The sequence below is a fragment of the Schistocerca nitens genome, chromosome 1 (genome assembly GCF_023898315.1).
Source record: "Schistocerca nitens isolate TAMUIC-IGC-003100 chromosome 1, iqSchNite1.1, whole genome shotgun sequence".
Taxonomy (NCBI): domain Eukaryota; kingdom Metazoa; phylum Arthropoda; class Insecta; order Orthoptera; family Acrididae; genus Schistocerca; species Schistocerca nitens.
This window is the reverse complement of record NC_064614.1, coordinates 773,057,481-773,301,273: the sequence shown is the minus strand read 5'-3', so window position 1 is coordinate 773,301,273 and position 243,793 is coordinate 773,057,481. Positions and strand designations below refer to the sequence as shown.

General features: G+C 42.9%; 1 protein-coding gene and 1 pseudogene across 2 annotated transcripts; one reads left to right on the top strand and one right to left on the bottom strand.

Annotated features, from left to right (window-relative positions):
• Positions 1–1,800: 1,800 nt before the first annotated feature.
• On the bottom strand, positions 1,801–229,700 carry LOC126237070 (myrosinase 1-like). Of its 2 annotated transcripts, XM_049946869.1 has the most exons (12): positions 229,636–229,700; positions 166,014–166,211; positions 155,365–155,498; positions 130,667–130,801; positions 130,439–130,561; positions 110,143–110,329; positions 90,161–90,255; positions 89,935–90,082; positions 72,404–72,546; positions 24,765–24,905; positions 5,558–5,661; positions 1,801–2,940 (listed from the first exon to the last, which is right to left on the bottom strand). In XM_049946869.1, exons 2-12 carry the CDS (start codon positions 166,138–166,140, stop codon positions 2,811–2,813), a joined length of 1,467 nt encoding a protein of 488 aa, XP_049802826.1. In that variant the 5' UTR covers positions 166,141–166,211; positions 229,636–229,700; the 3' UTR covers positions 1,801–2,810. The 2 variants fall into 2 exon arrangements, with proteins under 2 accessions (XP_049802826.1, XP_049802833.1); XM_049946876.1 differs by lacking the exons at positions 166,014–166,211; positions 229,636–229,700 and adding an exon at positions 162,417–162,545.
• Positions 204,315–204,431, top strand: LOC126210551 (5S ribosomal RNA; annotated as a pseudogene).
• Positions 229,701–243,793: the final 14,093 nt, after the last annotated feature.

The window sequence follows — 243,793 nt, the reverse complement described above, 5'->3', positions numbered from 1 at the left end:
GAGAGGAAAAGAAATCATGGTATCAAGTCTTTAGGACAACAGTCTCTTTGCAGAACTTGCTAATCATATTAACTGCAAATATATTCTTAGATAACTTAAATGACAGAGTGTCAACACTTGTGTCCCCTTGTAGGTTGCTTTGAATTGTTAAGCCAATGAATTTTACACTCAACTCTTGCCTGTGTGTAGTTTAATTTCATCATTGGACCTATTGTTATTGAACTCCATGAAACATGTTTTCCTGGTTCTTACATTTGTGTGGCTTTATTAAAGTATTGAACAGTTTCATTTGTCACATTATTACAATGGGTGTGTAGTTTGTTTAATGATTTCTTTTTACACACAATAGGTATATTATCTGCATACGAAACTACTTTGGAACTTTGAGTGAAATGTTTTGTTATTTACATAAATCAAAAACAGAACAGGACCCTATACAAAGCCCTGGGGCACTCCATATTTTATATTAGCGATTTTGGATTTGTGGACACGACTTTCAATTTTAAGCCGTACAAACTGTTTTTGTTGCTCACGTAAGACTTTGTTAGGTCATGAGCAGTGCCTCTGATGTCAATGTCCCATAGCTTAGCTAATAGGATAGTAGCATTCACACAGTCAAAAGGTGTCTCAAGGTTGAGTATGTACCTGCAACATCTTACTTGTTCTTGATGCCAAATATTACTGCTTCAGTTAATGGAGCAGCTGATGTGATAGTTGATTTACATTTTAAGAATCCATTTTGATTTTCAAACATTAGGTTGCACTTATTGAGAATGTTTATAATTATTTTAAATATGACTCCCTTCAACTTGTCATTATTTTTGTGATCCTATTTGCCATAAGAAAAGCCATTATATTGTTAAAGAGTGCCAATTCATCTGGTTGTTGCAGTATTTCTAGTAGAGTAATAACCCTTCACATGACAAAAGACTTTTTACTGCATAACAATGAAATATGTAAATATACAGGCTACCATCTGGGAATATCAATGAATAAACCTGCTCAGTTTACTATATATTTTGAAGTCTGCAGTGAGGTATGGGCTGGTAAATATTTATAACAGTGAATCAGGAGAAAAACAATTATATGTGGTCATCCCAGTTGTTTATAGTGGTATATATATATATATATCCAAAAAGAAAGAAAGATGATGAGACTTACCAAACAAAAGCGCTGGCAGGTCGATAGACACACAAACAAACAAACACAAATATACACACAAAATTCAAGCTTTCGCAACAAACTGTTGCCTCATCAGGAAAGAGGGAAGGAGAGGGAAAGACGAAAGGATGTGGGTTTTAAGGGAGAGGGTAAGGAGTCATTCCAATCCCGGGAGCGGAAAGACTTACCTTAGGGGGAAAAAAGGACAGGTATACACTCGCACACACACACATATCCATCCACACATACAGACACTGTCTGCTTGTGTCTGTATGTGTGGATGGATATGTGTGTGTGTGCGAGTGTATACCTGTCCTTTTTTCCCCCTAAGGTAAGTCTTTCCGCTCCCGGGATTGGAATGACTCCTTACCCTCTCCCTTAAAACCCACATCCTTTCGTCTTTCCCTCTCCTTCCCTCTTTCCTGATGAGGCAACAGTTTGTTGCGAAAGCTTGAATTTTGTGTGTATATTTGTGTTTGTTTGTTTGTGTGTCTATCGACCTGCCAGCGCTTTTGTTTGGTAAGTCTCATCATCTTTCTTTCTTTTTGGATATATTTTTTCCACGTGGAATGTTTCCCTCTGTTATATATATATATATATATATATATATATATATATATATATATATATATATATATATATTCCCAGTGCCTCTTACAGGATTAAACTCTTGTGCTGAATTGATAGGACAAACTTTGAACTATTTTCATAATGTTTTAGTGACTCAAGGAATACTTCCTGGCAGATTTGAAAATGCAGTAGTGATGCAGTGACAATCTTGCACCAGCTGACATATAGCTATGTACAACATTTTCTTTGTGTCCAGTCTGTGAGGACATACTACTTACACCACATGTCAGCCAGTTTCGTATGCTGGTAAGTATAGCGTGTGGGACTCACATGTCAGCCAGTTTCATATGCTGGTAAATATAGCGTGTGGGACTCATGCTGGAAAATCTACCTTATGCAAGAGTTTACAGTAGGGGTAAAGGGAGGTTAAGTGATTGGGAAGGGTAGTACAGACTGGGAAGGCCGTGACCATAGATGGGACTAGCAGGCAGAAGTTTAAGCTAGAAAATTTGTGAATCTGAAGGTTATACTGGAGGGACTGTTTCTGAACTCCTTAGTTAAAAAACAGTAGTTGCTGGGGTAGGGGTCAGAAGAGGGTTAGGGTGTGGACATACAGGTACTGAAACAGTTGTTGAAGACAGTGATGCTGCTACTGGGGTGACTGGTGAGATAAACCTACCACAATGTGAACATGCTCATTAACACAGTTTTTTGACTTGTTATGTGCTTTTATGTGCCCATTCATCTGTTGGAGAGTAGTTGTCTTTAAAAAATAAACATACAAGTGAATTTGCTTTAAGCCTTCCAAAAACTGGATAAGGTGAGAAAATACTGTTGGGTTTACCATGTAAAAAAAAAGCAATTCTGAATCTTTATAAGAAAAAGCACAAAGTAGTTGCTCTTTTTTAATAAGAAGACATTTCCAATAATACCTACTATATACTAAGTTCTTCCACTATGTACTAAAGAAAAAAAATGTGAAATTACCTACACATCCTTACAGACATCATTATATAGTGGAAATAACAGCACAGCGTGCACGTCCCTCTGGACAATACACACACTGAAGAAGAACTGAGTCATTGCTTGGATGAAATTGCAACTATTTTTCTTGAATGACATATATCCTTAATCAGTTTTGCTGAGTCTCTTGGTGTCCGCGTTCTGTGTGGATGACTGAAGTCAACTTGATACAGACCAAATTTCTCACTGTTGATAGACACATATATGGTTAATAGTAAATGCTCTATTTGTCTGATGAACATATAGTGAAAAGTAACTCAGAAATAATAAGACTGTACATATATTCTTTCCCTGCTGTCAAAGTAAGTAGATGTACCTATAGAAATTATGCCAAGAATGGAAATAAATTATTATTAAATATAATTAACTGTTTGCTTATAAAGCATGTGTGAAAAATTAGTAATAACTGTTCTCTTATTGTACAGAACATAACAACTCTTTAGAACCAATGAATTAAAGTAATTAGTGGAAAAGGTGGCATTCTAATGTCTGCTGTAATGTTATCTATAGCCAGTAAAAATATTCAAGAATCAATTAAGTATTAAAAGATGTATCGGACAATAGGACAATATATTGGTCCTAGAATATTTATGGCTACCACTGATTCGCAGATGGATGAAAGTACACATTTATATAAGGTATGTAAGGTGATATTGCAGCAGTGCATTAGAAAAGGCACCATGAACACTGGCAGTTCCAGTCACATGGTCTTAAATAACATCTTTTTGAATGTGTGTTGGCAGTACTGCAAAAGTAAAGATAATTGAGATTTTGAAGCATTGCTAAATCTTATTATTTTTTTTATAAGAAGCTACTACCTATAGTAGTAGTCGCAAACTAGAAAATTAATTTTACGGTATCTGCATTTGTAAAAGCATTAGGATATGTAAGTTCAGAATAGTTAAGCACCAGAAAGTGATAGTAGATGGCATTCCAGGAACAACAAGAGTAATTTTTGTAGTAAACAACAATCGATATTTAGATCAGTTACTAGTCACTACTAGTTTATCTCTGAGGATATCTGGTGGACTGGGATGAAACTTCAGTGAATTTGGTTTGTACATTGACCATGGTCCCTCAGCCTAGAAGTTTTAATTGAAATAACTGTTTTGCCACTACTACCTTTAGTCCAAAGCTTATGATACTGATGTGACAAACACACCTTAACCTCATCTCAATCACTGTTGTAGTAACCAGTTAATTTATCATTATTTGTTGAAAAATATGTATTAATCAAATGCGTAGTGGACTCTGTAATTTTTATACACCTTATGCACTTGTTTCTTCCATAAAACAAGTATCTGAAGTCAGTGAATCATGATTCGAAGTAGATGACTGAATAACATGGATGGCTGAAGATAAATGAATGAGTGCTAACAATAGTTGAAGCAAAAAATGATAATCTACCTACCAGATAAATAAGAATAACTAAAGTAAGGTCTGCAGACATAGAGATGAAAAATGTAGTCAACTTGCTAGAATTAAAAATTATTTTATTTGTTTACTCATGCAACTTCAAGCCTGGTGAAAGCCTTCCTAGATGACTGATACTGAGTGGCTTCCAGGTAGGTATCATAAGTGTTACTGTTTAGTGCAGGTAATATTGTGATGAATGTGAGTATAGTGTAATATCACATTCTATCTGTTGATGGCAGAACAGTATGAATGAAACTTAGTGTCAACATTTATGCTATAACCCTTCTTGAATTTTTTCTCTCATTTCAAAGAAAGATATGAGGTATAATGGAAGGAAGTTAGTTATTCGAAGACTCAGGATGGATGATAAAAAAGAATTGCTGAATGGTAACAATGAGCAGTCAAAAAATTGATCTTGAGAAATGATTGAAAAGAAATTACATGTTAATTGGTGGAAATCGAATGAAAAATGTAGAAGGCCTACGAGCATAAAAAAATAAAGTGAGACAAAGGGGAGAAGAGTGGGAGTGAGGAATAAAGAAAAAAGATAGACCCAACCAACAGAGAAAGGGAGTATGCAGAATCCATATAGAGAATGAGACAAAAGAACAATGCAAATTATGATGGAGCAGCAGAAGGGAAAGAAACTACACAAATTAAAGGTTGTGAATGACATGTTGCAGAATAAGTTTTTCTTCCAGAATTCTGAAGCAGTTGTGTCAAGGAAGGGATCCAGATGAGTTGTAAGACTGCCTTTGTTGTTACACTTCCTATCAGTTTTCAAAATAGTAATTTTTGATGTGAATATAGAATGACTCATACCGATTTATCATGTGAATGATCCATGGAGCATGAAACTAACTAACCAACTGCTATATTTATAAGTTTTTAGAAGGCGCAAGTGATGTGGTACTTACCATGAATAATATTTTTATAGTTCCATGTCTACAATGTCAGTATAACATGAATGTTTGTGCTTAGAATCTAATCATCGGAATTATGATTACTCAAATGGTGTTGCTGACCATTTCTGCTACTAACAATGTCAGATGTCAATATTCAAGTGTTAAAAAATTCAACAAGGAGCAACGTCATGTGAACTGGAATATGTTAGTCAGATGCAATGGTTATGCATGCTAGTACTTTGACTATCACAGTTTTGCAGAAAAAACTACTGTCTTCTTTAGTACAATTTGTTTACAGTCTGAAAGTAAATAGTGTCCAACTGTTGTAAGAATGAAGCCAATTGACCCTTGTATTGCAATTTGGGAGTGATATACGTGATCAGTGAATACTCAAATTTACTTGTTAATCTTCTAAGCCTTCCAGTCTGTGCATAAATGCTTTATAATAAGGATACATGTTGTATAAAAGTTCGCATAATTACCTGTAGCCCCTGGCCCATTCAAAGTTGTCAAGAACACTCCACACTGTGTAGCCAAGGATGTTGCATCCATCATCAACTGAGTCAAGTACTGCATTCAGATATTTCTGTAAGGAATAATATATATAAGAAAACAGTTTCAGGTGGTTCCATCTCACTTATTGCAAAGTCACAGAATAATTGTATCATGGTTGCTTGACAAAATTTAAAAAAGTTCTGGTTCATCATCATATTCCTGTTTTCTACTAATTTTATGAACAACTAGTCTGAGTTTTTAAAACCAGTAAGGACATACCATTTCTGTAACAACACTGCCTCTTATAGGTAATTGTATATGAAACTAGGCATAATATACATCTGAGAGTCCTGCCTCTCTTTTCCAACCTTTCCTAGCCTATACCTCTTTTACACCTGCAAAAACTACAAATAATTATTTGTACTTTGATATGTGTGTCAGCAATGATGGAATTTCACCTACTGAAGGTGAGTCTCCTTGTCTACTTGCAACAATACAGTTTTCTCAAGTTAATTCTCTTTTTAATTTGGGTAAAAGAATTTCATACTTCTTGGTCTGTCTTTCATTGGAAATATTATAAGAAATAATTTTTAAGTTATAGAGGCTATACTCAGTCCTTTATTCCAAGTTTTCTTGGTTTGCACTGATTGCCTTACAGAACTGAAATATTTTGCTCATTCTATTTGTCTGGTTCTATAAGTGCAAACAATTATGCAATTTCAACACTACATCTGCATGGTTACTCTGCAAATCACACCCTATCCACATTCTTCCAGAATCTCTACACTTTCTTCCCCATTTGGTTCAAACCAACAAGCCACCATCCTTGATGTTGATCTCCACCTCAAAGGTGGCTACATCAGTACCTCTGTCCATATCAAATCTATCAACCACCAGCAATACCTTCACTTCAACAGCTGCCAACCATTCCATGCTAAGAAGTCCCTTCCATACAGCCTAGAACCCCCCCCCCCCCCCCCCCCCCCATGTCTGTCACATCTGCAGTGATGAGTGATCCCTATCAAAATATACCGAGGGTCCACTGAGGTCTTCACAGACCATAATTGCCCTACCTTGTACAGAAACAAATCTCCCATGCCTTATATCTCCTGTCACCCACTTTGCAAAGTCCCACCATCCAGCCTCAGAGGAGTATTGCCCTCATGACTCAGTACCATCCAGGACTGGACCATTTGAATCACATTGGATGCCAGGGTTTGGACTACCAGTCATCATGCCCTGAAGTGAGAATGTCCTATCCACTGTCCTTCCTACCCTTCCCATAGAGGTATTGTGCCACCCAGCAAACCTACAAAATTCGTCAATCCCTACACAACCCCTGCTCCCAACACGTTGCCTCTTGGCTCATATCCGTATAATTGAGCTAGATGTAACACTTGTCCCATACATCCTCCCACTACCACCTACTCCAGTCCGGTCACAAGCATCACCTATCCCATCAAACGCAGGGCTAACTGTGAAACCAGTCATGTTATCTCCAAGCTAAGTTGCAACCACTGTGCTTTATTCTATATGGTTATGATAACCTACACCCCTGCTCCCAACACGTTGCCTCTTGGCTCATATCCGTATAATAGAGCTAGATGCAACACTTGTCCCATACATCCTCCCACTACCACCTACTCCAGTCCGGTCACAAGCATCACCGATCCCATCAAACGCAGGGCTAACTGTGAAACCAGTCATGTTATTTCCAAGCTAAGTTGCAACCACTGTGCTTTATTCTACATGGGTATGATAACAAACAAGCTGTCAGTCCACATGCATGGTCATCGACAAACTGTGGCCAAGAAACAGCTGCACAAACCTGTTGCCGAGTACCCCGCCCAAGATGACATTCTTCATTTCAGTGACTGCTTTACAGCTTGTGCCATCTGGATCCTTCCAACCAACACCATCTTTCTTGACCTGCACAAGTGGGAACTCTCCCTGCAATATATCCTACATTCCCATAACCCTCCTGACCTCAGCCTTTGTTAGTCATTGTCCTCACCCCACCCATCTAACCCCTTCCCTGTTCCAGTCCTAGCACTACACAGCCCTCTGTTTCACGAAGACACCCACCATCTTTTTACTTCTCTCCTTTTCTGCTTTAAATGCCCTGATAATGTAGCTAAAACTGACCGTAAGGGGGGGGGGGGGGGGGGGGGAAACACCAGCCAGCACATTTTCACAGCTCATGTCAGTACAGCATTATTTTTCTTGCAGTATGTTTTAACAGGTAAACCTATACACTGTTGTTCGGAAAAAAAGGCTATGTATGTCCAAATGGTTATCAGAATGTTGTGTAAAAATCTGAAATAAATTGGTCAAGAACTTTTTGACAGTTTTGCTAAAGTTTCCCTTTTATATATTACATCTTCATGTATCTTTATGTATAAAAATGGATGTTGGTATATTCGTTTCAGATTAATAACTTCGACACTATTTTCTGATTACCATGAAAGTTGACACATAATTGTATTTTTTCTTGGCGAATGTTTTTATGCTCTCCCCGTTGCTAACACAATTCAACAGATCATCATGAAAATTGATATATATAGGCATTTGAGCATAGAGAATATTTTGTACTGTCCAGTTTGTTGTAATACACATCTCAATGGTGGTGCAGTATACCAGTTTCTGTATCGTTAAGTCAGTCACAGAAATCATATTGACTCTTCAGCCCTCAGTAATATCAAATTATGTTTGTGACTTGATTAGTAATTGGTGACTGAGTTTTAAATGGAATACCATTTTCATTTTGTTGCATGCTGGACACTGACATGAATAACTTTTCTTCTTTTGTGTATAGGGGAAAGAAATTTGTGCCACACACAGATAAACTAACTTTGGCCACATCATTTGTCACCAAACTTTAAATACAAGAATTATTTGAAATGCCACCCAAAAAATGAAATATTGTCAGACAAACCAGACATGCACGGCAACAGTCAGCCAATAGAGCTGCTAAAACATCTAAACATTTGAAGAGCAAGATGAATGAGTTGAAAGCCTGTGAATGTGAGCTTCTACATCCAGAACTGCTGCAACACCTCAGTAGTGAGATGCAGGATGTGAAGCTGAATGCGCATGGCAGAGTCAATCCAGAGCAAAAATCACACTCAGGAAAGCAATGTTCAGTTATGATAAAGATTACAGTTACAGAATGCATTACAGTGCTGACATTGATTCAATGACTATTTTGTGTTTTGACTGTTGCACTTTGAAGTCTCAAAAAGAAATGGCTGGCATGTGTTGCTCCAATAGCTACTCATTTTTTACCACCACTGGTTTAGCCCCAAGAACCACTTTAATTTGTGTGACTGGAGCTACTTGGGAGGCCAAACACTTTCTATAGCATATTGAGAAATACAACTCATGCTTTTGAATGACATTGTTTGGAATGCCAAATATTGTGAAGTATGGTAATTTCTTGTCCATGTTCAAAGTTCAAGGATAACTGTACCATCAGATTGGTACACTTCTTCCAGTATCTGGATAAGATCCACAGTTTTTGCAAATTCATTTCATGGAAAATGTGGAGGAAGAGATTGGTGAATGATGCACATCTAGTGCAGCAACACATAAGAAAATTATTGCTGAATTACAAGAGCACAACTGTTTGGCCTATGATTTCAAATCTGCAATCAACAGTGTAAAAGTGGATGACTTAAAGGTCATTTTTAATCTATTCAAGGTAAATAAATAGACATAAGCAGGCCAACATCTGCCAGTTTCACTAGTTTATTATATATATTAAAAAAGACATACAGCCTTTGTCCATTTGAATGTTAAATGGAGCATCGAGTAAATATTTGAAGTAAATCAGTGAAGAACTTTTAGATATTTTTTGTAACAGTTTTAAAACATCTTGTCTCTATGTAGTAGTATAGATACATAAAGATTTTTGATTAAAAAGAAAAGGAGAATTTCACTATTATAAATTAAACATATCTTGTAATATTATGTACAAAGGAATTTGTATCCAAGGCTTATTTATTTAAGGATCAGTAAAGTATTTAATAGTTATATTCCTAAGTGGATGATAAATGTTCAACGACCAATGAATCTCTGTTGTTTTAATATACGTATGTCTCCATAGTACTCCACAGCAAAGCAAATTAAAATATTGGTTTCATTTTTTCCTCGGTCAGTGCTTTGTGGACAAAACAACCATAAGTACAATCTACTAATAACTACATACATGTGAGCAGTAATCGAATATCCATGAGTAACTACTAGTGTGACCATGATTGCATGATTGCCCCTACAATCAGGGGCAGTGTTGACTGGAAATTATGCGAATCTGTAAGTGGAAGGTTTCAGAAATACATTGCAGATTTTCTCCAGGTGATTTAAAACTTTTTCTGCTAGTGATGATGGGTAGGTTCACTATGTAACAACAGCAAGTCACATTAACAGGAAGAGATGTGGTATGGTCACAGGTTTGTTTGAACTATGGGAGAGGGTCATGGAGGTGCTGAAATAACTGAACTAGTGATGCTTGAAGATAGATGCTAACTATCATGCAAAAACGTACTTACAAAATTTCAGGATCCAGAATTAATGAAGAATCAAGAAATATATTTCAACTCCATATTTTACTGCCATGGGGACCATGACAATAAGGTTAGACTTGTTACAGCTGTAATGTAACAGCCTTGAATTGTGTATAGGAGTACGCAATACACAGTTTTTAGTCTATTACTTGATACACGGTATCAAATGTTGTGTTATTGTATGATTTAATTTGACATCAATTACTCATTATTTAAAATTATTTGGAACAATGGAGGATTATATGTGGACTGGTGCTAAACACATCATATCATTAACAAAATGATGATTAACAATGATGGAAGTAAATTATTTATCAGTTTATATTCATTTAGCACAAAATTTTCAAATTTAAAGGTATAGTAACTCAATTATTTAACAGTTATTTTTGTATTAAATTAACTTTTTGAAAATTCAGAAAGTCAGCATAAAAATCCAAACTATTTAGTATTGTATAACATAATGTAAATAGTCATTTGGAGCATAAAAATGTGACTTTATTGCTGGCATGCATATAAATGTAAGTAGTTGAAATAATCAAGTAATTTAGTTGAAATTTACATATTTTATAACTCATTGTTTACAATTAATATTTTTGGAAATTTTATTAAAAAAGCAAGTTATTAGATGACATAAACCACATAAACAACTTTCCACCTTATTGGAAACCGAACTGTTAATTTTCTGTGAAAATGTATTTTTTCTTTACAGTTTTATAAAATATATGAGTACCAATAAGATAATATTATGAATTGTTATTTTACTGTATGAGGAGCAGTGTATGGCCAAAGCAGTTGTTAGTTATGGATCGTGTCATAGGAGTTTTTAATGACAGTGCAAGTTTTGGTTAGTTGGAAAGAATAAATGAAGAAAATGTGTCAGTGTATTAGTGTTGGATCATTTTATTTTTAAAAGTTAACCTACAGGCATTGTTAAAAAATTCAGCATTGTCCAAAAATGCAATGTCCTTGGACATCTGCCAACCAAAAGTGAACAACTCAATCACCTCTGAACTCTTTAACATAAGTAATGTTTACCGCTCGAAAACATCAATGATTAGTAAACTCCTCAATTAATTGTTGAGGAAAACAGTCTGTAAATAGAAATTGGCACCAAATCCTTATGTTCTATTGGAGAGCAGGGACGTTTCATGGTGCACTCACAGACATTTAAGCAACCATTCTTCCCACACTCCACACACAAATGGAGTGGGAAGAAACATTAATATGGGTTCCAATGGCAAGTACCCTCCAATGGGACGTACCCTCTACCATAATTCCACGGTGATTTACAGATGTTGATCCATTTTGTAGAAGTAGAAGTACAAATATGTTTTGCTATTAAATCAATGGAAGAATGAACTGTTTGAAGACAAAGCATAGCAATATTGTGATTACATGAAGAGAAAAATTCACAATGGGAAAAGTAATAAATCATGAGACAGAACTGCTAGCCAGTAACTATCTTCAGGAGGAAAGGATTGTGGGAGAAAAAAGTGGTGACTCTGTCTTAGTTTCCTCTCCTTCCTGAGGAAGGAGCTAATAGTTTTGAATGATAAGATAGATAAGATAGTGTTGTTATTTTTTTTATACATGTCTTTTGGCAGTACTAAATATCTTGCGAATACACTCCTTGGGTTTTCCACCAGATACTGTTGTGCAATATTTCACCGAGGCAACTATTCAACAGCTTCAGACAGTGATAGTTGCTGTTGTCACTGCTGCAACATGCGACTGACGATAATTATCTGGTGGCATCAAAATTTATCAGGTTAGGAGCAGGAAGTATGCATGTATGAAAAGGTGCTCACAGCTGGATGAAAACAGCACTCATAGTGCCCCTGCCCAGAAGCCACAGAAAGGCTTTCTGTGCGTGTGCTGTGGGCAACGACTGTGATGCTGGATGTTCCTGGGGTTAAAAGCTGAATTAAATCTCTGCAATGTGGTGCATTAGGTCATAAATCAGAAGATATTGTTTCTCTTGTTTTAGTTTAATGACAGCCAGTGCTGGATTCTAGATGGCACTTAACTGAAACTTGCATCCCTGTTGGTAAGATTGTCTGCTGTATGATATGTATGGCTGCCTTAAAAACACAGTCCCATAATTACAACAATGGGGATGAAACTTAAGTCTTAAAACATTTGATGCTCCATGTTCAGGCAATGCTCCACTAGACTGATTTATTAGGGTGGCCTAGGCATGTATGATGACGGTGTTCAACACAACATTCCTACACTGTTCAACATGTGTGCCCTATATAATATATCCCACATTTGCGTGGAATCTTTTATAGAGCACATTTCCTAAGGTCAAGATTCCTCAATTTTTTTGGTGAGCAAAAAGACACTCTTGAAACTTCCTGGCAGACTAAAACTGTGTGCCGGACCGAGACTCGAACTTCGGACCTTTGCCTTTCACGGGCAAGTGCTCTCCGCTGCAGAGTGAAAATCTCATTCTGGAAACATCCCCCAGGCTGTGGCTAAGCCATGTCTCTGCAGTATCCTTTCTTTCAGGAGTACTAGTTCTGCAAGGTTAGCAGGAGAGCTTCTGTAAAGTTTAGAAGGTAGGAGGCAAGGTACTGGCGGAAGTAAAGCTGTGAGGACGGGGCGTGAGTCGTGCTTGGGTAGCTCAGTTGGTAGAGCACTTGCCCGCGAAAGGCAAAGGTCCGAAGTTTGAGTCTCGGTCCGGCACACAGTTTTAATCTGTCAGGAAGTTTCATATCAGTGCACACTCCGCTGCAGAGTGAAAATCTCTTTCTGAAAAAACACTCTTGATGTCATGCTGTCAAAATACGGCAGAAATGTCAGTACAATGGGTGCTTCCACATCTTCATTTACATTCCTGTATTGAACTTTCTCAGAAAGGAATGCATTGTGTATATATCTAGCTGAATAGCTGTTCTGTTGAAGCACTGTTCTTAGGTGTTGTAGCTCACCAGGCAGACTGTCTGTATCTGAGACCACATTTTGACACTGCTGCACAATTATCATCAGTCGCATCTTGCAGCAGGGACAACAACTGCCACCATCTGGAGATGTTGAACAGTTGCATCACTATTATCTTGTGGAAAATCAGAGAAGTGTATTTGCAACAGATCTGTAGGGAAAACATGAAAAGTAACAGTAATTATCTTGTCTCAAGGAGGTAAATTCTGAAATTAAAAATCATAATTAATTTACTATTACATCCTATGTGCACCTTAGTAAATTAAATAGTGGTTACCAGTAGGTTGATCCTTGAATGCATAAAAACACACCTGTCATCTCCTGTATAGAAAGGTGTCAAATCTGAAGCTACAGTTATTGTCCATTTTCTCTAGTTCCTATATTGTACAAAATAATTAAATATTACATATAAAAACAAGTAGACATGTGCTTGTCAAATAATACCACCCTTGTTAAGTGTCAATATGGTTTCAGTTGCAAACTGTCAAGGGTCAAGGTTATAGAAAATACTATTTCTTTTTTGGGAGCATATTTTGACTCAAAATGGCATGTTGAAGCCATGATAGTTGATTCCGTAAACCATAAAATATTACTGGCGAAACTATGATGTGATGATATTAAGAACTTGAAACTCTCCTTTACGAACTCCTTCCTCAGAAGTCAAAAACAAATCATATACTGCAACAGTCAACAGTGACAGTTTCTGAGTGCTACTCTTCAGATATTCCTCAAGGGTTAGTGCTTGCACAGTTGGTATTTCCTTATATTTGTAAAAGACCTGCCTTGTAACATGCCATGTAAATCTGTCCATTATGCATATGACAGAGGTTGCATAAATTACAAGAACGATATGAACAAACTGAAGCTAAGTACCAAAGAATACCTTTAGTAATTGAATACTTAGTTTGCAACTAATGTACTATCTATTAATCATTACTTATTAAAGATGCTAAACACAATTTTCATTTTATCAAGTGTTCACACTGAGTGCATCTGTAAGACATGTGTACTGGTATCTGAAGAACATTTCTTTAGTTCTTATTATACTTGCTGTCATTACCATCTAAGATGTGACATTATTTTGTGACAGAATCATCCTAGAAATAATTTATTTTGCATGTCTGCAATTTCAGGAACTAAAATATATGTGGTTCCTGTTTTGGAGAGTTATATATACCAACAGCCCCCTCTCTCTGTGCATACAGTTGTCTTTTATGTATAAAGTAAACTTTCATATGTATAGTCTAAGGCAGTCAGCACATCAATAAAATACTCATCAAGCATTGAAGATACAACTGTTGAATTATGATGTTCAATTAAATGAAACATGGCCAGTGCGTCTACCTTTGCCTTACACGTAAAATGGCACCACGTAACTACATGTATGGTGGCGCCATCAATTGGTAGAGAGACTGACGCGTGTGCACCATTTCATGTTGCATAGCACTAGTGTGGTTTCACGTCAAAGAGAAGGTGGTCACACAAGTTGTTGTCCACTGTCGAACATGCAGGCAAGTAAGTGGGAACAACGAGGAGTGATTCAATTTTTGGAGGTGGAGGGAGTTGGTGGCCGTGAAATGTATGAACAGATGAAGGCTGTGTATGGTGAGTACAATCTGAGTCGTTCAAGTGTTGTGGAATAGCGCAAACGATTCCTTGAGGTGCGCGAGTCACTGGCAGACAATGGTTCTGCTGGCCAAACTCATTGTGTCATCACGCTGGAAATGGTTGCAGAAGTGAATGCTTTAGTCTTGGACAACTGCAGAATCGCTGTGGACGAGATCCATTGGTTACTGGATGTTAGCATTGGCACTGCTCACACCATAATGCGTCAACACTTGAATGTTCGATAAATCTGTGTGACAGTGCGTTTCGCACCAACTGACCACTGAAGAGTGCAATACTCGAATGGTGCTGTCTTTGAGTCATCTGAAACGTTATCATGAGGAGGAATACAGCTTACTGTTGCGTATTGTCACAGGTGACAAAACATGGTGTCACCATTTTGAACCGGAAAGCAACCGCCAGAGCAAGGAGTGGAAGCATGTGACTTCACCATCTCCAAAGAAATCAAAGGCCGTGCACTCCAGTTCTGGTAAGGTCATGGTGTCCTCCCTTTTTTACCACAAGGGCCCACTGCTTGTCAAGTTCCTGGAATGGGGAACCACCATCAATGCCCAGTTTTATCAAGCCACTTTACAGAACCTTAGATGATCCATCAAGTTGAAACGCCGAGGCATGTTGTCCTATGGCATTATCCTCCTGCATGATAATGCCCACTCACACACGGTCAATGCAGTGAAGATGACATTGCAGCAGTTTTGGGGGGCAATGCTGGAACATCTAATGTACAGTTCTGACTTTTCACCAAGTGTCTTTCATGTGTTTGGACCTCTAAAAAAATTATCATGGACATTGATTTGCAATGGACAACGAAGTGTGTTACTGGGTCCAGGCCTGGGTCCGACAGCAGCCTACTAGCTTCTTCAAGGATGGAATCGACCAGCTAATGTTACAATGGAATAAATGTGCCAACAGTTTTGGCGACTATTTTTGAGTATGTGTACCGTGTATAACCACATTTTTGAGTTGGTAAAATTGTTACCGTTACTTGACACTAGTGACTGGTTTTAATTTGAATGCCCGTTACAAGCAAAATGTTTTTTAAAATGGAGTTTTACTTGCCCATATGATAGACCAGTTTAGAGTGTGATATTTGTTCTATAGATATTTATTACAATAAAACGTGAAGAATAACCAGTACCCTAGCAGTGATTGGAGTGCCAAGGCTCACAGTGACTACTCCTACTGTGCAGCAGTGCTGCTCAGTCATTGCCGGAGCAGTGGATATTCTTCTTGTTTTACTGTCCTTTTTAACGCATATTAATGAAACAAATATCTAACTAACTGGGGCTGCTGCATCAAATGAACATGTAAAATTTCACTTTAAAAATAGTTTAGTCTGTAATAACAATCAAATCAATGCTTTCCATTGACAATTAGCATTGTATGAAAGATGTGATTATCACTTTTTTTTTTTTTTGGGTGATTCCAGCTACACAATGCAAAAATGAGATTGCAGATCTCTGCTGAAACATCAGATAAAACACACCTGATGACACTTAGCAGGGATACCTGGTATGTATAAACTTGTTTAATACATTACCTTCATGTGTACCTCACAAAAAGTTCTCAGTGACAAGTTTTTTACATATCTGAGGTATCTGAAAAGTGTTAAAAAGTAGTCTGATTTACTGAATATGAATGATGTATTGTTCCACATGTTTGTGATTATGAATGCATTACCAATACACCTTTGTATATAATTTCATCACTTGATCATGCATATTTTAATCGATAATTTGTTGTGCCTGTACCATACAATATTAACAAGTTCATCAAGTTGTCAAGTCTAGTGTGTAAAAGCCATTTTAAATTACTAATAACACCATACATTATATGCAAATGCTTAAAGATGGATGAATAAATAAATAGTATGTTTCACAGAAAACAGTTCTTGAAGATTCATAATATCCAGTTTCATATAAGCAAAAAATACAAGTTAGCACTAGAAATGGACATTAATGGTTAGATACTAAATGAAACACTGTGTTAAAACTTCTTGGGATCCATCTGGAAAAAAAGTTAATATGGAGTTGACACACAGATAAACCAATTAGGAGACTCTGTTCAGTGTATTTTTCTTTTGGAAGTTTCTTTTCTTGTGGTGACCTAAAGAGAAGAGAGTTAACATATTAAGTTGATCTTCCTGCTGTCTTATGAAATTCTCTTCTGAGGCAGTGCACCTAAAGTAAATAAACTATTTATTCATCAGAAGGGAGCAGTAAAAATACTGTGTAAAGTACATAGTTGCATACCTTGCATAGATCTCTTTATGAATCTTGGAATTCTAATGCTGACTTTGCACAGGCACAATATAAGACATAAAAATAATTTTCATGTAGACTTTGCTCCCTTGTGTAACATTCCAAGTGGAATTATATACTCTGATACAAAGATTATCATCAAACTTTCATTTAACATGCAGAAATGTCGAATCCACAATTCAAATATAGCGATTTCCCATTACCTGCTTGGCAAGCAGCAGTGCCTTTAAACACACCACTATTGTCATGGCTGAACGTATATCATTTCCAGGAGCGAAGATTCCAATAGAAGATAGAAGTGGCTATTAATATAAATGGGGAGGAGCAGCTTTTCTTCTGCACAGCAGTGGGTTCACAAGATATTTAATACTGCCAGAAGACATGTATAAAAACAAAAATAATGACACTACCCTATCTTTCAGAACTATTTGCTCCTTCCTCAGGAAGGAGATAGGCCAAGTTGGGGAAGAGTAAAGAGGAAACTAGGACAGAGTCAACACTTTTTTTTCTCACAATACTTTCCTCCTGAAGATAGTTACTGGCTAGCAGTTATGACTCATAATTTATTAGTTTTCCTATAATGAATTTTTCTCTTGATGTAATAAAAAAATTGCTATGCTTTGTCTTCAAAAAGCTTATTTTTTCATTGATTTAATAGCAAAACATATTTCTACGTCTACTTCTAAAAAATAGATAAACATCTGTAAAACACTGTGGAATTATGGTAGAGGGTACTTCCCATTGGAACACATACTAATGACTCTTCCTACTCCGTTTGTGTATGGAGTGTGGGAAAAATGGTTGCTTAAATGTCTGTGAGTGCACCATGAAATGTCCCTACTCTCCAATAGAACATAAGGATTTGGTGCCAATTTCTATTTACAGACTGCATTTTCCTCAACAATTAATTGAGGAGTTTACTAATCATTGATGTTTTCGAGCAGTAAACATTATTTATCTTAAAGAGTTCAGAGATGTTTGTGTTGTTCACCTGTGGTTGACAGATGTACTAGGTCATTGCATTTTTGGATAATGCTGAATTTTTTAACAATGCCTGTAGGTTAACTTTTAAAAATAAAGTAATACACTGACACATTTTCTTCATTTATTCTTTCCAACTAACCAAAACTTGCACTGTCATTAAAAATTCCTGTGACACAATCCATAACTAACAACTGCTTTGGCCCTACACTGCTCCTTATACAGTAAAATAGCAATTCATAATATAATCTTATAGGTACTCATACATTTTATAAAACTGTATAGAAAAAATACATTTTCACAGAAAATTAACAGTTCGTTTTCCAATAAGGTGGAAAGCTGTTTATGCGGTTTGCGTCATTAAATAACTTGCTTTTTTAATAAAATTTTAATTGTAGACAGTCAGTTGTAAAATATGCAAATTTCAACTAAATTACTTATTATTTCAACTACTTACATTTATATGCATGCCAGCAATAAAGTCACATTTTTATGCTCCAAGTGACTATTTACATTATGTTATACAATACTAAACAGTTTGGATTTTTATGCTGACTTTCTGAATTTTCAAAAAGTTAATGTAATACAAAAATAACTGTTAAATAATTGAGTTACTACACTTTTAAATTTGAAAATTTTGTGCTAAATGAATATAAACTGATAAATACTTTACTTCCATCACTGTTAATCATCGTTTTGTTAATGATATGATGTGTTTAGCACCAGTCCACAAATAATCCTCCATTGTTCCAAATAATTTTAAATAATGAGTAATTGATGTCAAATTAAATCATTCAATAACACAACATTTTATACAGTGTATCAAGCAATACACTAAAAAATGTGTATTACATACTCCTATACACAATCCAAGACTGCTACATTACAGCTGCAACATATAAATTTCAATGAATTTTGCAGTACAACAATTTAAATTACGTTTTAGTTAATTATAAACAAATTACTTTGAATGAGATGTTATTAACACTTTTTTAATTTGCTCTCAAGTAGAGCTCGTATTTTAAATAATGGAAATGGAAATGATTTGTGGCTGGGGCCTCCATTCGGCTAGACCGTTTCCCTGATGCAAGTATTTCCAGTTGATGCTACTTTGGAGACTTGAATGTTGATGGGGATGAAATGAAGATGATATGGACAACACAACAGCCAGTCCCTCAGTGGAGAAAATCTCTGACCCAGCCAGGAATCGAACCCAGGCCAACAGGTACGACAATCTGTCGCGCCGACCAGTCAGCTGCCAGGGGTGGACATTTAAAATAGTCATAATGAATAAACATCGTAGCTTTTCAGAAATAGGGGAGTGGTAAATTTTCAAGAATATGTGGTGCAACATATTACAAAATTTCAAAGTTGCATTATTAACAAATGGCCTATTCCCATTAATTGCTAATATAAGTCAGGTAATATACTAATGTGAAATTTAATGTGAGACAGTAAACTCATTAGTAGTAATTATTTTAAAGAGCAGTTTACTACTGAAACTGGGTATAAATTTTTTTTTTTGGTCATCAGTCTACTGACTGGTTTGATGCGGCCTGCCACGAATTCCTTTCCTGTGCTAACCTCTTCATCTCAGGGTAGCACTTGCAACCTACGTCCTCAATTATTTGCTTGATGTATTCCAATCTCTGTCTTCCTCTACAGTTTTTGCCCTCTACAGCTCCCTCTAGTACCATGGAAGTCATTCCCTCATGTCTTAGCAGATGTCCTATCATCCTGTCCCTTCTCCTTATCAGTGTTTTCCACATATTCCTTTCCTCTCCGATTCTGAGTAGAACCTCCTCATTCCTTACCTTATCAGTCCACCTAATTTTCAACATTCGTCTATAGCACCACATCTCAAATGCTTCGATTCTCTTCTGTTCCGGTTTTCCCACAGTCCATATTTCACTACCATACAATGCTGTACTCCAGACGTACATCCTCAGAAATTTCTTCCTCAAATTATGGCCAGTATTTGATATTAGTAGAGTTCTCTTGGACAGAAATGCCTTTTTTGCCATAGTGAGTCTGCTTTTGATGTCCTCCTTGCTCCGTCCGTTATTGGTTATTTTACTGCCTAGGTAGCAGAATTCCTTAACTTCATTGACTTCGTGACTATCAATCCTGATGTTAAGTTTCTCGCTGTTCTCATTTCTACTACTTCTCATTACCTTCGTCTTTCTCCGATTTACTTTCAAACCATACTGTGTACTCATTAGACTGTTCATTCTGTTCTGCAGATCATTTAATTCTTCACTTTCGTAGCAATGTCATCAGCGAATCGTATCATTGATATCCTTTCACCTTGTATTTTAATTCCACTCCTGAACCTTTCTTTTATTTCCACCATTGCTTCCTCAATGTACAGATTGAAGAGTATGGGCGAAAGGCTACAGCCTTGTCTTACACCCTTCTTAATACGAGCACTTCGTTCTTGATCGTCCACTCTTATTATTCCCTCTTGGTTGTTGTACATATTGTATATGACCCATCTCTCCCTATAGCTTACCCCTACTTTTTTCAGAATCTCGAACAGCTTGCACCATTTTATACTGTCGAACACTTTTTCCAGGTCGACAAATCCTATGCAAGTGTCTTGATTTTCCTTTAGCCTTGCTTCCATTATTAGCTGTAATGTCAGAATTGGCTCTCTCGTCCCTTTACGTTTCCTAAAGCCAAACTGATTGTCACCTAGCGCATTCTCAATTTTCTTTTCCATTCTTCTGTATATTATTCTTGTAAGCAGCTTCGATGCATGAGCTGTTAAGCTGATTGTGCGATAATTCTCGCACTTGTCAGCTCTTGCCGTCTTCGGAATTGTGTGGATGATGCTTTTCCGAAAGTCAGATGGTATATCGCCAGACTCATATATTCTACACACCAACGAGAATAGTCGTTTTGTTGCCACTTCCCCCAATGATTTTAGAAATTCTGATGGAATGTCATCTATCCCTTCTGCCTTATTTGACCGTAAGTCCTCTAAAGCTCTTTTAAATTCCGATTCTAATACTGGATCCCCTATCTCTTCTAAATCGACTCCTGTTTCTTCTTCTATCACATCAGACAAATCTTCACCCTCATACAGGCTTTCAATGTATTCTTTCCACCTATCTGCTCTCTCCTCTGCATTTAACAGTGGAATTTCCGTAGCACTCTTAATGTTACCACCGTTGCTTTTAATGTCACTAAAGGTTGTTTTGACTTTCCTGTATGCTGAGTCTGTCCTTCCGACAATCATATCATTTTCGATGTCTTCACATTTTTCCTGCAGCCATTTCGTCTTAGCTTCCCTGCACTTCCTATTTATTTCATTCCTCAGCGACTTGTATTTCTGTATTTCTGATTTTCCCGGAACATGTTTGTACTTCCTCCTTTCATCAATCAACTGAAGTATTTCTTCTGTTACCCATGGTTTCTTCACAGCTACCTTCTTTGTACCTATGTTTTCCTTTCCAACTTCTGTGATGGCCCTTTTTAGAGATGTCCATTCCTCTTAAACTGCACTGCCTACTGCGCTATTCATTATTGCTGTATCTATAGCGTTAGAGAACTTCAAATGTATCTCGTCATTCCTTAGTACTTCCGTATCCCACTTCTTTGCGTATTGATTCTTCCTGACTAATGTCTTGAACTTCAGTCTACTCTTCATCAATACTATATTGTGATCTGAGTCTATATCTGCTCCTGGGTACGCCTTACAATCCAGTATCTGATTTCGGAATCTCTGTCTGACCATGATGTAATCTAATTGAAATCTTCCCGTATCTCCCGGCCTTTTCCAAGTATACCTCCTCCTCTTGTGATTCTTGAACAGGGTATTCGCTATTACTAGCTGAAACTTGTTACAGAACTCAATTAGTCTTTTTCCTCTTTCATTCCTCGTCCCAAGCCCATATTCTCCTGTAACCTTTTCTTCTACTCCTTCCCCTACAACTGCATCCCAGTCGCCCATGACTATTAGATTTTCGTCCCCCTTTACATACTGCATTACCCTTTCAGTATCCTCATACACTTTCTCTACCTGTTCATCTTCAGCTTGCGACGTCGGCATGTATACCTGAACTATCGTTGTCGGTGTTGGTCTGCTGTCGATTCTGATTAGAACCACCCGGTCACTGAACTGTTCACAGTAACACACCCTCTGCCCTACCTTCCTATTCATAACGAATCCTACACCTGTTATACCATTTTCTGCTGCTGTTGATATTACCCGATACTCATCTGACCAGAAATCCTTGTCTTCCTTCCACTTCACTTCACTGACCCCTACTATATCTAGATTGAGAGTTTGCATTTCCATTTTCAGATTTTCTAGTTTCCCTACCACGTTCAAGCTTCTGACATTCCACGCCCCGACTCGTAGAACGTTATCCTTTCATTGATTATTCAATCTTTTTCTCATGGTAACGTCCCCCTTGGCAGTCCCCTCCCAGAGATCCGAATGGGGGACTATTCCGGAATCTTTTGCCATTGGAGAGATCATCATGACACTTCTTCAGATACAGGCCACATGTCCTGTGGATACACATTATGTGTCTTTAATGTAGTGGTTTCCATTGCCTTCTGCATCCTCATGTCGTTGATCATTGCTGATTCTTCCGCCTTTAGGGGCAATTTCCCACCCCTAGGACAAGAGTGTGCCCTGAACCTCTATCTGCTCCTCCGCCCTCTTTGACAAGGCCGTTGGCAGAATGAGGCTGACTTCTTATGCCGGAAGTCTTCGGCCGCCAATGCTGATTATTTATCAAAATTTAGGCAGTGGCGGGGATCGAACCCGGGACCGAAGACGTTTTGATTATGAATCAAAGATGCTACTCCTAGACCACGGGTACATACGTATAGATATAAGAGTATAAAGTTCACAAAGTTAAAAATTCGAGCTAAAATGACCTCTTCAGAGAATGTTGAATGAGGAAGGATTTTCATATAGGAATGGGGAGGTCGTCCCATTTCAAACAGGCTCATCACTCTTTCCTTTACTGCATCGACAGACTCGAACCTGGTTCATTTGTGTGCAGACTTCAGTTTTGGGTGAGGAAGAAATCGCATGCTGCTAGGCCAGGCAAGTCACTGATACATTGTTGCTTGCCAAAAACCTCTTCACAGAACTTGTATTATGGGCCAGTGTGGTGTCCTGGTGAAGATTCCATGAGCAATTCTTCCACAGATATGGTCTCCTTCATCACACACATTCATGGACGGTCTTCAGAATAGTTACATAACAAGCTTGATTGACAGTCTGACCTTCAGGCACCCAATCAATATGGATAACATCTCGAATATTGAAGAAAACAATCATCAATGCTTTGAATTTTGATTTGGTCATGATGCTTTCATCTTCCTATGTGACTGAGGGCTCTTGCAATGCATGAATTGTCATGTAGTCTCTGAATCATTTTGGAATATCCATGTTGCATGACATGTAATTACTTCACTGAGATAATCAGGATCATTTTCAGTATTTTCAAGAATGTCAGCACAACAATCCACTCAATGTTGCTTTTTCTCATTTTTGAGGATACTTGGCACCACTTTATCACAAACCTTTGTCATGCCCAGTTCATTGAGCAAAATTTGTTAACAATTTTTTTATTGATGTGGGCAAGTTCTAAAATTTCTCGAATGGTCGGGCAGCCCGAACAATTCTAGTGACCTCCGCATTCTCTTTAGATTTCGAAATGGAAGGATGGCCCAATTTCGGATCACGTTCAACATCTCTTCTACCATCCTTGAACCTCTTAACCCACTTGAAAACTTGTGTATGAGATAGACATTGATCACCATAAAATTGTTTCAAGAACTCATAAGCTTCTGTGGAGGATTTTCAAAGATTTGTGAGGAATTTGTTAATACATTGTTCCACTTTAGAGTAGAATAATTCCAACAGAGCTAGGCACATGACCTGATTCTAAGAAGACAAGTTTAAAATTTGATGCAAAAGTGTTATACTCCGTGTTTTATCTAAAGATTCTTACAATAGCAACATTTTTGAGGACTTTCTGAAGCAACAGCTTCCAAGGATATCATATGGAGCAAGTAAGTTACTACGTGACCTTTCATTAAGTGTGATGGAAATTTTCTAGTTTTCATTCGTTTTTGTACTTGTGAATGGTCAATGCCCAAACTATTAAGTTGATCCTCCAATGGTAGATTGAGAATTCATAGTAGATTGAGAATTCACTATTACCACTGTCCAACTATAGTCAGGACTTGAGAAGCTGTATATTTTTTCCCACTCAGCATCAGTGGTAATTAAAATGCTTCCCTCCTCTCACATTTAAGGTTGGTATTTTATCCTCAACAGGAAAAGACTTTCAGTACAGCTTCCAAAAGTGGAAAATTCACATGGCGCACTGCAGGGATCAGTGAGGGGACTACATTGAAGGGGACAATATTTCACTTGTGTAAGTTTTTTCAATAAAGAGTTAGAGCAAGAGTCCGGCATCTTAATTGCCACACTTCATAATATTACATTCCTGTCAGAGTCTGAAGTGCCTGCTACACTAAAATTGTAGTTATAGAAGCTAGATTTTTACTTTTTTCCTGTTTCTGTGTCATGACTTAAATCTGGTGTTTCCAATACAATTATATGTTGCTTCAGGCGATAAGTACAGTACATGCAACCCAGCACAGTTGTTTGTCATTAGTACATGTAAAAAAAAATAACAGAAGCTTGCAGTGATGGCTTTTGTGAACAAAAATACTGTTACACATATTATTATTATTTGAGACAAAGTGAAATTTTGTGTTGGTCTGTAATAAATAAAAGCAACTACAGAGAATAATAAATTCCTGAGAGAGTGAAATTTTATACATACAATGAAATAGTTGATCCTTTGTGTGTCATGCAGCCCTTCTTCTCCGGTTGTAGAAAAGCCATTCTCAGTTATCATTACAGGTGGATAGTCATATTCATTCTTGATCCAGTTCAGCAATTTGTTGAGACCCCAGGGCGCTATCTTCATATATAAATAAGAATATGTTACTCTTTTCACTCGTAGAAATACTGCAAATGTTAAGGGAAGCTGACAGACATTTTTAATGTTTAATAGAAAACATTGTTTCCTTTAAAGAAATGCACACCAAATCAGAAAGAATTACTAGGGAATGAGAGTTGAAACTACAGGTCATACTGACAAATAGGATTCAATATGGAAAATGAAAGAAATTAAGTGAAGTAAAATTATCTTTAATAATAGTTATAATGGCATAAAATAAACATGCATAATACTTGTAGTTACGGATTGTGTTACTATTGCGATTCTGCCATCTGGATTAACATTAGACAACTTTTCCATCATCTTCGATGTATTATTTTCTGATTAGTTGACAGGGTGGTGGCAAATTGTATTATAATATTTTGCATAACTCACAAAATCATATGTAATGATGATGTTATATTTTAGAAACTGTTTATGTCTGCAATATTTTTTTCAAAAAATTGATGTTACACACAATACACAAATCTGTCTACTTCAGGAGCAGAAAGTCAGTTTCCTTTAGAGACTTTTTGGGTTGGTTTATTTTACACATTCTCACAGTAATACATCATCTTAGCTTCAGCTCAAGATGTCAAATAGTCACTTATTTTATTCTCTAGCTGTTATGGGACTGCCATTCCTGCCATGAGATGTTCATTGACAAGCAATGAAGAAGCACTTGCTTGTTCAGTTCAACAGGAAATGCTTGTCAGCTTTATGGGAAAGAATTTTGTTTAAAAGAGTACAACATTTTTAAAATAAGTCTAGCTAGAATAGGGCCACTGGCCGTCATGGCAGTGCTTATCTACTGCTCATAGGTCAGCAACATGTCAGTTTGCATAGCCAATGGGATGATCTTTGAAATGTGAAATGTGTTTTATTCATCTCATAACATACACAATTTCAGATCATTCGTCAGATGTATAGGAGACATGTTAAGGTTACAATTTTCTTATTTAAAATTTTGTCACATTTACAATAATACTTTGTGGAGCGTTTACTTAGTTGCAATTTGTCAAACTTATAGTATTTATATTTACTATAACTATCATAAATTTTTATTCCATTTTAGGGGTCCAACTCAAAGTATCACTTCACCTTCATGTAATCTTCCACAGAGTAGTAGCATTTTTCAATTAGAAAATCATGCAACTTGCTTTTTAAAATATTTACCTTCATATTCATTATGTCACACACTTCTATTGTGTTGTGAATTCTCATGGCTATATACTAAGGAGTCTGAGCATGCAGTTTTAAGTGATGAGAGGTGAACATGAAGTTCTCTTTATGTCTTGTGTCATATGAGTGTTCAAAATGATTTTTTTTGAATAGATCAGCTCTGCGGCATAGGAAAAAACCACCTCAAAGATGTATAAAGAGGGGCAGTTAATATTTTTAGGTCTTTAAATAATGGTCGACATGATGCCCTCGGCTGTGCAGAGCACATGTTGTGAATGATTCTATTTTGCAACTTTAAAATTCGTGTAACATTTACCAAATTTCCCAAATGAATTATTCCATATTGAATAACTGATTCAAAGTAGCTATAATATGCTATTTTCCTGGTGGCCATATAAGCGGCTCAGGCTAAAATTTCCATTTCAAATGCAAGACTGCTTAATTTATTTGCTAGATATTCTATATGAGAATTCCAACTCAAAGTTCTGTCTAAGTTTATTCCCAGGAACCAGACTGAGTCAAGTTCTTCCATTTTTTGATTGTTGTGAATGACACAGATTTCTTCAGTTTTTGAATGTTTGGTTTTAAAACCCATCATGTGGGTTTGTGAAATGTTTAGCCTTAAGCTATTTTGACTGAATCATGTTTCCAGCTTACTTAATGTATTCATGACACTCTGTGGTATATTGCCAGAATTTTCATTTTCAACTAGGGCAGAAGTATCAATGCAAACAAAGTTAAATGAGTATTTATATTGAGAGGCAAGTCATTTACATAGGATAGGAGTAAAATAGGTCCAAGCATTGAGCCTTGAGGAACACCTTGTGACACAGTTTTCCACTTGGAGAAGTGATCTGCTACATTTGATGTGATTACTACCCTTTGTTTCCTCACCAAGAGATATGATTCAAACCATTTCAAAGCAACATCCCTTATTCCATACCTGCTGAGTTTGAAAAGCATCAGGGCATGTTTTACAGAGTCAAATGCTTTTGTAAGATCACCGAATATACAGGTGACGTTAGCTTTCCTATCTAGTGATTAAGTAATTTTTTCGATAAATTCGTTTATCGCATCTACTGTGTGTTTGCCTTGTTGGAAGCCAAATTGGTTATGTGAAATGGTATCATTCTGTGTGATGAAGTTTTGTATCTGTAAAGCAGCAGTTTTTTCAAATATTTTTGATATGTCAGGGAGTATAGAGATGGGGCTATAATTTTCCATGTCATCTTTTGAACCTTTTTTAAACAATGGTTTTACTTCTGCTTATTTCGAGAGATCAGGGAAGTAACCTTCTTCAGAGGAATTGTTTATTATGAGAGAGAGAGGATGAGATATTATTCTGTAAACTTTTTTTTATTATTTTGGTGTGTATCCCATCCCAGCCAGCAGAGTTTTTGTCTTTTAAAGAGAGTATGACATTTTCAACAAATTTTGCTGGGACTGTGTTGAATTTTTGAGACATTAACTGGTATTGCCTTTTAACCCAAAACCATTTACTTTCTGCTCCTAATTTGCTATGTCTGAATCAGATTTTGCTACATTTATGAAGTACTCATTGAAGCACTCAGATATTTGAGATGGATTTACAACCGATTTTTCTTTAAGTTTGATTTCTAAAATGTCTTGTTTATGATTTTGGACACCTAATTCAGACTTAATTACAGACCATACTGCTCTTGTTTTATTTTTCTGCCCTAGAATGAATTTGTTATTTGCCATTTGTTTTGAAGCTTTCACAACTTTTAAAAAATAGTTTTATAGTTTCTAACACTTTACAAAACCAGGATCTTTGTTGTACTTCAGTTGATTGTGTAGCTTCCTTTTCCTCTCACTTGATATTTTTATTCCTGGTGTGATCCATCTTATCTTACTTCACCCAGACTACAGTCCACATATCCCAGTGGTACAGAACATTGTGACCTCCCAGGATACAGTCATATCTGCAGGGTTGCCTGCTTGGCAGACATGAACAGCATAACCACCACCTAGTTCAGGTAAAGCTCACAGATGGTGCCAACATAGCCAGAGGGCACCAGCATTACCACACTACCTTCCAAAAGGCATCACATGCACTGAACTGGAGTGTGACAGTGGGCTATCACTTGTGTATTAGAAAGGGGGGAGAGAGTGTATGAACCAAGTGACAATGAGTTGTCTTTGAGTTACCAATGAGTTGTCAACATTTAGTATACGAGTGTCGCTGAGAGCTCTACTGTGGTCTGAGAGCACCTATTTGCTGGATGACACCCTGCCTGCCCGTGCCACTTGAATGGACTTAAAATCTGTGTCTTTTTGACCAAGTAATCACTATTGGTCTTATATATTTATGTTGATACTTCACATAAGCTTTAGAGCTGTATTTACTGTTCTTGTAATAAATATGATGAAACTGCCAGTTCGTAGTTGTGTAGCCACGTTGATAATGTGGTGTCACCGCCAGACACCACACTTGCTAGGTGGTAGCTTAAATCGGCCGCGGTCCATTAGTACATGTCGGACCCGCGTGTCGCCACTGTCAGGATCGCAGACCGAGCGCCACCACACGGCAGGTCTCGAGAGACTGACTAGCACTCGCCCCAGTTGTACGACGACTTTGCTAGCGACTACACTGATAAGCCTTTCTCTCATTTGCCGAGAGACAGTTAGAATAGCCTTCAGCTAAGTCCATGGCTACGACCTAGCAAGGCGCCATTAGCCTTACATAGCTTGTATCTAGAGAGTCTCACTTGTATAGTCAAGAGCGATGTACCACAAGGATGGATTCAAGTTAAGTATTCAAGGAGCTACGTACTTTTCTTTATAGCATTCATTACGTATCTTGTTTCAGACCTCACGCCATCCTTCGTGCACAAATAGCGTGCATCTCGGCCCCCTCAAACACTGTGTCGGCTCTCGTGTCGACACAACAGATAAACTGAGACAACAGCTTTTGCATGCAAAGGTGAAGAAAAAGTAAAGTTATGCGTTGTGGCCCTACGTGAGCCAATCAAGTCAACTGACTGCCCTATTATTCTCTGCCAATGGTGGCATCAGAGGAGGGATATGTGATGAACATACTACTCTTGAAGGTTTTTTTTCAACTTTGGATCTGTTAGTAATCAGTTGAGCAGTTCCTCAGTTTTCCTCACAAGATTCAGTGCACCCCATATAAGTCCTCCAACTAGGAATAAAATCTAGGTCATCCACACGATCATCGGACACACTGACCATTCAGCTAAAGAGACAGACTGCAGGGTGGAAAATGGTACTTGTACAGTCATGGTCAAAAGTATCCAAACGACCTGAATTGCATTTCGCCTGATTCTCATGCAACCCACATAATGCAGCTGTCTAGCAGGTCCTCTAATCGCTCCTTGGTACAGTCGTTTGACTATTGAAAATGGTTCCAACAAGTCACCACTAGAAAACACTGCTCTGTATCGCAATAACTCAAGATGTAAAGTAATACTACGATACTACAAATATCAGGGAACATCTTATCACAGGTAAGACTGTCCTTAAGGCTTGTAAGCTCACATTTATTACAATAAATGACATACCTGAAATGTTACCACTCTCATTATTACGTCAGATAGGTAATGCACGTAGTAAGTTCGTCGTATTCATGATTTCCTCTTCAAAGTAACATACCGTACTTATTATTTAACACAAAATTACATTAAAAATTTAAGTTATTCACGAGCAGCTCGTTGAGAATATGTATGAACATCAAATGACACGACGAACCGTCTCGTTTTGCATATTGATTCAAACCCAGGTCATGCAAACTAAGCAAAGATTTCGTGGCTGACGGAAACTAACAGTCATTCCTGATTAGGCATACAGAGAGAGATATACCTCGATTTTAGACGGTATCAATTAGCAAATACCAACTTTAAATTACATAACGCAAACATTTTTAAAGGACGCGAATTCCTACCCAGCACCTATTGTCCCTGTTGACGAACTACGAGAGATGTTAACTATTGCTTCTTAACAAGTAACTTATTTGAAATGCCGTGAGGTTAAGCTTTGTGTTGAACAGGGATTCGAACCCAGAACCTAATCGGATAGATATCAAAGCACAATCAACTGTGACATATCGGATTTTCTCGGCAGTAGCTAGATGTTTTAACTGAAATGACAAGACGAAACATTAATTTATTCCTTCCCAGGACTCCAACCCGGCACCTATCGCTGTTATATTGTAGGGAAAACAAACGTTAAATATGGGTTTGTTTGTTGCACCAGCAGTGACATGTGAGCATGTTTGAACTAGAAATAATATGATGAAGAGTTCCGTGCTGGCTGGGAATAGAGCCCCACACATATCTTTGTTGACTACACACAAAGAGGCGTCAGCTACCGAATTTTTCACCACCAGCAGCTCGGAATAACATCTTGAACTTAGAGTGATCTCGCAAATAGTTCTGTGTCTCACTGGGAGTCAAAGACGCCAAATATCGTTAGTGTTGACAACGAATGAAACTACATTAAAAATCGAAATTATGATCCACTAGCAGATAGGTGTTCTCATGCTAGAGCATGATAATACATAATGAAATCATTAGTGCCGAGCCAGGATTCGAACCCATTCACGCGCAATATGTGGAGATGTTGCGGAATCTGCAGTTTTGAACAAACAACAAATTGTAGCCGAGCTGTATTGTCACGAATGGATCAAATTCCGCGTTAAGTGCGGTCTGAGTTGCATTCCCAGTTCAGAACCAATTTTATCGGCATACAGAAGCTCAGATAAAAGATGGAATAAGTGTACTGTGAGCCTACATAGAGTTTGTTTCGTCACTAGAAATAAATAACTAGTATAAGAAAGGTTACTGGTCATAGAGTTTCTACATGTCGCCACTCCAGACTTTATTGTGGCTCAACCTAACGTCTGCTTGGTAGAGAAGGAATATCATTTTTAATGTGAATTTCAGACCACAATACCACTATATCTTCTTCATTTTGTGTTGCCAGAAGAGAATGGAATCTGTCTCTCCCTATTTAATATCGTTGACCAAGGTTGGAATCGAACCCAGACCATAGATATATAAACCTATCATCAGCTCAACAGACCACCAAATCCTCTTCTCAGTGGCTCATTTTGCTATCATAACGCCATTGTACCACACTGGCTGAGAATTCTGACACACAGGCTCCCTGTATCAATTTGCAGCATGTTCAGTAAATTCATTTACTTGGTTGACCGAATCACCATGAACTAGCTGCCTCGGCCACCCAGTGCATGCATTCAACTTTATTTTGTAATCACCAAAATAAAATCACGTAACTGGCACCAACACAGAACTGCCAACAGTGTAGGATGCATAAATTAAAATAGGAAGTGTTCCTTTCCACTTGAGCTACTCTATTGCGCTATCTGTTTGTTGAAAACGTCGTGCAGTGCAAAAGAAAAGGTATAACTGTTTATCTCTCATAAGTATTGACCTGTCGATATGCATTATCCCACAGCGCTGTGGAATGCAGAAGTTCTGAATGAAATGTTGTTCACTTCTGGAGCTGTTATCGCTGCGTGTCAGCTAGTGTCAGTCTGGCTTTCGCCGCCGTGCAGTGCGGACGTGTTGTTTCCGCCAGCGCGCACGCTCGCTGTTGTTTACATTTCCGTGGCCGTCACTTACGTGTCGCTTACGTGCATTAGAACCATGGCCAACCGTTTTAGAAAATCAACATTACGATTCAGCTTCTCCAACGACTACGCACGACCAAGGGCCTTGGAAGTGGAACGCTTCCTACGCGACGTTGCTAAGATCCCAGCTTCCGACATCTTGGGCATCCATTTATCAATATTAGGCAATACGGTGTACGTCAAAGTCGTCAGTGACGCGGTATGTGAAAGAATACTTCGTGACACCAACCATGGATTACGCTTTTGCCACGCCGACGGCAATGTCGGAGCGGTCACTGTCGACCACGCCGGCTTAGGGATGCGCACCATACGAGTTTTCGAACTCCCGTTCGAGCTCCCGGCGGAAGACGTTATCGCGGCTTTCCGCCCATATGGCACTGTACATGGCCACACTGCCGAACGCTGGGCGCAATTCCAAACGTACCCCGTTCTTAACGGTGTACGGCAGATCACCATCGATCTCCATCGTCACGTGCCATCTTACCTGCAAATTAGCGGGTGCCGCGCGGTTGTCATATACGACGGCCAACCCAAGACCTGTTCCGGGTGCGGCAAAGAAGGCCACCTCAGATCTGAGTGTCTTCAGCGACGAATCACCCAATTGCCAGCCGTTACCGTGGCACCTCCGGCTCCGACGACGGTTTTACCGATCACCTACGCATCGGCGCTCTCTTCTCCTCCCACCGGCCGCCGCATGTCGGACCATATACCGGTGACTCTTCCAGCTGCTACGGATACCGCCGGGGCCGACACGTCGCGCTCACAGCCTGCCGCTACTCCGGCGCCACTACCAACAGCGACGACTTCCGACCCCCACCCGCCCGACCATATGGACGCCCCTTCATTTGATGTTCCCGCGACGACCTTCCTCTCAGAGCGACGCGACTCCCTTCCGTCTTCCGACACGGAGGGACGAACCCGCAAACAACGTTCACCTAAGAGGCGCAAGAGGAGGCGCCATACGGCCTCGGAACGAGACGGATCACCTCCCCCTGATGCTCCAGAGGCCGTCCGACCCGACGAGACCTCGGAGAACCTGCACGACGATACGAATGAGGACAACATGACGCCGACTGTGGCTGTGTCGATGCCTACTCTACTGGCTCGCCCAGGTGCTCCTGAACCAATGGACTCCACCGCTGCGACTGCCGCCGAGACGTCCTCCGCCCCTACGACCGACGTGGAACGTTCGACCATCACAACGACAGCGCCTTCAATAGTGTGGAGTGAGGACGTCGATGAGGACCCGGACCACACGCTGGGGACAGAGTTACCCCAGACGGAAGTATCGTTACGCCGCTGATAACGCCGTCAGGTGGCGTACGGCACGACTCACCGTTGCCTCGCTCCTCTTCATCCTCCGCCGGTGGAGTTCCCCTCCACGGCGGGGTACGGCTCCAAACCTACCGAATAGCGACGATCAACACTAACACCATTAGCTCACCCGTGAAACTTCAACTGCTGCGAGAGATGATCTGGGCGTCGGACGTCGATATCGCACTACTACAGGAAGTACACTTGGCCACACTTCCAGACGTCGCGGGATATAACACTTATCCTTCTCCTGGTGACCACCTGGGACGCGGCGTAGCCATCTACGCCAGAGAAGGCATTCCAGTGACCGATATCACATACCTTCCATCTGCCAGAGGCATGGCCGTCACCGTCATGGGGACGCGTATCGTCAACATTTACGCTCCGTCGGGCTCCACCCGCAGACGCGACAGGGCACTCTTTTATTCAGAAGAAATCGCTCCTTTGTTTCTTGGACGCTGCGACCATTACTTGCTTGGGGGTGATTTTAATTGTGTCTTGCACCCCAAAGATCAAGTGCCCCACTACAACACCTGTCAAGAACTGCGTCTTGTCGTCCGCGATCTGTTGCTCCGCGACACTTGGGAAGTTCGGCACGGCGACGTGCCTGGATATACTTACCAGACGAGTCACTCCGCGAGCCGCCTTGATACGATTTACGTCTCTCGGGAATTCACACCTGCAGTCCAAGGTGCAGAACTTTGGCCCCTGGCCTTTTCGGACCAATGTGCCTACATCTGCAACATTCTCTTCCCCAAGCAAGTGGTCTGGCGTAGTCGTGCACCGTGGAAGCTAAACACCACCCACCTTCATGATCCCGAATGTCTTCAACGTGTTACCGAGACATGGGCCACCTGTGAACGTCGCTTACCTACATACTGCACGACCTTGACCTGGTGGCTGGAATGTGCCAAACCTGCCATTCGACGTGCTTTGATTCAGTATGGAAAGGAAGTAGCTGTGTGGCGCCGGCACACTACCGACTATTTCTACGCCGTTCTCCGCGACCTGGACGCCCAACCGCCCACCCCCGACACCCAGAGGGAACGCAGCGGGATTAAGGCGCAAATTATAACGTTGACACGCCGTAGACTGCAGGGGGCTATAGTGCGAACCCGATGTCAAGATTCGGCGGAACAAGAACATCCCACCATGCATCACATCGCCTCCGATAGGAAACATCGACGACAACATCACCGAGATCAACACCTGTCACGGCCAGCACGCCACTTGCCAAGCTGAAATCGTCAGTGCCTTTGTCGACCGCTACCGCACAATGTACCAGGAAGAGACTACCGACAACCACGCTGAGGAGTCTGTGTTACCACACGTAACTCGCACCCTCACCAACGACGAAGCGGACGAAATGATGGAGCCAATTACGCGTGACGAAGTCCATGATGCAATCAAAAAAGGCGCTCTGAATAAGTCACCTGGTGTCGACGGATTGCCGATAGAATTTTATCGCGCTTTCCTCACACTAATGGCGTCACGGTGGAGAACGATGTTTCATGAACTGCTGACGATGGGGAACGCCGTACCGCCGTCCTTCGTCACGGGAATTATTATACCCATCCACAAACCGACACCAGGTGTGACGACAGCACATTACCGTCCCCTGACTCTGCTTAACGCAGATTATAAAATTTTTACACGTCTACTGGCAACGCGATGCCGCAAGGTCCTGCCTAGCATTCTGTCCCCGGAACAGACAACTCCGGGCGGCTCAGTTAATATACAAACTGCCACAGGAGAATGTCGCGATTTAATTGCACTGGCAGCGGCGTGCAGACTCCGCGCCGCAGTGGTTGCCTTTGATTTTGACAGCGCATTCGACAAAGTGCGGCATCCTTTTCTGTTCTCGGTGATGAACCGCATGGGTTTTCCACCAGCCTTTATCGACGTTATCCGGCGCCTGTACGGCACCGCCGAATCGCTGATTCAGGTTAATGGCCGTGTGGTGGGACCAGTGGCAATCCGGCGTTCCGTACGGCAAGGCTGCCCACTTTCGACCCTACTCTGTGCCATAAGCCTGGAGCCACTCATCGGGAGTCTGACGAGCCACCTTTCTGGTCTCACTTTGCGACAGCACAGTTTTCGATGTCGTGCGTATGCGGACGACCTCCTCCTCTTGATCCGCTCACGGAGTGAAACACACACGGTACTTGATTTGATATCAACGTACGGCACTGCAGCGGGCAGTAACATGAATGTGGCTAAATCCGCGGCGATGCCCATTGGACGCGGCCTCTCACACGACGACTTAGCACCTCTCCCGTGTGTACAAAAACTACGATACCTTGGTATCATTTTCACCATCACCGTGCGCCGCTCCGCTGCCATCAATATTCGGCGTGCACTCCAAACTATCCGCACGACGGTGCGACAAAATCTTCTCCGACGACTCGATTCTTTACAACGTGTCCAATACCTCAATCAACATGTGGGGTCCAGAATGGTCCACATCGCACAGGTCCTCCCGCTGCCATTAACTATTGGACGCAGCCTCCAGGCTGCCTTCGGATACTTCCTTACGGCCGGTACGCTCTTTAAGGTCCGCTACGACACGCTCACCCTTCCCATGCGAGCGGGAGGCCTCGGCCTTGTCAATGTGCGACTCCGAGCGGCGTCCTTGTACATGTCCACCATGCACAAGCAGTGGCACGGGGGCACCTCTCTTACGCGCAGTTTGCTGGAAATTCTTGTGCTCGCGACCATAACAACACCAGTACCAGTCGGACACATCAAGCACCATCTGACGCACATTTCTGATTTCATCGTCGACTTCAGTTATGCTCACACACACTTACCGACCACGCGTTCTCCTCGAACTAAAGATTTTTACACCCCACTGCTTCGATCCATATCCAGAAACAATATAGAACTCAGACATCCGGCCAAGCGGTGGCCCACGGTTTGGCGTCATATCCACCAGCCTTTTCTTCCCTCCAACGTCCGGGCAACATGGTACCAAGTCGCAAATGAAAAATTCGCCACAAATCATCGCCTTCACGCCATCGGACTAATGGACTCTCCACTTTGTTCCATTTGCCACCTCGTGGATGACGATGTCCATCAACTGACTTGTGCTGCCACCAGTGACGTCTGGAAACTAGCCCGACAGTTCGTTGCCTGTTACCTCCGCGTTCCGCCGGACTCGATTGACCCATGGACTTTTATCCATCCTGAGAATACTTATTTCCCCGCCGCCAAAAATGCGATTGTATGGGTCAAGGGATGGACGATCGCCTACATGTATAACGATGGCGACAAATCACGCCTTGATTTCTGGCAGTACTTACAAACCGCCCACAGTCAAGTCGAACACCGACCACGCTACCGCACCTTCTTCGCCAATTACCTACATGCGATCTTTACGTCACCCCCGCTCAGTTGGATGGTGCCACACGCCGACAACACTCCCCCCCCCCCCCCCCCCCCCCTGCTGACATCTGAGACTCCCCGCGCTACTTTCTATATTGTAACCCACAGTGGAGTAGACGCATGGACACGCGCCTCCTTTCTTTTATGCAATATGCCAGAACACACTGGTTTTTCCCTCACTCCACTGTATATTGCTTCACACCTCTTAGCTTACATCAGTATTATTATTCTTTTTTTCCTACACCTTGTTCATAAAAACAAAACAAAAATTGCTCGCCTTGTACGAGTATAATGTTTTGTGTTATTTTCGCCGGAAGGATGGCATTACTGTTGTATTTCAGTTTGTGCCAATAAAGATCTTTTGTTAATTTCCCTGTTCCTAGTAAAAAAAAAAGTGGCGTAATGGTAAGTATCGCGCACGGTAGATAAGATGTCGCGAGTTCGAGTACATTCACTGCTATATTTTTTAAAACGCAATTCTGCGAAAATTATCAATCTAATGGAACTTGTAACATAATAGCCTCCACTTCTCAACCCAAAATAGTCGTATGTGGAAAAAGGGCTAACTTCCGCAACATTTTGTTCATTTCAGGTTTAATAGACAGCCAGACAGTAGATGCATCTCGAAACTTTTGTATTATGTATGGGGAGAGCGCATCGTGACAAAATACGTCGGAAAAGTATTTTCTATATTAGCTGTCGTCTGGTAGTGGCATTTTATTCTTCTTCAAACCTTGTTTGACAGCTTTAACTCAGAACAAGTGTTCTACATGCATGTAGTCAAAAAACTGCATGTGCATTTTCAAACTGTTATAGATAACATCAGAGAATTCGCATATATCGTTGATGATTAATTTCTCTCTCATGTTTACTATTGTTTTAACAACATTAAAGGAAACCTTACGAAAATTGTGAACTGTTTTATAAAGAATGAAATAAAACTATCCACGATAACCTTACGATGAAAATCTGTTTTAATAAAACTGAGTAGCTGTACACAAGCGTGCCTCTTTCGTCACGAATTGGTAAAATACTACTCACTTAGATTTTGATTGGGTCTGTGTTTAATTGGTATGCTGTGTCATACTCAAGAGGTATGCAAATGTGGCATTTCATAAATAAAGTTATGTATTCCTAGAAACCCAAAATTTGCTTGTCAGCAGCGGAAAGAGGCGTTACCTGTTGTGCGGCATTGTAAGTTTTTCACCATTGCACTATGAGCCGAAAGTTTTTTCTTGCGTTTTCTTTATGGATGTTTGATCTGACTGCTTGTAGCTCTTTCACCGAAGGAATAAAAACGCTACACTCAGTGAGACCGGAACTGCGAACCATATCAGACGCTATTTCACAGGTCAGCACGTTACCACAGAGCTGGCGAAGAAGTAGGTGCATTAGTTTCCTATTACGAGACCAATAGTGGCTAGAATTCGTAAACCGCTATTTGAAAGACGAGATCATTTGTCATTTCCACGTGCAACGATTTTCCTGGGCTGAAAACTGTAAATTTACGATCTTTTGTTACACCTCAACCGATAATAACTCAAATTATTCAATGGAAATGACAGGTAAAATCAAGTGAACTTTGCGGTTTAATTCCGTTCACCAGGAAGTAACTCGTCGATCTCAGAGTTGCCAAATATACCTTGCGTTGTTGCCAAATCTCAGTTACAATACCAGCAGGAAGAAGACGAACCGATGTGATCTTACAGCCGGCTGGGAAGTGACCATAGCTGGTGTCTCCAAGTCGCGGCTGCTACGCCCTAGAGTACGTAATGCGTCTGATTCGCATTTCTGTAACTAGGTTTAGGGACTGGAGCGTAGTTACTAACAATACTCAGAACTGACTGCAAACTAAGCATCATAATTCAGCAACTCTCATAGTTGTTTTTATATTTCTTTCGTAAGTGTACTCAAAACTAAGAAATTCATTCACAGACGTTATCGTACCTCGCCGATAGTCGAGTACAACAAACAAATAAAAATAAAGAAAGAATGTGTGTGTGTGTGTGTGTGTGTGTGTGTTGCCAGAAGGCAAGAGATCTTACTGCCTTCCGATATATGTCGCTGACAGTTCTTCCATATGATTTGGTCGACATGACCTGTTTCAAGTTGTGTATGATAGACAATGTTTTAGAAAATCGATTATTTTCCTTTGCAATAAACAAAGAGATTTTTATTGTAAGCTATCCAAGTACAAAATTTTCGCAATATTAGTTCAAATTTAATATTCGCTTCTATAATTTAGGAAAGTATTTCATAGTTGCAAAACTCGCATCCGACTCATTGACCTTACCCTTAGTCGCCGGCCATAAATTCTAGCCCAGAGTGTCACTAGTTTAAGTAACCTAATTATAGCGAAGACTGTTTGCCAGTGCTCTTTCTCACTGGAAAATACGCAATTCAGTCATTGGGCTCCACAAGTACACTGTAATAATAATTTCTGTGTGTATGCAATGCATACAGATTAGAATTTAGTGGTGCTCTCTCTTCCACTTCTATATACAATATGCCTGACCTAAATGGGCCCTTCATCATTACAGGCCCTGGGCAGTGCAACATCATACTGACAACAGTAATGTGCTTATACTGACAACCCGACTGTGCGTTTTACCTGATTTTGTAATCATTTAAATAAAACAACATGACCTTCCAGTGGGAGACATTTCGTCCCTCTTTTCCTTCTGTGGAATTTGTAAGTAAGTATTTTTCCTTCCAGCCAGTGAAATGCTGCAGAGTACGGCCGGTAAACGATTCACAAACCACGATTTAGTGCCGTTAAGACGATTTACTTAAACATTGTCGTAGCTGTAGGAATTTAGTTTCGTCTTAAATCGTCTCTACAGCAGCAACGTTCACAGAGATCTCAAATAGGAAAAAGCTCATTATCCAGGTACGAAGGTTGTCAAACAAACTTCCCACAGTTTGTGTCAGGTTGATCTTTTCGTCTGATAGCACTGCGTAAGTATTTTGTATATGAGGTATCACAAGTAGTGTTCCTGTAGCTATGGGAATCATTGGTTGAAAACGAGTTTAACACCAATGGGTACAGTACTGCTAAATATTCAAAATGATTGTCAACCTAAGTCTGAGTTCATCCTCAAACTGAGGCGAATCTATAATATTGGAGCTAGACTGTGTATCCTTGTCTTCCTTGAGTGGGAATTGGAAGGCATTTACACACACGTATACAATACCATGAATACTTTGAACGCTATAGTTAACGTTGCTCTCATAAACTACTTTTGTTTTTTAATTCTTCTGGGTCTTCAGCGTGCAATATGTGTTAGAGATGCAGTCTTAGAGCAATAAATTGACCGCCGAGTCGTTCACGTAATGTAGGCAACACAGTTGTGCTCCTCTAAGAATCCTATGTCCGGCAATATGTTCGATCTGGCAACACTGTAGACTGCGGCACATCCCAGAGGAAGTCTTCACTTCAGTCTTAGTACTTTATTCTTGACTACGACTGTAGTCTAGAGGTAAAACGCGAGACTAGCTAATACGACTCTGGTAACTAAAAGCCGCCGGCCGCGATGGCCGTGCGGTTCTAAGCGCTCCAGTCCGGAGCCGCGCTGCTGCTACGGTCGCAGGTTCGAATCCTGCCTCGGGCATGGGTGTGTGTGATGTCCTTAGGTTAGTTAGGTTTAAGTAGTTCTAAGTTCTAGGGGACTAATGACCACAGCAGTTGAGTCCCATAGTGCTCAGAGCCATTTGAACCATTTGAACTAAAAGCCCACATCGACAAAGTTTTTATCGCCCCTTTCCTCTCGGTGCTGAAGCTATGAGTGTAATTCAAGCGAATCTACAATAGATTTCGCTTTCTGTCACACTGGTAATAATAGTGTGGTCCAACAATGTTTTAGCGAAAGATTTCTTTGCAGACCATCTGCCTGTGAACACCGCATGCATCTGAGTTCTCTGGGACCCGTTTACTGCCTACCGGCGGTGACTGAGGCACTGCATTGTCTCGCCTTCTGCCGACAACGTCTGCTCCACTCCGCACTCTCGACCATGTAAAATACTTTAATGTTGTTGAGTGGTAACCCATAAAATCTGTCTACGATTTGCGATTCACTCTTCATAGCAAAGGAGTCACAAAAGCGTTTTTATTTGATGATTATTTTATTACACTAGAATGCAACACATCAATGTGGCACAGAATTAATTTCATTGTTTCTGATCCAGTGCACTACAATTAAAGCGTCACATTCTGTTCTTTTTCCTTTCACGGGAGGTTCCTCAATTTAATATTGTCATGGATTCATATCTGTTAGTCAAGGCACAGAGAGTAAATGCAATGTAATGTGTTTGGTTTCTTTCTTTGATTCTCTATGGTAAATGGATGCAAAAGATTGTGTCAATACCTATCAGAACCTGCTCTATAGCTACTCAGGAAAATTGCTTGTTTTGAGGTCTATACCTTAATTAATGGAGAAGTGAACGCCGTTCACAAGTGATATCTGAAATATTCAAGTGGATTTAAGGCGACAAAATTGTCCATATTTGAAGCTACCCAGAGAAAAAGTAAGTTGCTAGAGCCGCTGTTAGCAAATGTCTGCAGGGAGTTCCTAATTGCTACTGTGGAAATTTAGCATAGAGGCCCTATAGTAATCAAGAGGTTCATTTCCTTCATACTTATCACGCTGGCATGTGAGTATTAAGTGAAGAACGATACTGAAATTCGTATCGCTGATGGTCGATTCGAATATCTGCAGAGACGCTGGTATTGCGAAGCAGCTTGGCAGTCAGAAAGCCAAGATCTATGACCATTAACACAACTCGAGCTACCAAGAGGATTTGATGTGTAAAGGTTTCCTTCCGATTTCGATGCAGAATTTTTTCTGGAAATTCGCAGCTCCATAAAATAAATCAGAAAAAAAAGCTCGCAGACGCTGGCCTCTACCACGGTTACAACTGACGACTGATTGAGCCGGTCTGACCCAAGACACGGGCGGTACCACTGTGCTACGGACACACAGCTGCCTATACGCCGCTCTCAACATGGTATTTGTCGCCAGCCTTATAACACATTGTGAAAAATGATAAAAGTTGTCACTTATGTGAAGAATAGCATTTCTTTAGGCAAAAACTGAATTATCTGTCTCAGTGTCTTAGTTTACATGAGGATTATATACCATGAGTCATTCAAATGGAAAGGGAATATCAAGTGAATTTAGCGAGTCAATTCAGTACCATATGCGGAAGTGATTGCCCTGTCACAGTATTGCCTAATGTTTGTGACGATGTTGCCAATTCTCAGCTGTGCTAGGAACAGCTCTGTAGCGATATGCGAGGAGAATCCCCTGCTCGTGTCATAGGAGGATATGGAGAGGAGGCGTGGGGTTTGGTTAATATGCAGCGTTTTCTCCTACCAGTTGTGTCAAACATTCAGGTGTATAATCTTCCATCACGATTACAGTTTCCTACAAAATACACTCCTGGAAATGGAAAAAAGAACACATTGACACCGGTGTGTCAGACCCACCATACTTGCTCCGGACACTGCGAGAGGGCTGTACAAGCAATGATCACACGCACGGCACAGCGGACACACCAGGAACCGCGGTGTTGGCCGTCGAATGGCGCTAGCTGCGCAGCATTTGTGCACCGCCGCCGTCAGTGTCAGCCAGTTTGCCGTGGCATACGGAGCTCCATCGCAGTCTTTAACACTGGTAGCATGCCGCGACAGCGTGGACGTGAACCGTATGTGCAGTTGACGGACTTTGAGCGAGGGCGTATAGTGGGCATGCGGGAGGCCGGGTGGACGTACCGCCGAATTGCTCAACACGTGGGGCGTGAGGTCTCCACAGTACATCGATGTTGTCGCCAGTGGTCGGCGGAAGGTGCACGTGCCCGTCGACCTGGGACCGGACCGCAGCGACGCACGGATGCACGCCAAGACCGTAGGATCCTACGCAGTGCCGTAGGGGACCGCACCGCCACTTCCCAGCAAATCAGGGACACTGTTGCTCCTGGGGTATCGGCGAGGACCATTCGCAACCGTCTCCATGAAGCTGGGCTACGGTCCCGCACACCGTTAGGCCGTCTTCCGCTCACGCCCCAACATCGTGCAGCCCGCCTCCAGTGGTGTCGCGACAGGCGTGAATGGAGGGACGAATGGAGACGTGTCGTCTTCAGCGATGAGAGTCGCTTCTGCCTTGGTGCCAATGATGGTCGTATGCGTGTTTGGCGCCGTGCAGGTGAGCGCCACAATCAGGACTGCATACGACCGAGGCACACAGGGCCAACACCCGGCATCATGGTGTGGGGAGCGATCTCCTACACTGGCCGTACACCACTGGTGATCGTCGAGGGGACACTGAATAGTGCACGGTACATCCAAACCGTCATCGAACCCATCGTTCTACCATTCCTAGACCGGCAAGGGAACTTGCTGTTCCAACAGGACAATGCACGTCCGCATGTATCCCGTGCCACCCAACGTGCTCTAGAAGGTGTAAGTCAACTACCCTGGCCAGCAAGATCTCCGGATCTGTCCCCCATTGAGCATGTTTGGGACTGGATGAAGCGTCGTCTCACGCGGTCTGCACGTCGAGCACGAACGCTGGTCCAACTGAGGCGCCAGGTGGAAATGGCATGGCAAGCCGTTCCACAGGACTACATCCAGCATCTCTACGATCGTCTCCATGGGAGAATAGCAGCCTGCATTGCTGCGAAAGGTGGATATACACTGTACTAGTGCCGACATTGTGCATGCTCTATTGCCTGTGTCTATGTGCCTGTGGTTCTGTCAGTGTGATCATGTGATGTATCTGACCCCAGGAATGTGTCAATAAAGTTTCCCCTTCCTGGGACAATGAATTCACGGTGTTCTTATTTCAATTTCCAGGAGTGTATATACGAATAAAACACTTACCTCGTTACTTTGTGACAAAAGATTATTTCAGTACAATAAAAAGTCTTTGGAAATCACTTATGCCCACCTGTCACAAAAATAAGATAACAAACAATTTGCACCTCGAGTATTGTGACGTTTAAATAAATCGTCTTAACAGCACTAAATCGTGGTTTGTGAATCATTTACTGGCCGTACTCTACCGCATTTCACTGGTTGGAAGGCAAAAAGCTTACTGACAAATTTCACAGAAGTAAAAGGGTGACGAAATGTCTCCCACTGGAAGGTCATGTTGTTTTATTTAAATGATTACAAAATCAGGTAAAACGCACAGTCAGGTTGTCAGTATAAGCACATTACTGTTATCAGTATGATGTTGCACTGCCCAGGGCCTGTAATGATAAAAGGCCCGTTTAGGTCAGACATATTGTATACAGAAGTGGAAGAGAGAGCACCACTAAATTCTAATCCGTATGCATTGCATACACACAGAAGTTACTGTTACAATGTACTTATGGAGCCCAATGAGTGAATTGCGTATTTTACGGTGAGAAATAGCATTGGCAAACAGTCTTCGCTATATTAGGTTACTTAGTCTGGTGTCACTCTGAGCTAGAATTTATGGTCAGCGACTAAGTGTAAGGTCAATGAGTCGGATGCGAGTTTTGCTACTGTGAAATACTTTCCTACATTATAGAAGCGAATATTAAATTTGAACTAATATTGCGAAAATTTTGTACTTGGATAGCTTAGAATGAAAATCTCTTTGTTTATTGCAAAGGAGAACAATTGATTTTCTAAAACATTGTCTGTCATACACAACTTGAAACAGGTCATGTCGGCCAAATCATATGGAAGAACTGACAGCAACGTATATTGGAAGGCAGTAAGATCTTTAGCTTTTTGGTTTGGCAGTACTCGACAGCCATTTCTAGGCCCAAGTAAATGAAGAAAGGCAGCGCGTTTTTGTTATCAAGTAACGTCTTCATCAATTACTTTAGTTTTAATGTAATCTACGAGTTATTACTGATGTTTGATATTAACATGAAAAGGATTCCGTAGACAGGGAAAGAACCTGTTCTTGGGAAACTACTTCTATAGTGACCAAAAGGCATCGATTGATCTTCAAATACAGCGTTCCAGCGGCTGTATGAAGAAAATGATAGTAATAATGACGGTAATAATCGAATTATCCGGTAACTTCACACTTCCCAGTGGATTTTCTCGAACTAAGAAATTTGCTGAATTTGTGAAAATTTCAAAATGGCTTCACATCGAGCTGATGCCTAGAAGAGTCTTTACATCCTGCTGACATTAGAATACCATAATCTCCGTTTATGAAGCTTGCTTCTACTTAACCATTTAATAATCTCGCGTTTTTTCCACCGTGACTAATTTTGTAAGCTACGCACATCACCTGTTACAGCACACTCCTGTGGCTGGGAAATGTGGCCACAATGGTCTGGCGGAACTAACTATTACAGGTGCAATGCGTGGGTTCAGATATTTACTTTTAAGAGGCACAAACAGATTTACTTTGCCCCTGGTAACATCAAGAGAAAGACGTTATAATCCAGACTCCGCATTAAACATCACGTTCCTTCATTACCAACTGGGCAGAACCGGTTTACATTGGGAAATGACACAGCGGAAGTCATGGTAACCAGAAATACAGTCGCCAGTAAACTTACTTACATTAGAAAATTTTATTTTATTTGATGAACCGATAGCCATTTAAAGGAACAGGCTCTTACTTTACTTGTACTTGATTGAACTAGAGACGTTGAAAAATTTAGTGCTGGACTGTGATTCGAATTCATATCTCCTCTCTCAAGGATCTGAATCTCTCGGAACAGTATGTTCAATCATTTAGTTCCTTTTCTCAAGACTGCAGTCTTCTCTAGGTCTCCTCCAAAGTAAGTATATGGGTCCGAATCATAATCCAGTACAAAAATATTCATAATTTAATTTCAAGCCCTATCACGTGCACACCAGCCTGTTAGTGAAAATTAACGTGCATTTTTAATGTCTGTTCATGTGTTGCCAACAATCGCAATAGGTGTCGTTATTTCTGGTCAAACACACAACTGATACTTAAGCTTATTCGTGGATGCACGGCAGGTGTGCAGTTCGATTGTCGCTTAGGCACAAAAGTTTGTATCCTTATTTTAGAGTCAAACACCTAGCAGCTGGTATGAAAAACCGAAACGTAACATTTGATTTTACTTAGTTAACAATCCGATTACGTGTTGGGTTCGTATCTCCGCCACAGAACTCCACATCATGCACTTCATCTTTAAATGCATGCACACTTTGTTACTTCAGAATAGAGGTATATCAGACATCTTTCGTGGTTAGTTAACAGGGACGAAAGGGTCTTGATAGAAGTCCCGGTTTATTACAAAAACTGTCGTCTTTTATTTTAAAGTTTAGATTTGGTTACTGGTATTGGCAAAAACATCGGTAATTCATGACTCTTCACGGCTAGTCATCAATATGATATGATTAGATGAGATTACATTAATTTAATTCTTGTTTCATAGATCATGAACACGATATTTTGTAATGATGTGGAACGTGTCATTTTAATGAAAGATTTCTTTGCATACCATTATCCAATTCTTTACAATTTTTTACTCTCTCTCTCTCTCAATCTTTTTGATTTTTATCTCTCTCTCTCTCTCTCTCTCGTCCTTTTCGATTTTTATCTGTCTCTCTCTCTGTCACACACACACACACACACACACACACATTCTTTTTTATTTTTATTTGTTTGTTGTGCTCGACTATCGGCGAGGCACGAAAACTTCTGTGAATGAGTTTCTTAGTTATGAGTACACTTACGAAAGAAATATAAAAACAACTATGAGAGTTACCGATTTATGATGCTTAGTTTGCAATCAGTTCTCAGTATTATTAGTAACTACGCTCCAGTCCCTAAACCTAGTTACAGAAATGCGAATCAGACGCATTACGTACTCCAGGGCGTAGCAGCCGCGACTTGGAGACACCAGCTATGGTCACTTCCCAGCCCGCTGTAAGATCACATCGGTTCGTCTTCTTCCTGCTGGTATTGTAACTGAGATTTGGCAACAAGGCAAGGTATATTTGACAACTCGGTGATCGACGAGTTACTTCCTGGTGTGCACGGAATTAAGCCTCAAAGTCACTTGATTTTACGTGTCATTTCCATTGAATAATCTGAGTTATTATCGCTTGAGGTGTAACAAAAGATGGTTAATTTATGGTTTTCAGCCCAGGAAAGTCGTTGCACGTGGAAATGGCAAATAATCTCGTCCTTCAAATAGCGGTTTACGAATTCTAGCCACTATTGGTCTTGTAATAGGAACGTAAGGCACCTACTTCTTCGCCAGCTCTGTGGTAACGTGCTGACCTGTGAAATAGCGTCTGATATGGTTCGCAGTTCCGGTCTAACTGAGTGTAGTGTTTTTATTCGTTCTGTGAAAGAGCTACAAGCAGTCAGATCAAACATCGATAAGGAAATCGCATGAAAATACTTTCGGCTCATAGTGCAATGGTGAAAAACTTACAATGCTGCACAACAGGTAACGCCTCTTTCCGCTGCTGACAAGCAAATTTTGGGTTTCTAGGAATACATAACTTTATTTATGAAATGCCACATTTGCATACCTCTTGAGTATGACACAGCATACCAATTAAACACAGACCCAATCAAAATCTAAGTGAGTAGTATTTTACCAATTCGTGACGAAAGAGGCACGCTTGTGTACAGCTACTCAGTTTTATTAAAACAGATTTTCATCGTAAGGTTATCGTGGATAGTTTTATTTCATTCTTTATAAAACAGTTCACAATTTTCGTAAGGTTTCCTTTAATGTTGTTAAAACAATAGTAAACATGAGAGAGATGGTTCAAATGGCTCTGAGCACTATGGGACTCAACTGCTGTGGTCATCAGTCCCCTAGAACTTAGAACTACTTAAACCTAACTAACCTAAGGACATCACACACATCCATGCCCGAGGCAGGATTCGAACCTGCGACCGTAGCAGTCGCACGGTTCCGGACTGCGCGCCTAGAACCGCGAGACCACCGCGGCCGGCTCATGAGAGAGAAATTAATCATCAACGATATATGCGAATTCTCTGATGTTATCTATAACAGTTTGAAAATGCACATGCAGTTTATTGACTACATGCATGTAGAACACTTGTTCTGAGTTAAAGCTGTCAAATTAGGTTTGAAGAAGAATAAAATGCCACTACCAGACGACAGCTAATATAGAAAATACTTTTCCGACGTATTTTGTCACGATGCGCTCTCCCCATACATAATACAAAAGTTTCGAGATGCATCTACTGTCTGGCTGTCTATTAAACCTGAAATGAACAAAATGTTGCGGAAGTTAGCCCTTTTTCCACATACGACTATTTTGTGTTGAGAAGTGGAGGCTATTATGTTACAAGTTCCATTAGATTGATAATTTTAGCAGACAGCGGAATTGCGTTTTAAAAAATATAGCAGTGAATGTACTCGAACTCGCGACATCTTATCTACCGTGCGCGATACTTACCATTGCGCCACTAGCTGACACGCAGCAATAACAGCTCCAGATGTGAATAACATTTCATCCAGAACTTCTGCATTCCACAGCGCTGTTGTATAATGCATATCGACAGGTCAATACTTATGAGAGAGAAACAGTTATACCTTTTCTTTTGCACTGCACGACGTTTTCAACAAACAGATAGCGCAATAGAGTAGCTCAAGTGGAAAGGAACACTTCCTATTTTAATTTATGCATCCTACACTGTTGGCAGTTCAGTGTTGGTGCCAGTTACGTGATTTTATTTTGGTGATTACAAAATAAAGTTGAATGCATGCACTGGGTGGCCGAGGCAGCTAGTTCATGGTGATTCGGTCAACCAAGTAAATGAATTTACTGAACATGTTGCAAATTGATACAGGGAGCCTGTGTGTCAGAATTCTCAGCCAGTGTGGTACAATGGCGTTATGATAGAAAAATGAGCCACTGAGAAGAGGATTTGGTGGTCTGTTGAGCTGATGATAGGTTTATATATCTATGGTCTGGGTTCGATTCCAACTTTAGTCAACGATATTAGATAGGGAGAGACAGATTCCATTCTCTTCTGGCAACACAAAGTGAAGTAGATATAGTGGTATTGTGGTCTGAAATTCACATTAAAAATGATATTCCTTCTCTACCAAGTAGACGTTAGGTTGAGCCACAATAAAGTCTGGAGTGGCGACATGTAGAAACTCTATGACCAGTAACCTTTCTTATACTAGTTATTTATTTCTAGTGACGAAACAAACGCTATGTAGGCTCACAGTACACTTATTCCATCTTTTATCTGAGCTTCTGTATGCCGATAAAATTGGTTCTGAACTGGGAATGCAACTCAGACCGCACTTAACGCGGAATTTGATCCATTCGTGACAATACAGCTCGGCTACAATTTGTTGTTTGTTCAAAACTGCAGATTCCGCAACATCTCCACATATTGCGCGTGAATGGGTTCGAATCCTGGCCCGGCACTAATGATTTCATTATGTATTATCAAGCTCTAGCATGAGAACACCTATCTGCTAGTGGATCATAATTTCGATTTTTAATGTATTTTCATTCGTTGTCAACACTAACGATATTTGACGTCTTTGACTCCCAGTGAGACACAGAACTATTTGCGAGATCACTCTAAGTTCAAGATGTTATTCCGAGCTGCTGGTGGTGAAAAATTCGGTAGCTGACGCCTCTTTGTGTGTAGTCAACAAAGATATGTGTGGGGCTCTATTCCCAGCCAGCACGGAACTCTTCATCATATTATTTCTAGTTCAAACATGCTCACATGTCGCTGCTGGTGCAACAAACAAACCCATATTTAACGTTTGTTTTCCCTAGAATATAACAGCGATAGGTGCCGGGTTGGAGTCCTGAGAAGGAATAAATTAATGTTTCGTCTCGTCATTTCAGTTTAAACATCTAGCTACTGTCGAGAAAATCCGATATGTCACAGTTGATTGTGCTTCGATATCTATCCGATTAGGTTCTGGGTTCGAATCCCTGTTCAACACAAAGCTTAACCTCACGGCATTTCAAACAAGTTACTTGTTAAGAAGCAATAGTTAACATCTCTCGTAGTTCGTTAACAGGGACAATAGGTGCTGGGTAGGAATTCGCGTCCTTTAAAAATGTTTGCGTTATGTAATTTTAAGTTGGTATTTGCTAATTGATACCGTCTAAAATCGAGGTATATCTCTCTCTGTATGCCTAATCAGGAACGACTGTTAGTTTCCGTCAGCCACGAAGTCTTTGCTTAGTTTGCATGACCTGGGTTTGAATCAATATGCAAAACGAGACGGTTCGTCGTGTCATTTGATGTTCATACATATTGTCAACGAGCTGCTCGTGAATAACTTAAATTTTTAATGTAATTTTGTGTTAAATAATAAGTACGGTATGTTACTTTGAAGAGGAAATCATGAATACGACGAACTTACTACGTGCATTACCTATCTGACGTAATAATGAGAGTGGTAACATTTCAGGTATGTCATTTATTGTAATAAATGTGAGCTTACAAGCCTTAAGGACAGTCTTACCTGTGATAAGATGTTCCCTGATATTTGTAGTATCGTAGTATTACTTTACATCTTGAGTTATTGCGATACAGAGCAGTGTTTTCTAGTGGTGACTTGTTGGAACCATTTTCAATAGTCAAACGACTGTACCAAGGAGCGATTAGAGGACCTGCTAGACAGCTGCGTTATGTGGGTTGCGTGGAAATCAGGTGAAATGCAATTCGGGTCGTTCGGATACTTTTGAGCATGACTGTACATTTCAGTATGGAAACTTCATTGATAGATGTTTCAATGCAAGGGAAAAGGTTGTTACAAAATATGCAGAAGATGCATGGGCTTTTTATTTGTTTAAAGCCATCGTACAACTGTCTCATGCCGCGGTATTGAGAATGCTATGTACCAGTTGGCAAATGTGTGATATATTTACCACAACATGTTTTAGGACTGTATTATCCCATTATCAAATGCTATAGAATAAGGATACAAATCAATGCATTGCAGTACTATGTGTCCTGACAACTATGTATATATTTATATCATCCTGTAGTATGTTGTTGTTGTTGTGGTCTTCAGTCCTGAGACTGGTTTGATGCAGCTCTCCATGCTACTCTATCCTGTGCAAGCTTCTTCATCTCCCGGTACCTACTGCAACCTACATCCTTCTGAATCTGCTTAGTGTATTGATCTCTTGGTCTCCCTCTACGATTTTTACCCTCCACGCTGCCCTCCAATGCTAAATTTGTGATCCCTTGATGCCTCAAAACATGTCCTACCAACCGATCCCTTCTTCTAGTCAAGTTGTGCCACAAACTTCTCTTCTCCCCAATCCTATTCAATACCTCCTCATTAGTTACGTGATCTACCCACCTTATCTTCAGCATTCTTCTGTAGCACCACATTTCGAAAGCTTCTATTCTCTTCTTGTCCAAACTAGTTATCGTCCATGTCTCACTTCCATACATGGCTACACTCCATACAAACACTTTCAGAAACGACTTCCTGACACCTAAATCTATACTCGATGTTAATAAATTTCTCTTCTTCAGAAACGATTTCCTTGCCATTGCCAGTCTACATTTTATATCCTCTCTACTTCGACCATCATCGGTTATTTTACTCCCTAAATAGCAAAACTCCTTTACTACTTTAAGTGTCTCATTTCCTAATCTAATTCCCTCAGCATCACCCGACTTAATTCGACCACATTCCATTATCCTTGTTTTGCTTTTGTTGATGTTCATCTTATATCCTCCTTTCAAGACACTGTCCATTCCGTTCAACTGCTCTTCCAAGTCCTTTGCTGTCTCTGACAGAATTACAATGTCATCGGCGAACCTCAAAGTTTTTATTTCTTCTCCATGAATTTTAATACCTACTCCGAATTTTTCTTTTGTTTCCTTTACTGCTTGCTCAATATACAGATTGAATAACATCGGGGAGAGGCTACAACCCTGTCTCACTCCTTTCCCAACCACTGCTTCCCTTTCATGCCCCTCGACTCTTATAACTGCTATCTGGTTTCTGTACAAATTGTAAATAGCCTTTCGCTCCCTGTATTTTACCCCTGCCACCTTCAGAATTTGAAAGAGAGTATTCCAGTCAACATTGTCAAAAGCTTTCTCTAAGTCTACAAATGCTAGAAACATAGGTTTGCCTTTTCTTAATCTTTCTTCCAAGATAAGTCGTAAGGTCAGTATTGCCTCACGTGTTCCAACATTTCTACGGAATCCAAACTGATCTTCCCCTAGGTCGGCTTCTACCAGTTTTTCCATTCGTCTGTAAAGAATTCGCGTTAGTATTTTGCAGCTGTGACTTATTAAACTGATAGTTCGGTAATTTTCACATCTGTCAACACCTGCTTTCTTTGGGATTGGAATTATTATATTCTTCTTGAAGTCTGAGGGTATTTCGCCTGTCTCATACATCGTGCTCACCAGATGGTAGAGTTTTGTCATGACTGGCTCTCCCGAGGCTGTCAGTAGTTCTAATGGAATGTTGTCTACTCCCGGGGCCTTGTTTCGACTCAGGTCTTTCAGTGCTCTGTCAAACTCTTCACGCAGTATCTTATCTCCCATTTCGTCCATCCTGTAGTATAACATACCTTAAAGCTACTGTGGCATTGGGTGTTATTGAACGTGAAAAGCCAGCAGTAAACATGCATTGTCAACATGAAGACTATTCCTTGAATATCTCATATTGCCACATCATACTCTCACAAGGGTCAGTTATAAACTAAAGGCAACTGCTTTTTCATACCTTAGATAGTAGCCTACTGTCCTATGACACATGTATCAAAGCCCCCAACAATTCTAGTGTCTATTGTAAAATCTTTGAACATTATACGGGTATTTCAAGTTCAGCAAATTCTAAAAACCATTACTACACTTATGTTACAATGTGTGCAACCATACAGAATGAAGAACAGAATGTAGTAAACATAATGCCGCTAATTAGAATATGTTCCTGGTTGCTTGGAAATTGGAAATTTGTGGTAAGGTCTTATGGGACCAAACTACTGAGGTCATTGGTCCCTAAGCTTACGCACTACTTAATCTAACTTAAAATAACTTACTCTATGTACAACACACACACACACACACACACACACACACACACACACACACACACACACACACACCCATGCCTGAGAGAGGACTCGAACCTCCGACGGGGGGAGCCACCCGGACTGTGACAAGATGCCTCAGACTGTGTGGCTCTGGTTGCTTCTCAAATGGGATATCACTAAGGTGAGCCCAAAAATGCCCTTTGGACACTTACGTTTTCTTATTAATATGCTAATGCATTTCTCTTTTAAAGAGCAAAAAATGTTAACTTTCTCTAAATTTGACAGCAATCACCCTTTATCTATGAGATGAAATAACCTGGAGCTGGAGGAGGTGGAGGAGATTAGTGTTTAACGTCCCGTCGACAACGAGGTCATTAGAGACGGAGCGCAAGCTCGGGTGAGGGAAGGATGGGGAAGGAAATCGGCCGTGCCCTTTCAAAGGAACCATCCCGGCATTTGCCTGAAGCGATTTAGGGTAATCACGGAAAACCTAAATCAGGATGGCCGGAGACGGGATTGAACCGTCGTCCTCCCGAATGCGAGTCCAGTGTGCTAACCACTGCGCCACCTCGCTCGGTTAACCTGGAGCTCTCTGTGATGTTATCCAGTGGATGCTTGTCATCACCAATGAGCCATTCTCTTTATTATTAAACTGTTAAAACCTTACTTTAAAATTTCTTCCAGTTTTCCCTGTGTACTTATTTCACTATCACCATACTTTATTTCATAAACTCCCTCTTTCCGCATCCACTTTCTCCCTATGCCAGTCTTATGCTTCAGCCTCTGCTCCAGTCCTGAATGCAGTTTTAATGCCTTTGTTGTTGAGAAGCAACTACCAAATTATTCTAATTAGTGGTGTTAGGTTTGATATGTTTTGTTGGACATTTTATATGGCTGCACATGTATCAGCGTAGATGCAGTGTTGGTTTTCATAATTTGCTGGATCTGACATATAATCTCCAAAGATTTTACAGTATACAGTAGCATCACTGGGGGCTGTGATATATGTCTTATAGGATAGTGCCCTCTTTGGTAAGTATAGGCAGCTGCCTTTAGTTTACTAATGACCATTGTGAGAGCATGATGTGATAACATCAGATGTTTAAAGAAGAGTGTTTATGTTCAATTGTACAAGTTTGGTACTGACTATTTACTTCAGATGGTGCTAAATGGCATATTAGCTTTAGGCTGTGATATACGTAGTATATACGTAGTTGTCAGTTTCTGTAGTATTGTGATGTACTGATTTGTTTCTTTGCTTTATAGCACTTGATAATAGTGTAACATAGCCACAGAACATATTGTGGTTAATATATCAGATGTTTGGCAACTGATGCATAACATTCAAATTAATAATGCAGGAGCTTTTGTTGATGAAATTGTCAAACTTGTACTCAGAACTGGCATATTACACATATTATACACATATATATTGTTATAATAAGTGTTATAACACCAAAGGGTTTAATTTTACACGTAGACTTAGAATGGAACATGTCTTAACACAAGTTTGGGTAGTGCTCAAGACTTATAGTGCTCATTTTTACGAACATTTTCAAGTCAGTGCGATCTTGCATGTAGCACTAAATCTTTAGATTTACAAGTGAAATCAATGGAACTCCTGTTTCATTTCAAATTGAATCAGGCACATCTTACACACATTCCCATTTGCAAATGTATAGGCAGTAGGCTCATCTCAGTTACGGCCATTTAACAGCACATAAACTAGTTTTAGTAATGGCAGCATTACAATATGCGACCAGTTCTCTGCTAATATGCAGTGTAAAGATACTGTGGTCTCAGTATGGTACGTTGTTGTCAAGGTGCAGGAAGCTAATTCTGCGGGGTTCGCAGGAGAGCTTCTGTAAAGTTTGGAAGGTAGGAGACGAGGTACTGGCAAAAGTAAAGCTGTTAGGATGGGGTGTGAGTCGTGCTTGGGTAGCTCAGATGGTAGAGCACTTGCCCGCTAAAGGCAAAGGTCCCGAGGTCGAGTCTGCCGGGAAGTTTCAGCTAATGATATTACTAGGTCTGGATCTGTTCTCTTAAGCTGGGCGTTGAGGCACACTACCATGTTAGTCAATTGGGGCTATGGTGGCACACATTGGTGTTATGGAATTATTAAGCAAGTACAAGGTGATTTTTGATGGCTAAACTGCAGTTATCAGGAATTGTTAAACACATATCAAGCTGTGTTTAACAATTCAAGCTGCCCCCCCAAGAACCATGGACCTTGCCGTTGGTGGGGAGGCTTGCGTGCCTCAGCGATACAGATAGCCGTACCGTAGGTGCAACCGCAACGGAGGGGTATTTGTTGAGAGGCCAGACAAACGTGTGGTTCATGAAGAGGGGCAGCAGCCTTTTCAGTTGTTGCAGGGGCAACAGTCTGGATGATTGACTGATCTGGCCTTGTAACACTAACCAAAACGGCCTTGCTGAGCTGGTACTGCAAACGGCTGAAAGCAAGGGGAAACTACAGCCATAATTTTTCCCGAGGGCATGCAGCTTTACTGTATGGTAAAATGATGATGGCATACTCTTGGGTAAAATATTCCGGAGGTAAAATAGTGCCCCATTCGGATCTCCGGGCGGGGACTACTCAGGAGGACGTCGTTATCAGGAGAAAGAAAACTGGCGTTCTACAGATCGGAGCGTGGAATGTCAGATCCCTTAATCGGGCAGATAGGTTAGAAAATTTAAAAAGGGAAATGGATAGGTTAAAGTTAGATATAGTGAGAATTAGTGAAGTTAGCTGGCAGGAGGAACAAGACTTTTGTTCAGGCGAATACAGGGTTATAAATACAATATCAAATAGGGGTAATACAGGAGTTGGTTTAATAATGAATAAAAAAATAGGAGTGCGGGTAAGCTACTACAAACAGCATAGTGAACGCATCATTGTGGCCAAGATAGAAACGAAGCCCACGCCTACTACAGTAGTACAATTTTATATGCGTACTAGCTCTGCAGATGACGAAGAAATTGAAGAAATGTATGATGAGATAAAAGAAATTATTCAGATAGTGAAGGGAGACGAAAATTTAATAGTCATGGGTGACTGGAATTCGGTAGTAGGAAAAGGGAGAGAAGGAAGCGTAGTAGATGCATATGGATTGGGGCTAAGAAATGAAAGAGAAAGCCGCCTGATAGAATTTTGCACAGAGCACAACTTAATCATAGCTAACACTTGGTTCAAGAATCGTAAAAGAAGGTTGTACACATGGAAGAAGCATGGAGGTACTGACAGGTTTCAGATAGATTATATAATGGTAAGACAGAGATTTAGGAACCAGGTTTTAAATTGTAAGACATTTCCAGGGGCAGATGTGAACTCTGACCACAATCTATTGGTTATGAACTGTAGATTAAAACTGAAGAAACTGCAAAAAGGTGGGAATTTAAGGAGATGGGACCTGGATAAACTGACTCAACCAGAGGTTGTACAGAGTTTCAGGGAGAGCATAAGGGAGCAATTGACAGGAATGGGGGAAAGAAATACAGTGGAAGAAGAATGGGTAGCTTTGAGAGATGAAGTAGTGAAGGCAGCAAAGGGTCTAGTAGGTAAAAAGACGAGGGCTAGTAGAAATCCTTGGGTAACAGAAGAAATATTGAATTTAATTGATGAAAGGAGAAAATATAAAAATGCAGTAAACGAAGCAGGCAAAAAGGAATACAAACGTCTCAAAAATGAGATCGACAGGAAGTGCAAAATGGCTAAGCAGGCATGGCTAGAGGACAAATGTAAGGATGTAGAGGCTTATCTCAGTAGGGGTAAGATAGATACTGCCTACAGGAAAATTAAAGAGACCTTTGGAGAGAAGAGAACCACTTGTATGAATATCAAGAGCTCAGATGGCAACCCATGGAAACCTAGTTCTAAGCAAAGAAAGAAAAGCAGAAAGGTGGAAGGAGTATATAGAGGGTCTATACAAGGGCGATGTACTTGGGGACAATATTATGGAAATGGAAGACGAGGTAGATGAAGATTAAATGTGAGATATGATACTGCGTGAAGAGTTTGACAGAGCACTGAAAGACCTGAGTCGAAACAAGGCCCCAGGAGTAGACAACATTCCATTAGAACTACTGACGGCCTTGAGAGAGCCAGTCCTGACAAAACTCTACCATCTGGTGAGCAAGATGTATGAGACAGGCGAAATACCCTCAGACTTCAAGAAGAAGATAACTCCAATCGCAAAGAAAGCAGGTGCTGACAGATGTGAAAATTGCTGCAAAATACTAACGCGAATTCTTTACAGACGAATGGAAAAAGTGGTAGAAGCCGACCTCGGGGAAGATCAGTTTGGATTCCGTAGAAATATTGGAACACGCGAGGCAATACTGACCCTACGACTTATCTTAGAAGCTAAATTAAGGAAAGGCAAACCTACGTTTCTAGCACTTGTAGACTTAGAGAAAGCTTTTGATAATGTTAACTGGAATACTCTCTTTCAAATTCTGAAGGTGGCAGGGGTAAAATACAGGGAACGAAAGGCTATTTACAGTTTGTACAGAAACCAGATGGCAGTGATAAGAGTCGAGGGGCATGAAAGGGAATCAGTGGTTGGGAAGGGAGTGAGATAGGGTTGTAGCCTCTCCCTGATGTTATTCAATCTGTATATTGAGTAAGCAGTGAAGGAAACAAAAGAAAAATTCAGAGTAGGTATTAAAATGCATGAAGAAGAAATAACGAAAGGCTATTTACAATTTGTAGAGAAACCAGATGGCAGTTATTAGAGTCGAGGGGCATGAAAGGGAAGCAGTGGTTGGGAAGGGAGTGAGACGGGGTTGTAGCCTCTCCCCGATGTTATTCAATCTGTATATAGAGCAAGCAGTGAAGGAAACTAAAGAGAAATTCGGAGTAGGTATTAAAATCCATGGAGAAGAAATAAAAACTTTGAGGTTCGCCGAGACATTGTAATTGTGTCAGAGACAGCTAAGGACTTATAAGAGCAGTTGAACGGAATGGACATTGTCTTGAAAGGAGGATATAAGATGAACATCAACAAAAGCAAAATGAGAGTAATGGAATGTAGTCGAATTAAGTCGAGTGATGCTGAGGGAATTAGATTAGGAAATGAGACACTTAATGTAGTAAAGGAGTTTTGCTATTTGGGGAGCAAAATAACTGATGATGGTCGAAGTAGAGAGGATATAAAATGTAGACTGGCAATGGCAAGGAAAGCGTTTCTGAAGAAAAATTTGTTAACACCGAGTATAGATTTAAGTGTCAGGAAGTCGATTCTGAAAGTATTTGTATGGAGCGTAGCCATGTATGGAAGTGAAACATGGACAATAACTAGTTTGGACAAGAAGAGAATAGAAGCTTTCGAAATGTGGTGCTACAGAAGAATGCTGAAGATTAGATGGGCAGATCACATAACTAATGAGGAGGTATTGAATAGAATTGGGGAGAAGAGGAGTTTGTGGCACAACTTGACTAGAAGAAGGGATCGGTTGGTAGGACATGTTCTGAGGCATAAGGGATAACCAATTTAGTATTGGAGGGCAGCGTGGAGGGTAAAAACCGTAGAGGGGGACCAAGAGATGAGTACACTAAACCTATTCAGAAGGCTGTAGGTTGCAGTAGGTACGGGGAGATGAAGAAGCTTGCACAGGATAGAGTAGCATCCATCAAACCAGTCTCAGGACTGAAGACCACAAGAAGAACAACATATGAAGCTGAAGTCTACAGCGATACTTAAGTTTTGCAATGGCCATAACTTACTTTTTACTTTGAGAGATAAATTTAATTTGAAATTGGAACAATTACAAGAAGAAGGAGCCATCGAACCAATCACGAATAGCCAGTAGGTTACACTGGTAGTGCTTGTTAAGATAACAGATGGATCTCTTTGAATCTGTGGCGACTTAAAAGCCACAATTAACATACAAACGAATGTGTAGATGTATCCGTTTTCCAAAGTGGAGGATATTATGGCTAAGTTAGCTGGAAGTAAAATTTTTGCTAAAATCTACCTAAAGAAGGCATTACTTCAATTTCCCTAGGGTGGATAGTCACAAAATGTTTTGGTGATTAATGCTCCTTTTGCATTAATTGTTCCATCGGTGCTTGGCAGAACATTTTATACATTATGAATGAAAACACGCACAACACTGCTGTAATATTCTACAATATTTATTATTTATTTCACAATCTGGTTTTCGGCTGTTACCCCATTTTTGTACCTGATGGTGGTGTAACAACCGAAAATCGGTTTGAGAAATAAATAATAAATATTGTGGAACATTACACCAGTATTATGTGAGTTTTCATTCATAACACTCCTTTTGCCGTATTTCGACGTAAAAGGTTGCTATTTGGTGTCTCTAGCACTCCAGCTATTTTCCAATAATATGTCTCTTAAACAGTGAACTATCGCCGCTTTAGGCACCACAGATTATCTTGATGATATCGTAGTCACAGGGAGAGACTCGAGTGAACCTTAATGAAATTTTGAATCATTGTTTCAAGATTTAGAACGACCTAATTTAAGGTGCAGCAAAGAAAAGTGTATTTTCTTTTTTAGGCAAACAGAGCACTTGGGACAAATATTCAACATTGGTGGCATAACGCTCACACCTAAACGAACAGAATCTGTTCCGAAGCTACTGCCTCCCACTAATGTGATGCAGGTAACTCCATTCGGTGTCAGTTCAACTCTTACCGTATTTTTCAAATTATAAGACGCTATGGACTGTAAGACGCACGTTAACTTTTACGCAATTTTTTATAAAAATAATATTTTTCCAGTGTTTATTATTGGATTGCCAAGCTGGGCAAAAAAATTCTTAGTTTACAAAACCGAACTGACTTCTAAAATCTCTGAAAATTGTCATCTGAACTTTCTCCTTTCCCTTATTCGTTGTCTCCTTGCCCTGTCCATATACAGGGTGCGGCAGAACCGACTAAGGAGTTTTAAGCAGCAATAAAAAGTAAATCTGGATGTATAGAGAAAAAAATGTTTTTATTTTCTAAGTTAGTACAATATACCATTTTACAATCATTTAGTTTTGAAAATAATGTCCTCAAGATGGCGGCCGTTAGCATCAATACATTGTCGTAGACGATCCCTGAAGCTTCGAGCAGCTCTTGCACACATATCGCGGGTTATGGCATTCACTTCGTCAATAATCCGCTCTTTTAACTCTGGTAGGGTGTGAGGACTGCTTTTGAAAATCTTTTCCTTCAGATGTCCCCAAAGAAAGTAGTCACAAATGCTGAAATCTGGTGACCGCGCAGGTCACCCGACATCACCTCTCAAAGAAACGAGCTGTCCCTGGAACATTTCTCTCAAAACATCAAGTGAAATTCGAGCTGTGTGAGCAGTAGCTCCATCCTGTTGGAACCACAAGTCCCCCAGTCCGAATTCTTCAACAGTCTCGTCCATTCTGGGTTACAGAAAATTTGTCAACATTGAAACATAACGTGTGGAATTCACTGTCACTCCTTCCTCCTCAAAAAAGTGAGGGCCTACCACGTCAAATTGTAATATGGCACACAACACTATCACTTTAGGAGAATGTCGCGGTCTTTCATGAATAATTCGGGGATTATTTTCAGCTCAGTAGCGAAAGTTTTGCTTATACATGCGCCCACTAAGATGAAAATGTAGAATGAGATTTTCACTCTGCAGCGGACTGTGCGCTGATATGAAACTTCCTGGCAGATTAAAACTGTGTGCCCGACCGAGACTCGAACTCGGGACCTTTGCCTTTCGCGGGCAAGTGCTCTACCATCTGAGCTACCGAAGCACGACTCAGGCCCGGTACTCACAGCTTTACTTCTGCCAGTATCTCGTCTCCTACCTTCCAAACTTTACAGAAGCCCTCCTGCGAACCTTGCAGAACTAGCACTCCTGAAAGAAAGGATATAGCGGAGACATGGCTTAGCCACAGCCTGGGGGATGTTTCCAAAATGAGATTTTCACTCTGCAGCGGAGTGTGCGCTGATATGAAACTTCCTGGCAGATTAAAACTGTGTGCCCGACCGAGACTCGAACTCGGGACCTTTGCCTTTCGCGGGCAAGTGCTCTACCATCTGAGCTACCGAAGCACGACTCACGCCCGGTACTCACAGCTTTACTTCTGCCAGTATCTCGTCTCCTACCTTCCAAACTTTACAGAAGCCCTCCTGCGAACCTTGCAGAACTAGCACTCCTGAAAGAAAGGATATAGCGGAGACATGGCTTAGCCACAGCCTGGGGGATGTTTCCAGAATGAGATTTTCACTCTGCAGCGGAGTGTGCGCTGATATGAAACTTCCTGGCAGATTAAAACTGTGTGCCCGACCGAGACTCGAACTCGGGACCTTTGCCTTTCGCGGGCAAGTGCTCTACCATCTGAGCTACCGAAGCACGACTCACGCCCGGTACTCACAGCTTTACTTCTGCCAGTATCTCGTCTCCTACCTTCCAAACTTTACAGAAGCCCTCCTGCGAACCTTGCAGAACTAGCACTCCTGAAAGAAAGGATATAGCGGAGACATGGCTTAGCCACAGCCTGGGGGATGTTTCCAGAATGAGATTTTCACTCTGCAGCGGAGTGTGCGCTGATATGAAACTTCCTGGCAGATTAAAACTGTGTGCCCGACCGAGACTCGAACTCGGGACCTTTGCCTTTCGCGGGCAAGTGCTCTACCATCTGAGCTACCGAAGCACGACTCACGCCCGGTACTCACAGCTTTACTTCTGCCAGTATCTCGTCTCCCACCTTCCAAACTTTACAGAAGCTCTCCTGCGAACCTTGCAGAACTAGCACTCCTGAAAGAAAGGATATAGCGGAGACATGGCTTAGCCACAGCCTGGGGGATGTTTCCAGAATGAGATTTTCACTCTGCAGCGGAGTGTGCGCTGATATGAAACTTCCTGGCAGATTAAAACTGTTTGCCCGACCGAGACTCGAACTCGGGACCTTTGCCTTTCGCGGGCAAGTGCTCTACCATCTGAGCTACCGAAGCACGACTCACGCCCGGTACTCACAGCTTTACTTCTGCCAGTATCTCGTCTCCTACCTTCCAAACTTTACAGAAGCCCTCCTGCGAACCTTGCAGAACTAGCACTCCTGAAAGAAAGGATATAGCGGAGACATGGCTTAGCCACAGCCTGGGGGATGTTTCCAGAATGAGATTTTCACTCTGCAGCGGAGTGTGCGCTGATATGAAACTTCCTGGCAGATTAAAACTGTGTTCCCGACCGAGACTCGAACTCGGGACCTTTGCCTTTCGCGGGCAAGTGGCTCAAATGGCTCTGAGCACTATGGGACTTAACATCTGAGGTCACCAGTCCCCTAGAAAGAACTACTTAAACCTAACTAACCTAAGGGCGTTACACACATCCATGCCCGAGACAGGATTCGAACCTGCGACCGTAGCAGTCGCGCAGTTCCGGACTGAAGCGCCTAGAACCGCTCGGCCACCACGGCCGGCGCGGGCAAGTGCTCTACCATCTGAGCCACCGAAGCACGACTCACGCCCGGTACTCACAGCTTTACTTCTGCCAGTATCTCGTCTCCTACCTTCCAAACTTTACAGAAGCTCTCCTGCGAACCTTGCAGGAGAGCTTCTGTAAAGTTTGGAAGGTAGGAGACGAGATACTGGCAAAAGTATAACTGTGAGTACCGGGCGTGAGTCGTGCTTCGGTAGCTCAGATGGTAGAGTACTTGCCCGCGAAAGGCAAAGGTCCCGAGTTCGAGTCTCGGTCGGGCACACAGTTTTAATCTGCCAGGAAGTTTCAAGATGAAAATGTGCTTCATCACTGCTGAAGAAAGCTGCATTCGGAGGGATCTGAGCAAGCATTTGCTCACATAGATTTTGACGGTTGGCGTAACCTGCTGGGCGTAATTCTTGAGCAATCATTATTTTGAAAGGATGGAACTCCAAATCGCATTGCAGAATCCTTCTCAAACTGCGGTCTGAAATCCCCAATGAACACCATGTCGTCGAGCAGAACGTTGTGGCGATTGTTGAACTGCTGTTCTCACCCGCTGCACATTTTCTGGCGTTCTGATGGATTTGCGTGTGCCATGTGTAACTACTCTTAGTGTGCTACCAGTTTCCTCCAACTGCCGAACCGATTATGGAATCGTGTTTGCATTAGGAACAGCACTGTTGCGTAGAATGATGAACTGTCGCCGAAAAGCTCGTTGTGTAGCAATCACAGATCTGTTGTTTTCATAATAAGCGCGAAAGGAAAAACTACGATGTGCACCGGTCCAGTCCATGTTGGCTACTGAAATGGGGTTAACGACTGAACAAGGGCAGACCACGTGCAACTTCCTATCCCCACCACAGCCCCAGCGGTGATCGAAAGAAACTGCTTAGTCGGTTCTGCCGCATCCTGTAATAAGGGGGTCTTCACTGCCATCGAGAGCGTTGCTTAAGCCGCACTTCATGAAAGGCTTAACGATAATGTCTTCTCTCAATCTAGACCACAACTGTTTTATCCACTGACACACTTGTTTGACTGTAGGTCGTTTTAAAGCTCCCTTCGGCGCGATTTCATGTTGGGTTTCATACGTCATCAATTTGTTCCATTCCTCTCTCATTTACACTTTAAATGGTTTATTTATCAAGACATCAAGATGTTGCAATTGTGAAGTAAGTCCTCCCGGAGTAATAGCAAGCTCTGTTAACTCCCTGTCTCAATTTCTCTTTCACAGAGTTTTTCAAATGACTACTGAACTGATCTAGCACAAGAAGAGAATTCCTCTTCAACAAAGCACCTTTCCTTCTCTCTCCCACTGTGCTAATCCAACGAGCCTCGTCCATCCAACCCTTGCCATGTACGCGAAAAACACCTGGCGGTATTTCGGAAGGTTTTGGCACTGTTTTACGCTTTAAAACGATAGTTGTGTTAAGTTACATGAAAGGACAACAGTGTAGTGCATTTTTCAAGTCCTTTTGTTTTTATAATTACAGACTTAACATATTTCACGGTAAAAGTTCTTTTAATCAGCACTACAAACATCAGAAGTGTTTCGTCCGTATTCGCTATTTGGCTTAGTTCCAAACTGGTTTTCTGTCGATGATGTATAATAAAGCGATGGAAAGATAATACTTTCTGTTCATACTCTTGCAGAATTTTCCGAGATATTTTGGTTCTTGTTCGCATGCTATGTCCATGACGCTTCATAAACCTGTAGCACTAACCAAATCCACCCTCAACGTCGGTTAAGTTCCACTGTAGCGCTAGCTTAAGAACGTGTATTTCGATGCATTTTTGTAGTAATTCCAATGCCATTTTGACGGTGTCCTTTAGTCCATTTCAATATGCCATCTTCTAGTTTCGGCCATTTTGCATTCAGTCTTTTATTTGCACATTTAGTCTCCCTCATTTTTTTCAGTTCTTCTTTAGTAGCCCGCTAATCGCAAATAATTTTTTTCTTTTGGGTGAGGGCCGAAATGCCGCTCAGCTGCTCTGTTTCCATGTTTTTCTGCATACGCAATTGCTTTCAATCTATAGCCAGCATCATAAGAATAGCTTTTATTTCTTCCATTACGAAACTACAACCAACAAAAATATTTCCCTGTTACCGATCACACAACTGAACGAATTTTGTACTGTTACCGATAATACAAATCACAACTGAATGAATTCAAGTTCACTAGCACCGCAGACTGCAATGACTCCTCATAAGCTAGAGAGTTCAAATGGTTCAAATGGCTCTGAGCACTATGGGACTCAACTGCTGAGGTCATAAGTCCCCTAGAACTTAGAACTACTTAAACCTAACTAACCTAAGGACATCACACACATCCATGCCAAAGGCAGGTTCGAACCTGCGACCGTAGCGGTCGCGCGTTTCCAGACTGTAGCGCCTAGAACCGATCGGCCACGCTGGCCGGCAGCTAGAGAGTGTTTTGTGTGTGAGATGGGCCGGCCGCTGTGGCGGAGCGGTTCTAGGCGCTTCAGTCCGGAACCGCGCTGCTGCTACGGTCGCAGGTTCGAATCCTGCCTCGGGCATGGATGTGTCTGATGTCCTTAGGTTAGTTAGGTTTAGGTAGTTCTAAGTATAGGAGACTGACGCCCTCGTATGTTTTAAGTCCCATAGTGCTTAGAGCCATTTGAACCTTTTTTTTTTGTGTGTGATGGCGGGGCGGGAGGGAGCTTGTGAATCCCCGAAACTTATGTTTGTTGCATCGGTGCACTGCTGCTGCCAGTTGAATCCAATATTGCCAGGAAGAGATAGGTTTCCCGCGGCATCGAATATATGGCCATTTTTAAGACTGGCTGGAATTTTAGATCAAACACTGGACATTTTTGTATTAATTTCGAGTACAAGAGTGACCTGAATTTTGGACGCAATTTTTCGAAGAAAGAAGTGAATCTTATAGTCTGTAAAATGCGGTGCAGGAAATTTATTCTGCATGCTGCGGCCATTTCAGAACCTTCCCTTCCATGTTATGAAAATGTGGTCTTCCAGATGTCAACAAACATTTCACTAAATACACTTGCTTAATAAACTACGATCCAAAGAAGACGTTTATCGTGACAGCTGATGCTTCAGATTATGGACTGAGAGCCATCATTTCACAGAAAATGCAATGGACGGGTTTTGCTTCCAACAACTTTACTTCTGCGCAGAGAGACTATCGCCAAATCGATAAGGAAGCGTCAGCCATAGTTTTCGTCTCAAAAAGTTTCGCAACTGTGTTTATGGGCATAGATTCTTTTCTGTAATGGACCAAAAGCCTTTGCTCTCCACTTCAGTGCTTGAAATAGCATTACACAGAGAATGGCGCCGCGTCTTCAACGATGTGCTGTATTTCTCTCACGTGTTATTGACGACAATGATAAGGGGGAGTCCATGGCCTAGCGACCGTTTGTATAGCTATAGGGAGGACGGGCATACTGTAGCTACCCATTTCACACTTCCTCGAGCCCAGATAAATTGAGCAAGTCGGTTGGTTCATTTGCATCAGGTGTGGTTTAGTGTGGGCCTTAGGCGGCTTACAAAACACCAATTGTCATGGACAGTTCCTGAGAACTGCCCGAAAAACCGAGATTTTTTGAGTACCGTACCAAAAATTACAAAAGTAGGGGATGGACACTCCTACAATGTCTATTGATGGGAAATCATAGAATTTTTTACCATTCGTTCTTACAGTGATGTTATCGGGGAACTTCGAAGTTTTTTTTCGTTATAATTATCCGTTACCGAGACTCAGAGGTTCAAAGTTACCGCTCTTATGCAGAAAACCGCACAAATAGGTTTTAAGCCTTTTCTGCTCCGTGCGGCGCAATTATGTAAATAACTAACCAAAGAAAACGTCTCGAATTTCAATTATACATTATTTAGACATTTACCTAGAAGCACAATTTTCCCGTTTTCGAAAATCTTTATCTGTTATTAAGATACATCCGAAAAAAAATGATTTTTGGGTTCCAAGGTTACCAGCTGTGTGACTGTAATTACTGTTCAGGGTAAATCACAGAAACTTTTTAAATCTGCTCTTAAGATGATACTTTTGGGAAGCCTGAAACATTTTTCGGTATCATTATTCGTTGCCGAGATCCAAAGGTTCAAAGTTACCGTATGTAATGCACGTAGAATGTGCAAGAAATATCCGGTCTGAGGCGTAAAGGTAGTTTAAACTGACATAGTGAACATGTGCCAAGGGTTCTGAAATCATCGTAAGGTTTTTGAGGTCACCAAACTATGTTGTCAATACCATTTTTTCACCAATAAAACTATATGACGTGCTTTCTCTGTTTAATGGGCACTACCTGGCGGCGTAAGCACCTTACAAAAATTTATTTTGTCATACGGAATTCTTTCCACTTGCAAATCTATCAACGCGTTTTTGGTATACTGTAGGTTAACCGTAAAAAAATGTTGTGTATTTTTATGTAAAGTAGTACAAAAGGAAACTGCGATGGATGGGAGACGATTCAGTGTTAACCTTATATTGTGCATACTTGTTTGTTATTTATGTATGTCAAAATATATGAATGTTTAGAAGTATGTAAATAAACTGCCAAAATATTACTGACTCACAGGATCTGTTATATATGAGGGTTGGAACTTTAATAGTGGAAACTGTTTATTTACAGCTCTTACAAAATAGATACGTGTTTCAAAGTTTTACTGATCTTCAAAGAAGTCACCAGCATTGTGTATAAGACGTTGCCACCGATGTGGAGGCCGTAGGATACTCTTATCAGTGCCAGTTGTGTTGACAATTCGAAAAAAATGGTTCATCAGTCCTCTAGACTTAGAACTACTTGAACCTAACTAACCTAAGGACATCACACATATCCATGCCCGAGGCAGGATTCGAACCTGCGACCGTAGCGGTCGCGCGGTTCCAGACTGAAGCGCCTAGAACCGCCCGGCCATACCGGCCGTCTGACAATTTGAGCAACGCGGTCTATTGCCCGACGAATTTGTAGCAGTTCTGAAGCGAATGCCGTGAAGTGTTTCCTTCAGTTTAGAAATCGAGCTGAACTTACGAGGGCTCATGTCAGGGGAGTGCAGCAGGTGTATAGCTCTTGACAGCCCCATCAGTCAAACAAATCAGTAACAGCTTGCACTGTACGTACTTGAGCATTGTCCTGCAAAATGATGGTCAGGTCCTGGAGAGAGTATCATTACTTCTGTCTCTATGCTGTTCATTTTTGGAACAAACCTACGACCATCTTAGAGACGGAAGTGATGACACTTTCTGCATGACGTCACCATCATTTTGCAGGGCAATGCTCAAGCACGTAGAGTGCAAGCTGTCACTGATTTGTTTGGCTGGTGGGCCTTCTAAGTGCTATACCACCTGCTGCACTCCCCTGATTTAATCCCACGTGAGTTCAACTCCATTTCTAAACTGAAGGGAACATGTCACAGCATTCGCTTCAGAACTGCTACAAATTTGTCAGGCAATAGACCGCGCCGCTCGAACTGTCAATACAACTGGCACTGCTAAGAGTATCCTACAACTTCCTCATCGCTGGCAACGGGCTGTACACAATGCTAGTGGCTACTTTGAAGGTCAGTAAAACTTTGAAACACGTATCTATTTTGTACGAGCTGTAAATAAATAGCTGCCACTATTAAAGTTCCAACCCTCGTACAAGCAACACAAGCTGCTGTAACAGGGAAAAGAAAGGAATCAGCTGAAAAATGCCACTGTTGGAGCACAAAAAGGACGAATATGCTCCAGTTTCAAAGATTCTGATAGAAAAGTGGGAACAGCAGTCCCATTCCTCACCCCACCGTCTTTACCAAAAATTTTGGCTTTCGAATGTATTCGCCCTTTTTTGTGCTGAAAGAGAGCAGCAGAGACGGGAGGTAGTGATGGTCAATGAGAGACAGTGACAGTAACAGCGAAAGATAGATGTATGAAGGTAGTAGCAAAGGGAGTAAAAGAGAGAGGAGTCATGGAAGTGAAAAAGAGAGATGAGCGAAGATCATACATAGCCTTTAAGGGTCTGGACCTCCCCAGACTGGCGAGTAATACGAAAAACTGGTCCAGTTTCCTCCATCCCTTATACCCACGTGTTGGAGTTTCCCGGTCTAGGGGTCAAACGCTAAGCAAGTGGAGAGGAGACAATGGCGGTTGATGAGAAAGACAGCAGACTGTAAGCGAGAAAGAAAGATCCAGTGGCAATGGAAGAGAAAGAGAGTGAGACAAAGGCAATCACTTTGGGACAGAGAGACAGTGAAAGTGTCAGAGAAGGAGACAGTGCTAACGAAGACCTAGAGGAGGGGATGAAATTAGTGACTGTGGGAGAGACGGACAGGGGAAGTGCCAATGAGAAAAAGGGAGACAGTGGCAGAGACACGTATATAGACGGTGGTAGTGAGAGGGAGATGCTGAGTGTGAAGGCTTCACTACAAAGATAGATTGGGCAAAAGGATTTAGAATGTTCTGTGTTGAAAGAGCGCAATATATTCACATGTGAAAATTGTAGATGAGGAAGGCGGAATGAGAATTGAGACATATGGTTCTCCACTTTCCTGTCAGAGTCTTATAAAGAGGAGCATGATCGCCTTGTTTTGTGCTCCGACACAAACATTTTTCAGCTGGTATGTAACTACCATTCAGAAAGCGAAAGCCAACTTACTTATTTGCCTACCAGCTGGGAGAGACTCATAATTGACTGCAATGCCAGAAATCTGTTTCCATTTGCATACTGATACAGAAGAAGCGACGAAAAATTTTCCTGTTCCTGTTGCATCCACCAGCAATCTGATCCCCAGGACGGAAAACATTACGTGGAAACTTAGTGGTTGGTAGATAAAAACATAATTCATAACCTGGAGACCACTGTGTATTAGCACCAAAGGCATGAAATCACTGTTTTTAAGGGGTTCTTCTCTTACACCACGAAAATAAAATAAAAACTAGAGACTTTTTCCTATGGCCCTGCAACAGAAAGTCCTGAGTTTACTACATCAGGGTCACTGGGATCATAGTCCTTGGCAAACGAATGGCGTATGAGCGAGTCTTTTGGAAGAGGATCGACAAAGATCTTGAGCTCATTCTCACCAACTGTACACACTGTCAACACCACCAAGCGGGGCCGCCTAAAAGGTATTGTATGTGACCGCAACCACTCAGCCTTGGATCTGATTTTGCGGGAGTGTTTTTGGCGGATCGGTGGCTCGTTGTTGTGGATGCTTTTAGTAACTGTATATCTCCAGGTGCAAATGTTTATGTCCTGAAAGATGATTTAGGCGTTATCAAGAAGTTTTGCTCGTTACTGGTAACAGTACATATTTCACCTCTCAGGAGTGGGAGGCACATTGTGAGGCAAACGGCACCACACATATTCAGTTGGCACTATTTCACTCAGACTCGAACGATGTCGCAGAGAAATTCATGAGGAATTTTAAGACGCAACTTGACAATTCTCTTGGCCATTACAATCAAGATGATGCCTAAAGTGTGTTTTTATCTGCATATCGCAGCACGTCTCATGACGGTCACTGTCTAGAAGAGAAGTTACATGGTCGACTCCAAAGAATCGTTCTGCCTATTATCAAATGGCTGATCATAGTGACCTACCTAATGTTGTGTTGACACACAAATTCAGGTTACATGACCACACGTTCGCCTCCATATTCCCACAGGGCAAGAGACTGTGGATTATGGCACGTAAAACCAAGCTCTTGGGTCGTTGCATGTTTGAGATTCAAACAGTAGATCAGGCCTATGCCAGGAAACACGTCAGTCAGTTACACCTTTGATACTGATGTGCCTCAAATGACGTATATGATGCAAGGTTCTCTTTTTCGGTAAATGGGAATGATCTGCACGACATCGTGATGGCTCCACCATCCATTCCCTAGAGATGGAAGGGATGCTGTATCCTAGCGGCACTGCGATCTCCAGCGGTACAGCCACGTGTGCGGGCTGCCTCTACGGCAGACGTAAACAGTGTAACCATCACATAGTTTCAATCAGCCTCACGGATGGCGCCAACTCTGCCAGAGAACCAGAGGACTGCAACGTTGCCGCACTACTTTTAAAACGCCAGTCACGTGAACTGAACTACTGCGTGAAGGTATCCTTCCGCTCGTCGAGCACTTTGGCAGTCGCGTGACCCAACGACATCGAGTTGTCAGCGTGTTAATAACGTTATCATCACTGGACATGTATAATATATATATTTTACGATGATTCCTGGTCGTCTCTACAAATGGCTTATTAGACGTGTAATATGACCGACCCATGTACGGGTTGTACACCTCACATTCTTGAAAAGTGCGGTAAGCAATAATGTCTCAGCTATTGAAAGCCTCCAGTCCTGCTACAGCCTTCACTGTATCTCCTGGATACCGTAGAATATCAGCAGTCACCCAACCATTACCATGTTGATTTGCATCAGTGTTCTCCATTGTACAGTTAAGAACACATCCGACAAATACTGAAAGCCCTTGCAGAACAACTTGCGCTCCAACGTTATAACTCAAGGTCACTACTATATTGTCAAAGGCCTTATAGGCCGTGTGACGTGCACGCCTAAATCTCCTCCTGTAGCGTGGCTCTCTGTTCGTCGTCCAATGCTGTTCCACGTGCAGCTGCACGACTAACGTCGTCTTTCCACATGCATTACTTATGTAGATGCAACAGCATTGGACGGCGAACAGAGATGCCACGCTACAGGAGGAGATTTAGGCGTTCACCTCACACGGCCTATAAGGCCATTGACAATATAGTAGTGACCTTGAGTTGAAATGTTGGAGCGCAAGTCGTTCTGCAAGGGCCTTCCGTGTTTGTCGGATGTGTTCTTAACTTTACGATCGTGAACGGTGATGCAAATCAACTTGGTAATGGTTTGGCGACTGCTGCTATTGTGCGGTATCCAGGAGATACAGTGAAGGCTGTTGCAGGACTGGTGGCTTTCAATTACTGAGATATTGCTTATCGCGCTTTTCAAGTATGCGAGGTGTACGAGTGCGATTTGGGTCGGTCCTACTACACTTCTAATATGATATTTGTAGTGAGGATCAGGAATCATCATAAAATAAATGAGTGTGATTCCGTCGCAGTATAGTTTAAAGGGAAAAGAAATTGTGTAAAAATTGAAGTGACTGATGATCTAACATTTTATTACAGAAATCGAAATAAAGTACCTATCCTCTCCTTATCTCCCGCGATTTTTTCTAAAAACAAATACATTGATCTTGCCGAAAGCCAAGAAGCGATTCTTCTCAGGGGAACCATGGGATGTTCTCTGTGTGAGGCATCTCTGGGCGTCTCTGTGAGTCTTCCTGCCGCTTGTGACTTGAGTGTTGGCTGCGCTGCGGCCGTGCCCTAGTTTAGTACATATAATAAAGTATAAGAAGTGAAATTATCAGCGTGTTGTTAACGAGTCATATGCAAGTGTCTCCAAGAGCTCTACAGTGGTCTATGAGTGTCTACTTGCTCGATGATGCCCAGCAAGTCAGCGCCCCTCGAATAGATTTAGAATATGGGGCGAGTAAAGAACTTTGGTCAGGACTTTGTGACCAACCTACCATTAGTGGGTTTGTGTTTTTTACGTTGATACTCTTCGTAAGAGTTAGAAATATATTCACTGTACTTGTAATAAGTGTGGTGACTTTGATTCGCTTCTATCACTCTGTAATGGTATAACCACCGTGATAAAACGAGGCAATAACTAAATAGCACATTCTAACTGCAGCCACAGCACAGAACGTATTTGTATTTTCTGCTAGGTTTCGAGAAATGATTTTGTTCTGGAAATTGTTGAAAGGATATCGCATTGAAGTCTCCACTAAATTTCATGATTATGCAAATCTTTGCAAATCTTGGAGATTTTGTGCTCTTTTAAGGCTGGGATACTTTTTCTTCAGATACAGTAAAAGTGTTGTAAAATATTTTATTTTGGGAGTGCTATTTTACCTCTTATTAATTTAATTGGTATAAAACGCTTAATTTCCATCATCACTATTTCTTTGTATTTGAGTTACGCAGTTTTTACAAAAGGAAAAGGAATCGTTTCTTAGGAAGGCGCCATGCAAATTTTTATCTGTTTAAATACGTTTGCAGATACTAATTCCTGTATCCATTATGATGGTCTCTTTTTTCTTCTTATTGTTTGTAGCTAATAATAAGAGGTATGATACGTCATAGAATCTTTTAAGTACGTGCGTGCACCGGAACTAACTGCTTATACATAATTTTCAGAGAATTTTGCGCAATTCCGGACAAGGTTTTATGCCCACCACTCAGAGTAGGCCTAAACATGAACTTATGCCAACATACCGAGCGTAACTGAAATCGCAACCAAGTACAATTGTGCGAAAAGAGTATGTATTCAAAATCAGATTCAAAAATTACTTACATGTTTCATTAACTGCATCATCTGAATCAGGATGTCGGTAGAAGCAGCGATTTATTAATTTATTTTCGATATAGAATATGACTCCTACATATATTCGGCAATATAGTGTATAACAGTAATTACATTTTCAGTCAACTTTTCAATGATCATCACCTACAGAACTAACGAAAGTACGTACCCTCAGCCATGAAGAAGTAGCAGCAGGCCATTTCGGATCCTGTGACAAATGAACACCGGAATCATGAAGCCACCAGTGAGAATTTTCTGACAGCTCAGCATAATACGTAGTGTAGTGGTTCAAGCCAAAGAAGTCTGCCGTATCTGTGCCAAAAAAAGCAAATAGAGAAATCAGAGAATTCTACGGAAACGTTTTTGTAAATAATTTAAGCCGAATATCGGCTTGGTTCTTTAAAAATGGCACACTGTTCATTTTTGTGCAATCTGATCATGTGTTCCGTATCTAATGACCTTGTCAGTGATGCCATTTCTTATCTACTTTCCTTCATTCTGCAAGAAAGGATATCTAGTGACAAAGTATCTAAGATTTAATGTGATGAAATACAATGTTCACAGGCTAAACAATTAAGGAAAGTAGTCCACACTTCAATACATTGTATTGGAAGCGTAAAGTGCTCTGGCTGAAGGGGATTAGAAACTACAAATAAAAATCTGATATTACTGTAATAATACTAGAAGAGAATGATTATCTTCATTAAAGTTGATTATAACTAAAAAAGGAGAGCATTATCAGATAGCAAAATGTTTCATCACTTGTTTATTAGTGCGTACTGGCCGAGAGAAAAATTCGAAAGTTTACTCTTTGGAAACTTCTATTATGTGACTGAATCTCTTATTTAAATACTAGCAGTGTATACACTACTGGCCATTAAAATTGGTACACCAAGAAGAAATGCAGATGATAAACGGGTATTCATTGGACAAATATATTATACTAGAACTGACATGTGACTACATTTTCACGCAATTTGGGTGCATAGATCCTGAGAAATCAGTACCCAGAACAACCACCTCTGGCCGTAATAACGGCCTTGATACACCTGGGCATTGAGTCAAACAGAGCTTGGATGGCGTGTACAGGTACAGCTGCCCATGCAGTTCATCAAGAATAGTGACTGGCATATTGTGATGAGCCAGTTGCTCGGCCACCATTGACCAGACGTTTTGAATTGGTGAGAGATCTGGAAAATGTGCTGGGCAGGGCAGCAGTCGAACATTTTCTGTATCCAGAAAGGCCCGTACAGGACCTGCAACATGCTGTAATGTAAGCTTTCGCAGGAATCGAATGACAGGTAGAGCCACGGGTCGTAACACATCTGAAATGTAACGTCCACTGTTAAAAGTGCAGTCAATGCGAACAAGAGGTGACCGAGACGTGTAAGCAATGGCACCCCATACCATCACGCCGGGTGATTCGCCAGTATGGCGATGACGAATACACGCTTCCAATGTGCGTTCACCGCGATGTCGCCAAACACGGATGCGACTATCATGATGCTGTAAACAGAACCTGGATTCATCCGACAAAATGACGTTTCGGCATTCGTGCACCCAGGTTCGTCGTTGAGTACACCATCGCAGGCGCTCCTGTCTGTGATGCAGCGTCAAGGGTGACCGCAACCATGGTCTCCGAGCTGATAGTCCACGCTGCTGCAAACGTCGTCGAACTGTTCGTGCAGATGGTTGTTGTCTTGCAAATGTCCCCATCTGTTGACTCAGGGATCGAGACGTGGCTGCACGATCCGTTACAGCCATGCGGATAAGATGCCTGTCATCTCGACTGTTAGATATACTAGGCCGTTGGGATCCAGCACGGCGTTCCGTATTACCCTCCTGAACCCACCGATTCCATATTCTGCTAACAGTCATTGGATCTCGACCAACGCGAGCAGCAATGTCGCGATACGATAAACCGCAATCGCGATAGGCTACAATCCGACCTTTATCAAAGTCGGAAACGTGATGGTACGCATTTCTTCTCCTTATACGAGGCATCACAACGTTTCACCAGGCAACGCCGGTCAACTGCTGTTTGTGTATGAGAAACCGGTTGGAAACTTTCCTCATGTCAGCACGTTGTAGGTGTCGCCACCGGCGCCAACCTTATGTGAATGCTCTGAAAAGCTAATCTTTTGCATATCACAGCATCTTCTTCCTGTCGGTTAAATTTCGCTTCTGTAGAACGTCATCTTCGTGGTGTAGCAATTTTAATGGCCAGTAGTGTATATTATCTTCTCAAAAGTTTCCAACACCTATCGGCGGACATTAATATGGGGTCCACTCACCCTTCCCCTTCATGATAGGTTGAACTCTGTTGGAGATTCTTTGAATGAGATATCTGAATTTCTGTGGAGGAACGGCATTCCACTCCTCATTCCTCACCAGAGGTAACAGGCAGACAACACTGTGTGAGAAAACAGCAGAATCAATGTGGAACGTACAACGAACGTATCCGTTTGGATAGTGCGTCGAAATTTGGCGTTAATGGTCTATGGCAGCAGACGACCGACGCGAGTGCCTTTCCTAACAACACGACATTGCTGCAGCGCCTCTCCTGGGCTCGTGACCATCAGTCGGATCCTAGACGACTGTAAAACAGTGGCCTGTTCAGGTGAGTCCCGATTTCAGTCGGTAAGAGCGAATGGTAGGGTTCGAGTGTGGCGCAGACCACACGAAGCCATGGACCCAAGTTGTCAACAGCGCACTGTGCAAGCTGGTGGTGGCCTCATAATGGTGTCGGCTGTGTCTGCAGGGAATAGACTGTATCCTCTAAAGCCAACTGAATCGATCATTGATTGTAAGTGGTTATGTTCGGTTACTTGGAGACCATCTGCAGCCTTTCATGGTCACCACTTTCCCAAACTATATGGTCCAAATGGCTCTGAGCACTATAGGACTTAACATCTGTGGTCATCAGTCCCCTAGAACTTAGAACTACTTAAACCTAACTAACCTAAGGACATCACACAACACCTAGTCATCACGAGGCAGAGAAAATCCCTGACCCCGCCGGGAATGGAACCCGGGAACCCGGGCGCGGGAAGCGAGAACGCTACCGCACGACCACGAGCTGCGGACCCCAAACTATAAAAAAATTGTAATGGATAACAATGCATCATGTCACCGGTCCACAACTGATCGTGACTGGTTTGAAGAAAATTCGGGACAATTCGAGCGAATGGTTTGACCTCCCAGATCGCCCGACACGAGAGGTCAGCTCGTGCACAAAATCCTGCAGCGGCAACACTTTCGCAAGTATGGACGGCATATGGAGGCACCATACCTCACTATTTCTGCAGGGGACTTCCAGCGACGTGTTGAGTCCATGTCATGTCGAATTGTTGCACTACACCTGGCAAACGGAGGTTTAACACGGCACTGGAAGGTATTACATTATTTGTGTATCCTCAGTGTAAATCTTGTGCTTTTATTGTTTTGATCATGAAAAATAAGTTTTAAAAACCTGAAATTCAGAACAGTATTTTGTAAAAAAATGATTTCTGATTGTAAGTTCTATCATAATTTTTCAAAACGTTTTTGTGATTTTCATGGCTGGAGGAGTGGGTGGGGGGGTGGGGGGTGGGGGTGGGAGGAGAGGAGGAGATTGTATGATTGAAGAAGGGCCTTCTGGCACCTAAAATTGTAGAAACCAAGCACAGATTTTTTCATATACGTACTTCTGATTACAACATTAATTAAAATAACCATACATTAACACCTTTCACTCTGAAAAAACTGCTAGACAAAGGTTTAAAAGAACAACCCAGCCATTTCCCTTAAACAGTGGAGAAACCACGGAAAACCTAAATATGGATAGATCGATAGGGACCTGTACCGCTGTTCTTACGAATATGAGTGTAGTGTGTCAAACGAAGCTAACGAAGACGCAGAGAGCGAAGTCCAGATCAAATTCGAGGGAAGACGTGCATGCTGAGGTAATTTACTCGAGAATGTGTAGTAAATATTATCAACTTTGCGAAATTTTACGCTTCATCAACTGGAAATTCGACGCCTAGCAAAGTAAAAATTATGGGATGTTAGACGCGTATTTTTATCAATATTTAAAGCCGTTTTTGCTTAAACTCATATTTACTAATTCACATTTGTTTTTGTAAATTATAAAAGACGTGAATTCTTCTTCTTTAAGTTTTCTTGGAGGGTAGAATTCCACAGTTTTTCATGGATCTGGGGCATCATTAGTTATTCATCTGATAATTAGGCTGAGAACCTCAGAGCTACTATTAACGAAAGTACGGAAGTGGAAACGCTAATACTGGCCATTTCTTTGCGTTCAAAACAAGATGTTCATTCAGAAATGGGCCATACTTTGCTCCAAACAAAATAGTGGAACATTCGGAAAATTGTCAGCTCCATAGCCCAAATATTTATTCTGTCTTACGGAAAGCAGTCACAAAATGTAATTGTTGGGGATATCAGTTCAAATTTAGTATTTGTTCTGCAACTAAATTCTGTTTTTACCTATCCAGTACTTGGATTTCCTGTTCCTGATCTTCTCTCTTTGCTTTATCATTTCTCCTCAGTTTTTAGGCCTCTTTTGCAGCAGCTTTGGTTTGGCAAGTTTTCTCACCAACAATGCCATGTTACAGCCAAGAGGTATTCCTAATAACGATAAGATTAGGCCGCTGCTTTCTGCTCCACCATTAAAACAAATTACAACCTCTAACATACCTATAACAAAACCTATGAAAGAAATCCTTGATAGCCTGCTGCACTGTTGCCAGATTTCAGCTGCAAAGCAAGAAAGACTGCAGGCGAAAACAGAAGTCTCTTATAGAGCTGAGACAACACTATAGCATTATCGTAGAGACATATACAAAAGCAGTTACATGGCTGGTTGGAGTAGACACGTAGAGCTATGTCCAGTCCACTGCATCTGTCAGGGCTTTTCTCTCACCGGCTCAGATTGTAGTGTGATGGTGTTGAAACCAACGAACCATGTTTTGGACAGGCTTTTATAGGGTGGGGCAAATAAAAATGGTATAAAAAACAGAGTTCCACGGTACAAAGCAACACAGCACAGGAAAGGAAATACAGTATTAATCTGACTGTAGTAGACGTTCAAAGTGACAACCATTCATCTCTTGGCACTTTTGGGTCCTGGCTAGCAAGATGTTGAAAGCGGATCGAAGCTGGATTGCTGGAATTGCTTGAGTCTCATCCGAAATGTTCTGCTGCAGTTCTTGAAGTCTACGGGGGTTGTTGCGATATGCCTTAGACTTGAGGGCTCCCCTCACAAAGCAATCGCGCACTGACAGCTCAAGTGACCTGGGTGGCCAGCTAGAGCCGCGACCAGACTGACCTCTGCTAACAACTCTGTCAGGCATGAAGACGGTGGAAATGTGCTCCAAGGTTCGGCCAGTTGAACGGGCACTTGCTCAATTCTGTTGGAACTAACTACGGGTGTTTTCCTCTTCCGTTAATGCTGTCACAGATGGTTTCAAAATGTTGACAATGTAATTCGCTGATGTCAACAACTGATGAAAGAATATGGGACCAATAATGCGGCATGCAGACACTGCACACCAAACCCCAACCTTCCAGTCACGTACTGGCGTTTCGAGGAAGTTAAGCGGATTGTCCACTGCCCAGAACCTGTGGTTCTGTGCATTGAGATAACCATTCAGGTGAAACCCTGCTTCATCAGACACAAAGAACAGATCCATGCCGAAGCCATCTATTGTTGTCTTAGTGAACAGCCACTCACAAAACTGGAGGCGGTGAGGAACTTATGCTGGTTTTAATGCATGAACAACAGACGCTCGGTAGGGATGCATTTACAGATCCAGTTGGAGTATTCGTTCACATGATCGACATGATATGCCGGTTTCTTGCGGTAGGCATCAGGTTGATTAGGTAGGACTCTGGGGTATTTTCTGGTGAACAGCAGCCACATTTTCTGTTATGTGGGCACGTTTCGGTATGTTTTTTGACATGTTCTAAACAGGTCCTGTGTGACGCTATTTTCGGACTAAGCGTTTGCTGGCACTTTGACACCGTTAAACTTCTCAGCAAACAACTGACCACACCGTTTCCACGACTTTGTTCTGTCATAAAGTTCCACAATGAACACCCGTTGCTCCTCTGTGAGCACCATCGTCCCATTTGCACTGCTCCAATCACAATGACACAGCCCGCACTACGCTCCGAACCGTTGTGTAACTCGTGGCGGGCGTACACGTGATGTGCGCGTCAGGGGCTGTGGTTATATGCATACATTTACGTCCAGTTGTACCCACTCGTCCGGGCGTTCACAGTTCGTGCTTGCCCATGTAGCCATTGTGCCGAAGGTTTGTTGTCAATTATGTCCTTGTGCATGTGTTTCATAGTTTCTGATCCTGTATGCCGGCCGGAGTGGCCGAGCGGTTAAAGGCGCTACAGTCTGGAACCGCATGGATGTGTGTGATGTCCTTAGGTTAGTTAGGTTTAAGTAGTTCTAAGTTCTAGGGGACTTATGACCACAGCAGTTGAGTCCCATAGTGCTCAGAGCCATTTGATCCTGTATGTGATAGGAAATGGAGGCGTAAGTATCCTCGAGCAGCTACAAACACTTGTTTGTATCCACATCATGAGTCTACCACGCTGCCTCCAAACTCGTTTCGTGAATCATCATCCACAATAGAGATAAAGATTAGCTACCTTTGACAATGCAGAATTATCCAGATTTCGTACCAAGAAAACATTCACAAAAAAGAACGCAAATAGAAACGGAATACGCACGAAAAATATAACGTTATAACAAACCATATCCTCCAACTGATTTCAAACAATTTCTTTGTTTCAAGACATAATTTTCTGCATAGCCATGAGCAACAACAACAAAAAAATGGTTCAAATGGCTCTGAGCACTATGGGACTCAACTGCTGAGGTCATAAGTCCCCTAGAACTTAGAACTACTTAAACCTAACTAACCTAAGGACAACACACACATCCATGCCCGAGGCAGGATTCGAACCTGCGACCGTAGCGGTCGCGCGGTTCCAGACTGTAGCGCCAGAACCGCTCAGCCACCAGCGGCCGGCGCAACAACAACAGTATATGTTGATCTACACTTTCACTCTGCAGACTACTGTGAAATGCATGGCAGAGGATGCCTCCCATTGTACCATTTATTAGATTTTTTCCCGTGGCGTTCGAGTACGGAGTGCAAGAGTAATAAATTGCGTGAATGTCTCTGTGCACGTTTTAAATAATCTAATCTTGTCTTAAAAGTCAGCGCGGTGGTAATATGGAAGGGGTATTAATACTGATATATTCCTATATTTATCAAAGCTGATTCCTAAAACTTTGGAAGTGTGGTAAAGTTCGGGTCTGTCATCAAAATTCTGTCGGTTCAGGTTCTTCAGCATCTGTGTGATTGTCTCCCACGAGTGAAAGAAACCTGCGGTTATTTGTGTTGCTCTTCTTTGTATGCATTCAATATTTGTAAATTTTTTTTTCAGATGGTATTACACTGTAGACAGCTGAGCCATCTATGAAAAGTCTGAGATTACTCTCAATATTGTTTGCTTGATCATTAATGTGCCGTCACAAGACGTCACGCAGCATGGATGGTCGAGCAATTCAGTGGCGGCGCTCTACCACATCCGTCGCGCGACAGGCGCCACAGCGAGGACCTTCTGGAGAGGAAGAGGCGGGAGTGGAGTCTTGTTTTGGAGAGCGAGCGAGTAACAAACAGCGGGCACGTAACAATAGAGGAAACGGCCGTTGCGTTTGACTGCACGCTGTGGCTGTCGTGGCGGGACAGCACCAACAATGAAGATTACGCTAACCGGTCATTTGCGATACGGCGAGGCTGAGCGCAGTATGCTTCAGAGCCAGCTGGGTGGTTGTTTCTGAAGCAGAATCCGGAAACAGCGAGTTTTCCTGTTTGAGTGTGTTGTAAGACAGGGCTGTTCTCTCATGGTTGGATGTCTGCAGATGCTGTAAGTTAGTGTGACTGCTGTATGTACTGTGTGTAATTATGCCTGATCAGCACACATTATATTATCAATACTCGCTGTGTGACTTGGATTCACGTCTCTAAATTCCTTACAAATATTGTTTTTCAGATGGCTGTTTGGTTGGTCACTTTCACTTTGACTTCATTTGAGCTTCATTTGTGGTTTAATAACCACCCGCTTCTTATTTAACGTGTATATCCTTTTAAGATTTGCTACTTTACAAAATGAGATCGACAGGAAGTGCAAAATGGCTAAGCAGGGATGGCTAGAGGACAAATGTAAGGATGTAGAGGCTTGTCTCACTAGGGGTAAGATAGATACTGCCTACAGGAAAATTAAAGAGAGCTTTGGAGAAAAGAGAACCACTTGCATCAATATCAAGAGCTCAGATGGCAACCCAGTTGTAAGCAAAGAAGGGAAGGCAGAAAGGTGGAAGGAGTATATAGAGGGTTTATACAAGGGCGATGTACTTGAGGACAATATTATGGAAATGGAAGAGGATGTAGATGAAGATGAAATGGGAGATAAGATACTGCGTGAAGAGTTTGACAGAGCACTGAAAGACCTGAGTCAAAACAAGGCCCCGGGAGTAGACAACATTCCATTAGAACTACTGATGGCCTTGGGAGAACCAGTCATGACAAAACTCTACCATCTGGTGAACAAGATGAGACAGGCGAAATACCCACAGACTTCAAGAAGAATATAATAATTCCAATCCCAAAGAAAGCAGGTGTTGACAGATGTGAAAATTACCAAACTGTCAGTTCAGTAAGTCACAGCTGCAAAATACTAACGCGAATTCTTTACAAACGAATGGAAAAACTGGTAGAAGCGGACCTCGGGGAATATCAGTTTGGATTCCGTAGTAATGTTGGAACACGTGAGGCAATACTAACCTTACGACTTATCTTAGAAGAAAGATTAAGGAAAGGCAAAACTACGTTTCTAGCATTTGTAGACTTAGAGAAAGCTTTTGACAACGTTAACTGGAATACTCTCCTTCAAATTCTGAAGGTGGCAGGGGTAAAATACAGGGAGCGAAAGGCTATTTACAATTTGTACAGAAACCAGATGGCAGTTATAAGAGTCGAGGGGCATGAAAGGGAAGCAGTGGTTGGGAAAGGAGTGAGACAGGGTTGTAGCCTCTCCCCGATGGTATTCAATCTGTATATTGAGCAAGCAGTAAAGGAAACAAAAGAAAAATTCGGAGTAGGTATTAAAATTCATGGAGAAGAAGTAAAAACTTTGAGGTTCGCCGATGACATTGTAATTCTGTCAGAGACAGCAAAGGACTTGGAAGAGCAGTTGAACGGAATGGACAGTGTCTTGAAAGGAGGATATAAGATGAACATCAACAAAAGCAAAACGAGGATAATGGAATGTAGTCAAATTAAATCGGGTGATGCTGAGGGAATTTGATTAGGAAATGAGACACTTAAAGTAGTAAAGGAGTTTTGCTATTTAGGGAGCAAAATAACTGATGATGGTCGAAGTAGAGAGGATATAAAATGTAGACTGGCAATGGCAAGGAAATCGTTTCTGAAGAAGAGAAATTTGTTAACATCGAGTATAGATTTAAGTGTCAGGAAGTCGTTTCTGAAAGTATTTGTATGGAGTGTAGCCATGTATGGAAGTGAAACATGGACGATAACCAGTTTGGACAAGAAGAGAATAGAAGCTTTCGAAATGTGGTGCTACAGAAGAATGCTGAAGATAAGGTGGGTAGATCACGTAACTAATGAGGAGGTATTGAATAGGATTGAGGAGAAGAGAAGTCTGTGGCACAACTTGACTAGAAGAAGGGATCGGTTGGTAGGACATGTTTTGAGGCATCAAGGGATCACAAATTTAGCATTGGAGGGCAGCGTGGAGGGTAAAAATCGTAGAGGGAGACCAAGAGACGAATACACTAAGCAGATTCAGAAGGATGTAGGTTGCAGTAGGTACTGGGAGATGAAGAAGCTTGCACAGGATAGATTAGCATGGAGAGCTGCATCAAACCAGTCTCAGGACTGAAGACCACAACAACAACAACAACATAATAGTTTTAGTGTCTGATAATGATTACTGACACTTTGTGCGCAAGTTAATGAGCTATTTGGTGAAATGAATTAATTTATTACAGTGCTCTTAGTTTTAACTGATTTTAATTGCGAAGCTGTGCTGGTGTTTCATGTACGGTATTTTCCAATGTAAGTGGTTTTTACAATATTTCTTTGGCATCTCGGTTTTGTAAAATTTCTCCATTCACGTGCTACAGAGCTGACTCGTTATGTCATGTTTTACTAGTTCTTCTGAGAGATGAAACTACCTTAAAGTGTGCTTAAAACTGTACTGTATATACGAGCAAATAAATGACGAGAGCTCATTTAAAGGGAACAAAAATAAGTTAGCGAGGGGCTACAACTTCTCACAGCTCAGCACTGTCCTACCACTCGTTCTAGCGGTATAATTAATATACAATGCCAACAATATGGATCCCTACACGCTTTCTTGGGACACAATTGATGATACCTGGAACATAAAAACGAGCGCAAGAGATCTTGACGTCTTACACAATCCATGTTTGTTAGAAAAAAATTCCAGAAATCAATTAGAGATTATTTTATCTGCATGCGCTATCCCTTGGAATCTCGGCTGTACCGCAATACAGTCAGACTGCCGGCTACCATCTTACCACAACTCGTCTACCAGTGGAAAACTCTCCGTCCAGTTCCGGTAAATATAAGCAAATTTACCTGCAAGAATACACGAAGCTCCGCACAACACCGAGGCGCCATCGTTGTCCCAGGCGGCGCCACCATCGCAGAACTGTTTTCTTTCACTAGTCACACGCTGCCTAATAACCGATCAAGTAGGCTTCTGCTGGGTGAGTATGAGAGCAGCAGCCTGACGCATGGCTGGTGTGTTCCAGCCAAGCTCCAGTCCTGGACATTAGCTGTCTCCCTGAGCAATCAAGCCATCACTGGATGCAGCTGCAGCACCGCCGACAGCAGTCTCTTAGAACTGCAGCCTCCTACGGTCGCCGTTTGCCACCGACTGTAGCCTAGTTGGTTTCAGCTTCTCTCTACGCTGCACAAGCTGCTACGCTCTCGATGTATGCAGATACCGTTCCACACCCACCATGGCCTCGCTGGATGTTGCCTGCCATACGTTCTTCGAGCTGCCCAGCCATCACCAGATGCCCCCTCTGGTCATCACTGCTCATTGGGACTCGGCGTTTGTAGACACTGTGAGAAGTTGAGTCTCTGTGAGAACTTTCTATTGGTGGGTTGCAGTGTTAACCTTACTGCTAGGCAGTAACCATTTTTCTCTTGTGTCAATCAGTGACTCTTATCTTCTTGTGTGGACAGGTCTCCACTTCACCTGTTGTACAGGTTCAATAATCAGTGAGCAGTGAGGTAGTAGTTCATCCATATCCACATACTCTACACCTCCCGCTGCCTTGGTCCCCCTCATCCCCTGGTTGCTCCTCTCCTCTCCAACCCCCGCCCTCTGCCGCGCCTTCACCGTTGTGTCCCCCCTACCCTCCATCTCTACATCCTTCATCTCCTTTCCCAAGGTGGCTTCCGTCGACTCCCCCTCCCAGATGATGTCCTTTCTCCCTCCATGTATCCCTCCTATCAACTCTGATCCTCACCTCCTCCTCCCTTCCTCTGTCCTTTTCCTGGGCTCTCTCTCCCCCCCCTTCCATCCTGTTTTTTCCCCACCTGCCCGCTCTCTGCATCCCTTCTCTCCCCCAAGTCCTTTTGCATTCCCCTCCTCTGCCTCTCCCCATTCCCTCTCACGTCTGCCCTGCCCCCCCTTATGAGTCCTCTGCCTCCGTCGGTCCCCCCTCCCCCCACTTCGTTTTTCCTCTCCTCACCCCTTTTTTCCCCCCTTATCTGTTCAGGACCCCCCCCCCCCCCCCCCCCACGCCCCATCTGCCCTTATCTGTGGTGTGTCATCTTCGTGCTGACTTTTTAGTGCAGTGTTTCCAGTGAGTGTTAAGTGTTGTGCGTCTTTTCTGAAGTGTTGAGACCCGAAATCATACTGTCGCTGGGTGTGATTTTTATACCTCTTGTGAACAGAAACCAGACTGTCGCCGTGTTTTTTTAATTGTCTGTCTACTATTTTACCTGTCTGCTTCCTGTGTATTTTATTGGCATCGCCAACCCTTTGTTTTCTGTTTTAACTTCCCACAATTTTCCACCGTTTTACAATTTAAGTCACCGTTTCATCGCCTTACTTTTTTTGTTTATTACCTTCTACTAATGTTTGAAAAATTCTGTAGGCTGAAGAGCGGCGTACTAGGCTGCTGCCCGCCCGCCCCCTTCGAGGGGAATCGAAAATCAATAAAGAAAAAAAAGCGTAGTTCATCAGTACTGGTGGAATGTCAATTAAAAAGTGTTGTGTTCCCTTCTGGTCACGGGACACAGAAAAGTAAATTAGATCGTAAAATTTTAAACGTGGCTGTAACTACAGCAACTGTATGACTGTAATTTTGGTGAGGTCGAAAAAAATCAGCCAATCAGTTGCAATAAAAAAGGTTTTTTGGAACTCGTGAACCTAGGTTCCGACAACTTTAAGATTGGTGCAATGGATATTGCTACACCACGTGCTGGTTAAATACAGGGTGTAAATTTTAAGTTGACAAACCAGAATAACTCGAAAAATGAGCTTCACACGAAAAAATGTGTAGAATCCAAAGTTGATTATTTTCGAGGGGGATATCTGGTGGTGCTAAAATTTGCCCTGGGGGTGGGGCGGTAGGCAACTTTAAAATTTCAAATGGGGACCCCCATTTTTTATTGCAGAATCAGATTTTACCTAAAAAACTCCGTACATTTTGTCTTAAACATTTGTTTTTATTCTTGGTAGTTCGCGCTGTAATTCAAGAAAATCCATCTTCTCATTTTTGCGTTCATAAATTTTGATTCCCTAAAACTAAAACTCTCCCTCTCTCCCCATAGGGCGGGGTTTGAGAGAGAGGAATTAGAGTTTTATAAATGTTGACGCAAATATTAATTTTTTCCGCAGATTCTGGTAAGTTTTGTTTGTTTCGTGGTCATGAGGTCACAAAAGTTATTATCAAACAAATCATCTGACTAGCTAACTAACTAACAAAACATCCTACGTACTAACGAGTGAACTCATTAACTAACAGAGTAAACAAAGTAAAAGATTGAGGAAAAGACTAACCCAATCGCTAACTAAAAATGAACGTGTTCCAGTTTAAGTTTTGGTGGTCCTGAAAAGGAACGACTGGTTTTGTTTTATTGTTGATTATTTGCAAATACTTGCAAGTAAATGAATTTCGGGGTGCTTGTTTCCAGTGATCCCCCTCGCCTCTCACTTTAGGCCTGCTTGTTGTCCGTAAATCCCTTGCCTCTCACCGTTTTAAAAGTTTTAAAGAAATCAAATGTTCAAAGTGATGAGCTCCAACTTCGATGCATTTATTGAGTCATGCTGTAAATCCCTGAACACATCTTGATAACAAGTCTAGTGTAATTACAGCGCAAACATATCTTATTCTTTGCATCATGTTTTCGCGAGTGGTAAGGCGTTTCCTGATAAACGATGTCTTTTAGATAACCCCACAAGAAAAAATCTGGCGAGGTAAGGTCAGGCGATCTGGCTGGCCAATTCGCAGGACCTGCCCTGCCGATCCAGCGACCATGGTGAAGTCGATCTAGTACATTGCGCGCTACTAATGAATAATGCACTGGACAACCATCATGTTGAAACCCCATGCTTTGTCGAAATTCGATGCTCAGGTCTTCAAGTAAATCTCAGTTCATTTGCATGTAGGTTTCTATATTTGTTGCCATTCAAATTACTGTCGATAAAATTTGGACCGATCAGTTTATCACCAATTATACCACACCAAATATTAACTGACCAAGGTCGCTGATGGTTGACTTCTAGAATCCAGTGTGGGTTCTGTTCACTCCAGTAATGCATGTTATGGCAATTAACTTCGACGTGGTTTGTGAATATTGCCTCATCGGAGAAAAGTACTCTGGCAAAATAGTTTTGGCCTGTTTGCATCCGCTGAACTGCCCAGTGACAAAACGTTAGACGGTTTTGGAAGTCATCGCCACGTAGTTCCTGTTGCATGGATACATGGTATGGATGAAAGTTGTGGAGCTTCAGGATTTTCCAAACACTCATGTGTGAAATTCCTGATTGCGATGATATTTCTCTTGTGCTCGCATGTGGATTATGAGCCTCAGCAGCTAGGACTGCCACTTGATTTTTTTCTACACAAACAGTAGCTGCACGGGTTATTTTTTCTGGTTCACACTACCTTCCACAGTAAACTGTTTAATAACTCGAACAAAAGAGGACAGTGACCGTACATGGCCAGGAAAACGCTGCGCATAAAGCGCGACTGCATCGTCAAAATTTCCCCCACTTTCTCCATAAATGTACACCATCTTAATTTTTTCTTCCACAGAAAGATAATTCATAATGACATATGCCACCTGTTAATCTCAAGAGAGCAAAGATAAGGGGCGTCGAGAAGGGCAGGGTTAGAATTTCTATGAGCGAGAAGCGACCCGATCGGCGTAATTCCGCCTAGCAATACTAACTCCGCGTCAAACGCGACTGATAGCGAGAAAAAGCCACGAACGCAGTCACACAAGGTAGTCAAACATAAGTCGCCCAAAAGACAATCGTTATAAACGATGTATTGCGGTTGTAGGGAAGCAGCCTACTCACGCTGTAGTAAATTCACAGCAGTCTTTCCATTGTATGCCAGCCCGTCTGCTGTAACTAGCCCTGACGTCATAAATGTTGCGCAATACTTTAAAAATCAAGCAAATAACCTAAAACTTTTCTAGCATGTCAGGAGTAATACTAAATTAATGTGTGTTGAATATCAGTTCGATAACTTTAGCCATTTTCGAAATTTGGACGTTTTTCTGTAAAAATCATGGGCGCAACAGAAAAGAGCTAGAGACTTCAAAATTTATATTTAAATTCATCTTTCATAATAATTTAATAAAAACAGTACTTTGGATTTCACAAATTAAGATTTTAGTGGAAATTCATGATTTTCTGGTTTTCGTCTCAAAACTTAAGGAAGCAAGATAGATTAAGTAGGCTAATAAATAAGGCTAGGATGTTTAGATTTAAATAGGTTGGAGATCCGCTATAACTATGAAGATGTGAAAAGTTTCATTTGAATATCTATAAAATTATAGCGATAGCGTATCTCCAAAGGGCCAGTTCAGAGCTCGTCTACTGCGTGCAGTGTAATTAAATTAATTCTCTCGCCCAAAATATTTAACTTAGCCACGTCAACATTTTATTATCAATACTTACCTGCGTGCTGAATGCACATTTAAATTAAGAGCTTAATCGGCCATCAGCAAGAGATGCTATGATTTATTAGATAACTTAAAGTGGTGCATTACTAGCCCAGCAGCTAGTCGGGAGAGCCGATTTGATCAGGCGTTCCCTTAGCCGTCCGCACCGCGGCTTTATATATAAGAACGCTGCGCGAGGAAGGAAGGCCCCAGTTCTCTCCAGACGCTGAATAACACGCCATCTGTGTCGGGAGTCGCGTCGTGTCGGTATCATTGCTACAAACAGCCTCGGATGCCGTATTAAGTTACTCGAGGTACGCGTAACCATGAAATCATTTTCAAGTGAAGTGTTAATTCTGGGATGATTTTCATTATCTAGCTTCAGTTTGCGTATTGTCGTATTTTCACGTGCCGTCGCGGGACAAACATTCTACCATTATTTAGCGTGGCGTTTGATGAAATATTATCATCAAATTATGGCGAGCATTCATTTTAACAATTAATTCGGACATTTATAGTTGCACCAGCGCATTAGACTCTGAACTGCTCTGTTAGTTAGGTTGTATGGATACTTGTGTTTTTCATCTGTGACTTTCAGAATATACTCAACTATTTTAGAAAATCGTTTTTGATTATAAATCCCGGACAATCTCCTAATTCCTCAGAGCTATAAGCTGCAGCTATAATTGTATTCTCAGATGAAGTGGGCACTAGGAATTTTAATTATAGGCTTCACGTTTTGTTAAATCACTTTCTGGTTGCTAAAGTGTAATTAGAGAGCCAGTGTTGAGAACGGCAAAAGACAGCATTAATAACATTCTAAATAATAGGAACTGATTTTACATTCAAACTTTTATTAAACAAATAATTCTATCCGCCGCCCCACACAGTCTTCATGCTCAGACGGGTAAAAGATACAGCGCGTTTATTATATTAATACTTATAATATCTAAAGCCCAGTCTTATTACGAGAAAGGGCGAATTTCTCGTTCCTGCGCTACCTATCGTCGGCACTCCGAAACATTACGCTGCACATCAGCAAGGGATGGATAAGAGCATCGATTATCGATCAGAGCTGAGTGGGATATCAGTTATCGTACATAATACTAAAAATGTAAACAGCGTAACAGCCGCGATATTCCGAAATAAAATAAAGGTGTGTACAATGTGATTTAAGTCAATAAATGTATGAATGTCGTTTTTTACGTTTTTCCACCCGAAACTAAAAGACTCAAATTAAGCAAGCACTCCAGTCGTGAGACTTCTCGACAAACAAGAGTGATTACTCCGAATCTAATAAAAAATTAGGCTCGTGAGTCAGTTAGTTTTTTAGTTAATGAGTTCACTCGTTAGTAAGTAGGATATTTGGTTAGTTAGCTAGTCAGATGATTTGTTTGATAATTAAAAGTTGTATGGCCTCATGACCACGTAACAAACAAAACCTATCCTAATCTGCGGAAAAAAATTAATATTTGGGTCAAAATTTCTAGAACTCCAATTCCTCTCCCTCAAACCCCACCCTGTAGGGAGAGAAGGAGAGTTTTAGTTTTAGCGAACCAAAATTTACGAAGTAAATAAGCATTTTTTATTTATCCGCAGCCATTTTTCACGCAAAAATGAGAACATGGATTTTCTTGAATTACAGCGCCAACTACCAAGAATCAAAACAAATGTTTAAAACAAAATGTACGTAGATTTTTATGTAGAATCTGATTCTGCAATAAAAAATGAGGGTCCTCATTGAAATTTTAAAGTTGCCTCCCGCCCCACCCCCAGGGGGCTGGGGTGGTGGGCTAATTTTACCACTAGCAGATGTCCCCCTCGAAAACAATCAACTTTTGGATCCGACACATTATTTCGTGAGAAGTTTATTTTTCGAGTTATTCTGGTTTGTCAATTTAAAATTTACACCCTGTATATTAAGATGGATGTCGCATATAACGTATCCTTTCGGCCTTATTCAATGTATTTAATCACCATGTGATGTGACAATGCCCAGCATATCTTTCTGAAGAAGATAGGTTTTAAAGTGTCGCAACCTAGGTCAAAGGTTCCAATAAACCTTTAATTGCAGCTGATTGGCTGAATTTTTTCAACTTCTCCAAATTAGATTGTTACATACCGTATGCAAAGATATCTAAGGCGGAAAACACGAATTAGTGAAGTATTAGCGCAGTTTAGTGACACTTTCCGCTTAGAATAAGTCGCAATAGGTCATATGCAATCAGGTGATTTTAGCTTTTTGTTTATGCACGTTCTTTGTATTATCTTTTTAGACGCAACTACCTTCCAGCTGTCCGACGAAACCTGGCAAAAAACAAACGCAGTAGAAATGACGGCTGTCTATTGGAGCAGAAAAGCGGCGAACGCCTTGTAGAAGCAGTCACAGACAGTTTAATCCGATAGCTTCTACGAAATATCTGCTACTCACTCTTAATCTTCCGAATCCACTCCTGCGAGAGCTCGGGAAGTCTTGACTTGCGCCATCCCTCTGCCAGACTTGCTGCAGCCACCTTTCGCTTCACTACTTCAGGGTAGTCTCCAGTTTTGCTGAATATTGGATGGGTAAAGATACCAAGCTGAAATAAATGTAATATCTATTTAGTGCCTGTTTTAAGTGAATCTCGGTCTACAGCAACTGGGTGCTGAATACATACGTCAAACTGAATCGCTACTGAACAGGCTTCACGGGCCTCCTCTGTATCATTTGGTGGCTCGTACCAATAGGTGTGCATTGTTATTCCCACTTTACCTGAAAAAAGAATGAGGAGCCTTAATTAACATAAAAGCACGAAAATACAATAATAGGATGCGAATGGAATAGCTTCACAGATCTTTAGTGCAATGAAAATCAAAAGTGAAATACCATAAAAAAATATTTTATTTGCAACTATATAAAGAAGTGCAATTTTTAAAATATATTTTAAGTATAACATTACCCAAGTGGCTGCTTTCATAGGGGACATACTGTTTCTAGTGTCGTACATTTGGCGGAATGGAGAAAAGTTTCTATCATATCGACTTCTCACACTGGTGCAACAGGTCTGATAACAGGCGAACTTTTACCTCAAAATATATGAATACGAGGTACGGACTGTGACCCTGTTTTCTTCCAGCTGATCCAATTTAGGAACCAGAAAATTCTGTAGCATTTCACAATATCGAACAGAGGTCGCCGTCCTTTCGGGAAATTTCAGATTTTGTTCCCCAGATTCCGCTGTGAAGCACCATACAAACGGATATCCAACTACTTAAGCATCCTCAAGATCCACGAAACCATATTCGCTGTGTCAACTCTTCGTGATGAACAAAACGAATTTATACCTACATCCATACTTTGAAAATCACTGTGAGATGTATGGCAGAGGGAACTTCTCAACAAAACACATTTTAGCAATCCTTCACGTTCCATTCGCAAACGGGAAGCGAGCAGAATGGCTGTTTAAATGTGTGTATGTGTGCTGTAACTGGTCTAACCTTGAGATGGCAGTCCCTACGGAGGCGATGTGTATTCCGGCATTTCTCAGTTAATAAAGGTTCCTAAAATTTTGTAAACAGGCATCCGCAGGATAGTGCTGTCTGTTTTTAAGCGGGTGCCATTAAAAAAAAGGGGCACGAGGAAGATCAGTGTTTAACGACCCGTCGACAACTAGGTCCTGAGCCGGCCGGGGTGGCCGAGCGGTTCTAGGCGCTACAGTCTGGAACCGCGTGACCACTACGATCGCAAGTTCGAATCCTGCCTCGGGCATGGATGTGCGTGATATCCTTAGGTTAGTTAGGTTTAAGTAGCTCTAAGTTATGAGGCACTGATGGCCTCAGAAGTTAAGTCCCATAGTGCTCAGAGCCATTTGAACCAACTACGTAATGAGTGACGGAGCCCAAGCTCGCATTGTTTGAAGGGTGGGGGAGGAATTACCGGCATTAGTCTGGAGCGATTAGAGGAATCGCGGAAAATGTAAAGCTGGGTGGTCGTTCGTGACTTCTGCCATTCTAGGTTTCAGCATCTGCGTGACGCTCCTCCTGGGTCAGAGAAGCTTGCGACCAGTGCTAAATTAGCCACGTAATAAGAGTTACACTGGCGCCTCGCGTATGGGGATCACACGCCTGGTGTAAAAAAAATCTATTAAGTTAGATATGAAAGGTATTCTACTAACCGGCAAATGGAAAAACGGTGGTTTTCAACTCTACCAATAAGAAAGTAGTTAATGCATATAGTGTTTATTTTTAGACGTCTACTATTACAGTCGTTTATTCCTTCTGCAGTGTATTTACTTTCGATACAGTAGGTCCTACTTTTGAATGAACCTAGAGGTCTAGAGCGAAGGTTTTTCTAGTAGGTGGACTACTGCACCCTTTATACAAGTATTTCCGTTTCACGGCTTCTTCGTTTCTTTTATGTCGTTGTTCCTATGCTGGTCGCTGTGGAGCGATGGGATGCAATACTACTGTTTGACAGGAGGAGAATATATTAAGAGAGTGAATTGTAATTTTATTTAACGACTTCCAAATTTGCCGACAGGAAAAGGAGAAGCATTGTTGAATAGGGTAAGCTTATTTGTTTCGTTTATATACGCCACCAAGTTAAAAAAATCAAGTAGGTCCTATGTGCTACGTATACAAGGAGAAGAAAAATTGGCTTACTTGGAGGTTGGCATGTGATTCCTCATCCAGAATCAAGACAAATGATTATCTAGCAAAGTAGGATCGGGTGCATTTTGAAATGATCTGACGACACTGTTACGTTGTGCTACTCATTGGAATGTACAGAGGAACGTGTTTCACCCCGCACTACCGTAACAGTCGTTGTTGTTCACTGAGTAGACTGCTGGGACATCAAACCCACATTTGCCAAGGAGCTATGGTTCGAATCCTCATCAGGGTTCTTTTTTATTTTTTAGACGTCCGTACCCTTATTCTTGTTTATAAGCAGGTCATCATTCTATCACATGACAATAGCCTATCACATGACAGTGTGATCCATTAAACTGGATGCATGTGTCTGCTAACTGTACAGTGCACAACCATAACTGGTCATGTCGAGCTGATGTAGGGCGGCTTCCAGGTGGACTACACTAACGATGAATACGTCGACACACTTGACACCGGGTGCAGCCGATAACCAAGCTGCTGCTGCTGCTGCTCGTTCATAAGCTGCACGGTACCTTCAAAGATGTTATTCTGATAAGAAAGTGTTTCATCGCTTGGAGCAACGCCTTCGGGAAACCTGTAGTCTTCGTCCACAAGTAACGGACAGAGGCCATCCGAGGACTAGACGTACTCCACAAACCGTTATAGTTGGTCTTGAAACTGTTCAGCACTGGTTGTTGAAGTGTTGCACGATGAAGAATTGCAACCATATCGTTGCACCTTGACTCAACACCAGCGTCCAGAAGACCGAAGTCGACGAGTACAGTTTTGTGAATGGCTTCTGCGACGAGTGGGGTGGAAGACTGAAAATTTTATGAAGAATGTGATATGGACTGACGAATCTAGCGTCACTCATAAAGATATTTTCAACCTCCACAATAAGCATTATTGTTCGGAACACAACCCACAAGTCACCCGTGAACGTGACTTTCAGGCACGCTTTGGCATAAATATCTGGATAGAATCGAGGGAGCAGTCCTTTCGGGACCGCAGCTGTTGCTGGACAAGTTGAATGCGCCCCTGTATCGTTTAAGTTTCTTTGGAATATTTTGCCAGCCGCATTAGAAAACGTTCCACTTGGTGTCCAGCGACAACTATGGTTTCAGCATAATGGTGCTTCGCCACAATTTGGAATGAATGTCGTAACTATTTAAAAAAGCGTTGGTATGATGCTAGCAGGTCTCAAGATTGCGGGGAGTAAAAGGACCAAGTTCATAGAGGATTCCCGACACTGGTAATAGTACAGAAAAACAATGATATTACAACTTACTACTTGTTCAAATAATACGTAAAGTCAAAAATTCAGAAAACTCTTGCAAAGCAACGAGCGTAAGTTTAAGAATATATATTTCAATTTAAGACAAATGGCAGTGACTTCCTTAAAAAAAAATTTTTTTTTAAACTTCGAACTTACGCTTTTGCTTGCGACAAAACTCAGTTGCAAAATATAGCTTTCCTTTTTTTTAAAAAAAAAGAAAACAAGAAATTTTAAGAAAAGACTTTACAGATATTCTACTTGTTCAGTGCAAATACCTTAGACAAAATTATTTGACAGAGGACTATCAAGTCAGGCGGCTCCGAAAGGGTTTGAAATCTTTTGAATAGTTAGAACACCAAAAACATTGTTTATAGGCTACAACTGCATCCCAGACAGCTTAGAAAACAGCAAGTTCCATCTATAACACAATAAACAAACTATTTCAACATGGCCCGTTTTATGCCAACTTTGAAGCCAGCCAATCTTTTGCATGCATAATGTTAATTCAATTACTAACGAACAGCCTTGGAAACAGTCAATAAGCTCGAAGTTCTTAAAGCAAATTGCAGTGCTTTAAAGCACGTAAGACACTTTCATTACAACATTAAACATCAAATGATTTAAGCGGGAAGCTTACTGAAATACTGAGTAAAGCAATAAAAGCACAGATCCTTTGTGGGATAAGATAAAATTACACCTTTAAAATCACAGCTAAAACGGCGTTGCATAATTTGAGCTGCCAGTGTACACAGTTAAGCAGAGGTGACCAGTACGTAATGAAGCATTGCAACCACAACCGTACAGGTAATTTGACTGACTCACACTACTACACACGCTGATAGTCAATAAAATATACTTCAAACAACATAACAGACTTTATCACAGTTGCTCTTAAACAAATATAACTTGCCAGGCATTTGGCTTTAAATAAACAGATATTATTCCAGCAAGATTTTCTGGACGCAAGTTCTGTACAGTTCTAATAATTTGCACAGATTTCGTAAGTTAAGACCCAGTAAATTACGCAATAGACGCAGGTAGCACCTGTAAGCAAAACGACCCCTACAGGGCGAGGAAATCCCACGCACAAAAGGCGACAGCACATTTGAGGTACCACTGCTCAACACGAAAGTCGTAAAGGGCCACCCAACAGTTAATGGGTCTAGTGAAGCAGGGGATACAACCAGTCGGCTTTGATCAATGACGTCAGAATTGGCCAGAGAGTATTTATTACACAGATGAAAGAGCTGACAAGACTGTTCAGAAACAAAGAAATACGAGAGACGAAAAATATAGCTGACATATATGAAGGCAAGTAGTATTTTCACGTTAAGGATATCGAATTTTTCATCGTATTATTTGTGTGGAAAATGGAGGGGGCAAAAAGGCTGGAAATATTGCTAGCATAGAATACCTCACGTCACATATATAGGAGTTGTATCTCCAACCTCATTCCAAAAATGGTTCAAATGGCTCTGAGCACTATGCGACTTAACTTCTGAGGTCATCAGTCGCCTAGAACTTAGAACTAATTAAACCTAACTAACCTAAGGAGATCACACACATCCATGCCCGAGGCAGGATTCGAACCTGCGACCGTAGCGGTAGCCCGGCTCCAGACTGTAGCGCCTAGAACCGCACGGCCACTCCGGCCGGCGAACCTCATTCCAACTGCATTGGTTAACTGCAGTACGGGATACAAGTTTAGCGTACGTAGATTTCATCGTTTTCGTTAGGAGTAATATCCTGTTGTTCAGTTGAACTATATAGATCAACTGAAGAACGGGATACAAATTTTACATGTGTTTTTTCTTTCACCTCCACTACCACTAATAGTCTGTTCTTACGTAGATAGTAGTACACTACATCGTCTCACTCTTGACCTGAAACTACAGCCCCCCCCCCCCCAAACCCATAACCCCACCGGAGGTTCCCCCCTGTTGTACTTCCTTTTGCCAAAATGCGACTCGTCAATTTCGACCATAATACTCGGCCCCTCCAATGGCCCCCTATATTTCATGTATTCCCCACAAACTTGGCTGCAAAAAGAGTACCAATCCACAACTGTACGATTACTCACACGGCATTTATAGACACACAGCCACACAGGATATCTCAAACACCAACAGTACGTGATTTTCATAATGTCTCTCAAGGCGAGCTTAGATTTTTCGAACCACGTCCTTCGTCTAATGGACCGCCACAACCGATCTTTGCTGCAGCGCCATACGAATAAGTCGTGTGTACGGCGACGAGATACACTTGTGAGGCGCATATGTTCACCGCACTCACATCGAACATATTCGCCAACGAGACCACACATTTGTAAAACACAAATCGTGGCCAACATGTCTACACCCATAGCCTCTTCAAATCACCCAGGTTCATCAGAATACCTACAAACGAAAATGAGATACTAAAAATTGTCCTAAAATAAGAAGCTAATAGTCCAAATTACCTCAATATCACTAAGAATGAAATTAAGTACCGAATGAATTGCAAACAACCAATTATTTAAATAAATGCACACGAAGAATATTTTGAGCTATATGTAGCGATCTCATTTAAAATCACATTCAATTATTTTAATGTACAATGACAGCACTTATCCGGAACACAGAACTGTTTTATTATCTATGGCTGAAAGTGAAGACATTATTATCTATGAGTAATGTATGACGTCATTGGTCAAAGCCGACGGGTTGTATCCCCTGCTTCACTACACCCCAGTTAATCGTCAAAAACGCTCCTGGATGAGAAAACTTCTCACCCACCAGAATTAACACAACTGAGGGTGGCAGTGGCGCACAGAAGTCTTGGCACGGTGACAGGACTCAGACGGTTGTGTTCAGACCTCTGCACGGCTACGCTGTCCTCCAGATGTAGCGAGGCCCCAGGTGCGCTACTGGAGTGAAGTCTCACGCCACGCCGCCCACTCACAAGCGTTGCTTCCGTGCTCGGTCTAAACAAACTCCGGGCCCGCAAGGTCCACCTCCGACCACAGGCTCAATGGCCTCTACTGGTAACCAGCGTAACTTCCACCGCGTTTCGCTGCTGCACCGACTCCCTTCTAATTGTTCCGCGCTCCCTAAACAGGCGATGGCGACCAATCGCACCGCGGCAAAGCCCGGCCACAAGAAAGAGCCGACACACTAACCGCTCCAGAAATAAATTACGGCTCAGGGAAATGGACTGGTCGTGGATGTCCAATGTACTGGCCAACGCATTCCCCATATCTTAATCCACTAGATCTTTATTTGTGGGGACACGAGAAGCAACAAGTTTATAGTACTACATCCATGGATGTACACGACCTAATAGCTCAATGGCAGTGGCTAGTGTAGGTGTGTTGCATAGGATCCAGCAAAGTATGATCCACCAAGTGGCGAAGTGTTGGCAAATGCAAGGCAGTGGCTTTGAACATGTTCTCTAAAGTGAACGTTGCCCGTACTTACTCGTACCAGCTCTGTGAAGATAAGCCTCGACGTCAAACGTACAGAATGGAATTACTATGCGTAGCCGGCCGGTGTGGCCGACCAGTTCTAGGCGCTTCAGTCTGGAACCGCGCGACCGCTACGGTCGCAGGTTCGAATCCTACCTCGGGCATGGATGTGTGTGATGTCCTTAGGTTAGTTAGGTTTAAGTAGTTCTAAGTTCTAGGGGACTGATGACCTCAGATGTTAAGTCCCATAGTGTTCAGAGCCATTTGAACCATACTGTGCGCAACGTAATGTGCAATTTAGTGTAGCCTGCGTATTGTCTTTTTTGTACTCATTGGATACAGACGATAAAACTATATCCACCATTATCCTCTGCTGGCGTTATCTGTGTCATGGATGAAACAAAAACGTCGTTTACGTCTGTAAGAAGTTCATGTTATGTCTTAATGTATAAATAGAGACCACAACGCGCGGTTTGAGGTGTCATATCACGGATTGCGCGGCCCGTCCCGCCGGAGGGGTCATGGGTGTGTGTGTGTTGTTCTTAGCATTAGTTTAAGTAGTGTGTAAGTCTACGGACCGATGACCTCAGCAGTTTGGTCCCTTAGGAATTCACACACATTTTATAAATAGAGGTACAAGTAACGGAAATACACGAGATACCGCGGTGTGGAGATGTAAATTGGATACAAATTGATGCTTTAACTAAAAAGTAAATGTTAAGCGCGAATGCGACTTGAACATCGGTTAGACTGCATAACCTACGCCACAGCACTGCCTCATCTCACTTTTTTTTTGTTCGTTATTGTTCTCCGCAGTTGATTTTGGCGGAAGTCATATGACACCTATTCTAGTTTATCGCTAGTTATTTAACTCAAGTTTTAATTTATTTTTTCACTTACAGAGGGCAGCCAGCCCTCTGACCGAAGAAGCTGAGCTACCGTGCCGGCATCACCGAGTTAATGAGACGGCACCGGCGTAGCGCAGAGTTCTTTCTGTGTGTTGTTGGCCACGCTGCACGCAGTTACAGCGTTGCCAGAGCCTCGTTTTTTAATCGCATTTCTGTTAAACCTGTTGGCGGAACAAGGTTTTACTAGATACACTTTTGTCTTTAACTGGGATGAAGAACTTCATGCCGACCGCCAAGTGTGGTATTTTTTCCTCACCCTATATAACAATGTAGATATCAGTTATCTGATAATAAAATGCTACCGTCCCCAAATACAGTAAAGGTTTATTTGCCACTGAGATACTAGGGGCGGGACTAACTTTTTGAAATCACCCATACTGTACAGTGGTGTACGATTGTGTGCTAGGTTTCACACCATGCAGCCAACCACGTTGGTGGACCCTCGTTTGTGAAAATGTGACGAAAATGATTTCTCGTGAGATACTAAATCATTGAAAATAACACGAATTTCTCCAGTAGCCCTGTAACATAATGGCTAAGGCTCTAGGCTCGTAAGCAAACGGTTACGTGTTCAATAGGTACAGACCGGTAATTTCTTAAAGATCTTCATCAAAATGATTGTGATCTTTAATTTTATCTGTTTAATTTGATTCTAAATATAATTCTTTTCTTAGATTTAATTTCTGGCCCTTCAGTGCCTTATTTCAATTATTGTATTAACTTTATTATTTTGCACAAGTTTAATAAAGTTAATTTGTACAACAAATGCGATAGCAGTGAGATAGCGTTTATATTATCAGATGGCGCAAAAATAATTTATGTTTGAAGTGTTGACGTGATGATAACCTTCCAAGAAAATGTACATATCATTTTTGGACCAATACGTGGAAAATATAGAGTCTGTAAAACTCTTAGTGAGCCAAGCCGCCAGAGTTCCGTTCGTAGATGTCGGTAGCATTCGTTATACGTCTCTCTACTTCTCAGTGCCGCTAGTCTTTGCGTAGCTGAAGTCTACACATGTTCAGCTTGAATTCATTTTCATTACTACACGTAGGTATCACATTCAATCGTGAGCTTTCGCAAAACATTATAACTTCGGCGTGACATTTCTGCTGTAGCAGATGATCGTCACGAATAGCAGAGGGCTTATAAATCAGTTATACAAAAGTAACCTTTAATTGTGGAAAGGGTAAGCAACTTACAGTACTAATAACAATAATAATGGCGTGTGACGAGGGCCTCCCGTCGGGTAGATCGCTCGCCTGGTGCAAGTCTTTCGATTTGACGCCACTTCGATGGGGATGAAATGATGATGATTAGGACAACACAACACCCAGTCCCTGAGCGGAGAAAATCTCGGAACCAGCTGGGAATCGAACCCGGGCTCTTAGGATTGACAGTCTGTCGCGCTGACCACTTTTTTTTTTGCATTTTGTTCGTTGTTGATCGTTGTGTTTGGTCAGTGCGGACGTTCCATGACATCCGTTAAAGTTCGGTTGTTGATCGTTACACTCAGTTTTTTTACTACAGAGGCCAACCAGCTCCCTGACCGAAACCACTCAGCTACCGGGGGCGGACTCACAGTACTAAATGCAGAATACCGGCAAGTTTTATTCCCGCGTAACAGAGTTCACGATGTTTCCGGTAGGTGGCATGTACGATTCAGTTATACCAACAATGATCATGGAGTCATATCACGGTGTAGAGTGCGCGCAGTGTTGTTCATGGTTTCATGAATCAAAATCTGCTACTGCAGTTCAGAGACAATTCAGAACTAAATAATGCAAGCCACCACCTCAAAGACAAACTGTTATAGATGAGTACAAATGTTTCACTGAAACTGGCTATCACATAGAACGCCCGGTCAGGTCTCGGTCAGCAGTCTCTGACACAGCAATTAAACACGTTCGGCAACAAAATAAAGACTGAAGATGATTTTCTTAATAAACTTATGTTAAGTGACGAAGCCACCTTCCATACGTGGGGTAAGGTTTGTCGGCCTATGTTCGGAATGGGTTAAGCAGGAACCACGTCACGTAATTGACCATGTATGGGGCTCGCCTAAGGTAAATTTTTTTTATGCTGTAAGTTGTTAACAAGATTTACGGTACTTTATTTTTTGTCGAGTCAACTGTAACTGCCATATCGTACCTAGATATGCTTGTACATTACCTGATGCCTCAATTACAACAGTATATGGGAATAGAGGACATCACACACATGCATGCTCGAGGCAGGATTCGAACCTGCGACCGTAGCAGTCGCGGGTTTCCGGACCGAAGCGCTTAGAACCGCTCGGTCACAGCGGCCGGCTCTCTCCGTAGGAATGTGTCGACGTGGGATGGACGTGGTGGATCGGTATCCTGGTCAACACGATCGTCTAATTTAACCCCAATGGACTCCTTCATATGGTGTTGCATTAAAGTCTGTGTGTTTGTTCCTCCGTTTCCGGGAAACTTCGACGAGCTGCGACAACGAATAATACAAGCATTTGCCACCACACATCAAAACTTACTTCATAAGATTTAGCAGGAAACTGATTACTTGCTGTACCCATGATCTGGCGAGAATTATCAAACCATGTGAATGATTGTTACTTTTGTATGAAAACTCCATTAACACATGGTATTTACAAGAAGAAAAAGTCTTCCTTGACATATCCGAACACACAGTCGGTCAAGCGACCAGTTCTTCGTGCAGGTGGACTGCCCGTTCGTGTCCCACGGGACTGTGATAGTGCTGAGGGTGATGGTGAAACTAGTGCTGCACCATCACCATTAAGACCAATTTCTTCGAAAGATTCTGGTTTTGTGTGTAACGATGACTGTATAGAGATCCATAAAAAAACAGTGTGAAATTAAAGACGTAGAGAAAGATGTGGAATTGCCGAAAGGTGAAGGTGAACCGTTGCCCTCACGACTACAACAGTGGAATTATCTTGATAGACAGTAAATGCAGCTGTGTTCCGTAATCACCATCTGCCATTCCTTCCATTTTTCGAAAATGAAAAGAACTTGGTATTTTGAAGTGATGTACAGGGACAGATGGCAGCTAAGGGCACTGGCAACGAAAGTAATCAGCGGAGGTTGGTTCAAAAATGGTTCAAATGGCTCTGAGCACTATGGGAGTCAACATCTATGGTCATCAGTCCCATAGAACTTAGAACTACTTAAACCTAACTAACCTAAGAAAATCACACAACACCCAGTCATCACGAGGCAGAGAAAATCCCTGACCCCACCGGGAATCGAACCCGGGAACCCGGGCGCGGGAAGCGAGAACGCTACCGCACGTCAGCGGAGGTTGCTCATAGACTCTTCCAAAGTAAGTCTCAAGTGTGTGTACTGTATAATGACAACGTGTCACCATCGATTTCAGTTGGAAAGAAAGATATGATAACATGAAACAGTGGTTATTGTAATTGAAATATGACAAAAGTAAATGGCATTTCCGCGGATCTGAAGGTCATAGGCGTATTACTTGGGACACCAAATTCTGTTGCTTCCTGTGCCTCTGAGATAGCAGCTCCAAAGCACTTCAGTATAATAAGGAAGATTGGTCTAACGTCTATCACTTGAACCAGAATCTCACAATGTTATGCATGAAGAACTTGTCAAATCCGAGAACATAATTTTCGCTGCTCCCTGCGCCTAACGAGAAACTTCGTTAAGGCCATGGACAAAACTAAGAAACCATTTCTCTACTTGCGCGAGAAATTTCTACGTCTTAGTGCAGCGAAAATAAAAGAGGGTTTTTATGGGTCCCTAGATACGCAAACTGTGCAAAGATGAGCATTTCAACACCACCCTGACAGGTGACGAAAAGTTAACTTTGGATGCCTTTGTTGAAGTGCAAACAAATTTTCGAGGAAATAGGAAGGCAGAAAACTATAACGATCTTGTGGCAAATCTTCTGCACTGCCACAGTAGACTGGGGTGCAACATGTCCTTAAATTAAAGTTACGTTTCATATTCCCATTTGGACTTCTTTCCTGACAACTGTGGTGTTATAACCGACGAGCACAAAGGCGCTTCCACCAGCAAATTTCGGACATGGAAATGAGATTCCAGAGAAAGTGGAGTGCATCAACGTTAGCCGATTACTGCTGGACGCTAACTAGGGTCTCACCAGCAGAAAACTACAAATGACAGGCAAAGCGGTTGCGCCTGCAATGACCTTCCTCCGAGGGGTAACATTAAGGTAAATACATGCATAAGTTTATATAGGCAATAACGTCAAGTTAACATAACTTCAAAACGACAGCTAATCTTGCATTTTTAATTATCATCTTTGTTACCAGCACACCCGAAAACATCAGGATTAGCTGTTTTCATGTCAGTTACAGAAAAAAGTTAAAATTTTGTTGATTAGTGTTAGTGACTGGGCATAGTCGGTTCGGAATAAATGAGCGCAGGTGTCCGGACCCGTGTCGCTGCGTTCAGCTTTGACTGGGTCTGGCCTTTTTCCTCTCCTGCTGGCGATGCATTCAAATTGGTCCGTAACGTTACTGCCTGCGTATAGCGAGGCGTCAGCAGTACCTGCACAATTACTTATATTTTCAACTGTCTGCTGTGCCACAAGAACTTATTTTTCGTAATTTTTTCGCAAACTAGGACCCTCCAGGGTGATCCGCTGAAGGCTGTAAAACCTGGGACCCAAACTTACACCACTGCACAGGTATTTTCGGAAAGCGGATTTCCTCCTCCCCACTCAAACACACACCCCCTTCGGCCCTCCCCTGCCAGAACCTATTCGCTCTCGCACCTGAACGGAGGCTTGACACTGACTTCATTACAACATGATTGTAAATTATAATACCGATTTGGTTAACGACATCCGATTAAACAGTAGAATTCCATTTTAGTTTGTAATTTATTTTCTTTCTATACAGATCAAGGTAGCTGACATGAGTAGCAGGTCTTGAAATACGGGCCGACGCTACGTATTTGGAAGTGCAAAACGTGAAGCGAAATACGAAAGGGGAAAAAATACTGTTACATCAAAAACACGTAAGCTGACTGAGTTTTTTTGTTCAGAAAAATGTTGCTAACTCTAAAGAAATTAAAGCAGAAAATATAGAAGTTGCATATCATTGTACAGATGGTATCAGCAGGCCCGTCATAAAATATTTATTAGGGTCTGCAATTCTTTCCAAAGTGTGCACGTTTTCTACAAGTGATACTGTCGTCAAACGAACAGCAAATGCTCCCAATTTAGCCACATCGGCTTCCAACCAAAGAGAAGATAAAAGCACGACACGACAAGCCCTCTCGCCCTTGCGATGTTATTTTACATGCTTCTGATGGTGTCAGGCATTTTACAAGCCAAAAGTGAAAAGAAAGTAAATTGTACTCCAGCGATATTGGTGAATAGCCGAGCAACTTCGATCGACTTGAGTGCAACATGTGAACTGTAATTTTTTTGTCTTGCAAATTTACGGATTCAGACGGTTCTTCACGGTCAACGGAGGATGGATCAGAAGACTAGGAGAATACGAGTAACGATTCTTTCGCTGTTATTTCACAAAAACAAGACTGCACTTATCGATTCTCAATTTATGTGTCACGTCCGGCCATCCTGATTTAGGTTTTCCGTGATTTCGCTAAATCGCTTCAGGCAAATGCCGGGATGGTTCCTTCGAAAGGGCACGGCCGACATCCTTCTCCATCCTTCCCTAATCCAATGGGACTTATGGCCTCAGTATTTGGTCCCCTCCCTCAAAACAACTAACCAACTGGGATCGAAGAAATGTATTGGTGCACACTCATAGAACGAATTATTACATTTATAACTTTTTAGTACAGCGAGGTCTCGCGTTTCGTAGTTGCAATGAAATTGTTGGATAACCTTACAGTGGAAATTATTTAGGGTTATTAGAACTAACAGCCAAATATGACATTTTTTCTTGCCCAACGTACACACATTCATGCAAATAAAGGAAAGGGATATACATAGCATTTGTCCAAAACAATATGCGATGAATTCATCCATCTAATTCCATCAAGCATAGGGGATCATATTATTTGCGAAATTAAGAGGTACGAATATAATTCTGTTTCATTGTATTCTACTCCAGATATATACCATGTAATTTACCCGACTCTGATAGTACGCTGTGTCCTGCCATGTGGACGACTGACAAGATTTGTAGGGTTTCTGGACATAGAAGGCCATACTGCTGGCCGGCTGGGGTGGCCGAGCGGTTCTAGGCGCTACAGTCTGGAACCGCGCGACCGCTACGGTCGCAGGTTCGAACCCTGCCTTGGGCATGGATGTGTGTGATGTCCTTAGGTTAGTTAGGTTTAAGTAGTTCTAAGTTCTAGGGGACTGATGACCTCAGAAGTTAAGTCTCATAGTGCTCAGAGCCATTTTTTGAACCATACTGCTGAATAACTCGCCCGAAGCTCACAAGGTTTTTGTAAAAGAGAATGCTATTGACCTCAAAGATGGTCGTTGGCAAAGCTGTAGCAATTCCAGCAACATGAGTGGAAAGTACAGCGGCTTAGAGGCACGAATTAGATAGATAAATACACAGAATACATTCCGTGCTTTGCATATTCCTTAGATTTCGTTGCCAATTGCACATCAGAATGCTGTGCAGATATCCTTCTTCGATTTTGTTGAAAGCCTCGACACATTTCTTTCGAAAGCACTGAAAAAAAACTAGTTCAAAAATTCAAATTTTGAGAAGGCTATCGGACACTACTAGCTGGTCGGTCCGAGCGGATGGTGAGAGTGCAATTCCATGTTGTTTTACCTCTGCTAGGCAAGTTTAGGATGACATATCCAATAACTTGGGTGAAATTGTAGAGTGTCGTAAACAGTCTCACCTATAAGTTTCGGAGATTGATAAGTTGGAAACGGAAATAATGACTGTCACTTGGAACTAAATCCCAGAGCGCTAGAAAGCGATTAGCGATTCGCTGGAAGTCCTCTGATCAAGACTGTAACACTGTACACGCCCTTCATAAAACGTTACACGGGTACGTCAAGCAATGCGATCCACGTTTTCAGATATTGAAGCAAAAGCCAGAATATCGGCGCTTCTGGCAAGCGAGACAGCGGACCTCAACAGAATTTTTAAAAGGCAGATCAGTTAGACAGGATCACGTCAACTTCGGTACGGGGTGAAAGAAACGCTACTGGTAATGCAAGAACGCGTACCAAGAGCTTTTATGAACCAGTCCTATACCGTAACAAACTCGTTAAGCATGCGAGGCAGGGTGAGAATCACTGATACGTTCATAATAGCAAGACCTACAAGGTCATGACAGGTGACATCGGGTAAACATAAGCCACTATTTCGCTCCAAAACTACCTCAGCATTTTAGCTCGTAAGGCAGAAGGCAGTCGGTCGGACGGATCGATGGCGTTCATAAGTTCGCATTCGATTCCCTGATTGCAGCGAAGTGACTCTGGCACGAGACTTATAGATTTCCAGCACGCTACTGACAAGGGAAACTCCTCATCGCACAGCTCAGATTTAGTGGTAAGATGACGCAGTGCAGAGTCCGTCAAAAATTGAACACAGATCAAGCGTGAAAACAGGAAGAAGGTGTACTGAAGCCACCGAGTTGTGGTTATTTGGTCACAGTGTAGGACTGCTGCGATGGGAGAGATCCGTGATCAAATCTCCCTCGTGCTCCTCATTTTCTTTTCTCACCACAATATGAACTGTCTGCCTGATCATTGACGTGACTGTTCCTTGTATTCAAATTTGTGACTGTGTCGTGGTGTAACGTCCGTTTACAGTAGCGAGGTGTAAGGAAGGGACCTCCAGATGTACACACATCCTATTTGTTCTACACAAGTACCACATGTTATGACCTTTGTGTTTCGTTTTGGAAGTTTGGACACTCTAATTTCTTTACTGTTACATAGTGCACAGTCTATCCACCATGTCATCTGCTTTCACTATTCATCACATTTACTTGCGACACAAAGATATTATTATCACATGACTTATATTCTACAACCAGTTAGTAGTATGACAATTGCCAAGACTATTGAAGGACCAGACAACAAGCTCATAATTTTATGAAAAAGAAAACAATAAGTGGGGCACAAGAGAGGTCTCAACACGAATCTCCTGCTTTGTAGTCCAACGCCGTCACCACATAACCATGATGCTGCGGTTCTTATAAGTCACTAGATGTCGCACATGTTGAGCTTGGACCATTCACTGTTATTATTTTGCTTTTCTTTTACAATTCAGTACACCTTGTGCCTGTTTTCATGCTTGATTTGTCTTCAGCTTTTGACGGGCTACCCACTGGGCTATTTCCCCACTGAGAGGGGTGTAATGGGGAGTTTCCCTTCTGAGCAACGACAGCCGCTATGGGGAGAGATGTCCACCTCGCCATAATCACTGGTCACAGAGTTCAACACCACAGTCTCCTCGTGTCGCAGATGGGTGGATCCGGAGCTCTTCCCAATCATCTCGAATCAGGACACCAGCGTTCCTGACAACTTCAGCGGCCAAGCCAGGGCCTACCTGAACAGCAAGCCAACATCGTCGTACTACAATGCTACATGACAATTGTCACCACAGTTCAGAAGATGAAGAACAACAGAGCGAGAGGGAACAGAGCAGCTCGCAAACCGGCCAATACACGCGCCTTCTCCCTTCACTGCCGCGGCATGACGGTACGGCCAACGCCAGAGCCACTGCAGGCAGCGGACCCCCATAGCAGCAGGCGGCCGGTGCTCTATTCCGTATCTTTCGGCCGCTCTGCCGATTTGGTCGGTAGGCGAGCGGACCGAGCAGCCTCGTTGTTGGAGAGCCCCCACGTTATTCTGTAAGCAGGCTGTAGTTTGTGATTTAGCAGTCCTCGTTGAGACCATAGGTCATTTAAATGAGTTAAATTACGAACTCCAGAATCAAGGTCAGTTAGTTCACTAATTGTATAACCTCTGAAAGTATTTCACATGAAGATGCGCTTGTGGGAAATGCACATGAGAGATGAAAACTGTTAACATTTACCTACAGTGTCAGTTCCAGAAAATGTTCACCATATTATTTAGTTTTATGGACTGAAATCATTGTTAGTGGAATTTGCTGCAAGATTTCGTCATTTCAGGAATGCACACAGCACTTCTGCTATATTTGCTAACTCCAAAAACTGTGACATAGAAAAGGCCACAGAAAATCTTCAAATGGAAATTACTGAGCTTTGGGATAAGATTTCTTGAAAATCAAAATGTAAAGAAGTAGATCTGGTCAAGTTTAATAAAACATATTTGACTGAAGAAAAATAACTTCAACTGAGATAATTTGCAAGAATACACGTTAGTCTTATCAGAAGCACATATAAGAATGAACAATTTCCTTTTCTGACCTAAATAAATAAATGCATTTTACATTCAAGGTTAATAGATGACAATCTGCAAAATATGCTAAGCCTCTATGTCAGTCCTGTAAATCCATATATAGATAATTTGGTGCTAAAATTCAATATAAGAGCTGATTTTTTAAAAATGAATAAACCACTTTAAAGGCGTTTATCTGCTTTTTATTGTGACTTTCCTGCTTCCATAATGACTGATGGCAAAATGTGTTTGTATAATGTAGTGGATTAAGACAAAAATGGCTCTGAGCACTATGGGCCTTAACTTCTGAGGTCATCAGTCCCCTAGAACTTAGAACTACTTAAACCTAACTAACCTAAGGACATCACACACACCCATGCCCAAGGCAGGATTCGAACCTGCGACCGTAGCAGTCCCACGGTTCCGGACTGCGCGCCTAGAACCGCGAGACCACCGCGGCCGGCCGCCTTGTTTCACACATGAGTTTCTATGCGAGATACTATTCACTTGTTCTTGAAAAGATGTATTTTGTGGTATGAATTATTTTGATGACCTGTCAGGAAACAAGACGCTGAGTTAAAATATACACTCCTGGAAATTGAAATAAGAACACCGTGAATTCATTGTGCCAGGAAGGGGAAACTTTATTGACACATTCCTGGGGTCAGATACATCACATGATCACACTGACAGAACCACAGGCACATAGACACAGGCAACAGAGCATGCACAATGTCGGCACTAGTACAGTGTATATCCACCTTTCGCAGCAATGCAGGCTGCTATTCTCCCATGGAGACGATCGTAGAGATGCTGGATGTAGTCCTGTGGAACGGCTTGCCATGCCATTTCCACCTGGCGCCTCAGTTGGACCAGCGTTCGTGCTGGACGTGCAGACCGCGTGAGACGACGCTTCATCCAGTCCCAAACATGCTCAATGGGGGACAGATCCGGAGATCTTGCTGGCCAGGGTAGTTGACTTACACCTTCTAGAGCACGTTGGGTGGCACGGGATACATGCGGACGTGCATTGTCCTGTTGGAACAGCAAGTTCCCTTGCCGGTCTAGGAATGGTAGAACGATGGGTTCGATGACGGCTTGGATGTACCGTGCACTATTCAGTGTCCCCTCGACGATCACCAGTGGTGTACGGCCAGTGTAGGAGATCGCTCCCCACACCATGATGCCGGGTGTTGGCCCTGTGTGCCTCGGTCGTATGCAGTCCTGATTGTGGCGCTCACCTGCACGGCGCCAAACACGCATACGACCATCATTGGCACCAAGGCAGAAGCGACTCTCATCGCTGAAGACGACACGTCTCCATTCGTCCCTCCATTCACGCCTGTCGCGACACCACTGGAGGCGGGCTGCACGATGTTGGGGCGTGAGCGGAAGACGGCCTAACGGTGTGCGGGACCGTAGCCCAGCGTCATGGAGACGGTTGCGAATGGTCCTCGCCGATACCCCAGGAGCAACAGTGTCCCTAATTTGCTGGGAAGTGGCGGTGCGGTCCCCTACGGCACTGCGTAGGATCCTACGGTCTTGGCGTGCATCCGTGCGTCGCTGCGGTCCGGTCCCAGGTCGACGGGCACGTGCACCTTCCGCCGACCACTGGCGACAACATCGATGTACTGTGGAGACCTCACGCCCCACGTGTTGAGCAATTCGACGGTACGTCCACCCGGCCTCCCGCATGCCCACTATACGCCCTCGCTCAAAGTCCGTCAACTGCACATACGGTTCACGTCCACGCTGTCGCGGCATGCTACCAGTGTTAAAGACTGCGATGGAGCTCCGTATGCCACGGCAAACTGGCTGACACTGACGGCGGCGGTGCACAAATGCTGCGCAGCTAGCGCCATTCGACGGCCAACACCGCGGTTCCTGGTGTGTCCGCTGTGCCGTGCGTGTGATCATTTCTTGTACAGCCCTCTCGCAGTGTCCGGAGCAAGTATGGTGGGTCTGACACACCGGTGTCAATGTGTTCTTTTTTCCATGTCCAGGAGTGTATTATCCAACCACAAATCGCTCGGTAGGGGTACTATTAGCAAGTCACTCATATTGTCTCTTAGCCAAGGTCATAGCGTCGCCCATGATACAATGTCGTCGTAATTCAAAGATTTTCACGTTCTGCTCAGTAGTATCAGTTTTACTGTTTTATGGTAGAACATAAAAGGAATGTACTCACAAAAACGCTTATTTTGGGGCATAATTTATTGGCGTGGAGTGACGTGTTGGGAAAGGGGTGCCATTACCTTTTAAACATTAATGTCAAAGACGCTGTAGGAACGCTGCTATCGCGTCACGTGATGAGGCGGCTCGCAGGTCCCAAAGTTGTCCACGACTGCCATGATGTGTGGGCATGAATGTAGATCTGCAGCAGCTTCGCAATGAATTTCATATTCGTAAGGCTTGCCCACTGCCCAGAACTGCAAGTTTTGTTTGTCTGCGTTGGCACACAGATGAAAGAAATGGAATTCTGTTACTGCACAAGAGGTACGAGGGAGTATTGTTGAATTATGAAAGAAATATCCGCAGGTGATTTAATCATTGTCTTTTTGTTACTGGTCTATTTTTATTCACTATTGAGTACGTCAGATACCATGGTGCACTGCGTATTTCCTTGCTCGTCGTCTCAAGTACCTCACGATCGATATCCTCACCATGTGGAGATCAATCAGAGGAAATTTACGAATTTTCACCACAATTGAGTGGGCTCCGTCTTGTGTTTTATTCCAATGACAGTTCTACAGAATGCCACAACAATAACTTTTTCGCGTCAACATTTACTTACATATCATATTTCAAGTCTTTTGCGTACTGGAAGTAACAGAAATATATAATACGATGTCCATACACCCAAACTTGATGTGAATATGCAATAAAATTGTTTCCAAAAGTAAAGCAGTAAGGAGTAATAAGGTTCTACAGGAGCATAGGATGAAACCGTGACCACATACGACAATTTTGGAAAGCATTCATGACGACACGAAAAAATTAGCGGACAATGTACAGCTGTGAGCTGAAGGATCAAACGTAACATGTGTTAAAGGCCACAAATTTTGCTTGACTTACCTCCCTGGCAGGGGCGGAATTCCTTGTCATACATGTGATAAACTCTGGCGTGTGCCTTTAGAATTGTGTCTATAGCCAAGTAATTGGCTCCTTGCTTGCGTAATTCATAGAATGGCAGAATAATGAAGTTAGTGGTATATGATCTGGCTGTGTGGCCCGGCTCGTTGAAGGTAATCCACCATTTCACCTGCGAAAATAGTACTAAGCGTATTAATATACAGTCAAGAGCAATAATAAAATTAAATGAATTTCTTTTAAAAAAGCTTTAATCCAGCAGATGAAGATGTACTATCTCTGTGGTAGCCAAGCCTGTATTAAGAATGTGTGCAACACGTCTACTTCTGTTCATATCATATCATATTTTGAATCAGTATAACAGTAGTTTTGTAGCCTCTAATAGACCCCAAAAAGGCACGTGAGTTCTACATATCTTGGAATGTTTCTGAACATTAAATACATACCATACTGATGAAGGAAGAACAGTGAACTGGTTTCAAATAAGTTATCTAAATGCGTATATATGTTACATATTATAGCAATAATAATAATGTTAATAATTAATAATACTAACAATAAATACAACAACTACTACTACTAATAATAATAAAAAGAAAGTTAAGTGTTGTGTATCGTTTATGCGCCCAGGAAAATCGATATGGTTCAAATGGCTCTGAGCACTTTGGGACTTAACAGCGGAGGTCATCAGTCCCCTAGAACTTAGAACTACTTAAACCTAACTAACCTAAGGACGTCACACACATCCATGCCCGAGGCAGGATTCGAACCTGCGACCGTAGCGGTCGCGCGGTTCGAGACTGAAGCGCCTAGAACAGCTCGGCCACTCTGACCGGCAAAAGCGATATGTTACAGGAATGGGTTCTGCCTCCTTTTGCAAAACCCAAATTGTTGTTACATTTGTTCTGTACCAAAATTTATTCCAGCACATCTTTAGTGGTTGCTTATTTTATTTGAATCTGAAAATATAACATGCTCCGTGATATCAGTTGTGAGTGAAAATTAGACCATGTTTCGAATAAAGCTCAATACAGCCCTGGGACGCATAATATTGAAACTAAAAATAACTCTTAAAATAGACGTTTGGTTCATCTTTGCAATTGCTTAAAACGTCGGTTTTACGAGCTCTTTTTCGTTTCAAAATAATTCGGCTTAACGCCCAAAAGGGTTTATTGAAACTGAGTTGCGCACTTACACTTATTTTTTTGCCAAGTCGGGTAAACAGTTATAATCTGCTATGTGGTTACAGCTCAGTGTGCAATTCCCTGTAGTGAGATTCATTCTGAAAACATGTGCATTGTTTGAAGTAAGCAATAACTAACATTAAAGGATTTTATCAAATTATTCAACTAACTATTCGCACCTGCCGTATGAATTACTTATAAGATAATTTCCCAAGCATATAGATCGCCTTATAAATTTTTAGTCTGGTTGTATATATAGCTTATTATCGTAGGTGGTGCCTGCTTATTCCAAGTTGTTCAGGAAAATCCTTATGTGTGTATACCGTATCATTCAAGACTGTGTATAAAATATGTAGAAAAAATTCTTGTCTAACCTACTGCATATATCCCACATGCTATTCGATGATGTTTTGCCTAGAAATGAGGACATTAAGAAAATAAAATAAAATATTATAGGCACTAGAAATTTATCACCCTTGCTAACACCTTATTATTCATCTGCCACATGTTTCGATATGCCACTGGGCTACGCTGAGTGGTGAGCGCTTTTTTGACTGCCATGCGGGAGTCCCATTTCGATTCCCAGTACTGCCAGAGATTTTTCCTTGGCGGGAGGACGGGAATGGGATGTACGAGGTGTGGCTAGAAAAAAAACCGGACTAGTACTGGTGAAACAATAAAACGAATGCAATAAGGCTGAAAGTCGCGTGGCCTGTCACGTGAATCTCGCTCCGCCTACTGCTCGAGTTTCATCTGCCTCCTGCACTCAGTCTGCCCGTGGCGTCTGTTTTAAGTAGTTGACGTTTTGTCTGTGCGTTGGAAAATGTTGAGTGTACAGAAAGAACAGCGTGTTAACATCAAATTTTGTTTCAAACTAGGAAAATCTGCAAGTGAAACGTTTGTAATGTTACAACAAGTGTACGGCGATGATTGTTTATCGCGAACACAAGTGTTTGAGTGGTTTAAACGATTTAAAGATGGCCGCGAAGACACCAGTGATGACACTCGCACTGGCAGACCATTGTCAGCAAAAACTGATGCAAACATTGAAAAAATCGGTAAACTTGTTCGACAAGATCGCCGTTTAACAATCAGAGCAGTGTCTGAGTTAACAGGAGTTGACAAGGAAAGTGTTAGGCAGATTCTTCATGAAAGTTTCAACATGAACAAAGTGTGTTCAAAAATGGTTCCAAAGTGTCTCACAATTGAACAGAAGGAACGCCGAAGAATGATTTGTTCTGACATCCTGGAAAACATTGAAAGTGATCCCACCTTCTTACAAAATGTTATTACTTGCGATGAATCGTGGTTTTTTACTTACGATCCCGAAACTAAACGCCAATCGATGCATTGGAAAACTCCTGGTTCTCCGCGACAAAAAAAAGCACGAATGTCAAAATCGAAATTCAAGGCAATGATGATTGTTTTTTTTGACATCAAAGGGATTGTGCACATTGATTGGGTACCAGAGGGACAAACAGTGAATCAGCATTACTACATTAGCGTCCTGGCTACCCTGCGTGAGCGAGTACGGAGAAAACGGAACGATTTGTGGAGAAAAAAGTCATGGATCCTTCACCAAGACAATGCCCCAGCTCACAGTGCGTTGTCAGTGAAGACGTTTTTGGCAAAACACAACATTCCCATCTTAGATCATCCACCCTACTCACCTGATTTGGCCCCCTGTGACTTTTTTCTTTTCCCTAAAGTCAAGTCAGCTTTGAAAGGAACTAGATTTGAGACTGTTGAAGCAGTAAAAGAAAAAGCGACGGAAGTAATGTATGGACTTACCGAAAATGATCTGCAGCATTGCTATGAACAGTGGAAAATTCGTATGGAGTGGTGTAGAGACCGAGGAGGAGAGTACATTGAAGGAGATAACATGAAATTGTAAATAATTGTAAATAAATGTTTTTTCCAGCATCAGTCCGGTTTTTTTCTAGCCGCACCTCGTACTCAGCCTCGTGATGCCAGCTGGAGAGTGTTACCAGGGCTGCTAAACGAACAACGGTTAGGAGAGCGGTAAGCTGATTTCCCCCCCCCCCCCTCCACCTCACTCCACTTCCCCAGTGTTGCCATTGGCACAGGACAAAATGGCGGTCGGTCTGTCTCGATTGTCTAAGACAAAGAAACGACGCACCACGAAGAAATTTTCCGGATGGGACAGAAATCGATAGATGTGATGTACATGGACAAATAAATGATTACAATTTCAGTAAAAAACCGGATGATTTATTCAAGTGAAAGAGCATCACAAATTGAGAAAGTCAGTAACGTGTTGGTCCATCTCTGTGTTCTGCATCCGGCGATCTTGCTGGTAAAGGTAGAGTCTGGAAAACACAAAGACAAGCAATAGTAACACTTGACATGTGCTGGTGGGCATTATCTTGTTGAAATATAAGGCCAGGATGGTTCACCATGCAGTTCAACAATATATCGTTGACGTACCGCTGTGATGTAAGGACGCTGCGAATGATACCCAAGGGGTCCTTCAAGGAAAGAAATGGCACCCCAGACTCCTGGTTGTTGGGCCTTATGGCAGGCGACAATCATAATGGTATCCCTTCGCTGTCCTGGGCGTCTCCAGGCAAGTCTTGAGCCTGGGATCTCAACAACATCTAAATTTTGACGATCTAACGTACCAACTGGACAGAATTTGGCATGGTATCCAACAACTGCATTATTCAAAACCAAACTGAACAACTGCTTAAAAAACGACCAGAGGTGACCAAATTGTTATTGATTCCTTTCATTTGTGTAGCTATTTCTCTTGAATAAATCATCTAATTCTTTTCTGAAATTGTAATCATTTGTTTGTCTGTACATGTGCGTCGCATCTACAGATTTCCATGCCATTTGGGTAATTCCTTCATGGAATGTCCTTTCTTTTGTCTTATAGTGTATATGTGTCTATATATCCGGCATCCTCTCGTAACCCCTGGGTCGATTTCATGCAAATCTGACATACATACAGCCATGAGTATTAGCACTCTGTTCTGAGCTACAATAGGAGGGAAAATACAGACAAAAAGATATTTTTTCAGCGAAAGCCATGGTGGATAGAGGGGGGATGAACAGAGAGAGGGGCAAGAGGGGATGGATAGGGAGAGAGGGGCAGAAGGGTATGGGGGAGAGAGAGAGCAGCAATGGGGGGCCAGGCTGAGAGAGATGAAGAGGTTGATAGGGAGACGAGGAGGACGATATAGGTAGGGAGAGACGAGCAGGAGGAGATGGATAGGGAAAAGGGACAGGAGGAGATGAGCAGTAAGAGGTGGAGACATGGAAATGGATAGGGGAGCGGGCAGAAGGAAATGCATAGGTAGATGAGGCAGGAAGAGGTTGAGAGAGAGGGGAGAGGAGGGGATGAACAGAGTGTGGCAAGAGGAGAGGATGGACAGAGAGGGAGATGAGGAGGTGGACAAAGGGGGTAGGAGGAGATGGTCAGAGAGAGGTGGAGGAGGAAATGGGCAGAGAGAGGATGAGGACAGGGAGTTGCAGGAGGGATGTGGAAGGTGTAGTTGTGGGAAGGTGGAAAAGGAAGAGTGGGAGGAGGAGATGGATAGATAGAGCAAGAGGACGATATGGAGAGAGGGAGAGAGAGTAAGATATTGTCAGAGACAGTGGCAGAGGAGAAGCGCAAGGAGAGGGTGTCTGATGGAGACACAGACAGAGTTGGGAAAATGAAATAGACTGAGAGACAGGAGAGGATGAGGTGTACTGAGAGAGAGATTGTGGAAGCGGTGTGAACTGAGGGGGGGGGGGGGAGAAGGAGATGTGTAATATACATGGTATTTGCATATGTGAGAGGAACTGTGGCGTGTGTGTGTGTGTGGGGCTGCACATCACAACAGTCCTGTGTAGTAGTAGTATCGGACTTACTTATCAACAAGTTAATGCAGAGGGAGGGAGGGGCGAGGAGATCTACTGAGAGATGGGGAGGAAGGTGTGGTCTTAGAGTGGGAGAATGTGATGGACAGAGAGAGAGAGAGAGAGAGAGAGGACAGGAAAGAGAAGTGCAAGAGGCAGATTCAAGATATGAGGGTTCGTGGGCAGGCGGAAACGGACGAGGGGATGGAGGAGATGGAAAGAGAGAAAGGGAGGAGATTATGGCCAGAGGGAGAGGGAGTGTGGAGGAAGATACGGATGGAGAGTTGGGGTGGAAGAGATGGAGAAAGAGAGGGGGTTGGAGGAAGCAGAGAGAAAGAGAGAGTGGGGATGTGAAGATGGACATATAGAGGTGGGAGGATGAGATAGACAGAGAGATGGAGGGGGTGGGGAGGGGAGGAAGAGATGGCCAAAGAGAAAAAGGAGGAGAAGATATGTGCAATTGATGTGTTGAACACAAATATGAGCAAAGCCACAGAAAATATGCCAGTGTGTGTGTGTGTGTGTGTGTGTGTGTGTGTGTGTGTGTGGATGCAGGGTGATTCACTAGAAATGTCATATAATTTGTGAGGCGTTTTTATATGTGAAAACAAACCAAAAAAGTCTTATGAACATGTGTCCGATTTTCGATCATTGCAGAACTGGAGCGGGTTGACAACTACATGTTTCCATGTATGAATATGAAGACAAGCGTGAATATTACTTACCGAAATGCTGCGTGGACGATGTGGCAGAAAGAGTACTGAGACAGATGACTGATCCATCTACAAGAGATGTTGGTGTTCTCCAACAGATGGCAACACTGTGATGTCACACTGAGGCAACAGCTGCAAGCATACGCAGTGTGTAGTCGTGGGTTGGATCAGTGAGCAGTTGTGAGGCTGTATGCATGTTGTGCCTGAGTGTTGTTCAGCTGAGCAAGTCCATTGTGTCCGTGAATACGAACATGCTGTGTATGTTCACCCATGCAAAATATGCAGACGTTTCGTTTGTGTACAGGTAATGTCATGGCAATGACTGTGTGGCTGTGACAGAACACCAGAGACGTTTCCTCGATCAGTAGACCCCTGTGCCAGGGTTTCCCAGGGTTTTTAAAACATGATGTGAATCTGGAAGATCAGAACATGAGGCTGTCCAGTCAGTTGATGAAAGGGAAGACATTATTGCAAAGGTAAAATGGAGTGCAATCACCATTACATGGCATATTAGCCATCAGCTCTATATTCCACAAATGCGAGTGTGGTGTGTGTTACATTTGGGGTCTTGTACCCATTCCAAGTGCAGTCTGTGCAATATCAGCATTCAGGTGACTCAGTAAGCAGATATCAATTTTGTGAATGATTGGATGTACTCAGAGACATCATGCAATACACTTTATTTACAGATGAAGCTACATTTACACACCTCGTACACAAGTGATGGAGAACATGCATGACACTAGGGAAACAAGATTCCAAATTTGGTTCTCAGTGAATATCTTGTGATATGATTGATGACATGACAATAGTACCTGCATTCCTACCAAATCAAATGACAGCTGCAGCATGTGCATATTTCCTGCACATTTATAAGACGTGATATTAGAGCAATGACAGGAAATGTACCTGCAACATGGATCATCAAATCACTGTACCAGACAACAATCCCAGTGTCGGTGTAACACATTTCCTCAGTGGTGGACTGGCCATGGTGTACTGGTCTGTCAGGTTACCAAATCTAACCCCATTAGACTTCTGCTTATGGGACCGGTTAAAGGGGGATGTGTACACTATGGAGGTGGATACACGTGAATAACTTCTCATTTGCATCACCAATATTGTTGCCTACACTTAAGCCCGCTGAGATGATGTTCAATGTGCAATGCAACACACCCTCCAATGTGTTGACAAGTGCATTGTGATGGATGGGGGACTTTTTGAATGTCACTTATAAGATGGATCAGTCATCTGTCCCACCATTCTTTTGTTCACGATAGCAACTACACAATATTTCGATAAGTAATATTGACCATTGCCTTCATATTCGTTCATGAACGTGTAGTATTCAACTCACTCCGGTTCTGTAACGATCGAATATCGAACACATGTTCATAGGACTTATTATCTTATGTGGAAGCACTTCAAAAATTATGTGACATTCCTCCTGAATCACCCAATCACCCTATATATATACAAAACAACTCCCCTCCCCTGCTTCTCCTCTTATCACACAATCAACTCCTGCATGGCATGTAATGTTTCAAGTATGTATACTGTGAGCAACATTACACACAAAGCAGGAGTTGACTGTGTGATGAGAGGAGAAGCAACGGAGGGGAGTTGTTATATATATATGTATATACAAAACAAATGTGCCTCAATTTATTGACACTGTTGGTGGAACTTTGAGGTTGAGGTACATTCGTTGCCCAAAACACGACTGTAGACCCTCAAGTTAAGTGGTGCAAATTATTTCCGCATCTCTCTCACATACACTGTTACTCATGATCTCCAAGAATGGAAAGCTCTCTAATGTGGTGTATTAGATAAACTATTTTTGTAATAGCTATGAAAACGTCACCTAGCACCATTTTCTGGGGAGAAGATAATACATAGTGTTCTACACTAGAAAAATATAAGTGACGATACTGACCAGCTAATGCAGATTTCCATGAGTCTGTCTTAGGCCTGCTTGAGGTTATGTTACTGGTGGTATAGAACTCAGCGTGCCATGGTTCCCTAAAACATTTACAGATCATATCTCCTTCCGTTACCATAGTCAGTTACTAAATAATACCAAGAGCTAATCACAAGATAAGATCTATGACATATTTATCACCGACGTAACGCTTTGTGACACTTTACCACAACAAAGTATTACAAAAATGACGTGTTTTGGAAAGATCTTTAACGCACATTAGGCTATTATCTGAAATGCACATTTTCGTGATACCGAAGTGCAACTACGAAAGTACCAAATACGAGATGTTACTTCCGTAAACGCCTTGATAAACACAACGACTGTTCGGTTTGCATCTATCAACCAATCACAGAACAGGATCTGTGACATCATGAAAACAACACTGTTTCATCATGTGAACTAATTAACACTGTGGGCTATTCCCCATATTGTAATATAATTTACATGCAGGAGTGTCCGCTTATAACTGTAGCAAGTGAGTGGTCATTAAACTTAGTTATTACGTCAGTTTTAAACTTTGAAAATGGCTTTTTTGTTCCCAGTTGTACAATGTCGAGACCACTTAGATACAATGTAACCTAGGTAGGTTTTTCGAGCAGATCCTAATAGGAACGGAAGTTTATATAGAGATTTTTCGAGCGTCCTTCGATCCACCACTTTCTGCAAGTACTGCAAATGTGGCCACTTTCCATGCTGACACCTTGTATTTCCCAATCGTATCAGATTTTTCTACATCTTACGTTTGAAGTAATTTGTAAGCCTTTTTTACACATCTGCAATGGCTTCTTCTTTCTCCACTGGAAGTTTAAATTCTTTCTTTATAGGAAATATTTTCGCTAAATAGTCCAATTTGCTTTTTGTGGATTTTTTACTTCTTCCGTTTCCAGTTTTCTTTTGTTTATACTTAACACAATAACAGCAGTCAAAGGAGTAATTTTCTTAAGAGGCCGGCCGAAGTGGCCGTGCGGTTAAAGGCGCTGCAGTCTGGAACCGCAAGACCACTACGGTCGCAGGTTCGAATCCTGCCTCGGGCATGGATGTTTGTGATGTCCTTAGGTTAGTTAGGTTTAACTAGTTCTAAGTTCTAGGGGACTAATGACCTCAGCAGTTGAGTCCCATAGTGCTCAGAGCCATTTGAACCATTTCTTAAGAGGTGCAGAATAACCTTATTCGTGAGGGCCAATTCTAATTCAGCAATATCTATATTTAATGGTACTGTGGGGAAGAATGTCGTGCTCTGAGAAAAATATGTTTTAATATAACAATATGGTATCCTTGTTGGTGACTGTGTTAACAATTTATACATATTTTACAGGTAAATAAGTAAAACTATAGGCAGACAGAATATAATTTATAACTGGCCTTGTTTGTGTGGAAGATATACTTGTTCACTAGTCAACCAGTTTTGTGCTTTTATAGAACGATAATACAGACAATTTAGAGGTGAAAATTACAGTGTGACACTTAATTTGAGGGGCCATTGTTCCTTGCACCAAGCACGTTACAAAGATCGAACCACAGTTATTTCCAAGTGTACCTCAACCTGCACATTACACCAGTATTAAAATAACGTGAACCATATCTATTTTGTACGGGTATGGAACAAACCTTTACATATTTTTCTAAACAATGTAGACAAATTTCGGTCTGTTTAAAGTGCTACTTACTTTTGATGCAGAGATTAAATATTAATCTGTGGTCACAGATCGAACTTTCCTGTTTAGAGAACGTTGTCCAGAGTCATTACTACTCATGAGACCTGTAGCGGTACAGCAAGCCTTTTACCTGCTGACTGTAATTATTTTCCTCAGATCTGTCTCAGAAAATATGAGTAACAATATGAGATATGGACAGAACATTGTGGCAGTAATTTGAGGGTCGATAGTGCCTTGCACCAGAGTGGGTGCAATGACAGAACTACAGTCTTGTTTGGGTGCCACATGGGGGTTCAGAAAATAAGGTATCCATCTCTCATGGATACATATTGTTTGCCTGTTCCGTTTTTAATGGCCGGTAAAATACTGGGCTACTGTGATTTGAAAAGCAAAATGCGTTTATTTGAGTGTGTGTGTTTGTGTGTTTGGGGGGGGGGGGGGGTAATGTATCAACTCTATTGTGAGTTCCTTTGGCATAAAACCAAAGCACTTGAAATGATTATGTCAGAGAGTTGCCTAATTTTGTAAATACACATATGTGTTTGTACTGGATTGAATAAACTGTTACAGAATAATGCATGAGGTGTTACATGATTCCTGATGCACACTTGTAGAGTTTTTTTTTTTTTTAGGTCATGAGTCTTCTGACTGATTTGATGTGGCCCGCCACGAATTCCTCTCCTGTGCCAACCTCTTCATCTCAGAGTAACACTTGCAACCTACGTCCTCAATTATTTGCAGGATATTATCCAATCTCTGTTTTCCTCTACAGTTTTTGCCCTCTACAGCTCCCTCTAGTACCATGGAAGTCATTCCCCGATGTCTTAACAGATGTCCTATCATTGTGTCCCTTCTACTTATCAATGTTTTCCACATATTCTTTTCCTCTCAGATTCTGCGCAGGACCTCATCATCCCTTACCTTATCAGTCCACCTAATTTTCAACATTCGTATGTAACACCACATCACAAATGCTTAGATTCTATGATGTTCCGGTTTTCCCCACAGTCCATGTTTCACTACCATACAATGCTGTACTTCAGACATGCATTCTCAGAAATTTCTTCCGCAAATTAAGGCCTATGTTTGATACTAGCAGACTTATCTTGGCCAGGAATGCCTCTTTGCCAGTGCTAGTCTGCTTTTTATGTGCTCCTTGCTCCGTCCATCATTGGTAATTTTGCTGCCTAGGTAGCAGAATTCCTTAACTTCATCTACTTCGTGACCATCAATCCTGATATTAAGTTTCTCGCTGTTCTCATTTCTGTTACTTCTCAATACTTTCGTCTTTCTTCGATTTACTCTCAATCCGTATTCTGTACTCGTTAGATTGTTCATTCCCTTCAGCAGATCACGTAATTCTTCTTCACTTTCACTCAGGATAGCAGTGTAATCAGAGAATCGTATCGTTGATATCATTTCACCTTGAATTGTAATTCCTCTCCTGAACGTTTCTTTTATTTCCATCATTGCTTCTTCTTGAACAGTAGGGGCGAAAGACTACATCCCTGTCTTACACCTTTTTTTAATCGGAGCACTTCGTTCTTGGTCGTCCACTCTTCTTATTCTCTCTTGGCTCTTGTACATATTGTATATTACCTGTATATCCCTACGGCTTACTCCTATTTTTCTCAGAATTTCAAAAATCTTGCACCATTTTATATTGTTGAATGTTTTTCCAGATCGACAGATCCTATGACCGTGTCTTGCTTTTTCTTTATTATTGCTTGCATTATCAACCGCAACGTCAGAATTGCGTCTCCCGGTGTATTTATATTTTCTAAAGCCAAACTGATCGTCATTTAGCATACCCTCAATTTTTTTCCATTCTTCTATACGTTATTCTTGTCAGAAGCTAGGATGCAAGAGCTGTGAAGCTGATTGTGCGATAATTCGCGTACTCCTCAGCTCCTGCAGTCTTCGTAATTGTGTGGATGATATTTTTCCGAAAGTCAGATGGTATGTAGCCAGACTCATACATTCTACACACCAACGTTCCATTTCCCCTACGATTTTAAAAATTCTTCTGCCTTATTTGATCATAAGTCCCCCAAAGCTCTTTTAAATTCTGATTCTAAAACTGGATGGCATATCTCTTCTAAATCGACTCCTGTTTCTTCTTCTATGACCTCAGACAAAGCTTCCCCCTCATAGTGCCTTTCAATGTATTCTTTCCACCTATCTGCTCTCTCCTGTGCATTTAACAGTGGAATTCCCGTTGCATTCTCTTAATGTTACCACCCTTGCTTTTAATGTCACCGAAGGTTCTTTTGACTTTCCTATATTCTGAGTCTGTCCTTCTGACAATCATTACTTTTTCGATTTCTTCGCATTTTTCATGCAGCCATTTTGTCTTAGCTTCCCTGCACTTCCTATTTATTTCATTCCTCAGCGACTTGTTCTTCTATATTTCTGAATTTCCCTGAACATTTTTGTATTTCCTCCTTTCATCGATCAACTGAAGTATATCTTCTGTTACCCGTGGTTTCTTCGTAGATATCTTCTTTGTTTTGTAACTATGTTTTTCTTTCCAATTTTTGTGATTGCCGTTTTTGAGATGTCCATTACTCTTCAACTGTACTGCATACTGAGCTATTCATTATTGCTGTATCTATAGCCTCAGAGAACTTCAACCGTATCTCGTCATTCCTTAGTACTTCCGTACCTCACTTATTCGTGTATTGATTCCTTCTGACTAACATTTTAAAATTCAGCCTACTCTTCATCACTACTACAATGTGATCTGCTTCTATATCTGCTCCTTGTCACGCCTTACCTCTAGGGTAATCTGATTTCGGAATCTCTGTCTGACCATAAAGTTAACTAATTGAAATCTTCTCGTTTATCCCGGTCTTTTCCAAGTACATCTCCTCCTCTTATGATTATTAGAAAGATTATTTGCTATTACTAGCTGATATTTATTATAAAACTCAATTAGTCTTTCTCCTCTATCGTTCCTTGTCCTAAGCTCATATTCTCATGTGACCTTTTCTTCTGCCCCTTCCCCTACAACTGCATTCCAGTCTTCCATGACTATTAGATTTTCATATCCCTTTACGTACCGAATTACACTTTCAATGTCCTCATATACTTTCTCTATGTCTTCAGCTTGCAACGTCGGCTTGTATACCTGAACTGTCGTTGGCGGTGTTGGTTTGCCGTCGGTTCTGATAAGAACAACCCTGTCACTGAACTGTGCTCCTTCCTACCTTCCTATTCATAATGAATCCTACACCGTTATACCATTTTCTGCTTCTGTTACTATTGCCCTATCCTCATCCGCCCAGAAATCTTTGTCTTATTTCCACTTTCCTTCACTGACCCCTAATATATCTAGATTGAGCTTTTGCAGTTCACTTTTCAGATTTTCTAGCGTCCCTAACACGTTCAGACATCTGACATTCCACGGCCCGACTCGTAGAACGTTATTTTTTCGTTGAATATTCAATCTTATTCTCATGGTCACCTCCTCGTCGGCAATCCCCTCCCTGAGATCCGAATGGGGGACTATTCCTGAATCTTTTTCCAATGGAGATCACCATGACCCTTTTTCAATTAAAGGCCACATGTCCTGTGGATGCATGTTAAGTGTCTTTAATGCAGTCGTTTCGATTGCCTTCGTCATTCTCACGCAGTTGATCATTGCTGATTTCTCCGCCTTTAGAGGCAGTTTCCCACCCCTAGGACAAGAGAGTTACCCGAACCTCTGTCCGCTCCTCCGCTCCTCCGCTCTCTTTAACAAGGCCGTTGGCAGAAGGAGGGCGACTTCTTATACCGGAAGTCTTCCGCCGCCAGTGCTGATTATTAATCAAAATTTAAGTGTTGGTGGGTTTAGAACGCGGGGTCGAGGACGTTCTGATTACTATTCAACGACGCTACGCCTAGACCATGGGGCAGAGATGTAGTGGATGTAGTGGGCTGTTACTAGATGATATTTTACACAGTAATGTAAGTCCAGTAATATTTGATTTCTACATAGCGATCAAAAGAAAATTCTATTTGCAATCTTTACTTTCGACCTAATACTTACGTCTATTAAGGGGTGATGTAATGACTAATAGGCCTATGTTGGTTGGTGGTGGTGGTTAGTGTTTAACGTCCCGTCGACAACGAGGTCATTAGAGACGGAGCGCAAGCTCGGGTTAGGGAAGGATTTGGAAGGAAATCGGCCGTGCCCTTTCAAAGGAACCATCCCGGCATTTGCCTGAACCAATTAGGGAAATCACGGAAAACCTAAATCAGGATGGCTGGAGACGGGATTGAACCGTCGTCCTCCCGAATGCGAGTCCAGTGTGCTACCACTGCGCCACCTCGCTCGGTGTTGGTTGGACCGATTGTATTTGTGTAGTGCATACACTCAACACTCAATCTAGGCAGTGTGATAGAATCTCTGCTCTTAGCAATATGTAAATGACTTGGCATATAAAACCAATAATTCTATGCGGCTGTTCGCAGATGACGTACATGTTTGGAGGGAGGCATCACCATTAATAGATTCACATTAATGAAAATACACCAGGCTGCTACACCGTGCTCGTTATGAACTTCTTGGAGAAACCCTACATCTTGTCCCAGTCTGTGAAGGACATCTTCAAGGAAGGTTGTTGTTTCTATGCAGGTCAAATTTAAACCCATGCTCGCTACTCAGCTGTAGCGAACCTGAGTGTGAATCAACCCTCCATAGAAAGTACTACACCCCTGAAGATGTCCTTTGCAAATGGGAACGAAATGGGTTTCTCCAGTACAGTCATTCGATGACGGAATTAGAGAACAAGCTCAAACTGTGGTTTCTTTTCAAAGAAAAATTCTCGGGATTTGCGTTAAACGATTTAGGAAAACCCCTGAATACCTAAATCTTAATGGCTGGATTGGGCCTGAGCTGCTGAGCCATTTATTGCCTCAGCATCGACGACCTTGCCGTGTGCAGAGGGGCATTATCTTGCTACGATGTAAACCCAGGATAGACTGCCATAAAAGGTCATAAAGCGCGGCGTGGAATATCCTCGACGTTCCACTACGCTATAAGGATGTCGTGGATGACAACCAAAGGGGTTATGTTGTGAAATGGAGTGACAACCCAGACGAACACTCCTGGTTGTTGAGGAGGAGGAGGAGATTTAGTGTTTATCGTCCCGTCGACAACGAGGTCATTAGAGACGGAGCGCAAGCTCGGGTTAGGGAAGGATGGGGAAGGAAATCGGCCGTGCCCTTTCAAAGGATCCATCCCGGCATTTGCCTGAAGCGATTTAGGGAAATCACGGAAAACCTAAATCAGGATGGCCGGAGACGGGATTGAACCGTCGTCCTCCCGAATGCGAGTCCAGTGTGCTAACCACTGCGCCACCTCGCTCGGTGGTCTGGTTGTTGAGTCGTAGGGTGGACGAAATTCAGGTTCATATCCCCCGCTGTCTGGGGTGCCTCCAGACACGTCTCACTGGTCATCGGGATTCAGTTGGAAGCGGGGCACATCACTGAACACAATTTTACTGCCGTCAATGAGATTCCAGGCCGAAGATGCGTCTGGAGTCGCCCCAACAATGGTGGGATATCAACCTGTCTGTTGCCCTCTATACGACCTGAGAACTGTAATGGTCGTGGGTGCCATATCTTTTCATAGCAGGACCCCTTTGATTGTCATTCGCAGGACCCTTACAGCACAGCGGTACGTCGACGATATTCTGCGCCCAGTTTGCTGCTTTTCACGGCAAGCCATCCTGGACCTGCATTTCACTAAGATAATGCACACGGTGAAAGTTTTTACTGGGTGTTTTGGTGCTTGCCAAACCCTGCCTTGGCCAGCAAGGCTGCCGGATCTCTCTCCAATTGAGAACAGTTGGAGCATTGAGGACAGGACCCTGCAACCAACTAGGATTTTGACGATCAAACGCGCCAATTGGAGAGAATTTAGCAGGGTACCCCTCGGGTGGATATTTAACAGCTCTGTCAGTCAATGCCAACCCGTATAACTCCTTGCATAAGGACCAGAGCTGGACCAACACTTAACTGACATGGTCAATTTGTGAAGCTCTTTCTCTTGAATGAATCATCCAGTTTTTCTGTAATTGTAATCGTTTGCTTGACTTTATACACTGAAGTGCCCAAAAAACCGGTATAGGCATGCGCATTCAAATACAGAGATACGTAAACAGAAGGAATACGGCGCTGCGGTCGGCAAGGCCTATAAAAGACAACAAGTGTCTGGCGCAGTTGTTAGATCGGTTATTGCTGCTACAGTGGCAGGTTATCGAGATTTAAGTGAATCTGAGCGTGCTGTTATAGTCGGTGCACGAGCGATGGGACACAGCATCACCGAGGCAGCGATGAAGTGGGGATTTTCCCGTACGACCATTTCATGAGCGTACCGTGAATATCAGGAATCCGGTAAAACATCAAATCTCCGACATCGCTGCGGCCAGAAAAAGATCCTGCAAGAACAGGACCAACGACGACTGAAGAGAATCGTTCAACGTGACAGAAGTTCAATCCTTCCGCAAATTGCTGCGCATTTCAGTGTTGGCCCATCAAAAATTGTCAGCGTGCGAACCATTCAATGAAACATAATCGATATGGGCTTTCGGAGCCCATGGCCCACTCATGTACCCTTGATGACTGCACGACACAAAGCTTTACGCCTCGCCTGGGCCCGTAAACACCGACATTGGACTGTTGATGGTTGGAAACTTGTTGCCTGGTCGGACGAGTCTCGTTTCAAATTGTATCGAGCGGATGGACGAGTATAGGTATGGAGCCAACCTCATAAATCCATCGACCCTGCATATCAGCAGGGGACTGTTCAAACTGGTGGAGGCTCTGTAATGGTGTGGGGCGTGTGCAGTTGGAGTGATGTGGAACCCCTGATACGTCTAGTTACGACTCTGACAGGTAACAGTACGTAATCATCCTGTCTGATCACCTGTATCCATTCATGTCCATTGTGCATTCTGACGGACGCGGGCAATTTCAGCAGGACAGTGCGACACCCCACACGTCCAGAATTGCTATCGAATGGCTTCAGGAACACTTTTCTGAGTTTAAACACTTCCGCTGGCCACCGAACTCCCCAGACATGAACATTATTGAGCATATCTGGGATGCCTAACAACGTCCTGTTCAGAAGAGATATCGACCCCCTTCGTACTGTTACGGGTTTATCGACAGCCCTGCAGGATTCATGGTGTCAGTTCCCTCCAGCACTTCTTCCGAGATTAGTCGAGTCCATACTACGTCGAGTTGCAGCACTTCTGCGTGCTCGCGAGGCACTACAAGATATTGAGCAGGTGTACCAGTTTCTTTGGCTCTTCAGTGTCACATCTAACGATATTCCATTGGGTAATTCCTTCGTGGTGCGTCTTGTTTGTCTCTTAGAGTATACATAAATTTTAACTACTGTAGTTTCTTTTGTAATTTTGCTTTAGATTTCCTATCAATACAACACAAAGCGCTCTGGTTGAACACTGTAAGAATGAAGTCTTGCAAACCGTCCAGACATAGCAAAACATGTTCTCAATATTTTTGGGAAGAGGGCGCAGACGGAACATCAGTGCCGTTATTCTGTGTTAAAGAAAATGCTGGATTACAAAAGTAGCTTTCTGGTTATTTGAACGAGTAAAAAAGAAAAACTTTCGTTAACGAGGTAAAATGCGTCGTATTACTCGATCAAATATGCGTTTAGGACCAGAAAAACGTCTAAAAATGCCTCCTGACATTGTGTCATTCACGAAAGCTGTGTAATATTTGCAATTTAAAAGAGCTGTTGCGTGGACACGACAGAAACTGTGAACAAGAAACAACTGCTAATGTTTAGAGTTTACTAAAATGGCTGCGCCGGCTTCAAAGTAATGTACAACGTAATTCTGTGCCGTGACCTCCCGTTACTATACCTTCATGTTATTAATAACCACCGGGAGAGGTAGCGTTAACTCAGCCTCACTGTGTGTGCTATGTTTCCGCATACGCTCTGCATGCTGTGGTTTTTACGATGTCGTGGTGTCTTTTGTGCCTTAAAAATAACAGGGTGTTCACCCCTCGACTGATCGGCGGTTGTAAAGACGTCACTCGGCTTCACTCCCGTATGCTATATGAACAAGGTTCATGTAACGTAACATACTCCTATGTTAGTAACTTTCAACACTGGGTGCGTGAACGCTGCACTACGTATCTCTTTGCTGTGATTTGTTTTTCAGTACATACATCAGCAGTCAGTTACTCTCTGATTTGAGAAACGACATGATTAGCCGCCAAGAGCTGCTGATAAAACTTTGCTGTACATCCGGTTTCGGTCCATAGAAGATCACCATGTATCATGAAATATTTGCTACTGCTTACAAGGTAACGTAAAATTAGTAGCGTGAAATAATATAAAGTCCATGACTCTTCAGTGTTGTCAAATAGTAGTATGAATTGACATCTTTTAAACACTGACATGTCTTTGCCATAATTTTGTTATTCCACTACGCCTTACGCGTCTCGATATTAGGACATTTCCGAAGGAAAACCCTTAAAATCATTACTATGAGTCAGTAGGAAGATGTCGAAATGCATACATAGTATCAGTTCAACACTCCTTCGTAACAAGCAAGTGCAGTTGGCCACTTGGACAAGTTTCTAAGCATAGTAATGACTTTAACCATTTACCTTTGAGAATGACGTAACTTCGAAACGCATAAGGCTTATTGGAATAATAAATTTGTGGCCAAGACATCTCAGAGTTCTAAGTACGCCCAATGGCCGCTTTGTCTCACACTGCTTTATGAAAAATATAGCTGATAAATTACATCGTCCATAGTAAAAATGTACCAGACACAGCTCTTCTTCATGTTATATTAACAGTCGGCTTACAATGTTAAGAGACGAGGCACCTGAGGCACACTACATGCTGTCAATCTCGGCTGTAGATGACCACTTCATATCTCTTTTCGGCTCTCTTTCGGAATCGATTAGCTTATTTCCAAACTGATCAACCCTAGGCTTAGGAAGACACGGTCCTTGTAATTTAATCGTTTGGGAAGTGGGTGTATTCCACTGCCAAGCTCGCTCGTCCCTGTTTTCAGATACTCAGGTTTGTTTACAACGTTCAGATTTCCAACATCGCACATTCCGATTCGTAGAAAGTCTGCTTTATGCGTCTTCCTACTAGGCAGTCTCCACCTGTACCTCCGAACAGGTACTGTTTTCCCTCCAGAATTCTTTGCGGAAGAAGTGATCAACGTGATATTATATTACAAAACAGCATATACTGTGGCTATACTGTGAGTGTCTTTAATACAGTAGTTTCCATTGCTTTATTCAACTTCATCGCTGATTCTTTCTCCTCTAGGTACAGTTTACCACGCTAAGGTCTAGTGGATGCCTGGAATCCCTGGCTACTCCTCTTCCTGTTTTGGCAAGAGCGTTGACATAATGGTGATGACTCCTTACATGAGAAGTCTTCGATTGCCATAGCTGATGACATTTATTCTAAATCTAGGTTTTGGCTAACGTCTAACCGAGAACCCTAGAGTTTGGATTGCCAAGCTGCTACCCTTAGACCGAACTTACCTCTCCTTTGATTCTAACACACCCAGTCGATGAATCAAACACAGCCAGAATCTTTCCTATTATCTTATTATTCACTGCACTCACCAGACAAAACCCTTACGGTTTCCATTTTCCTTCACACAATCCAACGTAATTCTGCTGTTTTTACGGGTCTGGTCATAAAACGCGATAGACCACTTCCTTTAGGACCAATGAATTACAATGTCGTCATCCTCTGAGGTGTACCAAAACCAACTTCTTCACTCCCACAGACATTCGTTTTCTCATCAAGACTACCATTTTTAATAAAAGAAAGCTCAACTTTTATCAACTGCTTATGTTTTAATTTTCAACTTCATTGTATGTCAAAACTGTGCTTAGCTACTGACAGGCTGTCTCAAAATGAGAAAAATGACAATAACAAAATCCGTTCAAAATCGGCAACGGCCGAGGAATACTCGATTTCCTAGCTAACGGAAATTTCACTTGGCAAAGCTGGAATCTCAAGGCGGAGAGAAAATACTTCCTTAAATGGCGTTACGAGTTTTATTTCCTTCGCATAATTTTTATGATTCAAATGTGGCCGACGCTAAATTTCGACGTGTTGAGTTTATCTCGAAATTATATGTGGGTTCACTGGGGTTTGTTTGCAGTTACGTGAAGCTCATCATAACTGTTTATTTCAGTTGGCCGTATATCAAATAAAACATTTCCTGACACTAGATGGAAATGGACTCATGACGTTTCATGAGTGATGAGATTTTCAGTTTTCTCCGTAAATTTTAAACTTGACCTCAAATTCTGTTCACTATACATTGCACAACCAAATGTTTTCAGTTATCAAGCGTTAACGAAGAAAAAAACAGTTCTTATTCCCCAAATTAATTTTTTGAGCTGTTTGGAAGACTTTTTATTTCCTTTGAGTGGTCTGAAGTTTTATTGTTTCCAGTATTACCTCTTTTAAAGTAAATTATAGATTATATTTTTTTGTTTTTTTTCCTCTTGTTTTCTGTTGCAGGACATTTATTGCATCTTCTCAATGGAGAACAAGTTCTTATTCGGTCACTGAAAGAATTTTGTGTCCAACAAACAATACTGCTCTTAGTATAACGATTACTATTAAACATTTTCCCCAATGTTCTTATCTAAAATCTAGAACATGACTAGAAGCAGCAAGTGTAGAACGTAATCTTCTTGAGGAAAAGATGAAAAACAACCAAATAAGTCGCAATAGTAAAACAGTTGATTAAAATCGCTTGAACGTCGAAAACTAGGTCAAAATATTGCAGCTGATTTGGCTGTTTCTCACCTTTTCTTACGAAGTTTCATTGATTTGTTTAGAAACCTGAGAATTATTCTCACCAGATCTCCGAACTGTGAAAAAAGAACTCTTGCATAGTCCTCAAAGAAGTCTGCCATAAGAGGGTTCATCCAACCTCCCATCTCTTGCAGTGGTTGCGGAAGATCCCAGTGAAACATTGTTACCTGTTGGTTAGCAACGTCAATAGCACATAAATCAATCAAAAGTCACAAAACGAAATTTTCACGGTTTTATACGATTATGCAGTATGTATAATTACTCTGACTTACCATAGGCTGAATCCCATTATCTAAGAGTTCTGTCATCATCGTCCTATAGTAATCAATTCCTTTCTCGTTCACGTTACTGGCGGTTCCATCAGGTAAAATACGTGCCCAGCTTATGGAGAAACGATAGAAATCCATCTGTAAGAGTTTCAGGAACTTATTTTTGAACACACCCATCAAGACACCTTGACAACTACAGGCTAAAAGAGTTGAGGTAACGACGAACTACTGGACTCAGCAAAATCAACTAACGATGAATGCATGCGATTAGGAAATTGTAAAGGAACACGGTAAATTTCTTAATCCCAATTTACGCTCTGAGTCTTGTAATCAGCTATTTCAGTTACACTAAACAATATACTATTATACATTTTATAGGATGAGAGTTAAGCCTAATTTTGTAATAATTTAAACAATGCTGATACCATTAACATTTAATTTTATCAATAATTTTGATCAATTATGACAGTATACCTAAGACCACTCAAAACTATCAGAAAATTTAACTTCAGTCACTGAAGATACAGGGCGAATCACCTAAAACTTGCACCACAAATATTGTGGAAATGGAAAGAGCTATTGGTGCGCAGTTTTGCACAGAATAGATTGGTAGCCAGGGGCTCGTATTCCTCGCCAATAAACAAATTGTAATAATACTTAGAAATAGTATTTTATTTTGGAAATATAGACTTTTTTAAAAGTAAGAATGCTTATTAACATTAGGAAACTAAAAGTAGAGTAAATTAGGACGTCAGTGGTGTTTGTTGTAGGATTCTAGTGAGAGTCGTTTACGAGATATCGTGTTTTGAAACGTTCCCGCACCGACACTTGTTTGTGCCATTCAGCATGCGTAGTTGCTATGTACGATGTTGTTACGTTTGCTTACGTGTGCTTGGGTGTTACTTGGCTGCAATGCGACTTGGTGGTCAGTTAGCGTGTGACAATCCAAGCAGTAGGTCCTGAGTGGACGATGGGATTTATCAATGCAGAAAAAGTCGACATGCTCATTGTGTGCGGAAAGTGTAGGAAGACTGCAGAACGTTCTTGTACGGTGTATGTTGAAAGGTATTCCAACAGACGTCAACCATCTCGGCGATTAGTTATCAACACCTAGACAAGGTATCAGAAGGAAACGAGTAACAACAGAAGACAGGGACATTAACGTTCTAGCTGCTGTTGCAGTTGATCCGCACGTTAGCTCCCGCGCAATTGCACGACGATGTCACAGGTGTCAGGCAAGTGCCCTACGCATTCTCTATCGACGTTGGTTCCATCCCTTTCATATCTCTCTCCACCAAGAGCTGCATGGAAACGATTATGGGAATCATGTTAACTTCTGTATATGGGCATACGACAGGATATTCTAGATGTACCATGTATCTTGTTTAGTGATTAAGCCACATTTCCCAATCATGACCAGGTAAACAGCCGAAAAATGCACTATTGGTTTGTTGACGATCTCCGTTGCCTTCGTCAAGTGGAACATCAGCATCGAAATGGTTCAAATGGCTCTAAGCACTATGGGACTTAACATCTGAGGTCATCAGTCCCTTAGACTTACAACTACTTAAACCTAACTAACCTAAGGACATCACAAACATCCATGCCCGAGGCAGGATTCGAACCTGCGACCGTAGCAGTCGCGCGGTTCCGGACTGAAACGCCTAGAACCGCTCGGCCTCAGCGGCCGGCTGAAAGCTCAGCATCCATGGAATGCAAACGTGTGGCGTGCGATAGTGAATCATCAGCTCATAGGCACATTTTTCATAGACGGAACACTGAACGAGCACAAGCATCGCAGCCTCCTAGCTGATCATCTTCCAGGGACGCTATAAGACGCTCCTATGCTGACTAGGAGGAACCTTTGGTATCAACATGAAAGCTGTCCAGCCCATAGTGCACGAAGAACTACAGCATGTCTTCACGAATTAAGTTTAATTAATTATTATTAATTTCCACTTTGGCGCTGTCAGTGTCAATGTCAGCATTTACTACTGTACTTTAAACGTAAGTTGAAGTACTGTAGTGCAGTCAGATTAATCTTTAGAGTTGTCAGCCAATTTAAACAGTATATTCTGATGATGCTCTTGGTCATTTGAAAAGTGCAACCGGTCAGTAAAAAACACGAAGTGCGACTTGTGTCTGTTTTCGAAATCTTATTTTTAACAGTCGTTCTCCCTGAATGGTGAATCTTCAAGAACTGTTTCCAAATCCTTATATTGGACGCAGAGGACTTGTACCTTGACCGGCGTGTTCCCGTATATGACGCATGTAGACTTTTTTGTGGTGAAAACTGAAAGACACTGTCTACAAGAGCATACCAGGCACACCCAATGATGTGCAACGACGTATTACTGCATCTTGCTCGGATGTCTCCGCTGAAATTTCCAGTGAGACAAAGGCTATAGAGCGAGGCAATAGTCGTCCCATACCAGACTGGAAACGCATATTGGCGCTGCTGGTGGTCATTTTGAACAGAACCAGTGATGGTCAGTGCCTCGTTGCTCGTCAGAATCCACATAACTGGTGTATGTACTTGTGCTGTTCTTTACTGTGTGCTCCCGCAGTTATTGTACAAGTGGTGGTGTTGACGCTTTCCAAAATACGGTATCTCTTGAACGACTCGCACTAGAATCGTGCTACAAACGCTACTGGCATTCTAATTTACCCTGCTTTTAGTCTGTTAATGTCAATGCGCGTTGTTCCATTTAAAAAGTGTGTATTTGCAATATATATATATATATATATATATATATATATATATATATTCTAAGTATTATTACAATCTGTTTACTGGCTAACAATACGAGCCCCTGACTACCAATACATTCTGTGGAAACCGCACATAACAGCATTTTCCACTTCTGCAATATCTGCGGTGCAAGTCTTAGTTGGTTCACCCTGCATATTCGCAAAAGGTATGTGCAGATTTGATAACATTTATCACGACTTTTGTTTTGGAAGATATGCAGTGGAGAAGCATCTATTTTTGATGTATTCTTGTTTCTCCAGTTTTACTTTAATGCATTACTTTCTAGTACGTTTATCGTTCTTGGCGATTGTTTAACAAAATGAAAGCGATCACTTAATGTAGCTTATATAAACATGCAATCAAGAACAGCAGTAATCAAGCAACAGAGTTAAACAGTCACTGAACATACACTTCAATGTATAGTAATGAACTAAAATATGCGTAAAAAGTAACTGATAGCGTTTAATCGAACGTTGCACCGACCCCAGAATTAAATTTATTCAGCTGACGCAATTAGAGCGAACTTATTTTTATCACGGGTTCTTGGTAGAAGATACGTTCCAGTTGGAAGGCTATACGGCGTTAATGTGATAACTGAATGAGAATTTCATAAAGAAATATTTGCTGCTTTCGTTCGTAGTTTTGAGCTCCCATATTAATCAGAAGCGTTTCACGAGAATAATTAGGTTCCAAAGAATTGCGTGTTGCTGTGCATTTAAATTTATTCGTACTATTTTATGACAAGATATGGAACACACTCGCCAGTGTCCGTCGGGAAAATCTACTCTTTGTGGAGCTATGATTATTGTCCCGAAAGAATTTCCATATTTGCAGATAAATTTTTTAAAAATATTATCGTGGTTTATTGCTTAGTTCCTCGTTAATGCTAATTTTTCTATAAAGTAATTCAGAAAAAAAGTGCAGGAGATAGAAACAACGTAATAGTTCATAGAAAATATGTTCTTAATTTCGTAACATGACGGGACCACAACGCGAACAAGAATGCCCATCGCGACATATCTCTATGCTCCAGGGACTTCTATGACTACAAAAGTAGTTCGATTACATAGTTTAGAGCCAGTTTGATCTCATCAAGGCTGCTTTGTCTCTGAGGAAATTTCACCATTGACTCAGCCCACTAATGGAGTGAGTTTTAATTTTTATATGTTATGGAGGATTTTACACTAAGGGCAGAAAACTTAAATTGCGTGTCATTTTGGATGTCGTGGTTCGATAGGCCAATAATTGTGACAGATCGATACGAGACAGACAGTAGCTAGTAAACATGGCACACGTTGCCCGGTAAGTGAGTTCACCAGTCCAGTCATGAAATAACAGTAGGTGAATGCTGATTTTGCAGACAAAACAACCTTCAGAGACGTGTCTAATTTTCGCCGTATGATCACGTTAATTGAGGTATATGGGGCGCAGAAAAACTACGAATGGCTGACGAGTAAAAAGGCGTCAAACGAGAAATCTTTTGATGTGTGTCGTGGTATGGAGGAAATATGTGACCATTTCACTTTGAAGTGAAGGTAGGTAATGCATTAACGGTAAATGGCGAACGTTCTCGTAACATGGCAACCCAGTTCTGTGTGTCTCTATTAGAAGACATGGTCATTGACGACATGCAGTTTGATGACATGTGGTTTCAGCAGGACGGTGCTGCTTGCCATGCCACCCATTAAACACAGACGGTCTTGCACGAGTCTTATCTTGGTCACGTCATCTTCCTTTTTTGTGACGGGAATTGGCCGCCATGATCTTGCACTTTAGCACCTTTGCGCATTCTTATGTGAGTACTTCTGGAGTCTCAGGTTTACACGAGCAAACCCACTAACACCCCTGCATTACAGACTGAAACTGATTGCTGTATCAACGAAATACCATCACATTTATGCAAAACCGTTATTGAAAATTTCGCAGAAGTATACGCATGTCCCACCGAAACTGTGGCGATTATTTACCGTATGTGTTGTTCCATACATGATTCCCAAATGTCTACATTACAAATCAGTAAATAATTCAATGTTTTGCTACAGAAGACGATGTTTCTTTTAAAATTCAAATCTTATGCTCCTGTTGTGACACCCGTCATTAATCTAATTTTTATGAAGCAACGAAACGTGTCTCTAGAAGTGGATGTAGCACAATGGATCACCTGCAGATTGTCGTTATAATTGCTGAAGGGAGCAATGAGTATGAATTCAGTTTTTTTCTTGATTTGCGAGAAAGTTTTTTTCGGGTCTAACAAAATCTGTTCTATGAATCCTTCAGACAGCAGGCACTGATTCTGTTCCGGCCTATCGAAGTCGACTATTCGTGATGTGACTGAAGTGGAGTCATGAAGAAAGAACCACGGGTAAGCCAAGATCACGTAGATTTCATGTGCTGACGGATAGGGATCGTCGAGTATTACGGCTGGTGGCTGTAAAAAAATCACATGAGATAAGGGGAAGGTATCCTCCGAGTGTTCAAAAATGCTACAAGCAGGCCAGCTAGCACAATGACTGTATGTAGGGAGATAAAAAGAATGGGGTATGATAGCCGAACAGCTGCCCATAAACCACTCATTTCTGCAATCAGTGTTAAACAACGCTTGAGCTGGTGTGAAGAGAGACTGTAGGATTTGGAGTGACGAATCACGCCATGCTCTGTGACAATCCGAAGAAGGGATTTGGGTTTGGCGAATGCCTGGACAACGTTACTTACCACCAAGTATAGTGTCAGCAGTGAAGTACACCGGAGATAATGTTACGCTACAGGGGTGTTTTCCGTGGTTAGGATGTAGTTCCCTCATTGTGTTTAACAAAACGGTAAGTGCGGAAAGATATGAACACACGCGCATTGTGTACTGCGTACTGTACAGGAACAGTTCAGATACGACGATTATTTCCACAAGAATGACATTGTACCCTGTCATAAAAGCAGTATCTGTGAGGTAATAGTTTGAGGACAGTAACATTCCTGGAATGGACTGGCCTGCCCAGAGTCCCGACCTGATCCCAATGGAATACCTTTGGATGAGTCAGAACGTCGGCTTCAAAATGGTTCAAATGGCTCTGAGCACTATGGCACTTAACTGCTGACGTCATCAGTTCCCTAGAACTTAGAAGTCCTTAGACCTAACTAACCTAAGGACAACACACACATCCATGCCAGAGGCAGGATTCGAGCCTACGAACGTAGCGGTCGCGCGGTTCCAGACTGTAGCGCCTAGAACCGCTCGGCCACCCCGGCCGGCACGTCGGCTTCACTCTAGCGTTCAAGGTCACAGCCATCCCTGCTCTCTGCTTTTGAGGGAGAATGGGCTGCCATTCTCCCTTGGGCAAGTGTCCCCAATGAAGTTCAAGCCCCCAAAAGGCGAAAGGTAAACACACCCATATTAATAAGATATTGCAGTACCCGTGTTATTCCGAATTGAATGCATTCAAGTCCAAAGGAACTTAACACCATAAGTCAGAAAAGAACACAGGCATTGCAATATCGTACTTATCAGCTGACAGTGAGCAAGGACTTTCGAGCAGAAGTCTCACCTATACGTCAATAAACGCAATGGATCTACGTATACAGGTTGTAGACGCGTGCGTGTGCCGCGCGGGATTAGCCGAGCGGTCTAGGGCGCTGCAGCCATGGACTGTACGGCTGGTCCCGGCGGAGGTTCGAGTCCTCCTTCGGGCATGGGTGTGTGTGTTTGTCCTGATGACCTTCGCAGTTAAGTCCCATAAGACCTCACACACATTTGAACTTTTTTTTGTAGACGCGTGCTTGGCGACATATTGAAGTTTGGGTCTGACCGTGGGCTGTGCACGGATAGCCAAATGTTAAGACGATCGCTCACGAAAGCGGGAAATTTGTGTTCGAGTCCCGGTCTGGCACAAATGTTCATTGTCATCATTGTATTCTACAGCTGATGGATATCCATATTCACAATTTTGAAAACATTTGATGCATCCATATTAATGTCCACTACAGTATGTGTAGGTCAAGAAACCCGACAACGACCGGGAGAGCGGTCTGCTGACCACATGCCGTTCCATACCGCATCCGATGCGGCGGTCAGTCGGACCCAATTGGCCCATCAGGATTCGAATGCGGAACCAGACTCAACCACTGTGTGTCTGGAGAATTTTGATCAGCTAGTGTATATAAGTGATGCTACAGCTTCCATCGCATTGCATCAGGATAGAAGGTAACTCAGAATTGGAAGAGGTCTCAGGTAAGGAGACATCGTATCACTAAAACTTCTCTCTGCAGCCGCAGTTGATGTTTCTAGACCCCGTAACTAGGAGGAAAGAGAAGAAACACATGTTGCTTTTGTAACTGCACTGTTTACTTGCAGTGGCGAGAAACTTCAACGACTAATGGAGGAACTTAACTGAGAAAATTTCTAAATAGGTCTGAAAATAATGTACGATTAGTTTAGTAAGTCATGGTAGCAAAACATCGACTCAAATTAAACACTGAAAAATGGAAAAACGTTTATAAGCCGACCTCGGGGAAGATAATTTTGGGTCTTGGTGACATGTAGGAACACACAAGGCCGTTCTGACTCGACGACTTATCTCTGAAGAAAGTTGAAGGCAGGGAAACCTAAAGTGGAAACTTTTCGCATTGTTTACTGGAACATACTTTTAAATTCTAAATGTAGCAGGTATAAAATCCAGAGTACGAAGACACATGTTCAACTTGTACAGAAACCATGTTGCAGTTGTAACAGCCGATAAACATGAAAGAGAAGGAACAGCTGACAGGAAGTAAAACAGGGTTGTAGCCTCTCCCCGATGTTATATAATCGGTACATTTAGCAAGCAGTAAAGGAAGCCAAGCGTGGGCCTCCACAGAAATGTATAAGTTACCGCGGAGGGGGGGAAGGTAATTTCTAATATCGCAAAATTTGATATAATTGAGGAGGTTAGTTTCGAGCTGTGTCATCCCACGAGAACTTAACATTTGTAAGTACACGAAAAAATATTATAGTTCAGAGAATCGATGGTTGTGCACTCAGTATTTGTTATGGTACGAGAAGTGCTGAAAAATAATGCCTCCGAATTTTTTGCTCTGTTCTCAGTATCAATTGATGTATTACATGTCATGCGTCACACTTGGTCGACGTCCCCGTTCCGCTGCCGGTAGAGTGCTATGGACTGAAGCATATAGGATGGTGGTGTGTGAGAAACAGATTTCAGTTTCTAACTGCAGAATACAGAAAGCACGAATTCGAAAGTTAGTCCATAAATGGAGCACATGCTCCTTCAACAGGCCACGCGCGAGCACCGCATTTGCAACAATCCCACGCATCAAGTTCACTGACCCGCCTGGCCCCACTCGATTTTCATAGGTTTCCAAAACTTAAAGTAGACTTGGAGAAAGCTTTTGACAATGTTGACTGAATACTCTCTTCCAAATTCTGAAGGTGGCAGGGGTAAAATATATGGAGCGAAAGGCTGTTTACTATTTGTACAGAAACCAGATGGCAGTTATAAGAGTCGAGGGGCATGAAAGGGAAGCAGTGGTTGGGAAGGGAGTGACACAGGGTTGTAGCCTCTTCCCGATGTTATTCAATCTGTATATTGAGCAAGCAGTAAAGGAAACAAGAGAAAAATTCGGAGTAGGTATTAAAATCCATGGATAAGAAATAAAAACTTTTAGTGATTCTTGAGATTCTCCCGGCGTATTTGATAATCAAAATATCACTTTGATAGTGATGGGTCGGTGCAAGCAGAGGTTAGGTTGTGGCTTTGCCAACAGAGTCAAACATACTATGCTGAAAGTATTAACAGACTGGTCTCTGTTTGTCCCCAGAGTGACTATGTTGAGAAATAAATATGTAGACACGAAGAATAAAAAATTGTAGAATGTTAATACAGCCTGCTTCGTTTAAAATGCTTTAAGAGTTTTCACATTAAAAATTAGAAGACACTACTATTCAACACGCCCTCGTATCTAATAAATAACTCTGGCCGGCCGCTGGTGGCCGAGCGGTTCTACGCGCTTCAGTCTAGAACTGCGCGACCGCTACGGTCGCAGGTTCGAATCCTGCCTCGGGCATGGGTGTGTGTGATGTCCTTAGGTTAGTTAGGTTTAAGTAGTTCTAAGTTCTAGGGGACTGATGACCACAAATGTTAAGTCCCATAACGATTTCTGAAATAACTCTGTAGTCATGATTGAGAGGGGGGGGGAGAGCGATAGTCCATCTCCCTCCCCTCCCACCTCTCCTTTCCCCGCCCCCCACCCTCAGACTTCAAGAAGAATATAATAATTCCAATCCCAAAGAAAGCAGGTGTTGACAGATGTGAAATTACCGAACTATCAGTTTAATTAGCCACAGCTGCAAAATACTAACGCGAATTCTTTACAGACGAATGGAAAAATTGGTAGAAGCCGACTTTCCCGGGAAGATCAGTTTGGATTCCGTAGAAATATTGGAACACGTGAGGCGATACTGACCTTACGACTTATCTTAGAAGAAAGATTAAGGAAAGGCAAAACTACGTTCCTAGCATTTGTAGACTTGGAGAAAGCTTTTGACAATGTTGACTGAATACTCTCTTCCAAATTCTGAAGGTGGCAGGGGTAAAATATACGGAGCGAAAGGCTGTTTACTATTTGTACAGAAACCAGATGGCAGTTATAAGAGTCGAGGGGCATGAAAGGGAAGCAGTGGTTGGGAAGGGAGTGACACAGGGTTGTAGCCTCTTCCCGATGTTATTCAATCTGTATATTGAGCAAGCAGTAAAGGAAACAAGAGAAAAATTCGGAGTAGGTATTAAAATCCATGGATAAGAAATAAAAACTTTTAGTGATTCTTGAGTTTCTCCCGGCGTATTTGATAATCAAAATATCCACGGGTGTACTGCCGGTCTACAGTGTCCAACGGGCACAATATTTCGGCGATCATACATGTCGCCATCATCAGGTGAACTGACGGACTGAGCTCCTGTGAACGTGCCGGCACGGAGATCCGTACACTATGGCTGCTCAGGTGGAACTGGGTTCGGTCGCGGCGGCGGCGGAGTTAAATACCCTCCGCCCGCGGCGCGCTCACTCCGCCGTCCGCGCCCCGCGCCACGGTCGCACGGTGGAACAGTTTGCGACGGCGTCTGAGATGACGTCGGTGTGATGGCTCCGTCCGCCGTGGTCGTCACAACTATACATTTGCTCGATTTACTCTTGATTAACCCAATCGCTGGTTCCCAAGCCTTGCTAAGATTATAGCCACAGTCACGATTTATGAGGTCGTCATTGGTGCGAATTTCGATGGCCTCTCTAACAACGCTGTCCCAGTATCTCGACGTCTGTACCAGAATCCTCGTGCGTTCATACGCCATAGCGTGATTTTCCGACAAACGATGTTCAGCGACCGCCGACTTGCTCGGATACATCAGTCGAGTGTGCCTCTGGTGTTCACGGCATCGATCCTCGACGGTACGCATCGTCTGACCAATATACGACTTGCCACATTGACACGGAATCTGGTACACGCCGGCCTTCCTCAAACCGAGGTCATCTTTGGCGCTCCCCACCAGTGCACGAGTTTTATTCGGAGGACAAAACACCGTTCCGACCCGGTGTTTCTTCAAAATGCGGGCGATCTTTCCCGAGAGTGCGCCTGTATATGGGATAAACGCAGTGCCTACCTCCTCCCTCGTGATTTCATCCATATCCACAGGTTGTGCTGTAGTGGTTGGGCGGAGAGCACGTTGAATCTGCCACTCTGAGTACCCATTTTTTCGAAATACAGTTCTCAGATGTTCCAATTCCTGGGGTAGACTCTCTGCGTCAGAGATAGTGCGCGCCCTATGTACTAGAGTTTTAAGTACCCCATTCCTCTGTGAAGGGTGGTGGCAGCTGTCTGCGTGCAAATACAGATCAGTGTGCGTTGTCTTCCGATACACCCCATGACCTAGGGTGCCGTCAGGCCTTCCCTTGACCAAGACGTCAAGGAAAGGTAGTTTACCCTCCGTTTCAGTCTCCATAGTGAATTTGATGTTGGGGTGTATGGAGTTTAGATGCGTAAGGAAGTCAAGGAGTTTATCCATACAATGTGGCCAGATGACGAAAGTGTCGTCCACGTAACGGAAAAAGCAAGTAGGTTTCCATTCGGATGACGACAGGGCTTCCTCCGCGAAGTTCTCCATGTACAAATTCGCTACCACCGGTGAGAGTGGGCTACCCATGGCGACTCCCTCCGTCTGTTCGTAGTATTCTCCATTAAAAAGAAAATACGTGGAAGTCAAGACATGCCTAAAAAGTTCAGTGGTCTTCTCGTCAAACTTCTGACTAATCAATTCTAGTGACTCTCGCAGGGGTACCCTCGTGAACAAGGAAACGACGTCAAAACTCACCATGATATCTGACTCACCCAACGTGAAGCTATCAAGGCGTTTAACAAAATCCACGGAATTACGGATGTGATGAGGGCATTTACCCACGTAAGGACTTAATATTCCCGTCAGGTATTTGGCCAACAAATATGTAGGTGCCCTGATGTTGCTGACAATGGGGCGTAATGGTACCCCCTCTTTGTGAACCTTCGGGAGTCCATATAGTCTAGGCGGTACCGGACCTTGGGGTAACAATTTCTTAGCGTCACCCTCCGGTAATTCTGCGTCCTTGAGAAGCGACCTCGTCTTGTTGTCCACCTTCTTTGTAGGGTCAACGCTGATCTTCCGGTAGGAATCGTCATTTAGCAGGCTCTGCATGTTATCAGTGTAGTCCTTATGGGAGACAACAACTGTAGCATTGCCTTTGTCAGCCGGTAAGACAACAATTTCAGAGCGCTCCCTCAGATCACGAATGGCCGCCCTCTCTTTACTAGTGATATTTGACTTCATCGGCTTGGATTTCGTCAACGCACGACAAGTTTCACGGCGTATTTCCTCAGCTGATTCAGGCGGAAGTCGAGCTGCAACCTGTTCAACAGCACTAACAATTTCTGCGACCGGAGTGAACTTGGGGGTGGGAGCGAAGTTGAGACCTTTCTGCAAAACCGAGACCGCATCATCACTCAACACCATGCCACTCAAATTGATGACAGTCTTGCCCGGAACCTGCAGAGATGGTTTGTCAAGGAGACGTGAGAACTTAGCTGTTTGACTATATGGACTCCCGAAGGTTCACAAAGAGGGGATACCATTACGCCCCATTGTCAGCAACATCAGGGCACCTACATATTTGTTGGCCAAATACCTGACGGGAATATTAGGTCCTTACGTGGGTAAATGCCCTCATCACATCCGTAATTCCGTGGATTTTGTTAAACGCCTTGATAGCTTCACGTTGGGTGAGTCAGATATCATGGTGAGTTTTGACGTCGTTTCCTTGTTCACGAGGGTACCCCTGCGAGAGTCACTAGAATTGATTAGTCAGAAGTTTGACGAGAAGACCACTGAACTTTTTAGGCATGTCTTGACTTCCACGTATTTTCTTTTTAATGGAGAATACTACGAACAGACGGAGGGAGTCGCCATGGGTAGCCCACTCTCACCGGTGGTAGCGAATTTGTACATGGAGAACTTCGCGGAGGAAGCCCTGTCGTCATCCGAATGGAAACCTACTTGCTTTTTCCGTTACGTGGACGACACTTTCGTCATCTGGCCACATGGTATGGATAAACACCTTGACTTCCTTACGCATCTAAACTCCATACACCCCAACATCAAATTCACTATGGAGACTGAAACGGAGGGTAAACTACCTTTCCTTGACGTCTTGGTCAAGAGAAGGCCTGACGGCACCCTAGGTCATGGGGTGTATCGGAAGACAACGCACACTGATCTGTATTTGCACGCAGACAGCTGCCACCACCCTTCACAGAGGAATGGGGTACTTAAAACTCTAGTACATAGGGCGCGCACTATCTCTGACGCAGAGAGTCTACCCTAGGAATTGGAACATCTGAGAACTGTATTTCGAAAAAATGGGTACTCAGAGTGGCAGATTCAACGTACTCTCCGCCCAACCACTACAGCACAACCTGTGGATATGGATGAAATCACGAGGGAGGAGGTAGGCACTGCGTTTATCCCATATACAGGCGCACTCTCGGGAAAGATCGCCCGCATTTTGAAGAAACACCGGGTCGGAACGGTGTTTTGTCCTCCGAATAAAACTCGTGCACTGGTGGGGAGCGCCAAAGATGACCTCGGTTTGAGGAAGGCCGGCGTGTACCAGATTCCGTGTCAATGTGGCAAGTCGTATATTGGTCAGACGATGCGTACCGTCGAGGATCGATGCCGTGAACACCAGAGGCACACTCGACTGATGTATCCGAGCAAGTCGGCGGTCGCTGAACATCGTTTGTCGGAAAATCACGCTATGGCGTATGAACGCACGAGGATTCTGGTACAGACGTCGAGATACTGGGACAGCGTTGTTATAGAGGCCATCGAAATTCGCACCAATGACGACCTCATAAATCGTGACTGTGGCTATAATCTTAGCAAGGCTTGGGAACCAGCGATTGGGTTAATCAAGAGTAAATCGAGCAAATGTATAGTTGTGACGACCACGGCGGACGGAGCCATCACACCGACGTCACCTCAGACGCCGTCGCAATCTGTTCCACCGTGCGACCGTGGCGCGGGGCGCGGACGGCGGAGTGAGCGCGCCGCGGGCGGAGGGTATTTAAATCCGCCGCCGCCGCGACCGAACCCAGTTCCACCTGAGCAGCCATATTGTACGGATCTCCGTGCCGGCACGTTCACAGGAGCTCAGTCCGTCAGTTCACCTGATGATGGCGACATGTATGATCGCCGAAATATTGTGCCCGTTGGACACTGTAGACCGGCAGTACACCCGTGGATATTTTGATTATCAAATACGCCGGGAGAAACTCAAGAATCACATCATACACCTTTACGGGGAGGAGATGTATCGCAGCATGAAGAAATTTGAAAAGTTGCGCCACCGTAGATGTCGTTTGCCAAGTACTCTTTCCTTTCTAAAGAGATGTCGTTCCGAGAACGTTGTTCCAAATTTTGCTAAGGTTATGCATCACATCGATTCTGCAGCAGCTAAGAGAATCAAGAAAAGAGCCAGCCTCGCATTGGTACGTGAGAGAGTGCATTTCACCCGCCGGAGCCTTGAGTTTATCTCACAGGAATTACTCAAACTACATTTGCAACTGGCTAGTAATTTCACTTCTTTTTCCTGGGATTGAATTGATGGTGTCACCTGGGTTGCAGCTGATTCCGCCCATAAGAAGGCAACGGGACGTCAAACAGCTAAGTTCTCACGTCTCCTTAACAAACCATCTCTGCAGGTTCCGGGCAAGACTGTCATCAATTTGAGTGGCATGGTGTTGAGTGATGATGCGGTCTCGGTTTTGCAGAAAGATCTCAACTTCGCTCCCACCCCCAAGTTCACTCCGGTCGCAGAAATTGTTAGTGCTGTTGAACAGGTTGCAGCTCGACTTCCGCCTGAATCAGTTGAGGAAATACGTCGTGAAACTTGTCGTGCGTTGACGAAATCCAAGCCGATGAAGTCAAATATCACTAGTAAAGACAGGGCGGCCATTCGTGATCTGAGAGAGCGCTCTGAAATTGTTGTCTTACCGGCTGACAAAGGCAATGCTACAGTTGTTGTCTCCCATAAGGACTACACTGATAAGATGCAGAGCCTGCTAAATGACGATTCCTACCGGAAGATCAGCGTTGACCCTACAAAGAAGGTGGACAACAAGACGAGGTCGCTTCTCAAGGACGCAGAATTACCGGAGGGTGACGCTAAGAAATTGTTACCCCAAGGTCCGGTACCGCCTAGACTATATGGACTCCCGAAGGTTCACAAAGAGGGGGTACCATTACGCCCCATTGTCAGCAACATCAGGGCACCTACATATTTGTTGGCCAAATACCTGACGGGAATATTAAGTCCTTACGTGGGTAAATGCCCTCATCACATCCGTAATTCCGTGGATTTTGTTAAACGCCTTGATAGCTTCACGTTGGGTGAGTCAGATATCATGGTGAGTTTTGACGTCGTTTCCTTGTTCACGAGGGTACCCCTGCGAGAGTCACTAGAATTGATTAGTCAGAAGTTTGACTAGAAGACCACTGAACTTTTTAGGCATGTCTTGACTTCCACGTATTTTCTTTTTAATGGAGAATACTACGAACAGACGGAGGGAGTCGCCATGGGTAGCCCACTCTCACCGGTGGTAGCGAATTTGTACATGGAGAACTTCGCGGAGGAAGCCCTGTCGTCATCCGAATGGAAACCTACTTGCTTTTTCCGTTACGTGGACGACACTTTCGTCATCTGGCCACATGGTATGGATAAACTCCTTGACTTCCTTACGCATCTAAACTCCATACACCCCAACATCAAATTCACTATGGAGACTGAAACGGAGGGTAAACTACCTTTCCTTGACGTCTTGGTCAAGAGAAGGCCTGACGGCACCCTAGGTCATGGGGTGTATCGGAAGACAACGCACACTGATCTGTATTTGCACGCAGACAGCTGCCACCACCCTTCACAGAGGAATGGGGTACTTAAAACTCTAGTACATAGGGCGCGCACTATCTCTGACGCAGAGAGTCTACCCCAGGAATTGGAACATCTGAGAACTGTATTTCGAAAAAATGGGTACTCAGAGTGGCAGATTCAACGTGCTCTCCGCCCAACCACTACAGCACAACCTGTGGATATGGATGAAATCACGAGGGAGGAGGTAGGCACTGCGTTTATCCCATATACAGGCGCACTCTCGGGAAAGATCGCCCGCATTTTGAAGAAACACCGGGTCGGAACGGTGTTTTGTCCTCCGAATAAAACTCGTGCACTGGTGGGGAGCGCCAAAGATGACCTCGGTTTGAGGAAGGCCGGCGTGTACCAGATTCCGTGTCAATGTGGCAAGTCGTATATTGGTCAGACGATGCGTACCGTCGAGGATCGATGCCGTGAACACCAGAGGCACACTCGACTGATGTATCCGAGCAAGTCGGCGGTCGCTGAACATTGTTTGTCGGAAAATCACGCTATGGCGTATGAACGCACAAGGATTCTGGTACAGACGTCGAGATACTGGGACAGCGTTGTTAGAGAGGCCATCGAAATTCGCACCAATGACGACCTCATAAATCGTGACTGTGGCTATAATCTTAGCAAGGCTTGGGAACCAGCGATTGGGTTAATCAAGAGTAAATCGAGCAAATGTATAGTTGTGACGACCACGGCGGACGGAGCCATCACACCGACGTCATCTCAGACGCCGTCGCAATCTGTTCCACCGCGCGACCGTGGCGCGGGGCGCGGACGGCGGAGTGAGCGCGCCGCGGGCGGAGGGTATTTAAATCCGCCGCCGCCGCGACCGAACCCAGTTCCACCTGAGCAGCCATAGTGTACGGATCTCCGTGCCGGCACGTTCACAGGAGCTCAGTCCGTCAGTTCACCTGATGATGGCGACATGTATGATCGCCGAAATATTGTGCCCGTTGGACACTGTAGACCGGCAGTACACCCGTGGATATTTTGATTAAAAACTTGTAGGTTCGCCGATGACATTGTAATTCTGTCAGAGACAGCAAAGGACTTGGAAGAGCAGTTGAAAGGAATGGACAGTGTCTTGTAAGGAGGATAGAAGATGAACATCAACAAAAGCAAAACGAGGATAGTAGAATGCAGTCGAATTACGTCGGGTGATGCTGAGGGAATTAGATTGGGAAATGAGACACTTAATGTAGTAAAGGAGTTGTCCTATTTGGGGAGCAAAATAACTGATGATGGTTGAAGTAGAGAGGATATAAAATGTAGACTGGCAATGGCAAGGAAAGCGTTTCTGAAGAAGAGAAATTTGTTACCATCGAGTATAGATTTAAGTGTCAGGAAGTCGTTTCTGAAAGTATCTGTATGGAGTGTAGCCATGTATGAAAGTGAAACGTGGACGATAAACAGTTTGGACAAGAAGAGAATAAAAGCTTTCAAAATGTGGTGCTACAGAAGAATGCTGAAGATTAGATGGGTAGATCACACAGCTAATGAGTAGATATTGAATACAATTGGGGAGATGACTAGTTTGTGGCACAACTTGACAAGAAGAAGGGTTCGGTTGGTAGGACATGTTTTGAGGCATCAGGGGTTCACCAATTTAGTATTGGAGGGCAGCTTGGAGGGTAAAAATCGTAGAGGGAGACCAAGAGATGAATACACTCAGCAGATTCAGAAGGATGTATTCTGCAGTAGGTACTGGGAGATGAAGAAGCTTGCACAGGATAGAGTAGCATGGAGAGCTGCATTAAACAACAACATCTCTTCCGGACCGCAACAAAACCAAGGAGAAATTTGGAAAAGGAATTGAAGTTAGCGAGAAGAAGTATGAGCTTTGTGGTTTGCCGATGACATTGAAGTTCTGTCAGAGATGGCAAAGGACATGGTAGAGCACCTGAATAGAACTGATAGTATCTTGAAAAGACGTTGTAAGGAGAATATCAACAAAAGTGAAACAAGCGTAATGGAATATAATTGAATTAAAGCAAGTGATGCTGATACACTTAGATTAGAAAGTGAGACACTAAAAGTTTTAGAAAACTTGATTATTTGGGCAGCAAAATAGCTGATGGCTGAAACCCAGATGATATAAAATGCAGGTCGGCTACAGCAAGACAACATTTCTGAGAAAGAGGAATTTCTTAACATCTAACAAATACGTAAGTGTTAAGAAGTCTTTTTTGGAGGTATTTGGAATGTAACCTTGAACGGAAGTGAAACGAGGACGATCAGCAGTTCAGATTAGAAAATAATAGAACAGTGTTAAAAATTAGATGGGTGGATGAAATAGCTGACGAGGGAGTACTGAATCGAATTAGGGAAAAAAGAAAGTTGTGGCACAACTTGACAAAAAGGTAGTTAAGCGGAGATGAAGAGACTCCCACAGGATAGACTGCAGTGAAGAGTTACATCAATCCAGTCTTCGTACAGAAGGTCAGGACAACAACGACAACAGAAACTACAAAGACCCCATGAAGGATTTATTTAACAGTGGAGTTAACCAATAAGTGAGGTTTTGCATTTAAGTCAGATGAAGAGAAGGAGTGAATGAGCAGAGGAAAAATTCAAATAAACAAGTAAAAACAGTACCCTAAGACAAAAAGGGTAAGTATAACCGACCCACCATGAAGAAGTTACGCAAATTGGTCACAAATTGATTATGACATAGGTATCGACGTTAAAAACAAAACTGTAATCTTTGGCGGCCTATGAAGCACAATTTTATCGTGAAGCTGTCAAGGATAGTAAACAGGGGACATCTCGATGGCACAGCCTAAAGTCCTTGCGAATTTCGTTCCGTATACTCAGTTTGACGGCAACTGTGCCTCGCAGACAGGAGGGTGAAAAATGTATGCCAGCGTCAGCATTTGAGAGAGGACGTATAGTTGGGCTCCAAGAAGGCCAGTTGGAGTAATTGGCCAAATGATCGACATTTGAATAGGAGGGATGCCATTGTTCGCTATTCGACGACGCTGGCAGCAATGGGTGCACAATGGTCGAGCACAGCGTCTCAAGAAGGAAGCGATCGATTACAGCGACGACGCACGAGAGGACCGAGCTATCGTCAGAAAGGCGCTCAGAGCCCCGGATTCGTCATTATCATCGATCCAACGTGCAAGTGGTGGTGACCAAGGGAACATTAACAGGTGGCTCACAGAAACAGGGCTGAGCTCAGGGCTCTCCTTGCGCCGACTACCAATGACCCCAGTACACCAACAAGCCCGCTTGCAGTGGCGTCGGGCACATTCAGCCTGGAATCTTATTGACTGGACTAGACGTCAGTGACGAGTGCTGAACCCCGATTGGCAGCGAAGACGTGGCTGAAGACGCCCCTGACGTGTGGGATAGCAGCCTGAATGTCGCCCGCCATGTATCCTAACAACCACGAGGGATGGTCTTAGGTGCTATTCCTTTTCATACCAGAACTCCTTTGGCTACCACCCGCCGCAGCCGTACAGCCCCGCGGTACGTCGACGATATTCTACGCCCTCGTCTTGTTGCCCATAATGGCAAGCCATCCTGGGCTTGCATTTCAGTAAGACAACGCCCTCCCGCACACGGCGAGCGTTTCTACTGCTTGTCTTCGTGCTTGCCAAACCTTAGCTCAGCCATCAAGGTCGCCGGATCTCTCTTCAGTTGAGAGCTTTTGGAGCATTGAGGGCACGGCTTTCCGACCAGCTCGGGATTTTGACGATATCTAAGGCGCCAGTTGGACAGAATTTGGTACAATAACCTTCAGGAAAACGTCCAAAGCCTCTGACAAGTAATTACAAGCTGAATAACCGCTTTCATAAGAGCCAGAGCTGCTCCAAAGTGATACTGATTTCTGAATTTGTGAAGCTATTTCTCTTGAATGAATCATCCAATTCTTCTGAAACTGTAATCATTTGTTTGAGTGTACATCTACATTACATCTACCTATTTGCGTCCCATTCGGATAATCCTTCCTGGTGCGTCGTTTTTTGTCTTAGAGTGTATTCTGAGATGTGTAATGTATATGTTACCTGTCAAACCCGATTTCGCTTAGGTCAAACTCGTTCATCCTGTTACCCATAGGATAAAACAGTTTAGCCTAGGTCGAATCGGTTTATCCTAGTTAGAATTTACATGCTTTAGGATAAACTAGCACGGCCTAGTCTGAACTAATTTCACCTAGTTTGTATCTTCTATAAGCTTTTCAAAGTAAACTTAATAAAGGAATAGAAATAAAATAGTAAATATGATTCATTAAAGTTATTTATTAACTAATCAGTAAATTCACATCCATCACTAGATCAACTTACACATATTCATCCACAGAAATCACTTATCTGCAATTTGCTTAGTTACTTATTTTTCCAAGGTTTACTTTGGTGACACATACAATTACAGAGAGCTTTGTTTTTCTTATAGTTGCATTTGTTTGTTGTACAGTTTTTCATGCAATTGCATTTCACGCAGCCTTGCCCCGATCCAACAGAAGGTTTTGTGGCTGCAGTCCTTAAAGATATTTCAATTTCCTGGTTAATATCTCCCACATATAAAAACTTCTAATTGCAGACGTCGAAATCAGTTCTAAAAAATAAGAAAGAATTTAAAACAAATATTTTTAATATTTTATTACAAAAAATTATGGAAAATTTTAATAAAATCATACCTGCAATATTGTTTTTGAAGTACGCCATGTTTGGTGCCAACTTTCTAGAGGCCCTTCATCTACATCTGAAATAGGTATGGTTACGTTGTCTCCAATGTCAACTGGTGGATGGGATTTGTCAGAGGAAGCTTTCATTCTTTTAGCTTGTTTTTTTAAATTTTCTGTCGCAATTTTTCTAGCATTTTGAATGTCGTTTGTTTCAGTTTTCACAATGTTATCATCATCACTGTCTTCGTACTGTTCAGTATTGCTGTCATCTTCGATTGCCTTCTTTAGGTCATATTCATCCTGAATATCACTTATGATTTCTTGAGGTAACGAGGAAGTGGAAAGTCCTGCTCTAGGTTCGATTCCGAATAATGCTTTGTAAGGTGATTGTTTTATGCCAGAGTCGTAAGCTCGATTTTTCATGAATTGGACATACCTCAATCCTTCCCACCACTTGGTCGAATTGTTGTCCTTTAACCAAAAACTTATCATATTTTCAATGTCTTGGTTGGCACGTTCAGCAGAACCCTGACTTTGGCTGTGCCTTGGTTTTCCAAGCACAATTTTCGGTTCTGACCAAAGCTTTGCGAGTTCACTTATAACAATATTGACAAATTCTCTGTCATTATCAGATTGAGGAATGCACGGCACCCCTACAATTAGGAATATGTCATTCAAATGATAAGCCACTTCTTCAGCCCTCTTTGATGTTAACGCACGAAGGAGAACATATTTTGTGAGATGGTCTTGGTAAACTAGAATGAATTTTAAATTCCCGTTTGGGTGTGTTTAGAAATGAATGAAATCGGCTTGGCATCTGCTATTCATTTCCGAATGGAGAATTGGCTTTGAAACTAGCCCTCTTTTCTTTTATGTCTTCTTTTGTTGACAAACATCACACATTGATAAATAGAGGCATATCATTTTCTTTGTGATATTGGCATATTTTTTTGTTGCCTCGGCTAACAGCCTATCGCGACCACCATGACCCACAGCTACATGAGCTGTGTCAATCACATCATAAAGTTCGTCAGCTGGAACAATGTATTTTATATTCCCTTCACACCGTGCAATGAGTTTTTTCACATCACCAATTTTCAAAACAGCAAATAGTTTTAGTCTTCTTTTTTGTGATGATGTTCTTTTTTCTGACTTTTCCGCGTCTTCTACTTGTTTAACCAAATCCGCGTATTCGTCTACTGATAACACATTATAATGACAAGGCTTTTTGTTTTCACTCTGCAAAATTTCCTCCAGAAACCTTTCTCTCCACAGCTTTTGATTGGCTTGTCTACTACACGAAGGCTCATCCATGATGAAACGCCTCACAATAATGACACTAGGAGCCCGCATCTCGTGGTCGTGCGGTAGCGTTCTCGCTTCCCACGCCCGGGTTCCCGGGTTCGATTCCCGGCGGGGTCAGGGATTTTCTCTGCCTCGTGATGGCTGGGTGTTGTGTGCTGTCCTTAGGTTAGTTAGGTTTAAGTAGTTCTAAGTTCTAGGGGACTTATGACCACAGCAGTTGAGTCCCATAGTGCTCAGAGCCATTTGAACCATTTGAATGACACTAGGATTATAATAAAATCTCTTAAGCGCAGCCAGAAACTGAACACGCGCACTCGTCGATGCAAAATACCGTTCAAAACAAAGAACAGTGCGAGCGAAGAGCGATTGGCCGCCGCGGTGGCCAAGCGGTTCTAGGCACTTCAGTCCGGAACCGCGCGACTGCTACGGTCGTAGGTTCGAATCCTGCCTCGGGCATGGATGTGTGTGATGTCCTTAGGTTAGTTAGGTTTAAGTAGTTCTAAGTTCTAGGGGACTGATGACCTCAGATGTTAAGTCCCATAGTGCTCAGAGCCACTTGAACCATTTTTTTGAAGAGCGATTGATAGCCGCGAGGGGCGAGCCAAAGATGATTCGGGGATTCCCCGTTCGTACTAGGCAAAATTAGTCCAGACTAGGACGTACCAGTTTATCGTAAAGCACGTAAATTCTAACTAGGATAACCGGATTTGACCTAGGCTAAACTGTTTTATTCTATCGGTAACAGGATGAACGAGTTTGACCTAGACAAAATCGGGTTTGGCCGGTAATATATATGAGAAATATGTATTACCGGTTTTGACATACGGCAGTAAGACACGAACTTCTAATGAAAAAACCATTCAAAACTTAGGTTTGTTCAGCGAGAAATGAAAAAGTTCATGTTTGATTAACTACGACAGACAAGAAAATAAACAAAAATGGGTTATGAAACAGGCTGCTGTGGAAGACAGAATAACGACGAATGAAAATGAAGTGGAGTTGACTGCGACACGTAGGTAGGCAAGTAAACAGCGCACCTGTCAGGGATTCAGATGCGATTCCAAGACATTCACTACAGCCGCCATAAATCAGAAGAAGTCAATGAAACGTATACTTGTGTCAGGTGACGTAGAAAGAAAACAATTACAAATGTGTATCTCTCGTGCCGACTGCAACCGCTAGTGTTCTCTTTTTCGGCTGGTGTTTAGGTTTGACTGGAATGTAAATATAAGTAATGTTGTTTATTTGTCTCTGTGAGTTGGGTCTGTAAGAGCACTTCAATGCAAACATGCAGATATTCATGCAATAATGTTTAAGCAGTTTATGAAAGCTCGACATGATGTCAATGGAGACATGCTGTATATACGCGACAACTGATTATTGTTCTACTATACTTTTATTTCAGTAGTTTGTCACATTTGTTTTAATAATGATTAATCTTCCGATCTCTTGAAACAAATAAAATAAAAGACATGCTAACTACGATCTTGCGTAACTAATCTGAAAAACACATACCATAAATATAAAAGTGAATACGATACCAGTTGTAGTTGCAGAGCAGTTTTATGGCTGTGAGGCTTCGATAAGTCACTAATGACATACATTACAAAGTATTGGCAAGCATGTTAGGTGTGCCATATCAAGATAAGGGCATTGTGTTAAAACAAAACAGTTACAAAGGTAGAATGCAATTGTGGTCATTGTACGGACCTAAAACTAGACTGGAAGAGAAGCTCGAAATTCTCGTCTCGAAAGCATTTTCTTCAGCCTTACATATTAGTACGCCACCAGAGATCGTTTCTCGCGGCTGGGCAACACGTACATCACGCAGTTCAACACTTAATTCATTTTCCGAATCATTATCTCGTTACGTGAAAAATAGCAATGATGTCTCTCTCATCTTAATCACAAATGAAGCAGTTCTGTAGAACTGGTCATTTAGAAATTCACGGAGTACTCTCAGACAAAAGACTCAAAGCAAAGATTACCCACAATTTCAAAGAAGCTTCATCATACACTCGAACATGCTTCTAACAAGGAACCAAGTTGCGGATAGTAACAGAACGAATGGATCTTTTACCGAAATCCCTGTTTATCGTGCATTTTTATTGTTGTCAGTGTAGCAGGCTAAAGAATACGCAATTCTCGTCCAGCAGCTCTCTTATGAAAAATTACATAATTTATTATTTATTTTATTAAAGATTTTTAACACTTAGGTACGAAACCAAACAAATAAACCGGTCAAAACATTTTTTATACCACCTGCATATGACTTAATGCATGCACAAGTCTGAAGGAGGCATCGTTCCAGCAATGGACGTAGAATGGCTGACAATTATAAGATTAACAATAATAATAATGATGATAATAATAATAGTAATAATAATACGACGATGATGTACGAAGGCTGTTCCGAAGGTAAGATCCGATCAGTCACGAAATGGAAACCACTGTGAAAATAAAAAATGTTTAATATGAATGCGTGATGTCTGTTCTCTCGGACAGTCCGAAAGAACAGATGCCACGCAAAACGTTTTGTTTGCAACAGTTGGCTACACCTTCCTGCTACTTCCCTACACAGTCGCCGCTCCGACTTAGACATTTGTCGTAACGTTGTACCAACATTCTAATACCCTCGTCATAGAAGGCAGCCGCCTGTGCTTTCCGCCAATTCTCTACATTGGTCTACAGTTCATTGTCTGTGCCAAAACGCTCTCTCCATAGACAGCGGTTCACATGAGCAGGCGTCAAACTCAGGGGAGCTACCTACAGGCTGTTCACTCCGTCTTCAGGCCACAAGTGGCCCATCGGGACCATCCGACCGCCGTGTCATCCTCAGTTCAGGATGCAGATAGGAGGAGCGTGTGGTCAGCACACCGCTCTCCTGGTCGTTATGATGGTTTTCTTTGACCGGAGCCGCTACTATTCTGTCGAGTAGCTCCTCAATTGGCATCACGAGACTGAGTGCACCCCGAAAAATGGCAACAGCGCATGGCAGGTGGATGGACACCCATCCAAGTGCCGGCCACGCCCAACAGCTCTTAACTTCGGTGATCTCACGGGAACCGGTGTATGCACTGCGGGAAGGCCATTGCCACATCTACAGGCTGTACTGTGAATAATAAAAAACTTCCCATCGAAAACACTGCAGGAGCATCTTCATTGCCCATGCTGAGTGCGATCAAGAATTGTCATGAAGGACACGGATAGCAGTTATCTTATGTGGGCCGCATGACATCAGGCGAATCTCTCACCTAGCCTTCATACTTGGTGGAAGACACTATTTTCTGGGCATCTTTCCGTGCTCACTGCGCTCTCAGAACTGAAAAGAGAAATATGACGCGATCGACTGGCGTACTAAAGACACTGCCCAATACATCTGTGCAAAGCTTCTTCGGACTTTCTCTGTGGTTTCCATTTTCCGCCAGATCGGACATTACTTTCCAAATAGCCCACGTATTTACTTAGCTCTGACATACAGTACATCATTCTGAAGTGATTGGAGAAGTAAAGTTAAATACGAACCCCCATCTCTTTGATGGCCTTCACGTCTTCTTTGTACCGGTGGTATGAATCACACGCGATGTCACCATTGCTACCATCTGTGACCAGCTCTGGATGGGTGTGCGTTATTCGGTCCCAGCTGTTCTCACCTTTCCCTGCAATTTACAGATAATTTACTCCGCGGCTGTAACGCTAACTTCAATCTGACTTCATCTTACGACACAGTATTAAATTTATTGTTCTAAATATCTTATCGAGTCAGGTCAAAAACGTTAGCTCCGTCTTGCACATTAGTGATAATAACTTCGCACAACATTCAAAAAACATTAATGTTTCCATACAGAAAAAATTTTATCGTTTCTCCTCGTTTGTGTTTCATTCGTAAAGTTTTTTTTTTTTGCTTATTCGAGAATTGAAAACAACTGTGTGAGGTGAAACAACAAGTTAAATGTCGCAATATTTCTCACCAAATTACAGTTTTTCACACAGTTTTCAACACGCCAACATGAAAACAGCGCAACAGATAATGCATCTGGTCAACATCAAAAAGTGAAATAAGTTTATACACGACAATGTTAAGTATTAACTCTCTGAAAGCACATTAATCCTAAACACAATATTATGGAAGTTTAATTGGAAGTTTCTTTACATTAATCCTAAGCACAATAATATGAAAGTTTAGTTAGACGTTTCTTTACAAAATTGTTACTACACATAAGTTATGATGTTGGTCAGTACTACGAAAATCGTCCGATTCTGGTACAAAGTTCGGTACTATTTAGGATGACAATGAAGTCTACGGTGGATGGTTAGTCAAGTGACAAATTTGAGCGCAAGATTACCCAAGGCCGCTCCAGTTTACAGTGGACACAAGCTGGTGAACCAACAAATTTTATGCCTCTGCACGCGGTATTTACCTTAAGCTGTGACGTGCTGCTGTCTGCAAGGCCGCTCCCTCCCACTGAAATTCCTACAAAACTAAACTGGTCTTTGCTGAACTTTCCAGCAGAAACTTTCCCTTGTTTCTCGTTATGCGAGAAAACATGTACTCAGCCTTAGTCTTATTATGTGGCGATATACATGTGCATCGTTGGAGCAGCGTGCATATTATAGTGCCGTCTCAGTTCGCGCAAGAACAATTAACTAATTTGGCTGGTTCGTTTCTCCACAGTTGGAGCTAAACATTGCTACAGCTGATTCTTTAGCTGGAGTGCAGCCGTTGTGAACGGAGTGTCCACACAAATTTCTTCTCTGCGTCGTACGGAGCGTTAAGTGCTCCATTCTGCACTTGACGTCAGTTCAGAGAAGAGTCCCCTTCTGAAATTTCTTTCTTGTCCTACTCATGGCAGAAATGCCACCCCCCACTTGGGTTCCTTTTTCACATCATGGCTTTTTTCGCCCAATAGGAGCGTTCCTCTTAGTTTGTAGAAACACACTCTATGAATCACAATGTCCCTTCTATCAAACTGCGTTAAAACTTCAGTATTTTTCTCCTTCCTAGTGCGGTTCCGCCAATCGGATGTTTTGTGGCCATTCTAGAAGCCTAAAGTACATTGACCTTTCCGTGTGTCACACTCTCTGGACGAAAATGCGTCACTCGCTTTTGTTCGTATCCCGTTGGAATTTCGAAACGCAGTTTTCCAAAGCTTCTTCTCTGCCCTTGAGCAGATACCTCGCTACAGGTGGTCCTCCAGCTTGAATCACCTGGTCTGGGGTCGCTGTCCTCCTTCCTGCCACCCCTTTAAGTGGTTTCTGGCTTAATTCCCACAGCATGGCTACGCTACGTCATTGTGGAGCTGGCTTTTCAAAACTAAAAGCGACTCTACTCGCGTTCCCTGTTCTACCTACCACTCAAAGACATACATTGTATAGGAATGGTGTGTTAATTACCGTCGATTGACTGTCATCCCTTTTTGCATTACATATTGATAGGCAAATGTTTTCTGCCGTTTTACGTTAAGTGTCATCTTCACCTTCTCATTGCGATTTGTAAAGGTCTCATGTAAGATGCGAAACTGACCACTTATTTTGCTGCCTTACACATTTACAAAACGTTTTAACTATGATTTCCATTTAGACTGATTGAGAGTTAATGAAAACAGTTTTTCATGTTAGAACTGGTAGCTTATTACAGCTTTTACATTCACAGTACACTGACAGAAAAAAATCGCAAAACCAATAAGGAGTTGTGCTATGTAAAGGAAAGCTAGTAGTCGTGTTTCTACATCTGAAAGAGGTAGTGGCCTAGCAGCGCCACTATCAGGATTCCAATCAGGTTCTTTAAATACACGCTGTAACGGTTCTGAGCATTAATTACCTTTGAGATTGAACATGGTGAACTGATGTTAGTTAAGAATGCCTTTAAGGCGACAAAGACACCATTATCAGCACCTCTCCGGGTTTAAACGGGTTTGTGTAATAGGACTGCGAAAAGCTGGATGTTTCTTCTGCTATATTGCAGAAAGACTTAGCATGAATATGGCCATTGTGCATGATTGCAGGCAGCGGTGGTCCCGATGGATGGTCGCAAGGAGACCGGACTCTGGACCACCACGTTGCACTACCGAGAGAGAAGTGTTCAGCGTGTGGCTCTGACGCATCATACTGCATCTGCAGCAGCAATTTGAGCAGCAGTTGGCACCACAGTTACACAACGATGTTACAAATCGATTACAAGGACAACTCCGAGGCAGATGCCTGTAACGTGCATTCCACTGATCCCAAACCACTGCCATCTGCGACTTTAGTGGGGTCACGCGAGATCTCATTGGAGGGCAGGATGGAGGTATATTTTGTTTTCTGATGAAAGCTGATGCTGCCTCTTTGCCAGTGACGGCTGTGTGTTTGTCAGAAGACCAGTTGAGGGCCTGCAACCAATCTGTCTGCATGCTAGTCCCCCTTTACATACTTCTGAGTTATGGTCTGGGGTGCGATTTCGTATACAGCTGGAGCATTTTCGTGGTTATCCTAAGCGCACTGACAGCAAGTTTGTGCGCCAGTCTGGTGATTCGACCTGTCGTGCTGCCATTCATGAAGAGCAAAAAAATGGTTCAAATGGCTCTGAGCACTATGGGACTTAACTTCTGAAATCATCAGTCCCCTAGAACTTAGAACTACTTAAACCTAACTAACCTAAGGACATCAAACACATCCATGCCCGAGGCAGGATTCTAACCTGCGACCGTAGCGGTCGCGTTACAGACTGTAGCACCTAGAACTGCTCGGCCACTCCGGCCGGCTCATGAAGAGCATTCCATGGTATGTTTTCCAAGAGGATAACGCTCGCCTACATGCGGCTGTCGTAACCCAACACGACGTTCAGAGTGTCGACATGTTGCCTTGGTGTGCTCGACAGTCAGATCTGTCTCCAGTCGAGCACATATGGAACATCATCGGACGACAGCTCCAGCGTCATCCACAAACAGCATTAACCGTCCCTATACTGACTGACCAAGTGCAACAGACATGGAACTTCATCTCACAAAATGACATCCAGGCCCTGTCACAACACAATGCATGCATTTCTGCATGCCTGTAATCAACAGTCCGGCCGCTACACCCGTTATTAATGTACCAGTATTTCACATATGCAATTGCTTATGTCGTGCTTACATTAAGCTGTGATCTGGCAGTGTTAATCACTTAAATATGTTACCTACACAAATAGTTCACGAAACTTTATTTCTTTACTCAAATGATTATTTGGTGTTGCTTCCACTTTTAATGTGACTCAGTACAGATACTTCATCGAAATTAGCGAAGACTTCACGAGACATGTTATTGTTGTTGTGGTCTTTTTCTTTCTACTCTGTGCAAGTCTCTATCTCTGCATAACTACTGCAACTTACATCCATCTGAACCTGTTTAGTGTATTCATCTCTTTGTCCCACTTTGCAATTTTTACCTCACACATTTCGCTGCAATACTAAACTGATGATTCCTTGATGTTTCAGAATGTGTACTATCAATCGATACCTTCCTTTAGCTGTCTTTTGTATCTATGGAGTGTAAAAGACCACTAGATCTTTCGGAAAGGCTGACAGTCGAATGTAAGATTCATGTAGTTGTAGCCTAGCCTTAGCTCATTTCTGTTCATTTCTTTCCACCTTTCTCGGATGACCTTATCTAAAGCACAGTTGCAGACCGGGGGCGATGGCCTATCTATTTGTCTCACACCCGTCTTAGGTTCAAAGGCGTAAGTCGTCTCTCCTCTGAACTCTCTTTGCTGGGTAGTCGTTTTTGTCTTGTTATCTAATCAAAACTCTTCGAGAATTTGAAATAGGGGAGTTAGATCATTTAAGCTGTACGCCTTCCTTAAAAATCGGCGCGAGTCACCACGAATTTTCTGTTCCTAAGTTTCAGAAACGAACCCTGGAACCCCGTTGGTATTGCTCCAACAGTGGATCGATTGTCTATTATGCTCCATTCTGCAGTGTTTCAGTTATTACTAGACGGTGTAATTAATTTCCGTATACGTCTTACAGTAAGTGAATACGGACTACGTGGCAATAGAGATGGCGGTCCTAGCAATGTTCTGGAGTAACACAGCGGTGCTCATGAATGCTCAAACTTCGTGGAAACATCTGTAAGGACATGCGGAAGAGAAATAATGAATAAACCACTGAAAGAAACACGGTTTAATTTCGACATGAGTGAGTAGCCTTTGTAAATTGCATACCCTGTTTACATTTCAGGTTACAATTGTTGCTCAATGTGAGGTTCATTTGCCTTCACGGCAGCCTGGATAACATTTCAAAATATGGTTTGCGGTACTTTTGGAACGGTGGACCATGAAATGTTCAGATGTCATGGCACAGACTGTGCAATGCTTGAAGAGCGCACCATGCGTCCAGTATTCTCAGCCATGGCAACAGCAACTTCTTCAACAATATTCGTGGCGCAACTGGCCGTCGGCCTCTCCCAGCAGCAGTTCCCAAATCGCCAGTTATTACGAACTTCCGAATCATGTTATTCAACCCCGATGGGAAAAGAGGACCTCTCCGTATTCCTTTAAAGCATCCAACAGCTAAATACACTATTGCTGCAGTTTTGATAAAACAGATTTACGAGTGAGGCACTGCTCACCTTGTCGAGATCCATTTCGACTGTCTGCAAAATGCTCACTGATGCTTCTGTTTCGGCCTTACTTAGCCGTACCAGCACCGGCGCCCACCGGCAAACCTGCAGCGCATACTCCGAACATCATTCCTATAAAACTAGATACTCAACGGTAAATACACTCCTGGAAATGGAAATAAGAACACCGTGAATTCATTGTCCCAGGAAGGGGAAACTTTATTGACACATTCCTGGGGTCAGATACATCACATGATCACACTGACAGAACCACAGGCACATAGACACAGGCAACAGAGCATGCACAATGTCGGCACTAGTACAGTGTATATCCACCTTTCGCAGCAATGCAGGCTGCTATTCTCCCATGGAGACGATCGTAGAGATGCTGGATGTAGTCCTGTGGAACGGCTTGCCATGCCATTTCCACCTGGCGCCTCAGTTGGACCAGCGTTCGTGCTGGACGTGCAGACCGCGTGAGACGACGCTTCATCCAGTCCCAAACATGCTCAATGGGGGACAGATCCGGAGATCTTGCTGGCCAGGGTAGTTGACTTACACCTTCTAGAGCACGTTGGGTGGCACGGGATACATGCGGACGTGCATTGTCCTGTTGGAACAGCAAGTTCCCTTGCCGGTCTAGGAATGGTAGAACGATGGGTTCGATGACGGTTTGGATGTACCGTGCACTATTCAGTGTCCCCTCGACGATCACCAGTGGTGTACGGCCAGTGTAGGAGATCGCTCCCCACACCATGATGCCGGGTGTTGGCCCTGTGTGCCTCGGTCGTATGCAGTCCTGATTGTGGCGCTCACCTGCACGGCGCCAAACACGCATATGACCATCATTGGCACCAAGGCAGAAGCGACTCTCATCGCTGAAGACGACACGTCTCCATTCGTCCCTCCATTCACGCCTGTCGCGACACCACTGGAGGCGGGCTGCACGATGTTGGGTCGTGAGCGGAAGACGGCCTAACGGTGTGCGGGACCGTAGCCCAGCTTCATGGAGACGGTTGCGAATGGTCCTCGCCGATACCCCAGGAGCAACAGTGTCCCTAATTTGCTGGGAAGTGGCGGTGCGGTCCCCTACGGCACTGCGTAGGATCCTACGGTCTTGGCGTGCATCCGTGCGTCGCTGCGGTCCGGTCCCAGGTCGACGGGCACGTGCACCTTCCGCCGACCACTGGCGACAACATCGATGTACTGTGGAGACCTCACGCCCCACGTGTTGAGCAATTCGGCGGTACGTCCACCCGGCCTCCCGCATGCCCACTATACGCCCTCGCTCAAAGTCCGTCAACTGCACATACGGTTAACGTCCACGCTGTCGCGGCATGCTACCAGTGTTAAAGACTGCGATGGAGCTCCGTATGCCACGGCAAACTGGCTGACACTGACGGCGGCGGTGCACAAATGCTGCGTAGCTAGCGCCATTCGACGGCCAACACCGCGGTTCCTGGTGTGTCCGCTGTGCCGTGCGTGTGATCATTGCTTGTACAGCCCTCGCGCAGTGTCCGGAGCAAGTATGGTGGGTCTGACACACCGGTGTCAATGTGTTCTTTTTTCCATTTCCAGGAGTGTAGTTTTCCGTATACAATGGCTCAAGTACCGAAAGTTTAATTATGACCATTCCGTATTTGCTGTGGGAATACATTTTTCCCTACTGTTAGTCTGAGGGTCGTAGATCCACTTTCAAGGGGACATTTCTGCCATCATCCAAGATTGGATGATTGCTTCAGTATGGTGCCATGACCTCGAAACTAATAGCAAGAACAAAGATAAGTAAATAAAATAAAAACAGTGTAGCTCTAAGTATTCGTTAGTTTCTCTAAATATCTTAACACAAACACTGGGATGTCGAGGAAAGACGATCGATTTCTCCAAGTCGAGATTGTGCTGCGCCTCTGATGTCAACGTCGTTGACGGCGTGATAATCTCGCTCGTCTTCCTTTCCAGTACTGCAGCGATAGGTTATCGAAAGGGTCTGTCCTTACTTTTGACTGTCATGAAACGGTATCCTCATTCAGTGGTCCACAGATTACGCCTGTGTGTTTGTGCGACAGCACTATACCTCGTAGTCGCGTACTCCTGTGGTCGGTAAGATACCCCAAGCTGTCCGCAGTAGAATAAGCTCAGATCTTGATTCCGACGTGATGTATCTTCGCAACCTCCACACTCAATTGCAACAGCCGAGAGCAACGTGTCCCAAGAGCGGACACTGTGCCTTCCTTCCGGATCGTATCAGCACCTGTGTCCGTTCCGAGTCGTTGTCGCAACCCACTGACGGCGGAAGAGAAGCATGTCTGTTGCGACGATTCCATCATCTGTTCGCCACCAATATAGAATAGTTTTAACACCGTAACGTCCTGCTACAATGCTTTCATGATATTTCCGCGATGTTCCTTGAGTGATTAACATTTCCGCCAGTCAACATAACTACCAAAGAAAGCTATATTTAGTAACTATAAGAACTAGGATGACGCACTACGCTTTATCAAGGGAACGCACATTATTTGAGTGACTCCTCTGCCAGCCTTATTGCTATAAAGGACGAACCACTTAAAACAGTCCTCCAGTACCAGAAAAAATGCTTGAAATTAATGTTACTGTAGATAAATGTCCACGTAACACGGTTTTAAAACTTGTCTGTCGCGGGCCGGATGTTGTAGATCCGACAACCAACTTTCTTATTTAAGTGGAATGTTAATAGTGTGAAAACTTCTGTAACCAACGTTGTATATCTGGTAAGACAATACGGAATCATAATGCATTTAAAATAGGAGTTATTCTGCAGGTTGTACGGTGCTATGCCTCTTTCGACGTCAATTTGCGCAATCAAAATACGAGATAGCTGATCATTTAAGTACTGTCGGAAGATTTGACTGAAGAACAATGGAATCATATACAACTTTTAGTGTTCTTCTGTTATGAAAAAATATAGTTATTTTTTCTTCCGCTTTTAGATTCTCCATTCCTTGTACCTATTTTCTTTGACTCAGCACCATGCTAAAACAAATTCCCTTTTTTCTGCATCACTTCTGGTTAGTGTCCCAGACTGCAGCCAGTATTGCTTCTGCTGTCCTGTAAAAGTTGGTGATACTATTAAAAATACTGAACTACTGCATATAATCCCGTGATCATTTTCACAGAACTGTATCATCCTGCTGTCTAGATATATCTATGTTGGTCTCAAAAGAAAGAAAATCGACAGATTATGAACATGGCTGTGCTTCAGCAACTGTGCCTGCAAGAGCTTCACTGCATTAGAAATAACAGCCAAACAGTTACAAAATACAGATTTATTGAACCTTGACCATGGTTTCGATAGTTTTAAAACAGTCTTCTTCAGAATATATTTACGTAGAATCACATTATTTACGCCAATGTGGGAGTCCTTGACTCTGTCTAGTACATGTCATCAACGTAATCACATTTTAAAATACATTACATAAGAATACGTGACATTTTAAAAAAGTTTTAAGACAAAGCCCTGCAGTAGACGGCTACCACTTTTGTATAATGTGTTTTAAATGGTGGATGACATGTACTAGACAGAGTCAACGACTCCCACATTGGTTATAAATAATGATTCTCGGTACAACATGTTCTGAAGAAAACGATTTTAAAACCGTCGGAACCATGATAAATGTTTAATAAACCTGTAATTTACAACTGGTTGGGTTTTATTTATAATCCATTGAAGACCGACAGATGAAATGTTAATTTCCGGAGTACCCCAAGGAAGTATGACAGGACCGTTACTGTCCACAATGTGTATAAATCATCTAGTAGAAAGCGTCTGATGCTCTTTACGACTGTTCGCAGATTGTGCGGTTGTCTATAACAAAGTAGCAACGCCAAAAAACAGTATCGATTTGCAGAATAACCTGCAGAGGATTGATGAATGGTACTCGTTCTGGCAGTTGGCCCTGAATGTAAATAAATGTTACATATGGCGCATACATAGGAAAAGAAATCCACTACTGTACAGCTACATTATTGATGACAAACTGCCGGAAACAGTATCTGCCGTAGAATATCAAGTAGTTACTATCCAGAACGACTTTAAGTGGAATGCCCGCATAAAACAAATAACAGGAAAAGCAGATGCCAGACAGAGGTTCATAGGAAGAATCTTAAGGAAGTGTATCTCATCCACGAAGGAAGTGACTTATAAGGCGCCTGTGCGACCGATTCTTGAGTGTTGTTCATAAATATGCGATTCTTGCCTTGTAGGACTGATAGAGGATATAGAGAATATCCAACGAAGAGAACATTTCGTCAGGGATCGTTTAGTCGTCGCTAGAGCGTTACCGAAATGCCTAAAGAAACCCTATTAGCAGACGTTACCAGAGAGGCGTTATGCATCACGGAGAGAGTACTTTCCGGGAAGAATCAGACAACATATTACTTCCTCCCATATATCTCTTGCATAATGACCGAGATTAGAAAATTCGAGACATCTGAGCTAATACAGATGCTTACCGAGAATCATTCTTTCCGTGCGACATTTGCAAATGGAACAGGACAGGGGTGATCAGTTAGTGTTGCCAGATGAACCCTCCGACACATACCATTAGGTGGCTTGCGGAGTATGCTATGGATGTAGCGTCACTTACGATGCATCCGCACTTGAATCTTTTCTATGACAGAACGCTGTGATTAAAATTGCAGTCACTGGACAAGAAATCACTCGATCTACCAAGGATCGGTATGAGGATTCAACATAGGATGCCGGACAGTTAATTAACTCGGTGTTGCCACTTGGTCTTGGACATTACACCATACCAGTCAAATTAAAGGGTGGATGTCTGGGGAAAAGGGATTATTGGAGCAGAGTTAGGAACATACTGGACGATCTTTTGGGCGTATACCACATGTGTAGGTTTGGTGTTAGCCAGGTTATGAAATACAGTGTGACGGGAATAGGTAAAGGAAAATGTATTTTCTGGTTTACTCATTGTCCACCCGTCTCTTTCCCAAAGAGTAAGACTTATTTAGAAAATGGCTTACCCAACATGGCTGAGAGTGGTCAAGGCGATGGGGCAGTGGTGTACGCAGTTACTCACCGACTGAATGAGGCTGCCTCGAACTTTTTCATTCGTCCATATTCATTATTTCCTCTTGTTTCTGTTTTCACAGGCTTTGAATTTTTAAGAATGAGGCAACACACTTCGAATATTTTAATGAAGTTTTATCATTTTTCACGTGAGAAATAGTCGTTCAGTGTGATTCTTAGTTCTGTAAATCTCGCGTAGATGGAACGAAGGAAGATTCGTTCATTTTTTTTCAAGGCCATAGATTTTTAATCAAGAGATTAAATGTTAGATCTAAATGAGAGACATATTGTAAGAAAGAAAAGTCATTAGTGATTTGTTTCTTAATAACTATTTTCATTCAGCGGAGCAGGATAACAGAAATGTAGATCAGAGCAACAGATAGGAAAATAGAAACTACCTTCTGAAAAACCCATTACGTTGCACTTAGTGAAGTACGCTTGTATGACAAAATTGAAAAGTGTGACACTGGCAGGACTTTTACAAAAGCTTTAAGAGAATGATCTCCTCTTGGTCAGGGTCCAGACAACTCACCGTCTGCATTCCAGCCGCCTTCTACCTGGTAGGCGGCAGTGGCGGCTCCTAACATGAAGCCCGGAGGGAAGCAGCGTTCTGCCGCGACTGATGAAGTCGCTGCCGATGGAGCTTTCTTCGTAGCCATATTCTCACGTCACAACAATGCAGCAGTCCTGCTGCCTCCACACGCCAAACTAACTAGTCGACGGACGTATCCTGCAAGATCAAAAACGAAAAAAAGTCATGTAACCAATACGGAAGACGCAAACTGCTGAATGTGCTTGGTATAGCAGAAAACATGGAGTAGTGAAATGAAAGTGAAGAATCAAAACACTAAGATTACCAGAAAAGCAAGCTGCCGCAGAACCGAAAACAAAAATCAAACACAGTGGCCTGATAAAATTTATTGCTGTAGATGCAGCAACTGCAGGCCGCTCTTCAGTTTATTCAACAACGACACTGAGCCACTTGTTGTGTCGTAAGATTAACTTTTGTATTCCTGCGTCCCTAATGGTAGGTAACGAGACAAGTGTATGAAAGCCGTCTGCATTATCGTGTATTTACAAAGATGTTGATGGTACAGTGATTTCTTTAGGAGTAAGGATACATGAAAGTTCTTGGAACATGATTAGTGGTACAAGACGAATAGCCACATGTCACCCTCCCAGAGCAAACTCATACAAGTATTTGGATGTGGGTTGTTGATCAGCGTGGCACGAGCACTGAGAATGCTGCGTCTCTTGATTTGAATGGTACATCACAGTCCCTGTGTGAATGGCTCCAGAGTTCTCTAATAGTAAACTGCTTCACGAGGTCGTCGCCGATGAATGACGGCGCATCAGTGCAACCCTCGACAAGCATATTTTGATAACTTTGAAAAATCTGCACCAACACGAAGTTCACCTATATACATCGTTGTTCTGTTTATAAAAGAAGAACCCCCACAAGTAGATTCTCAAATTCGCAACTCCAGTGGATACACACTGAGGTGAAAAAAGACGTGAGATACCTCCTAATATCGTGTCTGAAATTCTTTTTCCCTGCGTAGTGCAACAACTCGTCGTGGCATCGACTCAAAAAATTGTGGGAAGTCATGCTTCCTCTGTAGCCGTCCATAATTGAGAAAGTGTTGTCGGCGCAGGATTCTGTACACTAACTGACCTCCCGATTATGTCTCATAGATGTTCCATGGGATTCATGTCGGGCGATCTGCGTGGCGAAATCATTCGCTCAAATTGTCCAGAATGTCCTTCAAATCAGTCGCAAACAATTGTAGCCCGTTGATATGGCGCATTGTCATCCATAATCATTCAATCGTTGTTTGGTAACATGAAGTCTGCGAATGGCTGCAAATTGTCTCCAAGTAGCAGAACATAACCATTTCCAACCAAAGAATGGTTCAGTTGGACCAGAGGAACCAGTCCATTCCATGCAAACACAGTCCACACCATTATGAAGCCGCTACCAACTTGCGCAGTGCCCTGTTGACAACTTTGGCCCATGGCTTCGTGGACTCTTACCAAGTGAAATCGGTACTGATCTGGCCAAAGCACGCTTTTCCAGTTGTCTATGGTCCAATCGATATGGCCACGCGCTGAGAAAAGGCAGTGCAGACGATGTCGTGCTGTTAGCAGTGGTACTTGCGTCGGTCATCTACTTCCATAACCCGATAACGCCAAATTTCGCAGCACTGTCCTAGCGGATACGTTCCCACATTGATTTCTGCGGTTATTTCACGCAGTGTTGCTTGTCTGTCATCATTGACAACTCTACGCAAACACAGCTGCTCTCGATCGTTAAGTAAAGGCCGTCCGCGACTGCGTTGTCCGTGGTGAGAGGTAATGCCCATTAAATCCGGTGTTCTCGCCACACTCTTGACACAGTGGACCTTGGAATACTGAATTCCCTAACAATTTCCTACGTGGAATGTTCCATACGTCCAGCTCCAACTACCATTCCACGTTCAAAGAATTCCCGTCGTGTGGCCATAATAATGTCGGACACCTTTTCACATACATCACCTGAGTACAAATGACAGCTCCACCAAAGCGCTGCCCTTTTATACCTTGTGTACGCGATACTGCCGCCTTCTGGATTCATGAAGATGGCTACCCCATGAATTTTGTCTCCTCAGTGTACTTACCTCGATGGTTATCCTAGTTTACGCCTCAACAGCTTAATATTACACTATCGACAATTTTAAATTTATAGAATAATAAACAAAATTTTTTGGATGGTGTTTGTTTATCATCATTCAGCACAAAATGTTGTGTTGGCTACTGTAGGAGTCAGCAGCGACAGAAACAAGGAAGGAGAGAAGTTGCGATGGGCAGTGCCAGGAATCCAAAATCATCCACACAAAACACTTTCTAATTGATTGAAAACTTTATTTCTCAAAGTAAAAGAAATTTAACTTCTTGTGGTTCCTGTGCTTCCTACATACAAGTACTTTACTCTCTATTACTACGCCGGCCACGGTGGCCGTGCGGTTCTAGGCGCTGCAGTCGGGAACCGCGGGACTGATACGGTCGCAGGTTCGAATCCTGCCTCGGGCATGGATGTGTGTGATGTCCTTAGGTTAGTTAGGTTTAAGTAGTTCTAAGTTGTAGGTAACTGATGACCTAAGATGTTAAGTCCCATAGTGCTCAGAGCCATTTGAACCATTTTTTCTATTACTACTCGCAAAACGCAAACAAAGTAGCGTCTTCCTGTTACTCAGTACTGGTGCTCTCGAAATCTGCAACCGAACTGCGCCGATCAGCGATGGGTGTCTGGTTAAATTAGCATCGACAGGGGGCGCTGACGTCTCTCTTGCTGGAGCTGTGGCGCTGCCCGCTCTTTCCAGTGGCGCGTGGGCCATCGCCTTCTTGATGCCGTTTCGATGCGGTGTGCTCGTCAGTGTGCAGTAGATGTTTTAGGACTGTACATAAAATATGAAAAAAAATATTCCTGACCTTCAATATGGTTCAAAATGGTTCAAATGGCTCTGAGCACTATGGGACTTAACTGCTGAGGCCATCAGTCCCCTAGAACTTAGAACTACTTAAACCTAACTAACCTAAGGACATCACACACATCCATGCCCGAGGCAGGATTCGAACCTGCGACCGTAGCGGTCGCGTGGTTCCAGACTGTAGCGCCTAGAACCGCTCAGCCACTCCGGCCGGCTTCAATATGGTGTCCTCAGTGTTGCCATCATACTATTTTTTAGATTTGAATCATGTGAAAATGTTGCTCCCATAACTGTGCTAGAAAATGTCCTAACTCGCTGAAAACTGTTCTGAACTGTTCACAACTGCTCACCTTCAGCTTAGGTGCCTTCATTTAAATATGGCGGCTTGCGACAGCATTCTAATGGCATGTACCATACCCTGCGTGTGAATTATGATGTGTCTTATGAATCAAATGATCATTTTCATAATTATGAATGACGCTAAAGACTAATATTCAGTATGAGTTAATGGATCAAAACACTATTCAGGGATCCTCGCAGATTGGCCCCTATGTTTACAAGCACATCATTTTTATAATAGAAAGTGACCCAGGTAGACACAGCATTAAAAAAGTGAAAAATAAGTACAAAAATGAGAATCACTACAAGACCAAAATAATATACACACCACCCGTCCTAAAAGTACCGAGACTAATTTTTTGTTCTGGCATACAAGCGCACAAGCGACGTCAGCGCAGTACGAGCGGTGGCAGCTTGAAGCAGCAAGTGTAAACAGTCGTGAGTGTTCCGCCAGTCAGTTGTGAGCAGGCAGTGTTAAGAGTTGGACGTGCGGTCGTAGCATGTCAACGTTGTTGTGTCACAAATCACAAGAGAGCGACGTCTCTAAATCAGCTGTTCAAGATACGCTCCAAAATGTTTCGAACAATGGAAAAGCTTGCGCAAAGTTTGCCCCGGACGCCTTGATTCCCGAACAAAAAATACGAAGCGTGGGCTACTGCAGCCATGTGACTGAAAAAAAAATTATTTCCTGGAAAATCATCACGGACGACGAGATGACGTTATAAATACCAACCTACCAAATAGTTACATAGTGGAGAAATTCGCAGGTGGCGTAAACGCTTTGACGACATAACCGACATTCAAGCCAAAGTGAGGCGCGAGCTGGACAACATCCCAGCGAAGGACTTTTCTGACAGTTTGACATGACTGTGCAGTTATATGAACGTTATGGGCGTTGTCCTAAAGCAAGGGAAGCTATGTGTAGCACTTACAGCATTGAAAACACAATCTTAACTTTTCTCTACTTTTTATTAATCTAGTCACGACACTTTTAACTTTCAATCGTAGATTACCAATTTCTGCTTGGATTTTCATCACAGTTTTAATTAGTTAATTAATTTAAATTGAAACAATTTCTTCTGGATGATAAAATTACCTATATTTAGATATTTCAGGCTTGTACATGGACTGTGATAACTTCAACGTTTTCCGGACAAAGCGTCGAAAAGTAGGTCGAGCAGTGCACTCATACCAGGCTTTGCACGTTAGCTCATAAAATCTATCCTCCACAAAACCTATTATGTGGTAGCGGATAAGAATGGTTCTGAAATGCAATAAATGTTAGCACCGCTTGGGATAATTTCTAAAAAACAAACCAAGTAAGAAGACATGGATAACACGAAAAAAAGATGATACTGAACAGTAAATAAAAGTAAATGAATCAATATTGAAAGAACAGGATGATTTCAAGCAGTTTTACATAGTAACCGAAAGAGCCTGTTCTGTTTCATCAGAATGTAATTTTACTACACGAAATTTAGGTTATAATAAACAAAGAGCCTTCCTGCTGCAGCAGTAGCTTAGGAATAGATCGAGTGCTCGCAAACTATCTTAGGTTTATGAAAAAAGTGGGGAATTCAGGAGAATTATATGATAAAAAATGAGCCGTTTAGTTGCTCACAATGTGCGGCGCATCCACTACGAGATTGTGAAGTTACGGACGTCGCAACTAGTTCATCTATTCAGGTATGTATACGAGGCTCTTCGGGCAACAGCTCAGCGAGTTGCGAGAACAAGTAAAATTGCCTTTTCGAACTCGACAATGAAGTTTGTGTGCATAGTGTTTGAGCCCATGCGAGCACGAAAGCTTTCAGCAGCTGTCGTGGGCGGGCGTTAGAATATCAGCACGGACGGAATCTTTCTTGCATTTATGGGAATGAGAATTAATTCCATGATTGAGAAGAATGCTTACATGTTCACGGTCCAAGGTAGACACAGGGCTGTTGTGACCAGCAGTTTATTTATATGTTATGGCATGCAGAAATATGAGAACGTTTATTAAGAAGAAAGACATGAAATATGAATTGTCGTACATTCTAATCCTGCTGATGAAAGTCACCTTTACGATATACACAACATTAGGTACGGGAAATTTACAGTCTGAAAAGGAGCAGTATGAATGTAAGCCAAAGGAGCCTAGAGGCTTACAAGGTGAAGATGATTGCCGATATGTCCGCTCAGTAACATCGCAGTTGACAGCAGAAAGAATTATAACCTACAATGGAGATACAGCAACTGCGACGCTGTCGCACTGTGTACTAGCGGTGTGTAGCTGTTATCCTAAATTGTCAAGTCAATGAGCTTTTTACTTGTTGCTGTATGAACGATGTCCAACGAGAACCTCAATCCAAAAAATGGTTCAAATGGCTCTGAGCACTATGGGACTCAACTGCTGAGGTCATTAGTCCCCTAGAACTTAGAACTAGTTAAACCTAACTAACCTAAGGACATCACACACATCCATGCCCGAGGCAGGATTCGAACCTGCGATCGTGGCGGTCTTGCGGTTCCAGACTGCAGCGCCTTTAACCGCACGGCCACTTCGGCCGGCTAACCTCAATCCAGGGATAAACTCTGTCGCGAGAATCAACTACTGCCCACAGCTGAGAAAAGTGGGTGCGACATTAGTCTGGTAGCGAGTGGGGTGTTCATTGTGACTTGCGCTAGGCTGAAGAGTTCGCACTGTTTTAAAAATACACTCCAAGATGGAAAAAAAGAGACGATCCATGAAGCAGTTATCCGAATGAACGGAAATCAGCAGATGTGATATAAATGTACAGACAAACAAATGATACTTCCTGCAGATTCTAGAAACAAATGATTACAATTTCAGAAAAATTTGATGACTTTTTCAGGAGGAGGGGTTTCACAAATTGAGCAAGTCAATTACGCTTTGATTCAAGGTCTGCTTCTGGCCGCTACGCAAGCAGTTATTCTACTACGCATTGATTGACAGTTTTTGGATGTTCTCCTGAGGGATATCATGCCAACTTCTGTCCAATTGACGCGTTAGACAAAATCCCAATATAGTTGGAATGATCTACCTATAATATTCCACACTTATCAGCTGGGAAGAGATCTGAGGATATTGTTGTCCAAAGTAGGGTAGAAACTCTAGTTGTATGTGAGCGGGGATAATCTTGCCAACTGCCTTGCCGCAGTGGATACACCGGTTCCCGTCACATCACCGATGTTAAGCGCTATCGGGTGGGGTCGGCACTTGGATGAGTGACCGTCTCGGCCACCATGCCTTTTTTTTCGAGGTGCACTCAGCCTCGTGATGCCAATTGAGGAGTCCATTCGGATAATTCCTTCGTGGTGCGTCGGTTTTTGCCTTAGTACATATTATCCGTGCACGTAAGGTAATATTACAACTGTAACTGATTTGAAGAGTTTGAACGACAAAAATATATTAAATCGTTTTAGCTTTTCAGTGCGCCGGCCGGGGTGGCCGAGCGGTTCTAGGCGCTACAGTCTGGGACCGCGCGATCGCTACGGTCGCAGGTTCGAATCCTGCCTCGGGCATGGATGTGTGTGATGTCCTTAGGTTAGTTAGGTTTAAGTAGTTCTAAGTTCTAGGGGACTGATGACCTCAGAAGTTAAGTCCAATAGTGCTCAGAGCCATTTGAACCATTTGAACCAAGCTCTTCAGTGCACTGATAACGTTGCTCAAATTTTCCATTTGTGTGTCTTGTATCTCGGCCTAACGGCGACTTAGGCTCCAACTGAGATGTCGCTGTGCAAACTGCACAATCGGTGACATAGACCGTGGCTAGCACTAGACCGCACATGCAAGATAGATGCCGGAGCCAGTGTTAGGCGTGATGACTGGGTGTTGTGTGTTGTCCTTAGGTTAGTTAGGTTTAAGTAGTTCTAAGTTGTAGGGGACTGATGACCATAGATGTTAAGTCCCATAGTGCTCAGAGCCATTTGAACCATTTGAACCAGTGTTAGGAGGTAGTCACATGACGCCGTGGCCAATTTTATGAGGCGTGTGCAGCATGTGCAGTGGCCAATGTTCAAGGACCACCATCGGGTTTGTCACTTCACTTCGAATTGTCAACCAGACTGTGACATCACCTTGACCGATTGTGAAACCTGCCATGGCTAATGGATTTAGATTTCTCCAGTCTGCTGTTTTGGAAGCTTTTGTTATTTCCTTACAATGACTTGGCTTTGAATTCCTGGGCTTTCTACTTATGCCGTCTTATGTTGTTTTGTGCTCTCGCGTACTATCACATAGCACGGACAGGTTACAGGCTGTATCTGCTGTTGTGCTGCGAATGTGCTTCTGTTTGTGAATAAATCAGTCAGTGTGAAATGCTTTCGTTGCGGACATGATATCAGTAGACGATGTAGGAATAATGTTTCAATACTGCTACTGCGAATGCAACTACTTTAATACAATTTTTTCACGATACACATTTTGCTTTGTTCAATAAAAACATCGCCAGTATTAGAGTTTTTTGATTACAATGAGGATAAGGTGTCTGCCTGCACATTCCACTAGAGCTTTCCTCTTTCTCACTGGTACTATTCGTTAAAATTAGAGGAAACTGATAGACCAGAATGACTAGAAACGGAGCCGGCCGTGGTGGCCAAGCGGTTAAAGGCGCTACAGTCTGGAACCGCGCGGCCGCTACGGTCGCAGGTTCGAATCCTGCCTCGGGCATGGATGTGTGTGATGTCAAAATGGCTCTGAGCACTATGGGACTCAACTGCTGTGGTCATAAGTCCCCTAGAACTTAGAATTACTTAAACCTAACTAACCTAAGGACATCACACACATCCATGCCCGAGGCAGGAGTCGAACCTGCGACCGTAGCGGTCGTGCGGTTCCAGACTGTAGCGCCTTTAACCGCTCGGCCACTCCGGCCGGCTGTGTGATGTCCTTAGGTTAGTTAGGTTTAATTAGTTCTAAGTTCTAGGCGACTCATGACCGCAGAAGTTAAGTCGCATAGTGCTCAGAGCCATTTGAACCATTTTGACTAGAAACGGAACCCGCCAAGGCCGACAAATAAGTCTGTTGGTAAGCAATATATTTCGGATGGACAATAACATGGACCATGGCAGCTACTGAGTAGACGGGAGCTAGGGTAAGGGCTGTTTTCCCGCTAACCACCGCAGCTCTCGCAAGCATTCCTCTCAGCCGCCTAGTGCCTACTATATCACGGGCAACACCGTGTAGATGGCAGGGCAGCCGACGTGTACGGTGGACAGGCAATGGACAGACCGGCTGCAGTGCAGCTAATGACACGCCAGTCCAGTGATGGATATGAATGACTGGTGAACAGTCGTATACAGTGTGTTCAAGCAAGAGCGTGCGGAAATTTAACAGGACATATAAGATGCTCTAGTGAACAATTTAAGGCAGGGAACATGCGGTCGGAGAAGCCAGCTTAAGGAGATAATAGGAATAAAATCACATTACTGTGTACTTTTTATTTACATTAATTATAGTTAACTGCACATACTATCATTGACACAATGAACTTACCATTTGTGCTGTATCTTAGAAAATATTCTGAAATTGACGGCCATCAACCTCAATGCAAATATGACATCGGCGAACAAGATTCTGACGCAGCCTGACAAACGGCCCTGGTATGCTTCGAATCACATCGCAGGTAGCTACAATTCTGGCAGCTAATTCCTTCTCCATATCCACTGGGGTCTCATACACAAGTGACTTTAGATATCCCCATAGGACATCATCAAGGAGGATTCAGTTCAGGTGACTTTGCAGGCCATGGAATAGGACCTCTCCTTCCAATCCAGTGATCAGGAGACGGTTGCGGACATCCACACTAAAGTGAGGCGCTCCACCATCCACATCCTCTCACGAACAGCCAAGTGGATAACGTAAATACGATACAACAAAACCACCTTACGGACAAGTAAAGTAAACACAATCTGCATCATCACTTCCCAGTACTCAGGCTCTCCTCCTTGTTTCCTTGCAGAAAATACAGAATGTACATGTAAATAAACAGCACAGTACGTGTAAATATGTACGCGTGTTAGATGTAAATAAGCAGGAAAACAGTAACACTAGACAAAGCAGCAGACAAGTTTACTCCTACCGACCCCAGGTTCCCTGCTTCAAATTGCTCAGTGGAGCATTCTCTATGCCCTGTTACATTTTTGCACGTTATTACGGAAACACTCTGTATTTCAGTGCTACCATGCCATCAACTAAGGCGTACAGAGGCTTACATCCCCATTCCTGGACCCCTGATCACTGCAGAGCGCAGTGCGGAGTGGCCGCGTGGCTTGAGGCACCACGTCACGGATTGCGCGGCTCCTCCCGCCGGAGATTCGAGTCCTCCCTCGGGCTGGCCGTTGTGGCCGAGCGGTTCTAGGCACTTCAGTCCGGAACCGCGCGACTGCTATGGTCGCAGGTTCGAATCCTGCCTCGGGCATGGATGTGTGTGGTGTCCTTAGGTTAGTTAGGTTTAAGTAGTTCTAAGTTCTAGGGGACTGATGACCTCAGATGTTAAGTCCCATAGTGCTCAGAGCCATTTGAACCATTTTTTCCACCCTCGGGCATGGGTGTGTGTGTTGTCCTTAGCATAAGTTAGTTTAAGTAGTGTGTAAACCTAGGGACCGATGACCTCAGCAGTTTGGTCACTTACGAATTCACACACATTTGAACATTTGAACACTGCAGAGCATAGGCCACAGAGACTAGCACACTCGAAACATGAGAAACGGTAGCATGGACACGCTGGTGCCCACCGATGGCAGGATGCAGGCGCGTCGACAACGAGACAAGACGACGTATGCTTATCGGTAACCCTATATGGCTCAGTTAGGTGTTGGAAGTATTTTCTGTTGAGGAATGTTTAAAGTGAATGAAATATGAGCTCCTGTTACGTATGCAATTTACTTTCACCCAGCTGTGAACGAATGGGAAACCTACTATCTGATCATGTGCGTATTTTCGCCAAGGCTATCTGTATCTAGCGCAATACCTATCGCTCACGAACATATGAACAGCCCCCTATTCCTCCCCCACCCCCAAAAGTAACCCCTCCACCCCTCTGACAACTATCTCCCTTCGCCTGATCACCTCATCTCAGTCCTATCGAGCACGCCTGGGATCCCGTTGAGATCCGACCAATATCTGAGATGTTGGCAGCGATTGAGCGATCACTAGTTAGCAAGGTTCTTCAACGGTTTCAACGCCTCGTGATATCTGTATGACGATGCTACGCAGCCTCCATCGGGGACCTCTGTAGCTAATGTTGCTATAGCCAATGTTGCTAACGCAGGCCTATGTGGTGGCGCTCGATTCCGTGATAGCATATTCGAATTTTGGTGGTGGAAGAAATTTTGAGCGCCAGTATTTGGCCAGTAGGGGGAGGAGAGGTGGTGGCGTGAATTCTGATCACAAGACTTTGCGCCCATGTCTTTGTCTGCAGTGCCTTATGGAGTGACAGCATGTGTCTCTGTTAAGGGTGAGCACATTATGCTCGGAGGCCTCGTTGGTTCTATTCGAGAGGAGTTCAAAATGGTTCAAATGGCTCTGAGCACTATGCGACTTACCTTCTGACGTCATCAGTCGCCTAGAACTTAGAACTACTTAAACCTAACCAACCTAAGGGCATCACACACATCCATGTCCGAGGCAGGATTCGAACCTGCGACCGGAGCGGTCGCTCGGCGCCTAGAACCGCCACTCCGGCCGGCTCGAGAGGAATAAGCTGTGTGCTAACGTCAGGTCTCTTCTCACATCTTAACGAAAACGACAACATGCAATACAGCCTCCCATTACAGTCACGTGCGTGGAAAAAGGAAATTCTTTCCTACTAGTCGGCTAAATAGACAAGGGGCTCCCAGTCTTATGTTTACTTCTCTCTTTCGTCCACTGCTATGCATTAACAAGTAGAGAAGGGGGAAATTCAATACTCTTCTTTGTAGACGATAATAATGAAGAAATAGCATCTCTGTTTTACACTGCCAGCTTCAATGATTTTGCCACCCCGTGCGGTATTTCCAAGCGCCACCCTTAACTCTAATCGCATTTTGAGACGTAGTCAACACTTTTCAGAATGCTATTTATCCATGGCATCATACTTACTCATAACTCTTTTTCACGTGAATACGTCTTTAAGAGTAGAGTCAGGTCTGGAGCACTAGTCAACGAAACAGATTTGAAACGTTTACAGTGTAACATTTTTTAGTTATAACTCCAAAATTACTCTTGCATAGTGTATATCTAAAATCTGTTCACTTTTTCTGCAGAAGGGAGCGCGCAGTGCGAGACTTGAAGCAAACAGTGGTCAGCAAAGCTGAGTGCTGCACTGTCGACGGTATCGTCGTCACTTCTGCTTTACAAAGGACAGCAAGTCACTGACATATAAGTGCTTTATTTGTTTTAAAAAAGCATATAAATCGTCAGAGCCTATTTAATGTGCATCTAGGACATAAAGGAAAAGCAGCTATGGTCCAATATCGAGAAGGCATATTTTCCGACATGCCACAGCCTTGGTTAATGGCTCAAAACAAGGAGTTTTGAAAGCACATTCTTTTACTGTAGCCAAAAGTAACAGTTATATGTAAAATACGACGAAGTTAGATAAACGAATCTCGGTATGTATCTTAGTTGCTTCAACTCCAAAATAAGGTTTGACAGGTTTGTTCAAAAATGGTTGAAATGGCTCTGAGCACTATGCGACTTAACTTCTGAGGTCATTAGTCGCCTAGAACTTAGAACTAATTAAACCTAACTGAACGAAGGACATCACACACATCCATGCCAGAGGCAGGATTCGAACCTATACCCGAGGCAGGATTCGAACCTGTGACCGTAGCAGGCGCTCGGTTCCAGACTGTAACGCCTAGAACCGCACGGCCACTCCGGCCGGTCACAGGTTTGTTCCTTAGTATCTTAAATATTAATACCTACTGATTATGACTTCAACACAGAGAAGAAAACAGAAATAACGGAAAAATTAAAATAAGTTACAGACACAGCAGAGAAAAATAACTTAGAGGACAGCGACAATCTGCCTCGTGATGACTGGGTGTTGTGTGATGTCCTTAGGTTAGTTAGGTTTAAGTAGTTCTAAGTTCTAGGGAACTGATGACCATAGATGTTAAGTCCCATAGTGCTCAGAGCCATTTGAACTATTTGACAGCGACAAGAAGAAGAGCAATGTGATCCAAAGGAGAGGGAGTAGCTAGGGGAGGATGCCATACTTCGTTCCACTTGTAAGCGCCCTTTAATGACAACGTCTGGATTCAAAAGACTGTGGCATGTGCCGGGAAGTGCCTATTTTACATATTCTTTCATATTACAAAGACTTTTTCTCAGAGCTATAGGCGTTTAAGGATTTGTTAGGCCATCAATCATCTTATTCTGACATTCTGACATTTATCTTTCGTTTCTACAGGGGCCTTGAAGCTGACGGAGGGACATTTCAAGTGGTGTGTAGGAGCATAGTGGAAATAAATTTGACAACACTACCAGTAGCAATCTCTGTTATTTTGAAAGACGCAGCCAAGGTGACCAACACAGGCTTCCTTCGTTGCACAACAGTCTAAGCAACATCAGTGAAACATTGGACTTTATGACTTTTTCTCACACTTCTTCATTTACACAAACTTTCACTGTATTGTTTAATTTGTCCTTTTGGAACCATATTAAAAATTCTTCCGTCCCGAAAGCCCCGCCGCCCTGGGCGGAGGCACGGTTTGCAGACCTCGCTCTCCCCCCCCCCCTCCCTCTCCCACCCCCTTCCTAGAGGAAATACACGTAACTGAATTCTGTTAAAAACTGCTGAACGTGCTTTACGTATACAGATAGTAATACGATTCGCTATCTATTTGCCTTTATTCCTTATCTCTCAAGGGCATTGTGTTGTTATACTAAAGAGTTTATTAGAAGCATCAAAAACTTTGCTTTAAGGCTTAGCATTAGATTACAGCAACCGAGCAGACGAAACAGTGGGCGGGTGTGAACAGCGGGCCTAGCGCGCCTTAGGTTGCGCCTCCCCCTAATCCGGTCAAGAGCAGGCCGGCCTACTTGTCTGCTTGCACACAGCTTTCTGCTTTTATCCGGTAGAGCGGCGGAGTCCGCACCTTAGCGCCGACTGCTACTCGCAAGTGTATACAAAGCTGCATCCCGTACGGGGATCGTGCTTATGCTTTCTCCTTTTGGTTAAGGTTCACTTTTCTGTAACTGGGACCTAGGGCCCGCGAGGCTTGTTTACTGTATTAGCGTTTAGTCGAAACGAAACAAAAATCTGAGGGAAATAATGCTCTGAATGTGGAGAAATTTAGCTCAACTGAGGAGGACGTTGAAGAGCTATACTTAGAAAAGGCCGGGTGATACGGGAAGATTTCAGTTAGATTACATCATGGTCAGACAGAGATTCCGAAATCAGATGCTGGATTGTAAGACGTACCCAGGAACAGATATAAACTCAGATAACAACGTAGTAATGATGAAGAGAAGGCTGAAGTTTAAAGAGATTAGTCAGGAAGAATCAATATGCTAAGAAGTGGGATACGGAAGTACTACGGAATGACGTGATACGCTTGAAGTTTTCTAAGGCTTTAGATAAAGCAATAAGAAATAGCTCAATAGGCAGTACAGTTGAAGGGGAATGGACGTCTTTAAAAACAACCATCACAGAACTTGGAAAGAAAAACATAGGTGCAAAGAAGGTGGGCCCGCATCTCGTGGTCGTGCGGTAGCGTTCTCGCTTCCCACGCCCGGGTTCCCGGGTTGGATTCCCGGCGGGGTCAGGGATTTTCTCTGCCTCGTGATGGCTGGGTGTTGTGTGCTGTCCTTAGGTTAGTTAGGTTTAAGTAGTTCTAAGTTCTAGGGGACTGATGACCATAGATGTTAAGTCCCATAGTGCTCAGAGCCATTTGAACCACTTTTTTGCAAAGAAGGTAACTGCGAATAAACGGTGGATAACACAAGAAATACTTCAATTGACCGATGAAAGAAGGAAGTACAAAAATGCCCAGAGAAATTCACGAATACAGAAATACAACGCACTAAGGAATGGAATAAACAGGAAGTACAGGGAAACTAAAACGAAGTGTCTTCATGAAACATGTGAAGAAAAAAAAAAATGGCTCTGAGCACTATGGGACTCAACATCTTAGGTCATAAGTCCCCTAGAACTTAGAACTACTTAAACCTAACTAACCTAAGGACACCACACACACCCATGCCCGAGGCAGGATTCGAACCTGCGACCGTAGCAGTCCCGCGGTTCCGGACTACAGCGCCAGAACCGCTAGACCACCGCGGCCGGCAAACATGTGAAGAAATCGAAAAAGAAATGATTGTCGGAAGGACTGACTCAGCATATAGGAAAGTCAAAACAACGTTCCGTGAAATTAAAAGCAAGGGTGGTAACATTAAGAGTGCACGGGAATTACACTGTTGAATGCAGGGGAGAGAGAAGACAGGTGGAAAGAGTACATCGAAGGCCTCTATGAGGGAAAAGATTTGTCAGATGAGAAAGAAGAAGATGCAGGAGTCGATTTAGAGCAGATAGGGGACTCAGATGGTGAAATTGTTGTTTATTAAAATATGGCCGGTTTCGCGGCTCTTGGCCGCATCACCACGTGAACCTACGTGGTAAAAAGCAAAGTACAGTGTCACCATTTTTTAAGAATATTAAAATTAGTAAGGCTCCTAGTCAAAAGTTAGTATTCAGAGAATGTCGTCAGCGCTATTGCGAGCGACAGGTAAAGGAGAAGTGCCCCATACTTTAAAATTTGCTTGCATTTAGAAAGAGAAAATGTATTTTATAATGTGCGGATGATAATTTTTTTTTAAAAAAAGAGGCCGCATTGGTGCTAAAGAATTGTCACTGCTAACATGTTTAGTTGCAGCACAGGCAAACGACAATGTGGAAAGAATCAGGTGGCAGTGTCTTACCATTATGACAGCAGGGCAGCTCAGTGCTGTCAAGGCAAAAGCGGCCCGCATGAACGAGAAAGAGGGACTAGCTGGCTGGCGGAACGGAAACTATCCATGTGGATAGTGTGACTAGGAGCCTTGGGTCGCTGGGGCACTTCTGCTTTACCTTTCGCTAGCCATGACATTGACGACATTCTCTGAGTAGTAACTTTTGACTAGGAGCGATGAGTATGCCTAGATCTTTTAACATTGTGGGTATATTTTAGACATTCCTTTACTAATTTTAATAGCCGTAAAAAGTGGTGACATTGTACTTTGCTTTTTACCATGTAGGTTCACCTGATGATAACGGCTTAAACCGCGAACCGGTCGTTTTTAATAAACAAAAATTTTACCAGCTGTGAGCGGAATTCTTCCTAACATCATGCCTTTCAACATCAGTGGCTACCCGGAATATAAAATAGTTTGTGAGAATTTCTATAATCACTGAAGGAAGTGGCAACAAAACGACTCGTCACGTTGATGTGTAGAATGTATGAGTCTGGCGACTTACCATCTGACTTTCGGAAAATTATCTTCCACGCAATTCAGAAGACTGCAAGAGCTGACAAGTGCGAGAATTATCGCACAATCAGCTGAACAGCTCACAATCAGCTGAACAGCCCATGCATCCAAGTTGCTGACAAGAATAATATACAGAAGAATGGAAAAGAAAATTGAGGCTTTGTTAGGTGACGGTCAGTTTGGCTTTGAGAAAGGTAAAGGCACGGGTGGCGCAATTCTGACGGTGCGCACGATAATGGAAGAAGACATGTTCATAGAATTTGTCGACCTGGAAAAGCGTTAGTCAGTGTAAAACGGTGCATGATGTTCGAAATTCTGAGAACAATGGGTGTAAGCTGTAGGGAGAGACGGGTAATATACAATATGTACAAGAGCGAAGAGGGAATAAGAAGAGTGGACGACCAAGAACGAAGTGCTCGAATTAAAAAGGATGAAAGACAGGGATGCAGTCTTTCGTCCTACTGTTCAATCTGTACATCACAAAAAAAGGTTCAGGAGTGGAATTAAAATTCAAAGTGAAAGGATATCAATGATACGATTCGCTGGTGACATTGCTATCCTGAGTGAAAGTGAAGAAGGAGTATATGATCTGCTGAATGAAATGAACAATCTAATGAGTACAGAATATGGATTGATAGTAAATCAAAGAAGAAAATGATGAGAAGTAGCAGAAATGAGAACAGCGAGAAACGTAACATCAAGATTGATGGTCACGAAGCAGATGAAGTTAAGGAATTCTGCTACCTAGGCGGTAAAATAATCAATGACGGACGGAGCAGGGAGAACATCAAAAGCAAACTACCAATGGTAGAAAGGGCATTCCTGACCAAGAGAAGTCTACTAATATCAAACAAGAGCGAAGAGGGAATAAGAATGGACGACCAAGAAGGAAGTGCTCGGAGTAAAAAGGGTTTACTACAGTGATGTAGTCTTTCGTCCCTACTATTCAAACTGTGCATCGAAGAAGCAAATGATGGAAATAAAAGGAAGGTTCAGGAGTGGAATTAAGATTCAAGGTGAAAAGATATCAATGATACGCTTTGCTGATGACATTGCTATCCTGAGTGAAAGTGAAGAAGAATTACATGATCTTGTGAATGGAATGAACAGTTTAATGATTACAGAACGTGAATTGAAAGTAAATCGGAGAAAGGCGAAAGTAATGAGAAGTAGCAGAAATGTTAACTGCTAGAAATTTAACATCAGGATTGATGGCCACGAAGTAGATGAAGTTAAGGAATTCTACTATCTAGGCAGCAAAATACCAACGACAGGCCGAGCAAGGAGGACATCAAAAGCAGACTAGCTATGGCAAAAAGGCATACCTGGTCAAGAGAAGTCTACTAGTTCAAAGATAGGCCTTAATCTGAGGAAGAAATTTCTGAGAATGTACGTTTGGAGCACAGCAGAAAGATGGATTGTGGGAAAACCGGAACAGAAGAGAATCGAAGCATTTGAGATATGGTAGACTGATAAGATACGGAATGAGAAGATTCTGCACAGAATCAGAGAGGAAAGGAATATGTGGAAAATATTGACAAGAAGAGGGGACAGGATGACTTCCATGGTACTAGAGGCAGTTGGGGAGCTGTAGAAAGCCGAAACTGTAGAGGAAGACAGAGACTGGAATACATCTAACAGATTATTGAGGATATAGGCTGCAAGTGCTACTCTGAGATAAAGAGGTTGGCACAGGAGAGGAATTTGTGGCGGGCCGCGTCAAACCAGTGAGAAGACTAATGACTCAAAAAAGGAAGAGGTAAATGATACAGTTCGTTTCATTGATGCCATTCTGCAGTTCATCGTGTGAAAAATGCTTTTTATAAATGATTTTGCTGCCTGTTGTATAATGTTGCTGCACTGTGCGACGTTCATACTGGTTGACTAATGAGATACGCAGTGTGCAAGGGATGGTTGGTGGCATGTCTAACACGTGTTGTAGAAAAAAACCACAAAATTATCTGGCGAAAAACTATTTACAAACCCTATGTTTTTGAGCCATAATACAGCTTACTACGCGGAGCTTAATTCGACGCTATGCACGGCAGTGCGAAGGGAGAACAGAGACTGTGTCACCATCCCCTGCAGGGGGAAAATTTAGTAAATACTGCTTACAAGGAAACCCTTGAGTGCGATGTCGCAAAAGCCAATGATATTTACGTGGTGTATTGTCTACTTGCAACCACAATATTGGCTGCTAATGGCGGGACTGGAGGTATCCAGTGGTGAGTACAGCAAGAGGCTACGAAACGTAGTCGAACTGCTTAGTCGACAAATAACTCAAAATAGTGTTATAGTGCTAGCGGTGTTGATACAAAGCAGACCCTTGGCAAGATAAACAAAGCAAACATTGCATTACATCTACAACAACAGTTGCCGAAGTTGGCATTTCGTCAGAAAGGAACCCAAGGAATTTCGTAAAGTAAGAAAGAAGTGGTAGACAAAATATTAGCAATTCTGCAACGTGAGTTAATTTAATGTCTGGTGTCGTATACGCTCGACTGTACGGAAAATGTACATGAGGAGCACAAAGAGAAGATGCATGCTTAACAAGCGAAAGAGACACTGCAACAGGTGTCGAGTCACGTAGTTCACGAATCTTGCCGGACACGGAGCCAGAAACCCCGTCTACAGTGAAACGTAGTTACGGGAAATCGTTGTCCAAGGAGCAAGTGCTAACGATAATTATGTACATTGAAGATCAAATGGTTCAAATGGTTCTGAGCACTATGAGACTTAACATCTGAGGACATCAGTCCCCTAGAACTTAGAACTACTTACACTTAACTAACCTAAGGACATGACATACATCCATGCCCGAGGCAGGATTCGAACCTACGATCGTAGCGGTGGCGTGGTTCCAGGCTGAAGCGCCTAGAACCGCTCGGCCACTCCGGCCGGCGTACATGCAAGATCATTCACAGCTTAGTTAAAAAAAATTATGAATAGATTTCGAGTAAGTCCTCAGCATAGTGACCGTGTAGTGCATAGGAAAAACTACAGATATTCAAGGGATGACGAGGCGCACTTGTTACAAAAACTGGTGTTTGCGCATTTCAAGAATGCTCGATGCAATTTTCAGGATGAGGGTGAAAGTGACCTACTACGTATGCATATAAAATTGGGTGTGACATACAGTATAGTGACTTCAAAGGAAGCAGTGGATGGTTGCATAGCTTCAAACAATGCTACAGAATTGGAAGACGTAAGGAAACGAAATTAAAAATAAAACGTCAACTTGACGATGCACAGTAAATTGCGAAATTAGCCCGAAAATTTGTAGATGAGATAAAAAAAACTTATCCCATCTTTCAGTGAAGAATCTGTTTTTAGCTCCAAGCAATCGGGATTTGAAGAGGAAATGCGTGTGAAAGGAACCCTGGAAATTACAGGTACAAATCGTTCAAATGGCTCTGAGCACTCCGTGACTCTGAGCACTCCGTAACATCTGAGGTCAACAGTCCCCTAGAACTTAGAACTATTTAAACCTAAGTAACCTAAGGACATCACACACATCCATGCCGGAGGCAGGATTCGAACATGCGACCGTAGTGGTCGCGCGGTTCCAGAGTGAAGCGCCTAGAACCGCTCGGCCACACCGGCTGGCCAATTAGACGTAACAAGAGAGCTGTATCAAGATCAACTAACATCAATGCAAGTTCAAATAAAACAATTTATCTGTGCCAGTCACTTTATTTTCTCCCGAGACTCGTTTCGAGAGTTTATACTGTCATCTTCAGGTGGAAAACAGCGATGTCTTGTTACATGTGTACCAACTGCATGCAGCTAGTTGTTTGTTTTCGTTTCATTTTGTTACAAAAAGTATAGCAGGCACTTATTATCGTCATATGGCACTAAGAGTATACATTTGAAATGGTTATGGAGTTACTCACAGTCTGTTTCAGTGTACAGAACCCAGCAGTTCATCATAAACGAACATTGTACTTGATTTTTCACAGAGAAACACGTACCACTGATATAAACATACCAAATATTGTAATGCTGTAAATATATGGACTTTGCCTCAGAGATCATTTATAACTAGTTTTCCTTGCGGGTCAAAGAACCACATAGCCATTATAAAATTATTTCTTTGCGTAAAACATCTTGTTCAGTTTGTGAAGCGTTATCAGACTGTCAACTATATTATCAAAGGAATGTCCTGTGTCCCGAATGTGTGTAGCTATTGTACATTTATTGGGTGTGTTGTGCTTCACTGCATTAATATGTTCTTTGAATCTATTTCGAAAACTTCGTTTGGTCTGATCTACGTACTGTACAGAACATTGATTGCATTTTATCTTGTATGGGTTTGAGTTGGAGACTTTATCTTTATTAGTTTTTGTACTATGTGGTAGCCTGTTACCTAATTATTTTTTGTGGAGAAAGCAACTCTTACGTTGTATGGTTTCAATACATTAGCAATTTTTTGTGAACCGCTACCAAAGTAGGGAAGGCATGCTGTCTTGGTGTCTGTCTGTTTGTTTTCTTATTTATGTTTCTGTCTGTTCCTTTCTTAACTTTCTTATATATTTTCTTTATGAGTGTAGGTTGAAAACCATTTCCGGATGCTATCTATCTAATGCCATCGATTTTATTTTCGAGCTATCCCTTACTTAATGGCTTTATGTGTGCTCTGTACCACGTGGTTCTATAGGGTCCTAATTTATGTGTGTGTTTGGGGGGGGGGGCATGAAGAAGTACAGACATTTACATCTGTAGTTGTGGATTTTCTTTAAATACTAAGCATGTGTTAATTGTTTTTTCTAGTGATGGTGAGGCCCAAAAAATATATTGAGTTCTGACTTTCTTATTCACAAGTGAACTGAATGTTCTTGTGAACGGCGGTAAATGTCTGAATTACTGCCTCAACATTTACTTAGCTTCCTGCCTCTGTTATTATTAATGTGTCATTAACACATCTTTTGTAAAACTTAATGTCTTGTATATATAGGCTGTTGCTAATGAATAATTTTTGATTCCAGTGGTTAATTAATATGTCAGCTGTGGTTCCCAATATGCTAGAGCCCTTTACTAGGCCATTCGGTTGTTTATATACTTTACAGTTGAAAGTGGAATAGTTATAATTGAGTAGCAGTTCAAGTAAATCAAGAAGTTCAACTATTTCAGCCACTGATAGTCTTTTGTGTTTTACGAGATTGTGTTTAATAACTTTCAATGCATCATGTATGGGGATGTTTGTGTATAAATTGCTGACATCTAGTGATATCATCTGGAATGTCATTTGTCAATAACAGGAATGTTCAGTAGCTCATGCACTAATGTATAGCTGTTTCCGACAGAGTTGTTTGTTTCAAATATGTAGTTGTTCCTCAGAATCTCATTTAGTTTAAGTTCAACTTAATGCCTGGGCTGCTCCTAGAGTTGTCAGTGGGTCTCTCAGGACAATCCTCCTTGTGAATCTCTAACTGTGGTGCTTTTGGGTTTATGGAAATGCATCTGTATTTCTCTTTCTCATTAAGTAAGAAGTCAGTTTTCTTTAAGAGTGCTTTGATCCAAGCTTTAAATTTGTCTCTTGGGAATTCCTTACCTTTTCAAATTTTTTTTGTTAAAGAATTACAATTTTTTTCTCAATATAAGTTTGTTCACATACAATCACCTATGTGTTGCCCTTGTCTGCTTTTGCTGCATGTTCTGTTAGTTTCTTGTTTATGGTTTTAAGTATTTTACTGTCCTTGTTCGATTTAAAAAAAATGCGTTTCGTACCACTGAGTTCTCGTTTCAACATACTGTTAATCTTGTGTGATATTGCAATTGTCAACGTTGTCACTAACTGCTCCATTCTTTGTGGCCACTACTATGTCCTTGATGTGTGTGTTGCTAAGTGGCTTTTATAAGTTGTATTTCAGACCTTTCTGCAGTAAACTTAACTCTTTTTTATCAGTTACAATCTCAGCTGTGTTTATTACTCTGGAATAAAGTGTGTAGATTCTATGCTATTTTGTAATTATGAGGTTGGCTACTGTAGTTCTTTTAGTTTACAGAGCTTGGATTTATGTCTTTTACTGATCTCTGTGTACTCTCTGGAAATATAATTAGAGTAATACTGTACCACACCGTGTTAGAGGTAAATTTGTGCCACTTATTTGCTATAAACAGATGCATACGGAACAACTACCTATAATACAGTTCTCTTTCCTTGTATAAATATTTGATCTCTATATGTAGCCATATTTCCTTAGCAATTTTTCGAATTAGGGAGGCGGTTCCAGAGTTCCTACAAGTAGTAATTTTAGCATATTTCGGTATCATTCCACACTGCAAGCATTCCTTGTCAACTTGAATAGTAGCAAGATGTCATCAATACATAAAGAAACATCCCCATAGATAAAGCAGTGGAAGTTATTAAACACAATCTCATGATTATCAGTGGCTGAAATAGTTGAATTCCTTGATTTGCTTGAAGTGGTACTTAATTACAACTATTTTACTTTCAACAATAAAGTATATAAACAACTGAATGGCCTAGTAATGGGCTCCAGCATATCGGAGACCATAGCTGAGATGTTCATTAACTAACTTGAGCAAAAATTATTCAATAACAACAGCCCTTGTAGACAAGACATTAAGTTTTACAAAATATATGTTGATGATTAAGTTAGAGAAACCCTCCCTTGGGACCAAAGACGATTTGCTTGATAAATTAGCCACAATGTCCTCAGAGAACGTTCGTCGTTGCAGATCGGAGATAGAAAAGGTTAATATGATTTTAGTAACCCGCAGGAGCATCTAAGGAAAAGTCGCAGAATTAATATCGATTACTGAACGTTATAACGCACAGATAGTATTAGGAACAGAGAGTTGGTTGAAACCAGACGTTAATGACAGCGTAATCCGAAGTTTAGATTGGAATATTTATCGTAAGGATAAGTTAGTCACCAATGGCGGGGGCGCGTTTATTGCAGTAAAGAATTAGATAAAATCTAGGAAGGTTATCACGAATTCCGATGGTGAATTAATCTGGGTGAAGTTAAGTATCAAAGATCGGTCAAAAACGGAAATCGGATGCTTTTATAAACCCCCTGTGTCAGGAGCTCTAGTGGTAGTGTGCTTCATAGAAAACTTGCAGAATATCGTTAATAATTTTCCTGATCATGCTGTTGTAACAGGGGGTGACTTCATCCTGCCAGATATGAAATGGGAATGTCGTGCTATGAAAACTAGTGCCAGAGACAGGGACTCGATTGACATTGTTCTGGAGATCTTGTCCGAAAATTCCTTTGAGCAGAGAGAAAGAGAAGCAACTCGTGACGGAAGCGTGTTACCACCTGGCAACAAACAGACCTGAACTTACCGAATCAGTTTACGTAAAGGGAGGTATCAGTGATCGTAATGGTTTGATAGCATCTATGAAAACGGGCCTGACAAAGAATGTTAAGAAAGGTAGGAAAATATTTTTGCTTAGCAAGAGTGACAGGATACAAATGTCAGAATATCTGAGCGTCAGCATCAAATATTCGGCGATGAGGACGAGGATGTGGAAAGAAAATAGAAAAAATTCAAATGAATCGTGCAATTTTCCATAGACATTTATGTTACGAGTAAGGTCTTAAGGGATGGGAAAGACCCATCATGGTTTAATAGCAGTATTAGAAAACTGCTATGTGAACAAAGAAAACTTCATCTCGGATTCAAGAGAAGTAAAAACCTAGCTGACAAACAAAAGTTGAACGAACCGAAAATGAGCGTAATGGGAGCAATTAGAGAAGCGCTCAATGACTTCGAAAGTAAAACTTGGTCAACCGATCTCAGCAACAACTCTAAGAAGTTTGGTCGTATGTAAAATCAGTAAGTGGATCAAAATCATCTATTCACTCACTCAGTGACCGTCCTGGCACCGAAAAGGGAGATAACAGAGAGAAGGCCGAAATACTGAATTCGGTCGTACGAAATTGTTTCACCGCGCAAGATCGTAAAACGGTCCCTTCTTTCAATCTTCGTACGAACGTTGAAATAGCAGATGTTGGGATAACCGGTTAAGTAGCCTGTGTATATGTTTCTATGTTGGCAGCGCTATCGCTATAGACTGCATTAATATCACTGAAAGCGCTCTGAGCCCTCGTTAAGAGACTCTGTGGTTGGAAGGACTCGCAGTAGTTAAGTTAATAGTTAGCAGTGTTGTAGGTTAGCAGTGTTAGCGCGATCGGACGGATTGGACGTGTGTCCGTCATGGAGATTTAGTGTTGGTTAGAAATGGATTGTAAAATGAAGATGGATGTATTTGCTAATGTTTGGGTAATGGAATTATTGACGATTATATAATTTTTGGAACTGGATGTCACATTATTAAGGTAAAATACATTGTTTGCTCTGCAACAAAATCTTTCCTTTGCTAACCGCATGATTATTGCTGGTTAGAGCCGATAGTAGTTAGAATCTTTTTATTTAGCTGGTTGTAGTTGCTGCTTGCTATATTTTATGTAGTTGATGTCATGAAGATTTTCTGTGAGGTAAGCGACTTATAAAACAGTGCAGATTATTGTTAGGATTTCTTCTCATTCAGGGCCAATATTTTGTGTTAATTATTTGCAGTCAGATTGCGTTGCGTTTGTACATTGTGGGTCATAAATGAATAGGATAAGTCTGAGTCGTATTTGTCAGGGAAAATTCTGTAGGTCGGTGTTGAAACGAGAAACATAAGTAACGCCACAGCAGATTCAGTTGCATTCAGTAGTTCAAGTAAAAACGTAGACGTTTCACCGAGCGCGGAATAGAAAAACAATTAGAACCGCTTAGCGTGGAATGACGTCAGGATCAGGAGAGATACCTATAAGATTCTACAGACATTATGCGATAGAACTTGCTCCCCTTCTAGCAGTAATTTATTGTAGATCGCTTGAGCAACGAAGGGTGCCTAGCGACGGGAAGAAAGCGCCGGTCATTCCCGTTTTTAAGAAGGACCGTAGGACAGGTGCACGCAATTATAGACACATACGGTTGACGTCAAACTGTTGTAGATTTATGGAACATGTTTTGTGCTCAAGAATTATGAAGTTCTTGGCGAAGGAAAATCTGCTCTGCAGAAGTCAATGTGTATTCTGCAATCAGAGATCCTGCGAAACTCAGCTCGCTCTGTTCCTCCATGAGATCCACAGCATCGTGGACAATGGCGCTCAGGTTGATGTCACGTTCCTTCACTTTAGGAAGGCATTTGAAACCGTCCCTCACTGCCGTTTAGTGAAAAAAATACAAGCTTATCGCGTATCGGTGCAGATTTGTGACTGGAGAAGCTGAGAAACGTTGAGGTCATAATTCAGGCATTCAACATTACAGGGAAGAACATTCACCTCACTTGTGAATATGAAGTCAGCATTCAAGCTTTTTGGACCTCATCATCACTAGAGAAAGCAATGAACACTTGCTTAGTATTTACAGAAAATATCAATGCTTCTTCATGCCACCCAAACACACAAATTAGGAGCCTATAGATCCACGTTGCACAGAGCATACAAAATGCCATTAAGTACGGAATAGCTCGAAAATAAAATTGATGTCAACTGGCAGATGGCATCCGGAGATGGTTTTCAACCTACACTCATAGAGAAAATAAATAAGAAAGTTAAGAAAGAAACAGACAGAAACATAAGTAAGAAAACAAACAGACAGACACCAGGACAGCATGCATTCCCTACTTTGGTACCGTATCACAAAAAAATGCTGATGTATTGAGACCACACCACGTAAGAGTTGCTTTCTCCACGAACAATAGTTAGGTATCAGACCGCCACATAGTACAAAAACTAATAAAGGTAAATTCTCCAACTCAGCTGCGTACATGATAAAATGCAATCAATGTTCTGTACAATACGTAGGTCAGACTGGACGAAGTTTTCGAACCAGATTCAAGGAATACATTAATGCAGTTATATACAACACACCCAATAAATCTACAATAGCTACACACATTCAGGACACAGGACATTCCTTTGATAACATAGAGGTTAATCTAATAATATTTCACAAAATGAACCAACTCCGCAAACTCAACCACTATCAAGAGCTCGAAATTTTTACTCACATCAAAAATATCGATAGAACACACTAAAGGAAAAAGATGAGACATTGGCAGCTAGCTTCTATAAGAGCTTTGCAGGTATACTAGATGATGTGTTATAACTGTTTCTACCTTCTACTTCCTGAGTCAGTAAAAAAGTCCAAATCCAAAAGCACTGTAGAGGAACAGTAAATATATTTAATTTTAGTTTACTATCACATTTTGTAATGTAATACTTTTAACAAGGTGATGTAAACAAAGAAATAATTTTATAATGGCTACATGGATCTACTATAGCTATAAATGATCCCTGAGGCACAGTAATATATCTTTACATCGCTGCAATCATTGGTATGTTTATATTAGTGGTTCGTGTTTCTGTGTGAAAAATCAAGTCAAAAATGTTCATTTATTAGCAATGGCAGGGTTCTCTACAAGGGAACAGATTGTAAGTATCACCATAGCCATGTCAAATGTATAATCTTAGTGCCACATGACGATAACAAGTGCCTGTTATACTTTTCGTGAAACCAAAAAACAACTAGCTCCATCCAGCTGGTACATATGTATCGAAGTATCGCTGTTTTTACCTGAAGATGAGAATATAAACTCTCGAAACGCGTCGCGGGAGAAAATAAAAAAATGACTGACACAGATAAATTGTTTTATTTGAACTTTTATTCTTCAAAATAGTTGTTGTTTCCTTAAAAAACTGTCCACATGGGCGACGTACGGCAACATCAGTTTAATTTAAATGGTAAATTGGCTGGAATGTTATTTATTGTGCTGCGAGAAGCTGGAGGTGCTGCGGCCCATGCGATTCTTTCTCGTCTGAATGATATTTCAAGGGTAATAGGAAATATTTTCGCCACAGGAAGCAAGAGAAGGTAAATGGGCGGAAGAGAACCAAAACTATGGTAGGAGCACTGCTTTTGACCAACAGCTGATCAAAATAACTTGCTTTTGCTTGATTTCTGATAAGAATCACACTCGTTTATAGAAAAATACCCTTCTTGAAAAGTGTGTGACATGGCAGTTCATACCGCCTGGAACCACTGGACAAATTCAGTCTTTAGATGTTTACTTTTTACCTTAAAGGAAAACGGCTTCACGATAAACTCCACGACAGACTGAACCGCATTCGGTTGCATGCCATCACATTCCATCAGTTCTCATCATCCCGTTATACCAATATGATTCTATATGCATTCTTTAAGAGTGAGTACCTAGCTGAACGTCCTGCACGGTCTGTAACTCCCAAGGAGTTCACCTTCGATCTTGATGGTGCGAAACTTTGTTATCACTTCGGCGCGTCGATTTTCACTCTGTGTTTATGGTGCAAGTTAATAGTTTGCTTTGAAAACTTCTTGAATATCGATGATGTCCATTTTGTGACGTGTAATACATACTTCCCATAGAAGATTGCGCTCTGCACCTCTCAGACACTCATTTTCTATCGATCTCCTGATGCACATGACGAGTCATTGTCAGCTAATATTTTTCCTGTCCTAACTGTTAACAAAACATTTTCAGATGAGCCTTACTAAAGACTGAACTTTCGACCTCACCCTCAAGGGGTTCCTTGTTAGTGCTCTGTAGGAGAATGCTTGGGATTCCTTGTTAGTGCTCTGTAGGAGAATGCTTGTAATATGGACATATAAGCTGGAGTAATTTATCAAAAATTTGAAGCACAAAGAAAATTCTGGTAATTCTGAACGTATCATTGACGGCAAGCACATCAAAGACATCGATTGCTCAGCTGAACAGGTAAGTGGGACGAAACCGGCAGTGGCCTATTCAAAGTAACCATCCCAGCAACTGCAGAATAATCATATAGATATAAATGATTTAAGAAAATTCTGGGCAAATTAAAGTGATTGGGATTCAGTCAATTTGATCTGCGCTCCTCTCCAAAACCAGCAGAGTCTCTTCATAATTCTGCTTGCCACTTCACTCGGTGTAGAAATCCGGTCAACTATAAGATGGCAGTTTATTTTTACCACATTTCATGGGCAACAGAGAAAGTGACAGTCCATGTTACCATCTTCCATGGGTATATCCTCGACGAGATAACTGAAATGCTACGTCACACGCACACTTTAGACGTAACAGAATTATATTGCATATCAAACGATAATGAAAGTGTACTGGGTTGATCGGAATACGATGCTAAGTAGTCCGTTTTCCCATTTGAACGTACATACATTTCGGTAGCAACGCAGATGTGGAGTAGAGAGGACGCGACGAATCACGATGCAGCATTTTTCTTTAAAATCCACTTTCCAGAACCGTGTCGAAGGATAGGGATGGGTCCTAAATATCACTGCCGCTAGGGACACAGCAGTAGAAGAAAAGGTTACAGGAGAATATGGGCTTGGGACGAGGAATGAAAGAGGAGAAAGACTAATTGAGTTCTGTAACAAGTTTCAGCTAGGAATAGCGAATACCCTGTTCAAGAATCACAAGAGGAGGAGGTATACTTGGAAAAGGCCGGGAGATACGGGAAGATTTCAATTAGATTACGTCATAGATTACGTCATGGTCCCCCCCATGAACCATGGACCTTGCCGTTGGTGGGGAGGCTTGCGTGCCTCAGCGATACAGATGGCCGTACCGTAGGTGCAACCACAACGGAGGGGTATCTGTTGAGAGGCCAGACAAACATGTGGTTCCTGAATAGGGGCAGCAGCCTTTTCAGTAGTTGCAGGGGCAACAGTCTGGATGATTGACTGATCTGGCCTTGTAACATTAACCAAAACGGCCTTGCTGTGCTGGTACTGCGAACGGCTGAAAGCAAGGGGAAACTACAGCCGTAATTTTTCCCGAGGACATGCAGCTTTACTGTATGATTAAATGATGATGGCGTCCTCTTGGGTAAAGTATTCCGGAGGTAAAATAGTCCCCCATTCGGATCTCCGGGCGGGGACTACTCAAGAGGACGTCGTTATCAGGAGAAAGAAAACTGGCGTTCTACGGATCGGAGCGTGGAATGTCAGATCCCTTAATCGGGCAGGTAGGTTAGAAAATTTAAAAAGGAAAATGGATAGGTTAAAGTTAGATATAGTGGGAATTAGTGAAGTTCGGTGGCAGGAGGAACAAGACTTTTGGTCAAGTGATTACAGGGTTATAAATACAAAATCAAATAGGGGTAATGCAGGAGTAAGTTTCATAATGAATAAAAAAATAGGAGTGCGGGTTAGCTACTACAAACAGCATAGTGAACGCATTATTGTGGCCAAGATAGACACAAAGCCCATGCCTACTACAGTAGTACAAGTTTATATGCCAACTAGCTCTGCAGATGATGAAGAAATTGATGAAATGTATGACGAGATAAAAGAAATTATTCAGGTAGTGAAGGGAGACGAAAATTTAATAGTCATGGGTGACTGGAATTCGTCAGTAGGAAAAGGGAGAGAAGGAAACATAGTAGGTGAATATGGATTGGGGGGAAGAAATGAAAGAGGAAGCCGCCTTGTAGAATTTTGCACAGAGCATAACTTAATCATAGCTAACACTTGGTTCAAGAATCATAAAAGAAGGTTGTATACCTGGAAGAATCCTGGAGATACTAAAAGGTATCAGATAGATTATATAATGGTAAGACAGAGATTTAGGAACCAGGTTTTAAATTGTAAGACATTTCCAGGGGCAGATGTGGATTCTGATCACAATCTATTGGTTATGAACTGCAGATTGAAACTGAAGAAACTGCAAAAAGGTGGGAATTTAAGGAGATGGGACCTGGATAAACTGAAAGAACCAGAGGTTGTAGAGAGTTTCAGGGAGAGCATAAGGGAACAATTGACAGGAATGGGGGAAAGAAATACAGTAGAAGAAGAATGGGTAGCTCTGAGGGATGAAGTAGTGAAGGCAGCAGAGGATCAAGTAGGTAAAAAGACGAGGGCTAATAGAAATCCTTGGGTAACAGAAGAAATATTGAATTTAATTGATGAAAGGAGAAAATATAAAAATGCAGTAAATGAAGCATGCAAAAAGGAATACAAACGTCTCAAAAATGAGACCGACAATAAGTGCAAAATGGCTAAGCAGGGATGGCTAGAGGACAAATGTAAGGATGTAGAGGCTTGTCTCACTAGGGGTAAGATAGATATTGCCTACAGGAAAATTAAAGAGACCTTTGGAGAGAAGAGAACCACTTGTATGAATATCAAGAGCTCAGATGGCAACCCAGTTCTAAGCAAAGAAGGGAAGGCAGAAAGGTGGAAGGAGTATATAGAGGGTTTATACAAGGACGATGTACTTGAGGACAATATTATGGAAATGGAAGAGGACGTAGATGAAGATGAAAAGGGAGATAAGATACTGCGTGAAGAGTTTGACAGAGCACTGAAAGACCTGAGTCGAAACAAGGCCCCGGGAGTAGACAACATTCCATTAAAACTACTGATGGCCTTGGGAGAGCCAGTCATGACAAAACTCTACCATCTGGTGAGCAAGATGTATGAGACAGGCGAAATACCCACAGACTTCAAGAAGAATATAATAATTCCAATCCCAAAGAAAGCAGGTGTTGACAGATGTGAAAATTACCGAACTATCAGTTTAATAAGTCACAGCTGCAAAATACTAACGCGAATTCTTTACAGACGAATGGAAAAACTGGTAGAAGCGGACCTCGGGGAAGATCAGTTTGGATTCCGTAGAAATGTTGAAACACGTGAGGCAATACTAACCTTACATCTTAGAAGAAAGATTAATAAAAGGCAAACCTACGTTTCTAGCATTTGTAGACTTAGAGAAAGCTTTTGACAACGTTAACTGGAATACTCTCTTTCAAATTCTGAAGTTGACAGGGGTAAAATACAGGGAGCGAAAGGCTATTTACAATTTGTACAGAAACCAGATGGCAGTTATAAGAGTCGAGGGGCATGAAAGGGAAGCAGTGGTTGGGAAAGGAGTGAGACAGGGTTGTAGTCTCTCCCCGATGTTATTCAATCTGTATATTAAGCAAGCAGTAAAGGAAACAAAAGAAAAATTTGGAGTAGGTATTAAAATTCATGGATAAGAAGTAAAAACTTTGAGGTTCGCCGATGACATTGTAATTCTGTCAGAGACAGCAAAGGACTTGGAAGAGCAGTTGAACGGAATGGACAGTGTCTTGAAAGGAGGATATAAGATGAACATCAACAAAAGCAAAACAAGGATAATGGAATGTAGTCAAATTAAATCGGGTGATGCTGAGGGGATTAGATTAGGAAATGAGACACTTAAAGTAGTAAAGGAGTTTTGCTATTTAGGGAGTAAAATAACTGATGATGTTCGAAGTAGAGAGGATATAAAATGTAGACTGGCAATGGCAAGGAAATCGTTTCTGAAGAAGAGAAATTTGTTATCATCGAGTACAGATTTAAGTGTCAGGAAGGCGTTTCTGAAAGTATTTGTATGGAGTGTAGCCATGTATGGAAGTGAAACATGGACGATAACCAGTTTGGACAAGAAGAGAATAGAAGCTTTTGAAATGTGGTGCTACAGAAGAATGCTGAAGATAAGGTGGGTAGATCACGTAACTAATGAGGAGGTATTGAATAGGATTGGGGAGAAGAGAAGTTTGTGGCACAACTTGACTAGAAGAAGGGATCAGTTGGTAGGACATGTTTTGAGGCATCAAGGGATCACAAATTTAGCATTGGAGGGTAGCGTGGCGGGTAAAAATCGTAGAGGGAGACCAAGAGATGAATACACTAAGCAGATTCAGAAGGATGTAGGTTGCAGTAGGTACTGGGAGATGAAGAAGCTTGCACAGGATAGAGTAGCATGGAGAGCTGCATCAAACCAGTCTCAGGACTGAAGACCACAACAACAACAACGTCATGGTCAGACAGAGATTCCGAAATCAGATACTGGATTGTAAGGCGTACCCAGGAGCAGATATAGACTCAGATCACAATATAGTAGTGATGAAGAGTAGGCTGAAGTTCAAGACATTAGTCAGGAAGAATCAATACGCAAAGAAGTGGGATACGGTGGTACTAAGGAATGACGAGATACGTTTGAAGTTCTCTAACGCTATAGATACAGCAATAAGGAATAGCGCAGTAGGCAGTACAGTTGAAGAGGAATGGACATCTCTAAAAGGAGCCATCACAGAAGTTGGGAAGGAAAACATAGGTACAAAGAAGGTAGCTGCGAAGAAACCATGGATAACAGAAGAAATACTTCAGTTGATTGATGAAAGGAGGAAGTACAAACATGTTCCGGGAAAATCAGGAATACAGGAATACAAGTCACTGAGGAATGAAATAAATAGGAAGTGCAGGGAAGCTAAGACGAAATGGCTGCAGGAAAATTGTGAAGACATCGAAAAAGATATGATTGTCGGAAGGAGAGACTCAGCATACAGGAAAGTCAAAACAACCTTTGGTGACATTAAAAGCAACGGTGGTAACATTAAGAGTGCAACGGGAATTCCACTGTTAAATGCAGAGGAGAGAGCAGATAGGTGGAAAGAATACATTGAAAGCCTGTATGAGGGTGAAGATTTGTCTGATGTGATAGAAGAAGAAACAGGAGTCGATTTAGAAGAGATAGGGGATCCAGTATTAGAATCGGAATTTAAAAGAGCTTTGGAGGACTTACGGTCAAATAAGGCAGAAGGGATAGATAACTTTCCATCAGAATTTCTAAAATCATTGGGGGAAGTGGCAACAAAACGACTATTCACGTTGGTGTGTAGAACGTATGAGTCTGGCGACATACCATCTGACTTTCGGAAAAGCATCATCCACACAATTCCGAAGACGGCAAGAGCTGACAAGTGTGAGAATTATCGCACAATCAGCTTAACAGCTCATGCATCGAAGCTGCTTACAAGAATAATATACAGAAGAATGGAAAAGAAAATTGAGAATGCGCTAGGTGACGATCAGTTTGGCTTTAGGAAAAGTAAAGGGACGAGAGAGGCAATTCTGACGTTACGGCTAATAATGGAAGCAAGGCTAAAGAAAAATCAAGACACTTTCATAGGATTTGTCGACCTGGAAAAAGCGTTCGACAATATAAAATGGTGCAAGCTGTTCGAGATTCTGAAAAAAGTAGGGGTAAGCTATAGGGAGAGACGGGTCATATACAATATGTACAACAACCAAGAGGGAATAATAAGAGTGGACGATCAAGGACGAAGTGCTCGTATTAAGAAGGGTGTAAGACAAGGCTGTAGCCTTTCGCCCCTACTCTTCAATCTGTACATCGAGGAAGCAATGATGGAAATAAAAGAAAGGTTCAGGAGTGGAATTAAAATACAAGGTGAAAGGATATCAATGAGACGATTCGCTGATGACATTGCTATCCTGAGTGAATGTGAAGAAGAATTAAATGATCTGCTGAACGGAATGAACAGTCTAATGAGTACACAGTATGGTTTGAGAGTAAATCGGAGAAAGACGAAGGTAATGAGAAGTAGTAGAAATGAGAACAGCGGGAAACTTAACATCAGGATTGATGGTCACGAAGTCAATGAAGTTAAGGAATTCTGCTACCTAGGCAGTAAAATAACCAATGACGGACGGAGCAAGGAGGACACCAAAATCAGACTCGCTATGGCAAAAAAGGCATTTCTGGCCAAGAGAAGTCTACTAATATCAAATACCGGCCTTAATTTGAGGAAGAAATTTCTGAGGATGTACGTCTGGAGTACAGCATTGTATGGTAGTGAAACATGGACTGTGGGAAAACCGGAACAAAAGAGAATCGAAGCATTTGAGATGTGGTGCTATAGACGAATGTTGAAAATTAGGTGGACTGATAAGGTAAGGAATGAGGAGGTTCTACGCAGAATCGGAGAGGAAAGGAATATGTGGAAAACACTGATAAGGAGAAGGGACAGGATGATGGGACATCTGCTAAGACATGAGGGAATGACTTCCATGGTACTAGAGGGAGCTGTATAGGGCAAAAACTGTAGAGGAAGACAGATAATGGAATACGTCAAGCAAATAATTGAGGACGTATGATGACAAAAAAAAAAAAAAAAAAAAAAAAAAAAAAAAAAAGGGACGCAGCGCAGGTGTTCCACAAAGAGTTTCTCTACCAGGTAATTTAATTTAACAAGAGTAGGTAGCCTGCTCTTAGGACAAACAACTCGTTCCTCGGACTCTTACAGTTTTTTCTTATCACGTTGTTTACAAAATGATTCAGGATAGAAATGGCTTACTGATAAATAAATTTAAAAAAAAGGACACATAAATAACGATTCAAGTATCAGGTAGTTATTGATGACAATGCTTTGATACTCGGTGAGAACACAAGTAAACTCCGCAGAAATGGATTCTGAAATATACTATACTTAAGGAACCTTAATTATTGCAGTTGAACTACCATTCCTATCTGACATTCAACATTACGATCTTGCTTGGCTGAACATAACTTGAAGAAGGGTATATATAGTACTCTAAACAAAACACCGAAATGGACGAAGAGGACGCTTGTGACAATATGATACTGTAACGTACTCCCTGCACGACTGCAGTGCGTCATTTACGTTTTGCTGCACGGTGTGTCATTGGTCGTGCGGAACGTCAGACGGCGTATCTGCTCCGCGCTGCCCGTCAACCCATTAACCTGCTTGCTCTAGACTGAAGTGTCAGTCATATAGTCTTTACCGAGCTCTTCTGTGAAGCAGAAGACTGTCCCTTGTCTGTCTACAATGGTTGTGTACATTCGTCTGGTTGGTGGGGCGACTTGCACAATGATGCCCTCACTATTCTCAAAAGAATGTATTAACTAACACGACTCTTCTCGATATTTCCACTTGGAGTGTATACGAGATTCTCAGCTTATTTAGACTAATATATTTAGAGTCCAGTATGGTCAAAGTGATCACAGAATAAATCTCTCTCCATGCCCCAGGCAGCGTTAAGCACTCTATGTATCAATGCAACATTGTGGAGAGAGCGAACCCTCTGTTATCTGCAAACTGCATATATATCTTGCTGCCTCTCTCTTCTCTGTGAAGAGCATTTCCTCCCTTCAAAACTGGAGTCTGCCAACCAAACTGCTACGTACAGGAATTATTTCTCCCACTTTCGCAACATTACTTTCAGTCGTCCTATCCGCTATCTCCATCTCCTTAAATAAATGACGTAATGGGTGCAGGCTCCCTTCCCTCGAAATTTTCAGACTGTTCCGCTAGTGAGAAAGTGTTCTAGAAGAGTCCCAGGCCTTTACTAGCATTCATAGGCATCATGCACTGTTCATGTGAGGGCCGCGTGCTGTTTTAACTATGTATTTCCTTTTACGCCTCCGAAAATGAGGCCCAGACAATTAGAGTGAACTGCGCAGTCGGCTCTCCCTTGGAACAGCTGAGGCAGTAAACAAGCTACACGACTGTGTCGAGACCCGCTCTGCGTCTTTTGCGGTCGTGATAAGGCACAGCAGTACGTGCTGGGTGCTTTTGAAGCAGCAGCTTTGACGATCACTGCAGCTTCATTACTTGAATGTGCCAACGCTCAGAGATGATGCAACCTGTGGGTACGGTACGTGTGCCTCAACATGGTATACGCAATCGCTGTGTGTTCCAGCGGCAGTTGTCGGCTCGGAAATCACACAGATGGGCGTAAAATTCCTACCTTACTTCTATTGACATTGACTCGCTTGCCCATATGTCAGTCATGTTGTTCCATTGTAGTATACATACACTATGTGATCAAAAGTATCAGGCTGAAAATGACTTACAAGTTCGTGACGCCCTCCATCGGTAATGCTGGAATTCAGTATCGTGTTGGCCCTCTCTTAGCCTTCATGACAGCTTCCGCTCTCGCAGGCATACGTTCAATCAGGTGGTGGATGGTTTCTTGGGGAACGGCAGCCCATTCTTCATGCAGTGCTGCACTGAAGAGAGGTATCGATGTCGATCAGTGAGGCCTGGCACGAAGTCGGCGTTCCAAAACATCCCAAACGTGTTCCTTAGGATTCGGGTCAGGACTCTGTGCAGGCCAGTCCACTGCAGGGATGTTATTGTCGTGTAACCACTCCGCCACAGGCCGTGCATTATGAACAGGAGCTCGACCGTGTTGAAAGATGCAATCGCCATCCCTGAATTGGTCTTCAGCAGTGGGAAGCAAGAAGGTGCTTAAAAATCAATGTAGGCCTGTGCTTTGATAGTGCCACGGAAAACAACAAGGAGTGCAAACTCCCTCCATGAAAAACACTACCACACCATAACACAACCGCCCCCGAATTTTACTGTTGACACTACACACGCTGGCAGATGTTCACCGGGCATTCGCCGTACCCATCGGATCGCCACATTGTAAACCGTGATTCGTCACTCCACACAACTTTTTTCCACTGTTCAGTCGTCCAATGTTTACACTCTTTACACCAAGCGAGGCGTCGTTTGGCATTTTTCCCGCGTGATATGTGGCATATGAGCAGCCGCTCAAGCATGAAATCCATTTTCCTCACCTCCTGCCTAACTGTCATAGTACTTGAAGTGGATCCTGATGCACTTTGGAATTCCTGTGTGATGGTCTGTTTCGATGTCTGCCTATTACACGTTACGACCCTCCTCAACTGCTCGCGGTCTCTGTCAGTCAACAGATGAGGTCGGCGTGTACGCTTTTGTGGTGTGCGTGTCCCTTCACGTTTCCACTTCACTACCCCATCGGAAACAGTGGACCTAGGGATGTGGAAATTTAGCGTACAGATGTATGACACAAGTGACACCGAATCACCTGCCCACGTTCCAAGTGTTGAGTTCCGCGGAGCGCCCCGTTCTGCTCTCTCACGATGTCTAATGACTCCTGAGGTCGCTGATATGAAGTGCCTGGCAGTAGGTGGCAGCATAATGCACTTAATATGATAAACCTATGTTTTTGTGGGTGTGCGGATACATTTGATCACATAGTGTAAATCAAAAGTACACTATCCGTGAACATGGTTTAGGGTAAAAAGAAGAGTACCGTGTCCAGTCAATAAGGACATTGGCTTATAAAAGCTTCCTTACGGATGGTGCGATGCCAATTTACAATTCTCCACATAAGATGAAAACTGTTTCAGCATTCTCATTTGATCAATGTTCCTATTCAGTAGCAGAATCTTTACAAAATGTGAAGTACAAAACATTAAAGAAGAAAGTACAAACTGACTGACTACAAGAGTACAAGCTGCGTTGTAGATAAAACCGATCTAACAAATTCACTACCCAGAAAGAGATATTTACATAACAACGAATATTATAGAAAATTCTTCTATTAATTAACAAGAAAATACCGGAACGCATGGTTAGTAAAAAAATGTCTCGATCAAGTGGGACACCAACCAGCAACACATCATGTGTATATTAAATATCAGGATCTCTACTCATTACGCTACACCGACATTAAATGATGTACTACAGTACCTTACATCTTACCACCTCCTGAAAGTTTCAATTATAGATATGTTATCAACTGACAACGCGTTTTTGATGGATCCCAATTATTCCGTTGCTTTGAAATGACATGCTTCCAAAATACAGAAGTTACAATATTCTTAACCAGCAATATGACGTTTCGCGTCATTTCAATACAACAGATCGTAGAATTATCGACGGGCTTTCGACAGATACGCAATTTTCTGGTGCTTAGAAACGGCGTATATACATATGGGCTCCAATTGAAAACCAATGTAGCGTTTCGCGGCTCTGTACTGAAGAGAGATGGTGTCTTGTGACGTAGGTTGCTTTTCGCCGGTTTACGTTCAAACGCACGTTCAGAATATCTGACTTGCTAGATTTGGTGTCATGTGACGTAGGTGGCTTTTCACTGGTTTACATTCAAACGCACGTTCAGAATGTCTGACATGCTAGATTTGGTGTCATGTGACGTAGGTGGCTTTTCGCTGGTTTACGTTCAAACGCACGTTCAGAATATCTGACATACTAGATTTGCCCTGCACATTCGGAAAGACTCCCCAAGGTGCTTTTTCCACGCTATGACGTCAGAAACTCGGCGCTCTGAACGCTCAACGTTCGAATGCATTGTCCGCGTGCCGATAGCTTTTGAGACGTATGTTTTCCACTGCTGAGAAGACTGTGCGTAGCTGGAATGCAGGTGTGAGTTGGGTGTGGACTGCGAGGTGGTCTAGACCAAAATGGTATGCACCATTCTAAAAGCATATTTATGATTGAAGTTACAACCGTGTTGTAACACGACTGACTTTATGAGGTTTGAGTGATGTAGATATATTAAATCGTCACATCTTTTCAGCATGCATATATTTCTGGAATATTACCGGTTCAACTCTTCATTTGTGTGGCCATTGAATCAATAGTCGGACTTAAACAATTTATTTATTGTGATTCTGTCTGTGCAACTAGAAATCTATTTTTTTCATCACGATGTACCTTTCGTTTCATTCAGTTTAAAAGTCGCCAGTGGACAGCCCGCGAAAAGAACTTGGTGCATGACCGCGCAGACGGCACAGCTGGTGACAACGGTGGTGGTGAGGGCTCCGCAGCGAACGTAGGAGGCTGCAGCTCGGCAGCTGAAGACATGAATCTCGCATTACTTGTAAGCTACTGTTTGCAAGTTTTCAAATGATCATATCAATAGGTTAGGCAACGGCCTTGCCGCAGTGGATACACCGGTTCCCGTGAGATCACCGAAGTTAAGCGCTGTTGGGCGTGGCCAGCACTTGGATGGGTGACCATCCAGTCGCCATGCGCTGTTGCCATTCTTCGGGGTGCACTCAGCCTCGTGATGCCAATTGAGGAGCTACTCGACCGAATAGTAGCGGCTTCGGTCAAGAATACCATCATAACGACCGGGAGAGCGGTGTGCTGACCCCACGCCCCTCTTATCCGCATCCTCCACTGAAGATGACACGGCGGTCGGATGGTCCCGGTAGGCCACTCGTGGCCTGAAGACGGAGTGCTTTATATCAACAAGTTACGCCAGTATGACCAAAGAGAATGTGCTGTATGGAAACTATGCGCCAGCCGCCTGATAATCTGTCCGTCAATGTTACTGAAAAATAAAATTATCCTCCTTCTTCTGCTACGACTTTCTGAAGCAGTGAAGCCGAGTAGCTATATATTCCACTACTTCTGTATTTCCTTGCCTAACCACTGGAATAATTAGCAGCTCTGGTAACTCTCTCAAGCACAGTTTGTAATGAGGATTTTGCTTTTTTGCTTGGCTGTTCAACCATAAATTTATTGGTGCTGCGTGTAATCACAAGAAGACCTTGCCTTGCAACTGCGGTTCCATGATGCTTAGTAAAGCGGCAGTAGTGAGAACGCTCAGAGTATTCCGGTGGCAGGTGTCAGTCGACTGGGTTAGACTGAAACTTTCCAGACCCGTGTGGCAATTGAGTATGCACGAGATAACAGTAATCTGTGAATATGCTACTCGTCATGATGACACACAAAAGGCGTTCACTAACTGCTGGAAAAACCCGAATGTCCTTTAAATCTGCAGATTTACATAACTGCTGTAGCCTGGTTTATCCCTCTGTAAACTAAGCGCAAGAGAGAAAATCGTATAAGTGAACAAACATTTGCATAGATGCGTTTATAACAGCAGTGGGATTTATTATGATTTGGCAAATTAGTAGTGATTTTCACACCGCAGAAAAGCCATGTTAGACTGCAGTTTTTTTATGTAGCAGTTACTGAAAACGACATTATGGCCCAGTGAGAGGCATAGTGGATAATTATCTAAATTGTTATTATTACTGACATCGGAATTTGAAGAGTAACAGATAAGCAGTCCGCCGATGGCTTTTGCTGTTTTTGTACAGTGACATATTCCTGGAGTTAGTACTTGCTATACACCGAGGACACAAAAGTCGTGGGATAGCGACATTTACATAAACAGATAGCGGTAGTATCGCGTACACAAGGTATAAAAGGGCAGTAAATTGGCAGAGCTGTCACTGTACTCAGGTGATTCATGTGCAAAGGACTCCGACGTGATTACGGCCGCACAACGGAAATTAACAGACTTTGAACGCGGAATGGTAGTTAGAGCTAGACGCATGGGATATTCCATTTCGGAAATCGTTAGAGAATTCAACATTCCGAGATCCACGGTGTTAACAGTGTGCCGAGAATACAAAATTTTAGGCGTTACCCCTCACCACAGTCAACTCAGTGGCTAACGGCCTTCACTTAACAGCCGAGATGGGCGGCGCTTGCCTAGAGTTGTCAGTGCTAACAGATGAGCAACACTGCGTGAAATACCTGCAGAACTGCAGAAATCAGTGTGGGACATACGACGATCATACCCATTACTACAGTGCGGCGAAATTTGGCGTTAATGGACTATAGCAGCAAAGGACGAGGGGAGTGTCTTTGCTAACAGCACGACAGCTCATGACATATTGGTTGCACCCTAGATAACAGGAATATCGTGGCCTGGTCACATCAGTCCCGGTTTCACTTGGTAAGAGATGATGGTAGGGTTCGAGTGTGTCGCAGACCCCACGAAGCCATGGACCAAAGTTGTCAACGAGGCAGTGTGCAACTGGTGGTGGCTTCATGATGGTGTGGGCTACGTTTACGTGGAGTACACTGGATCCTCTGATCCAACACAACTGATCAATGACCATTTTTTTAAAATCTTTATTATTAAACCATTATATTTATACAAATTAACCCACTTCCATAATCCATTAGTGGGTCCTAACAGTTATACATTTATATTAAATTTTGCAGCTAGTTTAGTTTTAGTAAGTGAGCTACAGTTATTAGTAAACAATGGGCATCTAATATCTGCATATACTGTTTATACCTAATTCCTATAACTAATTTAGATTGTATATGTATTCTGCAGCGTCACATGTGTGCCAGTGAAGATATAAACCTACTTTCACATGCCTTGCTCTTCGAGCTAATCCCGAAGAGCATGCCCCTGGCACTGGGCAGGCCTCGATGTTAAATTCGCTGCAGCCCCTATCTTAATTTCCTATAACTAAGTCCTACTAACTAACTTATCCTACGTCAAATCTGGTGTGTGTCACAATCGGTGGTTGTTCCCTACTCCCCCTAGTCCTGCACGTGGCGGATTCCAACTTAGATGTAGTCGGCCAGTCCACGCACAGGCGGCATGGAAGTAGAGCTCTTGGACGCAATCGGTGGTTATTGTCATTTTAGTGTATCTCTCCTAAAAAGTCAATTAGAACTTTTCGAGATACCTCGTTTGACAAGGTGTTTAAGGTCTGAAAAGTTTCCTCTCGTCTGAGTAGTTGGTATGTGTCACGGTTGGGTAGTCTGTCTCGTAGTGTGTTTGCGATATCATTGAAGAGGGGACATTCGTAAACTACATGCTCGGGTGTACCCTCCGGATCGCCACAGTCGCACGCTGGTGTTGCCCTCTTCCCAAATCGACGTAAATAAGTCGGGTAGGGTCCATGGCCAGTGAGAAAGTGGATCAGACCTCGTGTAGGCTCAAAGTACTTCAGTCCAAGTCGTTCCCTCACATCAGGTAGAAACTGGAAGGTTCTTCATCCAGCCTCTTCTACCTCCCAAGTTTCCTGCCAGAGCTCCTCCCCTCTTTTCCTTATCTCTCTTTTATCCCCCACCCTAATACCCATAATATCCGCAATCTTCTCATAATTTACCTTCTTGGCCCAATACCAAGCCGCCTGTTCTCTTATCTTTATGTCCAGAGGGCAGAGCCCCATTATGACTAATAGGGCCCCCCCTGGAGATGTTCTATAGGCACCCACTGCTCTTAATACCATGCTTCTCTGGACCCTTCTCACTGCCATGGCGGGCACAACCCTCGTGAGCCTGTGCGCCCAGACTCCCGAGCCATAGCCCACAACTGAGGTTAGGATACTATTATGATAGAGTCTAATTAGGTGTGGAGGAAGATGGAATCTTTTATGGCCTATTGAAATGAGATTATTTAATATCTGAAGGGCTGTCTGGGTGACAGTATCAATGTGTTTTCCGAAACTCCACCTCTCATCAATGATAACTCCCAGGTAGCGTGTCTCACGTCGTCGGAGAACTGGTGAACCATCTATTCTGACAGTCGGATTTCTAATAAGATGTCCTTTTAGTAATAGGTAGGTGGATTTACTGGGCGATATCGTCATTTTAGTCGTGTGGCACCACTGTTGGAGTTTGTCTAATGCTGTCTCTATTTTCGGTTCAATGTCTTCGCGGCTACGGCCACCAACCAACAGGAGGAGATCATCCGCGTAGGCTATCACCTCTAGCACCTCATCACTTTGTTGTAATCTATCTAAAAAAAGGCTCCATATCGATGTCCCAGAAGAGGGTTCCTAAGACGGAATCTTGGGGACATCCTTTGGTGATTATCTTTCCAACTCTTTCGCTAGATGATGATAACCAGACCTCCCGATCCTTGCAATAGCTCCTCAGGTAACCGTATAGCGGCCTTGGACACTCTTTCTCCCGCAAGCAGGAGAAGAGCGAAGGCCACCACAGGTTGTCGAAGGCGCCACTGATGTCAACCATGATGCCAACCACGTATTTGTGCGGGGTCGAGCCACAGACCTCGGCCGCCAGGGCGATTGCATCAGATGCCGACCGCCCCGGCCTGAACCCGAACTGCCTGTCGCTCACCCCGCACAACACTCGGTGTGCTATCAATCTGTCAGCCAACAATTTCTCCAGTATTTTGCCAAATACATCTAGCAAGCAAATCGGCCTGTAAGATTTCACTTCTGCAGGGTCTTTGTCTGGTCCTTTCTTTATAATAACTACATTTGCCATTTTCCATCTCTTTGGGAATTTTCTCTGTCTAAGGCATTCGTTGTATAGATGTGTTAGTGGCGCAGTCAGCTGAGGCGCCAGAAACTGCACTACCTCCGCCACAATGCCGTCTGGCCCAGGTGCTTTTCCTTTTTTCAATGATCTTATATGGGTTGCCACCTCCTCCTCTGAGAAGGGGTAGACAGCCGTCTCATTAACGTATACTACTTGGTCTTCATCTCTGAGTTGCTTCTGCCCCTCTGTCTCCCCATCCGCATTGTCGTCAGGCAACAGGGACCGGAGGAGGACCCCCGCAGTCTCCTGCCAGGACTCCGTCATCCTGTCCCCGTACCTGACTGTTGATAGCTCCAGAGGAGAGCGGATTTTTTCCCTCGCCAACTTATATGGCAGCCCCCATGGGTCCGTGACTAGCTGATTGAGCTCTAAGTTTTCCCAACGTCTCATCCTAACTTCGCGCAGTTCCTTTTGGAACTTCCGCTTTTCCTCCCTATATAGCATCTGCCACCTTTGTCGTTCCTGCCAGACGACACTGCGCTGGTAGTGCCTCCTCAGCCTTCTGACAGATTGACGCACTTCTCCTAGTTCAGCAGACCATGGTGACGGAGAGGCCGCCATGGCCCTCCTCCTTGTAGGTACGGCTGCTTTCACCGCTCTTGTCACTGCATTCACCAGTTCCTCTGCTCTCTGGTCTACGTCCATGTCCAGATGCATGTCACCTTCCGGTGATGGAGGAATGTCACACTCCCTCGCTAGGCGTTCCCAGTCGGCTCTTCTGTAATTTAGTTGCACCTCCCACCCCGTGGCCCAGCGGCACTCTCTTTCTCCCAAGGTGAAAGATATCAAATTGTGGTCGCTTGTGGTGGCATTCTCTGTGACTCTCCAATTTTGAATAATGTTAGCCGTATTTGGAGTTACAAGGGTGACGTCAATATTTGTGCCCTGTCCTCCTCCTGCAGCGTAGGTAGGAGGATTGTCAGGCCTGTTTGCCACCACAAGTTGTGATACCATTATAAGTTCCTCGACTTTTTCACCGTTAGCATCTCTTGTGCCACTGTACCACAGGGGGGATTTGGCATTAATGTCAGCTGTTATTACATCTTTTCTTCCCTGCAACGCCGTGGTAACTCTCTCTAGGTGGTCTATGTAGTGTTCTATGTTGTCCCCATACTGAAAATACATGTTTATGAGAATTATGGTTCCCATAGGGGTTTGAAGCTCCACGACGTTACAGTGGCTAGTTGTGAATTGTGAGAGTGTGGTGACTCTCAAGAGTTTATTTATGATTATAATCGCCGCCTTCGCGTCATCACCTCTGCTGACTATTTGCCAGCTCGCGGCAGCAAAAGCTATTTTTCCAGCCAGGGAATATGGCTCCTGTAGACAGAGTACATCTAGTCTCCTCTCCTCCACCAGTCGGAGCTCCTGCATCACGAGTCTGCTGTTATGAGTGTTGAGCTGTCCAATAGTTATTTTTGTCATTAGGGGAAGTACGTATGTATTCCGTCATGTGGCCAGGTCTTACTCCAGTCGAAAGCAATTCGTCCATGTGCTATTACTGATTGTTCGTAAATGTCGTTAAGATCAAATTTCTCACCTCGTCTTTCGAACACTTTCTTGAGAAGATCTCGCAAGGCTCCGAAGTCGGTGGGGAGATTCACTGATTTTAGCTGGATTCTGTCAACAGCCTCCATAACCGAGAAGGTTATCTTCCTGCCGTCTTCATGTCCTACACGGACCACATGTCGTAAGGCAGTGGTCAGGGTAGCCGGCTGCTCTAGTCTGGATAGTTGCATAGTGTACTCCAAGTTGGGGTACACCCTAACCGGATCGACCGGTGGCAGTCTGACTATTGGTGAACTTAGTACAGTGGGGCTCGTACATGAGCTTTTTACTGTATTTTCTTGAATGGGTTGTTTATTTGTATGATTGTCTTTAGGCGTTGCCACAGCCACAGGCCGCGGTGGTCTCGCGGTTCTAGGCGCGCAGTCCGGAACCGTGCGACTGCTACGGTCGCAGGTTCGAATCCTGCCTCGGGCATGGATGTTTGTGATGTCCTTAGGTTAGTTAGGTTTAAGTAGTTCTAAGTTCTAGGGGACTTATGACCACAGCAGTTGAGTCCCATAGTGCTCAGAGCCATTTGAACCATTTGAACCAGCCACAGGATGCCCTTGCCGTTGTTGGTGTAGTTCCGGCTTTGTTCCCCGGCTTCCAGAGGAGAGAGTTTCAGCCATGAGGGGGAGATTGGTTTGTATGCCAATGACCATTGTTGGAAATTCAGTCTGTATAGCTTTGTCTTTTGTTTCAATTTTAGTGGCGCCCGAAAGCGACCTCAAAAAATCCTTGAATCTGTTTGCCCTCATGGCATCCCTCCTCCTTTTGCTCGGGGACTTTCGCTTTGGCATCCTGTTCCGTATGCCGGGCTCAACCATAGTCAGTTCTGGAGATTAATCTCTGCTCCAACGTTCTGTATGTCGGGCAATTCCTGCCTGTGGCTCCGCAAGACTTCTTCCCTCGATTCTTGCATGGTATGCAAACTGCCGCCGCCTTGCAGTCTTTGCGGCTGTGACCGTTTTCCCCACACTTAGTGCACGCCGGCTCCCTGGTGCGCAACTTTAAGACGTGATCCAAGTCACCACAGTTATGGCAACGAGGTACCACGACATAATCTCTTGTATTTATGGCGTGAAAGCCAACATATAGTCTGCCCATTGTTGTTATGTTCTTCCACATTGGCGCTGACACCTCGGCGACGTGATGAACAACACCACGACCCCGTGGCCCAGTCTTAAATTTTAATTTAAAGCAGTTCATAAATTCTTCTTCATTTATTTCCTCAAAGTTTTGTTGTCTAATTGTTTCTAGGAGTTCTTCGTTAGTCATGATTGTGGGAACGAGAGGATTTCTTTTCCTCGGTGGTTCGCATTTGACCACCGAGTTCAGTTTTTGGTTATTCAGCAGTTTGTCTTTATATTCCTCAGAGGCAACTTCAACTATAACGGAATTTCTGCTCGGTTTTACCTTTTTAGTTCTGATTTTATCTTTTACGGGGTCTATACTTTTTGTGAATAATTCTTGAATTTTCTTAACACTTGTATCCTGCCCAGGCAGTGTCCTAAGGAAGACTGCTGTATCTGTTATTTTTGTCATTTTGTCGATAGTGTCTCTGGTCGTGTTTTGTGGACGCTTAGTGGGCGCTTGCGCGGCCACGGCCGCCCACGTCTTTGCCGGTTGCCTCCTTAGTCTGTCATTCTCCTTTTCAAGTTCTTCCACCCTACCTTCAAGTTTAGCTTGGGCAATAGCCCATGCTGCCAGCTCATTCTTAATGATGGCAAGTCCAGCTTGGCTTATCTTGCCATTTTTAATTTGTTGCTCCATGAGCGACGTGATTCTAGTATATCTTTGCATTACTGACTCGTTCTCTGCCTGTCCCTGCTCGTCCTGGGGAGAGGGATCAGGCGCAGCGTAAGCCCGTTGAGGCGCACACGAATCACTCGTTTCGTTTGTAGCCATGATTGAACGAGTGATGAAAAAAGGTGGGAGCCCGTCTCTTGCCCCGGACCGGCTCCTCTGGCATGGGGGGGGGGGGGACTTCTGCAGCTCGCCCACCGACCTCGCCCCTATGTCAAGGGCACTTCCGAGCTGTCAGGTTCAGCGCACCGTCGCCAGTGCACTGGTCCTCCTCGGTGTCCCCGTCATCGACGATTTCACGCGACGCTCCTCGGCAACTGCACCCCGCACTCCGGAGAGGCGGATGCACCTCTCGCCCTTCGCCGCCTACTTGTATTGAGTGGATGGACGTGTACGGGTATGGAGACAACCTCATGAATCCATGCACCCTGGCTGTTAGCCAGTGGGGGCTCTGTAATGGTGTGGGGCGTGTGCAGTTGCAGTGATGTGGGCCCCTGATAAGCCTAGTTACGACTCTGACATGTGATACGTACTGGCACGAAAGCATCCTGTCCGATCAACTGCATCCATTCATGTCCGTTGTGCATTCCGCCGGACTTAGGTAATTCCAGCAGGACAATGCGACACCCCACACGTCCGGAATTGCTACAGAGTGGCTCCAGGAACTCTCTTATGACTTTAAACACTTCCGCTGGCCACCTAACTCCCAAGACATGAACACTATTGAGCATATCTGGGATGCCTTGCAACGCGCTGTTCAGAAGAGATCGCCACCCCCTGGTACTCTTACGGATTTATGGATAGCCCTGCAGGATTCAGATGTTAGTCGAGTTCATGTCACGTCGTGTTGTGGCACTTCTACGCGTATCAGCGTACATTTTGCTATTCAGTGTATGAGAAGCTCTCAGAACTGTGGATAACAAACGGAGACTATACTAATGCTGTAACAAATAGTATTAGAAAGAATGCAACAGAAGAGATTGTTGATGGCGTTTTTCAGAGAGTTATAGCATGGTTCTCTGAATATGTTCTCCCCCTAAGTTTTGAGAAAATACACTATATTCAATTCTGTTTAAGAAATTGTCATACCAACAATTGATGTAGGTACGAACAGGATTCAGTAAATATGGTAGAAAGCTCCAAATTTTTGGATGTGCATACTGATGAAAACTTGAACGGGAGGAAGTATATTACTGAGCTTCTCAAACAATTAAGTTCAGCTTCTTTTGCCCTTCGTATAATTGCTAGTCTTGGAAATAAACGTATCAAGCACCTGAGAAAAAAATTTGTAAATTTGTGATAAGGTGTTATGGGACCAAACTGCTGAGGTCATCGCTCCCTAAGCTTACATACTATTTAGTGTAACTTAAAATAACTTACGCCAAGGACAATACACACGCCCATGCCCGAGGAAGGACTCGAACCTCCGACGGAGGGAGTCGCGCGGACCGTGGCAAGACGCACAAGACCGCGCGGCTACCCCGCGCGGCCCTTACCGTTACAAACATCTAGGACTTGTAGAGGGGAATGAGTGTATAATATTTTGAATGGGAACTCGTGTTCGGAATTACCGTTTCCGTTCTTCGATGAGTTTCAGTTCTCATGTGCAGGTCGGAAACATACCAGCGGACGATATGGTGAAAGATGGATGGGCCGACGTTGTCCAACCACCTGACTGCTGTAATCGCCAGATTTAACTCCTATGGAGTACTTACTTGTGGGGTCGTATGCAAAGGTTAATGTACGAGACTCCTGTGGTTATAGAGGAAGATCTGCTGGCATGAGTTCTGACCGCTGCACAAGAAATTGAAGAAACATCAAGTGGAATGGCGAGTGTGTACCGGAACATGCTTCATAGGTACAATATCATGTCCGTAACAACGTTGGTGGTCGCTACATCGAGCGACTGTTGTGATGCGTTAGTACTGTTCTGCACATGCAGTGTTATTTTTTCTTTTGTTTTGGAATAATGTAAGCAAGTAATTTTTATGTGTTAATACAAATCAGGGTGCTTAAGTGATAAGTGGCTATTTCGTTATGTTTCCTTTCGAACTGTTGCTTAATAATTGTACTGCTTCGTACCTAAATTAATTCCTCAAACAGAAGTGGATGAGTTAAACATATGAACTGAAACCTTACGTTTCCGGACATGGATTCCTACTTAGCATATTATGTACACACTCCCCACTACAAGTCCTAGAAGTTTGTATCGGAAGTTTCAGAAGACCTTGTACGGGCATGTGTTTGCACCAAACAGAAATGGATGAATAGTGCGACCTTTACGTACAAAAACGTGGAAATCTGCTTGTACGGTAACATACACTAAAGTATATCTCATTGCCTCCTTATCTGACTCCTTTGTCGTCTCACACCTTGTGTAAATGAATCAGTCATAAACGATAAATTCCAGTTTGAGAAATAGAAAGCGGACTTACTGTGCTCAGGCGCTTCAGAAAAAAGTGTTCACTTTGAACAGATTAGGTTTTACGTAATGGATTTCCTGATCTTTAAAGGAGAGCTCCTCCTAACTGCTGTTACGAGCGCTGTGTATTTACGGTTTCCGCCATTGTCGACATTCATCGATAAGTCAACTGTAGCTCTAATAGATTTCTCTCTGCAGTAAATTATCCACCGAACGAAGTGGGGCAGTGGTCAAGCGCTGGACATGCACCCAGGAAGAACCACAAGTGAATGTCGGACTGGTTATTTCAAAGACGCGTTGGCCTGTTCCTTATTTCATCTTCAACAGTCAGTGTTACTGATTCACATCTAATGACACGCTTTTAAACCATAAAGCTCGCTTTTTTCTTCTTATTAATCTGTCGTTAGCATCTTACATGCATTACGATTGGACCGGATGTAGTTCGAATGCGTCGGACTCCGATACCGCGGTTTTTACGTTGGTATCTCTAGGTTTAGGACCGATTACCTGTTTCTTTACGCCTGCGCAACTACTTCTCTTTGTCCCTTCACGCACTGTGCCGTACCGGCCTTACAATCAGTTACGATCGTGAATCCACCATGGACAGAGGTCACACCAATGAAGAGTACACTGACATACACTTCATATATGGCAAAGCGAATAGTAGTGCCTTATGGGCCTCGCGATTGTATGAAGAAACTTTCCCTCTCTTCAGGCAGCCCGACTGGCGTACATTTAACCGGTTACAACAGCGCCTTAAAGAAACCGGGTATTTCGCACACAATGAACGGGAAGATGGAGCCAGATCCGCAACAACCGATATTGAAGAGAGGGGGTTGCACATTGTACGAGAACGTCCGAGTACTTCAACAATGGGGATTGCTACCCAAGAGCGTTTCCTGAGTCATAGCAGTGTGTGCGAATTTTACATCGACAAGTGCTCTATCTTTATCATCTACAGCCAGTGCAAGCCCTCAACAATGGTTGTCTTTTAGACAGAATTTCTGTCAATTCGTGCAACAAGAGTGTACCCAGAATCCCCTATCTGTAAGCAGTATTCTGTTCATGGATGAGGCTGGATTTACCTGTTACGGAATTTTTAACTATAATAAGTGTCACATCTGGGCCGATGTCACGAACTGAATTCGTGGTACGTCTGGGCAGGACTGCTCGGCAACCACATAATTAGATCACACTTCCACACACAGAGTTTAACCGGGCAGCAGTATATGCGGTTTTTGCGGACTGTACTTCCAGATGTACATGATAATGTCCCACCGAACCAATGGCTGAACATATGCTTGACGGTGCTCCAACAAGTTTTCATTTAAGAGTGCGCCGGCTTCTAACTCGGACGTATGGTCAACAGTGGATAGGTAGAGGACGGCCTGTGTCATGACCTCCAAGTTTTCTGGGTTTAAATCCCGTGGATTTCTGCGTGTGTGGTCATGTCAAAAGCCTGATCTACGCTACCGAATCAACTCCCTTGAGTAATGACGCTTGCGGATTGAAACAGCCTTCCAGCATTTACAGAATTCCCGAGGACTGACTGAGAGGATTCGCAACTCTTTTCAGAGACTAGTTCAGTGCTGCATTGAGACGCGTGGACAATATTTCGTATACCAACTTTAACGTTTAGAGACGCCATGTGTTCCTAAACACTGATGAACCGCTACAGAAAATGAGTTGTATCTCGACAACAGTTGATTTGTGGACCCATGTTTATTGGAGATTTTTATCTACTTGTGGCTGTACTTTCCGTGTGTGAATCACTGATCACTACTTCTGAAGCACCCTATATATATGCGTCCTTTTCAGAAGCAAGAGTGAAACACTAAAAATCCCTGTTTCCTCAACATTTTCCGGACGTTCTTATTGAACGAGAACGGGTCTCAAGCCGAACTCCACCAGCAAAGTTTCAGTGGTGGTCGTATGAACCAAAATAGGAAAAAAAATGCCTAGTTAACTTGGACTCTAAAATACAGACCTACGAGCTATAAGCACTTGTTCATCGTCGGTACTGTGAAACAACTCTCTTTTATTACAAGTTCTATGCTTTCCATATTTTGGAAATAGTAAAGACCACAACAAGAAAAAAAAGTCCAGCGAACATGGGTCTAAACTGCACACCTTAAGAGCTAAGAGAGCTAAGGAGAAGAGACATCTTTCACAGTGGCGAAGATGAGCATGTCCTCAAAGGTCTTAAGGCAAGCATTTTAGAGCCTATGTTTGCTGGACATTTTTTTCTCGTCTTGGTCCATACTACCACCTCTCAAAATAAGGAAAGCAGAGAACTTTCAGTGGAAGAAATGTGTCTCACAGAAGCGAAGATCACGAAGTGCTAGTAGCTCTTCAGGTACACGTTTTAGACTCCATGTTTATTACACACTTTTTTCCTGGTTTGATCTATACTAACACCTCTGAAAGTTTGCCGCCATACACGATGTCCCTCTACTATTGACAACACCAAATAACTTTTTGTCCTTTAGTAAAATATCAAGATAATTATTATTAAAGACAGTCCTATGTGGCACAATGCTCTTGTTGGCTAAAAAACGATGCGTGTCATCTGGGTAGGGCATCATCAGGGTATCTGGAACTACAATAAAAACTGAAATAAATAACGGCGCGTGGCCCTATCTTAGATACTATACTCAATAGTGAATAACAAAAACGTAAATACGTAAGACGTAAGGAATAAGAAAGGTCATAAATAAAACGTAAAAATTACTGCCAAAAAGCATTCGTAAAAAACGCCTAAACCTGGTAAACGAACGTGAACACCATAGGAGATGGTATAAAAACCATCAAGAATAAACCTAAAGAAGAATCTCACATGACGTAAAACCTAAATGTGCATCTCCACTGATTGTTGTGGATTCGTAGCCCATCGAGGCATATCAATTATATGAATGTGTGATGCCCGTTTTTCCAGATATGTCCAAAAGAATTGATACCACGCAGAATCGGCAGCTATCAGACATAATATATAAACTGCAAGTGGAGGAAAGATAAGGGAAGGAAGTGACGATATCAGCTGCATTGGAACTTACGTGTAACCAGAGGCAATGAGTGAAAATATATGCCAGACCAGGACTAACACCTGGTATCTCCTGCTTAACAGGCGACTGCGTTAAGCACTGCGCCAACTGCACTCAGATGCGGGGATTATCTCAGCATGTTCCTCAGCGGACCTAAATCGCACCTGGCGCCACCGCGTATCTGCAGTCCCGTCTATGTCCTCCGTGCTCGCTAATTTTAGATTTCCGCTGGAGGTCCAACGTAAATGTAGATCTGCACTGACATTTGTGGATTTATAGCCCTAAAGGCGTATTAGTTATATGAATGCATGGCGTCTGCTCTTTCAGACATGTCCAAAAGAACAGAGGCCATGTGGAATCTGCAACTGTAATAAATATTATGTAAATTGAAGGTGGAGGGGTGGGGTGCAGGGGGGGGGGGGAGTGAAATGAAAGGAAAGAGAAGAAACTAATGATATCAGCTGCATTGGAACTTAATGCAGAATCACAGTTGTTGAGTGAAAATGAGTGTCAGACTGGGATTCAAACCCGGGATCTCCTGCTTACTAGGCATTTGCATTCACCAATGCACCACACAGACACAGTCTTAATCTCAAATGTGCACATTATCTCGGCTGCTCCTCGACTGACCCACATACCCACCTAACACCACCACTTGTCCACAGTCCCCATACATAGTCTCCGTGCAACCTTATTTTAGATTCCCGCTGAAGATCGAACGTAATTCATGTAATTGATGTACCTCAATGGCCTGTAAATCCAAAACCATTTTTCAGGCATATCTGAAAGAAGAGACATCACGCATTCATATAATTACCAAACTTCGATGGGCTATGAATCCACAACGATCAGTGCAGATCCGCATTTACGTTTGACCTCCAAAGGGAATCTAAAACTAGGGAGCACAGAGGAAATGAACGGAGACTGTGGGTCAGTAGTGCCGCTAGGTGGGAACGTGGGTTGGCTGAGTAGGGTGTCGAGACAGTTCTCGCATTTGCAATTAATACTACGTCCGGGTGGCACATTAGTTACAGCAACTGCCTACTAAGCAGGAGATCCCGGATTCCAGTCCTGACTTGGCACACACTTTCACTCATCGCAGCTCATTCCGCATGAGTCTCGATGTAGCTGATATGATCAGTTCCTTTCCTTCTCTTTCCTTTCCTTTCCTTCCTCTTCCCCCTCCAACTTCAATGTACGTAATTTTTTGGTCATCAGTCATAGCAGTGTAGAGTATGACCACGCGCATCAGCTGTGGATGTGGCACCCAAACAAAGTGCCGGTAGCTGATTCGCAATCACACTGTGTATATAAAGTATTGACAGAATCAGAAGGGACTGACTGATGCGCTATTGAAGACAACCGCGATTAAGTGGCGCAAGATGAAAGTACGAGGGTTGACTGAAAAGTAATGCCTCCACCTTCGTAGCTCTTCAACAGTTGGCAGCATTGGTATGCGGCAGGTACTGGCTTGTTCCGTAGCCTCTTCTCTACAGCTTCAGTTAGCGGGAAGCCTTAGCATTGAACGGTTGTGTCGTTACAGTGTAAAGTGTGGAACCCTGCGCAGACGGTCGTTCAATGCGATTTATGCAAAGTGCAGTCATTGAATTCTTGACAGCAGAAGGTGTCACCCCAAAGGAGATTCATCAGAGACTGAAAGCAGTTTATGGTGATTGCGTTGATGTAAGTTCTGTGCGTCGTTGGGCGAGTAAATTTAAATATGTTGATGCGGGAACATCTGACCTGCGTGACAAACAAAGAGTTGGACGACATCCTGTGACTGCAACCGCCGAGTGTCACAAGCAAAATATTGACAGACTGATTCAGGACGATCGTCGTATCACTCAGAGAGAAATTGCAAGCATAATCAGCATTTCACAAGAATGCGTGGCTCACATTATTGCTTTTCTTGGCTATCGGAAGATCTGTGCACGATGCTGACTCTTGGAATGAAAGCGCACAGACTTGAAATTTGCCAGGGACTCCTCTCGCATTACGAGAATGAAGCTGACGCCTTTCTCCATTCAATTGTGACAGGAGACGAAATGTGTGTACACCATTACGACCCGGAGACGAAACAGTCTATGTAATATCGACACAAAGAACTCGCCCCAGAAAAAGAAATTGAAATGCAGCCCTCAGCTGGAAAAATCATGGCCATAGTGTTCTGGCACGCAGATGGTGTTATCCATGTTGATTTCATTGATCCTGAAACAACAATAAATTCATATTGTTACACCACAACGCTGCGAACTCTTTAAACGACGGCTAATGAGAGTCCGAAAGGAAAAGGGAAATCTTTTCCTGCAGCATGACAATGCCAAACCGCACACTTCATGTGTCACCACTGCAGAACTTCAGGAACTGAATCCCACCACCGTACGGCATCCTCCATACAGTCGAGATTTAGCACTGTGTGACTTCCATGTGTTCCCAATAATGAAAGACGATCTGCGGGGACATCATTAAGCTTCTGATGAAGCCGTTGAGAGAACTGTGAGGCTGTGGTTGCACAAACAGAGTGTCGACTTCTCCCGTGACGGCTTCTGAAAAGTTGTTCATCGTTGGCAGAAATGTATCCAATTGGCTGTTGATTATGTGGAAAAGTGAATATTGGTAATTAAAGATCACATTCTAAGGTTTATTTCTGCGTTTGATTTATTAAAATATTCTCTTCCAAACCCAATTAACGAAGGTGGAGGCATTACTTTTCATTCAACCGTCGTACAAAGCCTTTAATGGAAAATCGTTATAGCAGGGAGAAAAATTCTCATATGCGAGCTACAAATACGTCAAATAGGAAACAAACTGTATAAACATTATTACAGCATCCTATCGAATACCGGAGGCATGGAGTGTCAAGTATGTGAAAGTACAACACGTAAATAGAAAAGATTCATAAACAGTAAGAATGCGGTTATTTATTACACACCTTTTTTATTTTACTTCTAGAAAACATTATGATGCCCTACCCAGGTGAAACGCGTGGTTTTAGAACCAGTAAAGAGTATTTTGCAAACTTGGGACTATCTTTTAATATTAATCTCAAAGTGAGATTGGTGTACGACCGCGTCACAGTGGACTAGAATAAATATCAGGAAGATATTGTTTGACTACCAGAGGGACATTAACCAGCATGATTGACTTTCTCGTATTTTTGTTCGTTACGAAGCTGTAGCAATAGCACGTCTTTCTTAAGCAGCATCCTACACTTTTTACTCGGTAATTCACTTCTTCGCCTCGAGACCTGTTCAGAACGTATTACAGCACGTGGCACTGTCCTGTGCTGGCATACAGCGCAGGTCGCCGTACTAACGTAAGTCGTCCACTCGCGTTGTGTGATGAGGGAAGGGAGACGGTAAAATCGCGTGCCGATATGCAGCCTACTCTTTTCGAGTAGCAACCAAGGGGCCGCCGAGCTTAACGTCCCCCTCGGACGGTCGGGTCTCCATTAATACTGTCATATCCTCCACTGCAATGGACACTGCCGAGAGGTCTGGAATTTAATTCAAGATATTGGCGCGAAATCTGGTGATCAGGACCTCCACTTTGTCTCAAAGGCAAACGGAAAGGAGCCAACTACGAGTGATGCACCCGGGCGGTTTCCCATCCACGTACCGCCCATGCGCGACATTGCTTATCTTCGGTAATGTGATGGGAATCGGAGTATTCAACGAGGCAAGAACCCATTGAGTACTTTATTACGTGTAACCAGATTGTAAATAAGCAAATGTTATTGTAAATACCGTTCCGCTAACTTACAGTCTCCTTAGATTAGTAGCATATCTACTTTTTTTCGTTCGGGTCAATTGTACTTGCACAAAACTACAACTGAAGGCAGTTGATTGAATGAACAGTGTGCGTTTTTTGTATTTCCACTTGTTTGCCGTCAACTCCAAGTGGACGAGTCACGTTATATGGTTACCTGTGCTGCGTATTAATACGAGAAAGTTAAAGTCAATTTTGTGTTTCTTTTTAATAACGTCATGATTAAAAAATGGCTCTGAGCACTATGGGACTTAACATCTGAGGTCATCAGTCCCCTAGAACTTAGAACTACTTAAACCTAACCAACCTAAAGACATCACACACATCCATGCCCGAGGCAGGATTCGAACCTGCGACCGTAGCAGTCGTGCGGTTCCGGACTGAAGCGCCTAGACCCGCTCGGCCACAACGACATCGTGTTTACGTTGAGGGTGCACTGTGCTATATTTTTCAACAGGTGTTGAGGAGATGAAGTCGATTATCGAATAAAAAAAAAGACGTACTGCTGTCCATATGTTCGTAACGAACACAGTTACAAAAAGGAAAATCATGCTGGCTGATGTCTTCCTAGTAGCTAAACAATATCTTGCTTCACACAATCATTATTTACCAAGGAAAACTGCCAAGCAGCTGCTGGAAAAAACAAAAAATGGCTCTGAGCACTATGGGACTCAACTGCTGAGGTCATTAGTCCCCTAGAACTTAGAACTAGTTAAACCTAACTAACCTAAGGACATCACAAACATCCATGCCCGAGGCAGGATTCGAACCTGCGACCGTAGCGGTCTTGCGGTTCCAGACTGCAGCGCCTTTAACCGCACGGCCACTTCGGCCGGCCAAAAAACAAAAACTCCTTTGTATATGAAAAGGGCAAAAGAACGGATGAGCAAATTCATAGACTGATTGCCGTGCCATCGGTCTGCTGCGGTACTGTGGAGCTTGTCTTGAGCTGGAATATATCGGGTTTCCTAGAGAGAGCATGGATGGAACAAGGTCAACAAGCAGATCCTGTTTTCCCGGATTTCCGGAAAGCTTTCAACACAGCACCACGCTATAGGAACTTAACATAGGTCCGATCATACGGAATAGGTTCAAGATATTGTGTGACTGACTGGAACGCTTTTTGAATAATACAGGCTTTTTGAATAATAGCAAGGGCGTTCAATATGTAACGCAACACATCTTTTTCTGAAAGCGGGTTGGCTTATTCAGCATTCCAATACCCCATATTACACCCCACTCTTTCGGCTACGAAACCCTTTTTTCAATATAACCCCTGTTCAATGCAACGGCATCACGGCACTTAACTGGGGGGGGGGGGGGGTTATGCCCGAATAGTACCGCTCTACTGGTCGACATCGAAGCCAACGTCTTGCTGTATCAATAACCTCCCCTGCATCCTGCAGAGTGCATCCTTCATTGGGCCAAACAGATGGAAGACGGAAGGTACGAGGTCCGGGCTGCAGGATGGACAAGGAAGAACTTTCCAAGAAGTTTTGTGAGCTCATTTCGGGTGCGCAGACTTATGCGAGGCCTTGCGATGTCACGGAGAAGTTCGTTTGCTTTTTTGTGGTGACGAACACGCCCAAGTCGTTTGGTCAGTTTCCTGAGAGTATACTTCGGAGTTGATCGTTGCACCATGAAGGAGGACACCAAACGGAATAAACTCTTCAGATTCACTGAAGGCCGTCGTTCTGACTTTACCATTTGAGGGAATGGCTTTGAAATTTTTTCTTCGGAGGAGAGGTGATGTGGCGCCACTGCATGGATTGCTGTTTTCTTTGCGGTTAGAAGTGATGAACCTATGTTTCATAAGGTGTTCGACAAAAAATTATCACGATCAGTCTCGCAACGCGCAAGTAATTCGTCACAGATGGTCCTCCGTTGCTCTTTGTGGTCTGCTGTTACGCGGCAAGGAGACCAGCAGTCACACACCTTTGAGTACCGTAACTGATGGACGTGTGTTTCAGCACTACCAAACGAGAGGTCCAGTTGAGCAGCGAGGTATTTGATTGTGTTCCGTGTATCACCTCAAATGAGAGTGTTCATACGTTTCAACATTACAGTCTGTGCGGCCGGCCGGGAGATCGGACAGATTAGCGCGAACTTGCGATGGTGACAGACGCCACGGCCAATGACTCATCGTGCTTTTGTTCACTGTCAGGTCTCTGTCGACGCCCTACAAACGTGTATGAATATCGACGATGCGCTGGTTTTCGGCCAAAAGAAACTTAATGCTTGAGTACCTCTGTTACAGATGGCATTTTGAAGGCTACATATAGCACCGCCACCAATCGGAACTTCATGGAACTGCAGTGGCTGAAGCGGTTATATTTCACGATGTCTCAAAACAAGTTACGCCTTTTTTCAACCGAAACTGGCCGAGAAAAATGCTGTGTTGCTATACTTACTGAACGCCCCTCGTAGAATACAGTACGTTGTGCCGGGCGCTCGGTATTTGTCAACGTAGATATCGTCAGCAATGTTCACGCGAATGTGATAGGACCACTCCTGTTCTTCGCGTATTAAACTACTTGCCAAACAGGTTGGGCCGCAGTCTAACACTGTTTGTTGACACTTTACTGCATAGGACGGGAAACTACGGAGAAGTTAAATCAAAATGGCTGAAGGAGTCTTTGAACGTGACTTCTCCACGAAACTAGACTTCAGATATAATGGATTTGTTGAGTCCAAGCATGCATTGACTTTTTGTTATAGGGCGATCTTAAAAATTCTGTTTCCTGCCGTAAATATGAGTAGAAATAACAACCTACAATGCTTGAAACTTCCAATGTGATTTAGGAACGTGAAAAGCTAGTAGAAAGCGTAAACTACCCTGCCATTAGATAAAGGTGAATAATGAAACAGTAACAAAAGAAAACCAGAGGGAATAAGAAATGTTTTGGATTTGCGGCTTTTAAATATCCCGGGCACATGTGAGTGTGGTAGCACTCGAGGCAACCAGTGAGAACCTATGATTTCGTGCGGTTGTAACTAAAGTTCAGCCACTGACGTAGGTCCGTTGTGGGCCTTAATTATCGTATGGCAACGAAATTTGGTCGATATTTCAATACGTAAGTGCGGAACCGATTTACGCTGGAAAAAATTAGTTGAAATGGTCACCAGGTGCAAATCTGGCGCTGTGAATGCAAGAAAGACGTATAGAAATGTTTCTGTATGTAATGAACTAAGAACTGGTCGTGGGCATAAATGTCCAACAAGTGAGAGAGGAATAATGTTGATTTTATTACTGACCGCCGCGTACAGACTTTGTTCAAAATCAGCATCGGAGACGTCGACGTGATGCTGTACACCGCCAGGTATGCTCCTAGTGGCCAAAATTGGAACTACTTTTCTCCGCCGTAAATCACTTCTGCATTAATACATTAGCATGTTTTGCTGATGTATAACCATTTCAGCAGACACGACCTCCGTGAGTAGCTGTACTTTCATTATAAAGAGCCTGTATATCTGCTCAAGAGGAATCTGAATGCACAGGAAAGAAAGAAAGTCTCCAAACGACGACCAGAATGTCTCTGTATTTGAATATTGTATGTTAATTGGGGACCGAGACACGACGGAGAGGCTCCATCCCCGCCGCAGCCGCAGTGGTCCACAACTCCACGACGACTACCGCAGTCCACTTCACCCCTCCGCCGCTCCACACCGAGCCCAGGGTTATTGTGCGGTTCGACCCCCGGTGGAAACCCCCCCACCCCCCACCCCAGGGATCGTCTCACACCAGACGAGAGTAACCCCTATGTTTGCGTGGTAGACTAATGGTGGTGTACGCGTACGTGGAGAACTTGTTTGCTCAGCAATCGCCGTCATAGCGTAGCTGAGGCGGAATAAGAGAAACCAGCTCGCATTTGCCGAGGCAGATGGAAAACCGCCTAAAAACCATCCACAGACTGGCCGGCTCACTGGACCTCGACACAAATCCGCCGGGCGGATTCGTGCCGGGGACCAGGCGCTCCTTCCCGCTCCGGAAAGCCGTGCGTTAGGCCGCTCGGCTAACCGGGCGGGCGTTTCTGTAATTGCTGGGAGGAACTCCAAGTGTTCTTTGGACTGTAGGTCGGTGATAAAATAGTTAGTCCAGGGACCAGATGAATTTACGAACCCGCAGGACACGGAATTTGCAGGTTCTAGTACAGTTAATAGTAAACTAAACATTAATTAGGAATTCTGATAGAATTAACACTTTTTGGCAAGTTGACGTTTCCTTAGAATGGGGAAAGAAGGGGTTAGTCTAACGAACTGAATTCGGCGTGAACAGATCTTGAAAGCCAACAGTACCGACCGACTGCCGCGTCATCCTCAGCGCATAGGCGTCACCGGATGCGTATATGGAGGGACATACGTTCTAACACCGCACTCCCTGCCATTGTCAGTTTACGAGACAGGAATCGCTCATTCTCAACCAAGTAGCTCCTCACAAGGGCTGAGTGCACCCCACTTACCAATGGCGCTTAGCGGACCCAGACGGACAACCAACCAAGTGTTAGCCAACCCCGATAGTCTTTAACTTCGGTGATCTGAAGGGAATCTGTTTTACTACAACGACAGATCTGTTAGCTCAAGGGGAGTGAAGGATTCTAATAAATGATTCAATTGGGAAAATTGAGAATCCAAGACGGTCAGTTAAACATAAGGACTTGCCCAGGATGAAGTTTACAGCATAGAGAAAAAAGATGGAGACACATATACTTACTGTGACTGATGTTATGACTGGTGTGAGGCACTTCAGCTTATGCTGGAAGGTCGCTCAAGACTTCGGTTGTTAGAGTAAGCAAAACTGGTCATGCAGAGTCATTTCATTTCTGAACGACATCTGAAGTCCATGCTGACCTGCATACAGCCTTCGCGCAAATATGCTCATGAGTCACCTCTTACCAAAGCACCTACCACGCACCACCTTTTAATAACAAACACGTAAGCACCCAACATCCTTCTGTCAAGATTCTGTTTGTTTCAAGGCAACAACTAAAACTCGAGAAAGTGACCCTGAGATAGCCATTAACAGAACAGGCAAAATGTTGTTTTCTTCCTTACATTAGAGAGTGATGGAAAGATATTACTTGTTCTGCTTCGCCGGTGGCTGTGGCCGAGCGGTTGTAGGTGCTTCAGTCCGTAACCGCCCTGCTGCTACGGTCGCAGGTTCGAATCCTGCCTCGAGCATGCATGTGTGTGATGTCCTTAGGTTAGTTAGGTGTAAGTAATTCTAAGTCTAGGGGACTGATGACCTCAGATATTAAGTCTCATTGTGCTTAGAGCCATTTGAACCATTTGTTCTGCTTCCAATATTTCCAAGTATGTTACTTAGAAACTCTGCGAAGGCTATCTGACATCAGTTTCTGAAAACGTGTTTGTGTTAAGTTATTTTCTGGGTTCCCTCTGCTTCTTATGGATTCTTCGGAGTTCATTATCTTCCTTTTGTATGTCAATATGTACGTTTTGTTGGTTTTATTCCGCTGGATTCTATATGGACGTTCCTAATTTCATGGTCCTGTATGCGTATGTTACATATATGTGGCTATTGGTGTTACCGATTGACATCTACTGGTTTACTTTATAGGCTATTGTTACAAATAAACAAAGAATTCGCCACGCGAGATGTTCATCGGTAGTTGTTCGTCCGCGTGTATCATGTATGCTACTTTTAATCCTGTGGATACATACTGACAATAGATGTTACTAACGTTTGAAACCCTGTTTTACGTCCAGAAAATTTCCTGGAATTATAAGAAACGTTGCTAACTTTTTCTTTGTTACTTTGGAGATATTGCATTTAAGGACTTACTTACACAAGTTACACATTCGCCATGCTAGTGTGGTGGTGGACTACAGGGATGTGACTGTGTATAGAAATAACAATGGAGCATGTGTTTCTAGTTTTTTGTGACTTCAACACCGATTGTGTTGAACGTTTGTTCATAGTTTTTTATGCAGTGTTTACTCCAGCTGTTTGGTATTATGTTATTAGTTTGTTTAGTTGTTGTTGTAGGTTTTGTACTCCATAATTAAAGAGGTTCCGGTTAGGGATATATCTGATGTCGATTGTTTTGCTGGTGAAAGTCGTTGTACTCTTGGAACCCGTCGCGTACATTACATAATTAGAGAATGTAATTATTGGAGTAAAAGATAAAAATATATTGAAAAAAGGGAGAAGGAAAAAGATTAAGCAATGTAAGTTAGATGCCGAATTTTGTTTTGTATAGATAACGATAGTATATTTTTATTATGTAATTTTATGACGTGATTTATCCTCTTTTTAGTACCAAACTATGATTTTTATTGCCTGTACATTCTTATTTTTCTAACACGCCATGTACGTTTCCATACGCAGGGGCAAGAAGATGACGCCTTTTGCTTTGAAACCGGTGGCATGTTTTGAATAAACGACTTTGGGTTTCAATACAGCTGTTGGTTTCAGTTATCATTATACAAGTATTTCTTGTTCAGCTGGATTACCAGATGTATACAAGATGGTCGGAAACGGTCTGAAAAGCCAGCAAGGGCCTTGCAGTGTAGAATATGTTGAGAAATAACTGTTAAGAAAGAAATTCGATGCGTTGCGCCTTTTCCGAGTTAATTAGCACTGAATTTAGCCAGTCAGGCCGGTGAGTTTGCAAATTCAACCGGACATCCATAGACGGTGACTCCAAAAATGTTCTTCATTTGGTTTCCTAAAACTGAAAAGGAGGGTGATTCAAAAATAGAACATGGGACGTCAGTAAGCATCGAGCCCGAGCCAAACGCTGAGCAGTCTCGTGCGCTGTCAGCAACGTTATCAGAACAACTGATACTAATCGTATCTGGCGGGCCGTTTGAATGCGCTCGCGCAACGGCCTGATTGGCTAACTTCAATACTAATTAACTCGGAAACGCCTCAACACATCGAATTTTCGTATTAACAGTTATTTCTCAGCATAGCCTACCCTGAAGTACCCTTACAAGCTTTTCAGACTGTTTCTGACCGCTCTCTACTAATTCTGATATTAAGAATTTCTTTTTTTACGAGCTGAACGAAGTAACTCATTCTGCTTGAACTATGTTCTTAGCATGAGGCATATTTGAAGAGTTCATATATGAGTGAATTCGATAGTTACGAAATTGGGGATTTGTTCTGTCACCGGCTTTGTTATCGGGAGAATTGCAGCTGACCTCCAAGTGGTGAGGTGGTGCAGTGCTGAGACACTGGACTCGCATTCGGGAGGATTTCCCTTCAAGTCCCAGTCCGGTCATCCAAATTTAGATTATCTACGATTTCCTTAAATCGTTTAAGACAAAAATTCCGGAGTGGTTCCTTCGAAACAGCGCTGCCGAATCCTCCAATATGAGCTTGTGCTCCATCTCTAATGGCCGTCGCCGACGGAATGTTAAATTCTAATCTTCCTTTCTTTCTTTTTTTCCTTCCTAGCTTTGTGCTGCCTGTGTAATTACCACTGCACTGAATGGCCTTTAAAATCAAATCTTTTATCATTTCTTCCTCCGTGTGAGAGAGTACAAAAGAGCTCCTGTGTAGATTGAGAACAAAAAAGATGTAAACCATCTGCAACAATCTTACTCTGCGAAAGACTAATTTTGCTTTGCGATGCGCTGAAGAAACCTGGGAAAAAGTATTTTACCGAATACTTGTCCCTGATGCTATCAAGTCATACATAGAAAGAAGGATCCTTTATTGTATGGTTATATGATAGCGGAACAAACACTGGTAGCAGTTACTTCTGTAAAATATCTGGGAGTATGCGTACGAAACGATTAGAAGTGGAATGATCATATAAAATGAATTGTTAGGCGGGTACCAGGTTGAGATTCATTGGGAGAGTCCTTAGAAAATTTAGTCCATCAACAAAGGAGGTGGCTTACAAAACACTCGTTCGACCTATACTTGAGTATTGCTCATTAGTGTGGGATCCGTACCAGATCGGGTTGACGGAGGAGATAGAGAAGATCCAAAGAAGAGCGGCGCGTTTCGTCACAGGGTTATTTGGTAACCGTGATAGCGTTACGGAGATGTTTAGCAAACTCAAGTGGCAGACTCTGCAAGAGAGGCGCTCTGCATCGCGGTGTAGCTTGCTCGCCAGGTTTCGACAGGGTGCGTTACTGGATGAGGTATCGAATTTATTGCTTCCCCCTACTTATACCTCCCGAGGAGATCACGAATGTAAAATTAGAGAGATTCGAGCGCGCACGGAGGCTTTCAGACAGTCGTTCTTCCCGCGAACCATACGCGACTGGAACAGAAAAGGGAGATAATGACAGTGGCACACACCGTTGGGTGGCTTGCGGAGTATAAATGTAGATGTAGATGTCACATCGCTGCGGAACGTACATGGAAGAGGTGAGTAGATAATGGCGGTGTTGTGAGGTCGCCGCTAGAGAGGTACGGAGGTAAAAAAAAAGGGTGGGTCACTCTATTCGTCTTGTACGATGACTGTAATCCTCTGATTCCGATAATCTATGTTCATAACAATTTCTAAGGAAATCGTACTACTATAGGCAGTGGAAGGAGTTCCATAACAAAACTGACGGTGAACGTCGACTTACTTTCCGCAGGGAAGACGTTCCGCGCTGTGCAGCTGTGAGGCCAGTTCTGACACAACTGTTTCCTCTCGCGTCCGCGTTAGCAGATAACAGAGGCAGTCCGGGTGTCCTCAGACGCACGTTGTCACGTGACCGGACACCTTAACGCTCAGCGAAAATCTAGGGCAAGTAGCAGCGGTCTATCCTAACACCTAGAGTCGCTTAACTCGCCACGTACGTATCAAGCTAACATGTAACTTGCTATCGACCACTGAAACGTCCCTTTAGGAAATTTATGAATGACTGTGCTGATAAACCTCTTACGTTATTTGCTTTTCAAATAGCTGAGAAAAACTGAACGTACTCAGACATTACTCAACACTAAACTGACACAATATTTTTAGCGCAACGCAATCTGACTTTCAAAAATCCCTCCAAAAGAATGGCCCTGACTAACAATAACCTATACCTTTCATGAATCACTTATCTCACAAAAATCTTCGTTGCTCAAACTAATGCAATACAGCGTGCGCCAATACTGCCAGCTGAATAAAAGATTCTAACTACTGAAGGCGCTAACTACTGATAGGCATAGTTAGCAAATGAAAGATTTTGATAGAAAACAAACAATGTATTTACATTAATAGTGTTCAAAAGTAATAATATATATCAGTTCATGACATCCAGTCTTACAAATTTACTGTCTCTGATGGACACACGTCCAGATCATACTCTCTCAAAACTCCGCCATCTCTCTCACCACATCCACCACTGCTGGCGGCTCACCTCCAACTGCGCAACGCTACGCGCTGTTAACAGCCAGCTGCCCACTACAATAGAGAATATTTCAACAAGGCCAACCAGCCACGGACTGCACACAGCACAGCCAGTGATTTTCATACAGAGCGCTACTTGGCGTTACCAATATAAAAACCTAAACAACCTACTTACACCACAAGTTAATGTTCGCACCGGTTGTATCTACTTCCATGGTGGTAAATCAATATTTAGTAAGAAACCTCAGGACTTATCAGCGCGGTAACCTCGAAACCGAACGATCCGGCGGATTGGTAAACACAGTGAATTCGTATTCTGGAAGTTGGGTTTCAAATTGCCATCGGACCATTAGAAAAGATTTTCTGCAGTTTTCTTCAATAAGTTGTCCATGCCGTGAAACCCAAACTTATTTTTGGTTTTTTGGAGGATATCATAGTCGCCTTCGACGACTATTTATCGTAAGATCCATTATAGTTATGTCGACCGCGTGTCCATTATCAAGTGAAGTACTGCATACACATTGAGGTGACAAAAGTCGCGGGATACCTCAAATGGTTCAAATAGATCTAAGCACTATGGGACTTAACATCGGAGGTCATCAGTCCCATAGACTTAGAACTACTTAAATCTAACTAACCTAAGGACATCACACACATCCATGCCCTAGGCAGGATTAGAACTTGCGACCGTAGCAGCAGCGTGGTTCCGGACTGAAGCACCTAGAACCGCTCGGCCGGCGTGGGATACCTCCCTAAATCGTGTCGGAACTCCTTTTTCTGGGCGTAGTGCAGCAACTCGTCGTGGCGTGGACTCAGTAAGTCATTGGAAGTACCTTGCAGAAATACTGATCCAAGCTGTCTCTATAACAGTACATAAACGCGGAAGTGTTGCCGATGCAGCATTTTGTGCACAAATCGACCTTTCGGTTACGTCCCATAAATGTTCGTCGTGGGGTCTGGGAAATACTTTAACCCTACTATCAGCTCTTACCTAATGAAATCGGGACTCATGTCACCAGGCCACGGTTTTCCAGTCGCCTGGAGTCCAACCGATATGGCCACGAGCCCAGTAGAGGCGCTGTAGGCGATGTCGTGTTGGGGGCTCGTTTCGGTCGTCTGCTGCCATAGCCCATTAACGCCAAATTTCGCCGCACTGTCCTAACGGATACGTTCATCGTACGTTCCACATTGATTTCTGCGGTTACTTCACGCAGTGTTGCTTGTCTGCTAGCACTGACAACTGTATGCAAGCACATCTGATCTCGATTGTTAAATGAAGGCCGTCGGCCACTGCGTTGTCCGTGCTGAGAGGTAATGCCTTATGGTTGGTATTGTCTGTACGCTTTTGACACTGTGGCTCTCTGAGTATTGAATTTCCCACCGATTTCCGAATTGGAATGTCCCATGCGTCCAGCTCCTACTACCATTCCGCGTTGAAAAAATTCCCGTCGTACGGCCATAATCGCCGCGCGGGGTAGCCGTGCGGTCTTAGACGTATTGTCACGGCTCGCTCGGCTCCCTCGGTAGGAGGTTCGAGTCCTCCCTCGGGCATGGGTGTGTGTGTTGTCCTTAGGATAAATTAGTTGAAGTTAAGTAGGGCGTAAGCCTAGGGACCGATGACCTAAGCAGTTTGGTTCCATACTCCTTACCACAAATTTCCAAAAAAATTTCCGGCCATAATCACGTCGGAAGCATTTTCACATGAATCACTTGAGTACAAATGACAGATTCGCCAGTGCATTTCCCGCTTATACCTTGTTCACGTGATACCATTTCGATCTGTGTATTTACATATCGCTCTCCCATCACCAGTCACCGCAGTGCATTGTGAGTCAGCACGCGGCGAAACTTTATAAATTCATAACATATATATATATATATATATATATATATATATATATATATATATATATATATATATATATATATGCGGCAACGGCCTTGCCGCAGTGGCTACACCGGTTCCCGTGAGATCACCGAAGTTAAGCGCTGTCGGGCGTGGCCGGCGCTTGGATGGGTCACCATCCCGCCGCCACGTGCTGTTGCCATTTTTCGGGGTGCACTCAGCCTCGTGATGCCAATTGAGGAGCTACTCGACCGATTAGTAGCGGCTTCGGTCAAAGAATACCGTCCTAACGGTCGGGAGTGCGGTGTGCTGACCACACGCCCCTCCTTCTCCGCATCCTCCTCGGAAGATGACACGGCGGCCGGACGGTCCCGGAAGGGCCACTTGTGGCCTAAAGACGGAGCTTTAAAGAATATATATATATATATATGTCATCATTAAGTCCCTATGTTAAGTATTTAACGTCGTTATCATCTTCTACGTCAATGACGTAGAAAGAATTTCCAGCTTGTTTTCCAGCACCAGGACTTCGAGTTGGACGAGCCACCTCATTACTGGAATTAGTATCTAGCTCCCATCCTGATCCGCTCGCAGGAATCTACAGACGCGACACTGCGACCTCGTGCCCTCTAGAATGAAAAACATCCACAGCGCAGTGTGTCCTCTGACAAGCTGTTCGGCCGACTTCTCCGGCGTCTGAGGGCACAGGTACCATGCTCCTCGGAAGACTGACGAAGGCACAGTCTGCATGCCTGACTTGGAGGAGCGTGTGCCGCAAGGGCCAGTGTGCGACGGTTAGCAGCACAAGGCGTGTCTTACTCTCTTATGGAGAATGAACAGTTGCTGTACCCTTGTCATCTGCAGCGCGTTCAGCGCCTAAGGCCACAGGATCATCAAGACAGATGGCCGTTCTGTCAATGGCTGTTGCAGAAGCGTGCCGCAGATCCACTGCTCACAGCCAAGATTTTATTTATCGATGAGGCACGGTTCACAAGAGATGGTGTTGTGAATTCCATAACCAGATGTATGGACAGATTTAAATCCCCAGGCAATTCAGGAAAGAGGGCAACACCGATTCTCAATCAACGTATGGACTGGCGTAACTGGCGATAGATTATTAGGGCCATATGTGCTACCATACAGTTTAACTGGGAAGCATTGGGAGCATTATCTGGACTTTCTCATTAATGTATTGCCTAACTTGCTGGAGGCTTTACCACTGCAGCAACGAGTGCAAATGTGGTTCATGCATGATGGCTCACAAGCACACTTTCGTCATAATGTGCGCGAACATCTGACGCAGTCATTTCAGAACCGCTGGATTGATCGGGGTGGCCCACATCGTGGCCTGCTCGTTCCCCAGACCTCAATCCCCTAGACTCTTGGTTATGGGCACACTTGAAGGAACTGGTCTACGCCACGCCAATCAGCGATATGCGGACACTACAGACTCACGTCTTCAACGCGTCCCAGCACGTGCGACAGCAACCGGTTTTGCTTCAAAGGGTGCGTCCTTCCTTTCGGCGGAAGGCAGAAGGGTGCACTGTCATGAGTGGACGCCATGCTGAACCCCTCTTGTAAACACGTGTTTATTGCAGAAAGTATGCATTTGCTGACCCATGTTAATTGGACTTATTTTTCTTGTTTCGATGAGTACTACCACCTCTCAAAGTATTTGGCACTGTGTGTGTGTGTGTGCTACTCTCTCTTTCTCATTATATATACAGGGTGGTCCCTTGATAGTGACCGGGCCAAATATCTCACGAAATAAGTATCAAACGAAAAAACTACAAAGAACGAAACTTATCTAGCTTGAAGGGGGAAACCAGATGGCGCTATCGTTGGCCCGCTAGATGGCGCTGCCATAGGTCAAACGGATATCAACTGCGATTTTTAAATAGGAACCCCCAATTTTTTATTACATATTCGTGTAGTACGTAAAGAAATATGAATGTTTTGGTTGGACCACTTTTTTCGCTTTGTGATACATGGTGCTGTAATAGTCACAAACGTATAAGTATGTTTACCAATTGCGGAAGAGGTCGATATCGTGTTGATGTATGGCTATTGTGATCAAAATGCCCAACGGGCGTGTGCTATGTATGCTGCTCGGTTTCCTGGACGACATCATCCAAGTGTCCGGACCGTTCGCCGGATAGTTAGGTTATTTAAGGAAATAGGAAGTGTTCAGCCACATGTGAAACGTCAAGCACGACCTGCAACAAATGATGATGCCCAAGTATGTGTTCTAGTTGCTTTCGCGGCTAATCCGCACATCAGTAGCAGACAAATTGCGCGAGAATCGGGAATCTCAAAAACGTCGGTGTTGAGAATGCTACATTAACATCGATTGCACCCGTACCATATTTCTATGCGCCAGTAACTTTATGGCGACGACTTTGAACATCATGTACAATTCTGCCACTGGGCACAAGAGAAATTATAGGACGATGTCAAATTTTTTGCACGCGTTCTATTTAGCGACGAAGCGTCATTCACCAACAGTGGTAACGTAAACCGGCATAATATGCACTATTGGGCAACGGAAAATCCACGATGGCTGCGACAAGTGGAACATCAGCGACCTTGGCAGGTTAATCTATGGTGCGGCATTATGGGAGGAAGGACAATTGGCCCCCATTTTATCGATGGCATTCTAAATGGTCCAATGTATGCTGATTTCCTACGTAATGTTCTACCGATGTTACTACAAGATGTTTTACTACATGACAGAATGGCGATGTACTTCCAATATAATGGATGTCCGGCACATAGCTCGCGTGCGGTTGAAGCGGTATTGAATAGAATATTTCATGACATGTGGATTGGTCGTCGAAACACCTTACCATGGCCCGCACGTTCTAACGTCCCCGGATTTCTTTCTGTGGGGAAAGTTGAAGGATATTTGCTATCGTGATCCACCGACAACGCCTGACAACATGTGTCAGAGCATTGTCAGTGCATGTGCGAACATTACGGAAGGCGAACTACTCGCTGTTGAGAGGAATGTCGTTACACGTATTGCCAAATGCATTGAGGTTGGCGGACATCATTTTGAGAATTTATTGCATTAATGTGGTATTTACAGGTAATAACGTTGCAACAGCATGCGTTCTCAAAAATAATAAGTTCACAAAGGTACATGTATCACGTTGGAACAACCGAAATAAAATGTTAAAACGTACCTACGTTCTGTATTTTAATTTAAAAATCTTACCTGTTACCAACTGTTCGTCTAAAATTGTGAGCCATATGTTTGTGATTATTACAGCGCCATCTATCACAAAGCGAAAAAAGTGGTCCAACTAAAACATTCATATTTATTTACGTACTACACGAATATGTAATAAAAATCGGGGTTCCTTTTTAAAAAAAACGCAGTTGATATCCTCTTACCCTATGGCAGCGCCATCTAGTGGGCCAACCATAGCGCCATCTGGTTTCCCCCTTCAAGCTAGATCAGTTTCGTTCTTTGTAGTTTTTTCGTTTGACGCTTATTTCGTGAGATATTCGGCCCGGTGACGATGAATGGACCACCCTGTATGTACCACCGTCATTCGGGGAGCATTATAGGATGGTAGTAGTAGTAGTCCGTAGTGCACATTTGTCAGCGTGCCTTCGATTATTATGACAGGCCCCATGGAAGCTCAGGTGTATGTCCACCATAGCATAACAGTGTCCCTATATATATATATATATATATATATATATATATATATATATATATATATATATATATATATATATATGGTTTATTAGAATATTGTGTAATAATTTGAAGTAAATCGCTGAAGTACTTTTCTTCATTATTGGTAATAACGTTAAACAATGATTTGGCTTTATGTCTTTGTATACAAGTATAGATCTACTGATTATCTGCAGCTACAGAAAAGAATTTTCGTATATAATAACGTTATGACGACTGTCACAACATCTTGAAGATTAACTTTAGCCCGCATCTCGTGGTCGTGCGGTAGCGTTCTCGCTTCCCACGCCCGGGTTCCCGGGTTCGATTCCCGGCGGGGTCAGGGATTTTCTCTGCCTCGTGATGGCTGGGTGTTGTGTGCTGTCCTTAGGTTAGTTAGGTTTAAGTAGTTCTAAGTTCTAGGGGACTTATGACCACAGCAGTTGAGTCCCATAGTGCTCAGAGCCATTTGAACCATTTGATTAACTTTATCTTATCCCATAAAAAGTTAGTAGCTGGTAGTTCATTCTTTTGAGAACATGGAGTAAGGATAATCTTTCTGCAAAGTGCAATATAATTTATACGTTTTGAATCTGGTGCTCTGACTGCCGACAGCGGCTCCTTTGCTGTAGAGTGCAGCACAGACTGTTAGTGCGCGAAGGAGGGAGGTGACCCAACATGGAGATGAATTGCTACTATGAACTATTTAAACGTGGAAAAGCATAGAGAGGACGTTACTTGACCCGCAGTGGTTGAATGCAACAGGGCGATAGGAAATGCACATTTTCGAGAGCATACTCAAGCAAACAGTGTGGAGGCTTTTGATGGGTTAAAACTGTGCGTTAGGTAGACATTCGAAGGCGCCTCTTATGCAGTTTGTAAATATCAGTTCTATTCCAAAGTGGAATGAAAGGCTCATTTCGGAAGCAATTCAGTCATGCATTAAGATTTATACAGGGCAGCCATCTTTTCTTTCCCAGACTAAACTAATATATTACAATGTTCAAATAAACAAATATTATAAATATTCGGTCACACTCAGATCACTCACAATAATTACGAATACAGGTTTGTTCATAAGTAGATAAGCTCGTACTCTTGCGCAAGTGTGCTCACGTTAAATGACAGCGAATTGTCATTAAATATTGCTTAAGCAATTATTTGTGCCTTCTTCATAGAATCTTATTTTGGTTCTCTTTTCAGTCATGGTGTCCACTAACAAATGCGGCTGACCACTTTAAATTAGCGCAGTTTTTAATAACATTTATGTAAATAGCAGACAAAATAGTAAACTGTTCATTAAATATCTACATAAGTATGTCAATATGTGAGGTATTCAAGCTATGTTCGTTTGATGTGTAATTGTGGAGAATATAATGTTCTACAAACATTTGTATAATAAAAAAATGTAAAAGTCATAAGTCAGTAAATGAAATAGATGCAGATGAACGGTTTTCTGGGATGATAGCTATAATGCAATCCTATCATCTGAGATATTGTTTGTTGAAATCTCATGAAGCATTTAAAAGTCGTTGTTCCAATGTTTCGTTGCGAAAATGTTTAGTCACTGTGAAATATTAACTTCGGTAGTTTTAAAGATATTGAACACATTGTTGTGTCATTGGATGGGCTTCACTTTTCTGAGATTCTAAATGTATTCAGATTTGCATTAATATTTGATTGTGTGTTTCTGCTGAATCTCACACAGCTGTAACTTAGCCATCTTGAAGATTCTCTGACACTCCACCATTTGTGGTGCCTCTCCTGCACAAAGGCCATGCGAGCATCAGCCGTCTAAATTTCCAGCTTTCGGATTTATTCATTTTAGGCGATTCTGCTCGCCTTTTGTACCTGGACTCGACCATGCTGCGTGGTCTAGGGCGCCCTGTCACGGTCCGCGCGGCTCCCTCCGTCGACGATCCGAGTCCTCCCTCGGGCATGGGTGTGTGTTGCCCTTAGCGTAAGTTAGTTTAAGTTAGATTAAATAGTGTGTAAGTTTAGGGACCGATCACCTCAGCAGTTTGGTCCCGTAAGATCTTACCACAAATTCCCAAATTTTCCAACATGCACGGTCCACGGTGTGCACAGCTAGCCCCTGTCACTCAGCAAGAAGTTTACGTCGGTGCCACCAGGTGGTAGCACACTGCACCAGACTTTTATTCCTGTTCACTCGGCTTAAATCCTGCTAGATGATACACTCCTCAGATGTGCTCTCACCATTTACTGCAGTCAGAGTGGATCGGACATCCTTATATCTAAAAGTTGTACTGACAGTAAACCTATTTTGTGGGTTGCTGAATGAGAAAGTATCTTAAGTAATGAATTTTATCCCGAAGTAATGCATTTGAGGCGCTGAGAAACGTAAGGGCCTAAAGCACATCACCATCGAATGTGAGACTGTAGCATCTATTCATGCTTCTGAAATCCGTTGATCTTATGGTGAGTCAGATTTATCCATGTTGTAAGTCCACATTCTATATATGAAAATTCACGAAAAGGAGTATCATTTGTTTCTCTGATATTCACTTAAATGTGTGATCGACGACGATATGCTTTAGGCCCTTATGGACCTCAGCATCTCATTTGTATTGTAGTCAAGCGACCATGTTGGTAACCATTACTACTTGTGTGGGTCGTCCCCACGGCGGGTGGAAGCCTTATGCCACAACCGTACGCCGATTTGCGGGGGAGGAATGTGGTGTCACCGCCAGACACCACACTTGCTAGGTGGTAGCCTTTAAATCGGCCGCGGTCCGTTAGTATACGTCGGACCCGCGTGTCGCCACTATCAGTGATTGCAGACCGAGCGCCGCCACACGGCTGGTCTAGAGAGACTTCCTAGCACTCGCCCCAGTTGTACAACCGACTTTGCTAGCGATAGTTCACTGACAAAATACGCTCTCATTTGCCGAGACGATAGTTTAGCATAGCCTTCAGCTACATCATTTGCTACGACCTAGCAAGGCACCATTATCAGTTACTATTGATATTGAATCATGTACCGTCAAGACCGACGTTCACAATTAACGGATTAAAGTTAAGTATTCCACCAACTGCGTCCGTGTTTGTAAATTCTAATTTCCTTGTCCTGTTCCAGACCTCACGCCAGCCTGTGTGAACTAAAACGCGTGCCTTTCGGCCTCCTTCTAGTAACATGGAGTTGGCTCTCCTGCCAACCACAACATTGGCGATGAGGTCAAACCGCGTTCATATCGATATTACCCTGATTTACTTGTGTAATGGCTTCGCCACACTCTCCAGATGTACTGTCCGAATTTTATCGCTTACATAATCAGCAGACGCAGGCCTTACTGGATGCCCTTGGACAGCTCGTCCAGGGTCAACTGGCAATGCAAAACGATGCGGCAGCCTCCGCTCCACCGCTAACGCAGCCACAACACGCTGTTGCACCAACTTTTCGACCTTTTGATGCTGCACTGGAAAGCTGGACAGAGTGGTCACGCCAATTTGGATTCCATCTCGCCGCCTACAGAATTCAAGGTAACGAGCGGCAGCCTTTTTTGTTATCATCGGTCGGCGTCCAAACGTACCGTGTGATAGTCAAATTATTTCCCCGTCACGACGTAGCAACTCTGTCCTACGACGAAATTTTGTCTGCATTAGATGCATATTTCAAAGAATCAGTCAATGTAGTTGCGAAAAGGTATACCATCTTTCGTACAAAACGTACGGCAGGTCAGACTAATCGGGAGTGGGTTGCAACCTTGCAAGGCCTTACTACGGATTGTGCTTGTGAGTGTCAATGCGGACTCCCTTATTGAGATACTATGGTACGTGATGCAATTGCACAGAACGTTTCAGATGTTCGTATAAGGGAACAGATTTTGAAACTAGTCAATCCCTCCCTTCAACAAGTGATGGACATATTGGATCGGCAGGACACACTTGACTTTGCTCAGGAATCATTTGAAACTTCACCTGCCGTGTGTCAGGTTAACCGGCCCGCCGGGCGAGCTGCGCGGAGCAGTAAACAGCCCTCGCGCCCAACCGTGCAGCTGCCACCAGGCTCTCAGCCACGTGTGCCACGCAGGCAAGCAAATGCAGTGCTAAAATCATGCCCGCGGTGTGCTACTAGACATTCGCGTGAGAATTGCCTGTCACACCAGGCTATTTGCTTTTTCTGTAATAAAAAAGGACATGTTCAGAGTGGTTGCCAGAAAAAGCTCAGATCGGAAACTCACAACCATTCCAGGCCCTTTGCTTTGCGCCGGATTCGAACCAAGGATACTCAGGCTCGTGAACCTTCGCCCATGGAAATTCATGTAGTTCATTCCACTCCGCCCAGTGCTATTCTCTCTAACAGTGACTGTGTTCGTCCCACAAATAGTGTGCGTCGACATCGCCGGGAATCCCATCAAGTCGCAAGTGATTATGCGCCAGTGTGAGTTCCCGTTGCACGAGACAGTCGCTCTTGTCGTCAGCAGGACAATAAACTTTTCGTAGACTTGGACATTAACGGCAAAGTGATACCATTCCAGCTCGATACCGGAGCTGCAGTTTCACTGATCAATCAAGACACGTACAAACAGCTGGGCACACCTCCGTTGCGTGCCGCAAATGTTAAGTTAACTAGCTATTCAGGTCAAAAGATTCCTGTGTTAGGACAGTGCAGCCTTCTTGCAACATACAAAGGACTAACAAAACTTGTGTCATTTTATGTCCTTCGTTCTTCTTCTGCAGTGAACTTGTTTGGTATCGATTATTTCAGTTGTTTAACTTGTCTATAGTAAATCAGGTCCTATCAGTGAACCAGACTGTGCCTTCAGACAGTGTTTCTCGTCTATGTGAAGAATTTGCAGACATTTTTGCACTGGGCCTTGGTTGCACTAAGAACTATAAAGCACATTTGGAACTGAAAGTAAACGCGCAACCGAAATTTTTCTGAGCGCACAATGTTCCCCACGCATTGCGTGATGAGGTCGCAAAAACATTACACGATTTGGAATCACAATGTGTAATTGAACGTGTGCAGGCTTCTCTCTGGGCATCACCCTTAGTAATTTTGCCAAAACCTTCGGGAAAATTGAGACTTTGTGTGGACTTCAAGGCAACAGTGAATCCACAACTAGTGATTGCAGCTTTTCCTTTACCCCGCCCGGAAGATCTTTTTGACAAACTGTGCCCGGGTAAATATTTTTCGAAGTTGGACCTAGCAGATGCGTACTTGCAAATACCGGTGGACGAAGAATCCCAGCGCGTTTTGGTGGTTTGGTGGTTTGGTTTGTATTGATTCAACTGACTGCCATTCGGGTGTGCATCCGCCCCTGCATTGTTTCAGCAATATCTACAAACTGTTTGTGCGTTGGTCCCTACTGCAGCAAACTATCTGGACGATATTGTGATCTCCGGAAAGACGGAAGAAGAACATTTAGCCAATCTCAGAACATTATTTCAGGTCTTGCGACAAAATGGTCTTCGCTTGCGGAAGGACAAATGTGTGTTTTTTGCTCGTGACTTGCCCTACCTGGGACATGTACTCAATGCCCAAGGCATACATCCCAGTCCCGAGCACCTCCGTGCCATACAAGACTTGCCTTCACCGCAGAATTTGAAGCAGCTACAGAGTGTGCTGGGAAAAATTAATTATTATCACCGTTATATACCACACGCCTCTTCTATTTCAGCTCCGGTTCATCGCTTTCGCCGTAAAGGTGTACCGTTCGTCTGGACGACGGAATGCGAACGCGCCTTTCGCCAGTTGAAATCTTCGTTGCTTTCCAATACTTGCCTTACGCCATTCGATCCCCAGAAGCCCATTTTGTTGATGGTGGATGCATCGGATTTCGGGATCGGTGCTGTGCTTGCGCACAAAGATGGATCGCACGATCGCCCTATTGCCTTTGCGTCCAATTGCTCTCGTCTGCGCAAAGAAATTATTCACAGATCGAGAAAGAAGCATTGGCTCTCGTATTTGGTGTTACAAAGTTTCATGATTTCTTGTGTCGTCGTCACATTACCATAATCACAGACCACATACCTTTGACATCGCTTTTTCATCCGAACAAGCCTATACCTCCACGTACAGCGCAGAAATTCATTCAATGGTCTATTTTCCTCTCGCAGTACCGCTACGATATCTTGTATCGGTCCACTGCTAAGCATGGAAATGCCGATGCGTTGTCCCGTTTGCCTGTTGCTGAGGATAGAGCATTCGATTCCTCCGAACTTGCTTGCATGTTCATTGATTCGGAAAACGATGACGTGGTCGAATCGTTTCCGATTGATTTTCGTCGTGTAGCTACAGCCACAGCTGCCGACCCTGTCCTTGCTACCGTTCTGCGTTTTGTTGCTACGCAATGGCCCTTGCCAAAGTCACGGATTGGGGACCCGTTGGTTCGCCGATTTTTTGCTCACAAGGAGAGACTTTTTGTTCGACGTGGTGTTTTGCTGTTGCGTTCTGATAATGATCAGTCCAGGGTCGTGGTCCCACGTTCGTTACAGTCCTCTGTTTTACAACTTCTCCACCAAGGACATTGGGGTATAGTGAGAACGAAACAACTTGCTCGTCAGCACTGTACTTGGTTCGGAATCGATGCCGCGATTACGAATATGTGCTCTTCTTGCATGGTGTGTGCCGGACAACAATCAGCACCACTGCAGAAATTCTTTGCATGGCCAAAAGCCACTTCCCCTTGGCAACGCTTACACATCGATTTTGCTGGTCCATTCTGGAATGCTCGATGGTTGGTTGTGGTCGTTTCATTCAGTAATTTTCCTTTTGTTCTCCGGATGTCTTCCACGACGTCATCTGCCACAATCCAAGCGTTACCTGCTATCTTTAGCATTGAAGGTCTTCCACAGGCTATTGTTTCCGACAATGGCCCACAATTCATGTCCGCAGAATTACAGTGATTCTGCAAGGCCAATGGTATTCAACATCTGACGTCCGCGCTGTTTTCGCCACAGTCAAATGGTGCCGCTGAACGATTGGTCAGGACTTTCAAGTCACAGATGTTGAAGTTAAAAGAGTTGCATTCTCGGGAGGACGCGTTATTGCTCTTTTTGTCCTCGTATCGCTCTCAGCCCCGAGATGGTTGCTCGCCGGCTGAGTTGCTCCACGGTCGTCATCATCGAACCTTGATGTCTTTGCTACATCCGCCGCATCAGATTCCTGTGCAGCGGCAGACACCTGCTTTTGCTCCAGGCGACGTTTTCTACTATCGTCATTACCGACGTTGGCTCGAAGGGCGCATTCTTCGCTGCCTCGGACGTGCAATGTATCTGGTTTTGGGGGCCTCTGGTGAGGTGCGCCGGCATCTCAACCAGCTGCGCCTCTGTCGTCGCATGGGATCTGCCGCTCGCCGTCTGCTTTCTGCGACGGTGCCGTCCGGTCACCGCCCTGGGGACCCATCTACTGGCTCGCCTCAGCTCCAGGTGTTACCGGCGCTGCCTTCCATTTTGCCCCATGGCCGCCTGTTCTCCCGCCGACGACGCCCGCAGTGGACGCTTCGCTGCAGCCGCCGGGCACCGCCCTGGGTCACGCGCCGCCGATCGCTTCCCGTGAACGGATGTCCTCCGACATGGAACTCTTGCCCGCTCCAGACCATATGCCGTCTCGCCCGTCGGGTGCCCCGACCCGATGGAGGTCGACCCTTCGGTCCCTCCTGTCTCTCTGCGGGCGCATACACCACATGTTGGCGTGCACCCTGGAGCAGGTTTTCAGGCGTTTCCTAGCTCCCCGCGGTCCGAATGGCAGGGTGCGGGTGGCACAGCCTCGCCTGTTGTTAGGCTCCCCACCTCGTCGCATACGTCAACATGGGGTCCTCCCCACGGCGGGTGGAAGCCTTATGCCACAACCGTACGCCGATTTGCGGGGGAGGAATGTGGTGTCACCGCCAGACACCACACTTGCTA

Coding starts and splice junctions, on each gene's coding strand:
- LOC126237070 (XM_049946869.1), bottom strand. CDS start 166,140: ATGGCTACGAAGAAAGCTCCATCGGCAGCGACTTCATCAGTCGCGGCA. Junction 90,083..90,160: donor CAGTAGCGATTCAGTTTGAC/GTATGTATTCAG, acceptor CATTTATTTCAG/CTTGGTATCTTTACCCATCC. Junction 5,662..24,764: donor AAAGGATCAACTATTTCATT/GTATGTATAAAA, acceptor TATTCCTTACAG/AAATATCTGAATGCAGTACT.